The sequence below is a fragment of the Colius striatus genome, chromosome 2 (genome assembly GCF_028858725.1).
Source record: "Colius striatus isolate bColStr4 chromosome 2, bColStr4.1.hap1, whole genome shotgun sequence".
Taxonomy (NCBI): Eukaryota; Metazoa; Chordata; class Aves; order Coliiformes; family Coliidae; genus Colius; species Colius striatus.
The window spans coordinates 50,217,953-50,504,356 of NC_084760.1; the positions used below are offsets into that span (position 1 = coordinate 50,217,953).

General features: G+C 39.9%; 4 protein-coding genes across 6 annotated transcripts; 2 read left to right on the forward strand and 2 right to left on the reverse strand.

Annotated features, from left to right (window-relative positions):
• The first annotated feature begins 12,020 nt into the window (after positions 1-12,020).
• SLC16A10 (solute carrier family 16 member 10) lies at positions 12,021-90,564 on the forward strand. Its single transcript, XM_061990511.1, has 6 exons — positions 12,021-12,820; positions 55,819-55,963; positions 59,905-60,343; positions 80,541-80,684; positions 83,394-83,622; positions 85,113-90,564. The coding sequence occupies exons 1-6, from the start codon at positions 12,439-12,441 to the stop codon at positions 85,346-85,348; spliced, it is 1,575 nt and encodes a 524-aa protein (XP_061846495.1). The 5' UTR covers positions 12,021-12,438; the 3' UTR covers positions 85,349-90,564.
• On the forward strand, positions 85,489-103,626 carry MFSD4B (major facilitator superfamily domain containing 4B). 3 transcript variants are annotated; one of them, XM_061990512.1, is made up of 4 exons: positions 85,489-85,549; positions 92,660-92,828; positions 95,483-95,599; positions 98,960-103,626. In XM_061990512.1, the coding sequence occupies exons 2-4, from the start codon at positions 92,663-92,665 to the stop codon at positions 100,201-100,203; spliced, it is 1,527 nt and encodes a 508-aa protein (XP_061846496.1). In that variant the 5' UTR covers positions 85,489-85,549; positions 92,660-92,662; the 3' UTR covers positions 100,204-103,626. The 3 variants fall into 3 exon arrangements, with proteins under 3 accessions (XP_061846496.1, XP_061846498.1, XP_061846499.1); XM_061990514.1 differs by lacking the exon at positions 85,489-85,549 and adding an exon at positions 92,001-92,030; XM_061990515.1 differs by lacking the exon at positions 85,489-85,549 and adding an exon at positions 92,424-92,529.
• A 302-nt stretch (positions 103,627-103,928) lies between these two features.
• REV3L (REV3 like, DNA directed polymerase zeta catalytic subunit) lies at positions 103,929-221,000 on the reverse strand. The gene is made up of 32 exons (XM_061990510.1): positions 220,526-221,000; positions 176,047-176,236; positions 173,256-173,330; positions 172,173-172,333; positions 170,439-170,535; positions 159,383-159,477; positions 158,731-158,835; positions 157,604-157,688; positions 157,370-157,518; positions 156,945-157,073; positions 154,245-154,482; positions 149,859-149,998; positions 142,789-146,986; positions 141,459-142,441; positions 140,785-140,867; positions 139,561-139,686; positions 137,861-138,053; positions 135,371-135,482; positions 126,537-126,652; positions 123,365-123,483; positions 122,622-122,740; positions 121,216-121,357; positions 118,255-118,499; positions 117,412-117,520; positions 116,314-116,520; positions 115,463-115,572; positions 113,658-113,772; positions 111,789-111,926; positions 110,752-110,942; positions 108,870-109,116; positions 107,404-107,613; positions 103,929-105,041 (listed from the first exon to the last, which is right to left on the reverse strand). Exons 1-32 carry the CDS (start codon positions 220,662-220,664, stop codon positions 104,901-104,903), a joined length of 9,507 nt encoding a protein of 3,168 aa, XP_061846494.1. The 5' UTR covers positions 220,665-221,000; the 3' UTR covers positions 103,929-104,900.
• A 35,418-nt stretch (positions 221,001-256,418) lies between these two features.
• On the reverse strand, positions 256,419-284,085 carry TRAF3IP2 (TRAF3 interacting protein 2). The gene is made up of 10 exons (XM_061990520.1): positions 283,890-284,085; positions 276,487-276,573; positions 274,777-275,532; positions 271,403-271,592; positions 268,982-269,148; positions 267,461-267,549; positions 265,551-265,619; positions 263,299-263,415; positions 262,091-262,165; positions 256,419-257,027 (listed from the first exon to the last, which is right to left on the reverse strand). The coding sequence occupies exons 2-10, from the start codon at positions 276,500-276,502 to the stop codon at positions 256,881-256,883; spliced, it is 1,626 nt and encodes a 541-aa protein (XP_061846504.1). The 5' UTR covers positions 276,503-276,573; positions 283,890-284,085; the 3' UTR covers positions 256,419-256,880.
• Between the last annotated feature and the right edge of the window lie 2,319 nt (positions 284,086-286,404).

The following is a 286,404-nucleotide window of genomic DNA, read 5'->3' on the forward strand; positions in this document are numbered from 1 at the left end:
CCAGAGCAAAAGGGATATTCACAAACTGGAGTGGTTCCAGGGAGGATCACCAGGATGGTGAGCATGATGGAGCCCATACTGAACAAGCAGAGGCTGAGAGGAATGGGTTTGTTCAGCCTGCAGATGAGAATGCTAAGGGAAGGGATCTAATTCCTCTTTTCCACCACCTAATGGGTATTTGTCAGAGAAGTATTCAAATAAACCTGCTTTTCATCTGTGTTTCCCGAGGCTTGTTGTGCCTTTCCACCTCTTGGCTCTTACTCAGGATGACTTTAGAGAGGTAGAGTTGTTCTGAGCAGGTGGAGCAGTGGAAGTCAAGCAGCTGGGGCAGATGTGAGGGCCTTTACTGAAAACTGAGGGCAAGAGTGGTACCCTATGAGCTGGGGTTTCTTGGAGTAGGGAGGTTGGGGATGTGGAAAAATGTGAGAGCAGGGGAAAAGGAGGAAGTCTTTGGAGGATAGAGAATTTAAGGAAGGATAGGACAGAAGATGGAAGATGTTGTGGCTTCTGTATTGAAATGAGGAGGAGAAATAGTTTGTCTCTAAGAGTTGGGATGGGTTGCAAGATGAGTTTGGAGGCAGAAGGGTTTCGGAGATGAAAAGTCACAGCTGGGAAAAAGCAGATGAGAGAGTCAGAGGATGAGTACCCTGTGCTGTGCAGGATTTTGGGTGAGAGTGACCAAAAATCATTGCAGTGCCTCCCTGCTGCCTCAAACCAGCTCTGAAATGGAAACATAAATTTGCAGAGACCTGGCGTTCCCCTCCCAGTAGCATAGGGTTTATCTTCCCTATGTTCTCCCTTTGTCACTCAAAACTATAAAATTTCAAGTTTAATTTCAAGACGAGAAGGTAGCAAGAATTTTATTTGCTTTCTGTTTTTAAATCAACATCTCAGCAAATCATTGTCACGTCATAGATCCTTCAAACCCTTCTCCTCCTCTACAGTTTTTCTCCTCCCTTTACAGTGAGAGATTGAGAAGTGTGCACATGCTTCTGTTCCAGTGTGCAGCCTCAGCTGCTGGTTGCACTGTCCTGCTTCTGTCTTGCACTTTCTCTTTTGCTGAAATCCATTTCCAAATTTAGCCAGATAGATGAAGAAATACATGGAGGACTAAGACCGTTCCTGGCGTGGCCGGCAGATGGCAATTCCTGCTCTCTCTGAGAGATCCTTAGGCGGCCTTTAAAGCTCACAGAAACACGAGTTTGCAGCAGATGAGCCTCCATAATAGTAAGTGTAAAAACACCTCCACAATGTTAAGTACAAAAACATCTCGAAAATTGAGTTCAGCTTTCTACATCGTTCACTAACAAATTGGATATTGGAGCTTGTGAAATAAGTTCTGTTATATGTTAAGGAGAAAAGCACTTAATGTTCTTCTGAGTTGTTCAGCCAGCACTTAACTCTCTGTTATGCTGTTGTAATGTGCAGTACAGGAATTTCTGGTCCCCTTTTAAAGGTATTGTAAAATGTACATTGTTTCTGGGATGCTTACTGCCACATCAAAGGGTTCTGATATGCATTGACACAGAGCTGAAATTAAAGAAAAATGTGATATATGTGTGTGTTCCCTCTTGTTGTTACAGATCTAGCGGAAACGAGCTGTTACATTTCAGAAGGAAGAAAAAGAAGCAGAGCATGCAGGTATGGGTAATATATATAATAAATGACAAACTTCTGGAACAGGCAGAGAAAGCTGCCACAGGAAAATAATGTAAACTCGAGTTAGATTCATTGATGAATAAGGAGAAGGTTTCAGGGATGATGTAAAAAGCCAAGAAGACAGCAAGTTGGAACTATGGTTACCAGACAAATGTACTGCCACTACCCTGAATTTCTCTTTGGTTTTCATCAGTGAAGTGGCTCTGTAGAGATAAATACAATGTGGTGTTTTAGGGAATGCCCTCATTTTTTCAAAGTACAGGAGTGATAACTCCCAATGTGGAGAGGAGGAAGGGTTAAGAAAGAGGTTCAGGCTGGCATTAGAATTTGGTTCTTAGCTATCATGGCAACTACAACCAGAAATGAGTACAGAAGTCCTCAGTTAAGTGTGGGGCAAAATCATTCTCTGGTGACCTTTTTACCCCAAGAAGCATAAATAGGATCTGATGCAAGCTTTATCTAGCCTTGCGTGGCTCAAAGTTTAGTTGCCCTGACTTGAGGCTGAGGGCTGAAGGGAGCAAAGAAGGAAAATTAGCGGGAAGAGGAACTCGTCTGGGGCCCTGCCAAAAAGACTGGTTTGCTTTTAAACACTCCATTTTTCAGACTGACTGAAATATGATGTTTTACTTTCCAGTCACACTAGTACACTCAAACTATAAGGAGAGAAAAAATTCCGAGACTGGGAGTACGATTAACAGTTTTTAACTCCTCGTTAAACTCTTCTTCTGAGCTACTGCAGACAGACCAGAAGTGTGCCAAGTCCACCCTTATATTTCTGTCGTTCATGGCCAGCGCTCTGTGAAACCCTGAGTTAGAACCCCTTTCTCTCATTGTCAACAAAAAAAATATGTTTCCTTGAGTAAGAGAGAGTCTGTGCCACCAGAAACAAGCCAGTCGAAGCGGAAGTCTGGAGGGGCTGTCTGGCCTCGGGCTTCAAAGGAAGCCTAGGATTTGCTGGTGGTGAATGGTTTAAGGAGACCGCAGGGACTATGTTCAAAAGTTTGTTTAAAACCAAACAAATCTGTAACTCTTACATGTTCGTGGGTAAGAAATCCCTGCACTAAGCCTGTGCCCCTTGTTCTGACACTCTAGCTGTTTCTGAAAACTGTTGTTAAGGAACCATGTAATTAGGAAACAGCAAGGTAGATGCAGAAGGAATTTATCCAAGTAATTAGAAGGGTTGGTCTGGGGGTAAGAGACAGAAGAGACTCACGGGGGTGAGAATGGGGTTAAATGTGAGGCCTGTACCTGGCAATTTGCTTGAGAAAGCCAGAGTTATGAGCAAGCGGAATCTATCTGCGTCAGCAAGTCTTTCAAATGCTTTGAAACTTGGGAGATTGAGGTTGGACACAGTCACAACAAATTGATGTCTAACCAGAGAAGAGAAACCAACCCACCTGTGACAACTAACGCTTCCAGCTAATGTCATACCTATTTGCTCCTCAAAAAGAGCTTGATGTCTCATCTTTATAAAAAACACACATCATGGCTGGAAAAAAACCCCATGGTTTAGCTCTTTCACGGTGATTCTACGTATCAGGAAAAGACAAATGAGGAAAAAGGGGCACTCAAATCCCCTTGTAGGTTACCCTGAAGTACCAGTAGCTACTGTGAAAGCTGAAGTCAACACAAGGTTGGGGTTTTACGTTTGTATCCATAATTCCTGGCTAGAATTGGATTCATTGCACAAACAGAAAACCGCCTTTTCCAACTAATAGCCTTGCAAAGTCACACTGGAAACAGAAAATAGCGTGTACTTTGGCTGAGGTTTTATCAGCCATAAAGATCTGGCAACTGCAGCTTGCGTAACAATTTTACTAATTATATTTAAATTGGAGTGAATCAACCCTTCTAACACTGAATAAAGAACAACTTTCTTTTTCCCAAGGAGAAAGGCAGATAGGAGAGTGGATGTCATCAGGTGAGCAGGTTTTTAACAAGTGTTTCCACTTGAGATGTCACACGACTAACTGTACCCATGCATTAGGCTGGTGCAAGTTATTACATCGCAGAAAGTCAAAGATAGCCTGAAGTTAAATTTCTGTAGTTACTTCACAATAGTTTCTATATGAACAGTCTTGAATCAGAATAATATCTTTTTTCCTTCTTGTTCAGCTTCTTCCACATGTTTATGATATATTAAGCTAATTCATGAAAAATATAAGCCCTCTTCAAACGTGGATACACATCAGTATGTACAAGAAAGAGCCGGTGGTCCTTTGGCTTCTGCTTTTCTACTGACTGATGGCAGTACATCAGGTATCCTGCAGAGGTACAGTTAGCAAAATGCCGTAAGATCAAAGGAACTACAGAATGACAGCGTCTGGGAACAAAGTGGGTCAGAAAAGGTCAGAAAAGATTCTTCCTGTAAAAATAAGAGTCCTGTGTTATTTTGAAGATCACTTCCTAATGTCAGTGGTGACTTTCTTAGTAAGACTACTTAGGCACTTAGGCATGTTTAGACAGTGATATATATATATATATTCTCCATAGCAAATCTACCTCAAATAGAAGAACTGTACACCATTTAGTGCACAGGTTTCATGCCCAGTCAGTAGTATTATAGGTCTTACTAATTGTAAACTCTTGGTAGAACACCATAGTATCCACAGTAAACTCTAGCAAGGTTAATTTTGGAACTATGGTACTGCAGCTTGTGTACGGTTGTAAATCAGATTCCTGAGTGTTTAGGAATGATTCATGTGGTTTAAGTGGTTAGGGTTTATATCATCTTATTATTTGGCCCAATTTGAGCCCACGATCTTTTCCTTAAAGGGTGGTACTCTGTGTACTGTATTATTCAAACAGTTGGCAACTTCTTGAAAGGTTAGAAGATGCTACTTGGAGTCCTTAGAGGAGGTGGAGGCTTTTAGTAAAATAATTTAGGTGGGGTGTTATTTAGTTTTAAATATTACTGTCTCAAGGAGAATTTACTCTTAAATAAGATGACCTTGATTTCACCCTGGTGAGAGGAGGAAAGACTCACCTTTTTCCTTAAAGTGTTTGTACCAAAAATATAAGACACAGACAGCCACCTAAGCATTATACAACATTTTAAATACTGAATAATTCTGCCTCAAAACTCATACTGCATCTGTGGTGTCATATCTCTGGGATCACACGGTGATGTTACGCAGAATCTTTTCACAGTCTCTCTTTTAAATCGTTGAGAAGATCATTATGATGTTAAAGCAAATTGATTTATTCATTTTATCAATCTTATGGAATGCTATCTTGATTTCCCAGAGAGGATTCTTAGTATATTTGAATCCCTTGAGTTACCAAAAATGCTGTTGTAGAAGGAGAACAAAATAGCACTTGGGAGCTGGATGATCTGCTTTCAAGTACATGCTGCATTATGACTGATGCTGACCTGATAGTTGGTGTGAATGGGGCTAGCCAGGGGTAGCAGTTGTCTTGCTCAACTTAAGCAATGTGGGAGGCAATAATAGTTAAATTTAGGACTCTTGAATGGAATTGACTTGTGTGAATATATGCTGTGCCATCGATCCTTTTTTTCTGTATTCATCGATTTTCTTTCTATACATAAAGTAAGGGTTATGCCATTAATCTGGTAGGGATGGATTTTAATCACAGTATAAATAGCAAGTGCACAGCCTATGTGTGTGCTTACTTTTGAGCGAGTGGTAGATTTTTACCTAGTCGCTAAGTAAATACCTATATAGACGAAAGGCACTGATATGCCACTTAACTTCAAAAAAATAAAAGATCCCTGTCAATTCAAGGATTAATTTAGTTCTGCTTTTCAAAGAGAGGAGACAGTTGCTGGTATTGAATGCCTGAATGAGGCATTTCCGTATGCCTTTTTTTTAAATTAATGTTACCCATATTACCAGATATGGGATGAGCTTTGGGTTAAATAAGGAGAGAATGTAAATTTTGTTCTGAACTGACCTGCGACAGGCTGGATTTTTAGCTGTGGGATACTCAGCTTTAAACTGAGGATTTTGGATAGTAGTTAAGAGATAGCTGTATAGCTAGCACAATAATTTAAAAAAATAATTGAAAAAAAAATTGCCTTTCTGTTACTCTTTCATGGACCAAAGTAAATTGTCGTGGGTAGAAAAGTAGGATGAAATCAACTCTTTTGTGCCAACTGCAAGGTAATATGCTGTATGAAGTGACTTATCATATATTTAGTAAGTCCTGTATAGTTTAAGTATTTCAATGCAAATATGTACAACCTGAAAATATTCCTTTATATGTTTAGTATCCTTACACTACTCTTCACATATCAGATTTTTTAAATGTTTGTATTTCTTGACACATATCTGTTCAATTTTGCAAAGGCAAGTGGACTTTCTACATGGCAGACTTGGTTAACAGTTTTCATGTGCCTCAATATTTGAATTGTCTCACTTAGATACACAGATTTGCTTATCTAGTCAGTAAAATGCTGACTGTTGTATATCATATCTGGAAATGGGGCCATTAACACCTTCTAACAGTTGCTGTAGCCTTTAATACAGAAGCCCTTCCAAAATGACAAAAGAATGTAGTGATAAACAAAGACAATTTAACTTGAACAGAAATTCAGAGTTCTTAAAAAGCAAGTAAGCTGGAACATAAAAAGTTCCATTTAAACATAAGAAACAACTATTTCACTGTGAGAGTGAGGGAGCCCTGGCACAGGCTGCCCAGGGAGGGTGTAGAGTCTCCTTCCTTGGAGGTTTTCAAGACCCGCCTGGACATGTTCCTATGAGACCTGATCTAGGTGAACCTGCTTCTGCAGGGGGGTTGGACTAGATGATCTCTGAAGGTCCCTTCCAACCCTACCATTCTATGATTCTGTGATCAGTGTTGCTTCTATTCCTGATGATTTGTTACTTAGGGTAGTACTGAGTGGAAGTAGTAGCTCTTTGCTTTTTGGACTTTTTGCAATCTGAAAAGTCAATTGAGCAGTAGCTGAGCAGACAACAAAACCCTGCTTCTAGTCAACAATCAGGTTGGGTTTATATGACAAAGCATTTGCTTCTCTGATGCTCTGAACTTTTGCCGAAAACAAAATGGAGTTCTTGGGATCGCAAAGGTTGTCTGGAAGATATTAAATCTACGTAAACAAAGGAAGGAACTTTGAGGTGCTTAGATCCTATGATAATTGGATGCAGGATGAAGTACTTACCTGGGTAATGGTATCAAACCGAGCCTGAAGACAGCCTGAAACAATGGCTTGAAGCAGTTCCTGCTAATTTGAAAGAAATGTCAACTTTGAAGATGAATGAGAATGTTGCCAATGGTGTTAGTTACTTCACTGCCAAAAAGGAGGTGAATGATCATGCTAGGACAACATATTCTTCGTACTTCCTCATTTAGCAATAGGATCAAAACAAATTCCATGTTTGGGATCTGAATAAAAATTATGTTAAGACGTTCTTCAGCTTCATATCCAAGAGTGGGATTAACTTCATCAAATTTTAGGTGCCTAGCGTTCTTGCTTCTACAGCTAAGCTAATCATCTGGGCTCCTTTAATCTCATCATAAATGCTGGTATTTAATTTGTTTCCCAGAATTCCCTATAGCCTTGTACTAATGCTATGTAGATGAGCACCTCTGATCAGATGTTCACAGTGTAGACAGTGACAAGGTAGGCGGTAGACAAGAGGAATCCTACACTCAATGCCTGTCATCAGAAACTTAGCTTTGTGCAATGGGAGCTGTGCAGGGGGCAGAGAGCCTTTACGGTTAACGACTATCACTTTCCTTCACTTGGCTACCTTTATGACTTGCAGTTATATGTTAACCGTATGTGTCCCAGATAACAGCCTGACAAGTCTCATTTATGTCTTGTTGAAGAAAAAAACTAAACCCAAATTCAATTTGTAGAGGAGCCTAAAAGAGCAAGATGCTAAGAGAAGTCTGGAAGTCTATGTTTTAAATAAACATAGGAGTGGGAATCAGACCTGTTTCTTACCCTCAGCTTCACTGTTAGACATTTAGGCTACTCTCCTTCCCTCTCTGGTTCTGCTCGCTCTTTCTCTTTTGAAAAGATAAAATAGAAAATTCTCTAGCTATTTGTGAAGTAGGAGGGAATATATATCTTGACAACTAATAGCACTTTAGGAACCTTTTACTGTAGGTACCACCATATGCTAAAACTAAGGTTAGACGCTCTCCAGAGTAAACAAGCAAAATCTGTGCTTTGAAAATGTGACTCATTTACTTCAGCAGTGAGCTGCAATCCCTGTACTTCACAGTACTCAGCTGGAGCCCTGTCTGAAACATCAGTAGAATATCCTGTCTGGCTGCGAGATGCATAAACACTGCTTACTGAATGGGACTTAATCTGATATTGATCTTCATGCACTTGGCGACACCATATGTTTTTGTGTTTTAATGGTTATCCTGTTTATCTCATCTTTCTGACTTAAGGCCAAATCCTTCTGTTGAATAGGTGCATTATTAATCCTAGCTGAAAATTAAACAACAAAAAGGCTTAATCATTAAGAGCGTGCATTAGTCTATGTGGTCACAAAATTTTGTGTTTGCCTCGTCTCTTCTGTATAAAAGGCCAGCTTTCTTGGGTTTGCAGCATCTCTTGTACTGCTTCCAGCAAATTTGTGACAAAGTTGGGCATTTAGTAAAAGGACTTTTTTTTTTACTCTAGATAACATAAGATGACCCTTTTCACTGATTATGGTACAAAATCTAATTGGATCATCAGAGAAGGAAGAACTAAACTCTCCGAACAGATACCTTTTGAGCTCGGTATCCTGTCCACTTTACCTTTGCAGAATATTTCATAATTTTGAAATGTTCTACAAGTAAAATGGTTTGTGGATAAAGCTGTCGTGGTCTGTTGCTAACGGCATACTCCAGTTACATAGGTAAATCGCTTTTAAGGCGTTTGGCAATCGAAACATTCCTTATGGTCCAAGAAAATGCTGCATGTGAGAGCTACTGAAGTATTGGTCTGTTTTCATAGGCAGCTGGCTAGAACTTCAATTAGGGTTGCAGAGGATGCCATTTCCTGGTCTATAGCTTTTGAGAGTCTACAAATGACAGAGTGAATTCCTCCTTTGGTACTTGCATTTTATACATTGATCCTAAAACAGGCGTAAGCTAAGTAATGCTACAGCAGATTTCTGTTGCAAGCATGTCTTTTGCATGCATGATTGCTGTTGATTGATCAGCTGCAGGGCATTAATGAAACATGTAAAATAAGTAAATGACTATAAACAGGAACAAAAGCAAGGTGTTTCTCGCATCACTTTTATCAGCTTACTCATTCTTAGTTGATGTTTTCACTCAACTCTGTTTTGGTGATGGTTTTGTGATTTTTCTTCCCCTTGCTCATAAGAATTTAGCATAAATAGATACAGTTACCAGTATACAAACCTGCAATCTCTCTGTTTTCACCTTTTTTATGGCAATTCTCTCATGGCTATCTTCCTTCTTTTTCCCCTTTCTCTTTTAAAGTATTTTTCTTATGCTCATTCAGGGCTCAAATAACAGAGCTATAGAGCATCTTTCCTTTTACATATCTTCCCATAGTTGGCTTTTTGTTTTAATTTCAAATAGTCTTTTTAAAAAAAATTTCTTTCATAGCAAGAATTTCAATGCCAGTGCCTTCATTATGAATTATTTGGATTACAAATACTTCAGAAAACAAACTAAAGTCAAACCTGCTCACATTCTGTTCGCAAAATACATTTCCTATGGAATGTGGAGATTGAAAATTATCTGAGCATAGAGAGTAAGTCTTTATTGTTCTTGTTCTTGGGAACTACTAGGGAAATAGCTGAGATCTCAAGAGACCTCTTTTGAAAGGGCAGAGTCTTAGTGCTTGGACATGAGCAGCCAAAGAGCAAAGAGGTACAAAGTTTCCCTAGATGTCTGCTTGAGGCCTGAAAAGGAAGGCCACATGTGCCCTGATTCTTTTATATACATACTCTTTTGGGTGGTTTTTTTGAGTTTAGATAAATAGCAATAGGTCAATAATATACTGAATACTGAGGGAACATGTAGAATAGTTACAGCCATCAAATTTATTAAGATTTTATGTAGTGGAGAATCAGATTTTGTGACTCTATTTGCAGCAACTAGAGGAGAAAATGAAGAGAGTTATTTCTTACTAATTGGGAGATAAGAAACATTTATGAACTGGAAAATAGAATCTATTTTAAAAAAAAGTCCAGAGGTAGAAGTTACACACCATATGTTCACAGTGGTGGTTGTTTTTTTGTTTTTTATTTAAAGACATGTCCTTTATCTTAAAAAGAGGGGGGAAGGCAGGGAAAGCCATTACAGTGGTTATGGGAAATAGGGAAATGAAACTGCAATATGTAAATATTATATTGAAAAACATGCAGAGGAGGAATTAGTCTTGTGCCTAACTGGGCACTGTCCAAAGCAGAAAAAAATATACGGTGCTTCCCTCAAGCTGATTTGACCACCTATCATACAGTTCGTAGGCTCCCCATCCAGGGAGGTGAAGCAATGTGAGGGGTCTAGCTAAGTCAGAGACGTATTTAAATGATTGCAGAACTAGGCCCCTTCTGGTCAGTGGTAATAAGATCCAATCTTGGATTTTGTCCTTGTTTATTCCTATGCAATCAAAAGTTGAATGAAGTTAATCATTGCTGACAAATGTAATGAAGATTGAATCTAGTTCCAAAAAAGGTTCACTCTGTCGTAACTGTTGAAAAATGTTATATCATGGTGGGCAAAGTTTGATTTATTGTAAGAAAGCTCAATAGATTTGTACGACAGCCTCTGGACAAAGACTGGCTGGGGAATGTGAAGTGTTAATTTTTGCATGTTAAGTTGTTTACGCAATATTCCAAGAGTATTTAAGGTTATGACAGGCTTGGGGTTCTTCATAAGCATTAAAACCTGTTCCTCAGGGGGAACAGATGTGTTTTTCAATGGTCAGCCAAAAGTTCTCTCTGTGCTTTGACAATTATTATGCATTGCATACAGGTATATTGTGTTTTGTTACGGGCTTCTTTTTCCCTGTATTCTACTGCTGTTGTATTAATTCTAAAAGTCAGGCATTTGTAAAGCTGACACACTTTCAGTGTGCATTTTAATACTTGGTTTTCATTACATCATTATACGGTTTTCTTTCTTTAGCTACTACTTTTTAAGCAGCGAGTGAGTAATTTGTGCTTTATTTTGGACTAAGTTTTGTTTCCTCATGTGGCCAGTGGTAGGTAGGCAGGAAAAGATGATTCAGGATCAAAAAAATGGAGGAAGAGGCTTTTAAGTGGCAGGCAAGGAAGTTGGGTGGTACAACTGATACGGCAGCAGCAGCAGCCCAGGCTCTGAGGGAAGGATGGAGAAGGATGAAGTATCCAGATTTAGTCTGTTGACTTACTGTCAAGAAGATCCTCTTCCTCATCAGGCCCAAACTGCTTAACACATAAGTAGCTGCCAAATATACAAACAGATGTGCTGTTGAAAATTCGGAAGCAGTATCTCCCATCAAAAAAAAAAAAAAGCTTGTCATTTAACATTCCTGACCTCAGCTTTCCCTGTCCTCTCACTTTTCTGGCTGTGGGGAAGAAAGGTTAGGAACTGGTGTCTCTATGCAAGGGGGAAACATTTCATTAGGTGTGCAAATGCAGTATTTTTTCTTGAAGACAACGGGTGAGAAACGGTTTCACCACGATCACCCCTGGCAAGATGCTAAGAGTGGCGCAATGGGAGGTGGAGAGCTGTCCCTGAGAGGAGCTCCCTGCGGACGGCGGGTGGCCTGAGGGCCTTGGAGCGGTGAGCCTCCAAACCGGGGAACTCCGAACCCGGGCCCTCCCTCCCTCCCTTCCCAGAGGGAGATTTCGTCGGGGCTGAGAGAGCGCCGGTCAGGGCCGAGCAGCGGCCGTGAGGGAAGAGCAACAGCCGCCAATGTAGGAGGGCCGGGCCGAGTTGGGGCGGGAGGCGCGGAGCGGCGTTTGGGGCTCAGCGTTTTGGGGCGGTTTTCCTTTGCTTGGTTGTTGTCAGCAAACCGCCAGGAAGCGACTTTTAGGCTTTTCTCTCCGTTCCCGGCTGTCCATAAAAGGGTTAGCCGCACCAGGACACTGCAGGGCGTTAACTGCCCTGCCTCATGGGGAACTAACTCTGGCCAGGGAGCGCGGCCAGGGGCTTGTTTACCACTCTCGCCGCCGGGTCTGGCGAGGGCGACGTGCGGTACCTGTGTGTGGAGACTTGAGGCGCTCGCCGCCCGCCCAGAGCGAGCGGCGGCCGTTAGCCGTTGACTTTCAGCCTCGCGACTCACCCCGCCCCCGCTTCCCCGCCCCGACCGGTGGCGGCGGCGGCGGCGAGGGGCCGCCGCACGAGCGCTTATCGCCGTCGCTGACACGCCGCGGCCACGCCCCACCTCCTCGGCTGAAGAGGCAGAGCGGAGGGCGGGCGGAAAGGGGGGGTGGGGGTGAAGGGGAGCGTGGCTTCGTCTCTCCCTTCCCCTGCACACCCCCCGCCTCCCCCCCGCCTCCCTTCCCTCAGCCAATCGGCGCGGAGGAAAACCCTCGTGCCGCTGACGCCCCCACGGGAGCCCCCCTTTTAAAATAAAGCGGCGGCGACGGGTCACCCCCACGGCGCGCGGCGCGGCGGGAAGCAAGGGGGGAGCGTGTGTGTGGGGCGCCCGGGCGGGGCGGCCTCGCTCGCTCACAGACAGATAGACAGCCACAGTACTGCAGGATGCCCGCGGCTCCTCCGCCGAGGGGCTGAGGCGTGCGAGGGCCGGGAGGTCGCGAGGAGAGGGAGGAAGGCAGGAGCGGCGCTTGGGGAGGGTCTGGTGCCCGCTCCGCGGTGCGGCTGAGGATGGCGCCAGTGAGTGAGCAACTGGCACCGCAGGGCGCGGGGGACCCCACCGCCGCCCCCCTGCCCGGCCCGGCAGTGGTGGAGCCGGAGCCGCGGCGGGAGAACGGCAGCGAGTGTTGCCCCTTGAGCGGCAGCCCGGCCGCGCCGAGCGGCGAGAACGGGGCCCAGCCCCGGGCAGCTCCGGAGGCCCCCGGGAACGCGGGCAGCCCCGGGAACGCGGCGCCTGAGCCCCCCGAGGGCGGCTGGGGCTGGGTGGTGATGTTGGCCGCCATGTGGTGCAACGGCGCCGTCTTCGGCATTCAGAACTCCTGTGGAGTCCTCTTCGTCTCCATGCTCGAGCTCTTCGGCGGCAGCAAGGACGAGCAGATGGTGTTCAAAACAGGTGAGGGGCGGCGAGGGAAGGGGTCTGTCCCGGGCCTTGCTGAGCCCCGGCCCGAGCGGAGAAGGTGCTGCCGCTCGTAGCTCTGGCTGTCAGTGTCCGTGCCCCGCGGGGCTGTCGGGGCCGGCCCGCAGCGTGGCTGCCGCCCGTCCCGCCTCTTCGTCCACGGGCGGTGAGACCCCTCGGGGCAGGCGGGCAAGCGGGAGGCTCGGGCCGGAGCTAGTCCCGCCGCAAGCACGTGGGGCTGGGCTGCGGGACTCTGAAATGCTCATTTTACTGAGGCGAGGAGAAGCTGATCTCTCTGCGGGGGCTTGTGATCACAGCCAAGCTCCAGAGGCAGCGCTCGGAGCCGCGAGCTCTTGGGACATCGATGGGGGGAAGCTGCAGGGAGAGAAGCAGGTGTACTCAGTCTCCTTTCATAGCGGCATTTTTAGGCATCTGTCATCGTGCATTATGGGGAAAAATGCGTACTCTCAGTCCCAGAAAGTTTTATCCCCCCACTCCCATTAGCCTAATGATGAGTCTAAATGATTAATGAACTTTATGGTATAGTGGCACTTGAAATACGTCAAGAATGGGCTTACAAGTTGCCAAAACCAGCATTTTGATGTGCTGAGTTATGGCTGTAACCAATATCTTAGCATCTCAAAACTCAACCGTAAAGTTAATGGTGTTTACTAAACTCTAAAGGCATAACAGTGCTATTGCAATCAAATCTACACTCTACTGTTACTGACCTAAATCATTCTAGACACATAAGTATCAATTAATTCAAAGGTGAGTATATGTTCTATTTAATTTATGTAAGTTGTCTTTGAAAATTACCTTGTGCTTTGACATTGTAGGTTAAGGCAGTATTTGGCTCTCAGGGGAATAACAATAATTACAATAATTTATAATAGTAAAAAATATACAGTTGGCTTATCTGAGATGTAGCTTATACATTAAAATATTAAAAACAAATATGGAAAAACTCTCCATTGTCTTTTATGGATTTGTTCCTTACTAAAAAAGCTGTTCCAGTAACATAGCCCTTCAGAGATGCAAAAGCCTTCTAGGAAACTTTCTTAGTACGACGTGATGGTGCAGACCTTTGAAAGACTTTTGACGTTTATGTCTCCATTAATATCAGGATAAGTAGGCCTACAGTTGACATCTGGGAGACAAAAGAAGCTAATTTTTCTTCTCTGATTTAACAACTATTTTTTTTTTAGAAATCTGAAGTATACCACCAGGGCAGGTATTTTGACTGAAGTGAGAAAGCTGTAAAGCTGTGGTGGAGCATGAAGTAATGCACTTGCCAGTGTCTGAACTGTTTGTATAAGGTGTGTTTCTTGGTGTTTCTTGAGCTAGAAAGTGTGCCTATACATCAAGTGTGGCAGCACCCCATTCCTAGATGGGAAATGCACAGGTACAGGAGTGTAATTGCATTTTCTGAGGATCTGGTCCTCTAGTAAGGAACTCTTGAAAGAGTCTTCTTGTACTTTAAAAAAAAAATAATTACTTTTAAGGCGATAGTGCAGGGGTCAAAATAATCAACAAGAGGAGGATTGAAATTATTATCTCTTACCTTCCAGAAGAGTAATTGCACGACTGGTGTTTAAGTGAGATGAGATTGAGGGTGTGCTCCACCCATGTTTTTGAAAATTTGCAGAAAAGAGTGGGGGGAAAAAATAGAAGCTCACTTTGGAGTCTAGTTGTTTTACATTCTGCTTAAAAGGGCACAGAGTCCTGAGTCCTGGATGCACCCAGCATCTCTGGATTACTTTAAAAATTATATATTTTATTTAAAAAAAAGTGCTACAGCTGCATTTTGTTTTTCTTTGTCATGTGCTCTAGTTTGAGTAATGCAGAAGATGCTTGTTCTGCTTTTTAAAATCCAAATGGGTTTAAGCTGGGGAAATACCATGAGATAGCTGCCTTGACTAGATGACTTATTTTCAGTCCTCCTTCACGTGAACACATAGAAGTGCCTCCTGTAAACAGCAGAACACAAAAAGTTGTTCTTCCTTTTAGTACTTGAAACTACTCTTAGTGGGTCTGGCCACCATAAGGGCTAAGCAGCAGCTGTCAAACAGAACTTTTTATTCCTTAATGTTGAAGTTGATTGCCTAGAAATTGATCATTATTTTTTATTATGGAGAAGACAGGACAAGGAGTGACTCAAAACAAATTCTGATACAATATTTAGCTTGCAATAAAGGTGAGTGTGATCAGAAACGTCAAATTGCGCCTAGTGTTGCTTTTACTGAACACTGATGGATTAAATGACATACTGTAGAAAGAATGATTAATAGGATAAAGTCAGTATGATTTCAGTGTTAGAGAAAACTCCAGCCTGATCATTCCCATGGTATTGATTATAGTACTTAATCTAGTTAGTCTCTTTTGTTCAGACAGATTGCAACTCAAAACTGTCACTGGAAAGTGAGTTTGAGTCAGGTGTAATGAATTTGAAAATTGAGGTCTGTATTGAAAGTTTTCCTCCTATGTGGATTTGCTTTGGAATACAAACTGTAGTATTCTAATCCTTCTGGAAAAATAAAAAGTCTTTAAAATCTGCAATGCTGTTTTTTTGAGAGGCTTGAATATCCCAGACAATCTCCTAGGACTCCAGGTGTCAGTGGAATCTTGCAGTTGGTCCAGAGTACCACAGAGTTCAAGGGGTTTTTTTTGTTTGTTTGTTTGCTTTTGAACTACAGGATTATTTACCTGTTACTAGAAGCATATGTGTTGCTACAGGTGCTTTTATGCCTGTTGTTTGGGATCAGCCAGTGGTTGTCTCTTGACTGATGTTTTCCTCCAAAAGAGGAATTAAGCAGACTATAGTGGATGTTATTTTTGTTATATCTTAATAACACTTTAAAATATCTTAATTGATGCCTATTTCTGTGTAGGGCAACATGAGAGGGAACTAAATAACTGTACTATGTGCGATTTTTTGTTATTTTTAGTAGATAGATGGATATTTACTATAATTAGATGACTGTTGAAGAAACTTGTGAACCCTCTGTAAGCCCCAGCATAAGCACTTCTAAATCTTGCAGCAATGTTAATTGTGTTACTCATCTTATTTATCCAGTACTGACACTGCATTCTGAGGCAGCGTTGCCCCAGGATTTTTGGTTCTTTCCACTTGCCTGTACTTTTGGCTTCTTCCACTCTTTATCTGCAAGGTAGAGTCACTTCTGCCGCCCACCCCCCATTTTGCCTTTAGTAGAATCTGTTATCATAGTGGGTTATAGAGAGTTCATAAATTTCTTCAAGGGTCATTAATTCTAATTTTGAACATACGTAGTATGCAATATTTTGGTATTCGTACTAGTAAAAAAAACTGCTTTTGTGGTGCACTATATAAATGTTTCCATGTGCAGTCATTTTTTTTGTTCAAAAAGCTAATGGATGCGTGAGTAGAGAAGAGGAGAAGCCCCCAGCACAAGTGTAAAACTACTGGAAAGGTGCGTCTGAAGCCTCAGGAAGATACTCGTTTCATTGTTTATAGTCCATTGTATGGGAAGAGAAAGTTGGATGGAAGAACACAATGTTGATGGCGGAGGCTCTTAGCCCTTGGCAGTGGGACAGACGTAGTAGGCCTCTAGCATTCAAATGCTGCTGTGGTCTAATCAGGCTTGAAGTTAAAGGATTGGAGCCCAGGGCCAGTCCAGGTTCTGTTGAGTTCCTCTCCCTGTTGGTGTTGGCACAGGGGGACTGGGAGCACTGAGCCAGCTATCATATTCTCTGTCAGAGGTCTGATATTAGCCTCATTTAGATCTGTGTTGGGCTCTCTTGATAGATATCTCTACTTACATAGGTTTTGGTGTGTCCATATACACATACCTATTTTCAAAAGGCAAATAAATACAAAGATACTTGTGGCAACAGAGATGAAAATACTGAGTTTTACTTAGAAGAAATTAAGATTAAAATACTAGTTCTACTAGTTTATTTACTCCTCGTTCTGTGATTTACAGTGCTACTTCTGTAATGCCACTGGATTCTTTTCTGTGTAGTTCGTCTTCACTTGTACAAATAGCCTGGCACAGGGAGGATGTACACTGTTGTTACTGTTCAGCATCCTCACGTTTGTTTTATGTTGGCAAGTGCTACTAGAAGTCAGTACATCAGCTGGCCTGAGCTGGTTATTCCTGTGCTTGTGTGTGTCTACTTGACTTTTTCAGGTACAGCCTGGGGTGCTGTATCTGGACATCAGCATGATTGGTAATTAATTGACCTGGCTTAACAGCATCAACGCTTTCAGGACTTTTGGAGCTGGATTGCTGCAGGTTTGATAGGGCAGGGATGATAATTCAGCTTTTGCTGTCAGATCCAGGCCATTACTTGAGTACTGTCAAAATAATGTTGGATGGCCACAAAGATTTACAAGTTTTGGGAACAACTGAACTGCTACCATTTTGCTTAGTTTTGATGAGCAGGGCTGGCTTTTGAATGTAAAAGGACAGTTTGAATTCTTTTCCTTTGCCCCTTCCTGAGTCTTGCTATCTTCCTGAGTTTTGCTTCAGAGATAAAAACATCATCAGCAGTCTTCTTGTCATTCAAGATCTTGTTCGGCAACTGTCCTTCAGAACCCCACTTTCAACTTTGTGTGGTTTCCACTAAGCTGGGAAGCTTGGCAAGATGCAACTATGTCATGTGGCTTATGAGAGAACAGTAGATTTCTTTTTTCTCTATTTTTAAGAAGAAAGAAGTAAAATTTGGAACACAGAAGTTATCAGAGCACACAATTTTAATGTGTGCAAGATACAAGAAAGCACACTGTTATGTAACACTTTGAATAAGGATTATGTTGCAATGAAGGATGGAGTTCCACAAAAATTCAGACTGATGGGCATCGATGCTGCTGTAGTGTGCCTTCCTTCCCATGTGTGTGCAACCACTGAAACCAGCACAGGGAATCGGCAACAGGAGCAGATTGTCCAAAGACTAACCTGATGTAAAAGTAACAATATATTTTATTCAGAAGTAATAATATTTTTGTACTCTCTTGACCTGGCTTTGTGAGTAGAAATATGTATTTAAAAGCAGACTCTGGAATAGTTGAAATTGACTTGGTAAAACTGGGAAGCTGAAGGTCGTTTCTTTGGTATGTCTGTCTCTAGGACAGAGTAGTTACTACCACTGCACTTTATGCCCAGACACATACAGATATATCTTTATGCTGCCAGACCTGGAGCATCTTTCTTGTACCCTTGATAGGGAATTTGCAGACTGGTTGAGTAGTCTGTGCCTGCTAGTTAGACTGTCTTTTTGTGGTTTTCCTCTTCTTGGAGTTCACACTGGTTAGATCTTTGTCACAGCTGCAGATTGACTTGCAACAAGTTGCTTAGTTGGGGAGAATAATGTATCTGAAAGATAGTACTTCAGTTTTGTGGGGATAGATGTCCCTATGAAATTCTGAAGATGACTGGCCGTTGTCACCACTCTGCATTAAATGCACATGCCTTAAGTGGTGAGTTTGTGTGCTGCCTTTCAGACAAAAATATATCCTCTAAAATCTCCTTTAACCAAAGCCGCCTACATACTAGGGTTTTACTGCACTTTATTCATGATGAGAAGAGTTGGATGAAAGCAAAATGCCATTGAATGTCCTGCAGAGTAATTTTCTGTTAGTGTAACTTTATCAATAAAGGTGTTCTCTTGAAGCTTTTACATTGGTACAACACTAAAAAGATAAATGTAGTTTGGTGCCTCCTTGTAGCAGTGATAACGTACTTGCATGCATCCAAGCAATGAGAAAGTTTTTCAACATGAGATTAAAATAGTTTAAAATATATTTTAAAAAGATTAAGTGAAAATGTTAAAGCAAAACTTTTTTTTTTTTTGCTCGTTTTTCATTCATAAGAGAAATGCTTTGTTTGCTGGTTCTTAAGATAGTGTTAAAACTCTGTGTTTTCCAGTCTCATCTTTAAATGTCAATTTCTAAAGCGTGCATAGAAATTCCTTTTAATGAGTATTCTCATTTCAAAACCAAGTATGCAGTGGTATGTTGTGGCTAGACTGTTCTGCAGGTGGGTGAATACTTTCCAAGTAGCAGAAGAAACTTTTTTGTTCTTCATTTTGAAGATACTTTACCTAGATGGCTTGCTGGTCTGTCATCTGCCACTGCTTTCCAGCAAAGTGGCTTGAAACTGTGTCCGTGTGTATATATATTCATGCATGTCTTTCCTTGTGTTTTTTCCATGGGTAAATCTTTCAAGTCTTCATAGTGTTGTTTTGTGTGGAACGTTTTTCATGCTCTTGGTTAATGTTATTTCTTTGTCGTCTTCTCTGATGCTTCTATAACTGTCTGTAATACAGAGAAGAAAGAGATTGTGTGTCATCATGTAACCTAATGGGTTTTTTTGCTGCTTTTTATTAGTACCTGCATTCAGTGGAGTTTAATTGTATTGGAAGTTTTCCAGTGTGTGTTGCTCCTTACTCTTCAACTTGTCTTGTTAAATTAATTCCGGTAGTCAGTTCAAGGTCATATTCATCCCTTTTGGCTGCCATTCTTTGAGATTCCTCAGATACTTTCTGATTTTTGAGTTGGCCTAAATAACTGCATTCTAAAGAAGTTAGCAAAATGTATATGTTTGCTAATAAACTCTCTTCTTAAGCTTTGCAAGGCATACCAGTGTTTAGTGCTGTTGGCCTATCTGTAAAGATGATTGCATCTTTTAACTTAGTCTGCTTTGCCTCCAGACACTTTAAAGTTTCCTGATAATATGATAACATTTTAGGGACATGGCTTAGCGGTGGGCTTGGCAGTGTGAGGTTAGTGGTTGGACTTGATGATCCTAAAGGTCTTTTCCTAAACCAATAACACTGCTGTGTTTGGCTGCCTTCTCTGTGCTGTTAGATCTGTACTCTAAGCCAACCCCTTTCATAATGTTGAAGGTTCAACAGTCTTGTGAATTTCAGTATTTAGTGTTTTCTAAACTTTTATATAGATATTTCTATTTGAAGAGTCACAGGCAGATAACCTTAACTGAGAAACTGGTGGCAGTTCAAGTTTAACTGTAGAATTGCTATACATTGGGAAACTATCCTAATCTGTATTTCAGTTCCTCATTTCTAGATTTATGGATTAATTTGTTACTATTAAGAAAACATTTGGGAATAAGCATTTCATCAGTCACATGAAAGCATTTTTAGTTTACCAAATGTTAAGAAAATTAACATGAGAACGACTTGGACATGTTGGAAGGAGTCCAGAGGAGGACCATGCAGATGATCAGAGGGCTGGAACACCTGTCCTAGGAAGACAGGCTGAGAGACTGGGAGTTGCTCAGCCTGGAGAAGAAACATCTCTGGAGAGATCTTAGAGCAGCCTTCCAGTACTTAAAGGGGCCTACAGGAAAGCTGGGGAGGGAATTTTGGCACGAGCATGTAGTGATAGGACAAGGGGTAATGGCTTTAAATTGAAAAAGGGTAGATTTAGATCAGATATTAGGAAGTTCTTCCCTGTGAGAGTGGTGAGGCACTGCAACAGGTTGCCCAAAGATGTTGAGGATGCCCCAGCCCTGGAAGTGTTGAAGGCCAGGTTGGATGGGACTCTGAGCAACCTGGTCGACTGGAAAATGTTCCCACCATGGAGGTTGGAACTAGGGGATCTTCAAGGTCCCTGCCAACCCAAGCCATTCTATGATTCTATGAAAATTTTGTTGTTGGAACTCTTGATGCTCTCTAGACTCTTAAGCAAAATGTATGTAGAAAAAGATTCCATTTACTGTTCAGATATACTTATATAAATCTTTGTCTGGATTTTTAAGACAGTTTTTTGTAACATCATCACTGGGTCGAGCCTTATATGAGTGCGCAACCGTCTGGCTAGATGAGGGGAGAGCAGTGGATGTCATCTGCCTTGACTTCAGCAAGGCCCTTGACATCATCTCCCATAACATCCTCATCAGAAAGCTCAGGCAGTGTGGCTTGGATGAGTGGACGGTGAGGTGGATGGAGAGCTGGCTGAATGACAGAGCCCAGAGGGTGGTGATCAATGGAGCTGAGTCAAATTGGAGATCTGTGGGCAGCACGGTTCCACAGGGATTGGTTCTGGGGCCAGTCTTGTTCAACATTTTCATCAACAAACCGGATGAGGGGACAGAGTGTACCCTCAGCAAGTTGGCTGATGACATCAAACTGGGAGTACTGGCTAATTCCCCAGAAGCCTGTGTTGCCATTCAGTGGGATCTTGACCGGCTTGAGAGATGGGCAGAGAGGAACCTCATGAGGTTCAACAAGGACAAGTGCAGAGTCCTGCATCTGGGAAGGAACAACCCCACACACCAGTACATGTTGGGGGTCGAACTGCTGAAGAGCAGCTCAGCAGAGAGAGACCTGGGAGTCCTGATTGATAATAAGCTAAATATGAGCCAGCAATGTGCCCTTGTGGCCAAGAAGACCAATGGCATCCTGGGATGCATCAAGAAGAATGTGGCCAGCAGGTCAAAGGAGGTTCTTCTCCCCCTCTACTCTGCCCTGGTGAGGCCTCATCTGGAGTTCTGTGTCCAGTTCTGGGCTCCCCAGCTCAGGAGGGACATGGAACTGCTGGAGAGAGTCCAGCGCAGGGCCACCAAGGTGATCAAGGGACTGAAGCATCTTCCTTATGAGGAAAGGCTGGAAGACCTGGAGCTGTTCAGCCTGGAGAAGAGGAGACAGAAGTACTTAGAAGTACTTACATCTTTTAAATACTTCTAAGTATTTATGTCAAGAGGATGAGGCCAGTGACAGGACAAGGGGTAACAAGCACAAGCTGGAACACAAGAATGTGAGAAGAAACTCTTTCCTCTGAGGGTGAGGGAGCCCTGACACAGGCTGCTCAGGGGGGATGTGGAGTCTCCTTCTCTGGAGATTTTCAGAACTTGCCTGTATGTATTCCTTTGTTCCTTGATCTAGGTGGACCTGCTTGAGCAGGGGAGTTGGACTTAAGATGATCTTTAGAGGTCACTTCCAACCACTACCATTCTGTGATTCTAAGAGAAGGGCTTGTTGGTCTGAATTATGGATAAAAGCTTTTATTAGAATCCTGCACTTCAAAATTCATGCTTTGAAATGAGAGGAATATTCTTAAGATTCTAACTTACATTGCTCTATGTCGCTAAGAAACAAAAAGAATTTTCAATAAACATTGATGCTTAGCAAATAATTGTCCATTAAAAATTGCTTCTGCTGTGTGAACTACAAAGAAAGAGAGATACTGAAAACTTGCATCCAAGCTGATTTAGCACTGAAAATACAACTGCTTTATTCTAAAATACTCATTGTGGCAGAAGGGATCACATAGTTCTTTCCTGTGTCTTCCACATTTTGTAGTGTTTTGTTTTGTGAACACATAGTTAATGCAGCCTCAGACTATGTACAGGAAGGATAATTCTATGAGAACATTCCCTCGTGATCTTACATTATCTGTTTTACTTCCATGAATGTAATTTATTACAATAATAGCAGCTCTGCTTTATATCTCACCACTACTTTTCATGGGAACTGGGTAGAAATGTTCTACTAACTAAGTTTAAGTAGCAGCCTTTTAGCAAGGATGGAACCAATTTAAAAATCATCGGTTCCCACACACAGGAAGAGATTGCTGGAATGTTGAGCCCAGCCTCTTGCTTTTATCAGCACCATATCTAAAAACCCATGGAACATGGTTTCCCTTAGCCGGTGGATTGTACTTGGAGTGCAAGTTTTAAAGCAACTTTCTTGTTGCCTTTTTGCAGCAATAAGCAGAAGTAGTGAATTTTTTGGCTGTCTTCTGCAGTGGACTTTGTTTGACACTTTGCTTTGTACTTTATGTATATGTTCAAAGTACCTCGGAATAGTTTTGCATTTTTAAAGAACATACATGTATGAGGAATAATAAGTAATTGAAAACATGCTAGCTATAAATTTAATTCTCTTATCCTCTTGGAAATGACTTGTTAAATGGGCAGTAAGGATTGTCTTCTGGCTTACAGTCAGGGTTTTAGCCTTTCTTTTTTTTTTTTTTCCAAGATATTAAGGTTCCAAATAGAAAATGCATCGGGTAAGTACCCTAAAAGTCTTTTTGTTCCATTGGAAAGTATGTTGATACCACAGTTGACAGATGTAAAAAATATTTAATAATTAATAATCTAGTCTATCAATGCTTTAACTCTGAGCAAGGATGAAACTCTATGGCAGAATGTCCTAAAAAACCTGATCTTTAAGCTTTCTGTTTTTGTAGTCTGGAAGGAATGAACAGTCCTTTCTTTCGGAACAAAACACAGCTTTGATAGTTGCCAGTTTGTTATACTATGTTCAGGAACTGTGTTCTTGGGTACAAAGTAGGAAAGTTACTCTTGAAAAAAAACCAAAACCCAAACCAAACCCCACATTTAACTGTAACATAAAAAAGGGATTCCTCTAATTAGAGAAGTTCTAGTTTAAACTTTTACTGTATTGCACTGAATGCTTAAGAGCCAAAGAATTCAAGAAGAAAACAGAAAGTTGGTACACACTAAAATGAACTTCACTGGATGTTATAGATAGACCATATCTTTGGAGGTTTTTTGTCTGTGCTGTCTCTGGTATCAGCACTCCAGAGCCCCCTGTTGTCCTTGGACTGACTAGTGTGGCTGTCTTGTTTGTCTTCTATACCCAGGCATGCACTCTTGTGATGTCTTCTAAGGAGCTGCTTTGCCCTAGATTAGAGTCTGGTTGACTGCTAAGTAAACAGTATACAGAATGTACAGTTGAACAACAAGGACACTGGTGTAAACCAGAAACCAATCTGGCCTGTATCTCCTGTCAAAAGAATGAGAAGTATTGAGTGTTCTTGGGCCACACAGCCAGGCCTTACTTGAACAGCAAGCTGATCCTGTGTTGCAGTTAAAGATGCAGGAGAACATTCTGAGGTTGGAATAATCTCAGTGGGTTACATTGGTGAGACTGGAAGCCTGCTAGTTGTTAGTTTTCTCTATGTTTAGTGACTACTACAGTAATTTCAAAGTTATTTGAACTGGTTGATGACATCAGCTGCTATAGAATACTGCTTATTTTTTGAGAGGTAAAAGTGAGTAATGGTACTTCACCTAAGATGCTGTTAACCTCAAAGCAAATGAGACTGAAACTGGAGAATGAAAACTATGGTGTATATTTTGGACATGTCAGTGACATATGTGTCATGGTTCAAAGCAACAACATTCTCAGAAAGTTGATGTAGTGTTGCTAGATACCATTTTTTTTCAAATATTAAATGTATAATTTATAGTATGACTTTTGGGTTCTACTTCAGTTCATTTGTAAAAATACTGCCTGTGGTCCCTCAAGTTGTTTTAAGTTGTCATGTGTGTGACAAAACTGAAGGTATGTACTTTCAAGAAAATATTCATGGTTTTGGCGTGTAGAAGTGAATTTGAAATTGCCCTTTCTTCAAAACCCAACACTGCATTCCAAACTTGAAAGAAATTAGAACTCTCAGTTTATAATTTCTGACACTGCTGGGTGCAGGCAGTGATCTAGAAAATTAAATCAACACTAGGAAGTCTTCTGGAAGCTTAAATAAATTGTGCAAGCTTGAGATGTATTTTCTAATCCTATCAGAGTAACCCCATATTTTACAAATCGAAGCATGGGGTATTAACAGCTTTTTACACCTCTGTACATATTGAAGTCTTTTGTTCATAGTACAGCAGTTTAATGAACATTTAGTTTCATGCAGTGAAACCAGTGACCCTTGAAGGTGTTGGGGGGATGAGTACAGAATTGGGTAGCTTACTGGGAAGGCTGGAGTACAGCTGCCTGAAATCGGAATGGACAATGTTAGTCTTTGTATGCATAGTTAGAAGTTCAATCAGTGTGACCCAGTTCTGGTGTTCCGAATTTTTATTGCTTTTTCTAACATTAGGCAAATAAAATTGTATGTTGCATGCAATCCATTCTGCCTCAGAGTTGCAAAACTGATTTGCCTATGTAAGTGTTGTCAAGAAATGTGACAGAGAGCTTTTCTAAGCTTCTAATTTCAAATAGTGTTAATCCTGAAATTAACCCTATTCAGTGCATTTGCTTTTCAGACAGTATTAATCTTTTGTACATGTGGCATCCTGGAGTGTATTAGAAGGGCTGTGGGCAGTAGGTCAAGAGAGGATCTCCTCTCCCTTCACTCTGGCCTCATGAGACCACCTCGGGGAATATTCTGTCCAGTTCTGGGCCCCTCAGTTCAAGAAGGACAGGGAACTGCTGGAGAGAGTTCAGCACAGGACCACAAAGATGATGGAGTGGAGCATCTCTCTTTTGACGAAAGGCTGGGGGAACTGGCACTCTTTAGCTTGGAGAAGATTCATTAGTGAGACTCATTGAGGGTGACCTTATTAATGTTTACAAATATGTAAAAGGTGGGTGTCAGGAGGGTGGAGCCAGGCTGTTCTCAGTGATGCCCAATGATAGGACAAGGGGCAATGGGTAGAAGCTGGAACATAAGAGGTTCCAAAGAAATATAAGGAAGGATTTCTACACTGTGAGGGTGATGGAGCACTGGAACAGGCTGCCCAGATGGATTGTGGAGTCTCCTTCCCTGGAAACATTCAAAACCCACCTGGACGAGTTCCTGTGTGACCTACTCTACGTGGTCCTGCTCTGGCACGGGGGTTGCATTAGATGGTCTTTCAAGGTCCCTTCCAATCCTTTAAGATTCTGTGATTCTGTAAAACAGAACACATTTAATTTCATATTAATATGTGTTACATGATACAAATTCAATCTCTATATCAAGGTCTGTGACAAAACAACTGTATACTGTATTAATACTTTAAAAAAAAAATCTGATCCTGTACTATTTCAGCAATTGATCAACATATATTAAAATACTTTGCAAATAACCTATCTGTATTTATTAAAGATAATTGTATTGGGAAAATACAGGTAGTGACAGACAATTACTCTGATGCTTGTTCTTTGGAATAGTCATAGCTGCCTCTGAGCAGCTGAGATTTTTCCTGTTTTATGAGGTATCCCACCTACCAGTCTTCTAAGTACATATTTTCCTGATCAGAGTAGGTAAATATGGTACTATGAACAGTAAATTTAAAAGTCAGGTAAAAAATTGTGTAATATCTTTAAGACTGCCTACAACTGGACCTATGTGGCTGTTTCAGAGTTTCAAACGTGAGATCATTCCTGTAAGTTTCAAGTGAAGGATACAATTAATTTCAGGATGAAAATTTGCTACAAGTTCTATATTGCCTTCTGAAGGTGATAAATCATAGCATTTTGTTTGTGAGCAGTGTGGGTTCTGAGGAAACTGAGTGCTTGTTCTTTGGGTTGGGAACTCAGCCTGAGAAATTGCTGATCTGTTTACTGTGCAGAAGATGTTGGTATTACAAACACTATTCTTAGATGGAAAGCCTTTAATTGTTTTTAATCAAGACATTATTTTTGAAAAAGGGTTAGAGCTCTGTTTTTCTTGAGCATTTGCTCTGTAGAGTGGTGCGTGAACTATTCTGTTGTTTCTCTTCAACTTATTTCTGTTTTTCTGAAAGAGAACAATTTCTGTGACAGATACCACAGCTTTGGCATAATGGCTTAAAACTTGGTCACCACTTATTTTTTGTGTGTTAAGCTAAAATCTGAAATAGAAGAGGCTCAATGGACTTAAGCAGGTAATTTAAAGTTGATCATATTTATCCTTAGAAATGGCTAGTAACAGTAATGTGGACAAGTTGACTGGTTTGTGAATCTCTGGTGTGATTGTAGCTGACTAGTAGATTTTTTGCATCTTCTCAGAAATTGTCGTGGTTTTTTTTCCTTTTAAATGCTAGGTGTTGCCCACACCTTTTTTTTCTTTTTAGCACTCAACCCTGTGTTCTAAACCAGGGATGATTCTGATAAAATACATTGTTAATATACTTAAGAAGCAACCCCAAGAATATTTCCTGTTCTGGAGCTTAGGATGCATCTCAGACTTCTGCTACATATGCTGCGTAGTAGATAGGTTTCATGGTTAATTTTATACATCTGTGACTATATGACATAAAGCCCACAAGCACTTCAACTAGAGGAAGGGCAGAGGTTGCTCTCTTACAACCTCTCTATCTTGTATATATCTTATCTGTTTCCTAATAGGCTATAGACCCTCACTGCTACTGTTTTAGCAGAGGCAATGCATCTGCTATGTACCTTTTCTTAACTTTAAATGTAATGATAGAAGAATCGTAAGGGCCATTAATTCCTTTTGTCTTGGGCTCCCCACGCCATTACCAGAGCTACACCCCATCTTTGTGCGAAACTCAAAGCTTGGGAGTGTGATGAGTTAAGTCTTGACACTAAGAGTGAGACTGCATATTTAATAAAATTATTTATTTTCTTTACTAAATGACTGTAGGGGCTAACCTTTTAGTGAAGTGTTGAGTGTAGCTTTCTATAACACAAAGACACAGAGGAATGGGGTTAAGGGTTTGTGATTGGGGGAGTGCATGAATGTTTAGTGGGAGACTTCAGAGGTGGCTAGAGAATAACTTGGCAGTGTTTACACAAAGATAGTCGAGGAGAGGAAAGTTTGGGACTAGTGTAAATGCAGAGGAAGGAAGAAGGAGCCTCCACCAATTGTTAAGGGCTGGTGAACTGGAGATCAAAGGTAAAATCAATCTGTTAATTTTCAAGGCAGGACATGTCTTGTTAAGCTACTCTCTAGTGAAAAGTCTGCATCAAGACAGAGTTATTTACTTGATTATATAAGCTCTTATCTCCCGAATTGATTTGTGCTGCTTCCGATTACAGCTATGCTTTGCTGTTGGCATTGTCATTGGCTTCATCAGTTACTTTTTGCCTTTAGATATTCTCTCCAAATTTTATGAGGTAGTTTCATAGTAATAAGGTCATTTTCTATGTGAAATTGGTTTAGCTTAGGCCCTGGACCTTTGAAGTTCTGTAACCAATGAGTTTCAGTTTAGTAGGACATGACAAACGTTTTGTGGTAGAAAACAGTACTGTAGTATTTTAAAAGCTAGTCTGTTCTTATGCTTATCTCCAATTTAAGGAGTATCGGTTTGAAGTTGCATTTTTGCCCTCAGTTATTTCTGGCAAGTGCTGAAACCATAAATAGGTAAGCTATATATAGTTGTTCTCCTCCTTGCCTTTCTTTTTCCTGTTTTTATCTGGGTCAGTAAGGAACTATTGAAGCAAATGTTTGAGAGTTTTGTTGTATTCTGACAAGCATGATAAGTACTGAAGTGCAATACAACTTTCCTAAATGGCACTGGTGTCAATCATTCACAGAACTGCAGAATCACAGAATCTTAAAGGGTGGGAAGGGACCTTGAAAGACCATCTAGTGCAAACTCCCCTGCCAGAGCAGGAGCACCTAGAGTAGGTCACACAGGAACTCTTCCAGGTGGGTTTTGAATGTCTCCAGAGAAGGAGACTCCACAACCCATCTGGGCAGCCTGTTCCAGTGCCCCATCACCCTCACAGTGAATAAGTTTTTCCTTATATTTCTTTGGAATCTCTTATGTTCCAGCTTATACCTGTTGCTGGACCAGTAATGTGTATTTTGCATTTATCAGTGTGTTTTCTTTTGTCTTGCTCTGCTTCTCTGTTTATCTGTGTTGACATGTTGGATTTCAGGAATGTTTAGACAGTAATGCAAAATGTGCAAGAGTAATGTTAGATGAGGAGAGAACTGGCAAGGTATTGGATTCAACTTGCAGATTATAGTAGATGGAGGTCTAGTTAGTACATCTAGTGGAATCTGGAGATTTACTTGTCTGGCCGTATGCAGGCTTCAACTTTTTGGTGGGCTAGCTGTGCTGACTAGATCTCCACTGACTCTAGTGGAAGTTCTGACTCCTCATTCACACAAACACCTACCACTGAGTGCTTCAACATGGGAATCGACTCCAACTACAGATGTTTTGTATTGACCTTGAACATTTTGTTTTTCTTGGTAGGCATGACAAAAAATACTGTCATACACTTGTATGTGCCACATCTGTACTGCCTCACTCTGACATTATCCACGCCAGTGCCTTCTCGTTAGTGATCATATTTATAAACCCAGGTAGCTGGATCTATAGGGGTTTTATTGTCCAAGTTATATTCCCTTTTCAAGGCTTTTGAGAGCCTCATAAAATTGGTACAGAAAATAATGCCCCATAGACCTGTTGGATGCCCTGATGTTGTATGTAGATACTAATTTAGTTTTATCTGCTGAACCATTTTCCACGTCATGTTGTATGAGTTTCAACCTCTCATTGCTCCATAACTTATTTCATGAGCACATGGAAAACATGCTGATGCCAAGTTGGTGGCCAGTGCCTTTGTATGCATCTGTTTGCTCAGAAGTAAAGGTGAATTTGTCTTGTTGAAATGCATACATTTGTTTTTATAGCTTTCAACAGTTACTTTATAATTGTAGAGACTGCATTTTTTCAGCCATTTCCAAGTATGAGGCAGTTAAAGGCAGCTTTCCCAGGCGTGATTTTGACCAATGGTTTGCTGAAGTCCAAAGTTAAGCTACACAGAAGAAAATAATACATGTGAATGTGCTGAGGAAGTTGAAGTAGTTTACCTGCCAACACTGGTAGACTTCTAAAGTGTGTTCTCAGAGGCAAGATGTAGCTGCTCAGTGTAATGATTTAAAAAAAAAAAAGTAGTGTTTTTTTTGCCCCCTTCTGACTTTCCTATTTCTAGTTTTCATCTTGACAGGATGATAGAGCCCCTGGCATACATGGAGGCCAGTCAGTACCAGTCAGTTATGTCCTGCCCCTGGGAGGGGGAATTCCTGTGAAGCCTTACATTTGGTAGGAGCTGGAAACGGAAAATTGCTTCCTCTCTGAAGCAGTATGTTGCTTCTCTGAAAGCTGTCATGGCAGGCCATAATGTTTTGCCAAAGTATTAGGGAGATGCCAGTTGCTACCTGCCAGTCAACTTTTTTTTTTTATTTTAAAGTGTTGGCTGGGCTAATCTGCTATTTGAGACTTTTGGTCATGTGTTAATTATATCTTATGAAGATGGCCAATTACTTATAAATGAGGTTTGTAAGTCTAATAATTGGATGACTAGGATTTAGCTGTATATATATGAGCAAGTAAAAGTGGAAGCCGTCTGGTAATGTTTAATTATTCTAAAGGGAAATGCTTAAGAGAACATTGTAGCAAATAAAACTTGAAAGGATTCAGCTATAATATATAATTTGTAGATACTTTTGGGTTATGTTACTACTATAGGTTAGATGGAACAACAGTCAAAAAATGGAATCTGAAAGCTTACATTTTGTATGCTGATCTCTTGATGTAAAAAATCCTGATTATGACCACATTGATACTCATGTTTACATCTGCTGAACGTATATTAGATATTCAAGTGTTTATTCTTTGTTTATATCATTTTTTTTAACTTGAGCATTGTACTTTTTTTTTTTTTTTGTAATGCTTTCAGTTTCTCTGAAAATAGAGCAATTGCTGTGAAAATAGATTGTTGGAATAGCATGCTGCCTGGCTTTTGCTGAAACAGGTGTAGGCAACCAGTGGAACTCCCAAGGCTCTGCATGCAAATGAGGGGCCACTTCTTTCTTAACATTTATTGTCTGGGCAGCATCTGTAAAGGTCAGTGCTGCTCTATTAGAAAATGGCTTGAAGGTCTTTTGTTTCTGAAATTGTTCCCTCTTCATCTAAAGTAAGACTGTTATCTAGACAAATCCTCTCAAGATTTTGTTTTGTTGATCTTCAGCAGCGAGATGTAAGGTCTCTGATGTCCTGTATGTATTAGCTCACTAGTTTCTACAGTTTCTCTAGCAAGTTGTTTGCAACCATTTGCTTTTCCGACCTCTCAAAGAGAAAAATGGAATTATTCTTCTGTTATTTGACTAATTTTATTATTCTTCTTACTACATTTATTTTTACATTCCTCCTATTAAATGATGTAAAATATTCTTCATTTTTAATCTGGAAAAGGGAAATGTAAAAGTAACACTTAATCCAATTAATGTATTTTCCTGCTCTGATTCATTGTGATGACTTTGAGCATCTGGTAGTAACTGAGCATGAGCTGCTTAAGGTCACAGAAACCAGTTCCCATTATTTCTGCTCATTGAAGGGAATAAAAGAATTCCCAGACACTAAGCTTTCGGATAATTGCTTGCTGAGCAGGAGATCTTAGCTCTTAAAGAAATTAGTTTTGTAAGTTTATAGAACTGTCAGAACTAGTGAGCTATTTAGAAAGGTATGAATGAACAGAAGCTGAGCCTTCACTTTTTATTCCTAACTATTGCTGTTGAACCTTGCAGTACACATAGTATGTGGAGGTAGATACTATAATTTTCCTTGTGAGTTATACTAAAACTTTAACTAAAACTAAAGTTTGAACTGGAGATTGAAATTTCTGTCACTGTTTGCAGCAGTACAGAGTTAGGACGTGTGTGGCATAAGATATGGTATGTATTGCTGTTTTGAGTGACCAAACCATTTTGAATTTGAAGTAACTTACTCATTTTGGGTTGGTTTTCTAATTTGGACACAGTAGAAGGCGTGTGCTTTTTAAGCTCTTAAACAATTTACCCTTTGGCATTATGTTATGTGTGTCATTTTTCAGTTTTCCTTTATTTGATGTAACTTAGGCAAGTTAGCTTTCAGGATCCTTTTTGTTCTTGGAAACTGGGTGGATTTATGTCTTCAGGGTATTGGTATTTGAAAGTAATGCTCCTTGTCACTGGTGGTCAGCTCCTTGTCACTGGTGGTCATTGCTCCTTTGCCTTTGGAGAGCAGCCAGAAAAGAGGGTGTTAGGAGTCATTATTCGCAGCTCCTACTCTAGTCTTAGGCCACCCTTACAGCTTTGACCTCATCAGAGCCTTTTACTTTGTTTAGGAGCAGAATTCCTCCTCCTTCACATCTGGAAACATTCAGGGCCATAAAATAATTAGATAAGTAAGCCTCAAATCCACAGAAAAAATTACTTTATACAATGCCTGTTAACTTATTTTCAACATCCTACGTTTGCAGAACAACTAAGGAGTAATTTAAGTGTGTCTTTCTGACCTGTTGGGCATTGCTGATCATTGCTATGGGCAGTTCATGCATTTTTTTGAGGATACAAAAATCTGTATTTGCCTCCCTCAAATTCCTATTCTGCAGCTGGTCTCTACAAATAACAGAATATCGTCCTTCTGATTCTCTTACACTGTATATTACAATGTTTATTAAATTACATCTTTGATCAAATTCCACAGAGATTCTGGCAAAGGGATAACAATACCTTGGCTAACACAGATGAAATACTCTGATTGGAAGTAATTGCTCCATGCAGTATGTTTCTGCCTGTCAATGAGAACTGGACTTCTTTCCTGTAGGCAGTCTCTTCATTACGGAATCTCTGCTTGAAACTTCCTCAATTTGAAGAAGTGGGCTTTATTTAATTTTCTTCCATTTATTTCAACTACTGTCACAGTACCAGGATATAGCAGACTTGGTGTATAAGGACACTATCATTAATATTTTTTAAGGACAAAATGATCTCAGTCATACAATTGTCAGAGAATTTCATGTTAATACTGCTGTAAATTTGTCTTCAGAGTGTTATTTTAAATAATGGGGGAATATCCATATTTAATCTCCAGACCTGACCTGGTTAAACTTGTGCATCAAGAAGCCAAATGCTTATGTACCGCTAAGGACTAGAGCAATATCCTCCACAATCTTCAGTAGATTTGAGTTACAGATAAGCCATTAATGTTGGAGGTAGGCTTAGCTCTGCTTTTGAAACCATTTTTCTTTAGACCCAGCCATAATCAGAATATCAGCTGAGCAGATTGGTTTTACAGTTGTTCTTAGCACAGTAAGAAGGAGGGGGGTGTGTATGCATATTTTCCTCTCCAGAGACAGGTTATAGCAAGCACTTATACCACCCCTGTCCCAGGAGAAAAGGATGCTAAGGATCTCCCAAAGGCTATTGAGAATGCTTTCAATGAGCAAGGGGACTAAGGAGAGGAGGCCTGGAGGCTTTGGAGAAGGACTCCTCAGCAGACAATATTCAAACATCCATGGGTTGGTAATGATAGAAGCGTAAAAGGAAGATATGTAGTGTCACAGACACTTGCTGAAAACGCAGAATGTTTTATTGCTAACACATGAACAGAAAACATTTCCTGTTGGACACAGGAACTTCTGTTTCTGAATGTATGCATATACACATTTTCAGGAAGGTATAAAAGCAGACTCAACCCAGGTTTTCCAAACTTGCCTGAACATGTTCCCGTGTGACCTGATCTAGGCAGACCTGCTTTAGCAGGGGGATTCCCCTAGATGATCTTTAGAGGTCCTTTCCAACCCCTACCATTCTGTGATGCACTCTTTACTCCTAAGGACCCCTTGGGAAGCCCAGTCTCCAGGAGATAGAAAAACTGAAGTAAGGAGGACTGTGTCTTGGTTGAAGAGGATCGAGTTAGGGATTTGTTAGGTAAGCTAGATGCCTACAAATCCATGGCTCCTGGTGGGATGCACACAAGTACTGAGGGAGCCTCCAACCCCATGCACCAGGACAGGCTGGGGGTGACCTGCTGGAGAGCAGCTCTGGGGAGAGGGGCCTTGGCAGTCCTGGTGAATGGAAAACTAAACATGAGCCAGCAACATGCCCTCATTGACATTTGCAGGGCACATTAAGAAGAGCGTGGCCAACAGGTCAAGGGAGATTGTCCTTTCCTTCTACTCTCCCCCGTTAAGGCCACAGCTGGAATACTCTGTCCAGTTTTGGGCTCCGGAGTTGAAGACAGACAGGGAACGTCTGGAGAGAATCCAGTGGAGGGTTACAAAGATGATCAGGGGACTGGAGCGTCTCTCATGTGAAAAGGCTGTGAGACCTGTTTAGCCTGGAGAAGACTGAGGAGGTGATCTTATCAACACTCATAAATACCTTAAGGGTGGGTGTCAAGAGGATGGGGCCAGTCTTTTTTCTGTTGTATCCAGTGACAGGACAAGGGGTAACAAGCACAACCTGGAACACAGGAAATTCCATTTGAACATGAGGAAAAACTTCTTTCCTGTGAGGGAGCTGTGGCACAGACTGCCCAGGGGAGTTGTGCAGTCTCTTTCTCCGGAGGTTTCCAAATCTACCTGGACACGTTCCTGTGTGACCTGATTAAGGTGAACCTGCCTTAGCTGGAGATTGGATTAAATGATCTCTAAAGTCCCTTCCAACCCCAACCATTCTGTGATTATGTGTAAAATGTGCGTGTCAAAATTTTTCTCTAGACCATATCTTTTCATTGCAAGCATAGAACATGGTATTTTAAGAAATAATGGTGGCTTTTATTTTGGGCACAGTTACATATATCCCTGACCATGTGATTTACTGCCTTTTTTATGGGATCTGAATTGTTATGACTAATGAGTTGTTAAGTTTGTGTCAGTGTGCTCAGTTGATGTGACTATGGTTGAGAAAATAAACAGTCTTGGTGTTGAACATGAAGTTTTTACAGTAATTGAATTCGACTTTTGTATTTTTAAAGTAGCACCTTCAGTGGTATGATAATTCTTCTAAAAAGAAGGCAGAAATATGTAAATGAGCTTGGTAATTTTCTGGCAGAAATTTGACAACTAAAATGGATGTTTTATTTACAGTTATCAGGTAGAGACACTTGGGAACAAACCTTTAGGGTAAACTAAGGAATGTTTCATTTATCACAAAATATGATTATTGTTGTTACTTCAGTTGTATCTTCTTATTTGTGTTCGGTAGCTATGGAGAGAAGAATCTCATTGCATAAAAACATTCCAAACCCTCAATTTATAATGCTGTGTTTGCATGTAGCCTCCTATTAATTGCAATAAAGGTCTATGACCTTTCCTTTCAAGAGCCCTGGCAGTAGATTTTGAAGGAAATATCCCTGCTTGTGCAACTCTAGCTATGATGTCTGTATTCATAGAACAACTAAAGCTGGATAGGATCTCTGGAGACCATTTTGTTCAGCATGCTGTTCAGAGCAAGTTCAGTTATATCATATTACTCAGCACCCTGTCCAGTTGAGTTCAGATAGTCTACTATTGCTCTGGGTAACACATTCCAGTGTTTGGTTGCCCTAATGGTGAAAAATCCCATGTTTCATCTTCTGTCTCTTGTGTTATAGCTGTGCACCTTTGAGACATGTGGTTCTGTTTTCTGTCTTTTAGGTAGTTTTAGACAGCAATAAGATCTGCATTGCTCCTGCCTCATGAGCCTTTTCCTAAGGCTGAGCAAACCCAATTCTCCCAGTCTTTCCTCCTATGTTAGGTGCGCCAGCCCTCAGCCATCTTGGTGGCCTTCTGCACTCACTCCAGTATGTCAATGTCTATCTCCTGTGCTGGGGAGCAGAAAACTTGGTGCAACTCCAGATACAGCTTTATGGAAGTGGAATGCCCTTATCCCTCAGCTTACTGGCAGTGCTCCTTGCTAGTGCAACCTGGAACACGAGATCTTCTTGCTGAAAGATCCACTACTAACTCAAGTTCAGCTTGTGTCCATGAGGTCCCCTGTGTTCTTGTCAGCACATCTCTTTATTCTAAGCAGTCCACCTGTAGCCTGTACTGGCTCCTGTTCTTTTTATTCCAGATGTAAGGCTTTACGTCTGCCTTTAAATTCCTTCTGGTTCCTGTTGGCCTGTTTCTCAGCACATTGATATGCTGAGGAATAGGGCTGCTATGTGCAGGGACCTCAATTACTCCTTCCAATTACCAAGACTTCATGCATATGAAGTCTCTATTTTCATACATGTTATTTCTTTTAAAAAAAGCTATGTGGCTTTAACGCTTAAAGAGGCTACCAGTACATATTGTTTGACTGTGGCTCATGCACGAGCAAATAGAATTACATAAAAATAAAGGGTAGTCCTTCAAATTGATCTACACCAGTGTTTTCTATCCAATAATAGTAACTGATTCTTAGAAAGCTTAAAAAGTAATCTTTCCTTCTAGATACCTTCTTGCCTTTGGCTAGTGAGTGGGTTTTGAACTTAGAGACAGAGAAACTCACTATATATAAATTGCTTTTTTTCAAAGTGATTTAATGACACTCGGTTGTAGAGGATGCACCTTGAATTTAGTTTCTTAACACAAGGAAGTGTGAATTATGTAATAAATACGCTTTTAACTACGCTTCTAACTTTGGGAATCCCATCCTATTTTTATGATTTGAGAAAGAAAACCAAAAATTTCACCTTCTCATATCATCCATATATATATATATTCTCTCTCTAAAAACAGACCAAACCACAACCTCCCAAAAATCAAACTAACCCTCAAAAAAACCCAGCAAAACATAAAACCGTTCTTGAGCTGCAGTCACTTGAGTTCTGTTTTAAGATAAGGAGTTTTGTCACTTCAGGATTTCTTCCTTTTCCAGGTGGTTTGCTATATTACAGAGAGCAGTTACCAGTAACATCCAGAAAGAATCCATGTTGAGTCCCCTATCTGTTTGATATACTGATTTGACCTCTTCTTGTTTCTTTTAGCCAGTTAATTCATGCCTCGGAGGGTTTTTCCTCTCATCCAGTGGAAACTTTGTTTTTCTAAGAATCTTTTGTGATGGATGCACCCTTTGAAAGCTGTAAAAAGTTCTAAGCAATTAACTTATTTTGAATGGCATGTTACTTTAGCATATTCAGATAATTCTCAACATGTGATTACACCTAAACACTGTGTTTTTAAAAATCTTTTTATTCAATAGGTGTTTAATCACATGATTCATGATTGCTTGATGAATGGTAAGTATTTAAAGCTGCTTTTAGATGTGGAAAACCTTATGACACTAAGCCACTTCGAAGAGGCCTTGCATCAGAGTAGGTGACTTTCTCATTATGGTGAAGAAATACTTCTAGTTCCATGTTGTGCTTTCTAGAATAAAATTTAGATGAGGGAGAAGAGAATCCTCCTTAAAGGAAAACAAGTCTTGTAAAAATATAAAATAACTTTTTCTTGTAAATTTTACTCTAGTTTAAGAAACAAAATGCAGAAAACAAAATTTCTCCACTCACCAAACTACCTTTGAAATTCTAGAAGATTAGTTTTTAAACCAATTTTTCTGCTGTGTAGAAATGCTGTGTTTTCCTTAAACAAGAATGAAAAGCCTTTTCTCATTATGTTATTGTATCTGACTGTATTAAAGCTACGAGAAGGTAAATGTTCTTCATGAAGAGCCAGCCTGCAGCTAGAGGATATTCCGTTCTGATTGTCAGGAAAACTATCATTTATGATCACCGATATTGAAGTGTATGGCATCATCTGTTTACCTTGGTAGAATTATGTGAAGATGATACTTGACTGGAGATGAGGGGCAAGGGAGAAAGATGCTGTAATGTTTTCTTCCTTGCAGATTCTCTAAGAGCGGGAGCCACCTTGTTTGATGGTAACCATCATGGATCTGAGAAACTTTAATGAATTTGTTCTCTGCCTTCTAAGGGGCTGTCCCTAGTTGCATTTGCCAAAGGAAGATAGATAACTTACCAGTAACATTACTGTTTTGAGTGTTTCTTTTCAGGTGTCTGTAATTTCTCATGAAGCCTGTATTATTATTAAGAGTAAACTGCTTGTAGAATTACCAAAATCTCCTGGTTTTGTTATTAATTTAATATTTTTTTTTTTTTAAAATGGAGTAACTTCAGAGCTCCTGAAAGTAAAGCTGCTGCCTCCAGCTAAGCACGGTGTTGGCAGGAGCTCTGCAAACTTCATTGTGTAGTTTTAGCCAAAGAACTTCATTCTTGACCTGAAATATCCCTGCTGTTTCCAGCTGTGATCTTCTTGAGGAAACGCTATGAATTTTGACAAGCTGATCATTATTCATGTAGAATAATTTATTAGATCAAATTCCTGCCCTAATTAGTTTCCCTTTGTGTTTTTAACAAGCTTTACTTTGTTTTCACTTGTTTTCTTAACAAGTCTTACTTTTTGCCAGTTTCTTTGTGTTGAGTAGGTTATCCTAAGAATCGACTGAAGGATGCAAGTAATATGTTGTGTTGTCTAGCTTAAATAGAAGGTGCCTCATGTAAGTTACTGTCTTAAGTATGTATTGAAACACAGCATCATTGTATTGGTGTATGGAATTATCTGATTTACCTCTTTAAATTGTAGAGGTTCGTAAGCCAGGAATGCCCAGGGAGAAAATTAATTAAATTGGAGCTTTAAAAGAATGTTGAATTTTGAATGATTTGTCATTTGAACTGCTGTATCCGTTTTTTCACAACAGATGAGTGTTAATGATATTTAGGAATGCAGAGATTTCTCCTGCAACCAAATCTTCCCCCTAGTCAAGTAGTGGAAAATGTTGAGTCAGACATAAAATGGTCTGTACTAAGGCTGATATGTGTGATAGCTTAATGCCTGGATTATATGTAGGTGGATGTTTGGACCTAGTTTTTTGCTATAGTATCATTTTGTTTCCTCTTACCTGTCCCATTCATCCCCCTCTGGTGTGAGGAATAACTTTGTAGCAAAGCTCATTGTAAGCCTTTGAAGGATGGGGAAGGGACTTTTATTAAAAGGAAACAAACAAAAAACTCACCAAAAAACCTAACTCCCTGCCCTTACACACCTGCACATACTCATGAGCATGGAGACACATCTATCAGTCTATCAAACAACCAGACTGCAGATGAATGTGTCAAAGTGGTCTTACTAGAAATCCTCCCAATGAAATGAAAGATAACATTCCTGCTCTCAAATCCTGATGTCTTCTGGGTTCTTCTTATGTCAGCAACTGTGTACTGATTTTTGGATGTGACTTTTGTATCCTACAGGAGCTGACAGTTGCAAGGATATCTTCATCCCCTTCCACCTCCGAGTCATTAGGATTTACTGTCTTTTGTGTCTGTCTAGCAGCTTCAATCCTGTTCTTTATCTTGCCACTGTTATCTTTTGATGACTTGAGTCTCTAGTATGTATCTTGTTTTAGTGTAAATGTGGTCTTTGTGTTAATGACTTGGATATTTTGAGGAGCTGATATGTAATTGTACTGTGGTCTTTGCTTATCCAGGTGTCATTGACACCTGCTGTTTGTAAAAGTCTTTCTTCTGCCATTTGTTTTGGTGTTTCCACACCTAGGCATTCCCATTCATTGTCCAATCATATCTGTATCATATCTGTTTTCCCTTACAAAAGAGCTGCCTTGGTTTCATGATAGCAGCTCTCAATCTGTTACTGTCCCTTAAACTACCAAAATAGGCTTGTCAGACTCAATTTGTGAGTGTCAGTAAAATTGCTCACTTTTGCTTTATTAATGTAACTTCAGCTACTCATTCTCATGTGGGGTTCCAGTTTGTTCAGTAGAACATTTTTGTTCCTATCCTGCCATCCAAGAAATCTCTCTTCCCCTTTTTCTTTCTTTTCTACCTTGCTGGTGTTAGAGGAGACACAGGACTGCTCTCAACAGCTTTAGCTGTTGGGGCTTATCAGCTTAATCTTTTTCTTGGTGTTGCAGGCTCTTGGCTTGTTCTTACCTGCAGGTTGCCCATCCTCAAGTCCTATTAACCTGCTCAATACTTCCCCAGTTTCTCTGTATTTTAGGTGCCTGACCCATTTCATGTCATGGGCTGAGTATGCATTCCTTGCACTGTAAACCATCTCTTGTTTTCCTCAAAGGAACTCTGAAGAGCAGTCACTTTCTCTGGAGATGATTCCTAGAGGACTGACTGAGTAGTTGTTACCAGGTTTGAAGTGCCTCACATTACTGTTATTTTCTCCCTCCTTTAGCACTCAGGGCGGTTCACTAAATAAAGCACAAGCAACAGACTTTTCTGCAGTCTACGGATTGAACTGAAAGCAAGCAGGCCTTGTTGATTCCTGGTTTTCTTTGGTCTGGCCAAGGGTGTTGACTGTTAAGAGTTTCTCTTTAAAGAACTTAAACTAAAGGAACACTGAGAGTATGCTTCAGTTTTCAATAGTTTTGGAAGAACTGAAAAACAGATACTAATATTTTGTTGTCCACATTCCCAATAGCAAATTACTTTTGCAGTTGATTATACGGAATTTTTTATTTGCAGTCTTACTTGAAAGTTCTTCCAAACTGTACTTGAGGGCACACATACTATTAATTTGTGGGCTTTTAAATTCTGATGTTTGATTGTACCTGCTGGTATCTTTTTTTCTCTTTTTTTGAGAATTAAAACTGAACTTTTGAAGTTGGAACTGTCTCGTCTAGGCAACTCTACTAAGCATTACTGTGTCACTTTTTTCACTGTCTGTTTCACCAGACCTGGTGGAAGAAAGAGCTGCCTCTTCTTGTATGATAAGTGAGACTTCCTGAAAATATGAGCTTGGGCTAGAAAGGAAGGACTGCTTGTGTTAAATACGACTACAGTGATATGACAGCCCAAGAGAAGTGAGGCTGCTGCAGCTTTGTGTCCCTGGTCTAGCCACTAGTGAGGCTGTGTTTGTGTATGTATCTGTATCTAACTATAATATTTGTACAGGTTTGCAGTGTGGATCTCTCCAGGTGTCGGACTCGGGCACATAGATGGTGAAAAAGGTTAAAAAGGAGTTTAGCAAGAAGACAGGACAGTCTGTGCTGATCAGGAGCAAGCAAGGCATGACCAGACGAGTATACCGACCAGCAACCTGTTTACATGGGATCAATCCTTTCTATCTTCTTACTCCCTTCCTGCCTTTACTTCTCCTCAGATCGCTTAAATCCCTTCCTGATTTTTTCCCTGAACATCCCCCAGTGCCTTAAGGCATCAATCCCCCCCAGTCCTGAAAGTGCCCTGCTGTTGAGTCATCCTAATGGGTGTCACACCTGGGGGCTGAGGCTGTCCTATGGGAACTTGACAGGGTGTCTCCTGCTTGGGCTCCAACTTGCTTTCTCCCCTGTGCTCCTCTGGGCATATAGAGCAGGCTGGTGCTGTTAAGGTCAGTAGTGGTGCCTGCAGCAGGCTTCTAACCAAGTTCATCAGAGTTGTACTCCATGAGCAACAGAGCTCAAAGACTTTGCTTGGGATCTTGCATGTAGTACATTTAACAGCATTTTCCCTTGTTCTATTGCTGCTTCTGCATTTTCTTCTTGAAGCAGTAATTTACTTGTTGGTGGAAACTGCCTTGTGTCTTAACTTTTAAATTCATTTTAAAAACTAGTAGCTTTCTCTTTTTTCTATTCTAGAAGACCAAAAATCCCTGCTTAAGTACTATGTTTGTTTCTGTGAAGTGTGGATATATATGTACATTATTATTAATGTTAATGCCATTATAGTTACATATTATCCAGTGGCAGTTACTGTTTATGATGTAATAGTATCTTTATTAGGTTTAATATTACTTTTCAGTCCTTCAGTTCTTTCCTCTTAAAATTAGAAATAGGGAATAATAGTTCACTTATTTATTTGGAGTGAAGATTTGACTGGGAAAATGGCAAATTGTTGGTGTAATTTCTTAATTGATCTAGTGGGGTTACTATTCTGGGAATAGCAATAAAATAAACATGGTTGTAGAAATGCTAATAGCCAAGCTACTTGGTGCTTAGATTGCAAGCTGATAAAATAAGAACACATTTAGAATGCTCAGACTTTTGTAAGAAATTGAGAGTGCAATGATAGTGGATGGAGATTGATCTTCCAGCAGAAAGACTTGAGTGCTTTTCTTTTTTGATAACAGCTGTTATACTATTTTATAATGGGTTATTGTGCAGTATAACTGGGAAAAAAAACAAAACACCTCTGTACCTATTATATACAAGTTGTTACCGTTGATCCAACAAAAATGCCTGAGTCACTGCAGTAAAGAGAGTTTCAGATTTGTGAGGCTTAAGCAAGACTATTGCAATTACTAGGCAGAGTGGTGGTTGTGGACTTATTTTCAGCAAATGCAGAGATAAACATTCTCTAGTGAACGATTATGTGACAAAGCATTGAAACTACCTAAGGCCTTCCATTTCTCATCAGGTAGTTGAAGATGATGGATTACAGCAGTTTTCTTGATTAAGTTTTTCAATTTCTCTTAAATGAAAAAAAAAAATCATACCATAAGGAAGTATTAAACAGTGTTTTAATCCAGGATTTAAGAGAAAAAAAAAATAGACTAGACAGTATGTGTCTCTGTTTGCTCATGGTGAGTACAAAGAGTCTTTTTAGTACAGCTACCCAGAAGCCCAAAGAGCTAAAGGCATTGGTGAAAAATGGGGGAGGAAATGAACCAGCAGCATGATTGGCTCAGTTTTGTGTTGTTGTAACTACTTAATTTATAAATAAGAGCTTTGAACTTCTGATATTGTGGATTTTTTTTTTTTCTAAATAGTGACATGTTTATCAAGAAAAACTAGTATTTCTTTTAAAAACTCTTCAGAAAGTTGTATCTACTAATGGAACTTTGATGTTTGGGTTGTTTTTTGGGAGCAGGTATTAAGTTTTGGTGAACGATCACTAATAGGTGGATCCAAAGTAAAAGAATAAGTAATGTAGTAGGAATATTATTGGAATAGAAAGATGTGTTTCTTGAATTAGACTACAAATTTATTTCAGATGTCATTGTTTCTATGCACTTTCTATTTTCTGTGTGATACATATGCTGTACTATCCCTTATTCTTTTTGCTAGATTTTATTTATGTAAAACTTAAATATTTTCTTTAGAAATTTACTCAGTATTTTAAGAACTGATTGGATTTCTTAAGCATAACTAAATACTTTTTGCAAAGTAATACAGTGTGATTAAAGAGACCACTTCTAATACTGAAGAATCCCTACGTATGTGATGTTGCAGAGCAATTTTTTCCCCTATCTCAAATAAGTAGAATTTTAGCTCAAAAAACCCTATTGTAGCTTTAAAATACAGAAATATTGTAGTTTTAAAGATATAAACCAGTACGCAAGTAGCTCAGTTACTTGTTCATTTATTTGCATTTTAAAATGAAATTGCAGTCTTTAGCTGTGTAATTACGTGGTACTGAATATGAAATGTAGAAGTTGTGTAAAAATGGCTGTGAAAAACTGAGTTCAAGTTGGGTTTTTTTTGGATAAAGTCAGTAGTCTGGGTAAACCTGTGACTGTGTGGAGAAAAGGACATTGGAGCATGTTTGCTGTCAGGAATTGATTTTGTGGGGGGTCCGTGCTCAAGTCTGCCTCTGAAGGACTGCACTCTGTGGAGGGACCTCACACTGGAGCAGGGAAAGTGAGGACTCCTTCCCCCTGAGGAGGAAGGAGCAGCAGAAATAATGAACCGACCACAACCCCCATTCCGTGTACCCCTGCATCGCTGCGGGAGAGGAGGTAGAGAAAGTAGGAGTCAAGTTAAGCCTGAGAAGGGAAGAGTGGAAGGAAAGTGTTTTAAGATTGGGTTCATTTTTCATTAGCCTATTCTGATTTCGTTGGTAATAAACACATTTCTCTAAGCTGAGTTAGTTTTACCCATGACAGTAATTAGTGAGTGATCTCCCTGTCCTTATCTCGACCCATGAGCCTTTCACGGTATTTTCTCTGCCCTTTCCAGGTGAGGAGGGGAGTGACAGGATGGCTTTGGGCACATGGTATGCAGCCGGTGTCAACCTACCAGAAATTTAATTTTGCAGTCATAGAATATGAACTTAAAATAAAGATGGTGCTCCTTTAAAATAGTTTTGAGGAAATGTTTGTTTTTATCTTTGACTCAGTACTCTTTCCTAAGAGAAAACAAAAACCATTTTGATTGGGAGAGGGAGCCTGTGATTAGGGAGCCTTAACAGGATTTTTTCTTTTTTTTTTTTTTTTCTTTCCTATAATCTAAATTATAACTGTTACCAATGGCAAGTGTTTACAGTGTCTAGAGACTTGAGACAAAATCCTGTTGGTATTATGAACAAAAATATGTGTCACTTCTTGCTTTTGATTTTTGCAAACTTAATGTTAGACCAGATAGGACAGATGTGAACTCCAAATCTGCTAAGTACTTCAACAAGCTGTGGTTCATATGTCCTGTATCTGTCAGACTGATTTATCTCAGTTGCATATGTGAAATACTACATAAGCAGCGTCACATTCATGAGGGTTTATCAGCTGTGTATCCAAGATAAAATTACGTTGTGTGTGCAAAGTAGCGATTTGTTCAGGTTTTCTAGATGTATGGCAGCCTGGACGTTTGGATCGATGGAAATCAGATAGATAAGTGCCTGAAGTATTTGGACACTTAATTAATGATAAATAGTTCATTGTCCCAGTGAGTGATATTGGCAGACTTGAATGTTTTGGATGGAGATGAGATAGAAGAAACAAGGTCAAGAGTTACAGTGGCTGGTTTACAAGAGTTAGAGTGCACAAGCTGAGTCATGTGTGCATGTAACTGATCTAAACAGCACGTGCTGACATAGAGAATTACCTCGTTGCATATGCTTTTTCTTATATTTGCTCTTATCAAGCTTTCCATGCAAATGATTCCCCCTTCCTGATAATCCTCTGAAACGGACAGTGCTTTAATCCATTTGTTTGCTGTGAAAAAAATTATAGTACTCCTGTTATTTTTCTAAGTTTCCAGTGTTTAAAGGGAAGAGAATGGGAGAAATGGGTGAAAGACAATACGATGCGTATATATCCCCTATTTTCCCTCAGCCTCCAAAACCAAGATTTAGTTCTTAGTGTCAATTGAAAAACAGCGCTCTTGTAGGTTGTATTTCCATTTGGCAGCATATTTGTGCTGAGACTTTAAAATCTTTATGTAAATACTGAAAAAAGTAAGCATTCATTATGAAAAGTTGACATACTGATCTTCCACGCTTGTCTCACTTTACCTTAGGATTGCTTCTTTAAAAGTCGAATGTATTTTTCCATGTAATTTGTAGCACAAAATCATGTTACGTTCTCAAAGACAACTTGCTGTGTAGTTCAGTTCTTGTACTTATAATACTAAGTGCAGACACATGCTTCTGAACAGTTTTCTGGTTTTTGGATTGCAGTGTCCGGTTTCAAAACAGACACTTCTGTTTCTATATAGATGCAGATTCTTCCCTTCTGAATTAGTTACTAGTTCAACAAAGAGATCTTACATGAAAAATATTTACCTGTTAACATCATCTAAATGATTTATCCTAAAATAATTTATTCTTCTAGTTTATTTGCTCTAAGTAATAGTATCTTGGGCTTGATTAGTCTACCTTTTTTCTTTATGATAAATAATCTGTCCCTTGCTGAAAACTGAGACTTTTTTTGTCTATAAAGCCCTAAAGGTGATGCTTGTACTGACTGCTTTGAGGTGGATAGTGGAGAATGATGGCTTGTGACATCAGGTGATCTTTTAGGTAACAGTTTGTGTTGAAGACATGGATTTAAGGCTAAATTGAGTTTGGTTATTCTGTAGGCACCTACAGAACGTAAGGGGAGTATATGTCGATGTAATCAGAGATGATCTGCTGTTATAATCTCTCCTGGGGTGATCATGAAGTTACTGAGATGTGCTGAGGTCTCTTAGCCAATTCTGATGGATTTAGAAGGATTTTTGCATGTGGAAAGTTAAGATTAGTTTGTGAGTCACTTGATGGCTAACTATGCTCCTGAACTTCAAACAGTGTACCAAACTTACTTGTGAAGTAAGATTCCACCCCCCCTATCTATTTGTATCTTCATCATGGTCTGACAAGGACTACTGATGCTGTGGAAGTGAAAGGTTGGCTTGTGCCATTTAAAAGGCACTCTTGATTTGCAGGTCTTGCCCCAGTGCAAATGAGGTGGGGGAAAGGAAGAAGACAAGTAGCTGTAAGAACTGAGGAATTTTACTCTTGAGGTCTAATCTATGCTGTAGCTCTCAAACATGAGACCATTGCATGACATGTTTGTCTGCAGATATGTTGACAATATGTGTGCAACTTTGGGTTGTGAGAACAGGATTAAATCTTTCTGGCAAATCAGGCTGTCATCTTTGAAATTAATAGCTAATACTTTCTTGTGGAGGACATTACTGATCCTAAATCAAAACAGAACATAATCTGTGGTGTTCAACTGTTTGGTATTTAAAAAATGAATACAGAAACTAGTGTTAATTTGGGGGGAGGGAAGGAAAGATAAAAATGTGCTGGTAAATCAGTTCTGCAATTAATTTTTTTTTTTTAGGCCATTAGTTTAAAAAGTGATTACATTGTGCTTTGAAAACTATTTCAGCAGAAAACATTCTTGTATGACTCCTGAAAGGAAAAACAAGTGGTTACAGCCATTTCTTATCGATTTGTTCCTTGTTTATTCTTCCTACCACAGCATTTTCAGACTTTATTAAGTGTCAAAGGTCAAGCTCAGTTTGCCATGAAATCCAAATGTATGTGTTTTTCTGTTAATGATTGACTTCAGCCTTCCTTTAAAGGTTCCTGAAGGCTTAATATTTATAATCTCTACCAGCAATATTTTGCCCAACAGTGCACTTTTTATTTCTCAGCTTTTGTTTTGGCTTTCACAAGCTTAAACATTTGGTTATTTTCCTTTAACTTTGAAACTACGTAGATTTGCAGTCTCTGTAGTAGTAAAAGTTGTTTGCCTGTAAAAATATCTTTAACTGTTTCCTACTTTGTGCCTTATAGATTGAAGAAAATGTCATGATCAGTTTCCCATGATGCTTGCTTTAGATTCACCATGACTATGCTTTTTTTTTTTTTTTTTTTTTTTTAAAGAGGGATCCAACAAACCCCCAAAACTCTGCCTAAGCTTGTGTTACTACAGCAAGTGTAAATTATATGGTAGTTGTCAACTAGTTGCAGCCATACAGGGTGTTTTGTCATTGCATGAATTGTTCTGACTTTTCTGTTTTCCAGCTCGTTATACTTACAAGATCTCAGTTAAAATGCTTTGTTATTACTTAAGAAGGCAGAGGATGAAACTAGTCTAATCCATTTTTTGTAAATGTCAATCTTGGAGAGGGTCTCTGTATTCATGATATACATGATTCTCTTCCAGGACTTGGTCTTTCACTTCTGTCACACATCATGTCAGACAACATTTATGGTGTATAAAGCCTTGGAAGAAATTAGTCTATGTTCTGACTTGATGCAATGTCTTTGTTTCTTACTCCTACTATATGAACTTATTTTGCTAATTTTACAACATATTGACAAGTTTATGCTTCTTTCTACTCTGTTGCATCGATATCAACATGGCACATAGAAACCTGAATTTGCATTTTAGACTATCACGAGTTGTATATACCAAAGAGGTTCTGTGCATAAGCACAGGAAAGCTCACAGCTATTTGTAAAATCTGTGACTTCAATCTTTTTGTTCAGAATCAGCTAGTTCAGGCTGATAATTACTTAATGTCTACTGGAAGCAGAGGTTAAGTATTTGTGTTTGTGACATAGAAATAGGGTGCCAGTTCAAAGATCTCTTTCTTGAGATCCAGTGGGTCATGTCTAGTTATTGGTTTCTAACTCATAACTAGCAGTGTCTTTTAGTAATAAGATTCAATAAAAGACTTGTTCCTTAGAGACAAGAAAGAGTGGGAGGGGAAAAAAAGTGATATATTTTATTCCAGTCTGATACATCTACTACTCTCCGGCTCATTGATCTTTGTGTATTGTCCATGATCTTTTTGTGTGTTGTGGAAATCTAATTTCCCTTACAGCTCATTCTGATTTTTAATGCTGTTCAAGGTAGCTTTGGTGTCCAAAATGGTGTTTCCTTGTCGTAAATTCTCTTTGCCAAAAATATCTCAGAACTTTCATTTGAATTGGGATTTTAATTTTTTGGATAATATGACTTTAAGGGAAAGCCTAGCTCAGACATCTGCAAACTATACACTTCAAAGTAAGCAAACTGAAAGCTGTAGTCATGTAACCTGAGTTCAGAGTGTAGGATACTTCCTGTGGCAGCATTATGTCATATTTATTTTTAGTCCTTAAACGCATACATTCTTAAATGGAATCAGCAGATCTCTTTTGAATAGAACAAGCAGTGTACTTTTTTGACAATATGAATTCTAAATGTATTAACATGCATGTTCATACATCCTCTTTCCTTTTCATTTCTGCTGAAATACTGTTCTGTGATCTGTGGGTTGCACAGTAATGGGAACAACATGTGGGAATTCAGTTGCTCTCCCTTTTGCACCCATAGCTAATGAAATTCCTTAGAATTCATGAGAAACGACTGAGCAGTCTCTGAAACAAATTGAACAGGCATGAAGCACAAGGCATTTGATGTCATCTTTGGACCGTGATAGGTTGGATAAAAATAGGGTTGGCACTTTCCAGGAGGCTGACCTACACAGGCTCTCTGTGGATATGGGAGGATATTCTGATAGTTTCTGGATCTAATGATTCTGTCACTCTGGTTACCCAACATCCGTTGAAAAATTCTCTGTAGCTTTTCCTTGGAAAAATGTTTAATGGATAATAGAGGATGTATCCAGACGGCTTTAGGCAAAGAGTAACCCTGTGCTTTTGGGCACAGGAATAAAACAATATTGATGGAAAAAGTAAATCATAGGGGAGAGGTACAGTAGTTCTAAGCAATGAAGCTTACATTTAATGCTAACAATAGGTGTCATCAGACCTACTTGTAAAAATCTATTTGCCTTAGAATTCAAGGATACCCTAAATTCTTTGCTATTTCCAAGGTGGGGTGGGAGGGTGCTGAAGGAGGGTTTAATCTTATGGCTTGGTTCTAATTTTTTCTTACCTGAAGGAGTTTTTACATCTTTCTGAGATTCACAAGCAAGGGATTGGTAGTTGGCTTTACATTGCCAACCTAATATTTTTTTCTTTCTCCTGAAGAACTGCTAACATTTAACACAATCTTCAGAATCCAGTTTTTCAAGAAACAGGGTTTAGAATGGTATTCTTCCACAAATTATAGTGCCTTAGAATGACTTGAGTTAGAAGACACTCTGGTTATCTGGTCTGATACCCCTCACTCATAGCAGGGCCAAGTTAAAAAATACATTGAACTTCTGAGCTACAGCAGGTTGTTCATGGCCTTGTCCAGTCAAGTTTTCAATGTATCCAGAGATGGAAATTCTACATCTTTTCTGGACCACGCATTCTGGTGTTTGCCTTCATGGTGAAAAATTGTTTCATAACATCTAATTGGAATATCTTTTATTGCAGTTTGGGTTGTTTTTAGTCCTGTCACAGTGTACTACTGGAAAGAGACTAGCTCTGTATTCTGTAGTAATCACTTGTAAGATACCTAAAGGCACTCTTCAGATTGCTTTTGGGCTGCAGATCTTCTCATCTGTATGGTGAACAAATGAGTATGTTATAAGTGAGTATATTGGAGGCTGACCATTAGACTTGCTGAGTTCTTGTGTTATTGCTAAGTGATTAATATGGTAAATTAAATTCAGTGTATATATGTGTCTCCTGGGGAGAAATACAATCTAAATACATGCTGAGAAAAAACAAAGGTCTCTACATCAGCCATTATCATTATCAGCAAAATAAGGTCTTGGATAGTTCTCTAAACATCTTTACTCTGAGGCAGTTGCAATACTTCAAAAAAAAAAGGAAAAAAAAGGAAGGATAATATTCCATACTGAGTTGGGGGGGAAATAAAAGGTATAAAGAAAATGGGGGGAGGGGGAAGTTACATGAGCCCAGAAATGTATTACTTGTCCCATATTAAATACTGTATATGCAGTTCTGACTACCCTGTCTCTGAAACATTATTATACAATTAGACTCTGTAATGGGGGAAGGGGGAAAAATGTGTCTTCTGTACAAAGACAGATGAAGTTGAAAAGATCCTTCATTTTGAAGAAGAAACTTGTATGAACAGATCTGATAAAGACATATAAAATCATAGGTTACAAGAGAAAATTTAGCAGTGATGATCAGTTCATCTTTTTTTACAACAGAGGAAAGAGGAATTAGAGTATGAGCAATTTCAAAACAAAGAGGAATTTGTTTTTAATGTGGTGCTGATGCCTGAGCATGTTCTGTAACTGGTTACAATACAATTCAGTGAAGCCCAAGTAATATTGATGGAACTAAATGTTCTTGAGGAATTGTTAGATGCAAATTTATGCTTAAGAAGTTTCTAAGCTGCTTATTGTTGGATGTTGGGAGGACATAATCAGGGAAAATGTATTGCAGGATGCTAGCACTTATTCAAATATTGCTTGCTAAGTATTTTGTGGTGGTCAGAAACAGGATAGGGGACTAAATCAGCCTTTGATCTACACAGTATTGCAATTAAAAAAAAAAAAAATAAATGCCATGTAAACATGGCTATGCAGGCAAGGAATTATGAATAGTAGCTGCAGATGAACAAGAAATCTGCAGAAATTACTTGACGAACTATTTCTGTTTTCTCCAAAACAAGATCTCTCAAATTCCTGAGCTATGCTGATAACAAATTATCTTGCAGAAACTGGTTTTTGCTTTGCTGAAGAGAATATCTTTGTATGTAAATGGCCATAGTAGAAATAGAGGTCCTTCATACAGCCCGTAGTGGAATAGTTTGCTGTAAGATGTAGCAGAAGCTGAAAATGTGTAAGTGTCCCAGGAGAAGAGGGCAGTTTATGGAGGTGAAAGTGACAGAATATTGATAAATACACTAGGAAAAAAAAAAAAAGTCCAAATTTATTTAGTGGGAAAAAGCAAACAGGAAGGAAGTCCTGCAGTTGTTCATGGGTTGAGGGTGAGAGAGTACATGCAGGCTTTCTTATTCTCATGTAAATCATAACTAAACTTAATGGAAGCATGAACTTTTTCATATTGTAAATAGCATCCTTCCCTTTCCTTCAAGTATTTTTGTAATATACAAGGGAAATACTCCTAAATATTATTGAAAATATTATTAAATTTGTAAAATACAGGAAATTCCTTTTCAATAATATTGAACTTGATCATTCAGCTTTTAAGTGCCATTATCTAAGAAGTTCTGTTAAGTCTACGTTATGATCTTCTTATAAAAGGCTGCTTCTGCATAAGCATTTTCAATGTGAAATGTTTTTTAACATCTGCCATTCATGTAACATGTTCTATATTGCTCATTTTACACAACCATTTAAAAAGTACTTATTAGAAATCTGATTTGTTAGAGTACTTCCCAGAAAACAAGTATTTCAAATACTTGCAGTATGAGACAAGCATTATTTCTGTCATATATCAAGAGATGTATTCTGAAGAAACTTGTCTGATTCTGTACTTTCTGTTCATTACAGGTTAACCCAAGAATTTGTCATTATTCAGCAGCATCATAGTTTGTACTTAAAAGCATTAGGAGTGTAGTATGGCCTGAGCTACTGTACTGGTTGCATAGAGAAAAGGTGGGAGAAATGGTTTTTTAGGAAGTATGTCTGAGAGGGAGCAGAGGTTCTGCTTCAGGGTATGGTTGGCCACTCTGTTTTGCAAGTGCTTGAAAACAGTGTAGCTATAGGTCTTTGCACATGAGAGTCTGTTATATTAAATATAGAAATTTTGCTCTCACTTTCCCCAATCTATGCTTCTGTCTTAGTATGTGTATCTTAGTATGTGTAGTGCCAAACAGATTATTCTGAAAGCTATCCAGGGGACTGTAATTTTACTTCTGTCTTGGTTTGTTGCATGAGCTACAAAAACACACGTCTGTTTTGTTTGTTTTTTTTTTTTTAATGTGGGAAAACAAAATATTTTTGAGTTGATTTTGAATGCTCATTTAAATATTCTTTTCTTCACGTGCCTCATATCACTTGTCTTCCAGATAGTAGCTTTTTGTTCCCTGTCTCAAGCAGAAAATTCTCAGGGAAAGACATGTAAAAATTTTTTGAAGTTCATTAAAGAATGAAGGGTGTTATTACTGTGTTAAGCCAAACACTTTAAGACCTTTGTGAGGATTAAACTGATAAGATTCGTACTGTAATGCATAGGAGAATTTTGATTGTGAAGTAGAATGCTATGGATGAGCAGCCTTTATTTACATTTATTCACGATAAAGCATTCCAATGTGATATGGTATTAATAGCTTCTTTTGTCGTCTTGTGAGTCCTGGTGCTTGAGTCTAAAGAATGAAGAAAAACATTGGTTCATAGTTTGGTGGATAAATGTGTGTTACGTCATCTGGCTGTGACAAAGGGAAGTATTTTGTGTGTGCTTAGATGTTAAATACTATATTTATAGCTGAAGATGAAAGACATTTTTAAAAATAGGGCTGACTTTCGAAAATGCCTGATAAAACAGCAGCATATTTGTGAAGTATGTGGTATAATTTAATTGTTATAGACTTGAGAGAAATAGTTAAAGAAAAATATGAGAACGTATACTCAGATTATAGCTGAAGTGTGTAAATTTCTAGTGAGCTGGTAAGAAAAGAACATGTAGCTGTGACTTAATTTTGGAATAATTTTACTGTGGGGTTTTCATAATCTATTATGTGTTTCAATGGCACAGAAAAAGATTTTTCATTATAAATGCTACCAATAGGCTCTCTGGACTGGTATTTTTGTCTTATAGGTAACTTTTGTTCCATCTTCTAGGGAAGCTTGGGAATTGATTATTCTGCAATTACATGTTTTGAGGAGCTAAATCTTAACTTCCAGCACCTTAAGGAAGGTTTAAATCCTTAAAGTAGGAATAGCTTTTCTTCTATGGCAACCAAATTGCTTTGTGTATGAATACGAATACAGTTATATGTAGCAATTAGGTGCCATATTAGTATCTGAATTAGCAGTTTTGGAATATAGCCAGCTTGTGGCCAGGAAAGCAGCCAATAGCCTGCAGGAGAAATGTTTCAATTAATTTGTAATAATTGCTCTAGAAAGCTCTCATTATTCTGGCAAGCTGCATTTGTAATTTTTCATACTACTTGTTTGGGACAGTTGTTGTAATTTCTATTTGAAAAATGTGGAAGTCTATTCATTGTACCTCTTCCATACTGAGTGAAAAGTTGTAAGAATGCTTTAAAACTTACTTGAGCAAACTGAAATTAAAATATATTTAGTAAATACAAGTAATTTTCAAAGTATTCAGTTTCTTTATAGGATCAAGATATTACAGCAAAAATAATTTGCCTTAGGGAAATTGTTTTACATATATACTGTTCTGCTTATATCTTAATTCTTTTTGTTAATAGATTTCTTCATAAAGGATGAATACAGTAAATTTTCTTGAACTATGCATACATGTGAAGTTAAACTTCTGAGAATTCTTTTCATTAAATAAAATGATGCTGGTAGCATCTCTTCAAGATACATTTCTATAGGATGCAAGAGCTAAAAACTGTATTTACCACTTCCATTTGTAACTGAAAGGGCTCTCGTTTCCATTAGGTAGGTAAGTGGTAACGCATGGACTTCCACATCTGCAGTTTAATCCCACATCTGCAGTTTAATCGAAGTGCTGTTCTAAAATGCTGTAGATGAGATCACTGTCCTCCTTAAGTATCTGTTGTGATGAACATCAGTGGGACTTTTCTTCTCTTTTAGGCTTTCTTGTCATTGCTGTAACAAAAAAGAGAGAATTAAGTGATAAAGTAAGCATGTTTCTTTCATTAGTACCTGGAAGCATGAAGAGACAAAGTCAGCATGATGTTAATTGAATGCAATTTGAGCTGAATGGTTTTAGTTCAGGCTTTTATATTCCAATTATTTTATTAACTGTATAAGCCATTAAAAAGTACTGTAAACTCTTTGATTTCACTAAGAGGAATGCTAATTGACTCACAGGCTATGCCAATTGGAAATTGGGACTGCTGGACTCAGATCTCTGGTTCTAAAGTAATTTAGTTTATGACTTTTTTAAAGCTATTTAAACTCTGTTTCAGTTGCCTGATTTCTTTATCTGTTTGTCTCCGTGAAAGGGGTGCATGTAACTGTAGACTTGAGATTTGGTTTCTCATAACCAGTAATCTCTGGTGGGCTTGTAGAGTGCCACAGTTACCTTCCTGACAGCCTTCTTGCCTAGGTATGAGAAGACAGAAAGTTCAACCATTCCTTGGTGTACCTTCCATACTACTGTGAGTGTGATGTGAGGGAGTTTTGTAATGCCCACTTCACAACATCTAGCTGCCTTTTCTCTTGGACTTGCAGTTATCCCTGATGTCACAGGTACTCCTGTGATTCTTAGTGCCACCCTGCAAGTCCTACAGAGATATTGAGGACTGTTCATGGTGGACATTTATTTGAGGGACTGACAGGAAGCCATGAATACTCTATTTCCTAGTGTTTGCAGATTGCAGACAGTAAAACTTCAGGCACTATATAGCTCACTCTGCGAAGGACAAATAAAAGGATGAGGTCTCGTTAAAAGATGGACTTCTTGGAAGCTTTGAAACTGGCTTGTCTCCAGGCTGTGTGAGAGCATTTACTCCCTCTGATGCCTGCTTACAAATTGTACTTGGTGTAGTGTTGCTTTGCAGTATCGGAAGCCATCTGGGCTGTGAAATGGGACAGATATCTCAATCATCTCTTGCTCCACCCAAGGTGCGTATGAGTTTTCCTTGGCTGCAGAGGAAGACCTTTTTAAAGTCTGGTCTTTGGCTTTTGGTCAGTGTCACAAGGGCCTTGTTCTTCTTAGTCTTTTGTACTTTCCCGTCATACAGCTCATGTTTCTGCTGTAGAGGTGCAACGTTGGCAGGCCTATCTTGTCTGGGTTAGTTATACCCAGGAAATGCAGAAGATACATGAAGAGGTACCTCACATGTTCAGAAAATCTCAATACAGTGACTGCACCGCCCCCGTCCCCCTGCCCCTCCCAGTTAGGTCATGGTTCATTGACATTGTTGTTTATATTTATTGCCATAAATATAAAAGTTTTATTTCTTGTACTCTTATATATGTTTTTCTCTAGCCAGCTGCTCTCTTTTGTCTTTCATTTGCACTGTAAACTCTTTGAAGAAACACATTATTTTGTTTGCTTGCTTATTTTGCTGTCTTCATTAGTGCCTTGCACAATGGGGTCTTCATTGATGTGTAGGGCTCATTGGTGCTTTAATGACACTACTTCTAAGTCTTAGTACTGATAGATATACTTGCAAATATCCTTCATTATGCCTCGTGGTTATATTTTTTTTCCAGATAATTTGATTTTCCATTATCACTAAATCACAACTATTTATCTAATTTTAGGAAAAACATTCTAAACAAAATTCCAGTTACATAGATATAAATCATTTAATCTTCTGTACAATTCAATAAGTCATTATTTTTTTTTCCAACGCATCTTGCATCAACAGCTTTTTCCACTACTTGTTTAGACCACTTTTTTTTTTTTTCCCAAATAGATGGGCACATTTACCCACCTCGATATATTTGTTGTAATTATTGTGCTACAACAGCTTGATTTACTTTCAGGCCTTGGTAGAACTGTTGAGTGTAACATCATGTTATGCATGTAATGCATGTTTGAAAGAACAATTAATGATGGCAAGAAAATGATGTGGTTCTGATCATCTCTATGAAGGAAAACGGAAACCTGACTTTAAATTTAAAAGGAATTAAATTCTCATTTACCTGTGTTATTTGAGGATATTTTGCTACACCTTGAATAAAAAAATATACTCATCTGGACTGAATCTTAATGATCTAAAGACTCTTGGATAAACAAAGTACAGTTTTAACTGTGTCTGTAATGCTGGAGCAATATCACATGTAGTGACATTTCCCATTATATATGTAAGTGGTTGTACAAGCTCGAGTGTTTAGTTAAAAAACGTATTCCTAATGTGTATATTACAGTAGAAAAGCTTATTGCTGTTAGTTTACTTGTTACAAATGTTCGGTATGATCTAGATCTATGTAATTAACTTCAAAATTTGGGTGGTTTTTTTAGCAAACCTCGCTGTTTAAAGTAACTAAGGTCTAGAATTAAATCCAGTGAAACATGCTAATTGATGTGAGAATGGAAAAGGAGCCTCAAAGGTATCTTTAAGGACCTAGTCATGAGTTTGAATACTGCAATAGCTACTGAAGGAATAATTGTGTTACCACTTTGACTCTTTAACTTATTTAGTTTTTTAATGCATTCCTTGACCTGATAAAGTCTAAACTAGTTGATTAGGGGAAATTGCTGAGGCTCTTTTTAGCCTATTAGGTAAATATATTTTAAAATGGATTTAAATATTTTAAAAAGATACCCATTTGGTTACCCAGTTTGTATCTAAGATTTTATGTTACTGAACTAAAGCAAATAGTAGCTGAAAGCTTAAATTATTTGGTCTTCTAAAATGCTGTCTTTTCTTGTTTTTCAGCATGGGTGAGCTCTCTTTCTATGGGGATGGTCTTCTTCTGTTCTCCCATAGTCAGCATATTCACAGACCTGTTTGGCTGTCGAAAAGTAGCTGTGATTGGAGCTGCAGTAGGGTTTGTAGGACTCCTTTCAAGTTCTTTTGTAAGGTAAAAAAAATTATGTTCTTTACATTCTAAGTATTTTATCAATTTTACAGTGTAGAGATAATGCTGATCCTGTCAGTGGAATATGAAGGAGTAAGCAGTGCTACTTTATATAATCTGTTAGAGTAGAAACCTTGTTTTATTTGTTTTTATTTTTCTAGCTATGACTTCTGAAAACTCCCAGTGGTACTTTCAACTTCAAAAGTAATTAAAAAATATAGTTTAACCTCATAACAACACTCTTTGTTCAACAGGAACTGTATCAACAGCAAGATTAATGCTCTAAGGCCAACAGCATTGTCTTGGATAAATATTTGTTTGCTTGATGTATATTGTGTTTTAGCAGATACATAAACATTTTTTCTGTCTTTCCCTTGTGCTCTGTCCCCTCAATCTGCTTTTTAAGCACTGTTTTAATGTTGATAAATATGCAGTAGGACCTCTGGGGAGGTGTAAATATCCTAGTAAAATTTGTTGTTTTCTTCTGTTCGTGCTTGTCCAATTGCCAAGCACAGAGCTAGTGAAACCCTTAGTATAATGACATACACTTAGGGTTTATTTGCTTTATTTAAAAAAATCTCAGTTCTTTCTTATGAAAAAACTTAAGTGTGTTTTTTATTCAGATTACTCTTCATTTTGTACATTCTGTAACTTTTGCAGAATAAATCTGAAGAAGTTCAAGAGTGGATGATTTGTTGGAAGATGAGGAAACAGAAAATTTACTCGTATGTTCTAATCATCAGAAATTGATTAGTGAAGATAGGGTAAGAAGTGGCTGCAAAATAAGCCACCATTACCTCTAGCTCTCCATCTGCTTTATTTTCTCCACCCTTAGCAGAATAAGTGCAGCAACAATCAAAAACAAAATTCAGAGGTCTCCTGCATAGATGAAAATGTATCTATACAGACAAGCTTGCTTTCTATATCCATCCTCTGAACCAGATAGACCTGAGCATGCTGTAGTCTGGATGGAAGAATAACTACACTTGTGTGGCACTATGCCTGAGCTAGTATGTCTAGTTTGGGCATACAGCTCCTAATGTGACAACTTATCCACACATTTACAGAAGATGACAAATAGTTCTGTCTTAGATACTGGAAACAAGTGTTTATATTTATACTTGGAATAACTTACGGGGAAAAGAAAGCTTTGCTTTCTTGTTACTTGAGCACCTTGCAGACTTATTTTTTTGGTTAATCCAAATGCAAATTGCCGCAAAGTTTTCGGCTCTTGGCCTGAAAAACCCGGACTCAAAGTCTGCAAACCAGGCTCGAAGCCTGAAACCAGGCTCGAAGCCTGAAAAATGAACCAGACTCTAAGTCTGAAAAACGCAGGCTCGAAGCCTGAAAAACCAGCTCCAAGCCTACTTCATGCGGCGATCAACCCAGGGTCCGATTCTCAGCTGGGTGGGAAGAAATCAGTTCTACTCAATGTGAGTGATAGCAGAAATCTTCTTCTTTATTGAGAGCAGGCTCTAACTTATATACACAGCAGCTTCAAAGCTAGCTCAGCAACAGCAGCTAATAGATTACATTCTTATGTTCATCCTACTTGCGGTTTCCGCGATAAGCAAGCTCCCTCACATTTTCCCATCTTGTTTTTCTCCGAAGTTGTTTTCCACCTTGAGCTGTTAGCTCGTTAGCTGAAAACAGCCCGACCTTGAAGGAGCAGAAAGCGGCCTGCTGTCTACATGACAGCAACTGCTTTAACCATGGCTCTGACTCTGGTCTTGATTGTGCATTAAATTCATATAACTAGAACTCAGATTGCCTTGCCTCATCAGGCCTAACATTATACCCTGGGATCCATGTCCATTCTCCCTTAACCATTCCTCCACAGCAAATATTTTGACTAATTCACTTTAATAAAGCAAAAAAACCTCTCAGCCCACCAAACAAAAAAAACGCAAACCAAACAAAACAAAACGCCCACTTTCTGTTATGTTTTAAGAGGCTGGTTACCACGGGTGAGGCAAAGACTGAGAGAATGCATCTTGGAGAAGTCTTTCTTCTTCTTTATTTCCTAGTAGTGTAAGTGATGAACACTAAAACAATCTCATTATTATAAACTAAACCTCATGACAAAGGAAAGATGGATTTTTGCCTTGCAAAAATGCCATCATCCTTGTTTCACTTGTATCCAGTGGAACAAGGGCACAGAAGAGGCATGCAAAAGCAAGTTATTTTGTAAGCATTTAAAATATTTTAGCTTATTTCAATTTATTTGAGTTTAAGGAGCATTTTGAGAGGAGAGGTTAATTCTTGTTAGGTATGTGACATATTAATGCACATTCGCAATCTTTCATTATGCTACTAAGGGATTAATGACCATAATGTTATCAGTTAATTGAGGGAGTATAGATCGGATATAAAAGTCAGTGTTGTAGAAGTAAAATATCAATCAGTAGGTATATGTAGATATGATTTACTGCTTTTATAACACAATGATTTATTAACATAAGTTTTATCTCTGAGGAAGCTGATATGTAAGACTATTTGTAACGCAGGAAAATATTTTACTATATATGTCATGCTGCAAGCTTTTGGAATGCGTCTACAGATGGAAGCAGAAGACCCCTGTCCTTACCTGTCCTCTTGTCATTTTATAACTTCTGTTTTTATTTCTCCTGGCTATTTTCCATTGATAAAGGTAATCAGTCTTTCACTCTTACGCTATTTTGACAGGCTTACCTTGTGTATAATCACTTTTAGAAATTGATAACTTTAATGTAGAAAGCAACAATATTAGCTTAGCAAATATTCTTTTCACAATAACACACAAAACCAGAGTTCCTCGTGTCAAACCTTTTGTTAGTCAAACACTATTTTCTAAGAAGTTCTGTAGTTGCATGGGAAACTCGTGGAGTTCATTTCAGTGTAAAGGGTAAAATCCCATTCAATGTTGGCAGGTAACATCCTACGATGAAGGGCACTACATAAAGCAGTCATACTACTTTAAAAATGTTAACATGTTGGCTAACAGGTTAAAATAGTTTAATTGCTTTTAAAGAAGGTATTGGCTAGTTCACTGATTAAAAAAAATAATTGTCACCTCAAATCTTTAATAAACATTTCCTTTGACTTATTAACACTATAATACTAATTAATTATACTAATAGTGTTACTTCATACTGTTAAGATTTCTTGTCCAAATGCCTTTTAATGCATATATGTGCCTATGATATGTGTCTGCATCATTTCAGTTGTGTAGGAGATGGTAAAGCTGGAGCACCTTGTGATGAAGATCCTCCTTAATATGAGCTGGAATATTTCATTCTTCATTTATGTTTTTCTTTCCTATTTCTTTCTTAGCATTTCTAATGTCTGGATCACAGCACTGAACTTAGACATCTACTTTTTATTAAATATTCTAAAAAAACCATTAATATATAGAAAATGATATAATTTGCAAATAATACGTTAGAAAAATCTGACAGTATAAAATGTAGAGTTTTTTTGTTGTTAATGATGTTTGCTACTTTTGCTATTGTATTTTCATAACAAGCTATGTAAATAGTTTAGGAGTGTTCAGTATAACATTTGGTTAGCTAGCACAGTGAAGAAATGTGTAAATCAAAACAATATAGTTTTCTTTGGAAAAGAAAAAAAAAACAAACCTAGCAATGGTTGAACTTATATTTGGCTAATTCACCCTGGCAATTAATTTAAAAATTTTAATCAGACTATTTGTTGTAATTATACATAAATATAATTTTGCTACTTCGATCTGTTTAGTGAATTCTATGAGATTTTCAGTAGAAGAAAATAATTGCTGAATTAAGCTGACACAGTGTATTTCAAGTATAAGTACACACAAACTCTTAATTCACTTTTGTAAATCTGTCATTTCATTGAAAAACTGTCTTGCACAGGATAAGTGAATGTGAGTATACAGTGTTATACAAAACACTAATTTTTTTTTTTTCTTTTTTCTTTTGATATAGAACCATTGAACCTCTGTATTTCACTTATGGAATCTTATTTGCCTGTGGCTGCTCATTTGCCTACCAGCCATCCTTGGTTATTCTTGGGCACTATTTCAAGAAGCGCCTTGGACTAGTGAATGGCATTGTCACTGCAGGCAGCAGCTTGTTCACCGTATCACTGCCTTTCCTCTTGAAAGTTTTAATCAATTCTGTTGGCCTACACAACACCTTGAGGGTCCTGTCCATCCTTATGTTTATTCTGTTCCTGGCTGGCTTCACGTACAAACCTCTTGTTTCCAATGCCAAAGACAAGGAGGGAGGAAAGATGGGAAAGTTCAGATTTCCTCCTGAAAAAAAGATTTGCAATTTTTCCGTCTTCAAAGTTCTCAGTTACCGAATCTGGGCTTTTGGGATCCCGGTTGCCCTCTTTGGATACTTTGTGCCTTATGTTCACTTGGTAAGTGCTTGTTTCTTCCTACACAAGATGTATGTGAAACTACAGTTAGTTGCCCTTGTGCCATGGAACTAAAAAAATGATTGGTGCTAGGAAGCAGTATTTGAAGTGCAATTTGCGTCGGGGAGAAACTGGAAATTAATTTTGATATTATCTGTGATTAAAAGAGGACTCTAATTGGAGTTGTTCACTGAGCCAGTCAAAATTTTAGTTCCTTGTTCTTAGTCTAATGTTTGAAATACTTCAATCAGGAAAAGAAACACTTGAGAGGTATTCTTTACTATTCAGAAGAGAATTCCTTCTTCTGGAACTGAGCTGCATACATTGCCAATGATACTTGTGCATTTCATAATGTAAGGAATAAATGACAGAAAATGGTGAAATCTTTCATTTTTGTCCTTTTAAATTGAGGTTTTTTTGTTAAAATATGCATTTTTAGGGTTTATTTTATTGACTATTTTCCATTTTTATTAAAAGCAAAATACTTTCCTGTCCCTAACTTCAGCTTTGTAGTGCTACAGTACTAATATAACCGATCCTGTTATCTGATGCTTCTAACTGCCAGTTCAGTTGTTTTTTTACTGCTGTCTAGAGTAGCTGATCAGAACTTTAGCTTCTGATGATGCGGAAGCTGTCAATCAACCATTTCTTATACATGTGTAAAAGCTAATTTGTTTCCCTAGCAGTAGGGTTTTTTCCTGTAGTACACTCTTAATCTAAGAAGTTTTGATGCAACTGAGAGACCGTGACATGTATCCAGCTGGCAGTCATTGCACTTAAGTAGTGAATTATTTTTGAATGCTTTCCTGGTGGTGCTGCTCTAAACTGTAAGTTGTGCAAACCAAAAGGCTTAAAAGGAAAAGGGGGAAAACCATAGAGCCTGCAGTGGGATGCTCTATTTAGACCATGACACATTTTCATATTCAAGAATATTTGACAAAGGGCATGGACTAGTGGAACCGTTTCCCACTATGAAAACAAAAGGGTCATATTAATATTTATTCTTCAGCTGTGATAGAACAGTAGGACTGATGATAATAAATGTCTTGGATTCTGTCAAAAATCTTCAACTCCTTAAAGCCCATGGGCTTGTGAGCAATACAGCAAGTGGTGTCACTGCTTTCTGGTAATACAGTGGTTAGTGTGTTGACTCAGCATCAGATGTTTATTTTAAGAATTACCTTAGCTGGAGGGCTCCTTTGTTTTGGTGCAGCTGTAAACTGACTTTTATTCATGGGTAGTTCTTATTACTTAGTCTTTAATCATGTAGCTCTTATCCTATAACACTTAAGACTGTTTCCAAGGTCAGCACAATCAGGTGACTAAGCTATTGTGACAGCTTAGGCTATTTCCCCATAAGTTTTGTAGAGACATTTTGAAATAAAACAGTGTTCAGAGGGAGTAGAAAAGAAGTGCTGTAGAGAAAGCTATTGGATAGATTGTAAATGCTTGTTAATACTTGCACAGAACAGAAGAACAAGGCTAAAGAAGTAGTCACATAAGACCTCTAAAATACATTTATTTAACAAAAAGCTTGTAATTTTTTTACCAAGATGCTTGTACAAGTGCTTCTTGTTTCTAGATTGGACTAAAGCTGCTGGTCAACTTGTTGGGAACAAAACCCTTTGTATCTTTTCTTGGCATGATGTAATTTTTCTTTTTTGTAGTGTGCTTTCATTCCTGTTGAGTGGGCTTTTTCCCCCATATCAGATTGGCACAAATTCTGATTGCAAAATACAGCTCTGCTACAGGAAAACAACTTGATCCAGGCTGTTTCTAATATAATGTTCAATAACACGATAAAATTATTGTGAAGGACAGTTAGAATCTAATATTTTTAAGATTACCTCAGAATTATACTGAGACTTAAATGCCATATTTTTTTTTTCCTCAGAGTTTCAGAGCAAGCCATATTAAGCAAGAAGCCTACCTTTCATTCTTGATTTGCGCATAGCATTACTAAGGGGAAAATAGCTCAATATGTTTTTTCTTTAATATTGTGAAACATCTCTTTATTTATGATTCAAATTTCTAAAAAAAAATATTCTGAGTAGCTTTGAACATAAATATAAAGAATCCACAGAGAATTTATTACTTGAGTTGCTATGTACCCAGAACCCTTGACCATACTCTGAAATGTTTAAAGGTTAAACCAAATTTAGATCAGTTAGTATGATTAGGATGGTGAGGAACAGGATGAATTGGAATAAAATTTCCTATACTTATACTGCTAAAGAAGCTACATAGGTACCATCAGTGACATATTTCTGTTTGCTATGTATGTGGTCCATTAAGTACTGCTATTAAGTACTAGTTTTTTGGAAAGCATGACATACAAATACTTTAATAAAATAATCCCCAGTTTTACTCATGTTGAAATGGAAAATTAAAACTTGAATTTCATAAACAATGGCATCTCCACTTTCTGACTATTTTAAGATTTTTCTAGCCTTCAGTCTTGGATAAGTGACCATGATGAAAAGTTGAATATCTGTAGGTCATGTATATAGGATAACTTTATAATTAATTTGTATGTGATTGCCAAGGTTGGATGTATCCTCCGTAGTAAAAATATTTGTGGCAGAAAGCAGGAGTTTGAGTCGCTGTGTTGGAGGATGCAGTCATGGTACTAACAATAGACTTTCTGCCTGGAGCTTAAAGAATGTTCTCTCAGCTAAGCCCATCGTTTCTGCAATAATTTCAACATAAACTGAAACTCATTAAAGAATTTAGGTCTACTTTTAGAACTATGAAAACACTTATCCCTCTTACTCAAATGTAGTAATTTCAAAAAGGGAGAATGGTTTTAATTAAAAGGGAGTTTATGAAAATATTACTAATTGAAGAACCATAGTGTTTATTGCTGGTGGGTAATGATGTATGCTGGAGGCACTCTTTATAACCTTAGCAAGTCTCTGTGGATCTATATTGGAGAAAGTGAGTACATCAGTGTTTTTGAAGGAACAGCATGAATTCTGCCCTTCAGCACAGATACGTCAACCCCAGTAGATAGCTCTGGATTTCATCTTAGTTTTGTCATCTCTTGAGGAAAAAACACATTTTATGTACTTTCAGAAGTATATACTATTACATACTTCCAGATAAGTCAAAGGGTCTTAGAAAAAAAGTTTTTTGCCAATACATGTTACCCAACCACAGATTACTTCCCTCAGCTTTTGAAAATGAAAGTTACTATTGTTTCATTGTTTACTACAGAGACTAATCAGACTGTTAAAATGGGATGCTGGTTGCTAAGTGCCCTAAGAAAAATTACTTAACCATGGAGTCTCATGCCTGCAGCTCCTCCCTTAGCCTTCAGACCTGGTTCCTGTACTTACCAAGTCCCATTTATCCCACATGGAAAGGGAGTTTCATGTCATGAAACACAAGTGCCACAGGCCTTAGTGGTTCAGGTCACTGTGTCACCACTTCAGTCCACAGTAACTGGAGGGTATTAACTTGGTGTGCTATAGTCCCCACACGTCAGCTGCTATCTGCTGACTTGGCACAGCAGAGGACTTCTAAGGACCCAGACAGGGTCTTTGAGTGCTTGCAAGGTCAACCCTAATTTCTATTTGTCTCACTTTTTGTGAAACACACTGGAAAGGAGGATGCATGTTGTGAAACTTGTAGTAGGAAAGAAATGAAAGCTAATTTGGGGTTTTGGAATAATAGAATTAGCCAAGTCTTCGCAGTTTTAACCATCTGCACCATATTTACTAGACAGAGTAAAAGCTGTTAAAACCAGAAAATAACCTGCTCATGAACTAGGCTATAACTCAAATGACAACAAAGCAATAATTAATGATATGGCATGCTAGATAGTATTCATATCAAGGAGCTGGCAAGAATGACCAGTCTCTGACTGGTAAATACCAGCTGCATGCAAAATAGGTATCATATTCCTCTTGGCTCGTGTAGAGGAGAATCAAAAAGGGAGAGCTTTTCTTATCCCAGTTTAATTGGTGTCAAATTCCACTAGTAGGTGTTCCGTTCCATGTGACTTTGGGGAACTGAGTTGGGAGAAACACTATAAATAGGCTTTGACTTAGTTTTATTATATATGTTTAGTATTAGTTCAGATTGTTGATGAGCAAACTGGTAAATTGAGTGGTTGTTACTCCTCTGAATTTTAAAACCAATCTGAATTGCAGTAATTGAGAGGATTTTTTTCTTTGATGTCTTCCTTAAAATAGACAAGTAGCCAAATAAAAAAGCTAGTTTCATCCATGCAGGTTTAAATTGACAGTCTACGACAGAAATCTGTCAGATGAATGCAAAACATTCTTTCCAAGTTGTTTTTAATACAGATTATCTCACAAGGAAATGAAATACCTTTGAATAAAAGGATAGCTAAATCTCTGTGTCACCTGACCTGTGCTTGTTCTGCTGATAAACAACTTCTGTTTTTCAGGAATCACAGTCTAGTGTTAAGTGCTGCTCTCTCCTACCCTATAAAAAATATACACTTATTCAGGAAGGTACATACCTCATTCTTATGAGCTTCTTTAGAGCAATTCTGTTAAAATTTCTTACAAGGTCACAGGTAGTTTAAAAGCTAAGCTGTTGCTTTTTATGTTTTATTTTGCAAGGTGAAAAGAAATACAGCTTAAAATGGATTTTATCATTGCTTAGTCTTTTCTAAGGAGTGACTAAGGTCACTACCAAGGTTCTGTATGAGTTTAGGGCTATGTTAGTTATGATATTTTTACCAAAAGAAGGCCCAGTATTGTGTTGTGCTCTTGATATGGCAATATTCAGCCACTATGGTGAATACTGGTAGGAATGAGAATATCATCTTAACACTTCCAGTGCAATGTTTCAGTCCTGTAGTAGTTTGTCTTGAGACATTTATTAATGGAGTTGATTCAGTTCAAAACAAAGATATGGTTTGGTTTAGCAGATACTTATATTAATTGTGTCCTATTAATGACAGGTCCTGTCTTATTTATAGTGTTGGACACCTTGCAGGATGAAACACTGAATTGAACAACTGAATAATTGAACAAAATAGTGCGAATAAATATTACATGTTTTAGCATTTTTTTTTTTTAAGTATAACAAAGCAATAAAAATATGTATTGAAAACGTTTACATTTTTAAGCCAATCTTTTTTTATAAAGAAAATGCATACTCTTAAGGAATGACTAGATCTATTTGAAAATTAAGGTTACTGTTCAAATATTGGTTATAGTCTTGTATACAAAGCTAGCCATGAATTGATGAGCAGTGTGAAAGCTAGCATAACACTGTGCTCTTAAAATTTCAGAATAGTTCAGGAAAAATGGATTTCAATATTTCTTATCCTGCTTTGCTGCCTATTTCTTGACTGACTGTGTAAATCTGACTTCTCCTTTTGATGCTTATCCACATTCATAATTCCATGAAAGCTACGTACTTGCATGTGTTCTGTGTCTGTGCTTCATGTTTAAGATATGAAAAAATGGGGTGTGCCTCTCCCTTTTTTCCAGTAACTTCCTTGAAAGAGTCTTGAATGTCTCTTGGGAAACAGATTAAAATACTGGAATTATTCAACACTTAAGATTCAATGTTTCATTGCTTCTCTGAATCTGCACGTGCCAGGAATAGGTCCTGTCTTATTTGACACATCAGCATTTTCTTGCCGTCCAAGGAATGGGGAAGGGAGACTGCAGACTTTATGCATGGAAAAAACAGATACTGCCTCAGATTCTAGAGACTGTCACTGTGAAACAAAACATCACTTGGGGCTCTTTAAGATTTTCATTAGCTGTACTAGAAAAGAAAATGCATCTCACAATGATGATTAAAGAGGCTTCCAAGCATCTGGCGAGCTAAAAGGTATTCGATCAAGATATTGCAGCCCCAGGACCATTGTTAGGTACAGACTCTTAGGCTCTGCTGGTGTCTTATTAAAAACCACAAGATCTGCTGGTTCCACTGGTAAATTGACTTTTCACATTCTTGGAGAACTCTGTACCAATGAAGTCCAGGTTTAGCCTTTAAATAGGCCTGGCTGCTGGTGGTGGACAGTGAGTAGCTGTTTTTCAGTAGGAAATAAAAAGGTATTGTAGTGCATATATCCTCTGTTGCTTTGCTAGATGAAAATTAGGAATGCACTGTTTTTAGGAATTCAGAGAAGATTCTTTGCTTCCCACAGTACTATATGTTGCGTGCAGGTTAGTTAATCAGATTAGCTGCTTTCTCTTTTTATAGACCTCAGGAACGTCTGGGAAGAAGTGCCAGTGATGACATACATTCTTACCAGGCCACCAGTCCCATGCTCTGCTCAGTCCACAAACAGCTGTGACAGATTGAGTACCTTTCTCTGTTTCATTTGGACGTCACCTGACCCATTTTCAGCAGTTGTGTCTGCGTTACCCTGCATACCTAGTCATCCTGGGCTCTTTTTCATGGGGATAATTCCAGTTTAGTTAATTTCCTATTTGTTACCTCCCATGGTCTTTCAATTGTCCTCTCAGTGAAATCTTTGACAACAGAAAGTTTCCTGGGATGTAGGAAATTAGTTACTTTCATCTCCAAAAAAGAACAGATTCAAAGAAACCTGTTCATCTGCAACTTGAAGTTATATGTGATTGAGAGGCTGGTTCTTACGTCTTAACTTTCATAATTCAGCATTTCCATTACATTACCACACATGTGAAGTTTCTTAGTCTGTGTTAGGTCAAAACTGTTAACAGTATGAAGTACCTTGTCATTTGAGTTATTAACAGCTTTGAGGATTTTTAACCAGGTCTTTGAGGCAGCTGACTAATATGGACAAATCTTCTCTACAGAAAACTTTTAGTGGTGAAATGTTTAGAGACCTGATCAAAGAACTCCACAGGATTTTTAAACCCTTGGAAGTCAAACCTTTTCTCTTGGCACAATGAAGGTTATGATGGCCTCTTTGGTTTTCACATTTGCAAGGGTGTACCTCTCTTACAGTAAGTTCTAGAGCCTGTTCAGGCTTGCAGATCAAAACACAACAGTGAAAAATGTACATTGTGCTACATGCCAGGCTACCTCTGTGATCACATACAGGCTGTTGAAGGTTGGCTTGTTCCACAGGCAGGTGTTATGTATGCATGCTTCTGCCTTCTTGAAATTCTAGAAAAGTTTACTAAATGTCTGTAGGGGCCTTCTTTTTGACATCCAGGGCAAATAGTTAACTGGGGGAAGCTCACTGGTTTTAGTGACAGATATAATGCCTTCAAAATGTAAACTGTTTTTCTCTGAATCAATTCTGCTAGACAATCTCTGGGCTTAAAGATAGCTATGGGCAATACTGCAAATTACGTTTTCTGTTACTGGAGAGAAAGGTCATGGTCCTTCTGCTGTATAGGGAAGCTTTAAAGCAATATATTTCAGGTATATCTCATCAGAACAGATGGGCACTTAAAGGTTAAATTATGTAGCAGCCTGCTTCTCAAGCTAAACTGTGTTCAAAATCTTCACCATGACACAATGACACATTTTCATTCCTGGGAGAGACATGGAGATGGTTGGAATGTCTGTAAAGTATTTATTAATCACAAGATGATTTAATGCCTGTAAACAAACTCATTTTTGAGGCCGCCTCATAAAAACAGGGAGCTCAGATAAATGTTAGTCTGTCTAGTTGCTTAGTCTCCAGATGTTCTATGTTTGTTACTTTGAAGTTACTGGGTCTAGTGCTGTGCTCACATAGTCTGTCCTTGGATAAAAAGTGCTGTCTGCTGATCTGTACTTCATATCTTTTACCGGAACATTTATTTTGTTCCTGTTCTTAAGCTAGGAAAAGTCTCTTTTCCCTTTAGAAACAACATAATGAACAAGAGGCCTTGCTGATATGGATTATAGATGATGCAGAATTTTGTTGCCAGGTTTGATTTCCTCCCTTTTCCTCTCTAGTGTAATATCCTTGCCTTCTTGTGATTTAACTATTACATAACTATTCAGTCACCTTGGACTGCCACCTCAAATTGAACCAGGATGCTTTGTCCTTCAACTCTGTTCTTTACCAGCCAGTTATTTTGACTTGTCTCTACCCATTTTTCACTCTGTATCAGAGATATGTCTTGTTTTTGTTGCTAAGATCAGTTTCTGCTGTGCAAATTCAATGTTTGAACCTTTGCTCCCTAGAACATGTGCCAATAAAATCTGTCTTCCTGTGCAATCAACTTGGAGAAATGAAGAGCCAAGCTCTCACGAGAGCCTCTGTAGGATTTTCTAGGAACTTATCTGAATTCTTGCCGTGTACTTTGAAAACTCTGTTCACTTCCATCTACTCAGTTTCTTATTTACTTACTTACCTTAGTTACCTCATTTATTTAGCCTTATTTACTTGGAACAAAACAACCTCTCTATTCTGCCCATTCAGAAAACCAGCCATTTTCAACTTGTAAACTGCACTCTCCACAAGCAAAAGCTTTGGGTCACTAAGAAGAATTATACGGGAAAATATGAAGGATATAGAAACTACCCAAGATTATCCAAGACTTTCTGAGTTGTCGTATGAGGACAAGCTGTGAAATAGTCAGGATGAATCTCACTGCAGTAGTTGTTATTCTGCCCACAAGACCCTTGTCATCATACACAGCATTGCTTACAAATAGTTGCTCTTCAAACCTCCCTTACTCATGTTGTACTTCCTAAATGTTGTTGAATGTGCCATCTCTGGTTTAGACTTCTCATCTGAGAAACCACTGTTTCAGTTGCTGTTCTTGCAACAGTGGTTATCTCCACATATTGGTGATTGCTTAGTGTTCTCTTCAGAGGGATGTGCATCTGCTCAAGGAACCATACCTTGCAATAAGTGAAACTCTTCAGGTTGTGTATTCTGTGTGTACAGTCCTAACCCTGCACTTCTCCCTTCGAGTCCTGTGTCCATGGATTCTACAGTGGAGACAAATAGAAGCACTGATGTAAATGCAATCCTTTATGCCTGAGTGCATTGTGTGATGAAAAGTATGATATATGCACATGCACTCTAGTAACCAAAAATCTGAAACCTGAAACATATAAAACAAGTGCATATCCATAAGTAAAGTGCATACACATAGCACATCTTGTAGAAATTCAGATCTGGTAAGGTAAGTACTGTCTTTGTGAACCACTTGTATTATGTCCTACATTTGCTGCTTTTGAAATGTTGTGTAAAATAATGTTTAATATTTCATTGGTATTTCCGGATTTTTTTTTACTCAAATGGGAAAAAAAAATCGACCTCCATCACTACATTCACTTGCTTTTATAGGTAGCTGTTCAATAAACCTGTTCATTTCTTCAGAGCTCCTACGTCAGTCATTTGTCTGAAGTCTGCTCTACTACATCTTTTATTTCACAGAATCTGCTGTTAGTTTGTTTTACAATGATAGGATAGTATCTTCTAAACTGTGTCCAGTACTAACAGATAACTGTGTCAAACAGGATACTTGTCTATATGGTAGATACCTAAGGTTTTAACTTTAGATTATAGCTGTCAATTTTAGCACTATTACCTTTCTCATCCACTTTATCATATTTCTGTCTCTAACGGAAGACTAACAAGGCACTGATTTTTTTTTTTAAGGGTGCAATGTAATTATTAAGCAGATCTCTGAGATGCCAAGTCTTCAGTGACAGCCCATGCTTTACTTGCTTTTCTAATCTTTGCATTTATCTCCCTTCAGATCTCAACATCTGCTGCAGTTTGACTGCCCAGGTTAGTGAAATTTTCCCCCTTTATCCACTTCTGTAATTATCTTGTGCACCTATTTCTTTCTCTGTATTCCTCAGTGTTGATCTGGTAGTTATTTACTCTTGACTGGATTATCCACTTTTGATGCTGGGGGTGGTGGTGGTAAAAGAAATAAATTATTTCCTACTTCATACTTGTTATGAAAGCATATGTTTTCCAAATACGTACTGGAGAATAAAAATCTTAGGTACAGAAAGAACAGAAACAAGAAAAGAATAAAAGAAATATTTTCTGGTTTTTAGAAATCAAAGTAAATGAAAGCTTACAAAGAAGTATTTTAGGTAGCAGATATACTCAGGTGCAAACAGTAAGATGATGTTGAAGGGTAACAGTAAAGCAGCCTTCCTCAGGTCTATGTAATACTATCAGATGGAAAGGTCTGAGTTACATTATGATTTCCTTTGTATCAGTTTCTAACAGCACACTAGTTAAGGTACTCTTGCATAATTCAGACTATTCTAATAGTAAACAGAGCATGTAGTTCAAAGTTGGGTTAAATTGTAAAGTGTATTCTTTTTCGTTTTGGCTAATGCTATTTTAATGGTGAACTCGGCATCCTGTCTTTAAATGCTTGAAGCATCTTGACCCGACTTAAACTCTTAAAGCTCAACAAGTGCCCAGAAGCCTGAGTGACATTTTTTCCTGCTTTCTTCATACGAAGAAAACTAATCACCAAAAATAAGTGAAGAACCTTCCTTCACTCATATACAGACCAGTTTTTGTGTCCAGTTTCTGCTCCAAGAAAGCACAGAGAATCTTCTTTGCTTATTAAATCTTGTTCAGACCTGTGAATTTCTTTCCATGTATTTTTCCTTTGAGGAAATCTTGGAATCTAGCTCCTTTTCATGTCACTGCCACTAATTGTCAGGCTCTGAGCTATTTTTCAGGTTCTTTTCTGATTGAATAAAAACTTGTCATTACTACTGAGTGGGATCTTTCCTAGGAAAAGAGAGAGATGATTTTTTGGATGTCTCCAGGCAGGAAAAAAATCTGAGCATAAGTGTCTGTATCCTGAGTAAAGCCTATAGCTCTGTATGAGGAGGAGAGACTACCATTATAATCTGTTTTTGTTGTGTTTTAAATGAAAATACAAGTATGTGGTTGAGTTTCTTCGGGCTGTGATCTGGTAGATATTTAGGAGTGCATTTGGGACTTCCATCTAGAATTGAGACTCTTGTGAAAGCTTTGTTTTATGTGTCCCAGTGGAATGAGACTGGCACTTCAGCCAGTTAGTTCTGTGAAACGTGAGGTGCTTATGACGATGTCCACAAGTAGATAAGTGTTATGGATGTCTTCAGAATGATATCGCAGCTGAACGAAGGTTTGAGAGTCAGTTTTGATTTTACTCACTTAAGTTCTGTGATTTAAGGAGTCTAGTCCTGAGAGACTTGATAAACGCCAAGTTAGTTGCTTATTGTGGCATTCTTCAAGATACATAAATAGAACCTCTGTAAATGTTAGGTTTTGGCTGCTATAATAAACTGCTTGCTTTTCACACTAATCAGTCCCACAGTCTTCACTGGTAATTAAGATTGATAATTCTCCTGGTGAGTTGAAAAATTTACTTGAGGTAACAGTACTGTTTTGTGGAAGTTTTTTGTTCCTGGCTATTTACTTCCACTGGTGCAAATAAACACTTATTTTCATTCTGATCTTAGTCCAGCTTCCAGCATTTCTCTTTGCCTTTGTAATCTTCTTGAGTGGTTGCAGAACATCAGCTTTCTCCTGAGAAGGTTTTCAGTATGGCAGATTCCAGACACTTTGTGTCAGTCGTAGCAGCCTTTCAAAACATAACCTTAAAACCCCAAAACATAACCAAAATAAAACAACACAGAGTAGTACAACAAGGAAGGGTCCAACCAGCCCTTTAAGACCACCTTCTCCCCACTTTCCCCCTCTTCCCAGGCTCAGAGTGTTTTTGCCTCCTCCCCCCATGAACGGCCCAGGGGGTCAGGGAGTGGGGGTTTCAGTCAGTCTATTCCTGATAGCTTCTACCATTTGTGCCTTCTCAGGGCAGGTGGGCTCCGCACCAGTCCTCCCTGCAAGTCCATAGGGTAACTCACACGCATGGCAGACCTGCACGGGCTGCTCCGATGCGCACTTATTCCAAAGGCTGCAGCTCCTCTCTGCCTCTCGTGTGGGGCTGCTCTGCGGCGTGCAGGCTCTCCAGCACAGCCTGGGCCATGGCCGTCTCCCCACACAGTCCCTTGACTGTGTGGGTGCACTCACAGGGAGCTGCTGGTGGCTCTCAGTCCTGCCATGGCCCTGCATGGGTTGCAGGGGTACAGCCTGTATTCTTGCCACGGCTTACAGAGGGGTCTCTGGTCTAGTGCTTCTTCTTCCTTCTCTGACTGTAAGGTCCGCGTGGTCGCCTCCATCTTGTATCACTCTTACACCTCCTACCAGCACTTCAAATTCCCGTCCCCTAAATAGTGATCGCAGAGGCGCCACTGGATCGATTGGCCCAGCTGGGCCAGAGATGTGTCTGAATACAGGAGCTGGGTCTTCACTGCAACCCGCTCCTTGATAAACCATGACATCACCTCACTTGTCAGTCTAATTAAAGGTCTTCAAGCCTAGACTTTAGTGGTCCAAAAATTAAGAAGCTTCTCCAGAGAGCTATTTTTGAGCAACAGGGCAAGGCTTCCAAATTGCCTCTCAAAGAATCTTTTATTTAAAAAAAAAAAAAATTAATCAGTTAGACTAGCTGGCAAAGGCAGACATCTTAAGTTCAGCAGTGAGAAATCTTTTTGTGACATGTAAATGCGGTAGCTAACACTATATTCTAAGAAATGTCTTACTTGTGCTATCGTGATGTTAGCACTTCCCTTTTTCCACTTAGTACTTCATTTAATTGCTTAGCACACAGTCCCACTTGTCCTCTCATAGTCAGCTGTAAGCTCACCTTCAGATTTGAACTGAATTGTTGGAAGCTAAATATATGCTTTCTGTAAAATTTATGTAAGGTTTCCAGCAGTGCTTAATTGAGTCAAAAATAAGCAAGGAAATTTGGCATTTAATTGAAGTAACTATAACTACTAAAAATGTTTGATTTTAAAAAACCCACTTTTGTTAGCATATCTTTGCGTTTCTTTATGGACAACTTATATATACTGTTATAGTTCTCAATAGTATTTCATTATTTTTATTTGTAAGATAGGCTACTGAAGTTTGATCTTTTTTGTTTGAAAGTCCAAGGCCAAGGCATTATTGTCACTAGACAGAATAATACAATGGATATATTTTCCTTTTTTTAAAGTTGAGGAAGATTGAAATTGATGTGTAGCAGCAGACACTTAAGAATGCTAAATATAATATTAAATGAAAAACTTGTTGGATGGATTAATTTTCAAGAGGATAAACTTGCTACATTAGGTTTTAGTTGCTTCAATTCTATTAGTTGTTTTCAGAGTCTGTCTTAAACTGTGTTTACAACAATTAGCCAAAGTGGGGTTTTTTTTAGTAAGTCTGGCACATATAATGTTAATCATCAGTGATTGGTGAAGTATTTTGTTGTTACTTTGGGTATTTGTACAGGATATCTTAAGCCACTGTTTTGATATCCCATAGCTTCTTAATCACAGTGTATCACATAATAGGCTATGTTTTAATTACAGAAATTACAACCTGCTAACACTTTATTGCATTAGTAAATGCCACAATGATTCAAAAAGGATTATGTATCCTATGCTTCTAAAATTTTAAATGGTGATGTCAGGAAGTTGCCTCTTTCAGTCTTAAGGTTACTTTCAATCTGCAGTTTTACAAAGCTAGGACAAAAAAAATAGGCATCCATCAAATCACTTCATGAATCATAGAAAGTAAGACTGGAGGTATCCCAGTACTTTGCCCAGTTTTTTGAGTACAGACTTACTTTGGTGCAGGACCTCTTAGAATATTTTATTTTTTGTAACCTTTTCTTCCTAAGTCATGCTTACCAAATTTCTTCTTGTCTCCAGATCTATCTTTTGCATTCTGTAGACATGGTCCACGCCTTTAATAATGAGTAATGACCAAAATAGAATATAATCATTTATCTAAGGCCTTACTGAGCAGGATGTGAAGGTCGCATCAGGTTATCAATTAATATATTCTATTACTTGTACAATATGATGACATTATTAGAACATGCTGAAGTTTAATCTATTAAACCTTCAGTTCTCTTTCTAAAGAACTGTTGCCAGATCATTCTTCCTTCCTGTACTCATGCATCTGACTTTTACTTCATGTAGTGTGGTTTTGAGTATTATTTTTTGTGGAAAATAATCATACTTGTTTCACACTATTGATTAGAGATGCCAGATTTCCAAGATAACTTTGAGTTCCAGTCTTTCTTATAGTGCCTGCAATGCTTATCACTTGATGTAACTTTCAAATTTAGTAAGTATGGGCAGTAAAACAGAGAACATATCACTAATGAAGCTGTTAAATCAGAGTAGGTTTGGGCAAGTTTTTATGGAGTCTTCTTTAGCATATGAAATTTTGCAGTGAGTCACTAATTAAAAATAGCTTTTCCAGACATTTGAACAACCATTTTTATAGTTGTTCCATTTAAGTCAGGTATTCTAACCTGGCTGGCAAGGATTGTGTTTGTGAGAATTTCAAAATGCTGGCCAAGGTCAATTTGTTACATCTGTCTCTTTTGTCAAGGTTTGGTGCCTACCATGTAATAGAGAGAAATCAGGCTTGTTTTCTCACGCATCTGTGTTGATCCTTAGCTCGTGCTGTTACTTATTAGATGTTTATGAGTAGTTCTATTTTTGTTCCTTTTCTGCTGTTATTGTGGAAATGGAAGGGAGCTAATTGTGCACATAGTGGCTAGTTGAGTTTTGAGAGTAGGATAGGCCCATGAAACACTGCTTCAGAGCCACAGGGAACAGACAGAACTAAGACTGTAAGTTCTGAATTGTAGTCACAAATGAGAATGAATTTTAAAAATGCTTATAAAGAGTAAGTCAGTTGACAATTTAACTCTCAGCCCTCATGTGTATGGAAGACTTCAGTTCTTACATAAAGCTACTGCCCAAGGCACACCAATCCACCAATATCCTTGTCTCCATTTTTTACACTGTCTGTTGTGGGTCTAATGGGGTCTAATCTCCGTTGGCACCTCCAGGAGCTACTGGCGGAGGACAGGACTTGAAAATATCGTGAGAGATGGAGTGGAAGAGGGAAAGAGCAGAATTCATGGACTGTCTTGTGCTGCAGTGCAGGGGTTGTCTGCCATTCTTCAGGCTTTTATCAGTCTCCAGTGTACTTTCTTGCACTGTTTCCTAAATATCTCTGAAGCTTATCATTTGGCTTTCTCTCAAGGCCTGAGAACTACTTTAGTGTCTTAAAAAATTATTAGCATTTACAACTCTAAGTAGAAAAACTGCTTATTGCTTAACAGACATTGTCTTGGTTTCTCCAAAGTTTTATGCTGATAGTTGTCTGTTTTATCTCTGACATCATCCTTCACATGCTTTTAAAGTTAACACTAACAACTCTGAGATTCTAGTTTTTATTAAGCCAAATTTCTCAGGATTAGCTGAGAAAAGCTAATCTTAGTCTGATCTGAATTCTTAATCTGTTAATGTTAAATAGCCCTAACAGTTAACCTGTTAACTGTTATGTTTAGTTTTACTTAAGCAATTCAAACTATTCTTGTTCTTAATCTTCATGATGTATGGGATATTCTGTTTAATCGCTTTACTTTGTGTAATAGAACATTTCCTGATTGCCATGTAGTAATCACCTTGTTTCTTTAATTCTCTTGTTGTTCATTATGTAGATTAAACTGAACAGAGATAGGAAGAGGTATTAGTACTGTGGTTGCAAGTATGGAAAAAGAAGTTATCTTGAAGGTGTATGTATGAATCTGTTGTCATGTGGTAACACTTTGGTTTCTAAAACTTGCTACTGTAGTTATCTCAGGATTATGACAGTGCTTAAAAATGCACCTGCATTGGGTATTAGTAATGCTATTTCATGTCTTTTAACATGAAGATTATAATTTCAGTAGATGTTCAGGAGTCAGGAGTTGCTGGTTGGTTTGTTAGTTTTTTGGCTTATCAGTAAGTTTCTTTGGAGTCAGGACAAGAAATAAATTTTCAGTAAATGATCTTCCTTGTGCTTAGTATCAGACAGTTCTCTGGCAACTTGAACTCCCCAACCCTCCATCCCAGCCCCCTGCATTTTTGTGGTGGGTCCTTTTGTTGGAAAATAAACAGTGATTTGTACAGAGTTACTTTATGTTCTGTTTTTCAGCACAACCTGAAACTTCCAATGTTCCAGCACAAAGACTTGAACATTGTCAGTAATGCTGTTCTTTTCTCAGAAGTTGTGTATAAAATAAACCTGGTTTTAGTTTTCTGAAATTCTGAGGACCTAATTGTAGTCTTGAAGACAAGTGCTGGCATAATATTTCTAGATGTAATTTCTCCAGTTGTATCCTGTCAGTTGCTATTACCCTTACTTATACATACACTTAGTTTATTTTTTTTATTTTGCTTTTTTGACACTTATAGCTTAAAAAAAAAATCTCGAGTGATGAAATGACAAGGCCATCATGTCTTCTGGTAATACTGAATGGGTTTTTGAAGGCCATGATAGTAATAATCAAATCAATAGGTTACGGAGGTATCGCCATACCTAGAAGGATGGCTCTTGCCAAGGTGTAGAAGGACAACTAAGTCTCACATATTTTACAGGTCTAGAATTATTCTGAGTGTCTAGATTTAAAATTGTTGCATGGCTAAGAGGGCAACCAATATTAATAAAACAGTTCTTAATATTACAAATACATATACCTCAGGGCAGATTCCATACCATGAGCACTATGATAAATTCAGTCTTTGATAGAGTTTTGCCTGTAACATTTTGTTTTAGACTCATCTTGACACCTCATGCAAAGCTTCATTTTTGTTACTTACAGACATGGCTGTATCTTTGCACGCCAAGGTATCAATTTTGCCTGGATTTCTGTAGAACTTGTACATTTTTGGAAAGCATGAAGAATGAAAATTTTGTTTGTGTAGGCTGTCTCTTTTTCTTTCCTGTCTGGTAAAGAAAAATCAAACCCCAAAGAACCTCCCTCAACTCTTTCAGGAAACTGATAATTTGGGGCAGTTAGGAATAGTATCTGAAATTTACGAATGGTACCAGCAGTACTCTGAAAACATTCCCTTTTGTCATTACACTGGTTCTGAAATAAGTGTCAGACATCAGAACTTGAAGAAAATGCTGTTTTCTACATGCACAATGTTTTCTAGGTTATATATATGTATATATAACGTTGTCCATCACTTTTGGTGAGAAGTTGCATTACTTTCAGCCTACTAAAAATTTACTTAATTGGGAATTCCCAGAATGGAATATTCACAGGCAGAAAACAGTTGCCAGAGAAAGAATGGTTTCTTACTTGTTTATTACCACTTCCTTCAAATTTAGATTTTTTGTATTTGGAGAAAGCACTACAGCTATGGTCAGGCTGCTCTTATTTTTGATTCAGAGCGTGAATAAAGATGAGATGTGTGCATTGATTGCAAGATCTTGGCAAAACCTGAGTCTTGGTTGGATGGAGAGAGATTAGCCAAGACAGTATATCCAAAAGCATTCCAGCCACTACCAAGTGACTAGTCATGCTTCTAGTCTCATCCTAACAGTAATGAGAATATGGACAAGAAGGTCTGTGTTTGTATGCATTACCCTAATAATATAGAACAAGGGTGTAAGGTAGAATGCTGGTGCCAGGGATGCATTTATAGTTGTATTGTCCACTGTCTATGTCTTGATTTGAAAGACGACTTATTTTAAAATGGTGAAGAACCCATGCTAGTCTGGACAGACTGGCTCAGGCCAAATTATAGGCCTCTTCTCCATGTGGAAAAATCAGATCTGCAGTTCTGCATGCACACAGTTCTAAAGAGTGAAAAGCGAGCTACGTTACTGAGAACAGGCAAAACCCAAAGGGAAATGCTTTGGCCTTTGTGTGCCGGGGTTGCTATTTGGCTGCTATAGATAATGCCTAAAGAGTAATATAATTACTGCCTGTATAGTTCTGCAATGACAAGAGCGTTAATGTATGAGATGCTGCCTGAGAAACTTCACAATTAATTGTGCATTGTGGGATTTTTGAGTACCATCAGCTAAAAATATGTGGAAATCTGAATTTTGTTAGAGCTATTTCATCATAAATATATTTAACCTATAGTTACAAGAAATGTCTCTAAGTCCATGATGCGTTAGCACTTACAGAACTGAATTAATCCCGAATCACTGTATTTTCAGATATTCTGTTAATAATGCTGCTGTTACTTACAGCTTGCTTACTCAGTGATACAGTCACTGTGCTGCTGAGGATCAGGGAGATCAGCTCTGAGGTCAGACCAGGTTGCTCAGGGCTTTGTGCACTTGGGTCTCGAAAGCCTCCAAGGAAGAAGGCTGACAGGCTCTCTGGGCAGCCTATGCCACTGCCTACTGCCTTCCTGCAGGAAAAAAATTCACTTTACATGTAGTTGGAAGCTCTCTGTAAGGTTATGTGCTAAAGAGTGCTTAAGAGGAGTGAAAGCTAAAAAGACCCAAAGTAGCTTAGGTTTTTGAGTAGCAGTTATTTTCCTACCTAAGGAGTTGATTGGATTCGGCATTTTCCCCTGTGGATCTAAGAGGGGACAGCATTTCAGTTTGAGTGCTGACAAATTGACAAATCCAGTTACTCAGTTGCAGATGAAGGGTTAATAGTTATCCTGATGTAGAACTTTATCTTATCACTTGAAAAACCTTTGGGGAGTGAGTGAAGCAGGTCTGCTAATTAAACAAGCTGGAGGCTGCAGAAACATGGAACAGGTGACAGGAATGGCAGTAAATATCTTGGCGTCTCTCACTGGCTGGACCAGCAGGTGTTGACAGGCACATAAAGGTAGGGGTGGGAAAACTGTCAGCTTTTCCTCTCCTTGCTTTTAACAGAAAGGGAATAAATAGAACAACTTATCTTCTAGTTTAAGTGTCATTCCAGATGAAAAATACTGGATTCTGTTCCCATGTGTCTTAAAAAGCAAAGAGAAAAATAAACTCAAAAAGAGAAAGAGGAAGCATCTGTCTTAAATTGAACTTAGAACCTATTCTTTAAAAAACAAAGCAAAACCACTAACTCTTATTTTTTAATTTCCTTTCTGACAAAAGCAATTATATTAGACAAATTAATAGTAGATTTAATAGACTTTCTGTCACATAAAAACAAAACCCAACTGATTTTATACTTAAGAAAATCACCATCACTCAGAGAATCTTGTTCATGTTGGAAAACAAAAGGCTGTTCTTGTATATGAGCACTCTGGCCAGGAAAGAATCCTGACTGTTTTGATTTAGAAGTACTAAACCTGAACTTTTCCATTTTATAGACGGGAAATTAAGAATTCTCTAGTCTGAAGTGGTATTACATAATTGACAATAATAACAAAAATTAGTGTGCAGCTTTTCTATCTGGGTCTGTCAGCCTGTGGTCGCCTTGTCTCTCAAATGTTTTTACTACATCTTAAAACCAGTTTCTTCTGTTGCTTCTTCATCTCTTGAGTCTTTTACTGTTTCTTGTTCACAACTAGTTATGAGCACAGGGTTTACAAGACTATGCAAATGATTTCTGTATCTTCTAATGCCCACTTGAGCATGTTTGGTATTGCTAAGCAGGCTTCAAAAAGTCATTGAACAAAAAAATCTTTCTTGAAAAACACCCTGACAAACAAAAACCACTGTGGAACCAGAAAAAAACCTCACATTGACTACTGACTTAGTTCTTTAGGTTGAAGTGGTTACTAAATTCTTCTTCTAGTCGGTATGATTCATAGCTGCTGTAGCTGCACCCTCTCCTGGAAGTGCTTGCTGTCGTTAGGCAGTGCGGATGGTTCCTGCTCCCCTTCCTTGCCCCTGGATGTTATGGTGATGTCAGGGTGAGGCAGTCTGGAGAGCCTCTCCTACTTGAACTGTCTGGCTTCCAACTCTCTCCCCCTCTGCTTCTTGCTTCTGTCCTGAGCCGTGTTACCAGTTTGGTGGAATGTTATCTCTATCTTGATGCACAGAACAGTGCTGTGGCGACACTCCTTAATAATTCAATGCCTTCAGACCCCAGAGTGGGTCTCGGCCAGTGAAACAACCATTTTCTAGACAGCCCTTGTGGATTCTGTGTTACATTAAACCTATGATTAGTAAACTAGATGTGGTTGGGGAAGAACTCTTCTAAGTTGCACTTCTATCTGTGTTAGATGCAGTCCTTTTGTTTTCTTGAATTACGTTCCTTAATAGTGAATAAAGCAACAGCAGGTTTAGACTGTTTTTACTATATTGCACTTAATACTTATGGAAAACTTATTCTAAAATCTGTAAAAGCAGAGTAATTTGACCATTTGTAGCTGTATTTGTAAGTCTGAGACTTCCAGACTACTTGTCTTTAACTCAAGTTTTCTAAGGTTTATCTTGCTTTTAATTCTAAAGCCAGTTTATTTTCTTAATCCTCTTTTTGAACAGATGAAGCATGTAAAAGACAGATTTCATGACGGCGTACAAAAAGAAGTGCTTCTGTTGTGTCTGGGCATTACTTCAGGAGTTGGCAGACTGATTTTTGGCAGAGTTGCAGATTATATTCCTGGTGCAAAAAAAGTTTATTTACAGGTATGTTCACACAGTTCTGAAGGAATATCCAAATAATATTCTGAAGGCTTTAGTTGCGGGTACTATTAAGTAACCAGATTTAACCGACTGGAGATTCAAATTGGAGAAGTTTCAAAACTCTAGGAAACTCTATGCATAGTTTTTGATACTAGAAGCCTTTGGTGCAAAGCTGATGAATCTCTGATTTTTTTTTCTCTCTTTTTAATGCTAAGGAAATGTGTCTACTACTTGCTGCCCGTTTTCACCTGGGAATGCAATAAATTACTAATTATTTGCAGGTGTGTGAGAACGTTTTTGGGGATTCTCTAGATCCTGCTTTCCCTGGTTTATCCCATGATTTCACAATGGTTGCAGAAATATCTTTTTTTTCCCCCTATATTCCTCTGTTAAGTATTTTGGATCTCTCTTTTGTTTTTAATTTTCGATAGGGGATAATTTGGTGTCAGGTTTGTTCCATGCACAGTGCACGCTGGTAAAGCCATGGGAATATAAGAATTCTTAGTTTAGGAGGTTTTGCCACATAAAGGGGGTTATGTGCAAAAGATACAGCTTCCAGAAATCCCAAAGCTCCGGGATAGAGGAGGACATAAGCTTTTTTACCTCTACACTTATAAATGCTATTTTTTGAGATAGTAGAGATGGTAGTGCAGATTTTTGGAAAAGCTTTCATTAATAACTTGTGTATTGTCAACCACTGGGTGTTCTCGGTTTGTTGTTTTAAAATGCATACCAAGGGAGACATCTAAAGGCGATTATCTGTACTACATTAACGAGAACAATAATTCTTAGGCAAGAACCAGTTTTCTGAAGATAGAGTATTAGTTGCCATAGTTACAATCCCAGACTATCCTGAGGGAAGCTGAATTCATGTATCCAATGATTTGCATTGATTTAATACCTATTGTTTCACTTTCAGGAAATGCCAATATTAAGATTAAAAAGTGAAAAAGGCAACTTAGAGATGTTATACATGATTTACAAAGCACAAATACCAAACTTGCAGCAAAACTACAAGCTTTCTCATTCTTTTCCTTGAATAGCTAGAAGCGAGACCCATGGACTTATGTTTAGGGCGTGAGCTAGGATGCTTCTGAGTACTGTTGGCTTCACAGTTTTAATCAGGAAAAAAACATCAACTTTTGCTATGCCACACCCCAGCACCTTCAGCTCTCCCATTTCACACCATTTTTTGAGGGAAAGTGAATGTTTTCATCAAGTATTATTCTGGATTTTCCAGCGATTCATAGTATCATCCTGTCTCATGCAAACATTATCATAGGGTTGGAAGAGACCTGGAGATCATTCAGTCCAACCCCCTGCTAAAGCAGGTTGATCAGGTCACACAGGAACATGTCCAGGGGGGTTTTGAAGACCTCCAGAGAAAGAGACTTAATTAAGAATTAATTTTGACTAATGCAAATAAAACCTTTTTCCCCTTTGAATTTTACTATCTGATAATTGAAAAACTTAGAGTTCTACCCAGCAAGTTCAACCTTCATCTTTCTATTTTGCATTCCTTCGTATGAACCTGTTTTGATGGATTTTGCTTTATAAATTCTATACATAGTAACAAAATGATGCATTCTGTCTGCTCTGAAGACAAAGATTAGTGATTCTGGGTTTAGTGCTGCTTTTACCATAATATGATAATACAAACAATCTGGCTAAACGTATCTTGCACAGAGTTTGTCTACAGCTAACCACATGGCCAATTAAGTATAACCTAATCTCAAAAATGATTTGTATTTTCTCTGTCGGAATACACAAAACAGAGAATTTCTTTTATCTATCCATACATTCCTATAAGGAGCCAGTTCTTCAGTGTTTCTATATCTATACCATACTAGAGATGCTTTACAACAGTTCTTCAGTAAGCTAACTAAATATATTACCTAAAAGTACTGTTATACTCCCCTGAATTGTTTCAACTAGCTGTCTGCTTAAAGACAGTAATTACTATTTAAGTGACTTTGTTTTAATTTAATGATCTACAAGTGACCGATGTGTAATGCGTGTGTCTTGTTTGGGAAACATTTGTGCAGCTGGGGACGTTGGTTTCCTATGCTGACAAACAGGTGGTGCACAAGAAAAGCTCTTACTTCTTTACAGTTTCTTTTAAATTCTGCTTCAATTTGCTGAAAGATTTTTATTCCCTACATTTGCAACAAATGTCAATCTAAGATTGTAATATAAAGTCTTTGTAAGTATGCATGGCTACAGGAATACAGCAAAATGCCTTTATGGGGGAAAATTGAAAATGGGACCTCTGTTGAAGAAAAGCATCCTGAAGTAATTGCTCATAATACTGATATTTTTCCTTAAATTACACCAGTGGGGAGGCTCATTATAGTGGTTAGGCTATATTAAACTTTTGATGTTTTTGTGGCTGTCACTTGTGAAAATAAAGTAACTTCTCAAAAAATGTTAGCGCACAAGAAATGACCTCACGTAACCACTGCAGGACAGCTGAGCACAAATGCATTTTGAAAATTTGTGAATGGGCAGTGGAATTTCTTTGGTTGCAGGTCATGACAGTTACATGTGTGTGGCTTAGCTTGGTATGTAGCTTCTGATTGTGGTAATCGATGGAGACGACCTAGATTTAAATTGTCTGCCTGTATTTATTTTTGTTCCCTACAAATGTAAGAAAGCTCATCTGCTCCCTTAATCTTTGCTGTCTTTCTGCTTTTTTTCCTTGGTCGTGTTTAGGTGGCCTCATTCTTCTTTATTGGCCTGATGTCTATGATGATTCCACTGTGCCACGTCTTTGGAGGTCTCATTGCTGTCTGTCTCTTCATGGGCCTGTTTGATGGGTGCTTCATCTGCATTATGGCTCCTATTGCCTTTGAGCTTGTTGGGGCTCGGGATGTCTCTCAGGCCATAGGATTTCTACTAGGGTTCATGTCCATACCTATGACAGTTGGTCCACCCATTGCAGGTATGTATCGATATGGTGTGGAGCTGTAAATGTTTCTAAGGTTGCTTGACTTTTTGGCCATATTTTCCATTCCTACATTACATGCAGTGCACTTAACATTGGAAACTTTCTCAGTAAATGCACCAGAATATATGGTGAATTTACCTGCTGCCCACGGGTTATTAGTTTACTATATTCTGGCTTTAGTGTTTTATAGTTTGAATTTATAGTGTTTATAGTTTGAATCAGTCTTTTTTTGCTAAGTTAGACAGATATAAAACATTTCTCAAAAGAAAGATAGATTTCCAGTTGGACTGAGGAACAGATATTTTCCATGCTATTGAAGTGACAGCCTGTATGTTGATTGTGTTGTAAGAGGATTCCAAATTAGTATCTGAAAATGAATTGCTCTCCAAAGTTTGCTCATGCAAAATGATTGTGAGGATAAGAGCTGCTGTCATTTTAAATGTTTCTTATGAGAAGGAGTACTGGCTTTTTTCATTCTTTAAGAGACCATTTGACAAAGTACAGGTTTTGAAGATGAATACTGGAAGTTCTTTGGGAAGTGTGAATATGTGAAGTTATAATCCATACTGCTGATGATTTTCAGTTATAATACACCCTAAAGTCTTGAGTACTACTGAAAGATAGTAAGACAAAACTGAACTATGCAGCGTTATAAAGAGCAAAGTTTTAAAGCCTGGATGAGGTGCTTCCTGATTTGGATCTGCTATCACAGCTATTCGTAATTAGAGTATGAATAATGGGAGGAGTTTTGAGAGAGCAATTAGAGCAAATTGTTGGAAAACGCACTTTTTAGAAGAGGCTACCAGGAATGCAATATACGTAATCTTATCTACAATAAGATTAAGAGGCACCTAGACCAAGGGCAACTTGAGGGAGAATTTCTCTAAGTCATTGCGAGATTAAAGTGCTGGAGAAGCTAAAATGAGCAACTTTTAAAAAAGGAAATATGGTATGTGTTTTTAATGGTGGGTGATAACTAAGCAGTTGAGTGGGGCATACCGAGTTCTTCATTATCCAGAGTCTTTAAATCAACTCTGGAATACCTTTCTACCCTATGTATTACCTATATTTGGCCATCAGGTAGGCAGACTAGCGGTTATAAGGAGGCTGGGGCATTCTTTTTTTTCTGTTTTATCTAGTGACAGGACAAGGGGTAATGGGATGAAGCTGGAACACAAAACGTTCATTTAAACATAAGAAAAACTTATTTTACTGTGAGGGTGATGGAGCCCTGGCACAGGGGGTAGAGTCTCCTTCTCTGGAGGTTTTCAAAACCCACCTGGGTGTGTTCCTGTGTGACCTGATGTAGGTGGGCCTGCTTTGGTAGGGGAGTTGCACTAGATGATCTCTAAAGGTCCCTTCCAACACCTTCCATTCTATAGTAATCTGTGCCAGCTCTCAAGTATCAGAATCCACCAGAAATATGTGTCTTCTGTAGATCCCTGAGGCTCCATTGTTTATCAGAGGTAACTCTGTCTTTCCAGGTTTGCTGTATGATGTACTGGGCAGCTATGATGTTGCGTTCTACCTGGCTGGAGTCCCACCCCTTATTGGCGGAGCTATATTGTGTTTCATCCCCTGGGTCCATGAACGGCAGAAGTTAAAAGAGAGAGCAAAACCTGTTGATGGAGAAACTACTGAGAAAATGCTGGAAAATGAAAGCACTTTGGTGTCAGACACTACAGAAAAGCCAGCCAAAGAAATGGAATCTGGCGTTTGATGCCTTCTTTTCCTGTACCAGCCTGACCTCCTTCAACTGAAGCTAGATTTGTACTTTTGGGCTGAAGATAAAATATGTAATGCTGAAGAAGTCTTGAACTATCACTCAAATTGCAAAACTGCTATAAGTATCTTTTATACCATTGAACTTTTTTTTGATGAGTCACTGACATTGAGTTTGATTTCAAGACACATCTTCAAGGTATTTGAAGTTTTGTAGTGTTAGTGTGTACGTACGTAGTGATTCTGTGTGTGAAGAGGATATTTTTCTATGTCATCAGAATGTGTTTCTGGAAGTATGAAAGCTGGTTTTGATTCACTGATCCGGGATTCTTCAGTAACTTGTACAGTCCCTCCAACGCAGGCACACCCGCGGGTGTTCGTTCATACTGGGAAATGTAGTAGCTCTTACAACTGATTTGGATTTTTGAAGTTTCTCACGCTCTTTTACCGCCTTATATAACTCTATATCATGAACATGAATTCACATCTCTTTGATTCCCTTAACTCTTGCTGAAATAATTTTGCATTAGAAAGCTAAGGTATTGAACATCTGGTATGTTTTTCTCTAAATACCCCAGCCTCCTCAATTTGCTTAAGCACTCACCTGTTTTTGTATTCACCTTTTCACAGTCACCCAAAGAACATTAGGATGAAGTCTCTGATGGGCACAGGTCTTGAATATGCACCAGCTCAGCTCTGAGTGCAAACATATTCAAAAGTAAAACTGCTGAATAACAGGTTTTGTAATGTTTATTTGGTGAAGGCAATACTATTAATGTATGTGTATATATTTTTTTTTGAGCTAAACCTCAGAATAGTTGACAGTTTTGAGGTTGTGCTGACAGTAACTCTTTGGAGCAGTATTTGTGAATTAGACTATTCCAAATTATTCTGTTTGACTTGTTAGGGTCTTTTTTTCTATTCTTAAAAACAAGACAGCTTTAAAAGACACATTCTAAGTGCAATAGGTGTTTTTAATGTGGAAATATAAATGAGCTATTAAAATGACATTCAACAAAGATTTTTGCACTAAGTCAACATACAGGTTTCTTAGAGGTCTTTTATATCTGTGTTCGGTTGCGTTGTAGGCTATAGCACCATATTTTATTCAAATGAAATGTCTTTGCATGTCCTATTTCTTGTTTAACATACTAAACATTTGACCCTGTTACTTATGTATTCTTAGTTGTTCTGTGCTGTGTCAAGCACGTGCTTCTGAAAACTTCTTTCTCTGAAAAATACTTGGAAGTGTAATACATTGAGGAAAAACCCACTGCTTTTCAGTCCATCCTAAAACACTTCCAAGTACGTTGTTTATTTGCAGATATGCATCAGCAGTGGAATACCTTGATTCTTTATTTCAGATCCATTCATTGCCAATAATTTTTATTCTGTTGAAGTGTCATAGCAAAGAGTAAACTACTACAGACAGGGCCCATTGAAGTCTGTTTTCTTCATTAGTAACAATACCCGTTCTTTCAATAACCCATGGAGGAATACTGTTTTAAAACTTTTATTGCCTTTTCTATTTTTATTATTATAGTACACTATACATTTGCTAGAACTCTGGAGAAAGAAAAAGCATAAAAAATAGAAAAGACAATAAAGGTTTTAATTTGAAAACAGTATTCCCCCCCTGGTTTATGTACACTATATGGGCTCAGCACATATACACTTGTGATGTAGTGATACTGTTGCACAGAATGATCAGCTTAGAAAAGTCCTTTTAATACAGTCATGCAAAGCAACCTAATGGAGACCAAAGCTCATACTTTTTTTATCATGCAGAATTTCAATCCCTTCTTTACTTGAGTGAGGTTTAATAGAACTGAACCTTAAAATGTTAGAGGTGTATGGTTCAGGCTTGGAGGCAGAAAAAAACAAAACCCAATCTGTAAAACAGGTCTGTTTAGGTTCACTGGGACTGGTGCTTCTGGGATACCTCTCATAAGTACTTCTAAAAGTTTCATTAAAATCTTCACAGTATTGTCAATTAAAATGACTACAAAATGCTGCCTTCACTACAAAAATTACATTAGCAGCCTATTCTGGTTTTGTCTGGAGTATTTCTTTAGACTATGTTCTCAGTATTATATTTGGGAAATGCAAAAGGTGTTACGTGTGTGTGGTAAAAGGCTTGTTTCCTATTGCTGTGTTCTGAAAAATTATTATTCATCACAGATCTTACATCCGGTGTGGGGTTTTTTTTAGCGTTTTTAACCAAAACCAAGGCTGCTTTTTAGCACTGATGCAATTTGAAATCATTGTGACCAGGTATCTTGATATAATTGTGTGGCATCTTCCCGACTTGCTGCTCTGTAGCTATATGAAATTATCTGGGAGAGAATACAAAATAGTTGCTAAGTTTTAGAAATAGATACAAAAATAGTATAACAATAGTATGGATTAATGATTGCCCTACCTTTTAAAAATGATTCTGTACATAAAAATAGAAACCCTCGTATTTGAGCATCTAAATGTGAAATTATGCTTACAGGTATGAAGGACAGCTTTAGAAAAAAGAACAACAAAAACTACCCTCTGTGTCTCCAGGAGGAGGGTACAATGAGTCAGTAACTGTTTAGAAGCTATTTCTGTGTTTAAAAACATCTAGTGAGTGGGATGTCAGGCAAGAGGGAGGCAGAGTTAGGAGTAAAGAAACTGTGCTGGTGTGACAGTGTTGGAATAATGAACCTATTTGTTGCCAGTTCTTGTTTTAAAACAATGCTAAAATCTCAAAGGCTTCAGAAAAAAATCCAACTTCTGAGAACAGAGAAAAAATAAAAGTAATGCATGAGAATTCTGTTAACTTACTTATGGGGGAAATGTCCAACAGAAAATGCTCTTTCACGGAGATGAGCACAAGCAGACGGTGTCCTAAAGCTCGATCAGATGCAGTTAAAATGAAAGTAAAGCTCAGATTGTTAGTGGTGAGGCTAACTAACCATTAGGAAATTTAGAGATACTGGATTCTGTATGCCCTGAGGTTTTAAAAATGAGGTTAGCTGCCTCCCTTTATAAAACCAAGAACCAACCTAAACCAAACCATAAAAATCCCAACACCAATAGCAACTGTTTAGTACACTTATGAAAAAAAGATGGAATAAGGCAGAAATTGTTGCTATTCTGAAAACTAGGAGAGAAAAGCACTGAATAACCAACTTTTTTTATTTACTCGCTCAAAATAGTTTTTGTAACAAAATTTAGTCTTAGGTGTGAAACCTGTTCTTGGGAGACCTGCTGAACTCATGTTTTAATAACCTAATTCATGCCAGATTTTATCTTGTTGGGGGTAGAATCTAAAGTTCAAATACTACCTTAGTTCAAGAAAACCCTGAAATCATTCAGATGCATCCCTCTCTTGAGAACATTTCCTAGAGCACTTTCCATAAGCATTGCTCTCTCAGCCTATAAACAGAGTAATCATCTTTTTTTTTCCTATTAAATGTTCTCAGGGTAAGCTTCAGAAGAAATTGGGTGGAAAGAAGTACACTTAAAATGGCAGTGTGAAACATCCAGTCCTACCTGATGCTGTAATTTAATACACCAAATCTTGAAACAGAGATTGACTTTGAGCAAGGGGTTGGTTTTACAGATGGCTGACATGTCTTTTCAGTAGGTGTGAGGTCCTTGTAAATCTTCATAGAGCTGTTCAGAAAAGAGTCTGAAATACTGAAAACCCTTCAGGTTCTGATTTCCATCTAAACTATGCAACAACGTACAATGCCTAGTTAATAAAACAAGTACTGTTGGATTTACTCTGGCTACCTGTGTAAGTCTCAAACCAAGGCTTCAGAGGAACATAGTCTTATTTAGAATTCCTTTCCTCCAGATCTTTGTTGAGCATAAATATTTTTTTTCTAAGTTAATTTCAGCGACTGTTTATGGACTGCTCACTCCAGTCAAAGATGACGTAGCCGTTCTGAGGCCATCCTTCAGGTTATGCTCAGTATCGGATGAGGGAGACAACTGACGTTTTGCTCCTTTGGCTCTTCATGTGCAATGTCCGGGCATATGCATTCTCCTGTTCCCTTTGGAGACACTGGATTGTCAGAGCTGATGCAGACCATATTGGATATGGATTGTACCCTTCAGTTCCATGTTCCCAGACTTCTTCCCTGCATTAAACCTTTGAATAACCATAGCCTGCTAGACCGGGCAAGTTTTTTGTGAAATGGAGGAATGTGAGGTCAAACTGACTCTCAGGACTGCTGAAGGAAGGTGCCATTCACATGCTAGGACTAGATGGTCGTTCAAGGTCCCTTCCAACCCTTGAGATTCTGCGAATGGTTTGATTACATGCTTATGATGTAAAAAAATGGACACTACCATTTTAAAGCAAAAATGCCCTGCTTAGTCCTTTGCAGTACATGCCAGAGGGACGGGAGAAACTTTCTTGCAGCCCCAAAATAATTCTCTAAGGATGGGAATGAAGGCTACTGTCCTTAGGCTCCTCTTTATGGGTTAGCTTAAGCAACCAGGTGCTCAGTGATCTGGCAGTGTGCAGGCACCCGCGCAGAGGGCTCGGCTCTCCCCTCCAAGCAGGGATGGGGAGCAGAGGTGCTGCCACCTTCAGGGCCTGTATTCTCCTCGGGGCAGCTACAAATGTTACAGAAGCTGATTTTCAGACATTTCAGAACCAACCCTTTAATCTCAAGGGGGTGTGTGCGTGTGTGTGTGTGTGTACACAGATATAAAAATACAATGTATTTTGAGCACAGCATGCACCAACATTCTGCATTTAAGTACAGGAGCTGCAGCACTGGAATGTGGAGCTAGCCGAGGAAAAAGTAAGTATGTTGAACTGCGTGTTTCACTGTTGACAAGCGCAGCAATGTTACCGTTCCAGACAGCAAGTGAGTTTCTAGTCATGTAGACTTTGGCATATTTTCAGTATGCCTTGTAGTCTTGTATATGTAGTGTCAACATTTTTAGTGTTCCAGGACCGCTTATGCCAAGATTAGAGTGATTTTTTTATATTACAATGTGTGCTAATATTGATACCACTGACGTGTTCAAGTACCTTTATAGACATCATATTTTGTATGTTGGTTTTGATATTAAAGGATATACCTCTTGCTAGCCTTAACTCCGTTCTTTAAAGTTCTGCTTTGTTAGAAGGGCAAGAAATGAATGTCTGATGTTTTTCATGGTGCTAAAGTAACTGTGATCTGTCTCAAATTACTCAGAATAAAGATGGTAGCTCTTAAGTGCCCCATTGGTTACCACGTGTTCATTTTTGGTCGTGCTCTCCCATAAAACTCGTTATTTCTTGCAAGTAATTTTGTATTCTGATGACTGAATCTCACGTGCAGACTTTTGTATAAGAGCCTCTACAGCTTTTATTACCACTCTCTTCTGATGGGAATGTCCCCATTAGGTTTGCTCCTAAATTAATCTATGGTGCAACCCATTAGCATTGTGATTGCGCTGACGATTCATTTGAAGATTTATAAACCTAAAGTACTGACTTGCAGATTTATCAGCTTCTGAAAATTTTATCTACTCTGGTTTCACTTCTGGGGGTAACGTCAAGCGTACATAACAGTTGCATTCTCAAAAGGCAGAAGTAGAACTGAGAGAGGAAAACTCCGGTAGAATAAACTTGAGTGGCGTTGTAAAAGAATTCTGTATCTTTTGATTCATGAACTGCCAGTGTAATTCAGTGGTCCTTTGATCATTTACTGGCCTTCTGCCATTTCACCCTGACTTAGCTTGGTGCTATGAAGTGTTTCCTCATTGATAACTTCAGCAAGTCACAGGAATTCATTCACCTTTCCTTTGTAGTAGGGCCAAATATTTTCTTTTCTTTCATAATAATAACCCACCTGGGGTTATTCTCTGGACTGCTTATATTTCAAATTAAAATTAGAAAAAGATGCCCAAAAGCCTTACAAGAGCCCAAGTGCTGTTGCTACTTTTAAGGTACAAAACCTGTTCGTAAGTGTATGAAACACAAATGAGGAGAAGCCTATGAAATTTTCTTTAGCTCCTTTTGTACCTTTGTTAGGAAGCTATGTATTTATACCAGCGCTTTTCGTGGAAGCTAATTCTCCGGGCACAATGCTAACGTCTGGAAATGCAGCCTGACTTATACGTGATTGTCAGAAAAGATACTGTAATTTTACACTTGGAATTACTTTAATGGAAATACTGTCTATTGATGGGCCTGTGAACAGACCCTCATGGGCGGTCTGCAGATATCTGACAGTAAGACTTTGCGCTCCTTGCAAAGAGATTACGGCGGATATAAGTGGTCAGATTTAAACTGTATGGTGCAGGGTTAGTTTTGGTTTGTTTTGGTGCATCCGTTCCCTCAGCTTCTGCTGAGCTGGAGCTGTACCATAACGCACTAACCAGTGCCAGGAGATAGGGAGGAGGTTGCTGCCATCTACCTGCACCGTGCAGCGTTTCTGTTGTGAGCAACTCTGCAAGCAAAACAAAGGTAATTCCAATGGGGATCTTTGAGTTGTTTGCAAGGGTTTGAAGTAACGAAAGCCTTTTTTACAGAGAGCTGCCGTGATGAGAAAACATTTGGAAAAGCCTGTGCCCTACGCTGGGCAAGCGCTAGGAAGTTTATGCAAGATTTTACTGTAAGGGGAGAGGATTTGTCTGTCTTGTCGAGCTGCAGATCTGGGCCATGCCCCAGGCAGTATGCAGGACACACTTTTGACGCCAAGGTGTGTGAAACGCCCAGCACGCTTTGAGTTATGCGGTAACCACAGCTCTAGAAAAAAAGCCGAGGCGGTTCTGGTGTAACGGGGCACCGATAATTAATTAATCAACTGCCTGGCTGTAGCTGCAGCGCGAAGGCCGTGTCCCGAGGCTGCAGCGGGGCGCAGGGCCGCCGGCGGCGCGGGGCAGGCCGGGAGCCGTAGTCCCACGGCCGCCAGGCGCGGGGCGGTGCCGCCGGGGCCGCGTTCCGCCGCGCCGCTGGGGCCGCGTTCCGCCGCGCCGCCGGGGCCGGCGCTTGCAGCCATGGCCGAGCCCGAGCGGAAGAAGCACGTGCGGTTCGCGGCGCCGGGAGACGCGGCCGGGCCGCGGGTCCCCGCCGCGCCGCCCGCGGAGGTGGCCGTGGTGGGCGGCGGCGGGCGGCGCAGCGGCCGGGGTCGCGGCGGGGAGGGAGCGGCGCTGCGGTGGTGTATCTCCGTGGCCCTGTGCGCGGCCTTCCTGGGGCTGGTGAGCGCGGCGCGGGCGGGCTCTGCTCCTGCGGCCGCTCGGCCGCCCCTCGGCCCGGCCGGGGCCGCCCGCCGCGGGGCGGGGGGGGGGACCGCCGCGCGGGCTCACCGCCGTTCCGATGCTTTTGCAGGGCATGAGCATCGCGGTGCTGGGGCCCACCTTCCCCAACCTGGCCGCCAACGTGCACAGAAACGTCAGCGACATCTACTACATCTTCGTGGGCCGGTCCCTGGGGTACCTGGGCGGGTCGGTGCTCGGCGGGGTGCTCTTCGACTGCATGAACGCCCACCTTCTCCTCGGTGAGTGCCGCGCGGGCCGCTGCGGGGCCACGGGCTCTGCCCCCGGGGGAAGCCGCTCCCGGGCCACGGCGGGAGTCGGGGGCGGCCGCCGCTTCCCCGCGCCGAGCCGGGGGCGCGATGTGCGAGCGGGGCCCCGTTCCTGGCGATCCGCCGCGCTGCTGCTGCTGCCGCGACACCGCGCTTGGTTGGCGTTTCGGCAGCGCGGCTGGCCATCGCGGCTGTGCAGCGCGTTACTTCTGTCTAAGCGGTTCCTCTCGTCGGGCACGTTATAGCGGTCGCTGGCTTTGAACGGACAAAACCTGTTTGGATTGACCGAAAGGTGCCGTTGGGACAGAAAAAAAAGAAGTGCAATTCGATTTTAATTCTACGCGTCAAGTAACACGCTCAGTGTAGAGCCTCAGGGGACGTACGGGCGTCCCTAACGCTGCTCTGTGAGGCGCCTGAACGGAATGGGCAGCCGTGCGTTGGCGTTGCCGTGCTCGCAGCAGGAAGCCCCGTCAGTCACCTGGGGCTCCCTGCCCTGGGGAGAGCTCCGGGACACCCCTCCCTGCCCCAGCTGCAGCAGAAGTCTTTGCTTACTGAACCAAAAGTACTGAGGCTTTGACTGGAGGGCCTTAACCAAATTGGAACTTACTTAAGGTGGAAAACCATTAAAACCCGAGCTTGTTGCTCAGTTGCTGTCTAGCTATGAAAATGCTTAAATTCTATAGGAGCTGCAGGACACAGGGAAACTCTCTGCGGTAGGAGCACTGGACTGGCTTTGTCCTGGCAGAGCAGGCTGCGTGGCCCTCTGGTCCTTTTAGAATGGTGTTGGTATCTTCTTCAGGCAGAGATTTTTGGGGCCTACCTAAAGTGGCCAACGCCCTGTCTATTTTCCCTTACAAGGGCAGTAACAGTAGCTTGTGCCATAGTTTAGGGACTGAGGGGCTCGGTCTTTTCCTTCTTCCCGTGCCTGAACTTGGGGAAGTTCAAACAGAACTGTGCCTCCCCGTGTTGTAATCGTGTAGTTGGTTCTGAGACTATAAGAAGGTCCATTTCCTATTGCTAGCATTTGAACTCAGTCTCCTCTTATCCCTGTGTGCCTGTCTCCTGCTGTTGGGAGCATTCACGTCGTATAACGTGTCTGTCTCTTCTTTCTTCCCTCTTCCTGTCTTCACCTCCTTGGACCAGTTCCTCTTCTTTGCTTTTATTCTAAGGTGTCTTTATCTGGTCTCCTCCCTGTTCTTTATTCTTCTCTGCTAGATGGCCTATAAAGTGTGTTTCCTTTGGCCTCCTTGTACATCTGAGAAGGTCACAGTTCTCTGTGTCTGACATTTGATACCTTACCTTCCATAACAGGTATAATGCACTTGTGGAGGTATTGACATAGTTTGGTATTTACTTGTTTTCTTGAGGTGTCACACAGGGTATCTGTATGTCAGCAATGCTTGAAATCTCATCCTTTCCGATTTGGTTGTGCTTATGGTAACCCCCAAATTTGAACTACCAAATCTTCTATCATGTGAAGGTTGCCTGTAAGAGGTTTGGCTCCTCTCACCTTTCAATTGCTGAAACTTGGCTGTTGTACAGAGAAAAAGAATGAAGACACAACCTGTCTTTGGCAGGGAAGCTTTTAAGTACCAATCTTCAGGCGTAGAGCTGTAGTGGAGAGCTAACTTAATGAGAAGTTACTTTTAACCTCAGAGTAGGACATCTGAGAAGCTGTACTTAATATACTCCTCTTCAGTTTTTTTCTCTACACAGTTCTTAGTTGCAGCAGTTCCCGTTTATCTTTGTCTGCCCCACCTATGAACAAGCATTACCAGAGATGTCTGAATGGGTATGAGCTTTCTAAAAACCTAATTATGTATATTCAAGATATTAACAGCAGATTATTTTATTCTGGTGACTCTTAAGCATGCAATTTAACTGCAGAACTTCCTCCCAAATTGTAATAAAAATAGTTTCCATCTGCTAAAATAATATTTTCTGCAGTGTGTGGTTAATAATAGCGAAACTCACACAGTTATGATGAATCGCTGCTGAAACTTAGGATGAGACATCTTGTAGCTCTGTCTCTTAAAACTCCAGCTGTCCCTTAGAATACATCCCTGACGTGAGAACAGTATATCAATGAAAGTCATCATCTCCACGTAGGGGTCGCTTGTTGGCCAAGGTGCCATCACTTTATAGGGTTTTAAGAGGTTAATGAGTTGGCTTCTTTTAAAATGGAGCCAAATTTAATGCTCTGTAGTTCTCAGAGAGGAGACATTACACTGTTCAAAACCATGTTTTGCTGTTCCTCGATCAAAAAACATTTTGAGATGAGAAGTTTGCAGAAGATACAGAAATAGCTCTCGTGAAGCAAACGTTTGCAGAAGGTTTCTTAACATTCTTGCAGCAGGTGCTGCTCCATTGGCAATTAAAGCTTTAGTGAAACAGCCTTTCCATTGTATAGTAATTCAGTTCCTCTTTTCCAAGTTGAACTTTCTGCTACTTATGAGTCTGCTTCTGCCAATCATGAGTTGTGGTAGTTAGGTTACATCACCTCTTAGGATTGTCTATAACTTTAATAATTATGAACATATTTGTATCTCTTTGTCTTCTGCATGTTTTGTAGTTTAGATGGAAACTATAGTCTGTGGGTTTTGTGTTTTGTTCTTTAACCTTTCCAGCATTATCCATGTTTGGGACGACGGTTGGTCTCTATGGGATACCCTGGTGTGAGAAATCCCTGCTGTTAACTGCCTTGATGTCAGTGATTGGAGCTTCCATGGGAATTCTAGACACAGGTAAGGGACCACGGGGTCCAGCAGTTCCTTCACCAATCTAACTGGAAACTTCATAGAATCCCAGAATCTTAAGGGTTGGAAGGGACCTCGAAAGATCATCTAGTCCAACCCTCCTGCCAGAGCAGGACCTCCTAGAGTAGGTCACACAGGAACTCAACCAGGTGGGTTCTGAATGTCCCCAGAGAAGGAGACTCCACAACCCATCTGGGCAGCCTGTGCCAGTGCCCCCTCACCCTTGTAGCAAATGAATTTTTCCTCATGTTTCTTTGGAACGTCTTGTGTTCTAGCTTGTACCTGTTGCCCCTTGTCCTACCACTGGGCATCACTGAGAAGACCCTGGCTTCGTCCTCCTGACACCCACCCTTTGCATATTTGTAAACCTTGATGAGGTCACCCCTCAGTCTCCTCCAAGCTAAAGAGCCCCAGTTTCCTCAGCCTTTCATCATAAGGGAGATGCTCCACTCCATCATCATCTTTGTGGCCCTGCACTGACCATTGCTGGTATTTCATGTCTTTAGTGAGACGAGGGTTTGCTGCTTTACCTGTCTGGAATGCCTGGGGAATTCTGTCCCTGACACCTCCCAGCATTTGTGTCTCTCGGAGGCCTTCCTTAAGGGGCTCAGGCTGCTGGATATCTCCCCCTTCCCAGAGGAGAACAACACGCATTTCAGTTAGCAGTTACAGGTGTCAAGGAAATGTGATATGCTCTTTAAGCAGTGTCTTCTTTAAATTATTCACCTCCAGGAAGCTGGATGGGTTACAGTTCAGTGGTGCCATGGAGTGGAGCAAAGGCATCCCTGAGCAAGCCCTGGGGTTTGACCTAGATCCATCTGGGTGCTGTGTGGGGATGCACAGCAAGCCTTCCCTGCCACAGCTCAAGGGCAGTACCACGGCAGCCATCTCCCCACGTCAGGAAATATTTGCTGCTCCTGGCCAGCTTCACTGAGGTGCTTGGGAATGCAAATTTATTCCATCCCCCAAATTTTAAGTGTGGCATGTACATACTGCAGATGGCTCGGAGGAAAAAAGGAAACCCACCTTTGCTGGAAAGCTTTTCAAAACAAATTTCTTAGTGGAGGCTCTGCATTGGAGGAACATGTAGTGGGGAAGTTGCAGTGCAGGTGTCTATAGATGTCTTTGGAAAGGTCAGTTACACGGGGATATGAAAAAGAAGCTGCCACAGAAATGAGTTCCTTGGGCTGGGCGATGGCTGGCCATGGCAGGCAGTCTGCTCTGGGGAGACGAGGCTGTGGCAAGGGCCTGTGTGCCCTCAGAGAGGGCTGGGTGCTGCTGGCATGCTTGTGGGGGCCAGGAAACAGCCAAACCCATGTCAGCAGTGAGTAGGTGGTGGTGAGGCCACCACTCAGCCGCACCTCCCCAGTGGTGTCCTGGCAGCTTGCCGGGGTCACTGAGCCAGGAGCCCCTGGATGCTCCCCAGTGAGCAAGGTCCTACTGTATGCTCTTGACCAGCTTGAGAGCAGGCATCTTTCTGAGCAGGAGCTGGCTGGTGGGTTAGGCTCACTGTCCCGGCAGCTCTGGGCGCACCCTGGGCAGAGCCTGTGTTTAGTGGCACAGAGGGCTGATGGGTGCAACCATCTGCCATCACTCTGCAGAGTTCAGGGGAACTCTGCTAATGCTACAAAGAGCACGATGCAGGATCTGGTAGTGAAAAAGGTGGTTTTGCGTGGCATAAGGTGGTATTTACTGCCTCTGGTAGGATGAACAGGAGCCAGCAGTGTGCCCAGGTGGCCAAGAAGGCCAATGGCATCCTGGCCTGTACCAGGAACAGTGTTGTCAGCAGGAGGAGGGAAGTGACCATTCCCCTCTACTGGGCACTGGTGAGGTCACACCTCGAATACGGTGTCCAGTTTTGGGCCCCTCTCTACAAGAGGGACATGGAGGTGCTGGAGAAGATCCAGAGGCGGGCACGTCACATTTGGAGCACATCTCATACGAGGAACGGCTGAGCGATCTGCAGCCTGGAGAAAAGAAGGCTCAGGGGAGATCTCGCTCTCAACTTGAAAGAAAGTTGCAGTGGGGGTTGGTCTGTTCTCCCTAGTAAGAAGCAGTAGAACAAGAGGAAACGGCCTCCAGTTGCACCAGGGGAGGTTCAGGCTGGATATGAGGAATTTCTTTGCTGAAAGGGTTGTGAGGCACTGGAACGGCTGCCCAGGGAGGTGGTGGAGTCACCGTCCCTGGAGGTGTTTAAGAGATGGGTGGATGTTGCACTTAAGAGAGATGGTCTAGTGGTTGATAGGGCTGGGATGATCTTAAAGGTCTGTTCCAGCTGAAACAGTTCCGTGATTACAAATGGCATATCCTGGCTAAAAACAGATAGAAAAGTACATACCAGTTCCCTTCTTTCATATGGGAAAATCTTCTCTGCTAATTGTGAAACTGTCTTCTGTGTCTGGGTGTGCTGCTGGAGAATTTTGATGTTGGGAGACTTCCCAGCCAGAGCAAGAGTCACAGGAGAAACTAAGAGCTGGGTAGTAGAGTGTGACTGCACTTGTTCGGAAGCAAGTTGGTGCCAAGTGACACGAGTCGCTGCACTGTAGCCCAGGAATTTGATTACTGTTCTCCTACATTCTTCTCAGGGACTAATTAAAAACATTTCTCTGAGCTCATGTTCCAGCATTACCATTGACCTGAGGGTGTTGTAGTTCGATCCTTGCAACAGTATTGTGGTAAACATTCCTGCTTCTGGGAAGTCATGTGTAGGCAGCTGGGGTGGTCCCAGCCCATCAGAAGGAAGTGATCCTTGATGTTTCCTGGGATGTTGTTTAATGAGGCCTCTCATTCTCAGTGCTGTGCATTGTTGCTTTTAATACTTCAGAGAAATGAGAAGCAGATAAATTTTCTCTTTTGAAAAAAGGCTGAAAATTTGCTGCAAATTGCCAAGTAGGGTAATTAGAATCACAGAATTGTTAGGGTTGGAAAAGACCTTTGAGTCCAGCCACAATCCAGCACTGCCATGTCCACTACTAAACCATGTCCTGAGGTGCCACATCTGCATGTCTTTTAAATGCCTCCAGGGATGGTGACTCCACTACTTCCCCAGGCAGCCTGTGCCCACATCCAACAACTCTTATGGTGGAGAAATTTTTCCTGGTATCTGATGTAAACTTTCCCTGGTGCAATAACTAAGCATAACCATTGCTTCTGGCCTCAGCCTCTGCATGGCTCTGCATTTTGGCTGCTGTGAATGCCCTCCTAAAGCAATACAGGGGATTGAGGTGCTTATGGGCAGAACTTAGGTTACAGTTTGGTTTATTTGGAATGTTTGGGGTTGTTTTTTTCCTTAAAACCATCTCTGGTTTCAGATTAAAATAACTGAATCCTCCTCTGTCCTATCGGCAGGTGGCAACGTGCTGGCGCTGAATACATGGGGAGAAGAGGCTGGGCCCCACATGCAGGCCCTGCACTTCAGCTTTGCCGCTGGGGCATTTGTGGCCCCAATCTTGGCCAAAATGGCCTTGGGAGGCTCCGAGTCTAAAGACCTTTTAGCAGCTGAAAGGACAAACCAGTCCGTCCCGAGGTCTGTGCCAGCAGCTTCAGCTGCCTCGGCTATGTCAGTGCTGAAACAGCATCTCAGGGCAGACTTTCTGTGGTCCTACATTGTCATAGGGACCTACCTCCTGTTAGTTTCTTTCTTCTTTTTCGTCTTGTATTCAAGGGGCAGGTCAGCTCGAGACAAATCAAAGGCTTCCCTGCAGAAGTGCATGTTTGCCAAATACCACTACACGCTTATTTTCCTGCTGTTCATATTCTTCTTGTGCTACGTGGGAGCGGAGGTCACCTACGGCTCTTACATATTTACTTATGCCAAGGTCTTTGCCGAGATGAAAGAGAACGAAGCAGCTGCTCTGAACTCCGTCTTCTGGGGCGCGTTCGCCGCCTGCAGAGGGGTGGCAATATTCTGTGCCACCTGCTTGTACCCCGGCACCATGATCCTGCTGAGCATCGTGGGCTCCGCCATCTCCTCCTCATGCCTGGCCTTCCTGGCCAGGTACCCGGCCTCCCTGTGGGCCGGCACGGCCGTGTACGGGGCCTCCATGGCGACCATCTTTCCCAGCGGCATCTCCTGGATCGAGCAGTACACGGTGGTGGAAGGCAAATCCGCCTCCCTCTTTGTGATCGGTGCGGCGCTGGGCGAGATGTGCATCCCCGCTGTGGTGGGCTACCTTCAGGGCAGGTTCCACCGCGTTCCCGTGGTGATGTACACTGCCCTGGTGACCTCGGCCATGACCATTCTGCTCTTCCCTCTGATGTACAAGCTGGCCAACTGCCCCCGCGATGGCGGCTTGAAGGAGGTGAGTGAGAGCGAGGACCGTAAAGCTCTGTTGTCGAACTCGGGGCTTAATGAGGATGAAGAGGATGAGGAGGATGCGGGAGAGTGGAACGAAGCAGACTTTGAGGTAATAGAAATGAATGACACGCTGAGAAACTCTGTGGTAGAGACCTCCCGTAAGATAGTGGGGGACTCTCCAGTCCCGGTCTCTCTCCAGCCCCACCTGGACAATGTGTTGTGCGAGTCACCTGCAGTTGCCGGCGGCTCCCCTGGGAGAAAAAATGTGAGCGTGGATCGGGAGAAGAACGATTAAAGCCCAAGCTGACTGACTGCTTTTGTTAAAGGGAGATGCACTTGAGTTGCAGCTGTTCCTGCACAGTGGCTCGGCCGCCCATTCTGGCGGCGCACAGCCCAGACTGTTTGTTCCTCAGTGTGTGTCCACTCCCTCTCCCCATTCATTTCCAGCTGCAGCGATGCGTCCCGGAGGAGGAAAGTCCATGATGACGTGAATGGGGTAACATGGTAACGTGTAGCGACTCTGCCCAAAGTGTTAAAACCTAAGAGATGTTACCTAAAGGTGAGGCATGCCGTTTCAGTAATAAGGGCTCTGGTAAGAACTGACTAGGACAGAAAAGGATGAGATCTCAGACCACTGTTTTTGGGGCTGGGTGAGAGGTGCAGTTCTGAGGTGCTTGGTCACCAGATGTTTTCACGAGAGAGAACTCTGATCTGAGATGCTGAGCTTTCTTGCCTCTTGGGAGAAGAATGTTTCTGCTGCATTGGAAGTCAGTGTGACGTACATAAACCAGGGAGTCAAGTCAAATAAATCAGGTAACCTATTGGCAAACTAAGGCACTACGACGAGAAAAACAATTAGAAATCAATTTTAGGAGTGGAACCATGTCTCTGGGTGATTTAAAAGTGGATGTGAGAAGGAGGATAAAATGGGTCGTATTAATCTGCTATAACGTGTAGCTCCAAGTTACTGGTTAAACAGTGGTGACAAATCTAAATAGACAAAAGTCCTCCTGGTTGTTACTGCAGTACCAGTGCAATCAAGGAATGTATGAAGATGGTGAAATTGTATATGAACAGATTGCTTAATATATGGCATGGCATTGATGTAGGGCTGTGATTGATTTGTTTAAATTAAGGTTCTGAGAACTTTTCTGGCATCCTGTGCCATGATTTTAACATGGTGCTGTGTTAAAAAGACAATTTGAGGACTGAGAATAGGGGCCAAGATGATCCTTCTGGTTGTGCAGTACGGTCCCTTGCCCCCGGCAAGTGCCACATGGGGAGGGGTTTCTTCAGGCAGTGGCCTCTTCCTGGTGGTGCAGCAGCGGTTGGTCCTGGTGGTGCAGCAGCGCTTGGGCGTTGTAGGTTCGTTGCTGTGAAGCAGCAAGAGCTGGGGAGGACTCAGGGGGGACCAGTCGTGTCCACGTGTCCTCAGCAAGAGTGAAAAAAAAAGCGGTAGCTAACAGCAGAAATCTGACACTGCAGTCCTGACGCTTGTCTACTTGAAACTCCACGTTTGTTGATGACTTGTTTTTCTTAAGGCTGCATGATCAGAGTGTGCTCATGTTTGGGCTTTTTTTACCCTTTGCGGTTTTATTAGTACTTTTCTTTCTGGGAAGTTACCAACACAAGAGCTCTGGCTGTAACACAGCGGGGAACCTGCGCTGGTCGGTGTATTTTCAGATCTGAGTTTGTTCTTTCTCTTGTCCTCTTGAGTGTGCAGCCTTGAATCTCATGGCTTTTGCCTTTCTTCTAAATTAGTAGGATGAAGGAATCAACTTGTAGTGAAAATACATCGTTTTGGCATCTTGCCTTGTCACGGGGCCTCCCTCTCCCTCTGTGGTTGGCACTTGAATGCCATTGGTGTTTTTGCCTGATTCCTTTTCCTTTTCTTGTGTGTGTTAAGTGCATTGCTGTGGCATCTTTTCCAGTGCAGTGCATGAACCTGCACTTTGAAACATGGCCTTGTTTCACTTGCTACTCAAGGGTTCTCTTCTTTGCTTAAAATAATGGCAAATGCTTCTAAGTATCAGCTCAGATTCTGTTTGAGGTCCACGTGACAGCATTTGCTCAACAGGCGTAAGCCTGGGTGGCCTTAGGGGAGCAGCTGCTTTCATAGGCTGATGAATGGAAATGGTTTGGTGGCAGCTCGCTGCTGGAACTGCAGCGCGTAGGCTTGGCCTGCACGCAGGACGAGTGAAAGAGTTTCCCTGTACCCAAGATCAAGGGGCCAGAAGAGAAGTAGTTTAAGAAACCCGACAACTGGGAAGATTTTTAAATACCCCCCCCCCATTTACACGCTAATTTTTGGAATGCCATTCCTAATTGGAATGTCCCACACCTGAGTTTGTCTTCAGGGGCAGCTGTAACAAGTCCTGCACAACACCGTGCTGAAAACCCAGAAACTGAAATTAAAGCCACACTGGGAAAAGTGCTGTAACTTCTTTGAACTGTGTCTCTCTACTGCTCGTACAGGCAGCTCCTGTGTGCTTCTGACTGACGTCTTCCTAACGAATGTAAAAATACCGGGCAAAACAAACTTGAGTTTTGTTCTTTCTTTCCACATACAATAATTAACTGTATTGATTCCTGTGTGAGTTGCTTGAATTCATCCCTGTTTTTCCCCCTTTAAAAGCAGGAGGCTGGTGGAGTAGGAATAGAGCAACAGCCTGGAACGCCAAGGGAAGAGCAGCCCTTTGGCCAAAGTAAAGGATGCAAAGAGCAGTGGCAGGAGAACAGAGTCAAGTTACCTTGACTGGTGCTGTGTAGAATCAGGTTCGCTTGATATGTGGAGGCCTTTGTTTGGATGGCATCTAATTTTTGAGTCATCTTAGTGAGCATTTGGAGCCTTCAGTCTTAGTCCTGGCCTCAAACTTGAATCTACTTATAGAATTTGTTCTCCTTATCTGCTAAAAGCATGCTTTTTATAGCAGGGGCTGCCCTATAGTGAAAAAGAAATGTCTAAAGCACTTTATTAAAACAGATCTAGGACCCTTCCAACCAGGAGTCCAGCTCATGGCAGTTCTAGACATTCTGGCATGTTCAAGGCTGGAGCTTCCCTCATTTTTGGATGTTGGTGTTCCTCAAGGCTTGGTTTAGACAAGGAGTGTTAGTTTTCACATGTTTAAATTTTGTTACAAAGTAAACTGCTTCTTGGCATAGATGAGGATCTGTTTACAGTTTGGATCTATTTACAGTGCCTTTTGAGTTACAGACCCTCCAGAAAGCTTAAACCCTTCGCCTGAGGTGTTACGGGGTGAGATCATGACTTGAAGCAAGCGGTGTTACTTTGCCATTGCCTTGCTGACGCCATAGAAGAGTCATTCGTGGGTTGAGGACAGCTTTGTGGTCTGTGGATTAGGTATCTGAATGTATTACGAATCCAGTATGCGTTGCAGGAAAGCACTTGCCCCTTTACTCCCCCTGCAGTTCATTCAGTGTGGTGTCGGAGGTGCCCTGCAGGTGCAAGATCAGGCAAAGGCTACAGCCTCGAGGGCTTGGGGTTTTTTAATTACTTTGCATAAAATAGCATTGCAGCCTGTGGGTGGTCTAGTATATATTTAATAGTTTTTATTCTGCTTGGTGTGGGTTTCCGTTGTACTGTATAATGTGACATTTGGCAGACTGACCTGTATCTTGAATGTAATAAATTCTTAACTGGAGAAGGCACTCAGGTTCCTTGATGTAAATAAAGTTTTGTTCTATTTTTCAAAGCTACTCTGAGCTTCTGAATTTAAAACTTACCCCATTTGGACTAATGGAAAACTGGAACAGTTTCTCTTCTGGGTTGGGGAAGGCCTCCGAGAACCGATACCTGGGTTCCGGACCCCAAAGCTTAAGCTGGAAACGGGTTTGCGGATCCGGTAACTCCTTATTTCCAACCACAATTTTTCGATGACAAAACAAGAAAGGTGTGTCTGCAACTGAAGGTATGTATAAAGAAAGCAGCTCCTTTTTAACGTATCATTTTATTCAACTTTAATATGGTTTCCATTATTAACTTCTAAAACAAAATGATTTCCAGTTTAGAAAACAATGCACTGACCACATAATTCCTTTTCCATTTTATACAGTTATACAAATATTCTAAATACACATTTTGTCAAGATGGTGGCAAATAAGATTTAACTGTACAGTATGTAAGGAAAGAAAATATTTTAAGCATATTTAGAAGCAATAGAAATGTCTATACAAAACAAGCAAAAATGGAATAAAATTTTATATTTAAAGTATTGCAACAGTCCCACAGGTTTGTAACAAAAATGTCTTTGCACAGTTCCTCACAATGCCCCATTAATAGCTAAAGCAAGACAGCAATTTTTAGAAAATAATGTTTCAAAATGCTACACATGGTACTACTGTTTGCACAGTCTGATCAAAATAACCATCTACTTGGAATCGAGCAAAACTTAGGAGGAGATATACCAACCAACTTTAAAATTATCTGTATAAAAGTCATTGCACATTATTTTACTCAGTTGTTTGAAAAGTAAAAAAGTGTATTTACAAAATATTTCGCAGACAAAATTATAAAGTGAATGGATAATATATCAGTATAACACGTCTTGATACCGACAGTTCAAGAACACACACAAATGGTTTTATCGTTTCAAGAGGTTTTTTTCAGTGCTCCTTCCTCCTGGAAGTAAACTTGACTTCTACTTTGAAATGGATTTACAAGATGTTACACGTAGCTATTTCAACATCAGCATTATAAAACAGTATGTTAGAAACATGAAAGAAAGAAGAAATTTGTACATCTTAAAAAGTGAGCTATTCAGAGATCAACAAAGGTGGGGGCGGGGATGGGTTTTTTCCTTTAATTTAGTTAGGGTAAGCGTTCGGTATTCTTCAGGTAATAAAACCGACAGTTAAAATGGAAATCCCAGACTAGATGAGACTTGAAAAAGCACCATGCACAATAGTCTTAGTGTGGTAAACACTGAAGGGAAAAAAAACAAATAGCACCTGGAATCCTGTAACATGGATCATTTAAAACTGGTCGAGCAGCTGGCGGAGATATGGCGCCTTGGACAGTTCTCGGCTGACTCGGGAGAGCTTGAAGAGTACGGGACAGTTGAGGGACACACACTGGATCTGCCGATCAAAGCAGCCTGTACAGTTCCTGCATATCTGGGTTACAGGTAGAAAACCAAAAGGTTATTTTAACACAACGCAGAAATCACTCGGGACGACCATAGTCCTCAACGCCGTGTATGTTTAGCACGCGCCCAGCCTGTGGAGAAGCACCAAGCTTTCCCCCAGGGAAGGACCCAGAGCAGCTCCCTGCTCTGCAGCAGCCTCACAGCGCTGGCCCTGAGCTGGGCAGAGCACAAGGTTCAGGCTGTCAGCTCTGCTCACAGTCCTGCTGCTCCTTAAGGCCCACGTGGTAGCGGTGGCACTTGGGATATAAGGTGAGTTGAGTGGGTAGGGGGGAGGGCAGTGCACTATAATCATGATAAACTTACCCTGTACAAAAGTTTCCTAGTGAAAGAAGACAAAACTGTAACTCTGCATATATTCTCTACGCAGGAAAGGGACTTAATAAAGCACCTGTTTCAACTTAAGCTTCAGTTAGAGTTTTCTTTTTTCAAGTCAGAGCTAATCAATCCCAAGACACACGTACACGGGTTCCACCGCTCTCCTTCTTCACAGAACTCCTTGACACGGGTAATACTGTTTGGAAGGACTCTGAACGTTAAGACACTAGATGGAATGAAACAGCAGCAGGCACAGTTTTTCTGAGGAAAACTGCAGGCTGTGCTTTGCTACTTTTAATCCTTTCCACTATCTGCCATCTCCAAGAGTCTTCCTGAAAACTCAGAAATGTGCCTCCAGACCCACTCATGTTTTGTAACATCAGAAGGTTTGGCAATGTCATGCTACCATTTGCATGGCCTGAACAACACATCAAAATTGTATCCCTTGCTTTGAAAATGAATTCTTTTCCTTTTTTCCCTGTTAAAATTCCTTGGGCATCAGCAGCACTCTCAGCCAGACCTGTATCAGCACCGAGTCCCTGCAGCTCAGATGCTCCAGCTGACAGCAGCTGGAGAAGAGCAGCTCCTCAGCCGCATCCCACAGGCAGCAGCCCAGGGACAGCAGAGTGCTCACAACAGCCTCACCAAAAGCAGCAGGGCTCACGGGGCTTGGTACAGGTTTGCAGCCACGAGAACCTCAGAACTAAGTCAGCCCTTGTTCTTTTGAAAGAGGCTGTGGCTGGTTGAAGGCAAAGGGCCAAACTAAATGGTACTCAGATGCTTTTTAAGTTCAGTCTCTGTAGAGAGGAGGCCACGGCTATGGCTGTATATTAAAGAGAGGTTTAAAGTAATTTACAATTTGGTGTTCCATCAGTTTTCTGCTGACTCCAGCATGTTTGTAATCTAGGAGGGCCAAGAATTTAAGCTGTGAAGGATATATACATGTTTGTATTAAAATAAGACAGATGCTCTTACAGAGAGGCTGAGTCACCAAACACTGACCAGATGGGGATGCCGGGCCTTGCCGACATGCTGCATGTTGCAGCGAATGTTCTGTTCAAACCCATAGACCCTGCTGTGGGGCTGGACCAATCTGCCAAGTTCTGATTCAATCCAGAGCAAAAGCAATGTAGAAGGCTCAGAATCCCAAAGGGCCATACACAACCTGCATGAGTCACCTTCCTGTACTGCCCATTTACAGTGGAGATGGGAGCAAATACTACAAAATACGGCAAGAAACAAGAGGCCCACACCTCAGTAATGCAACACTTATGAACAAGGAATTAAAAGGGGTTTCTACCAACAGAGCCCCACAGGAACCTACCAAATCGATGCCCAGACTATGAGAACATTTATATATCCCTGCAGTTCAGACAAGTCTTTAAAATTGCTCACATGCTACTGCTAAAAATCAATTTTAACAACAATATTTATTAATTATAAGATATGACAGTATGAAAATTAGGTGAGGATGTGCATATGTTCCTGCAAGAGGAGGCAGGGTGCTTTGCCATAATGTATTTGTGAGCGCAGTCAGCTATCCTCTTAATTGACTTCTAGCTCAAGGGAAAAAGCCAGCTTCAAAAATCCCTACAAAGAACAAAGGTAACAAGAGAACCTCCAAGCTAAAACACAGCTGTGTCACACATAAATAAATTTGGAACAAATGTCTTTGTTCCTAGAACATCGTCAGGTTTTTTGGTGTGAAAAAGGTGAACCTTTCATACCTCTACAACTCTCCCTAACTGTCATTATAATAAGGCACCTACAAACCGTGTAAGACACTAAAAAGAGAACATCTTCCCCCTGCCTCTGCTTTTGATTCTACACAAAGCTAAGGAGAGTAACAGCTGCTACACTGCCTTCAACAGCAACAGGAAAAGCAAACAAGCTGTAACATGTTTAACACCCGGATTGTGCCTCCCACTTCTGTTGGGGGCATTCAGTAACAGGCTGCTTTGAAATTTCATCCCCTCTCTTTGGCTGGCAGACATCTGATGATGCTTTCATCATACCTTGAGCAGCTGTTCTTGCTTACGCTCCAACTCTCGGATTTCTTGGTTGAGGATGACCGCCACGTGCTGTGGCTGGCTGCGGCATTTGTTACAGATCCCGTACTGGGTCAGTTCATCACACACAGGACAGTGTAAGGTCGTGAAATACTGGGAGATTGTGCCTTTGCGTCCTTCTGTCTCACTGCGGGCAGTCGAGGCAGCTTTCTGAATCTGTTCAAATAAATAATTAAGAGGTAATGAACTTTCAAGAGAGCAGCGCTGCCTTATTCTTAGATTACGAAGCCTGTTTTTTTTAAAGGAGTATGAAAGTGCAACGTAGCCTGCAGGGTGTAGGTTCACACACAGTTATTAACGTGGATTGCATCACTCTGAAGAGCACCGTGCTTGCCCTGAAGTCATACACTGAACAGAACCCACGCATGCCTGTTTCACAGGCAATATCACCAGAAAAGAGAAGGAGTAACCAAAGAAAACCTCAGTCATATGCAAAATCTCTGATCTCATCTCAAACTGTGCCTTCTGCAGTCATTCCTTTGTAGGTGCTCATCTAGTTCAAGCTGAAGGTGCCCTTCTGCAGCCTCTCTCTGGTTTGTGCCACTGTGCTCCCAGTCAGAGTTGCCACTGTCCCCGGGCTCCTGCTCTGGCCTCCACTCACAGAGCTCTCCTGCTGCCCCCTCACCCGCGGACGTTTGTTCTCTGCACTCACTCCCAGGTGCTGTACACCTTATGCTTTGTGCTGTCCTTCACTCTCCTGCTTCAAATGCCCAGCCATGCCACTCCCTATGCTTCCCCTGTGCTCCCCGGCCTCGCAGGACGTCAGGGCTCTCTTTGTGGATCAAGGCTACACTGAAAGTAGAGAGAAACACGATGCTCTACTGCATTGCTGAAGTCTACACTGAGCCCAGTAATCAAGCTCCACGGATACACTGTCTTTCACCACTCTTTATTGTGAGGGGAACACAAACTAATATCCAGCTATCACTTCTCTTCCTGCATCTCAATGTTTTAACCTTTAAGAAAGTCAGTTTTGGATACAGTTTAACATTTCTGGTGATACAAAGTTTTAACAAAGTGTTCCTGCCGCTGGAGCATTACCACTTTTCCTTATAAAGAGGAAAGATCTGCATAACATCTTGTAAAAACAGAGACTGAAGATGTGGTACAGCCAAGCAGCTGCATGTACAAGCACAGCTAAAAGTATACAGCTGTGGCAAAACATTTTTTTTAAACTATGGAGGGGGTCAGAAAATAAAAGCTGACAGTGTGACCGAGAAAAAAATCATTCACTAAGTGAAACATACCTCAACCTCACAGCAGATCTGAGAATCAGGTCTGCATGTTTGGACATCAAACCTTGCCTTTGTAAAACAGCCTTTGCTGTTGCCTCATAAAAACCTCCCTCCATTAAAAGACAGGGTAGGAGCCAACCCTGTGCATACGCACTGTGTTTGCTTCCCAACGCTTACCCGTGGCAGCTCATGGTACCAGCTGAAGACATCTATGCCGATGAGGGAGAAGACCCTGGCCAGCGGGGGCAGGATCTGTTTGGTGATGTAATAAGTGGCGTTCAGCCTCAGGTTGGGATCCTGCAGGAGCTCAACCGGCCGCCTGACCAGTTGTATCAGGGGCAGCCCGGGCATGCCGCACACGATGACGTAGGGCACTCGCTCCCCAACCTGTGGTTCGGAGCGGCGGTCGTAGGCAAGCATTCTCCTGTTGAGAAACAGCCTTGATAATGCACTCAGAGACCAGTTTCTAGTAACTTCATTTGCCAATTATATTAGTAACCCTCTGAAAAACTGAAGTTACGTGTCTTTTATGAAGCACAGGACCGAGTTCTTTCATTTTTAATTTGTCTCATGATCAAGTCCAAATTTTAGAATTGGGAGCATGGAGTCCTACAGATGTTTTGTTTCAGGTCCCATGGATTTGCATGCAGGTTGCTTTTGAGCTACTCCTTCCTTAAAGAAATATTTTAAGAAAGAGCAGCCAACGTACTAAGAAGAGCTCAAGTACCTAGAAAGTGAAGGACAATTCAATTTGAAGCAGATATCAGACCAGGACTTGAATATTCTTTAAAAAGCATGGCTTAACTTTTAAGACCTTTTATATTAAGCAAGGTGGCAAAATGTGCCAGCTCACATTACCTGTTACTGATGAACAGTACTGACAGGACGAAATCACTGAATCATAAGAGTGGTAGAGGTTGGAAGGGACCTCTGGAGATCATCCAGTCCAACCCCCCTGCCAAAGCAGGTCCACCTAGATCAGCTTGCACAGAAACGTGTCCATGTGGGTTTTGAAAACCTCCAGAGAAGAACCTCCCTGGGCAGCCTGTGCCAAGGCTCCCTCTCCCTTACAGTAAAATACTTTTTCCTTAAGTGGAACTTGTGTTCCATCTTTTGTCCATTACCCCATATCCTATCATTGAACACTACACAAAAAGACTTGCCTCATCACTTTGCCATACACCTTTCAAATACTTTGAAGTATTAATGAGGTCCTGGCCTTAGTCTCCTCCTGGCTGAACTGCCCCAGATCCTGCAGCCTTTCCTCATAAGGAAGATGCTCCAGTCCCCTGATCATCTTGGACTGGGCTCTCTCCAGCACTTCCCTGCCACTCTTGAGCTGGGAAGCCCAGAACTGGACACAGGACTCCAGATGAGGCCTCACCAGGGCAGAGTAGAGGGGGAGCAGAACCTCTCTTGACCTGCTGGCCACACTCGATGCATCCCAGGAGGCCACTGTCCTTCTTGGCCATGAGGGCACATTGCTGGCTCATGGTTAGTTTACTATCAACCCAGGTCCCAGCAGTCCCAGGTCCCTGTCCACAGAGCTGCTCTCCAGCAGGTCAGCCCCAGCCTGTCCTGGTGTCTGGGTTGTTCCTTCCCATGTGAAATACTAACTTTAAGTAAGGTATTTTTTAAAAAGTGAGAAATGATGCCTGGTAAAGTATCTCACAGCACAAGAGACATCACAATAATGATATTTAACATTATAATATCTGTGAGTGATGGGCAACCTTGGAGAGTCAAGACCTTGTACAAAACCCAAAGCATAAATAAGAGCAGTGCACACACCCTTAACAGCATCCTGACAGGATGCTTCATTGTTGAAAATGTGTGGCTCTTTCCAGGACCCCCCTACATCATTCTGTTATTCTGTGGCTACAAAATGGCTTTCTAGGGTTCTCTGCTGCCTGATCTCTCTTCACACACAGAAAAAAGTTAGAGCCAGCTGCTGCAACAATACCTGAAGGAGACATCTCACTGCTACTCCCTGTAACTGGGCAGTACAAAGGTCAAGAGAAAAAAAACCCCTACTATTAGCACTTCTTAATTGCATTACCTGGTGATTTCCAGGGCTGGTACACAGGATCCAGGTCTGTAAGCTGAGCTCCCTCTGTATTCTTTTGCAAAGATGAAGTCTTGCATGCTGGCTTTTCCTTCCAGTAACTTCATGCATTGATTCTGAACATACTGTTTGATCTGACTTATGTCCCGTGTTTCAAATAGCAGCTTGATAGAACACTCAAGTATCTTTACAACCAAAGGAGAAAGATGAGAAAAACACAGATTTAACCCCCCCCAAAGATAATTAATTTCAAATAATTCAGCAAATTATAAAGAAATATTATGCTTTGAAAAAGCATCAGTTGAGAATGTTAACATGACAACAGGTTGCGTTTTCTTGCACTCAAAGACATTCCTAACACATTCCTCATTTTGACACAACGTTCATGACATCATCCATACTCCAGCACTAAGGCTGCTGCAACAATTAAGACAGGTTTTCCAGAGTATGAGATGTTGTTTCCCCATCATCAAAAATATTTTGTGAAGACTTTCTGACCACTTCAGCAAACAAAAGAATTTGGATTAAAAAGAAAAATGGAGGTAAATCCTCCTAAGTGGTTACTTTTCTTAATAGCATAAATTTGTCTTAAGAACAAGAGCCTTTTATATTTAGCCCCTCAATACACACCTTAAAACAAACTGGCAAGGAAGTGTTTTTTTTAAATAAATTCTTAGCTAAAATAGATTTATGTCAGTGAGCTATTTGGCAGACAAATCAGTGTGCCTCTCTCATCTGGAAGTGATACTTCCAGTTAAAGTGCACTGGATCAAGAGTGGTCTTCTAGTGAACTTACATGGGGCTGAGGGGTTCTTATAGGCTTTTTTTTAATGGTCCGAAAGACAGCAGTGAAGATGGAAAGTGCAAATCCTTGTAAGGCTGTGCAAGGTCTTCAATTTGTTTTTCAAATGGCTCATGCCAGAAAGTTATCGTTTCAGACAACTCACAAGGACTAGAAACTCTGAGAAAGGGCAGATATACAATCAAATAACAGAATGCTATCATTTCTTTCAGGAAAAAACGCATTTTACCTTGGAAACAGCAGGACAGGAGTCCCTTCGGACTGTCTCTATGCCTTTTGCGTCAAATACTGGGTCCTTCTGGTCCAATGTTTCATACATGTAACCCACGTACCTCTTTTTAGTTTGCAGGACACATGGCAAGTAGACCTGGAATGTTTAGAAAGAAGACAGACTAATCTGGCATGTGTTGGGAATCTAAGGTGGCTCTGAACCACCTTAAAGGGTTTCTTAAGGAACACTTTGCTTTGTTGTTGTGTTGGGTATTTTGTTTTGTGGGTTTTTAAAAACATCATTAAAGCCAAGGGCTGTTAAAGGACGGCTGATGGAGTTTGGATTCAGTGGTGTTTCATTCTTAAATAATTTTATATTTCACCTAGTAGTACGGCCTATGCAACCTGAAGCTCAGATGAGAAGTGACACACAGGATTATTTGAGTCCCTTACTTTTCTGGATTGCATCTGTCAGCAGTTTTTACACAGCTGTACTGTTTCTCTTTCTTAGAAAGACAACTTCACTTTAAACATCAGAGAAGAAAACTTTCCCAGCAAAACTATTGGCTTGGAACTTTCTATTTTCAAACTTTATCTAATTATGGTGTGCCTAAAATCAGTATTTTGATTTGGGGAAAGAATGCTTTTTGAATGCCTGTGCTTAGAGAGCGGTTTCCTCGTGAAAGTATTTTTAGAGTCATTGTCTCTTTTGCTTGTTTTCTCCAATCTCTTATTTCATTCTTGACTGTGTCAGTATTCCTTGAATGGTTTTAAAAGCAAGAATGGGGAACAGTTTCTTTCCAGTATTACTAGGATAACACCACATCTTCCTGGCTCTCATGGAAAAGCGAGCAGCCAATTTAGATTGCCTCAGGTCCTGCATGCAGCTGTCCCACTTCTGGAACAGATGCTCCAGCTTTAAGGCATTTTCCTCTTCCTGTGACAGGAAGCTACCCTACAAGAGTACTCAATATTTTGACCCACAGGTGAGTAAGGGCACTTGAACTGAAGCACTCTGACATCTTAAGTATGTCCTTGCACCTAGGATTTTTTTCTGGCTAACTACTCCTTTAGCTTAATAACACAGAATTACCTCCAAGTGGGAAGGGTTCCTGTACATTAGTCAGTAAGGAAATGTTGGCATGCCTTCCATAGACATACCTGGCTTTCCCTGTTAATATTTTTCAACTGTATTTTCTGTGAAAAATGGCAATTTGCTTACAAATTCTGACTGAGGTATGTACTTTAAAAATATCTAGAGCACCCAAACGGATCGCTACTTAAGTTTCCAATGACAAATTTCCACCCAAAGTAGTATCACATTGCCTTGCTCTTCTGTAAAAAAGGCTTACTGTCATTAATACTTCTTCCAAAAGATTGCTGAATGGATTCATATGGCTTTTCTTTTTATCTGTATCACGTGGACATGTCTTGAAGTGTGCTACGGCTGGCTGAAGAATAAATACCAGGCTTGTAATTAATGCACTGGAATCGCTTCAAGGGATGGTATACATTTTCTCTACCAGGCTGCACACATTGGTCTGATTGTATGTATGAAATACAAAACGGAGGCAGACACCTTCAGAAACTGATGAGACAGAAATTTCAAATTGCTCTGTGCTGGCAGCACAACAGGCCACTGGGTGTCCTGATGTTAAATAGGAACATTCCTTTCAGTTGTTCATGCTGCAGTGCTTCTCTGACAAGGTCCCTGAGGCATTAAGGAGCTTGCAATATACCTGCAGAACACTACAGCAGGACTGTTGTACATCCTTATGCTAACAACAGTGTTCAGAAAAGTCTTTTATCTCCACTTCTTTTTTTTTTTCTTTTTTTTAGGATAACAATGGTTTTACACAACACACGAAGAAAAATACTCTCCTTTTACCTTTTCAAACTTCAGTTTAACAGGTTTGGGGTTTGTTGCTGTTACAGCTTCAGCAATTTCCTGGCCAATCTTAAAAGACTGCTCCTTCGTGGCTCCTTTCAAAAGTACAAACATGCTACAAGAAATCAGAAATGGGAAATAAACACAAAACTGTTCAACAAAGTTCCTGAAACATAAAAGCTCTAGTTTCCTCGTGGCAAGGCAGGGATGATGTTGTCAGTTTTGCTCCCTTCCTTCAGCTAGGAAAACCAAAAAACAGAGACATTTCTGTTTGGTATGAGATCAGGAGTGCCAAAGGCACGACCAACACTGACTCTCTGGTGAGGCAGGGAATGCGATTGCTCCCAGGCACTGCAAAACTTGAGTTATAGAATCACAGAATGGTAGGGGTTGGAAGGGACCTCTGAAGATCATCCAGTCCAACCCCCTGCTAAAGCAGGTTCACCTAGATGAAGTCCACAGGAATGCATCCAGACGGCTTTTGAAAATCTCCTGAGAAGATTCCACACCCTCCCTGGGCAGCCTGTGCCAGGGCTCCCTCAGCCTCACAGGAAAGAGGTTTTTCCTTATGTTTAAGTGGAACTTTTTGTGTTCCAGCTTTTGTCTATTACCCCTTGTCCTATCACTGGACAGTACAGAAAAAAGTGTTGCCCCATCCTCTTGACATACACCTTTCAAATACTTTTAAGTATCAATGAGATTCCCCCCACCTCAGTCTCCTCCAGGCTGAACAACCCCAGATCCCTCAGCCTTTCTTCGTAAGGAGGATTCTCCAGTCCTCTGATCACCTTGGTGGCCCTGTGCTAGACTCTCTCCAGTGGTTCCCTGTGCGTCTTGAGCTGGGGAGCCCAGAACTGGACACAGGACTCCAGATGAGGCCTCACCATGGCAGAGTAGAGGGGAAGGAGAACCTCCCTCAACCTGTCGGACCCAGTCTGTACTGGTGCAGGGGGTTGTTCCTCCCGAGGTGCAGGATTCTGCACTTGCCCTTGTTGAATCCCATGAGTTCCAAGGAAAGAACTGTGAAGAGCTCTGGATGCCCTTTTTTCCCCACTATGGGCAGCAACAGGATTTTACTTTCTCTCTCCAACAAGTTTTGGGTCTTTTTTCCTGTGAAGCTACTACAAATCTACTGTCTTTGAAACGTCAAGTATTTCATCAAATCTGGCCAAAATCAGTCAGTAGATTCACAGGTTATTAGGGAAGGACAGCCAGACAAGCTTTGTTTCCCATGGCTGAAAAATTATCCAAGTCTAGCAGCAGTGATGGATATGCCCAGAGCACAGCTGTACTTCAGATGAAAGACCAAGAAAAGGGAGATAGTTATATGATGTACTTGAGGCAGCCTAATCACACCTTTGTATGCTCTGGTGACTGCTTCTGAATAGTATCCACTTTTGAAGATTGTAACAGAACCTTCCTCTAAGTATCAATGTGCATTGCCTACTGTAAGTACTCTATTTTCTGAAACAAAAATAGCATCAGTAACAGGCACAGAAATACTCACCTGATAAATAAGACTTACATTAATCCACACTTGGAAAAACAGAATTTCCCCCCTCTTTCTGTTTCAGATAATTTTCAAAAGAAAGAAAACCCTCAAAGTGCTTTCTATGAGCCATAAAAGAAACTCCAAGAAAACAAATATTTACTTTGCATATTCTGCAAGACAGCAAGCAACATCCCAAAAAAGGTTCACATACTCTTTTCGGTATCATAAATTCCCCTTGTTGAGGCAAAAGAAAAATGTATCTATGAAGAACTACTATGATTTTAAACCACTGTAAGAAGCAGACCATAATTACCTGTCAGTATCACCATACACAACGTGAGCACCCCATTTCTTTGTATCGTTCACCAGTTTTATAGCACGCTCCAACGTTTCTCTGGCTTTGTGAACAATGCTATCCCCAACCTGCAAAGATACATTGAAAACCTTTATTGTACCACTAAACCCACGACTGGCTCTTAGTTGCCAGAGTCTAAGCTTGCTTCATCTCTTTGTGGAAATCTTCATATTAGACAATGTGTTTTATTTCATGGTTTAAATCCGTCAAAACAAATACCAAGGTTGCTTACATTCCCCTGGAACAGCAAGAAATTAAAGGAAGAGTGATGGAAAACTATTACTAATTAAAGGAAAATTTGGTTTAAATGCCTTTAGGCATATTAACAGTATAAGGAGCAAGACAAGATTACCTAAGATCGTCTTCTCTACTTTTTGGATTCTGATGTTTCCTCCTTCTGTGAAAACTATGAAACAGCTACAATGTTTTATTATATATAAATATAGAACTGTAATCCAATCTACCTTTGGAGAGAGTTTTAAAGAAATGCCAATTCCAAATGCTCTTTTATGGGAAGAAGAAAAATAAGTCTTTGCTTTTAAAGGAAAGATCACAAGTAAACCCCAAGTTGATGATTTTCAGTACTGCAAATGAAACCAGCTTTTATGAAGGTATTTAAATTAAGTATGTTTCAAATAATAAACACAGAATCACAGAATCTTAAGGGTTGGAAGGGACCTCAAAAGATCATCTAGTCCAACCCCCCTGCCAGAGCAGGACCACCTAGGATAATACTGTACGATCTGACCATACTTTATTAATGGCGTCTTTTCCACAGTTTTTCCTGCCCTTCAGTCTGCAACCCTTACCTCAGTGCATGGCATTCTTCCAGAAAAACTAGCAGCAGTATAGCCAAAAGTAAAATTAGCAATATATTTAAGACCCAACTGACGAGCTTCAAGCATTCGAGTGATGGCCTTGTCATGCTTATAAGCCTTCATTGACTGTTTCACCATTATCCTAGTCTTCAGGATTTCTTCTAGCATTCTTGGCAGCACACCCTTTCTTACTGAAGGCTGCCATAAAGAAAACAAAGAAAACAACAACAACAAAAAGTTAAAAAGCCAAAGTCAAACAGTTAAGAGTAAAAGCAAAGCCCAGAACTTTAGATAATCACTCTTAAGAGGACAAATTAGCAAGATGCCCTAGGCACCAAGGGTTTGGCTCTTCCCACAAATATTACAAGCAACTCAGGGCACAGGGAAAGCTCTTAAGGGCATAGTAAATAGCTTTTTATTCTTTGTTTTCACCAGCGTTGCTAAAGCAATGTTTAGATAACCTTATTAACTAAAAATGGGACTTCAATACGTAACTGCTAATTCTCAAAATGGTAAATGCTTAAAAATTCTGTAAAAAATTCTTCACTTAAAAGTTTTTGTTTTACATTAAATATATAAATATAAATACATACACATATATATGCTGGTGATTGGCTCATTGTTTGTAAGAGCTCGAGGCCATGTATTTACTAATTCATTACAAATCAGAGAGCGGTACACATAACATAAAATGAGAACAATAGAAAGCAAGTCATGGAGTTTCATCTCCCACAATATGACTATTTTTCTAGGAAAACATTCTGCTACGCAGGCAGGAGAAGAATGAAGTGCTACACACAGATAATTACTGTTTGATCCCCAAACTGCACAAGTAAGATACTGTTTAATTATAGATGAAATAAGCCTTCAGTATAAATGAAAGCACAAAGATGACATTTTATTTCCTGAAGTGCCAGAAGTTCAGCACCCTGACAAGTATCAAAAAACAGTGGGAAATGTGATACCAAACCTCCCTCACTTCTGTCTGCTCTTAATGCAGCAAAACATAAACTACAGAATCAAATTGATTTTAAGCGAGTCAGCCAACAGGAAGGGGAAAAGCCTGTCACAGAGCACTGATATCATTACCTTGACAAAAGCTACTCCACTGGGTGACACCGTGATATCATGCCTAATCTGATAAAGCAAATCAGGAGGTACTCTGAGAGACGTGCAGCCAAACTTGAATGCATCATATCTAATAAAGAGAAAAATTAAATACGAAGCTAATTTATTCATTTGCATCATGACCAAGGAAAAGCACCAACTCACATTAAAATGCTGACAGTGCTAGCACAGGCAGAACCACAATTATAATCTCAGATCTAAACAAACACACTGTCATTTAAAATTTCTTAGCTACATGCAAAGGCCTCTCCTAAAATGGCTAAATTCCAACACGTGGGTAATTTATCAATTCTGTTCTGCATTAATGCATTATCTCCAAACACTGAGTTAATGCAAGCACATACTCATAACTGTAATCCCCTAGGGACATCACGCTTCTTTATCAAATAACACATCGCATGGATTTCCTTCCTACAAATACAGAATTTTGAATCAGAAACTTGAAAACCTGATTATTGACACGTAGCAATCACTGCATGCATTTTCCCATTCTTCAAAATACAGTTTTATAGACAAACACACACAGAGTTGCAGAGTTGTTTGGTTTTTTTAATAAACAGAATGGTGTCTAAATCTGTACTTAATTAAAAATACATATCGATGTGTATATGGTATATGTGTGTGTCTGCATATGTATACCCACACCCACATGGTAGATCTTTCTAATCTCTATTGTGTAACAGAAAATGCTGCTATTCATACATACCCACTGTTTCCAAAGACAATCAAGGGTTCTCTGTACCTTAGATAAGATGCTAAACTCTCTACAGAATCAACACTTGTGAGAAAAGAATAGCAACTTACTTTCCTAAGTTTTCAACGTGTCCCAGGCAGGTTGAAAAACAGTAGTTGTATGCTATCACAATGGAAGGATATAAGGACTGGAAATCCAATACAAGAACAGCATTGCTGTAGAAGCGGGATTCTGGCTCCATTATCAAGGGAACACATTGTGGGGCTTTCATTTGAGCTCGCTGCTGGACAGTGGGTGTCACGGGAATATAATTCATTGGCTTTGCAACACGTAGCATCATGGACTCCACACGATACTGCAGAACAGTTTGCATTAAAGCATTACAATTGTAGTTTCAAAAACGTGTCATTAACATGAGAGCACTAAAATTGCAGAAATACAGTTTCTGAATTTAAAGTACAGAAAACTACTTTTCCAATTAAGCTACAATCTTAATGTGTGTTTTCTGTCACCCCTAGTAGAATCTTTCCATGCATTTCATTATCATTTAGTCCTAATAGCTGAAAAGTAAGTACTCCTAATTTTTATCTATGGAAAAAATAAACATTCATCTTAGGTAAAAAAAAAATCCCAACCGGCTGCAACAGTATATATGGATGGCCATACTGCAGCCAGTGAACAAGCATTTGCTAAGCTGTATTTTTGTTAGACTTGAAGAACACTGAAGAAAACAAGGCATAATATGCAGCTGATGCTCATTTTCCATAGAACTCTGTAAAGCAATTCTATTTCAACATCTGGGAAAACAGAGAAATGACATGTGAGTTGTATAAATTGATAATTGCGCCTCCAAGCTTTTGACCACGACAAAAGTCAAGTACTGGAAGGTACTTGGCAGCAAAAGAACCAATGGAAGACTCTAAGTTAGTCCGTTTAACAAGTCTGCTGCTTTGCACTGAGTATCATGCTTTCTCCCTCATGATGCCAGGAGTAGCACAGGAAGCATAAATAACAAGAAGTTAAAGAACTTTCACCTTGTTCAAGACATCACAAAATGTCATACGTGGATGTAGCAGCACGAGAAAAAAACAGCCCTGTTTATGCATTACTCAATGCTTTAGTAAGGCTTTAATGCACTTACAGCAAGCTGTTCCCTGTGTCCATTCACAATAAAAACCAAAATAGCTGAAAATTACATCCCTGGGTGGCAAAGGACTGAAAAAATCACAAAATATCAAAAAACAATGTAATGTAATCCCAAGATCCCATGCTTTGTAAGCAGCTAAATTTCTATTCAAAAGTCTGATGCACTACACGCTCAGTCATTGTACTGAATGGGTTAGGTGCAGTTTCTTTGAAGTTACAAAGGAACTCACAGAATCAAAAGCTTTAACAAGACCTCGACACCTTACAAACAGGTTGGGGTTCGTATGGGTATGACCATCTCCTGGTAGATTTGATTAGTCTACAATGGAATATTCAAGATAGCTTAATAAAAGAAAAAAATGAGCTTTAAATAAGGTCTTGTAAAACTTAGTAAGAGATACACAAATACAAAAAAAAATCCATAAAATATGTGAAATCTATCATAGAATTGTAGAATGTCCTTAGTATTATTCCATTTTAACATCTTTTCAGCTAAAGAGAAAAGGAATATCTTCATAAAAAGTAGTGATGACTCTTATGAGTGAAGCAAAGTATGATTTGAGGTGACTGGGAACTGCTGCAACTGCCACTTTTGTGATCTAGAAAGTTTCAACAGAAACAAAACATACATACACAGAAGGAAAGAGAAAAGAACAATCAGGAGAGAAAATGCAGCATGTTTCTGTTTCTCACTCCCACTCACAGCCATTTGAGAAAATGACAAGCAGAACTGTCTTCACAGGCTGCAATCATGACAGTTTCAGCATATCTACACATTGGCAGTATGCCAGTCCCACCCTCCCCGTCCTTAACTGTGCATTTCTCTTCCCTTGCTTCAACAGCAGTACTTTTCTGATAATGTGGTAAACCAGATCAGGAGCCAAACTAGTAAAACCTATTGAGTGCCACCATGGTTCTGCAGCCAGTACACCCCACCCCCCAAATGTAGGCCCAGTACCAGCAGGAAGAGGAATGTGCTCTGGGTCAAGAGATGACACAGGCAACTGCAGCCAAAGAAAAAAGGTAGCAGCATTTTCAAACCAGGTTGAATCGTTAAGGAACTACAGATTCAGACATTCCCATTTCTGGCTGGCTTAAGGCAATGCTGATCTGCTTAGGACATCAGTTTTTAAGCTGTCTTTTTGTTCACAGAAAATGGCAAAATAATCAAGCCTGGTGTGCTCAGCTACACATCTATTAAAACAGAAAGATGGTATGAAAGAAGACAATAGAAGAGCAAACACATGTGAGTGAGAGTAGTTGTCTCTGACTTCAGGTGCTCTTTAAGGCTTGTATAATTCCATGAAAAGTCTAGTTGGTATAACCACCCAGAACCTGGGCAAGGAAAGCCTTTGGTGTTTCTAGAGACTGCTGAGGTCTCAAAGAGAAGATACTGTAAATCTCATTCTGTTCTATTCCTTTTTGCTCTTGCGCTCTATCAGAATAACAGAACCACACACATCTTGCATGACACATACTTAATAAAGCCAGAGTCCCTCTGGTCTTACACTCAAATATCACCCAGAGGCCCACTTCACATGAAATGTCTCTTAGAACATATTCACTGCAGCTCTGTCTGCATTGGAAGAAAATCACCTCATCTTTCTAAAATATGCTCACTTTTATTTCTTAATTTTTAAAGAAGCATTCATTTTTAGACTCATTTAAGTTTGAAAAAATACCAAGGTCAGAGGCTCTCCAAAGTCAGTAGAAGACACTCACTGTTGGGACTACGTCTGGGGTACTCTATTTTTAATAGCTATTTTTAATCTCTGAGGCTAACCATCCAACTGATTATTACTGCTTTTGAATTGCCTTTCACTACCTTTCAAATTCACATTACGTGTAAGAGTCTTCTGTGACCTGTTGAAAATACATACACTGACTGAGAAGATTTTGAAGAACTCAGGAAAACTGAACCTTACCTGGGAGCCTCTTGTTAACACATGCAAGAACTGAATGCCAAAAAGTCTCGCCATTTCACTTGTCCTGTCAATCAAATCCAGTTTCTCTAACAACTGGAGATTCCCGCGGACTCGGCTAACGTAATGATCAACCATTTTCCATCTGTGAAAGTGAACATCTTGTTATAAACAAACAATCAAGAGAGTGCTACTCTTTCTACCAAGAAAAGCATATTTTTATGATAGCTTGTTACAAACCAGGAAACACAATTTCCCCCGGGACATTTTCATATGGCTCTTCAAAAAATGCGGTGCATGTACACTTCTGTGTTCTAAAGATATACACAGAATGTGTTACAGCAATCTACTGTTAAGGTATATCCTCCTTTCCTTACTGCCCTAAAGGATTACTGAAACAGAAACTCACATTTATCTTCATCTGTCTACATGTTCTCTTTTAACCATAGAATCATAGAATGGTAGGGTTGGAAGGGACCTTTAGAGATCACCTAGTCCAAGCCCGCTGCAGAAGCAGGTTCATCTAGATCAGGTCACATAGTAACATGTCCAGGCGGGTCTTGAAGACCTCCATGGAAGGAGACTCCACACCCTCCCTGGGTGGTCTGTTCCACTGCTCCATCGCCCTCACAGTAAAATAGTTTTTTCTTATGTTTAAGTGGAACATTTTGTGTTCCCGTTTCATCCCATCACCCCTTGTCCTGTTGCTAGATACCATTGAAAAAAGGGATGCCCCAAGTGGACTTTTATGGTAACATCATTCTATGTCAAGAATACCTATCTCAGTTGAATATAAATTTATGATTTCAGCACTAAACCAATTTTCCATCTAGCTGAAAAGTATTTAACTTTTACAGAAATGATACATATGTCACGATGACATTCAGATTAGTACTCAGCTTTATCAATTGTTCATACCATACAATAACAAATCACTCCAAGGGAAAGTGAAGCCCAGTGTCATTTAAATGTATTTGTAAGCACCTATAGTTACCATCTTAACATCTTGCACATTGTTTTGTATTATTTTTAAGTCTAGCTTGGTTGACATGCACTGTAAAGTAAAACAGAAACCTGGCAGTTCATTTAAAGTCCTGATAAATAGGATATACAAAATAGAGTCCTTACAGTACTTCAAAATAGTAAATCTATTCAGAGGTGTTGAAACTGTAACTGAAAACCGGTGGGATTCTTTTTGAACTTTAAACACAAAAATACATTAAGATGAAATACTGAGGGTATAACTATGCAATAGAACAGCAGTGTAAATAAGCTCATGTTGCTGCATATATACTGTTTTAATATCTGAGCTACATAGATTATTTTTATGCTGACTTCAGCTTATACGTATCCAAGGTTAAGAATCTGGCTTGAGAAAGAACAAATACAACAGATTAATAGATCATTACCTGTAGACATCTGCCTTATTATCAAACCAATCAGACAGAACTCGGAAAGTAAATAAAGGAAAGCGTTGATGAAGAACATGAAAGCCCACATTTTCAAAAGTGTAATTCATTAGATTCACCTAGAAAAACACAAAGGATGTGTCAATGTGCCTGACATCTCTCATAGCAAAATCGCTATTTATTAACAAGTGTAACAACTAAACTTATTAACTTTTTATTGGTATTCTTTATTAAAAAGCTAAACATTAACTCTTGGAAGTCTGTAACTTTCTACAAGTCAGGAAAGAACAGCCCTCATCAACTGAAAAGAATATGCAGAACTGAGTACATCAAAGATAGGGTCTGAATTTGGTCACAATGAGATTTGTAAAGACTGAACCATTTCAGTATTGAGTATTAAGGTCATAAACAGCAAAACAATGAGTAAATCTGACAGCTTAAAGTAAGGTCGAGTATTTAAATAAAAGCACCACACTAGACAAAATGTTAAAACAGCTAAGTTGGTCTCGACAAAGGGAAAAAAAGATATCATTAAGAGATATTACTGAAAGATAAAGGCCTTGGTATTTGACACTTTAGTGATACAGAAAATTCATTGTCATAAAGTGTCAAACTGCTCTGTTTGACGTGGCACACAAATAAAGAACAAGAGGTTACATAAGTTACAGGAAGTTTTCAACTCAGTCTGTAATAATTAAAAAAACCCCAGTAAGTCAAATACATTAACCTTTTAAAAACTTTACCTCATTTCTCATCATTCTCCAAACATTTAAGGTGATTCGCCCAACGATATTGATTTCGCTCATTGTATCTGATCCATACTCATCCAGCTCAGCCGCAAATCTGTTCTCTTTCTTTTCATCTAAAGACATTAAAACATGGTACATTTAGACAAGTTATAGGACAGTCAAGACCAGATTAGACTACTCTGCTTCCAATTCGAGCTCTCTAGAAAAAGAACAACTCACAAAGACTTTACTGATTGCACAAGGCTGTTTATTCCACTTGAACTCACTACCTCTGTTTTTTCTGCTCTTGCACATTCCTCTAAAGAAAGCTCTGACTTTGGTTTCTCTGACACAGTGTCCATGGCAATATATTCTCCATAGCAAATGTTTCAGTTAAGCAATGTTGAACATTGAGAGTCAGCTACATGCACATTATTGCACAATGTAAAGGAAAAAATGGGATTTCTGCCCTAGAGAGTTTATAACTCAAGGCTTTGCAATGATTTTACACAGTGGGAAGCGGGTCATGGGAGAGAAAACTCAGTGCCTGTCATACAGAACAGCCAAACCCACCGCAGTGGGAACTGGTAGACAGGAGTTCCGGATAGCACAAACGGAGAGAGAAGGAAACAGGAAGGAAGAAATGCAGAGGCAGAAGCAGCACTCCAAATCCTTCTGTAACACAGCGGTGACTACAGTACAGGAAAGACACCCTCTTTTGCCATCCTTGGGGTTTTTCATGCTTTGAAACACTACAACAAAAGTATTTATTGAAACTGTGGTTTTTATCAGTCAGTGTAAGGCTACAGTTTTGGTATTCTTTCCTGAGTTTACATAGATGTTTTTAAAACTGTCTAACACAGGCAATTTCCTCACAATTCTAAATCCATATCCATTGTTCAACTGTTGATTGTGCTCTCTGCCACTACTCATTTATCAGATATCCCTGTTCAGTACCCTACTAACAAAAAGCAGAACATTTTGGACAGATCATGTAGAAGCACGGATGCACAATGCTTTGTGGTAATGATCAGAAATGAGCAATTAGATTTTCAGACAGGCATGAAGCACATTGACCCTTGAAGATTTAAGTAAAAATTGCCTGAAACTCTGCAGAACTGCTGTGAGACAATGTAATACTGACTAACTTCATATGTTGATCTTTTAACTATATGTTGATTGATGTGACAAACATTTAAGAAAATCTGTTTGTCATTTACGAACCTCGTTCATAAATCACAGAGCCTTGGCAAAATTTTGCAGGCCTTTCATACTCTCTCAAAACGCATACCCTTTTTTTTAATCTATTTTCATCTTTTGAAGAAGAAAACCAGCAATTTCTCTTTTCATGTTTAGATGGAAAAAAGCCCTGGAAGTACCAACATTTTTTCTTCTGCTTTTCTTCATTTCCACATGCTGATTAACTTACATTTTTTCCCCCTCATTTATTTTTTTTTTTACTTGGATGCAGAAACTATCAGTTCCACTTTCCAGTGTCATCCTAGCTTTCTTTTGACTTGTTTAGGAGATTCCCTGTTTCTTAAGTTCACTTCCTGCCTTACTGGTAAAGATAGGCAACAAAGTATATACTGCGGTCAGAAAAGAGACCTGCTGCCCTGACAAATGAGAGACTCTGCAAGTGATGGGTATTGCAAAGTTACAACTGGTGTGAGGAATGTATCACCAGACACCACATGAACCTCTTTGGGTCAAAGTAGTTTGGAAGCAGGTCTGGACATTCTTCCTATCTCTCATATGCATGAGATGAAATAAAAATAAGTCTCTTCTCGTCCTCTGTTACCCCACTCCCTAACTCTGAGCTGTGATGCAAAGGAGGAAACAGGAGGCCACAGTGCACACACAAAAAAATGCCACTACGCACAGGCACAGTACTCACTTCTCTTGTGGTGTCCTAATGACTTATGAATAGTTCACTTGTAAATGGCAGAGGCAGCACCAGACTCAGCCAATAAAGCAAAACCAGAGAGAAGTCCAGCTTTCTTTTTGTTAAGTTGAAATCACAGGAAAGGGAAGGAAAAGTACCTTCCATCTTTATTTCAATAGGAGGAAAGAGGAGCATACTGCTTGAAGGAGCACTTCCTGTTCTGAAAATACAGTATGTGAAGAAGGGAGGGAAATATGAAGCATAGGGGTTGGAAAAGCAAGAGGCACACAGATGGGGTCAAAACCATGGACAAGGAGGCCACAAAGCAACAGAGAACACAACACTTGTACATTTATGGTCATGCATGCAAGCCTAGACTTAAGGCATGACATTTTTGGGAAGAGCTCATCAGTGTAAACACTTCCTCATTCTTCTCCTGCAGTTCAGTCAAAAAAGAATAAATACTTACCTTATAGCAACACTAGTTCTTAGAGACATTTTAAGTGTTCTGTATTCCACTCCTGGGTGTGCATCTACCACCTGGCACAAGAACATCTCTGCTATGAATACCAGTGCTGTGGATATCATGCTTTCGCCCTATATGACCAAAGATGTTAAGGGCTGCCCCTGTGATTTCATTCACTAGAACTGAACCCATGTTGTGTGGGACTTATAGCTGTGGGGAAGGAAGCTTGGCTATGAAATACACAGGAACATAACCATTAAGAAACATATAGTTCCCAGGGAAGCAATCTTTCTTCTTTGAGGAACTCCTCATATATATCCCAACGCCAGTAACTTGTAAAACAGCTTATATTATGAAGATGGCTACTATCAAAACCTTTGCTAATATAACTGCTGATCCTTTAGCAACTGCAGTGCAGACACAGCTGTTCTGCAAGAGCTCTGAATCAGCCTTTGAGAATAAAAGCAGAGACGTATTAGTTACCTGTCACAAGCTGAAAGGACTATTCAGCCATTTCTACAGTAGAGCACTAAACCTTTGTAGGGAACAGAAGCACCTCCAAGAACTAAAAACTTAACCACACATAACTATGAAAATGAGTCTATGTTAACAGACACAGGATACACCCAGAAGTGGAATACACAGAAATTTAAGAATTCAGAAAACACGGAAAACCAGAATCTCATTGGTATTTCAAATTTATTTTTGTGTGTGTGATTATACTTATAACAACAAAACAGCAACAACAAAAAAGAGGTCCATTGTTTCCAAAATTTCTTCATGGATTTCAACTTGTTTCTACTGCAACTGAACTGAAATCCTATACAGTAACTTACCTGGTACACGAGAAATCATCTGGCATAAATCAACATTTAGTGCAGCAGCTCTCTGTAAGAGATAACCCCAGGAATGCATCTGGACTTCATAGCCTAACAAAATATCTGGGTCATATCTAGAAAGGGGGGAGAAAAGGAAAAGGAGAATTATATTATTTAAAAAAATTCTTTCCATGAACAGTACAAACAGGGTTTCATTCTAATCGCGTTGAGTTTAAAAAAGCAGCAGTTGCAATGGGTTTCTACGAAAGCAGCATCTGGACTAGGAGACAGTATTTAAAGCAGACAATATTTTCTGATCTTCTATAACATTGAAATGAAAAAAAAAAGATTAGACGGAATATTTTCATTGGGAGGGTTTTTTAAACATACTTCTGTTATTTCAGTCTTTGCAAATAAAACCCCAAATCTAGGTCTAATTAGGTTTTATCAATGGAATCAGGCTGTATCCAGCATAAACTGAACCCTAGTTACTGGCACAAGACTGATATGCAATGAAATGTAGTCCTGCCCTCAAATTCTGTTGTACCATTTTCCTTTATAAAATAGAATAGAATTTTCTACTAGTCTACTTGGACTGTTTTGCAAATAACAGTGTGTTGCACATACTGCAGCATAGCTTATAATAATCAGAGGACACTTCTGGTCCTAAATGGTGACTCTTTATTACGAAAGTTACAAGAGCTGTCAAAACTGAAACATGGAAAAAACCTAACCTTATCTACCAGTTCTATTTAAATATACTTCCTTTTAAAATAACCTTCTTTCTAGAAGATACACAACAAAATTCTAATTCTATGCAGTACCTCATGCCAGCTCACTTGCTGAAGAGCCTAAAAACCATTTTCTTGGGCTGGGAAGAAAGACTGGCCAAAGTAACATCATATAGCTATTACTTTTATAGCAAAAACTGTAAAGCAAGCTTCACTGAGTAGCATAGCTGCACCTTTCAATGCAGTTCAGCCAAGAGGTTTGGAGTTCCAGCAGGCAGCATTCAACACCAATGAATGACAAAAGGGTAGCTGTCAGGAGGTAGAGGACTGGACAATACACCAAGATCCCCCTATAACAGTCTCTGCCCAACGCCACAATAGGATGCAGGCCTGTAGACCTCAGTTTATGGAAGAAGTAGGCAGAGGCCTTGGCTTATGAACACAAGCTCTATACTTTTTGCATCTTTTAAAGGTATCAAAAAATGCCAACAATTTCTGACTTCTGGATATAGGAGAATACTCCTTCTTGAATCCTAAGTTAATGTTGTATCACTGACATTACAAATGAAACTTCAGACTATTGTGAAAGTATCTTCCTTTCTTACATGTCCCAACCAAAGGCAGATGACAACTCACTTGGAAGTAACTAACTAGTCTGAGAATAGCTCCAGAAAAGAGCCTCTCCACACTTCCGCAATGGACACTAAATATTTGTTAAAAATCAAGGAAAAACTATTTGAATCTTTTTAATCTACATGGCTTTATCGCATGGCTGGGCTTTTACACCAGCCAGTAAAAGTTGTGAAAATGTCTTTTACCACTCTACCCGTGAAGGAACAATTTTTATACAATTTCTGGCTAAAGCAGAAGATTCTAAAGTATGTTTTTAATTTTTAGAATTTTAGAGAGAGTAAAAGCATTTGCATTTGGGTGGTATTTTGCTATCTGCTGTTAACGTCAAATGAATGATTCTTTGGTTTCAGAGACAGGAAATGATCATCAGGAGATGCAGTAAATATACTCATCTTGCGAGCCTATTTTACCAGTGTTAGAAACTCAAAGCTACTTGGAACAATTTATGGACAATGAATGAAGGTAGCCCACAGTTCTTTCCAGCAGCAGTGTCAAAAAGAGTTATGACCACTTGCTGCTCCATACAACATACAATAATTGCCAAATGAGGTTCCAAAACTCTGAATAGCATCATCTATGCTTTGAAATAAAACCAAACTATGTGATGGTTTATACTGTTTTAGAATGAATAATAATAAAAAAAAATAATTCCTGCAGTTATCCTGGTCCTAGCATATTGCAAAACAATCTTGATAGTCTAAAATGAAGGAAGTAGCCATTTATGTTCATATTTGAAAACGGGTTTGACATAATTTGAACCAGAAACTACTTGTAGATTTTACGCAGGCCAAGATGTTATGCAGATGCGTTCCATGACAGATGTAAACATGAATGAGAGACTTGTGAAGGACTGCTTATGTGGTACATAAACTAGTATTCAATTCATTTCAGCAGGAATTTGCTTACTCTTTTATGCCTGTTCTAAACAGAAACAAGCATACCTTTTGGAAGCAGCAAGCTGCCCTAACTTATCGGCTGCAACCACCTGTGATGAAGGACAGTTGCTTTGGGTTTTTCCTTGCCCAACTAGTGCATTTTATCCCTCACTTCCTACTTAACCAAATTTCAATGTGCTACTGCATTATTATGGCATATATACCTATTTGTACTGCAACTGAATACATCATTTTATGGATTCTTCAGTCCATCTTACCTTTCTCTTTTAAGCTACTAATGGAAAAAACAACCTCTGTAAACCACCTGCATGTAATCTTCAAGAATTTTTGCTCTAGTATTCTTCAGATGGGAAGATGTTTTATAGGACAAGACATAAAACCTCTTTAGTTTATGATGGTTTTGGATACATCCATTTTTGTATACAAATAAATTTTATCTAACAAATATTACACATTTTAACAAATTTATGTACATTTACATGTGGATTGGAAAGTTTATCACTCAAAAGACTTAAAAAACCAAAATGAGCATGCTAGTGTTGAACTCAGTCTTGCGTATAGGCCATTAGAGATTGCCTATAATAGCACATTATCGAGTCACAGGGTAATGTGCACTTTACAGTGTATTACTTAGCTTTGCTCTTCCTTCCCAACTAGACACTGCATATGCATTAAGACAAACTATTCCTAATGTTTTACACACCTCTTGCAGAATGAGATCTTGTTCTTTCCATTTAACATGCATAGTGATGAGTGTAGCTACATAGGCAGTGAAATGTAAGGCTAAGTTTCAGACAACTCCCGTACATAAAAAATGATAAACACACTGCATATAAGCAACTGAGTTGTTCAGATACTGCAGTAAGTTACATATGTATTTTGTATGTCTAGCTGTTTGCATTCACAATGTGTATGCATAAAGGAACATAACTAGTAATACAAATTTATGAATGCTTAGATATTTCCTTAACTTTACAACCAAAATAATTTTTGCTGACATGTATCTCTGAAATATCTTTGAAGGAAAAAAACAAAGTAGGATTAAATTCAAATAGAACTCCCTTCTCCTGAGCAACACTTGAGACTTCAAACTCCTCCACTACAGTATGCATAAGGTCTACCTTATGCAACAAGTTTATCAGACCTATCAGATTTCTTGCACCTAACATGAGGTGCTGCTGTTGTTTGCTTCTTATTTCCCTGCTGATCAACTCTTGTCTCAATTTATGTAGCAGAAGTGTCCTTTCCTGCAACCCAATCCTATATACCAGCTGTGTCATTTGTTGAGACCTCCTGTGTTATTCTTTTTTCTATTAGAGATGCCTAGCGCTAAAATATTAAAAAGAACAGGTGAACTCAAGGTTTAGCTGATGTGAGCTCAGCTGAAGTTGAGTCTGTCTCTTCCTCTTTCTCTCCCGTTTCCATGTGGTACCACAAAGATGATATGTTATAAGCTAAGGAGAGGACAAGTTTTATATTTTTCATCCTCCTTTCCCACAATTTTTGCATATACTATCCAGTTGGTCCTCATCATCAGTTTAAGCTGATTTATTAAAAGAAATTGTAATGAGACCAGCTTTTACACCTACAAGAAACTAAGAAGTTGTAATACTGATATTTGAAAGCTGCTGGCTATGACTAACACAGCAGGAGTAAGAGGTGTGCTTGCCAACATAGTGCTCTTTTGTTAAAAGGATGGGCACTGATATTGCTTTGCATGCTCTTGCCAGTCTCTCTGTGAAGACGAAAAGCAGCATTTATACTGGCAGGATTTAAAGACGACAGCATTAGCATTCAACTCATACATGCTGCAAAAAGAAATGTGATTATATTCCTTTCTAGTAAAGTCGTATGTGCTGTTATGCCATCTCTTCCTTTCTCATTTGATAAATTTCATGAATGAACAGTAAAGCTCCCAGCTATGCCTTCCCTTCTATTATGTGTCTGGTTTTCCTGACTGCTCTTTTCTTCCCGCTAAAATTAAGAGAAAAAGGGGAGAAAAAATTAGGCCAGATCGATGATACAGACAGAAGCAGTAACTGTGCATGCCAGCAGAATACTTGGTGACTCAAATGAAAACATTTTCCAGTTTGCTCTGGACAATGAAAATCCATAAAGTTGATACAGCATGTTAAGTAAAGATTTCTACAGGAAAACACCACAGAGGACAATACCAACCTGGGAAAAGAAGGCTAGATTAACGTGTCTCTATTTGAAAAACAAAATGTTGCTAGAGCATTTACAGAACAACAAATATAATGCATTGTGATTAGCATCATACTTTACAAGAAAAACATTCTATGTTTAAATGTCATGTATACACAATCAATTAATTTGCAAATGTTTTATGCCCAAAATCGTTATGAAAAAAAAAAAATCTTACAGATTTATACTTTTTTTTTTGCTTTTATCAGAAATGACTTCCATAGAGGTGAAGAGCCATGGGTGGCTGGTGAGTCTCAAGCAGCAGTGAATCTACTACTTTTTATCAAGCCTGTCCTTCCACATCCTCTGTGTACCACAGAGATGGGGATTGTGCATTCCCACATGAGTTCCCCAAAACTTTGCTTCTCTCCTTCCTGCAGGACCAGCCCTTTTCTGCTATCTGGTAGTATCTGCACTTACAGAACTGTGGCACAATTTGCCTTAAAAGCGTAGGAGAGGCCCAGATGTGTAATTTCTCTTTTGTGGGAATCCACTGCTCCATCAGGCTTGGATACCTCTAGTTTTCCTGTGTTTTTTAAATCTCCAAGAAAAACATTCTTGTAGCATTCCCTTCCTCCTCCTGCTCCAACAATCAGCTTTCCTGCTGATGTGTACTGACTGCTTTACAGAGCTATGTGAACATGTTTACTCTTTTTTCTGCTTTTAGGTTCAGACATAGAGGTTGTTCTGCTTTGCTTTTTCAAGTAGATAGATTCTTCCAATTTTTCTCCCAACTCCTTGCAGCTGACACCTTATGATCAAAAGAGAGTCTATTCAAGAAGGCTGTTCAGGCAGCATGACAGAATCCTTTAGGACAGCAATAGAAGTACAGGCTCCATTTCAAGAACAACAACAAAAAAATAATTTCCCCTACGACAACTCCAAAGAGCTTACAACTTGGCTCTCTGTGCTCGCAGATCACCCACATTGGCTGCAGAAGATGGGAGGGAGGTTGTTTCTCTGCTGCTTTATGCCAGTTTTGAGCTGAAGTCCTTACCAAAGAAGAGAAAATTGGACCTATGTAGGCAAAGCTTCCTCTCAAACTCCAAGACAGTTGTCATGGTACCAAGAACCACTTTCATTATGCTTTTCTTTGTTGCAAATCCATGTTGTTTACTCTTCCCTGTCTTCTCCAAACTCACCTCTGTAGCTCTTTCTTTCAAAATGTTTCCTGTCTCTCAACCTTCAAGCAGTTCAGTATTTCAAGACTTTCTAGAATGAAAGAGAATTCTCAAATTGCATTTACAATGATGTATTTTCTTTTAGCTGTCTCTAAACAGACACTTCTAAGTGCTCCCGTTTCACATCTGAATCACTCACAGTAACAACCTCCTAGAAATAAAGGTGCTTTTCCCCTTCAGTATGTGGACAAATCTGCTAGTTTTCAGCATAGATGAAATCACCGATCACAGTTCCAGAGAAACAACCAGGTCTTCTGGCCTGCAGACCTCAAGATGACTTTCACTTGCCAGCTGCCCCAAGTTAATCAGAGACATCTACTAATTTCACACAACATTTTACCTGGTATTTACAGATGTCTAGGTGGAAACATATGTTAATCTTATTGTGGTTACTCAGACAAAGCACATGCTGAACAACTTCACAGTGAAGGCATAACTTCAGGTCATCAAGTACAGTCAACTTTCTGCAGTAATACTCATCTATATAACAGAGTAACTTTAGCTCTGCTATAAAAGGTTAGATTTGAAAACATTCTTCAGTGAGAAAAGGCTAATGGTGCAGCCCAAGAATAAAACAGCAGCAAGCACTGAAACCACACTAATTTATCACTCTGCTTCAGCATTTGTGTCTCTCAGTATTAACCAGCATATTGTAAAGACTGTTTGCATAGTTACTAGTTTGAATAGTCATTTGTTCACAGGCAAAATGCCTGCAGATTTCTGATGAAAAAAAGAGACTGATGAGGCAAGAGTATTGCAGAAGTGGTACTTTCCCAGAACTCAACATTGCCTCATTTTTGTGCTGGGAACAGTAGCCAAGAATTCTCTACTGTGGTCTTCTAGAATTTACACTTATTGACAAGAAGTGACAGAATCAACCACTTCTTATTTTCAATAACTAGAATACAATGAAAACAAAGGGCCTAAAGAGAGAAGTAGAAGGCTGGAACTTGAAACAAGTGGGAACATTCCACAATTTCATAAAGAGGAAAATAAAAGCAAGAATTAGGCCAACAGTAGTTGGCCTAAAAGAATGACTAGAAATGGGATAAAGAATTCTTTAATTGGAACTGCATAAGACAACTCCTCCTACAGCTGAAGTACCGTCTGTTCAGTATACCAACAAGCTGATAAAGTCTGTTCTTGGTATCGACAGTCAAGATTGAATAGATATTCTGTCATTTGTTGTGCCAGGAATCTGGAATTTCAACCTTCCACCCCTCCTTCTGACAGGCAAAGAGGCCAAGCACACGGAGCAAAAGCAAGCTAGAGTCATGCTGGTCACAAGAACCTATTGTCCTCTAGCTTGATGCAAACACTAATATAAAAGATACTGATGCTGTCCTTTGCTGATTAACTAAGGTGATTTTGAGTTTTGCTCCATGAACTGCAAGTGCTAATGCTACTTAAACATGGCCTTATTTTTTTGTCTAACCTATCAGACCTACTATTAAGTATCTACCAGAACAACTAGAGAACCTAGCACATGCTGGAAAAAATAACACTAAAAACAGCAAGAGAAGATTGATTGAAAAATAGTTCCTGATGCCAAGAGTTTTCATTAAAGCTGCTTGTTTATTCACTTCCCATTGAGAGAGATTTTTGCAGTCCCCTACTTTTAAACCAAGTAATTTTGCCATGCTACTCTGGGCCTACACACCTGTTTTGTGCTTAAGATATTTACTCTAACAAAAGTTCTTATTCTCTTTTGCCTAAGCTACAGAAAATAAAGGGGCAAAAGAGTATCAACATGTAGATGAGGTCCAAGTTTTAAAAACATATTTGTTGAGAGTTCAGTAGAAGCCTGATTCCTTAGGTGGCATTGCACAGAGGGGGGAAGGAAGCAGACTAAGATGATGACAGCAGTGTGCCTCTCCCTTAATAGATCAAATGTTTTTTTCTTCCAGGAATACAAGTTAACTCAGTCTTTGAAGATAAAGTTGTTCAAAAAGGCATGCTAGCACAGTGTTGAAAGAGAAGATCTCTTAAGAAGAGATTTCTCAGTCAGCAACCTGGTGATTGGTACATTCCATCTTGAAGTACTACAGAAACTGCACGCTTTTTTTCATTCTGTAATGCCTTCAATATGTAGAGATGCAGACTTCTTCTGTTCTTCAGCAATAAAACATATATTCTGACTGCTGAGTTGTCTCTCTTGTACTCTTTATGTACTGTCGCTCTTTTAACTTTCACAGCACTGGTGGAGAATTCTTCATTCATTGGTTGCTTCTCATTCTCAGTATTTTTTCCACAGCTTGATGGAGCAATAGGTTTCCAGGAAAGAGAAAAATAAAATTCTTTTCCTTACCTGAATTTTGTCTTTTCTGAACAAGGATCTGCTGCTCTGTCAGGACCCACCCTGTGTTGGTTGCATTCAGCAACTCTTTTTGTATTCTGGCTTCATGAGGTTGGTCAATGTCTTTCTCATCAGAGGTTTTCTGGTTGGAGAGAGAAAGAATTGCAAATGTACTCTGCCTAGTACACATTTTTTTCTTGTGCCTCTTTCTGCAGAGTGCCTCTTAGTTTAAATCTGTTTATTTTTCCTTGCAATTTCACAGCTTTGCACCTCTGACAGTAGAGTGTGGAGAGACATCTGTGGTTCCACCTACTTACCAGCTGAGAAAACTACCAAGAAGGCTTCCCAGCCTCAGTGGAGATAAGGAAAAATAGCAGTTTTCCAAGCCTGACGGAGCAGGGGATTCCCATTCAGAGAAGATGGAACTAATGAAGGAAACTGATTTTTTTCAACTACGGGTTATTTCAATCTGTTCATAGTAGCTTCAGTATCCTGTAGGTTTTATTTTGTCTTGTCTGAGAGTCCCTAGAAAAATTCTTCCCATCTGAGGAGTTTTCTACACCTCTCAGCACCGTTACTATCTACTATTCTGAGAGTTTCAGAGAGAGGCGTGTAATGAATTCCAGGATTAACAGGAAAGGTTGCATGTTACAGATGACTACTTATATGTCTCATTAGTTTCAAGACTAACTCAGCTGCTTAAGAGGATCTGAATGTTCTTGCTGTTAGAGAAAAAGAAAAGTAAAAAGTATTTTTATTTGAAAGACCACCATGCTTGTCCACTCTAGAAATAAGCCTTTGAGGGAAATAACAACAAAAAAATCAGTATTTGATAAACCGGCAAATGTTGAAGGAACTAATCTGCTGTAGCAAGCCTGAAAAATAAAAGCAGAACGTACAGATATGCTACCTTTTTACAATTTTCATTACTTCCTGGAAAAGAGTTCTTTCGTCAGTAGCGTAAGTGACTTCAAGTCCTGTAACTCCAGATCTTGTGAGCAAGGGGGCTTGGTCTCTGCTCCCTAGAAAATAAAGTAAAAAAAAAAATCATTACAATTTAGAAGGAATTCCATGACTTCAGTCAACAATATTGCTTTAGAATCAAACATACATTTCAGAAGAAGTATGCAATCCAACCTATTTTTAACACTAATTATTGCCACAATTAATTCCATGGATTTATTTTGTTCCTCTTGGGTGGAAAAGTTCATTCGTTTTACTTTGTAACACAAACTCTACCACAGTGGTAATCTTGCACAAAATCTCAGATATAAATAAATTTGATTCAAGAGAAATTTTACCATATAACATGTACAAGAGTCTAGCTATTAAGAAATTATTTTTTAATATTAAAGGAGCACATGACAGCTCAAACAGTGTTTTCATGCAAAATCTTTATTTTAATTGCTGGTTTAAAGCAGTGCTTTCCAAAATGTTTTGAAGAATGAAAATGCTACATAACATAGTACAGTTCTTTTTATCAGTACACTTAAAAAACACTGCTAAGTTGCTAATAGAAATGGAAAATCACAAGCAACTGCTTGCATAGTGCACATTAAGGATCTACATTGATAATGTGTGAGTAACAGCTAAACTCATATGCATGCAGGAACTCAGCATTTGCCTTCCCTACAAAAAAATCTGTTTAAAATAAATAACATACACATACCCTGTCTTTTCATTTTGTCTATACAACAGAGAGCAATATATCTGATTAAGGCAACAATCCAGAATTTTTGAAAAGACATTCTAACTGGACACATTCTTAAGATCTCGAGATGTTAAAAAAGTGTGCTTTCAGAAATAGATGTTAAAATGAGCACTGTAACTTACAAAGCAGTATTAATACAAAAAAGGAAAAAAAAAGATGTATATCAGTATCAAGTCACTCAACACAGAATTCAAAAAGTTCTAACCAAGAAAATGCTGACAGCACACATCAGTTAAAGCACGGAATGTCACAGTAACATTTACACACATCATTTTATTGCACTAACAGAAACAGATCAGACCATTATTCAAAACATAATTGGACCTCTTTACAGAGAGCTTTTTCTTGATAATTTATCAGTGGCACACACCTCGGGAGCCATTGTGGCTATACTGTGGAAAATCTCACTTAGTAAGGTAAAGGAGATAATTTTTTTAAAGATAGTAACAAGCATATAATACCAGAATAAACTTCACTGAGAATTGTAAGAACTTAGTTTAATATGATATCATATCTACAATACTTTGAAAAATAAACTGGTAAAAGAAGGAGCTGTTGCCTTAATCCTAAAATTGATTTTTGGTAGGCTTTTGTCCACACTTAAGTTTTAGACAGTATTTTGTGGTTTAATACACATTCACAATGCCAAAGAAACCCTGAAATAAAAAGGACTTTTTGTTGTTGTTGTTTTACTAGCCTAAACCAGTGGTACTCAACCTTTAACAGCTGGAGAGCCACTTCTTTATTAAATGGAGTTGTAGAGCACCATAAAAATAAAGTATCAACAGTGTGACTTTTTTTTTGTTCCATCATGACACTTCAATGTGTGATGCTGCTGCCTCAACATCATCACATATTGATACATCACGACATGACACATCAGCATCCTCTCTCCCAGCAGCATTCTGTCTTCAACCCCGTCTGGCTGCTAGGAAGGAGTGGGGTGGAGGGGTGGAAGGGGCAAAAGGGCGAGTTTTCCCCATTCTGCCCCACAGCTGCTGGGTGGGAGGTGATCTCTACTCTTACCTGTGGGGGGATCCCAGCAGCTCCTTTTCTTTCCCCCTATGGGAGGGGGAACTTCAGCGACTCCCACACTGCTGGTCCATTTGCTCAGTGCTCCCCGCGCTGCCTGATAGAGTGGAGCGCCGATCAGACGCCTACATTGCGAGAGCCGCCTGTAGGGCCATGAAGAGCCACATCCGGCTCTAGAGCCACAGGTTGAGTATCACTGGTCTAAACAAAGCCAAAAAGGTACAATAGAATAAGGGCCCCTGTTTAGATCCTAAAAGGATCAGATAAAACCACAAAAATAACCCTTAAGTAAAATATAAAACATACTGTCTCGCTTTTAACATTTTCTACTTGTAGCTATCCAGCAACTTGAGCAGGAAACTAAAGGCAGGTTTTCCTCTTTATACTTTTAGAACACTGCAGGAGCTTGTCCACAAGCACGCAAACATCAGGATTCTGCACGTGCGTATGTTGTTTGTGGTTTACAGCCCACGCAATAGTTCTTTGGAAGATATAAGCAGGAAAACTCTATGTTTAATATGGCCATCCATCCAACAGTCAACAAGACAAAATTAAATGTGCTAAATAGTAATACAGATTCTCGACTGTATTGCTACTGTTTGATTACTATGAAATAAGTATTTCTGTAAAATATGTTAAGAAAAAAGAAATAGGAACCTTGGCTTGAGAGAGTCCATTCTCCATCAATCACGATAGCACCAGTGATTTCTCTTTTATCAGTATTTGGCAGTGCTGTGTCTGATGAGATGCAATAGAATAAAGCACAGATTGGATCAAACTCCGGGTCTGGTTCCAAATCTCGTCTGGTTCGAGCATGTAACTCCATACTGATGAGAGTAAGGTGTTGGACCTACCAACAAATAAACAAAATAAGTTAGCATGTTTTGGAGCTTTCTTCAAAAATTTTCAGAGATGATCATTAGTGCAACTTAGTGCATTGCAGACATTTCTATGATCATATCACATGAATGGGGTCACACCTGAAAATTAATAGAAGTGATTCATCCCGCATCTCTGGATCTCAGTTTATTGCAAAAAGCATTACCTTACAAAAATGATTCCTCACTTAATATATTTTTATACTCAATTATTAAAGAATTGAGTACTCCCTCTATGAAAAGCAGGAAATGCAAACAAAAAAAATGTTCAAAAATTGTGAATTCCTGCAATGTTTTCTAACAGTTTTGTATATTGAGCTGAATTAAGTTTCCAGATTGATCAAGATTGTCTTTATTCCCATTTCCCTCCCTCGCCCAAGATGTGTAAGCAAGCATGAAGAGCCAGTCACAAGAAGATAAGGAGAACATCTAACTTTCCCTTTACTGGGGAAAGGGAAACTACAGGGAAACTACAGCTTCCTGTAGAATCATTTGCATTATGAAAACACTAATCCCTATATATTGTACAATTTTGACTGTACAATACTGTAGTATTTAGTACTATTTCAAAACTATGTTGTTGTTCTGTTGTCTTGCATAATATAGTTGATAACGTGGACTAATGGGCAAGCTGGAGGGATTACAAGGGAAAAGTTACAAATATCTGAGTATGTAAGCTGTCCTGAGGACAGCCTGATTTCCTCTAGATTTGCATCCTAAATTACTAAAGCCATCATTGAAATGAAATTTTACTATCAAGCCTTATCTCCATTTCCTGCAAAATCAGCAGTTTCCCATGGCTTCTCCTATGTCATCTGCTCTGCAAATAAAACAACTGTCCCCCCATCTCCTCTGTAAACTGATCAATTCCAAGCCACAGAGGTGATGTCTCACGCTGACTGGCCAGTTAGCAGCCAAGCACAGCAGGTTGTGTCCCTTTATCCAGCATTAATTTTTATCTCTCCCCCTAGACCAACCACTGATCTACATGAAATATATAGAGATGCATGTCATGTACATCTCTTTGAGATGTACCATTTTGTTAAGTGTGGTAGAAATTGGTCAAAAAGTTCAGAAGGCAACACATAGAGATATTGGGACAACCTGATCAAATGATGTCAGATGCCTTGTTTCTTAAGGAAACGATTCATTAAAGTTATGGTCAACTAGTTTTTCCAGAAATATTTTTATACAAAACCTACTATTTCTTCCTTCTGATCTTTCCCTTACTTTTAAAGTAAGGTTTACCACCTTCTTAACAGTAATAATGAAATTTAGTTCAATGCTATTAAATAAAGGCACTTGGAGATCAAGTTGAAACTAGTAGAGCAAATATTAAAAGCTGCAGACATCACAGGATGAATAATTTTAATAAACTCAGGAAGAGATCAAGGAGAAAAAAATTTTTTAAATTCTGTGATTACAAAACTGGTCTCATAAAACTATCATTTTATAAAATAATATGTAAGAGTAAGTTACCTCATGTAAAGATTTTGCTTCCTGCAGGTTTTCCACACTGACTTTAAATCCGTAGGTGTTATTTAAAGATGGTCCTTCAATCTGAGAAGTCTCTTTCTTTGGAGCGCCAAGGGCAGCAAATTGATTCTTATTCGGGGTGGCAGGGGTAAAAAGAAAAAAACACAGTATAATATTGAAAAAAACACAGGTTGATAAATTAATATGTAATAACAATTACAAATTTATCAATGAAAATGGATATGTTAAGCTACAGTTTCTAACAAGCCCTCAAGCTTTTGCTATAGCCTCATGTGGTTTTTCAACAGAGAAACGACAGTGCAATCTTTCTGCCTTTCAGGAATAATTTTAATGAACCCTCATAGCAAATCAAGACACATTTTGAAATATTTTAAAAAGAAATAAACAAAAAACCCCAACCCAACACAAAAGTCCCAAACCCAGACATATTGGCTTTCTTAGAAGCCTGGGAACAGAGGAACCAAGCAAAGCTCTATGCTCTCATAAAAACTCTGTTTCAGTCATCACTTTTTGAGGCATTGCATTAACGGTTGTGCACTTAAGCACTCATTGGAACTGAGTAAATAGCAGTACATTGAGAGCAAAGAAAAGACCACTGGGTCATTTTGGTAATGCACCTAGTGCACCGTTGTGTTTCCAACATGGAGAGCAGAAATACCATATAGAGAAAGTATGTGAGCCTAATAATTTTAAGCAAGTCACTCCCTTTCTACTCTAACAATATACCAGTGCCATTCACTGCCTATGTTTTTTTCATAAAATGCTTAGACCATTATCAGAAAAGGAATACACATGCAGACACATAAATTTACATATGTCTGTGTGTCTATACATAAATTTACACCTCAGTGTGCACATATATGTGAGTAAAAGGGAAATCACAATTGAACTTAAAAAGGACCAGGTAAAAGAGCAAAACAACCTCCTTACATTATGTCTCTCTGTTGTTTAATTAGCATCTCACTACCCTAAAGCATAGAACATACTCTCAAGATCCAACTTGACCACTCACCCTTGCAAATTAAATTGATTTATTTTTCCTAACTTTGAGTGTACACCAACTCTGCAGCAATTGCACCCTGCTATTTTATACGTATTTGAACATTTAACAGCAAAAGAGAAAAGCAATACAGAGGGAAGAGAATGGGAACGTGTATGCATGACACAATAAAAGTACAGCTGTACATAAAAAAAATCTTAACTTACCTTCATTTGTGTGGTTAGAAGTACTCTTCGAAGACCATCGGTATTATTTCCCTTCTTGTGGCTCAGTTTCTGGGCTTTTGGTTCTGGAAATGTATATGAGTGCAAAACTGCTTAGCTTCAACCATGTCTAGATATTAAACAACATGCTAGAAAAAACTGAGGTATCCAGTTAACATTATTAACAAATATCATATCTGTATATACACAAACACTATTTTATTCTCTGTCAAATCTGAACCAAACTATTATAATTCCGTATTGATGGACATTTAGGAACCTACTGTACAAAGCCAGTAGGTTACCAAGCCTCACATGATTATCAGCTTGAACACTGCAATGTTATTCACACTCTACATTGACATGAAGTTTGGAAAAATAGAAACAATATAACCAACAAGCCCAAAAGAGGCTATACTTAGAAGTTTTTAACCAGCACTTCAGATTTCAGACACTAGAGTCCATCAGGAAACAAAAGGGTGATCTGCTTACAGACTTTTAAAATAATTCAATAGTTACTTTAACAATAATGCACAGGTCTTTTTTTCTTTCCAAACCTATTCAATATTAAAATATATTTCTGTAGAAGTGTAATTATTTTCTCATTATGTCATAAGAAATATAGTACCACATTCAGATTTTTTTTTTTTATCACTTAAATCACTTAATGGATTTACCTCTGCATAAAGGAGTAAAACCAGGAACTTCAGGTACTCCATCTTGACTTTTTCTCTGCACGATAGGTGTACTATGTAGGCAAGTGGATTCAGAGTTTCCAAGATCTTCATTAACTGGAAATGGTGATGTGTCAAAGGACGTCCTAACATCCTCTGGGGTGGATGGAGAGTTCTGTGCACTTCCAGTAGGTACTACATTATTTCCTTCCACAGAAGACAAAATAATATCCTGACTTTTCCACTCTGTGTCTTCTAAATTGGACTGCTTGAGATCTGGAGACGCTACTTGCTGCCAAGGAGGAAGTACTGGAGAATCTGGTGAACTGTAATTGACATAATAATCTTCCTCCTCTTCCTCCTTATCATGTTCTAGTGTTGAAGTATTAAGTGTCTTGCTTTCAGATGGAGTTTTATTACAGTCTATGGCATTTTTAGTATTTAAATAAGTTCCTATAGTGCTTACAGACTTATCATAGGTTTCCTTGGTTTGTGTTTTTGTAGTTTCTGCTATAGAAGCAGGAAAATTCTTTGTAGGCACAATAGGTCTTTCATCTTCCAGGCTAGATAAGTTTAAATCTTGACCTGCTTTTACTACTTCTGTGGATTTCTCTTCAGACAATACTGCAGAACTGAAATTCTCACCTGTCTTTGCCAGCTTAGCAGGATGATTCTTAGGCAATTTCTTGAAATGCTCATACTCCTCTTTGGCATGAAGCCATATCTGAACCTGCTGTTGGCTTGGAGCACACTTGCATGGCATTATGACTATTTTTTTGTCTTCACTAGTTTTATGGCTATTATTTTCTCTTTTATTAACAGTAGAGTGTCCATAACGAGGAGGAGAGCCTGGTCTAGGACTTTCTGTCATTGCTGAAAATGCAGTCTTCCAGAGTCGTAGACCTTCTAATGAGAAGTCCCCTTCAAACTCAAGCAGGTCATTTGGAAGTCTGGTTTCCACTGTGAGAAGTCGTCCTCCAATCTCCCTGGAAAGAGAATGGTTTGAATTACTGTTTTTCTCTGAACTGCACTGCAGCTAGTCCTGCTAACTAGTTTTCTCACTGTGCAATTCCTATGTGCAGTATCTTTCTTTTGCAGAACAAGCAGACACTTTCTCACATACTACAATGATATGAATCAATAAAAACCCGAAGTGTCATGAACGAAAATGGGTATTTGTACAGGAAGTACAGTAATTTTCAACTTCAAATGTACGTATATCAGATGGGATTTCATGCATGTGTCACATAACAGCATAAAACTGTTTACAGGAATAAACTAAAGTTAATATAATCTCAGGCATATGTACAGATAAATTCATTTAATACAGTACCTTGGCTTTTCTGGAGCATCTGAAGGATTGCTGCAAAAAGGTTCCTGATAAACCGTTTCTGCAAGATCATGATCCAGCAAAGTTGCCATGATTTCTTCACGACTGGGTGGAGACATGAGAGGTTTAAGGATGTGAGCAGTACGAGGTGTAAAACTTCCATTCTTTGATTGTGAGGGAGAACTGGTGGATCTTGGTGAACTATCTGGAGTCGGAGTTAATGCCTCATTGTTTCTTGAAACATATAATTCTAAATCCTCAGAAGCTGCATCTATGAGTTCACCATCAGGAGAAGACAATATGGATGTAAAAGAGGTATTCACTGAATCAAGTGGTTGACAGGGTTCAAAAGTGGTTTCTTTTCTAATGTGGCTTTGAATCCAGTCTGAGCCAGTTGGCTGAGAAAGGTCAAGAAATCTCTCTTTATTTACTGTATTTCTATTCAATTTGAATTTTTCATTTAAACAGACCTCAGTCTCTTGTGTACAAGAGGTATCGATTGAACTAGATCTAGAAGCTGAAGGATGAACATTTTTCCTCCATTGGCTATGGCAGTGGTTCTCATTATTATCCAGTGAGGTTTTCTCAAAAAGCTCAGGGCTCAGGGAACCAGATCGTATCCATTTACTTGTGCTTGAAGAATGCTGCTTTTCTTCCCCAGATTTCTGGTCATTATGACACAGAAAGTCACTTTCTGTTGTTTGTCCAGAACCAAGTTCTTGAACTGCATCACTCAAGAATTTCTGAGGCAGATTTTGATCTGCTGGGATAAACTGGCTTGCAGAATAAAAACTGCAAAATCCAGTTTGTCCTATAGTATTAATATCAAAGTTGTAATTGTGGTCTGGTGACAAACTGTCTTCAAGGGAGTAGCAGCTTTCAAAACCAGGGTCTGAAAAAAAAATGGGGCTGTCGTCAGACACAGAGTGATCAACGCGATTGATGATCTGCTGGCTTAAAGACTCCATTTTGGAAAGTTTTGGTGTTTTTTCTTTAGGTTTTGTATTCCTGGGAGCACGAGATTTTCTTGGTGATGTGACTGACCGTGATCTTTTGATTGCTTTATTTTGTTCAACAGGGCATGGTATAGTCCTGCTCAGCTGTGATTTAGCCGGTAATGGTTCTTGTGCAGCATTTGCGCTCTGAGCTTTCTGTTGTCTCTTCTGGAGCAACTCTTTCAAAACAGCCAGGCCAGACTGTCCTTCACTGAATGCTGATGGAGCCACTATTGCCCTGTTTTTATACTGGGAGATGGGTTTTGCTTGCGTGGTTGTTTCTGATAAAGGCCTTTGTTTTACTGTTTCAGGCTTAAAATGTGACATATCCAAAATAAACCCTCTCTGGTTTTGATCCCAATTTAACTGTTTCACTGGACTCTTCAAAGCTGTTACAAAACAGTTCTTAGGCAACTGAAGCGGCCCAGGGCTTTCTTCACATGACTTAAGAATAGAAGGACACGGATCAGAATGCTTGGATGCCTCGGGTAAACAAAAAATCTGCTGTTGATTGTTGTCTTTACAATGCAAAAAGTTAGTGGCATGTAACTGATCCATCTTTGTTGTATCTGAAGAGTCACGAGTGTCATTTAATTTCCCAGATGGAGGTAAATATCTGTTTTGCAGATTTTTTACCTCTTCTGCTTTTGCTTTAGAGATATGTGCATTCTGCGTTACCTGAGTTGAGAGACTAGATGGATCAGTTATGTTTTGAATGAGAGCAGAATCCTTCATTCTAAATATAGCACTTTGAGTCCTGGGCCTTTGAGAGCTCATTTTTGGTACTTCCCATCCAGATGCCACAGGAGTAGATGCAAAAGATGAATGAGGGTCTTCTCTTGAAGCAGCTAAACACTGTGCATCTACAGGCTTATCAATGTCCATCAATGAATGGAAACAGCCTGATGAATTCCCTTGTGCATCAGATGCTGAAGGAAGCTGTGCTGACGGAAGATATCCTGGTGAACAGCCAGGAAGAGGACTGTCTTTCTGGTTATGAAGTGGCTGCGAGTTGACAGAGTTGTATGAAACCTCAGGCAGATCTGGATGTTTCAACACAAACTTCACTTCTGCAGCAGAGCGAGTATTTCCTTTTTCATCTTTAAATACAACACGCTTTCTTGAGCATGCCTTTTCAGCTGTTTTTTGTCTTTGTTTTGTTCGAGGTTTCTTCTTGCCATCATCTGCTGTTTTATCAGTTTGATTAATCTTTTTCTTTTTCTTGGTAGATACAGTGGGGCTAGCAAATTTCTTTTTACATTTCTTAACCTGAGTTTTTGCTCGACTATTTCTGCCTACACTAGAATTAACAGTCTTGCTGTTGTACATGTTGGGCCCCCTACTAAATAAAGCTTCTCTGTCCAGGTTGGTCAAAATTTCTTCTGCTTTTGGATCAGTGGGAGACCAGCAGCGAGGTGGAGAGGTGTTTACTGGGCTTGTGCTTCTCTCAGAAAGAAAACCTAACTTAGACATAACATCGCTATAGTTATAGTCACAGTCTTCAGCTTCAGCATTGTAGGATGGCGAAGGAGGAGAAAGAATTGTATGAGTCCTTTTTCTGAAAGATAAAGTTCTTTTAATATTTTTACTACCTGTTTTTTGTGGTTTTCCAGCTTTTTTCTTGGTTGACTTATGTTTTGCTTTCCTTTTTTGACTTTTCTTTGGTGTTAGTGGATAAATAGGATATTTGGTTGCAGGAGAGTCAGGAACTTTTGGCCAAAAGTCCTTTAAAGGTGCAAGCTTTTTATATAAGTTCATCTTTTCCTCTGTGAGTACTACTCTTTCCTCACTAGAATCTACTTTCCCTAGTTTAACAAGCATATTTTTTCTCCCTCTAAATCTATTGATGATAATATATTTAATAATAACAGGTGGTAATTTTTTAGAAAGTCTCCTACGCTTTCGAGACTTCTGAGACCCATCCAAACTTTCAACGCTTTCTATCGGTTGAGGTAGATTAATCTTTGAGTTGTGTGCGACAAAGCTTGATTCACTGTCTTCCGTCTCATAATTTACCTTCCGCTTCGTTCGGAGAGTGTATTTATTCCCACACAATCCAAATGCCTGCTCAGTTTCAAGACATCCGTCTGCAAACTGGCAGTCAGTATAATTAGCAGTACTTGTAGGCATTTTGTTTTCAAAAGCCTCAAGAGGAACTTGAACTAAGTCACCAGGTAAAGCACTATCCTTATCAGGAATGTTACTACAGGCATTACTTTGTGTATAGCAGCTTTCCTTCACTGATGCAACATCATTTACACCTGCAGGCTCCTGATGACTGATAAAACTATGTTTCTTTTTATTTAGCTTCAACCTGGACTGTTTGCTGCCTTGCTGTAATTTATATGTCACAGGAGCTAACTTCTGCGGTCGACTGAGACAATTAGAAAGAACAACGCTAGGAAAGAACATATAATGTGCTGCTTGTTGACTGAGGCTTGGCTTTTCTGCCTTATGCTCCTGAAATTCTTCATACCTAATTTTTAGCTTATTAAGGCCACCTTCATCAGTGTTATTTTCAAGTGAATGTACCACAGTTCGACTGCCTCCTGAACAAGACATCAATTCACAATTTTCTGTAACAGCTGCTGGAAAAAAACTATTTATACTTGCACTGTTGGATTTTTCATTTACTTCAGAGGCCATTTTACCTTTGGAGTGGCTGGAGTGGCTCAAATCAGAAAAGTTAAATAAGTTTTTATTCAACATGCTGTCACCAATGTGCCGGCCCACATGCATGAAAGAGACATCCTTTTCAGCCTTTCTAATGCTAGTATACTTCCTACTAGGTATCTGCCTGCTGACTGATGAAATATCATCTTCATACTCAAAAATATTATTTTCACATGAAGGAACTGGAAGAGTATCTTTCTTGTTACTGTCTTTGTGAGCGTTTTCTGCATGAGTACTATTGCTGAATGGAGTTGGGTACTTTGCTGAGTAAGTGCTTTCTTTTGTAAGAGAATGGACTGAAAGTTCAGGTCTTGTTTCCGTGTTTGGTTGTGAGAGGTCTTCTACTAAATCTTCATTGTTCAAAACATGGTTAGAAAGGGCACTTGTGTGTTTACACTGAAAAGTAATTTTAGCAGAAGACGGGGGTTCTAGCGTAGCAGCATCTTTGTGAAAGATTGAGGTCTTTACAGACATTTTGCTTGTTGCAATGACGGAGGAGTGAGTTCGAGAACTTTCATTATTCAAAGGATTGTCTGAAATGGAAGACAAGCAATTTTACTCTAGTTTTCCCCTAAAAAATAAATAACCTAAGGCATTAACCATTTTAATGACACTTTCATGAAAGCCCTCCCATCCAAAGAAGAAACAAAACTCTTCTAAATCACATTGCATTTATGATCATGACAACTACAGACCCTGAGTACGTGAGTTGTGTTATAAAATCACATTGTCAGCGCATTTGTCTGTCAGCCATTATTCCTAAATGGTAGACTTGCATATAACTGCCAAAGACTTCATGCTGGTTTTCTGAAAGAAGGCTTCTAAAATCACTTTCAGATAACTAAGTACAAACAGATTGACTTCTACCAAATCCTGTATCCTGCTTTGTCCCTCAGAAGTATGCATACTCATTGGCTCTGAAAAATAGAGAACTTATTTAGATAACTTTCCCTGTATAGAAAAGTCGTTGCACAGGAAGCTGAAGTATTACCTTAGAACATGGCAAGGGTTTTGTATTAACTGCTCTCTGAGCTAAGCATAGGTAGTTTGCTGCACTTGTATAAAGCAGAACAATCCATTGGTCAGATGTTTATGCAAGGAACTCGCATCATGGAGTTAGATCATGAATTCATACCCATACATTAACAGATCTGCAGCCAGCATGAGCTGTGGTAACTGTTCTGGGCAGAATCATCACATGATATCTGTGAAGATTTCTCTCTCTTTCACCAATACTTTCAACCACATTTACTGCAGGAAAAGTGCAGACAGGCAGGTGGCAAGTAACAAATTAACAATTGGCTTGCAGCAACTGTGTGCTTGCTCATAATTGCAGTGAACACCCAGAAATTTGCAGTTCATTCCTCTGCAAAGAGGTAGTTACCACAGAGCTCCTGGCACACAGCAATTTGTTCACGTGTTCACATGAACACGTATCTTTGGCTGAAATGTTGAAGGGGGATAGGAGTTATGAAACATGCTGTATGACCTGCAAACATGTGCTGCACACTGTTGGACTAGATGGGGGAATCCTTTGGGCCTTTACTGTAAGTCTCAACCCACTTGGCGATTATCTTAGATTCATGCTGCCTTCTGCTTAGCAATTTACTTGTTGCCGGGTGAGAAAAATAAAAGGAAGTTTCAATCTGTTTCTAATAACGTTATCTAATGCGTACACAGAGTCCCTGAGCTGTGAAACAGCTGGGAGATGCTGACTATGGTTCTTTGAGGGAAGGAGTCCACACAAAGAATGAGGATGTTTAACTGAAAACCAAGAAAATGCGAGTTTAGTGGAGTGTTAATGAACACTTAGAAGATACCCGACCGTTCAGACAAAAAACTGCAAAAATACTTATCAGTCAGATGTTATGGACACAGACTCATATGCAGACAAACATTTTCTAATTTAGAGGAACTGGACTGAGATCTGTTTTCAATTTACTGTATCTACAGAGAAGCTGATATAAAAGTTCACAGTAACAAACTCATTGTGAGCTGACATTCTTCTCTATGTGGTATTTCATTCACTTTAAATACTCTAAAATTTAAACAATAATTTAAATACAGTCTCATCACTTTTTACATTAAATTACTGCAAGTAAGAAAATTGTGTATTTTGCAAATCCAGATCATACTGGTAGTACACCAAGTCACATATTAACCCTATCATTTTACCTGTAAGAGCAAAGGATAAAGCAAACTATAAGCAGTGAACACAAAAGAATAGATGTGCCTGCCTATGAAATGAGATCATATAGCTGAATTTCTCTAATGAAGAACTGCTAATATATATCATTTCATATATTGCTAATATGTATTTTTGTCATACGGTTTTGAGAGATGAGCTAACACAAATTTTTGTAAAGGATTATACTCATGCCCTGAAGAGCAAATGTAATAATAGCAAATTATGAACATGCATGAGCACAAATAAGATTTTACATTAACTAGTTTGTACCATGGATTAAGAAAAAAGCTTTTGTTCAAAGTGATGTTAACCACAAACTTTAAAGGCAATGAAGTATGACTAACACAACATTTTTAAACAAAGAAGAACAACTACTGTTGATTAGACCAAAAAGAACAGTGAACCTAACACCAAAAAAACCTTGGATACAGACATGTGTTGTTTCCCTAGGAGATCCATACGTTTTGCATTGGTTTGCTCAACAGAATTTTTATACTGTGAAAACATGTAGATTGTCTAATGAAACAAATAATGGTATTTATATATCTCCCTAACTTAAAAGTGTGCATTCTATTAAATAAGGTTATTTGATCTAAGACAGCAGGTCATAAAGAGATGGCGAGAGATACCTCTATAGATTAATTTTTTATAGATTTTGAAAGACATTTTCTCCTGCAGCAGCTTTGCCACTGCATAGTTTTAACTCATGCAATCCCAAAACCATGAACATCCAATCTGCCGAAGGAAATGCAGACTCAAACAAAGGCTTGCTGTATTTTAGCATGTGTGGCAAATACTTGCAAAGTAAAGAATCGTCTAAATTTATACAATAGCATATTTACTATTTATAGTGAAATCTAGCAGGATAAATGATCCTACATCATATTTGCATAAGAAATTGTAACAGAAAAATACCAGTGCAACAAGGTAACTATCTTTTCCATAAAACTAATTAAACAGTGCTCTTTTTGGATCATTAAGACAATAGGAAATGCAGGTCCTGATAATTTGCATTGAGAGCATCAAGACAAAAATATTGTTGGCTTGAAAGGAAGATGTTAAAAGCTTGCTTCTACAATCCATCGAGATAATTTCCTTCCAATTGAAACAGGAACTGAAGACAGTTAGTGCTTTTGAGAATTAGCAAATTGATCCGAAAACAAACTACAACCCAAGTTAATAATTCAGCTTCCAAAGATGTTTTTCTATTTACTTACCACCATTTTCATCTGCAGTTCCATCTAACTGAGGTATAGAGAGATTAGATAGGAGCATATTGTTGCTGCTCCACTCCATTTCTTCCTCTGAAGACGAATCCTCCTCTGTTGAACTTCGATGCATACTTTTGCCAACGGACCTAGAGAAAATGAAATAACTAATTAATGCATAATATTTGTCCTATAGAACACCAGTAGCCTCAGGGAACCTCAGAATCAAAGCAATGTGGTGCTATATGGCTGCATAATTCTGGGGAGCAAAAGGAAACAAAGAAGTTGTTGCATTTCTCACTAAGAACCTCAAAATACTGTTCAGTATTACTATTTAAGAGGCAAAAATGATAGCCAATCATTTAAAAAAACTAGAGACAAAACCAGCAGGATTCACTAGCTTAAAAAGTTAGAGAGAAAGAATTTGATACTTGTTTTTTTTAATTCTACTGAAATTTAATTTCATTGGTTGAAAGTGATTGAAATTTGACAACTAAACCAACTATGCAAAATTACTTCAGTTTAGCTTCTAGCAAATAGATGTCTACTTTTTTACAATTCCCTCTCCTAGGAGCTTAACTAAAGCACAACCACCAAAACAGTGTTTGCTTACATCTCTCCTTGAACATTCCAAAGTCACAAAGATGATTAAGAGAGTGGAGCATCTCCCTTATGACTAAGGCTGAGGGAGCTGGGGCTCTTTAGCTTGGAGGAGACTGAGGTGATCTCATTAATGTTTACAAATATGTAAAGGGTGGGTGTCAGGAGGATGGAGTCAGGCTCTTCACAGTGATGTCCAAGGACAGGACAAGGGGTAATGGGTACAAGCTGGAAAGTAAGAGGTTCCAAAGAAATACAAGAAAGGATTTCTTCCCTGTGAGGGTGACAGAGCACTGGAATGGGCTGTCCAGATTTGTTGAGTCTCCTTCTCTGGGGACATTCAGAACCCACCTGGATGAGTTCCTGTGTGACCTATTCTAGGTGGTCCTGCCCTGGCAGGGGGGTTGGACTAGATGGTCTTTCAAGTTCCCTTCCAGCCCTTGAGATTCTGTGATTCCTAATACTTAAGCCACTTTTCCTAAGTTATCTGCTGTTTTTAGAGTCATAAAACTGCTGGTGGGAAAAAAAAAATTACAAAGAAAAGCTTCTATGAATACTTCATAGTTTTAAGGTGACATATCTTTGTGTGGGGGGAAAAAAAAGGAAAAAAGAAACTCCAGAAAAAATATACATAAAAATCCCAAAGCCAAATCCTACAATAGATTACAACTCTAGAAGCACCTTAAAAGAAAGTGTGATATGAACACCATTATTCATAGAAATAAGCTATTATGTGGCTACAAAAGAGAAATCCAGATAAATATAAAGAAACTGAGGTGGGGTTTTTTTTGTTGTTCTTCATTTTTAAGATAATCTATCCTAGTAGCTTGATATAGCAAGTCATTATTGCGTAGTTCCTTAAAAAATATAAAGACAATGATTTTGACTTTACAGGAAAGAAAATCTGAAATAACCTAAATGCAGTCTACAGTTTAAGAACTCTTTATCTTTAGGTGGAGTTGGACCAGTGCATGAATAATATGTATTGTAACACCACAGACATCTGAATCTGCTCAGCAATGAGTCAACTTAGCTCAAGCCATGTTTATTAGTCCAGGAACTACAGGCTCAAATATGGCTATAAAAATTCCAGAGTAACTCAAGTCTAGAAGCAGCATGACTTGGAATAAGAGATCTAACTAACAAGCACAGGTGGGTACAAAGTGGCCACGACCCTAGTGAGCTTAGTTCTCCCTTTTCGATGTTCCTAAAACATGGCAAAGTAAAGTGCAAAGGCATTTAGGTCTGTATGCAAATGCATACCCAATTGAGGGGAGTAATAAACACTTTTCAGAGTTGTGCTGCTACTCTGAGGGATTTTGATAGGCTGGGGAGTGAGCTAACAGGAACCTCATGGACTATATGAAAGACAAATCCCAGAGTCCTGCAAATGGGATGAAGTATTCCCATGCACTGCTACAGGCAGGGAGAGAGCTGGCTAGGAAGCAGCTTTGTGGAAAAAGATGCAAAAGCCCCAGTGGAACTGGCTGAACCTGAGAGTGTGCAGTGTGCCTTTGTAGCCAAGACAGCTGCATCTTGAGCTGTGACTGCCAGATTGTAGCCAATTTCAGTAGCTGCAAGGCTGCAGCTTGAGTATTGTGCTTAGTTTAGGGCATCCCACTACATGACAGGCACTGACAAACTGGAGCAAATCCAGCTGAGGAACACATGATATGTATAAGGAGAGGCTAAGTGAATAGGAGGAGAACTTGCTCCATTTGTCAAGTATGCAATGAGTGGGTGTAAAGAAGACGAAACCAGATTTAGAGGTGTGTGGTTTTATGAAAAGAGCAATGGGGACAGGCTGCCTCAGAGAATGTTGTACACAAGGAAAACATTCTTTATTATGAGGGTGTTCAAACACTGGAACATGTTGCCCACATAGCCTATGAAATCTGTCTTTAGAGATAGTAAAATCTTGACCAGACATGGTCCTGAGCAATTGGCCTATCCAATGCTGCTTTGACCAGGGCACTGAACCACATAGAATTTAGGTATTTCTTCCAACCTGAATTATGCTAGATTCCTGTATATGAAACAAATCTTTGTCAACTTTACCAAACCCAGTCAAGTTACAGAGAACTTCTATGGATGACAACTTGGATCTCTCCACATTCAAGCCCATCAGTTTATATTCCAGGGAAATTAATCTCACAAAGCATGATACCACCATACATAAGCCACTCTGGGCCTTGATGGGCTTTTTCCTTCAGCTCGGTATAAACGAAGCCCAAGCCATTTAATTTGTCAGCAGGGTGTTATTACTTCTCATTATCTCAATATCATTTTTGAGATAATGAAAGATTGGTGAATATCCAGTAACAGAAAAGTGATAGTATGGATATGGTAGGATGCATTAGGAAGCAATACAGATGGAATGAGCCTGAGTGCAATAAGATTGGATCCATTGTCAGACTGAAACTGGCTCTTTATGCATGAGCAGAATCATGCAGGGGTCAGATATTTGTGCTCTTTTCTGAAGTCAGTCCAAATTCTGCAAAGATCACACTGAAACAAAGCTTGTTATTCCCTCTGAACATGAGTCGATTGGCTGTGGAGGCACCTGATATGTACATTCTCCCCAGCATTTTCTGTCTGAGATTAAGGTGTAGGCATACATGAGCAAGTTATCTGAACTAGCTCATCAAGTCTGATGAGTTTTTAAATAGGAGTCTCCACTGAATAAAAAGAGTTAATGGCTTCAGGATACTACCCGATTCCACAAGTTGTGCAATCACATCCATGTAAGGCTGTTCCTGAGCTAATACATTCTGCGAGACTTAGGCTTGTTTTACACAGAAACTACCATTACTAAACTGAAGATGAACATTAAGTGTTTTAGATAAAAATTGTAACTTTTCAGACTACTGTGAGGGAAAAACCCAAACAAAAATCAAAGGTCAAACAGGAAAAATAGCTTTAGAGATTAATTACCTCTAGAACTAGGAGACTAATGATCTAACTTCTGATTCTGTTACAGCTTCTCTTTACAAAGTCTTCAGGAAAGAAAAGATTAAATATTTCTATGTCTCTCTTGCTCTCTGAATCATAGTATAATTATGATTTATGATGTAGAAACACCCAAATATCAAAATGTTATGTCTGTGAAGCCTCTCATCTTTCAAATAGAATTATAAATACCAGAAAGTCTGCCCAAAGCAGAGATGAAGAGAAATTGGATATAGCTTCTTTCAACATCTGTCAGTGCAGACTGTACGAAAGGTCATTACAACCTGAGAAGTTTTTCCAAGATGTTTAGCCTTAAGAATACTTAAAGTAATGACCTTTAGCAGTCCAGAAGAGTGAGAGGCACTCAAGTTTTGATATAAGCTTTGAGCATGGAAAGAAATGGGTGTTCTTCTCAGGATTCTCAGTCAGTCTTCACAAAAACACTTCTAAAATATTCACTTCAATAAAAGCTACAGCATATGAGATGTACAAAAAAGATGTTAATACTTGTACTACATCCAAGTTATGAACTTAGAAGGAGGTTACAACTAAAGTTTTTTATATTTGGACTTGTAGGACAAAAATTCTACTCAATTTTTCCTCAAACAACAAATCAGAAGCTCAGGTCTAGCCAAATCTAAGCATTGACTCTTTATTTGCATATAAAACACATCAAAACACATCACAGCATCACCTGAAAAACTGTATTCTATCCCAAGATCTGCATAGATTTTTCCTACACTGTCTACAGCTCACTGGGCTCATAGCGGTCTTGAAAACAGGGTGAGAGGGAAGAAGGATCTTGCAGACCAGAACATATAAAGAAAAGAAAAATCACATATATACCTTCTTTTTGGCCCAGCCTCTTCAATGCTATTGTCCCACCTTTGGGACATTAACAAGCTAAGTTCCATGTCTTCTTTCTCGCACTGTGGCTCATTTTCTTCATCATCACTGTTCTGAGAATTTCGACAGCTTCCAAGAGAACGATGGTGAGAGAGTGTTTTGTGATGTCCCATCTGATATCCATCATTCTCCAGTCCAGCCAAGAGATCAATCATGGCCTCATCAGCACTACTGTTCACTGTAGAAAAAGCCCATACAAGCAGAATCTGTATTTTGTTCTACTTGTAAATGACTAGTTATAGTCTATGAGTAAAAACCAAAACCAAGCAAACCTTCCACATCTTAAAATCTACTAGTTACTGTCTAAAGCAAGGCACACTACAGCAAGAGCTCTTTTTGTATCTTATTTTTTCAGTTTTATGATTTTCTTTTCTAGCTCTTTGTCTAGAATCTTGACCACCTTCTTTTTTCTTTCTGCTCTCCTGATTATAGCGGATTTAGTGGAAGCACTTATCTTTCTCTTTCCACCATCCTATTACCACCTCACATTCAGTAAAGCCTCATCCTCTCCTTTTATTTCTGCCTGAAGCGCCATTGCCTTCTCTTGCTTTCACCATTTCAATTGCTGCGTTAATTTTTTGGGGCAGTTCTACCTGTATCACTTGGAAGACTTCCAATGACTGCATCTCATGAAAGGTGCTGCTGACTTTGACCAACTAGTTCATTTTTCCTTCTGTCCTTTACCATAATGCTTAACTTGATCTCCCTTTTCTTTTCACTGTAACTTATTGTATTTCCAGGTTCCTTTAAAAACTGAAAGTTTACTTGATTTCACTCTCTTAAATTTTATTTTTTTGTTTTCCTTTATTTGATTCAAGCTTACACTAACTCTCCCATTTGCCTTCTCATTCTTTCTTTTGATTTCTTAAACATCCTTCCAATTCACATTTTTTTCCTCACTCTTCTCCGCTTACCTTTCATCTGACCTCACAACCAAATTATGATCTCCAGTCTACCACGCATCTTTGTTACTTCTCTCTCCTCCTCCTCTGGCTGAAGAACTACAATCTCTACTTTCCTTCCTTAGGAAATATCATACGTTTTACAATGATCCTGAGAATCATATAAAATAGGTCTCAACATTGGTGAGGAAGGCATTTTCTATATTTTACAAAGGCTTCACAAGACACCTGCTTAGAATGAAAATTATCCCCTTTGCCAGAGTTCTGAATTAAGCAACTTTCAATTATACTTTCTGTTCTTGACTCTTTTGGCATTTATGAGGTCCACCATTAAACTCGAAACTTTACTTCCCATTAACGTAAACCTTGTTGTGTACCTCACAGTGGCAGCAGTTAAGTAATGTTTCATATCCCCATGACACTATGATTCTAGAAAGGCATAGTAAAGACTAGTCCATGCCATGAAAGAGCGTAAGAGACCCAAAGATGCAGCATGTTACTCCTGATCCCATAAAACACCAGCAATTAGCAGCCTCATGATAAGGAAAAAAAAAAACCAAACCCAGAAAGAAAAAGTCATGCAAGCTCCATTTGATTCCTCAGCCACTAGAAATACCATACCATTTCAACACTCCTATTTGGCTGAGCAATTCAAATGCATAGCCATAAGAGGTACCCTATATATTATTTTAGTCACTTCTCACCCTCTCAGTATAAACTTCTCACTCAAAAAAAACAAAAGCTCATATCTGCCAGCTCTCACATAACTTCTTTACTTGTTGTTCTCTCAGTAAGTCCAAATCCTTGCCTATAAAACTGCCACAACCAAAATCTTGCCTACTTTCTGCAAAATAAAATAGCACTTGAATAAAACCTGATAATCTCACTCCATATACTCCTCTCTTTGCAAGGAAAACCTGAATATTATTGTATATTTTGTTACCCATAGACACACATTGTTGCCCATATCATATCTTGTTGTTCATGCACATATGGACATCCTATTTATATCAAATGTACTGAAGGCTATGGATTTTAGAGTCCCCCTGCCTTGTACATTCTAGCACCAACTTTAGCGCATATTTATGTTATATCTTATGTTCTCAAGAGGTTTTCAAAACCTGCCTAGACACATTCCAGAGCAATCTGATCGAAGTGAACCCGCTTTAGCACAGGGGTTGGATCAGATGGTCTCTAGAAGTCCCTTCTGTGATCCTGTGATGTTGACATAAGAATGTATATATTGAGATAAGCATGAACTATGTACTGTTGATCCCCTCTACAGTATTTGAACTATTTCTACCGGAAGCAGCTTTTCATACAAGTTCTTGCTGTGTTATTTTATTGTTGTTTCCCCCTCATGCCATTCATTGCCATGCTGTCATGGTTTTGTGCCCTCTCTTTTAATGTTTTACTTTGTGTTTCTTTGGCTTCAACCATTCTTCTGTATCCATTAATTTTGTGAAATGCTCTGGTGAAACTGGACTCTAATTATCAGCCTACTATCCCCCAGTACTTCCAAACACCCAAGGATGTAAAGGTAGCTCACAAGTATGTTCTCTACCATAACTGTAAGGAAGGTGTGGCAGTACGTGGTTACATGTAATCTCAATCTGCTTGACAAACTGCCTGAGATAAAGTACTGACTTTCTTTCATGACTAATAATGCAAGCGAGCACAAGGAAAACTGTGGAACAATGTAACATCCAGGAAAAAAAGATATGCTGGTCATACTCACTAAAAACTGTAGTCTGACTCAGTCTTTGAGACAAAGGTTGAAAGCTCTGACTATTCTCCACAATATTTAAAATAGCTTCTTCGTTGATAAGTGCTTCCTCTTCTTTATCAGTATGCATCCTATCGGATTCTTTAACAGAAAAACAAAAAGAGAAAGGATAAAACTTCAAAGAGTCATGGACACCAATCCATTATGAAAGCAAGCCACTTTAAAATGGATTTCACTATTCAAGTATATTTCCATTATTTGCTATGGCAATTTTATGATGGCTTACTCTAACAATGATGAAAATAAAAGCAAAACTACTCTTTGTTTTTTCGTAACTGACAGTCCAATCTTCCTTGGCTTACTTCTGCTAATAGTATAAACAAACAAAGCATGACACAGATTTATGCCTAAACAATTATGCCAATAAAAATACTCACCTTTGTTCACCTTTTTATCTTTATGCACTTCTACCATATTAGCTGGTGTACACTGAAAGGCTTCAGGAGAAAGTACCTCAGAATGTAGTGTTAGCTCAGCAGAGAACTCCTCTGATCCATTACTGTAGTCCACTGATCCTGACAACGTTCTAGTTAATTGAAAACCAATTTTTAAATGCATATTTCAGGTTTGCATATAATACTATACTTTATGACGAATGGCTAAACACTTACACAGAGAAGTCATTTTGCTTGAGGATTTCTTTAAGTCTCTTCTGAAAAAACTTCTCACTCTCTGTTGCTGGCATAAATCCACGGTCTTCAAAATTTGAAAAATATTTGTTATTCAGACTTACTTTGACCTTTCAACACAGCTAAAATTAGTAATTCTAATGGAAATGGCTCAAAGTTGAAGTGTCCACTAACTTTAAGTGTGGACAATTTTGAGGGATGAATTTTCAAGTGTAATTCAACACTTTAAAATACTTCAAATACTTCCAGCGATCTCATTTTCAACTACAAATATCAACAGCATTTACAAATCATGCTGCAATTACACAAAGGTGAGCATCCAGGAAAAGAACAACCAACTTTTGAAAAAGTCTGGTTTATGTAGCCTAGATAATATTACATAGAAACACGGGAAAAAAAACCACCAAACCCACACTCTGGCAGGCATAGAGTTAATTTTCTTCATGGTAGCTAGTAAGGGGGCTGTGTCATCCCAGTCAAAACTAGCACACAGAGTCAGAAAGTTGTCTGCCTTAGCCAGGAATCCGCCTCTCTGCTTCTTGCAATGCTTGGCTTACTTGTCAAGTATCATTTGTACTTTAAGAGAAATGTGGCCAAGGTTCTGCAGAAAATAGCTTTGTTCATTATGCAATTAATTTGCAGAACATGGCCTTCCCTCTGCAATGAATTTTACATAAAAATACAGGGATTTGGCCATCTTTTTAGAATTTTAATCTAACATCACTTACAGCTGTAACTCCACAGAAATTCAAAGAACTGCCCTTCTGCATAAAATACCACAGAAAACTTCAGGATGAGAAATTTAATTTTGTCAGTATTTAAACATTTAAATGTTTTTCCATCACAAATCATGCAATCTTAACTGTTATCATTCATTCCACCTAGAAGACTTTGCAGTTAGCTGAATCATGACAGTTTTTAGGCAAGGTTATGTATGTTGCTTTTAAAATTGGAAAACACATCCTGGGCAGCCAGCAAGCTTGGAACTGAAAAAATGGTACATTTAAAAGCCCTCAAACTTGATAGAATGATTTAAATTCCACTCCTTCTTGCCTCTCATTAAAATTTTTGATAAACAGACGCACAATTTTTTCTTCTTTTTTTTTTACCTTGTGATTCAGGTGTCTTAATCTGAGAAGATTCACATTTCTGCCTCCGTCGCTGTTTTTCATCTTCCCATATAGCCTGCAATCCAGGGTTCCTGCCAATCTGGGCTGAAATATGCAATAATATATGAAGGGAAGTCTCTCAATGTGATGAAGCATTCTTCCCCCAAATTAGATTCAGAGACTTCTCTTTATCTCTTTTTTCATTCTACCCTGTTACTTTTTCAATTACAATTCTTGTATTACTGTAGAATTCAGTGCAATACAAAAACTGAGGTATAACTTCATTTGCTTTCTGTAGAAGACTACCAATTTGCTATCTAGACCTTTAGCTGATCTTCTCATCAAATATGCATGTGTATGTATGTATATAACACGTACAAATGCAATGTTGATATTTCATTTACTGTCTTTATAGGTCTGAAATCCTCTGTTATGCATTAAGAAAAAAAAATTCTTCCTACTGCTCTGTCAACAGGTTGTTCTTATAACCTCTTTTCTTTCATTTACCATTTTTAGCTTTATAAATTTGTAGATCAACAATTCACTAACACTGAAATCTGGAATGTAGCTTAACTAAGCTGAGCATTTAAAAAAGATGACAATACAGTTCCTGTCCTACAACATTTAAGATGGAAAGTTATGAACACTTCACCTTCAATATCCAGTTGATTCAAAATGTCAGCAGCTACTGCATCCACCTCCAACTCACAGGTACTCTGTGGCTCAACACCTTTCAACATTAAAGAGCTGGGACAACATAAGCACCACAGGTTAATTTAATCAGTATGTTGATTTTGGTTCCTTAAATTAAGTCATGTTCAAATCTAATTAGAGGAGAAATTTGTCTTTAACTTAAAGGGATTAGCTTTTTTTCTTTTGTAGTGAGAAGATAAAGAAGTGGTAAACAACTCTAAATACTACAGCAATAATAATAATGTTCACCTCCTGAAATACAGGATGAAATGTTCTATAGAACTCTCAGTCAATAGGACCATCTGTGTTCGAAAGATCTTGTGTCCAGAAAACACAGCGGCAAAAATTTTTCTCTCATTCATGGTGCACAGCAATACAAAACAGTTTAACATTTCCAACTAAGTGAAGCAAAACAAAGTATCTTTTGTTTTTCAGATTTGAAAAAAAAAAAATTTAGAGGACTTGGGATAATCTGGTGAATATAAACAGCATATTAGCATCCAAAACAAGAGCAGAACTAAGGATAACCAGCTTACTAAAGACTTAGAAATACTAGAAACAGATTCAAGCTTGTTGTATAATGTTCTGATCATCTTCCTACTGTGCCTTTCCAGATCTGCTAAGGTCAGTGACCTTCCATCTGTTGCTGTCAGTGAAATAATTTTAAGGAGTCTAAGAATGAGGAACTTGTTCCCTGGTCTATGTGGAAGTCCGTTTACCCTTTGAAAAAATTAAGGGAAACACAGAAAATCCCCTCAAAGCTCCCTATAGTTCAAATCACAGGATCACAGACTGGTAGAGGCATAACACTGTTCTTTAGGATGCTTAATTCTCTGGTAACTTACAACGTCTACTTGTATTTCTGCATTTCCTGACACACAGAGTCCCAAAAATCTCAACATGGAATATAAGATAGTAATATTTTCAACGTTCTCTATAAGCTTTGAACAGAAGCTGGATGTTCCAGACATCACCGTTGAAATTTAAGTATTTATCCAGAAATATGAAACCTGAAAATGTAAAATCAAACTGCTGTGCTTATGTTGCAGATGACAGCCAGCTGAGTGGTGTTGCTCACACTCCTGAGGGACAGGATGGCCATCCAGAGGGACCTGGACAAGCTCAAAAAGGGGCCAACATGAACCTCACGAGGTCCAACAAGGCCACATATAAGGCCTTGCACATGGGTCATGGCAACCCCTCTGGTATCAATACAAGCTGAGAGATGAAGGGATTGAGAGCAGCCCTGTGGAGAAGGACTTGGGTGTACTGGTGGAGAGAAAGCTGGACATGAGCCAGAAATGTGTGCTCATAGCCCAGAAAACCACCTGTATTGTGTGATGTGTATGCTGTGTGATGAATGTGGATTTTAAAGATAATTCTTATAAATGTGATTCATAGAGGTGAGAGGTGGAATGCAGTGGGTTTGTGTGGCTAACTCTTGATAGCCAGGGGGCTATTGCAGTGGCTTCTCTTTTAAAGAGCCGCTAGAAGCTTCCCCTGTATCAGGCAGGGCCAGCACCAGTCAGCTCTGAGACAATTAGCGTGATCAATCAGTGATGGAGGTAACGCCTCTGTTATTAACATACTTGATAAAGGGAAGAAGTTGCTGCGCAGTTGCTAAATGGCAACAGCCACAGAAGGAAGTGAGAATGTAACAACATCTCTGCACACACCAAGGTCAGTGTAGAAAGAAGGGAAAGAGGTGCCCTGTTGACCTGTGGTGAAGACTGGGGTAAGGCAAGCCATACTCCTGCAATCCATAGATCTCTACTCCACCATGGACCAGACTCCATGCCAGAGCAGGAGGATGCCCAAAGGAGGCTGTGACCCTGTGGAAAGCCTGTCCTGGATTAAGTTCTTGGCAGGACCTGGGAACCCATGGAGAGAAGAGCCCACACCGGACCAGGTTTACTGGCAGGACTTAAGACCCTGTGGGAAAGGCCCACATTGGAGAAGTTCATGGAAGACTGTCTCCCATGGGAGGGACCCCACACTGTAGCAGTGGGAATTGGGAGAAGGCTTCCCGAGACGAGGCAGCAGCAAAGTCCATCTGTGGTGAACTGACCATTCCCCGTCCCCCTGCACTGTTGGGGGGGGAAAGATGTAGAAACTCAGGAAGAAGGGAGCGGTGGGGGGGAGGTGGTTTAAGACTCAATCTCTATTTCTCATTTCCCAATTACATTTAGATCGATTGTTAATAAATAAAAAAATTTCTTCCCAAGTTGAGTCTGTTCTGCCCATGACAGTAACTGCTGAGTGAGCTCTCTGTCCCCATCTTGACTTGACAGCCCTTTTTATAGTTCTCTCTCCTCTATCCAGTGAGGAGGGGGAGTGATTGAATGACTGGGTGGGCACCTGGCACCCACCCAAGGTTAAACCACCACACCTGGGCTACATCAAAACAAGTGTGGTCAGCAGGTTGAGGGAGGTGATTCTTCCCCTCTGCTCTGCTCTCCTGAGACCTGGTCTGGCATAATGCCTTCAGCTCTCAGCACAGGAAAGACATGAACCTGTTGGAGTAGGTTCAGCAGAGGCCACAAAAATGATGGTTGGAGGGATGGAATACCTCTTTAAAAGGAAAGGTTGAGAGTTGGGGTTACTCAGTCTGGAGAAGAGAAGTGTCTGGGAAAACCTCATAGCAGCCTTTCAGTAGTTAAAGGGAGCTCATAAGAGAAATGGAGACAAACTTTCTAGTAGGGCCTGCAGTAACAGGACAAGGAATAATGACTTTAAACTGAAAGAAGGTAGACTGTGAAGGTGGTAAGGCACTGGAACAGGTTGCCAAGAGAGACTGGAGATGCCTCATCCCTGAAAGGGTTCAAGGACAGTTTGGACGGAGCTTTTAGCAACCTGGTCCAGTGGAAGTTGTCCCTGACCATTGCAGGGCTATTGGAACCAGATGATCTTGAAGGTCCCTTCCAATTCATATGATTCTATGCAAGAGCAAAAATCTAATGACTTCTCAGATTAAGATTCTAAAAGGCTTTAGGGTATAATATTTATTATCAAGCCACAGAACAGCAAGCCAAGAAAAAACCAAAACAAAACTGACTACTTCATTACATTCCCAAGATGTAATAGTCTAAAAGTCAAAAATATTTACTTCTAAACTCCTTTTACAAAGGCCTATGTTACAGACCATCAGCAAACTATAGATTACATGAAATTAGGACTGAAGCTAATCAGACACGTTCTCTTCTTTAAGAGGGCTAAAGGCAAATCATGTATATTTGCTTGGTAGACAATTAAAACTGCTAGGATGCCTCCTAGAAAAGAGTTCTAAAATATTTTTCCTGGCTTTGAAGCAGCAAAACTCAATTGCACTGCAGAAATTAAACTGGTTTAAGTAGTCAGAACTCAAATCGAAGGTAAGGGGCAGCTTCAACAGTCTGCTGCTTTACCATCACACCAGAACTCCTGAGATACTCAGCTCATGTAAAGAATCCATGCTTTAAGTGAAGTACAGAACAAAGGAGTACTTCTAAACAGGCATAACATTTCAGCTATCTCATTTCTTCCTGACTCTCAGCTTTCCTTTTTTTCCCCCCAACAAATAAACTTTTCCTCTACAAACAAGTCCTACTGCCTAAAGGGCAAAGCCTGAGATATTATCTTCAAAAGAAGAGAGAGGTGGGACAGGGACACAAAACTCAACAAATTAGAAGGCTGCTTGTTGAAGGTATTGGATACCACAGTGTGAGCCTTTACGGACTGCTGCCCACTTCTGTTAGAATGGGGATCTAATATTTCTAAAGTGTATTCATGTACTGTACGACGGTTCAAGAAATTAAACCCATTCATTTGTGACTACAAAAGCAAGAATTATTCATTAGGCACACAATAGTGCATTAAGTTCATAAAGATTAAGAAAAGCACTAGCAAATACATAATTTACTTTGTACATTGTGTCCTAGTTTTGCCTGGGATAGCGCTCATTTTCTCTGTAGTAGAGTTGGTATAGTGCTGTGTTTTGGATTCAGTGTGCGAATAGTGTTGATAACACACTGGTGTTTTGGCTCTTACTAAGTAGCATTTATCTTAAGTGAAGGACATCTCAGTTTCCTGTGCTCTGCCAGCAAGGAGGTGCACACAAAGCTGGGAGGGAGCGTGGCCAGGACAGCTGACCTGAACTAATCAAAGGGCTATTCCGTATCATAGAACATCATGCCTAGTATAGAGACTAGGGGGAGCTGGACAAGAAAGGGTAGATTGTTGCTTGAGGAATGTCTGAACATTGTTTGTCAGGTGGTGAACAACTGTATTGTGCACCACTTGGTTTTAGTTTTGTTTCTCTTTTTTTTTTTTTTTTGTTATATTCCGTGTCATTACAATTATTATATTATTATAACTGTTAGCATATTTTAGTTATCACACCATTCTTGCTGCTTGGTGTTTATTTAGTTGCTGCCTGGGGTTAAATGTCGACAGGCTGTTGTTTGGCAGTATCATGCACAGAGAAAGCCAAAACTGTAAGGCTATAACTACTTTATTACACTTGCATCTTTTTGTCCACCTATGAAGAAATAATGTCAGTCAATTTAAATGCTACCTGCACTTTGTATGATGCAGAAATAGCTTCCTGCATTGGTACAGAGAACACTAAGTCTTTCTAAGGAAACCAGAAGATTATTTTTAACCATAAAAGAGTGTGGTTCTGAAAAAGCCCACCTTAATTTTGTTTTAAAACTTCAGTGGAGTTAAAAAAAAAGAAACTGGTAAAACTTATAGCCTCTTAAAACTGTTCAGCCAAAGAACTGGACCAAATGGAAATAAAGGGTGTTAGAAATGTAATTAGAAATAAAACCAGACCTAGAATATCCATTTACTGCAACAAGGGAAAAGACAGAGAGGTCTAAAAGCACATCTAGTTATTTGGTCATCAGCTGATACATGATGTAAGGCTGATAAGAGTTTACTGTGATGACATCAACCTTTCTACAGCAGACTTGGCTTTCAAGAATCATCTTTGCACTCCTTTATTGTATAATAACAGTAAAATTTTTATTCAAAAGTAAAATCCTCTGTTATACATAATATGAAACTAAGAAACAAAACACAAATCTCAGCAATTGAATTTTTAATGGAGTGAGGGATAAGAAAAATAGAATGTGCATCCTGAAAGTCAATTTCAGAAATTGCCTGACAACATTTCGAAGGCATATATTTCAGATGTAGAGAAAGTAAAGTTTCCAGAATAATTTCTTTGCAGCCATACTTTTAAAATTTGTAATGTCACATAAATACACAATACAGCAGACGTATTTTACAGTCTGTATGTAAATGAAGGTTTTACTTGGTTCCAGCAAAATAAGGCAGAGTAGGGTATTTCTTTAAATATTCCAAAGTAGTCTGGCAGAAGTTGTGAAGCGTTTATGTAGAATTCCTTAATGATTGTAAGACGCTACGCATTAATATGTTTATTAATCTCCAGGACTGTTTGGGGTTACTATGAGAATTAAGACAGCAGATCATAGAACTCTTAAAACAAAGCAACTCGACCTTTTTGCAGAAGTATACTGTCCATGCCCTAATGCATATTTTAAGGACAACCCAATACCATTACTTCCCTCCCTTCCCAGTTACACCATCAGCTGAGAAAGAAGTCCATAACATGATCAAAATGCATACTTTTCATGTCATGCACTTCAGGTGCTTGTACTCAATTAAAGCATTCAAACAGGGTCTGTCTGCACAGCAGGCAATAGGAACTGCAGGCAAGCCAAAACTTGCATTTTGATCACCTAAGAAGAAAGAATTGCACTTCACTGGGAAAAAAGAACATGGGAGGAGGCCGCAACAAATTTGTCTGCTCCCTTCATGAAATCAAAGTGTTTCTTGGAACAAGTCAAAAGGGACCATAATACTCAATAGTTATTGATATCAGAAATGGCTCTAGTACTTTCCTTTGCTAAATGACACATGCAAATGACAAGATTTTAAAAAAAACAACCCACAACTGGTAGGGGAGATAAAGAGAAAGGATTCTTTAAAAGTTTAAGACAAAGTATATTCTTAAGTGTTAGGGACCTATTTCTGACAAGTTTGTTTGATAACTAAAACAATTAACAAAAACATTCATCTTTCCTGACAAAAAGATAGACTTCTATTATTTTCCCTTTAACTAGTTATGATATTTCATCAAAAACACTCCCACCAAGAGATCAGCCAGTGATTTGGCTTGAGAATTGCTCAATGCTACAGACAGAATTGGATGAGAGCTTTTCAAATAATCAGATTTCTTATTTACAAGAGATTCTAATATGGATTTATCCTATTTAAGTAACACTAAATCCAACATTGCTGAATTCAAAACAAACTGTAACTTGTCACGAGGCAAGTTCATTCTCTGCAGCTCAACTAGATGCAAACAATTTTTGTGACCAGATGCAGAAAAGCTCCTTTTGCCAAAGTTCTATATCAAACAGGTATAAGGAGTCTTTCTGTAAAAACTACAGACTTCAAATTAACTTGACATATTATTCAAATTAAAAACATTGGGCTACGAAGAGCCCTTTTTTGAAAGAAATTAAGGATTTATTACTGTAAGTCTCATTAACATATTCAGGATTAAGGCAGTCAAAACTGCACGCTCGAAAGAATGAAGTGGAGGCTAATAAATACAACTGACACGTACAGTAGATTTTTGTAAGACTTGAAAAATGTCTTCTCAATACAACTGGGTCATTAACTTGGCATTTAACATTCTTGTTAAGGTGAGTTGCTAAGCACTGTACTAGCAGAAATCAGGGCAGAGCATTACAAACTTCTGCAACATTCAGGTGAGTCACAAAGGCTCACCTGGGGCCATTTGTTCATGATCACCTTCCTACTCCTGCTGACAACACTGTTTCTGATACAGGCCAGGATGCCATTGGCCTTCTTGGCCACCTGGGCACACTGCTGGCTCCTGTTCAGTCACTGTCAACCAACACTCCCAGGTCCCTCTCTGCCTGGCAGCTTTCCAGCCACTCCTCCCCAAGCCTGTAGAGCTGCTGGGGCTTGCTGTGGCCAAATTCATAGCATTGGCCTTGGCCCAATCATCCAGCTTATCTAGATCTCTCTGTAGAGTTTCCCTGCCCTCAAGCAGATTGACACTTCCACCCAGCTTGGTGTGACGTGCAAACTTACTAACGGTGGACTCTGTCGCCTCATCCAGATCATTAATAAAGATGTCAAACAATAGTGGCCCCAGTACTGAGCTCTGGGGGACACCACTCATGACAGGCCACCAACTGGATTTAACTCCACTGACCACAACTTTTTGGACTCGATCATCTAACCAGTTTCTCACTCAGGAAAGTGTATGCCCATCCAAGCCAAGAACAGACAATTTCTCCAAGAGACGCTGTGGGAAACAGTGTCAGATGCCTTATTAGACAACATTCACAGCCTTTCCTTCATCCAACAAGTGGGTCACTGTCATAGGAGATGAGGTTTGTTAAACAGGACCTGCCATTCATAAACCCATGCTGACTGGACCTGATCACCTGGTTGTCCTGCATGTGCCGCATAATAGAACTTAGGATGATCTGCTCCATCAGCTTCCCAGGCACAGAAGTCAAACTGACAGGCCTGTAATTTCCCAGATCATCCAGTGGCTTGGTGAGCACCCCTGTCAGTTCCCTCAGCACTCTGGGATGTACCCCATCCAGCCCCATAGATTTGTGCACATCACTGTGGAGCAGCAGGTCACTGATCATCTCCTCTTGAATTGTAGAGGGAACATTTTGCTTCTTGCCCCTGTCTCTTGGCTTGGGGTGCTGATTTTACACAGTCTACATGTTCCTGTTACTAAAGACTGAGGCAAAGAAGGCATTAAGCACCTCAGCCTTATCCTCATCTTTTATTACCAAATTTCCTTCTGGATCTGATAGGGAATGGAGGCTCCCCCTGATCTTTCTTTTATTGTTGATGTATTTCTAGAAATTGTTCTTATTACCCTTTACCTCTAAATCCAGTTTGACTTCAGCTGAACTTAGTAATTTCATGGTTGCTGTTCCCCAGACAGCTGCCAACTGCCACATCCTTCTTTGTTCACTAACAAAGGGTCCAGCAGGGTGCTTTCTCTGACTGGTTCACTTACCAGCTGTGTGAGGAAGTTATCCTCCACACATGAATGACATGGCTGAGTTTAATACTGTGCTGGAGAAGCAGCAGAGTAGCAAAGTGCTATCTAGTGCTGCAGTGAGTTCAGTCACCACAAAACTTTGGCATAGTTCTCAAGTGTTTTTGACATATGGAACTACCACTGGCACTTACTCATGCAAAATGCTGCTAATGTTACATACATTACTTATGAAACATATTTTGCATATTACCAGGCAGCCAGCAACATATTTCAACCACTTCACATATGGTACTCCAAAGTCAAGAAATACCAAATCACTGACATCGCTTGGTTAAACAAGAGAACTTGTCAACTGGTACTTGCAGCAAGGACTTGCCAGATACACAATGGACCATCTCTAAAACTCATTCTCAATGTACACAAACCCGCAGATAACAAGTGTAAACAGGCATCCCTAAGATCACTAAGAATACAAGATAGTCCCAGAGATTTGATGGCCTCAAACAACATTTTACTGTCTTTCCCCTTTTTGCTTTTTCTTGAAAGAGCAAGTAACAAGTAGATGTGTGAAAGGTCGGTTCATTACTCACACACGTAAGAGAAACTCCAAACACTATCAAAAATAGCAATCAAATTGTAAAATACAGTAAGCAGATTTTTTTTTTTTGCTAAATAATTCACAAAACAGATCAACATCTCAACCTGAACTCAAGAAGGCTGGAAAATTAAGTGGACTGTGCTGGTATTGCACATGAAACTAGAAATCAATATAGCTGTTGATATAACTACACACAGAAAGTAACGTTAGTAGTACAGAATATACTTTGTTAAGGAAAGACAGAAATAAAAATACCACATAGTGCTGTAGATTGCAGGAGTAAAAACAGTATGGAAAAAAGCTGAGTCATAAACATTTTAGGAAGCAGTTACAAGGGTTTCCTTGGATAGATATCTCATATACTATCTTGGTCAGATCTATCCTCAGAAAGGCTGATCATGACAATTACAGGTCCAGTAAAACAATCAAGATGTAAATTTTCGTAACAAAGGAAATAAAGTAGGAAGGTAATCTGAAAATGGGACAAATGGCAACATGGGTTTAACAAGAACAGTGTTTTAAGTTGATGGCTCAAATAAACAATCTAGGGGAAATTACAACAGTCAATTAATTTTGTGTAGGTATGAATAGAGCAAAATCAGGAACAAAAAAGAGTTTAGCTTTGTTGTTTTACAGTTGCGTGTACATCCTGCAACATTCCTGCAGCATATGGAACACAGCCATGCTAGAACACCTTCAATAAAATAATTAATTTTTTAGACAAAGGAATGTTTGACACAGTATCAAATAGGAAACAATAAGATGTAAATTTGTTCCTGAATTATGAAAGCATTTTAAGAGTTGGCTAAAGATGAAATTCCTAACAGTTACATAAAAAAGATGAGGGTTTATACAAAATTTGTAGAACTGAACACAAAAACAGTTTCTGGGACTGAGTTTACTTCACATCTCATTAATATTTTTGGCAGGAAATGCAGTAATATACTAATTAAATATGCTAATAGGCAATCTGGTAGACATATTGAATCCATAATCAGATCACAGTATCATAAACAAAAAGTAGGATAACTCAGAACAGTAGAAACACAATGAAATTTAAAGTTGGGATGCAAGACTGTATATAAACTTATAAGAGACTACAAATGGAATATTATTACTTGGAGAAAACAAAAGAGGGGGAACTTTTGTGCTAAAAATCCTAAAATGTTTACAAGTCAAAGTGACATGGCAAAAGAGACTAAAGCTTATCAGGGAGAGAACTGCCAGTACCATTCCACATGGCACTACGATAATTTGCTGGTATACTATGTAGTATAATATCTCACTCCTGGAATGTGTGAGAGAGACAGAGAAGGACTGACTCAAGCAAGTTACTGCACTCCTGGCTGTATACTCGAAAGTGTGGAAGGATGCAAGAAGGCTTGTGGATACAGTCATGAGAATGAGTGCCTGCAAAGAAGATACCCTTGGCTCCTGCTATGCTAGGCACATTTCTCCCCGGGTTTGACAGCCAGAAAGCACTACACTGCTCTCTTTTTATTTACCTTCCCCAGATTTGTGTAAAGTAACATTAGATAATCCTGATCTAACTTCTGATCACATCTCCTGAAAGTTGAGTAACTTGGCTTGCACAACGGAGACAAATAAAGGTAAAAATGGACCACAAACAAATTCTGCAGCCCAAAAGGAGGAGAAATAACCTAAGAAAATTGAATATGAATTGACTACAAGAAAACAATCAGACAAATATTGTTTCAAAACCTCCTTGAAGTATGAGTAGTAAAGTCAGAAAGCAGGTGCTACCTTGCACAAGTACATGGTTTTGACACTAGAAAAAAAAATCTCAAGTATGGTTTAATGCACTTTCTACTGAAGAACTGAATGTTCCCAGTACATAATGCTACCAAGCGGTGTGGAATACTGTGCCTGGTAAGCTATTCAGAGGAGGATGACAGGAACTACCCAAAGACTGAGAAGATTACTAGATGACAGTATTTACAGGACCTGTCAGATATTAGGAAATAGCTTAAAGAATGAACTTGCTATGGATAAACTACACAAATTGAGGCAGGACTGGATATTGTTTCTCTCCCCACCCACTAGATCTCAAAATACCAACACCTCACATACATTCCTTTTTGTACAGAAGTAAAGCTACTACCAATCCCACTGAGATTTTTACATCCATATATCTGAAAGTGTCACGAGGACCGAAAACTACACAAAGAAACTGAATCACGATCATCTGTCTCATGTTAGCACTTTTTTTTTTAACATATGAACCATATAAGGGTCCCTTAAAAGAGGAACTAGAACCCTGTAGTATATACAAGTTGATGTATCTAAGAAAGTACAGCATACACTAAAAAAATGTGGCATGCTGACCTTGGTATTTCATCTTCCTCCCATTCAATAAAAGATGCATTGCTTGAATTTTCTGTCAAACGAATTTGATGACGTTTACTGACACCTGATGTATCACCTAGAAAGAAAAATGGAATGAAAAATGGATTAAATTTATGCAGCAATATTTACATTTTTTTTACACATACCATTATATAATTGCATTTATTATTATTTACACTACCAGTCCAAATGCTCCTAAAGAATAAATAGCATTGCATGATAGAATCTTCAAGTAATTCTCCTATCATTTAAATGATTTCACTTTCTAACATGTAGATACATATAAAAAGAAAAATACATTCTCAATGCAGCAATGTTATTAGAATTACATTTGTTGTATTCTAGTAATATCTTAACCTAAATTCAATTGCTATTTGTGCAAGTTTCAAAGTAAATTATCTAAAGTCTGATGTAAACTTCAGAATTCCCAAGTGTCTGGGTCCTCAGGTCAGATCCCAAAGGAAATTATAAGCCAAAGAAAACACTAAATTCTACTTCATACTTTTCCTCTTTCTTATCTGTGAGCTGAAAGAGAATACACAATACATAAATAAATGATGAAGGAGACTATAAATAGCTTCTAGTTTTCATTTATCATGAGAGGGAAAACAGTTATGGAAAAGGAAGTGAGCAACTATTTGATACAATCACATTGCACATCTCCAGATGGCTGCTTTGGATGTTTGGAAGACTAAAGGTATCTGGCTATACTTCTTGTTGACTAAAAATCCTGAAGATATCTATCTATGGCTGAGCTTTTGTCTTCTTACAGTTCTGACACCAGCAAAAAGCATGGCCTGCTGCTGAGTACGAAAAGCATGTTTTTCTTTTGATGAGATTCAGTTATGAAACCCCATCCACTAAATCTATTGCTGTCTGAACATACATGCATAAAAATAGTTGGACAAGATTAAAGTCAGCATGATTCTTACTTGATATATTTACAGAAAGATACTTTGCTGTTCTTTTCAACTCTAGTTTTAGCTTTAGAAAAAACGATGACTGAAGTAAACAACACTTATTTTCTAAATGTTAAGTACTAAAGACATTATGGTTTTCCTACTGTTGTCCACCCTTTATACTGAAGCATTTAGATAACATTATGGATATTCTTGCCAAACTTCATTTTTATATGTGTGTACATTCAAAATGCCAAACTAACTACTTAAAATTAAAATTTCAGATACCTCCTTTGCTCACATTTATATTTCAAATTTCACCTTGGAGCAAATGACCTCAGTAGAAACACAAGTGTTTCATTAAAAACATTATTTGTCAGTAGAGCATGATGATTAGCCATAATTTTGCAAAGACAAAAGCGTGGCAAAAAAAAAAAAAAGTAATTGCTACAGGCATTGAAAATAAACATCAAAAAATTAAAGCAACAATATTCGTATGCTATCTTTCATGTAAATACTTGAACTAACTAGTAACTATTTGTACTCTTCCAACTTGAAAAGAAGTGTGGGCACGTATTTCTGGATAGACGGCATCTCATTTCACATCCCAATACCGGAGCACAAAAAGGAAAACCAACAGAAAGCTACACACAGACTTTGTTTTGACACAGAAAGCAAATGGTAAGGAAACAACACATGATTACCATTCAGCCACAAACTATGGCAAAAGTCTGGCAGCTAGCGACATTTTGTTCAAAACAGTAGTTTTTACCCTCCAAAACATTTATTTGGTCTTCAGAAGTAAACATCTTACTTTTTCTCCTTGCCTTTCTGAATTTGACAGCAGCCAGGTTTATTAAATTCATTCCATATAAGTTGTAGTCTATAAAGAGCTGAAGGAGGTAGGGAATATGGGCTTCATGAGGCTGGTATGATTTGTTCATTATGGCTCCACCTTGCAGAAGCTCACATACTCTAAAAGTAAAGAAAAATTAGGACATAAATCCAAAAATATTCCAGCATAGCAATACAGATATTTGATTTTATCAAAATATCAAATCCTTACACATCTGAAATTTTACCTCAGTTGTATTTTTAAGATTTTGTTTTCACAATAACATACCAAGAAAAAATTACCTCTGTTAATAATGATTTAATATTTTGATATTAATTGCAAAGGACCTTTGAATCCTCCAGTTAAAAATATCTCTAAAAACACCATAACATGTACTATTCCTGCAACTGATCCAAAGCCACTATAATCCATAGAAATTTTTTTTTACAGAGTAACTGTGGCAGCTATATGCCTATACACTAGTAGTAACTTTGAAAGTATCTCTAGCTCTGACAGATGTACAAAGATGTCCTGTATGGTTTTAAAAGTTACATACTGTGTACACAGAAGCAGAACTTCCTAGAAGCATGACAAAACTGATGTTCTAAATATCTACATATTAAAAAATAACTGCAGGTATCTGGATCATTATAAACCAGCACAATAAATTAATATCAGAGTAACAGGATAGATCTAGAAGTCAAAGAAAAACACTACGTATTTATAAATACAATCAATTGGGTTAAAAAAACAAAGTTGTATACAGAAAAATTAATGGAATCATTTAAGTCACGTGTCTAATAGGAAAAGCAACCTAATGTAAATTTGTTCAAGAATTACAGCTAATGAGACACCTAACAGCAAGTACACTTGCTTTCCTAATGTGGTACTGCTTGAAGTTATTGGTGTGCTTAAAATCAGCAACTTACGTGTTTTGAAAAATTTAGATGACAATTTTGTGGATTTTATTTTGTTAAATGCAGGTGAATCTTGCTTCCAAATCGACTTGTTAATTCAAGATATAAGGAAATCAGCTAGAACCTCAGATCACCACATCCTTACCTTTTCACCATTGCAGGATTATAAAGATAAATCTTCATGAACTGTCTCTCCTTTTCATGGTAACCGTAAAAAGGCCTAGAAAGAAAGAAAGAAAAGCAAGAAGCTAGTTAGTTATGCTGTGGCAGTTATTCAACCACATTCCACTATAAAGAGTATTAAAATCTAAGGGAAAAAACCTAGAAGATAAACTGCATATCCAGGAGAATGAAAATTCTTACATGTAAGGATAAAGGGGAGCACTATGTTTCCATATAAAAAGAATATGTCCTATGCATGTCAAAGTATCTTAAAAAAAACTTAGAATGCACTTCTGGCTTCACTTTTTTTTTTTTGCGTTCTCCACATATTGACACATTGAAGGCACACCACAGTACTTTTAATATATCTATTAGTGCTGGATTGCTTCAAAAAGTGTTCAGCCTTTCTGATAAATTCTGTAACAAAGCCCTTAAGGACATTAATTCTGCAGATCAGGTGTAAATGAGTAAATATTTTCTGTGTAATATAAATAACTGAACACTGAGAACAGCTTAAAAGAGTGAATAGCTGTCCCTTTTTCAGTGATTACTAATCATCTCATGTACGAAATGAGGCATGAATCCTGAAGAAAATAGGATTTGAGAATGCAATTAAAGAATACATAGCATAATGAGTATGTCAAGAATAAACTGAAGTCTAATAGACAGCATTAACTCTGGTATTACTTGACTGAATTACTGACTTTCCAGCATCTAGAATTCAAATATAATATAACATGCTTGTAAAACATCATGTTAAGGGAAACAGGCCATAATTCAAGATGACTACCATTTGTAGTAGTCACAACCTAAGTTTTGAAAAAGAGATTTTAAAATGCAACTGGGATGTTTACTTGCTAAGTCAAAAAAATAAATTAAGTTTAGTAGTAAGTGATATTACTTCTCAATTAAATGCAAACTCAGAAGAGCTACACAACTACAGTATTACCACTGCTAACAACCTTAATATGCACACATTTAGTATATTCAAAACCTAGACTAAACTGTTTAAAAAAAAACTGTTTAAAAAAACTGATCTGAGTTGAAACCACAAAATTGAAGCTGAAAGGAGACCAAATCTCATATAATGAATCAAACTTTATTTTCTGATAGAGACAGTACAAACCTAATGACAGGTTACATACACTGAGTTACAATAACTCAATGTGTTGTAGACATGTAAACTAAAAACTGCTTTAAAATAAAGTCAGTACTTGTATGGCAGGGAGAGTAAGATTTACAACATGTCCAAGATTAGCTGTGAATACCTACTTTAACTCTGCAATGCACAAGGACAGCATATTTTGCCTCTTTTTTATTCCTGGACCTCCATTACGTTTGTATGTCAATGCAACAAAAATCTTACGTTAAACTGATAAAGGTTTAGCAAACATCTTCCTTACATAACAATTTTTCTGATAATGCAGAAGAAAAGGGATAATATAGCCTCCAAGACTTAAGAAAAAACACAGGTTTCTCACCACAGAGACACTATAATATCTATGAGCAGAATCTGACTCAGGTCAGAAGAAAACAGATTTGTGTGACTACCTAAGAACATCTATCTACCTAGGTAAAGATATATATCTATTAAAACTTCTGTTAGGTACTTCTCATCAGCCTCTCAGACAAGACAGAATACACGAAACACTCTTTCCTACGCTTCTTTGAGGTAGCAAGCATCTAACTTTCAGCATTGACTGTTTTGAAGCTCTAAAGCAAGAGAGGTGAAGAGAGGAAAGTTCTCCTGATCTCCATCTGTTCTTTTCTCAATGGTTCAAGGAAAGGTTGTCTTCCAACAGTTTACTCTGTCCAGCTTTCACTGTTGGGAGGAACAGCTACACTACAATTCACATAGTTCTCATAGAAAGAAAAAAAAAAAATCTGTTAGGTTACTTTCCTTGTTACTGCAAAAACAAATCAGAGGTCTGATTAAAAAAAAAAAGAAGTTATGGAAGTAATTTCACTAGCAGTATCTAGAAGATACCACTAAAAATGTTTAGGAAGAGAAAAAAATATATTTCAAAGTGTTTTTAAAAAAAGAGATCATGCTATACAGTACTGAAAGTTAGCAGGTACATTGCTTTGTAGAGGAAAAATTCAATGCATGTATAGACTGTGTGCTGCAGGACAGTTTCCTATTCTTCATTACGATTTGACATATTTTTCTGTCCTTGGTTACACAAGTTAAATCAAAATTAAGAGAAACCTTAAAGTATTAACATTTAATAAAGGCATAGTTTCCTCCAGCAGTATTAGAAAACTACACAAAATAAAATAAGAGTCAGCTTGACAGACAAGTCAGTGAATGTTTAAGAGCCTCCACTTCATGGTCTGTGCTGTTAGAGGAATCAGACAAACATGATCTGACAGTCTCTGTGATGTCCTTCCTAAAGGGGCCATCTCAGATGAACAAAGAAATGGAGACCTAGAATTAGGCTCCTGCAAGATATGCCTGGTCAGAGGGAGCCTAGAATAATCCAGGTAGAAAATGCTGTCTGGATAGTACTGCTGTAATAGCAGAGACAGAATAAGCTAAAAGGAACAAGAAAAAAACGTTAAGTTTTTGAGGGAAAAAACAGTTGATTATGTTAAAGTCAAAGCAAGCAAGAAGAGGTTTTTAATAGCTGTCTAGGCATGCACAAAGATACACATTGGGGAAAAGAAAAAAAGCACAGCAGTCACACAAGTCCAACAGTAAGTGATTCTATGTAATACAATTATAAAAACATTTCAAAACAAATAACCAAAAAATCCTAAGAGGTCACACTTACATTCCAGATACTAATGACACTTTGAAAACATGTTGAATAGTAGAAGATGGATTGCCTAAAGCCACATTAAGTGCTCTGTCGATGCTGAATGCCACTTGACGAAGATAGTATTCTGGATGCTGTCCAAAACCATCATATGGTACATAGAGGTAAGGAAAGATACCATGTAGGTGAAGACAAGTCTTCTGACCTAAAAAGAAACAGTAAACAAACATTTGTTTTCTAATGACCATTTATTTTTCTTCTTTTAAGTAGTCCCTAAGTGACTTTTTTCAAGTTATTTTCAGGTTCTACAGATAGGATAAATTTATGAAACAAGTTCAGGTATATTTCAAACAAAAGGTACCAATTTAGAGTAGTTCTCACATTTGATTCATTGACAAAAACAATACAGAACAGATGTGCTTACATGACATACAAAGGATTATGCTTGTACAACAGCAGAATCTGCCACTAATTATTTCTTTCTAGTAATAACACAACACCTGAGAATAATTTTGCATACTGAGTCACTGATCGATGGTTAAGGGTTTCTCAGCCTTTATAAAAATTCTGCGGTATCTAGTTCTTCCCAGTCCTCACTGAGATGAGCACATAATCTATCAGAAATTAAAAATAATGTCCAGAGCTTATACTAGGACATTCAATATTCTAGTTATTAAGGTGTGAGTTGGGATATGGAAAAAACCCTGGTGATTTTCAACTTCTTAAATCTGTGAATCCCTAAGATGTCTCTACTGCATATGCAGTTCTCCAGCCTAACAACACACATTCTCAACATTAGCTTTCATGAGTCTGCAATATCAGAATAAAAGAACATATCATGAAAAAAACCCACACTGTGCTAGACTGTAGCTCGAGCTTCTTCAGAGAAGTCAATACAAGCATATGTCACTGATGAACCCCCACCACACAGTAGTGATGGTCTAAACATATCATCTTGCACTTTCTTTGGATAAATCTCTGCATAAAGATAAGAAAACAACTTCTCTGGTCCACATGACCAACGAAAAGACTTACAGAAGTCTATTCTTTCAAATAGATTATCTTTCAGCAAGTGGACCCTGCCTGAAGAAAGTCTCCCATGTATGTGTAAAAACACCATGAAAAACACTACAGCTTTCAAATAACCAAAGAATCAAATTACCACCTAACTCCAGGGAAATCTTACAAAACATACACATTGAGCTGCTTTTCATTTTTTATTCTGCCAAAAAAGCAAACAAGCTACTGCTGATCTACAACTTCTATTAGGTCAGCTCCTGTCAAGTTACATGGGTTTATACAGCTACTCACTTTGATCCTTGTTAGTATTGACCCATTTACCGCAATATTTGGTTATACTGCTATTTTTATTTACAGTCCACATTATTACAAGTCTTACTCTGCTAGTGTTAAGAAAAGAATAATCTGTGGCCATCATTTAAGTAAAAGCCTCAAATTGCACCAACAGTCATGGTGTTGAATCTGATGCCCACACTCCAGTAAAAACAACCATGGTTTGCACTAAGCCATTACAAATTCTAGTGAATTCTTTCCAACAGAGCCACAAGGAGAAAACAGATCTACCCACCGAGGATCTCAGGCCACACAGACTCATCAATTAACATAAATTTAAGACTTGGCTTGGGATAAGGTTATGAAGTTTTACGCTTATGCTTATGTCAATCTTATATTTCTGTTTCTTTTCAGAGATATAGAGAGAAGCAAATTTGTACCACTAGAACATTGACTGCTACAGGGACCAGCAAGTGCTTTTACATCTATTCATTTTTATTTTTCATCTGTAGAATCAATGAAAGTGGTGCTCAACAGCAGATTCTGCAGAAAAGCCATATGGCTTATATGATTGTTCTCCTCAGAATTTTCCCATGCAAAACTGGATGTCTGGAAGTGACTCCCGGAGTTTTCCGATGGGACAGGCCACAAAACCGTTTCATGCTCATCATGGACATACTGCACACATGCATCACAATGTCCTGTACATACGAAGTCTCTATTAATTAATGAACATGTGTATGTAAATGCCGAGACTGGTGGTGATCATGAGTTATCAGCCAGGAGTAGGTTGCTGCCCTAAAAATTTCCTTGGCCCATGCTCTCTTACAAGAAGGGCATCTGCACTAGTTGAATTATCTGCAGGTCAGAGATCAAGTATCCCAGTGTAGACTCAAGGGGGCTGCTGAGTAAACATACAGAAATGTAGAAGTAAGGCTAAGAGTTATTCAGAAGTCTTTTTCAGGGACTGAATGAAGTGGTGAATGAGGGAATTAAAAAACAAGTGCTGCTATAACCCCAAAAAGAGGCAAGACACAAAATCTGAAGATACTATGACATACTCAGTTAGCAATCCAACTATCTGAAAAGAAGAAACTACAAACTAAATGTCAAAATAGATGAATAACCAGAATAATAATGATACTTCAAAAATAATAGAAATTCAGTATTTTCAGACAGTAAAGCCCATTCCCCCAAACTCATACTCAGAAAAGCAAGTGGCATAAATATTACTGAAGTAATAAAACCAAGTACAGTATTTTGTATTCTTGAAACCTACAAGAAAGATTCAGAAAGCCAGCCTGCTATTTTTAAAGATGGTTGCCATATGCATTATTATTAGGAACATGTACAAGCATAATACTTGAGCTACTGTATTATTTAAAATGCTAGAAGGAAAATCTGTAGTAACTCTTAAGACAGAAATCTTTAATATTATTAGAAGAGAACTGAAACCAGTATGATAAAGGAATGCAAAGTTGCTTAACAACTACTCAAGAAGATGTGAGAACTGACTTCTTCTGACCACTAGAAAGCACAGCCATATCTCATATGGATAATACTGAGATGCAATCTACACTGAATCACAGAATGGCTGAGGTTGGAGAGGACCTCTGAAGGTCATCTGATCCAACAACCCTTGTCCAAGCATGTGAACACCTAAATTCACAGGACAATAAGATAGAGAATCTGAGGATTATTATTGAAGTGTTCTCAGAGAAATGCTTTATGACTACTGAAGAAATTAATTTTGCTTTTAACTTCTAAAAATTTCTTTCTACTGAGAGCAAATTGAACAAATTTATGTACAAAAGAAAATGTGAAAATTGTTAATAACGATCTTTACTGTATTGTCTAGCTCAGCAATAAAGTTTGCAAACAAGTTAGACACCTAAGGATTCATCACAGCTAGCATGTGAGAATCTGTGTATATATTTGAGGAGAAGACAGAAGTCCACACATACATGACTACCTGCTGGCTAATATTCCAGCAAGAGGCAAGGTCTTGCTGATACTGCCTCCAGTTATCTTCTCCAAAAGACTTCTACTCTCATGGGCGGATTGCCTGAACAGAGCATGTGGATGGTTCTAAATCAATGGAAGACTAGAATATCCAAGTACACTGGAACCTATTGAGCCTGTAAGTGAACATCAAGGGCATGGCACCCCTAAGAAATCACACTAGGTTCTAGGATTTGTTCTACCTACAAATACCCATAACCAGTGCTTTCAGATTAGATTATCTGTAGCCTTATGATTAGGTCAAAGTTCTACAGACTTAACTTGTATCACCACAGACAGGAATGCAAGATTTCTACAGTAAGAATAAGAGCTTGACTCTGCAGCTCAGGGGTGTTTCAGCCTCAGTATTGTTTATGCTTTAGATTGGATGATTCTCAAATACAAAATCCCTGAACCTGAGATTTCTAAGTTTTAATACAGTTTTCCTAACTTTTTACAAACAATATTCAAAGCCACTTATCTCCTGTCCTGTAGATCTTAATTTATGAACGGACTATAGAACCTTCACAAATGGAATTCAATACGGGAAAATTATTGAATTAGGCATCACCTCCTTTATTATTTAGTAAACAAATCCCAAATCTAGACATATACGACTTAAGAAAAGAGTTCCATGAGGTTCATATGCAAACATATTTTGCTGTGATATTTTTCCTACAGAACAAGCTGATCCCATTTGTAAGAATCTAAGCAGAGACATGGGGAACAATTACATGTAATCTACTCCCACATGTAAATGAACCACCAGTTCTGTTCAAGCTCTCCCTAGAATTGTTACTTAAATTGTTGAACTATGACCCATTTCTCTCAGACCACTGTAAAATACAATGAGGTGGGAATAAGTAGGAGAAAGCACCAGCATTTAAACACATGGCAAAACCCCAAGATTTTAGAAAAATTCTGTCTGGAGATTAAAAAAAAAGAATGTAGCAGATAGGAGACAAAGGGCTTTTTATACAAATGCCATCTATTAAAAGTACTTCAAGTGCAGTTTTGCAAACTGGCAGTACTAATTAAACAAGAACAGTATTAGTAGAAGAATGCATGTGAACATATCAAGCATGTCACTGCAGGATGCAGAAAAGGCTAGACAGTCATCATAAGGGACTTCCTTTCTTTAACAGCAATAGTAAAGCAGAGTCAGAAACAAAAAAATATGAAACTACCATCTTTAAAATATAATAGGTATTTTCAAAGAACTGTTCAACCATCTAGATTTTTTTAAAAAACTAACTGAAAAATAAACTATGAGTACTTATGACTACAGAGAGTGGGAAAACTAACAATCCTGTCAGGAAAAAGAACTAAAATGTGGAAATGGGATAAAGATTAGAATCCAATTTCAAAGTAATTTCTTTCCCACCATACAAGTTACGATACTATAGACAACCCTACCTACTCCTTCTCCAGGAATAAGCTTCAGAAAGCAGCATCTAGTTGTAACAGGAGTTCTTACTCTAACCTGCTAGATAAGCACATCAGCATCTTCTGCACACTTTGCATGGTGCTTTAGGTTTAAGTTATGTTGATAGATCACTGAATATCACTCAGAACTAACCTACTGAAAACAGATAGGACTCATTTACTTTATAGTGCTAGTACAGCCTACAAAATTGAAGTCACCATGCTTTACCTCTCTCAAAAAACAAATGAATCACATATACACTGATACAAATAAGGTAATACTTTGATGACAACAAATATCTTCCCCAGTAAAACTTGAGAAGGTCTTTCCCACTTAAAACATTTCCTATGTAATTTAGAAATTTACACTCTTATGGTTTTTATGTCTCAGAGTTCTTTAGTAGTACATTACATTAATGTAACTTCTTCGGCAATTAAGTGAAACTCTAAACTTTTTCCAAGAGTCTTAAATCAAGATGAAAAATTAGCTTTTTTCTAAGGAGTGAGAAGAAAGAGACAACTATACAGACTGCAGTCTTAAATACTGGATACTAGAGAAACAAGAATAATAAAATAACGTCTTGCAGCAGCAAGATATCCTCAAAACAAAACCAAGACCAGAGCCTAAAGACCATATTTCATGCATGATATTTTTCATGTATAATATACAGTATTTGTGTCAAGGCTTTCAGTTTTTCCCAGGTATGTGATAAAACATTTATTTCAGTAACACTTGTAAATAGGACAGAAAAAGATACTTTAAAATTACATTTGTTTGACTCAAAATGGCATGTTTGGTTATTTACAATTCTTTAGTCAGTAACTGCTCCTTGTAATATCTCTGCTCTCATGAAAATAAAAAAAAGTTTATATACTAGCAATATAACATTACAACTAGATTGTTTCACACCCTTGATGCAGAGATCCTTAGAGAGATAAAAGGGCTGTGTTTTCCATCTGTAATTTAAAATCACAAACCTCTGTGTAACTAGGTGCATACTGAAGTAATAGCCTAGAATCAAAGAGACAGGAGTTCAATTTCCATCTAGAGAGACTTCATGTGTGGTCTTAGTCAAATTATTTACCATAGATGATGCACTTTCTCATTGTAAAATTGATGTAACTGTACTTTCATACCTGAAAGATCTGTTTAAGGCATAAATATATAAAAAGAATATTCTGAGACAAAAAAAAAAAAGAGAGGTCTAGGAGTACACAATACTTAGGAAGACACGGGACCAAGTGTTCAAATAAGCAGCAGTATACTACTCAGGATATAGCTGAGGATACAGGATACATGTCTGCATTAGCAAGCCCTCAAGAAAAGAAATCAAACTTTGATGAGCAATTTGTAGGCCTAGAAACACTACTAAACATATCTTTCTTCAAAGAATGGGCCCCTTGCATCTTTTATCGTGTCACACTATCAAACCCTGAAATTGTACCCAGCTTTCATCACGTTTGCATCAGCAAAACGGAAGCAATCTGACCATATTAAAAATACATGACCTGAAACTTCTATCTATGGGATAGTACAGTGCAGCAAGAAAACAAAGTCAACAAATTTGTTCTTCCACTTGAACTATGAGGGAAAACAAAGATGAGGGACTATTCAGATGTAAACCTTAATTATATTTTAAAAAATGAATCCAAACATATAAGATGCCCATTGACTCATGAGCCTTAAGCTTGGCCAACAAGTCTTTAATGTCTTCCACCCAGGGCAAGTCCTCTGCTGTCCAGGCTATCCTACTATCCTTGCTGGACTGACTGTCCTTGCTGGACTAAATGCTGCATGACAGAAACTGGATGACTTGTCAGTTATGAGAAATGGAATGCTATTTTTTTCTTTTCTTAGTAGAAACAAGCAGATATGCAAAGTGAGGTTAGGTATTCTCTTACTAAACAATCATTTACAAAAATGAGCTATCTGTTATTCTTGCTTCCTCGACAGGCAGATTACTCATATAATCAGTGGGAAAATATCAGTAATATTTCTAGCATGAGTGGCAACAATCGCTAGGATGCCATTAACATGAACTAAAACACATGAAGGAGGAAAATGTAGCTGGTCCCTGCTACAGATTCTAGCTATCACACTAAGCTCTTGGCATACACAGGCTGGCAACACAGGCAAAGCTGTTATTCTGGTAAGAAAAGCAACCACATGAATGCAACAGAGGCAGACTGTATTAGACCACACTGACCAAAGCATAGCTGATTAGAAAAGAGCACATTTACTAGTCCCAGATAAACTAGTGGTGTATACTTTGCCACATCCTGTACAAGATGAAAAAAAGTAAAAAGGGGGAACAGACTAGTCACACAGCCTTTTGTTTCCATTTCCATCAACTGGCTTTCATTAAGGACTGTTACTGCTACACAAGTTCTCTTTTTAGGGTTTTTTTTTTATGAAAGTGACACAAGCCACATATAAATGGAATCAGTACATATCTCTTCAAAGGAGAAAAAGCTTTGCTGTTTTTAACTAAACTTGAACTTTCACCTCTCTGTGAGGCCCATCTTTTCATTATATAATGTTATGCATGTACATTGTTCTGATCATAGTTCCCCTCCTTCTCCTGTGTCAGACAAAATCAGTTGAAACATTTTTGTTTAACATGAATTTTTCTGTCAGCTACATAGCTAGTTAGAAAAAAAACCACCATAAATTATTGCCAAAGACTATTGAGAAAAGCCCTTGACATTAATTGTGGTAACTTCAACAGTGTTTCTATCAGTGTTACCTTCCATAGACACTTTTCAGAAATGTTGACTATTTAAAAACACCACCAAGCTTGTGCAATCCCTTAAAAATGATACACTGTATACATGCTGTCATGAGTCAGCTAGTTTACAACAAGTGACACCAGATTCTCTTTGTTTTCTCTTCCTCTATTCTTCAAAGAGTGCTAACATCCTATGATTATGTCTTGAAATGTTTCTTTTCTTTCATATTTGCATTAAGATCTCCCACTCACAGATAATTGTCATGTCAGGCTATTCCTCTAGCTGATGAAAGCTAGAGGACATGCTCCACAAAAACAAGCACTGTTCTTAAGATACCCATACGCAAATTTGATACTTGATACTCCTTACCACATATACCCTTTTATTTAATTTAATAAATTCTTAACATCTTTTGTATAGTATAAGCTTATAATTTTTGGACAAGCAGCATCTTAGTGAGCACTTCCTTACTTGAGATAATCTTTTAAATTCCTCTAAGTTTTTGAAAGGGCTGCATTGTATAAAATGGTAATAGCAGGGAACAGAACTTCATGAGCAAGCAAACAAATTGTGTTCTTAAGAATTTACTAAATCTTGTGTTTAAGGTTTACATGGCAAGCTGTTGTAAGCAGGAGGACTGGAGAGGTGCCTGCTGTGGGAAGAGGCCAGCCGTTGGTCCATGTGTGGAACATGATCAGCTCCAACAGACCCAATGCAGAGCACAGTTGTGCCCCTCACCAAAGCTGGGGAAACCTCCAGGAAAACATTCAAAAAAGGGAATGCCAAAACAAGGGAAACGAGAAGGGACAGTTCCATGGCAGAGCAGATATCCCCTGCAGCTCACGAAAGAGCCCACATCAGAGCAAATATCCCCTACAGTCCATAGAGGAGCCCACAGTGGAGCACAAAGAACTGTGGCCTGTGGAGAGCTCACACCAAAGATGAATAAAGATGGAAGGAGGATTCAGCAGCTGAGAGATACCATTATGTACTGACTACAACGCAAGTGCCTTCCTCCACACAAGCCTGCAGGGCAGGGTTAAGGTACATGGTTTAGAGACTGGAGTGAAGGAATGAAGTTGAGCCTGGGAGAGAATGGAGGAAAGGTGTGCTGTTTTAATGTTTGAGTTTGTTTCTCACTACAAGAATTGATTTTAATTGACAATAAACTAGTTAATATTTCCAAAGTAGAATCTATTTTGCCTGCAATGGTAATTGCTAAGTAACTTCCCTGTCATTACTTCAACTTATTGTTTTACTGTTTCTGCTTTTCTTGTCTTAGCCCCTTGCCTTACCATGGTGAGGATGGTTGGCATAAGCAAGTAGCTTAGCCAAGTCTAACCCAGCACACATCGGTTAATGGAAACGATCTCTCTTGATGTCAACCCTTAGAGTCTACAAACTATTTAAGAAGGTTGAGAAAAGTTAAGAAAAAGTAAAGCAAGGCCTAGTGTTAGAAGACTGCTGCCTTGTGACCTATAACTTCACCAGAAGGTTTCAAAGGGTGTTACAGCTGCAAGTCTCTGCTTTAAACCTTTACCAGATTAGAAGTTTCAGCCTACTCATATTAACAGAAAACAACATGCAGCCCCAGTGTCCACAGTAATAAAACCTTTCCATGCAATGTCAAGATATTTAACCACAACCTTTCCATAGATTAGTCACAGTACTATAACTTACATTAAATAATGTAATAGTATAAGCATCTAACATTGGTTCTATTAATATAATAATTAAGTTATGTGGGACAAAGTTATTATATGGAAGATTCATGAGCAGGCTTATCTTTCACGAAGGCTATGCTTCCAAGAAAGGTGCAGAATGTTAAAGACACTTCCAAGTGGAGGACGAAAAGCTACAGTAAACAGAGAGGGCGATAAAACGCACTAATCCATTGAAGCTTTTTAAAAAGATGCTATAAAGTGAGATTGCACATACCTCAAATCCTTATTCTAAGTTTTCCCTCCAGATTCTCATGATAGAACCCTTCAACCAGCTACACAAGGGAAATGATTCGCAGCTGATACATCAGCCTCTGGTTTGCTATGAGCCAATCCCTGGCCAAATTCAATTCTATAGAGCTGTTACAGAGGGAGCAGCTCCACAGGCTGTTTACAGAGGCTGTATTCTTGAAAGCTGATGTTCAGAACTCTGACTCATTTAACAGAATTGTAAATCCTGAGGAATTCTGTTGTTTGGATCACATACAAATACCACCTCCTTTCCTTCAGGTAATTTTTAACCTGTTTGCTTCAGTTTAACAGTTGTTCACTAATTGTTATTCTTATCTCCAATAGTATTCAGGATTAACTCTTAAGAGCTGCTGTGCAAGTACAAAAATAACCATTTTTAACAGTACAAACAACAGTAGTATTAGAAAAATCAAATTCAGCTTACAGTATTTTTCAGTATTTTTTTATTCTGAAAGATGTTCTCCTCCTCTACAGTAGCATAATATATGGAAGTCACACTACAGTAATGTTTGTTTCTCTATTTCAATTTGTTTGCCCAAATGTTAGATAGCCTTGAAGCCAGAAGTAAATGCAACTTGCTGGTTTTTAAGAGTTATTCTTTTACCACAGATTTATCCACAGTATTTCAAAAGAACCTGTATTTTAGATTTTTGTCTCCTTCCGTGAATATAGTTGTCAGACCTCAGTAACCACAGCTGAGGAGGTTCCCCCCCCCCAGGTAAACAAAGACCTTAGCATCCACTAAAGTCAAAAGATGCTAAATGCAGGCACAGCATCTGTCATTCTTCAAGCGTGATCTTTTTATGCCTTCTTTTATATATTACAAAATATGTAAATTAATGCTCTTTCAGTAATACAGCTGGTGTTACTATTTTATTCTGCACATTTCGCAAGATACTATTAAGTATCTTAGTTCCTATTTTGGTTTCTTTTGTGACATGCCACTTCACTTCCTCATCTTGAATTAGGCATCCATCCCCCTCTCTTCATTTTCTGTGAAGTCTGCTGTCTCTTGGCAGCACTTGAAGAGTTTCATGGCTTTTTGCCTGCTCTAGCCTTTCTTTCTGAAAAGAACGCCCAGTCTTTGTAGCACTTCTATCTTAGGCTTGTTACAGTTATTAATTGATAACATACCCACTGTTCTAGCTCTTCACAGTATTAGAAATGCAAGATCTTTTTCTGCTCAGTGCTACAGAAAAAAAAAAAAAAGAAAGAAACATTTGAGCACTTTAAAGAAAGCATGTATCCAAGGACTACTTGCCTTGTACAAACCATTTCATGTGGTCATCTTGTATTTCCTCAATAACTTTCAGAGTAGCTGGAAAGACTGCACAGACTAGATGCTTCACTTGCCAAGACAAGCTATTTATAGTAATATCTGCATTCTTTAAGAAATGTTTTGAAGTGTTTCTCAGAAGTATCTGTTGCTGATGTAATATCACCCAGTCCAGATATTCCTATTTTACAGGTTCACCTCACTGGCTATTAAATTTTAAATTGTTGAAATTCTATGAACAGCACAACTCTAATTATTGACTATCTTTCTGCACTGAAAACAAGAGATCTCCATCACATGTAATCAAAATGAACAAAGGGAGGAAAAACAGTTAGCAAATTAAGTTAACATTTTAAGTTACTCCAACAAATGCTCAGAGAGATTACTACTTAATACTAGGTCCTCCCTTGCTCTGCTTAAATCTGAATACCCCACAAACCTCCTTACTCCTTTTCCCAAACTAATGACAGCAGTGATACATAGGCGGTATGTTTTAAGACTTTTAACCAACCTTTCCAAAAATGTATTCCTCACATTTGACCTTAAAATTTTAAGATCAAGACTAAAATGCTATCAAAAGTGACAGAAATGTGACAAACTCTTTCCAGCACTGATGAGTTGTCAAAAAAGGATGTTTAATTTTCACTACCAGCCCACAGCTTTTTTCTAAAATGTAGCTTTCTGTCAGTGCCTTAGGAGATTTCCTGTTCTTTTAAGAGCTGAGATACCATGCTTTAGAAGCTCCTTTCATCCCGTGTTTTGAATGGTCTACAGCAGACTGAAATCAGAAAGGCAGAGGATACATTGAAAAGTCACTGTGGAATGAATTCCCTACTCAGGCAGCTCCCTGGGAACTATTCTTGAATCTTTACAACACATATGTATCCTACACCTACTGAAAGGTCCTTATCGCCCTCATGACTGACAATTTAAAGGACTGTGTATCCACAGATTTACAATGGAACTGTGAAGATGATCAAGGTACGTTTTTAAGAAGTGCTATAGATGGGAACTGTTCCAGTATTTCATTTTTTCATTATGTAGCAACTAACTCAGAGGGGAATCACAGGAAACGCCCTGGATAACTGTAGGACCAACTAGAAGAAAAAAGCAAGTTAATACTTTGTGACTAAGTGATATACTACATGTTTTCCTTTAAAAATAGAAATAAAATCTAAGCAATAACGGTGATTTTTCTGTGGTTTTGTTGATGAGCATTAATAAAGTGTGTAACAAGAGCAGAAAAATTGCAATTGAAATACTAAGACTCCTCCCCTCTAGGTTCTCAGAAGACCCACTGCTAGTATCCAGCAAGCATGGAAAGAAAAAATGTAAGAACACCAAAACTACCCAAAGCAACCCCAAAAAAATCAAGATATGCATGGAGACAGAGAGTAGAAAGATAAATGGAGTGACAAAGAAACACAGGGCAAAACAGGAAGCAGGGATCTGAGAATGACAGGAAGAATCAACAAAGCAGTCTGGTTAATAACTACTGGTAACAACCTAAATTCAACTTGCAACGTGAACAACCCATCTATGGACAAAAATCTTAAGTGCCAGAACTGTTACTAGTTGAGCCTTTGGCTCTTTGGGTATATATATATATAAGTTAAATTGTGCAACTGATCTCAATTCTTTCATAGAACCTTAGCTTCACCCAATACATGGGAAAGACTGGGAATCTCCAAGTCAGTCACAACTACCTACTAAGTTACTTGCCCAATGCATATCTCATTTGTCACAGTAGTTAGAAATTTATGCCATTTAAGCAGGTTGCAACACAAAGATTCGTCACTGAAGCAGACGAATATTCTACAAAACAGATACCATTCCCATCTTTCTCTTAACATCACAATAAAAATTCTAAGATGTGGAAAAAAAGGCAGAGGAAGCCTTTTTTACACCAAGGCAGCTAAAAATTACTCAGAAAAATGGGAAGTATTTCCATGCTTAATTAAATAATTACCCATTGTAATGTTAAAAAAATTATACCCTAACACTTTCAGTTTGAGACCACACAAAATTTAAAAAAAAATTAAACTGGAACCCCAGTTCTTCATGTACAAGGTAATACAATTAATTACTTTAGCTCTGCCTTGTAGATAATGTCACAAAAAATTAGGAATACATCAATACATGTTACATGGAAAAAACCCTCTTAGATTGAATGTTTTTGTTGGGTTAAGTTTTTGACTGTGGATGATCAATAAGATTATGCCTATCAGCTGAGTAATTGGATAAAAAGTCACTAAGTACCATGTGCTAATTGCTTGAGAGAATGTGGAAAAAATAGCATTTGAACACATTATTGAAAATCATCCTAATGCTTTCACCCAGGGGAAAGGATTTCTGGCACACCTTCACACTTTTTAATGACTGCAATCCTGGTGTTCTTCTAACAAAGAATTTATATGCAACACTGATAAACAGGGACTGCAGAACTCTTACAGAAGAAAATATGAGATGCGAGAGGAATTACTTAGAATTTGGCAACTCTGAACATTGAAGATGTCCCCGCTCACTGTGGAAGTTTAGACTGGGTGACTTTTAAAGGTACCTTCCAACTCCAATCATTATATGATTCTATGAAAATAACAATTTGAATTGGCCAATAGATGCCACTTGACACACCTTGCTGAGCAACATCAATAAGTAATTTGGTCCTTCCCTCTGGACATAGAAGGACTGAAAGTCTTTATTATCAAAACATCTGTTGGTGTTTCCAAAGGTCCATAGGCCTACATTTGTCCTTTGTTGCCTATGTGTAGCTCATACTACAGATTAGGTCTCTGATGGATTTACTGTATTTTGATAAACAGTATAAAGAAGAAAACTAATTATCAATGAGACACTGAATAATGAAAGAGTTTGAGTTAGGTAAAAGCTAGATGTGTTCAACCTGAAAACACTGATTGAAGGTCATGGTTGTTGGTCATGAAATTCCTATAGGAAATATTAATATCTTATCAGAACATACAGAACTAAGCAACCATGAACACTATCATGACACATATGGCTTGCTAGTTTAAGAACGACATCAACTCTTACATGTCACTTCCAAGAACAACTATCTACCAAACATAAGCTGACATTAACTTCAACTTCAGCACAACTGACATCTATCACACTACTTAATCCTCTCAGTCAAGACCAGAACAGTGAACCTGCTGTGTTACAAACTGCATTTGGTTTATTGCTGTATGCTGTCCTTTATTGTGAATCTATACTTTCTCATATAATTCCATCCCTATAAGAGCAGCATAACAGCACAAATCACCTTGTGACTGGAATGAATAATGTACTAGATTCCTTACGAACTTTAATCTAAAATCAGTTTTATGACAGTACTGCATATTCAGCATCTGCAAAGATGAACTTCCACAAGCGTATCAGAACATGAAACTATGAATGCAGTTGGTTGCAAATATTACAGCTGCATTGCTGAAGATTTACTTCTCATATCAGCACATGAGAAGCTACATTATAAAAGTAAAGAGATTCATTTGAGTTAGAAGTAAATTACTTGCTTACTGTTTGATTTTTCGAAATTAAAATGTCAAATTTATTTAGGTATGACCTCTGAATTATTGCTAAAATATATACATGTTTGAAGTTACTACATTTTAAAGTCAAATTTTAAAAAGATTTTTTAAAGCATCATTTGAACCAAGCATACAGAAAACCATCCATTTAGATCTTCCAGTCTTCAGATGGTGAATTGAATACAAAACATTTCAATGTTGAAGATATTCCTTTCCTTTCCGTCATCCACTTTTAACATGAACATCACTTACAGAGAAGTGAAACAACACGGCTATGCAAAACCTGTTATATGTGCTTCTCAGTTATGTTATGCCTTTCAATTCCTCCAGGAAAGGCACAGGCAAGGAAAAAAAGTAATATTCAACATAAGGAAAGAAAAAATCCAACCCCAAAACAATCTTTGTGCTCCAAGCATTTCACTACAAAAATACCATCCAGGTGTTTATGTGGAGAGAAGAATTAACATAGAAAGGTCATTCCTTAGAAAAAGCAATTCAGCTGTACAGTAGAGACAAAATGATGAAAAATAAAGCTGCTGCTTAGGTCATCTGCTCTTTCTCCTGTTCTCCATTTTTGAGATTGTGCAAGACTTTGGACCTCTGCACTAGTAACTCAGCCAGAACATTGATCTGGCTAAAAATACATCCTGCAAAAAAGATTATCCTTTCAACACATATCAGTTCCCTAAGTCCACCAGAACTGCACAACTGTGCCACCAGCACACACAGAAGCAAACCTGGACAGGGCAGCTGTGGCCAGTTCTTCACTCATACAGTATCAATGTCAACTAGTAGACAGTATACACAGCATTCAAAACTATAACCTAATGTTAGCTACTTAAAAGGAAAATCAACCTGTACTGTCACATTCTTAAAAGTGTGACAAAATTGTTAGACAGCATGTACACCTGTTTGGCTTTTACATTGTGCCCCCTCCATGACTTTATTAAAAAGAGATTAAAAGCAGTATTTTTTGCAAACACAAGGAAATACTAGAATGCCAGTTAACTAAACGGCTATAAAATATTTGAGTAAAGACTGTTTTCTTGAGGCCAGCTTTTCATCAGCTACTGACAGAGAACTCCTGAAAGTATTAAGTGATTTTAAAAACAACAATGATCTCTAGATGTTCCTTAATTTTAAGGCAAGCTGGCCAGTCAATATTTTATAATAGTCCTGGCAAACTAGATTGACAAAGCCAATAACTTACAAAGACTAATAAAACAGAAAGGGATTTGTTCTATGTTTTCAAGACACAGATCCTATTATTCTTATCACTTGTAAACAACTTAAGATTACTTGAATTTTTTATGAGGAAAAAGATCTAATTCATTCGGAGTGCAAAGTAAATTAAGTATCTCTAAAAGCAGAGCAATTGTACCAATGTTAATGTGACTGCATCAGAATTAGGATAGGGGCTATTGAATGAGGAAACTTGCATTTTTATGCTTTTTGTTTGCTTGGGAGGGTTTTCATAATCAAGTGTTTATAGTAAAACTTTATATACTTTGTAGTTTTTTTACTGGGCAAAATAAACAGAATAAATAACCAATGTGAAATAATGTATTCACACTTTAAGGCTATGGGTTGACAATACACCAGAAATGAAAAAAACTATTATAGCTTCAAGCACATCACTGAGAGATTTACTGTACACCTACTGGTCAGAAGACAGCTGTGACTCCCAATCTGACTAAAAGAATTAAAGACAACACAAATGTGACAATGTGTCATACAGCAAGAATTACACTCTCTCAAGCTCTGCAAAGGAACCAATGCCAGTTTTGGGAATGTCCTTTATAAATAAAGATCTATACAGTGTAAACAAACATGCGTGGAAATTGTAGTGTGAGAAATTGGGTCAGCATTGGGTATTCACATGTATCTGCACAAATGAAGCAATGCTTCTGAAAGGATAGTACAGCACAGTTCTTGATTACTGTGTCAGAACTATCATTTATCAAATAATTTTTTAAAAAGTAAAACAAAAGCAATCTAAGTGTAATACCCCCAAATAGAGGATATAAGACCCATACACCACAATCTGCAGCTAAGCATGCAAAAGAATGCCCATTTACTTCAACATTGAGGAAAAAAAAAATTAAGACTATTGTTAAGAAAACTTTTAAGAAGTACTGATGATAGAAGTTAACATTGTGGCCTGGCCATGTGACCAGGCTTACATTTTTGCTCCAGAGAAACTTGAGGTTAAGCAACTAATAATTAACATCTGCACTCATTTGGATGATATATAGCTCTAGGGATGTGTATTACAAAACATGCCATTTTCTAAAGTATCTTAATTCTACTTTATTCTCCTTTTTAAAATATCATACTTACCAGTCTAACTTGCAGCTCACTGCTTATAAAAAAATAATGCAGACAAGCCTCCAGTGTATGTGATAAACATGCATCAATAAAACTTTCCTTGTCTAATGGAACCTCATCTAATACAGGATCAGGAGGTTGGGGCATTACTTTTTTCTGCTGTGTGTGGTGACAGGAAGAGGGGTAATGGAAAGATGCTGGAATGCAAAAAGTTCCATTTAAACATAAGGAAAAACTATTTCACTGTGAGCCCTGGCAAAGGCTGCCCATGGAAGGGTGTGCAGTCTCCTTCCTTTGAGGTCTTCAAGATCCACCTGGATGCATTCCTGTGTGACCTGATCTAGGTGGACCTGCTTTGGCAGGGGGGTTGGACTAGATGATCTCTAAAGGTCCCTTCCAATCCCTATAATTCTATAATTGTCTAACTTGAAATAGAGCTAATGCAGTTAAAGCAATTCTTAAAACTTTCCTAATCCCAAGCCAATTATTTCAGCAGAAGTAGAATAATTGCAAAAACAAGTCCACACGAGACAACATACTGATAAAATTATTCTTCATGTAGTTATAACATCAACTATAAATGACGTAATCTGTATAGTTACCTGCTTGCACTTTTAGGGCCCATGGATCCTGTCTATATGTTCAATTCCTTACGTCGGCTCACTTAACTATTTGTACTTGGATCCAAACCTTGTATCACATGCCTTGTGCACTGTGTTCACTTTATAACTGTCTCTGTACTTGGGAAAAAAAAGTACATTTATTTTCATGTGCCTACTTGTCAACCTAACAGAGAAACAAGCCTAAGGACTCCTACCACAGAAGTCCGACCTAAGAGGAAGAAGACAAGTGTCAAGAAAGAACCATAAAAAATAGTAGGAAATCCCTCTCGACCTACTGCCCACAGCCCCTCTAATACACCCCAGGATGCCACTGGCCACAAGGGCACATTGCTGGATCACGCTCATCCTGCTGTCCACTAGGACCCCAGGTCCCTTTCCCCTATACTACTCTCTAAGAATTCGTTCCCCAATCTGTACCGGTACATGGGGTTTCTTTCCCAGATTCAAGATTCAACACTTGCCCTTACTGAATTTCATTAGATTTCTATCTGAAATAAAGAGAACTATTTAAAATATAGTGATGTTCTATTTTGCATTAGTACACTCGATGCTGAAGTGCTCAACACTAATAGCAAACACTTACTTTAGAGAAGAACAGCAGAGGCTTTCTGTTTCTGTTTTACTCAGGAGAGAATCAAACCATGTCTGGCCTAATGATGTCCTCTCCTTTTTGCTTTTTACAGTGTTGCTTTTTTATATACGAAGAAGAGCTCTGAATACAAATAGATTGGGTATGCCAAACTGCATTTCTATTTACAAAAATACCAGCTTACCTTATCTTTCTGTAGATCTACCCAGATCAAACAGTGCCTGAAAAGGTATCTCGTGCCTTTTACATCCTTTTGGATAAGGGCTTTCTCACACAAAGGAAACCATGCTAATACACACAATGAATTGCTGCTTATGTTATCTGAAAGAATCAAGGGATGAGTAAATTCTACCCACATCACATTTTATAACCTAAGAGCTGGATTAGTTACTTACTTACTAAGAATAAGGTATGCATTCACAATAGGATTCTCTCTTATAATGAGAAAGAACACAGTAGGAAGAAGCTGCTTGCTTTTTATTTCCTGAGACACATGACGTCAGAGCACTCACAGTACTGATGTGTTCTTGTAGGCCACAATGTAGGCCTCCCCCACAGTAATATATAGCAGAGATCCTGATTACACAAGTCACAATTCTACAAAAGTTGCCTTTAGCTTCAAATCCAGATTCCACTGACAGTGATACCAGGTGAAGACACTATAACTGATTGCCCAAATGCTTTGAAAGTACAGGCACAATGTTTTGTCTGCCATTCCTGGAAGCAAGACCACATGCACAAGTTGCAGCATGTTGAACTAGTACATAAATTTACAGAGTATCAGATGCTCCTGCCATGGCAGTTTGCATAGCTGTTACTACAAGATAACAGCTATGCAAGCAGTGGTGCAAAGCCAGTGAGCTCTCTCATGAGCTCCAAGATACAGAAAGCACAATCCTAACCCACAGACTTTACGCAAATCCCCAATACTTAGGGTCAGTTGTTTACGTACAGCTCAGATCAGCACAAGCTAGTAAGCTCTGAAATAACACAAGGAGTCTAATGAAGAACAGGAACTCAAATCTTTCCACTTCACAAGCCTATGACTAGTACTCCACATTGCTGAGACTGAAGCAGTTACTTCCCACCGAGATGCAACCCTGCCCTGATACAGCACCAAATCATATTAGTGTGGTGGACTGATCATTCATGTACTTTTTTCCAAGTTATGGGGGAAGACTTTATCAATTTACCTGCCTTCCAGTATAGTACAGACCTAGAAGTTAACCCGGTTGTCCAGCAGCTCACATGACAAAAGCAGTCATTCTAGAAAGACTCATGTCTAGCTTTAGGAGAAGAGGTGGCTACTACTTGCCTTTAATTGCCAGTTCAAAATCCCTTAAACTCGCCTCTCAAACTCTTCTTTTGTAAATATTTGAGCTGTTATTTGAATTTGACTAGCTTAAATTTCAGGTGTTTGTTCATTTCTTTACAAGCTCCTGATACAATCTAAGAAAACTATGGCTTAATATTCTCTAGAGAAAGAAAAAACTTGTTTAAGCTCTTTTCTGAGCCTTCTATATTTTTTCAACATTATTTAAGTTATATTTGTGCAGGAGTTGAACACACTGCTTATCACATGTTTCACAAATACTACCTTCAACCTCCGTAGCATTCTCTTAAACAAAACTGACATTAGCTGTTTCAGCTTCTTGTTTGCTATGACCTGAAATTCTTTCCACACTCATTGTTTTCTATACCACGGACATTCTTTGTTCTTACATACAACATCCTACTTTGTTTGACTACCCAAACTCTATCAAGTTATTTACATAACTATGTATGGCTGCTGCACTATTTAACTTTCTGCAACTCTTTCTCTTCCTTGAATTCTATCAACAGTATACATCATTGATACAAACAAATTCGACAGTCAACTGGCACTAAAATAGTTTATTAAAAATAAACCTTATAACCTGTAGCTTCTTGTGTGAAGCATTTATTCTCCTCAGAGAGAGGAAACCCCCAAAGTTATTAAACTCCTCTAAAAATCAAAAACCAGCTCTTACTCTGCAACCACGTTATAATTCAAAACAAATGAAACATATAGTATCAGGTGACTAGCTCTGCATTATCAGAAACCTTCTACCTTGAATTCTGTACATTGCAGTGAATATTAAAAAAATAAATAAAAATTGCCAAGCAGCAATTCCATGTTCTCTATTCTCAATAATTCCTTTCTTTATAGTTTTGTTACAGTTAGAATGAATACTGTTGTTCACTAGGCCAGAAAGAGCCAACATACTTATACTTCAGAACACATGGCTAAATAACAATCAAGCTGCAATAAAACAAAACAGTAGAAGAATAAACCCATAAAAATGCATCAGTGACTATACCAAAAACAGATGTGTAAAAGCATACAAGAACTAATATTTTTAGCATAGAGCTCAAAACCAATAAAATTGAACTCATCATACACTGTAGATTAGAAAAAACATAATAACTTATATATATATAAAATGTCCATAGTTACATTAGTAACAGCATGTGGGTGTGTTCGTTCAAATAAGGAGCACTCCAGTTGAAATGTTCACACTCTAAAATTGTACTCGCAGGCAGGACTAAATGAGCACTGTCAAAGATACAAGATCCTTTTTTTCTTCAAGTATCCCCAGTTTAAAATTCTTTGGTACTCACTGTAATCACCAACGTAGATCTGCTGAAGGGACACTCGCATGCTAAGCAAGGTGTTAAATGGCAATAATCAAATGTAACAATCTGAACTATATAAATTTTACCAAATGTTGGCTGTTTTTCCATGATTGGAAAAGGCCCTGGTTGGCCTTTGTTCTATGGCTCATGATTTAATCTCATACTGACTTAATAGTATGTTTCTCCTCAAACAGTTCTTCAAAGTCTGTATTGCTGGAGCGCATCAGCTGCAATATATCAGCATGAGCAATTAGAGAGTACCTATTGTTAGTTGTACTGAACTTCTCCCTGAATTTCGCCTGGTTAAAATTTTGGGTAGAGGATCACAATTTAACTGTCACTCTCACTTTTTTTTTTTTAAACAAAGTGGCAATTTTTATGTTCAGTGCTATTTATTAATCACATTCCTGAAAAGATCAATTAATGTAAACTAAAATATTATTAACCCAGCCTTGAGCCTTCAATAACTGAAATGAGAGGTACGCATTATCATTTGATTCTCAGAAGGTAGATATCAAAACCCCTCAGCAACTAAATACCACGAAACTTAAAACTTTTGGATAGGGTCATATTGGGAGGAGACAGTAAAAAATCCAACATGTTTCCATTTAAGTAACTTTCAAACAAAATCTTTCCTTTCAAAGTAAGGCTTTAAAGGATTAAGTTTGAAACTGTAACTACTTATGCTGAGGTTTATGTGTGCTGTAAGCCATTAACGTAACTTTTAAAAGCATCAAAGTGAAATTAAGGAAATCATGTCCAGCACAACCATTTTTAAAGAAAATCCAGCCATAGAAATGGAAACATAAGAAGTTTAGAACTATAGATTTTCAAAATCTAGCTTCTGGCACAGACCATCTCTCTCAATTCAGTGCAGAAGCAGCATCTTCACTTCTGTTTTGTCAAATGGATCAATGATATTAATTCATAACTGACAAAGAGATAAAGACTTGTTTTTAGTTTCAATTCCATGAATAAATACTATGTAGACTTAGGTATTCTTTCTTTTAATTGAAGACAACAGAATGAATTAAAATATTTCAACAAAACTAAGAACAAAATAATGTGAAATACAAACTAAGGCACAAAACTATTTTAATGCAAGTATTTTAAACGCTATTTTGTCAGAGAACAGATTTACAGAATAGCTGAGGCTGGAAGGAACCCCTTGAGACCACCTACTCCTACCTCTCTGTTCAAAGCAGGGTCACCTAAAGCAGTTTGTCTATGACCTCACCTAGTATTTCAGTTGCTTTTTTTATTTTACTCCAGTTTCTATAGAAATGTATCCTGACACGTTTAAGCCATCTAATCACAGTCATCTTAAGCCCAACAAAAAAAGAGAAACAAAGGGTAGTTTTTTCTTCAAGAAAATAAATATAATTTAACCTCACCAATTAACATGTGCATGCCCTATGACTGAAGCCTCCTGAATTGACAATAATTGTATCAGTAATTCTAAAGTTTTACAATATTTATTTCAGAAAAGCTATTCCATATCTAAGAGTTTCTTGTTGTTTGGTTCACTATTCACTTGTGTTCTTTTTACTCATTTTATTGACTCTATCAGCCTGTCTGGGCTCTATATTTTTCAGAATGCAACCAAGATGCATTTAAGTATGGTGTTACTTTCTAGAGCTCAATGAACAGTGAAACAGTAATGTACTTTGACATTTTGGAACATCACTATTGGCAGTCAGATTTGGCATAGTTTTAAGACTGGGTTAGTTCATACCTCTGAGCTATTGTTTCAATCTCTCTGACAGCTCAAGCAGACAACATTTTATTGAATTGACTTGGTTATGGTGTTGACTGTTTCCTTGCAACCACAACAAAACTCGTTCCCATTTGAAAACAAAGTTAAAACAAAAACCCCATAGGTCTACCCGTGTTCCTAAGATACCTTCTCTTACATCCTCTGAGATTGCTGCTGTTATTGTAACAAGTTTGGCTTTACACAAAAAACTGCTTGACTTGAAAATGGCAAGAGATAGCACAGACTACATAAACCTGCATGCAAAGTTCCAGTATTAGAACTTTATTGGTTCAGGTTTTGAAAAGTTATGTCCACTGATTACCAAGTTCTAAAAAAGGAAACAAATATCTACACAAGTTCAATACAAATATTTTGAATCTTACTGCATGAAGCTTTTGAGTTGAATCAAAAGCAACAGGAATGCTTAAAAAATGCAAGAGAACTTGCATTTCTAATGCACTGAGAAAATAATCATCACCATCATCGAGCTGGATCAAAGTAACTCCTCAGTTCTTATCTGGTCTCTGTTTAAAAGCTACATATTTTAGTAATAGGATGGAGGACACGCCACATTTAAGAAACCCATAGGACTTCATTAAGATCCTCGCTACAACCTGAAAATTGTAGTAACAACATCCAAACAAAACATAGATATCTCATGGCATTAATAAAAGGTCCATGTGGACTAAAGGCTTTTCATATAAAAGCAGAGGTAGCATAGATCTAAACCAAACCAAAAACAACAAAAAGCACATTGGAGAGTTTTAGGACTAAGTATTAACTAAAAGAGGGAGCAAGCAGAAAGGAAAAAACTAAACAAAACACAACCCATTTCACTTCCAGGATGCTGTACACGTTGTAATAAAAGAAGATCACAGAATGGTAAGAGTTGGAAAGGACCTCTAGAGATCATCTAGTCCAACCTCCCTGCTAAAGCAGGTTCACCTAGATCAGGTCACACAGGGACACATCCAGGTGGGCTTTGAAAATCTCCAGAGAAGGGGACTCCACAACCTTCCCTGGGCACTGCTCTGTCACCCTTAAAGTAGCTTTTCCTTACGCTTAAGTGGAACTTTTTGTGCTCTAGCTTTTGTCCATTACCCCTTGTCCTGTCACTTGAGACAACAGAAAAAAGTGGTGCCCTAGCCTCTTGACATACATTTTTTAAATACTTGTGTTAATGAGATGCCCCCTCTGTCTCCTCTTCTCTAGGCTGAAGAGCCCCAGGTCCTGCAGCCTTTCCTCATAAGGAAGATGCTCCAGTCTCTTGATCATCTTTGGTGGATCTGCACTGGACTCTCTCTAGAAGTTTCCTGTTCCTAATGGGTAAAACCTGAGGATAACACTGTGGGTTTGCTATGAGAAGTACTTTTATGCATTTTGAACACAACATTTGATAAAATTCTTACAAAGTAAATAACTGAAACCAATTTATTCCATACTGGCTGGTTTTCTGTAGTGGCTTTATTGCTTTTTACCCAAGGGCTTACAGAAACAAGCATTTATTAGGTTTTTTTTTCAGCTGATGGCAGAATACACATACGGTAGTTTTCCCAATCCATTGTTTTCCCATCCTACCACTACTGGAGTACTAGAAGCTAGTCGTAACACAAAACAAAGAGGACTAGAAGCTACTGAACATATTTTTGTTTTCATTGTCAGAGAAGTGATTATTTCCACCTCTTTGAAAATAGCTTTTGTTTTATTCATGTATGTGTTTAGATACTCTTGCATCTGGTTACTCCAAGGAGAATTCAAAGATGAGCAATCAAATGTGAAGGTCCAGGTTAACCTTGTAAAACACCATTCACTGATTCTGCATCTTCAGTACTATTTTTGTTCATTCATATACCTCTACTGGTATAGTTCACTTTTCATGCTGAGATTCTGTAAGAACATTTACCAGCACATTATGTCAGCTTACATACCCTTCGAGAAAAACTGCAGCAAGACCACTGGAGAACCACAGGCCCTCAAATAATTTTATCTGTATCATTACAAGTCTGAGTAAGAAATTTGCTTGAATTCCAATCTATGGCTTCAGGGAAAGTCAGTAAACTTGACCAAATCTGAAAGCACATGCAGGTTGTTAATGTAAATGGTACAGTACACATTTGGGCAAGAATCAAAAGCACTACTGCTAAATGCTTAGTGAAAACAACTTAAATGAGTCATTATCCTCAAAAGCAATTATTTATGCTTCCAAGAGTTGAAAAGAAATGCTGTCTTCTTGAAGCCATGCAGTAACTTCAGAATAGTCATCCAGTGTCAGGAGACAGATTAAGTTCATACAAGTTCAGAAGTACGCTGATAAATCATACCTCCAATTTTTTTGTCCCTGGGGTCTGTTGGATAGTTATTGCTGCAGTTAACTCACAGTTCATTAAGATTACTAATTAGTAAAGTGTTTTGGAGCTACTGACGTATAAAGTCACCATCATTTCTCACTCATTAAAAAATTAAATAAAAACTCTCAGGATGTACTCAGTTTTCTAAAGCAATAAAATTACTACTGAACTAGAGGTCCTTAACTAGTTCAAGTCCAGAAAAATCTTTTAAGAATACCAATGCCACAGAACACAAATATTCCCTTTTTCATGTTTCAGATCAAGATGTATTTGCATTTTATTCCCAGCAGTAGTAGTAGTAATGGTATTTTATTCTGGACGACAAAATCTATTTTGCTGTCTTGGCTCCTGATCCTTTTGAGCGAAAGTTTCATTTCAATCCTTTGAACAATAATTATGAAATTATTAACAATGAGTTTAAGAAACAACAGACACATTTGTACTTGCTCAGCTATCCAGACAAGAGAACCTGGAAATATTTATAGCAAAGTTCAGAACAATGAAGAAAAGGATTTATTTTTTATGCGCAATTACATCAAAAAGTGAAAATATGATGATGCAAATTACATGTATTTAGATCAAATTACCAAGGAAGCACTGCGTCAGTTTATAAATTAGGACTTAACTTCTATTTTCTACATATATTTGAAGCATTTTCCAAAGCCTCACAGACAACCGATTGAAAGAAATAAAATCTGAACTCTGATACTCTAATCATGAGACTGCTTTCCAACGCTTAACTCTTCCAGTGAGCATGCAAAGACTTGGTGAACTAGAGGAAATGGGCCATAACCAGGAATAAAAATCTGTGCTTAAAAAGTATTTTGCATAGTTAAGGCCAACACTTATCTGATCCTACTCAATTAAATTAAATATATCAAAAGCAAAGTTAATCCTAAGTGCATTGAGAGCAGAGACCAATGAGAACTTCTCAGACAGCTGACTGTTACATCATAGTATTAATAGTGATATCTGTGGACTAAGAAAACGACTTGAAAACTTCATATTGAGAGAAAGAAATGGTAAGTCTTCCGCAACTCTGAAGAAGAGCCGACTATTAAAACCTCTGGAGCTCTAGTCCTTTAAGAGAAAACTCTATTATTTCTAGGAAAAGCCAAAAAGAATTGCCACCAAACCCATGAAAAGACCTTAAGATCTGAAAACACAGGTAAGGCTATTTATTTATCTTGCCTTTCATCAGAAAATCATTCATAAATGCCACTAGGTGTTTCTGTACTGCCCTGTTCCAAAATGAATGTTCCAGCAAATTTTAAATTTTATTACTACATATTATTAATTTCTTCAAGAAAAAAATCTGTAAGAGAAGAAAACCTATGTGTGTAACTCTTTGATGACAAAGGCAGATTTCCAAATAAGAATCATTTCAATCTCACACCTAGAAAAATTGCTCCTCCGCCTCTGCTGTTGCTATTCATAGATCCTCTAAGCAGCTACTAGTCCAGACCAGATGACTGTAACAAATTCAAACACTTCTGGCAGAGTCATGTTTATTATTTTCCAATATGACTGTCTGCCAAACTTCACTGTCCAGGATTTTTTTCATTTTTTTTAAAGAAAGGAACTGTGTGAGCCAAACTATGTCAGGGACTATCCTTCAAATAATTCTTTCAGAAAGTGGAAGTGCATTAGCACATATGCAGACTTGTATTTGAATATGATTCAAAAACATTAGAAGACACATTACAGTCAAAATATTAATCTTCAGAAATCAAAATGCTATGTTGTGAGTCTTTGAAATAATTTATAAGAATACCCAAAAACCTTTAACACATGATGAAAAAAGCACAACACTGATGAACACAGTCAACTTTAGCTTCTCTCTAAAGATACCCATTTAACAACTACTTTTGTTTCATACATATTCCACAATGTCTGTTTCCAGTCTATTTCTCATTAGTTTAGCTGTACAGATCTGCACACAATATTATGGCATAAAGGTACATAATTTGTGAGGAATTCTTAGAAACACTGGTGCCTATCACATCTTAAATGATGGTCTTGTGATTAAGACACCTAAAGGCAAGAAAAGGAGGATGAAACCCACTTCAGATCCGTCTTGACCTTGTGCAAGTCGTTGTCTCTCAGTCTCAGCCTTATTTCTACAGCTAGAATGCCAAATTAAAAATTACTTACGTATTTTAAAGCACAAAGTCATTCGCTAACTGAACACCTGGCATTCAGACAGAAAGGCAGTCACGCAGTCCATACATACGACAAACACTCAAAATCCCCTCATAGCAGAAGTATAATTAAAAGAAAGTCAAATGTCTTTGCAAAGATTCTGCATGTGATTCTCATCTTTCAATCTCAATGCAATCTTGAAAGACCAACTTGAATGAATTATTCCCTTGCAAGAGCTTAATCCAATTTAAAATAACCCTAATTACTAAAAGTACAAAGTAATGACCAAACAAGAGTGATATTGCTTAAAAGGGCAGTTGTTTGATATGCTGAGTCTTTTGATTTATACTGCTATGACCTGAAAGGTCTTGACGTATAAAATTCTGTTTGGGACATGAACTGGGGAACTGAGTTGTGACTTCATGAAAAATAGCCATCACTTAAATATTATGGTCATAAAGAACTATAAACCTAACCTCCTATGCAAATCACAAATAGGATTCTGGGTTCTGCTTACTCTCACAAATAAGTTACTACCCCTGACAATTAAGCATTAGAAAAAAACCCCACAGAACTCTAACTGTTTCTAACCAAAAACATCTGTAGCATATTTCTATTTAAAAAAAAATTGTAAAGGTCAGAACTCCTAGAAGTAGCCAGAAACAAATTTATTTTATAGGACCTGTGAATATTATGTATTACTGAAAAATCGAGTCTGGATGTTATAGAACCACACTAACCACCTACTGACAAACTTCCTTGCACTTAATTGAAGGACTGATCCTTAAAATTTAAATGTCTCAAATATTAAGAAAACTGTCTTTAAAAAAAAGGAAGATCTAACACATGTTTCACCACAACATGCACGAGTTAACAAAAACCTTTAAATGGGACATTTTTAATACAATTCTGTTATTGTAGCTACTGCTGTTGGCTCATGTCTAGTTTATTATCAACCAGGACTCTCAGGTCTCTCTCTGCAGAGCTGCTCTTCCGCAGGCCACGTCTACCCTGTAGTAGTGTATGGGGTTGCTCCTCCTGAGGTGCAGGACTCTGCATTTGTCCTTGTTGAACCTCATTAGGTTCCTCTCTGCCCAGCTCTCAAGCTGGTCAAGATCCTGCTGATGGCAGCACAGCCTTCTGATGAATCAGCCAGTCCTCCCAGTTTGGTGCCATCAATGAACTTGCTGGGGGTACACTGCCCTCTCATCAAGGTCCATTGATGAAGATTTTGAAGAAGACTGGCTTCAGAACCAATCCCTGTGGAACTCCACTGGCCACAGCCTCCAATTTGACTCTGCTCTGTTGATCACCACCCTCTGGGCTCTGTCATTCAGACAGTTCTCGATCCACCTCACCATCCACTCATCCAACCCACATTGCCTGAGCTTTTCTGATGAGAATGTAATAGAAAATAGTGTCAAAAGCCTTGCCAAGGTAGATGACATCCACTACTCTCCCCTCATCTAGCCAGCCAGCCATACCATCATAGAAAGCTATCAGGTTGGTCAAGCAGGATTTCCCCTTGGTGAATCTGTGTTGACTCCTGATAACCATCAAGAATGTGGCCAGCATATTCAGGAAGGTTCTCCTCCCTCTCTACTCTGCCCTGGTGAGGCCTCATCTGGAGTCATGTGTCCAGTTCTGGGCTTAAGATAGACAGAGTAGTTCTGGAGAGAGTCCAGCGCAGGGCCATCAAGAAGATCAGGGGACTGAAACATCTTTCTTTTGAGGAAAGGCTGAGGAATCTGCAGCTGTACAGCCTAGAGGAGACTGAGAGGGGACCTCATTAATACTTACAAGTATTTAAAAGGTGTATGTTAAGAGGGTGGGCCAATACTTTTTTATGAAGTGTCCAGTAACTAGGGGTAATAGACAAAAGCTAGGACACAAAAAAGTTCCACTTAAACTTAAGGAAAAACTTTCCTTTGAGGGTGAGGGAGTCCTGGCACAGGCTGCCCAGGGAGGATGTAGAGTCTCCTTCTCTGGACCTTTTCAAAACCTGCCTGGACATGTTCCTATGTGACCTGATCTAGGTAGATCTGCTTTGGCAGAGGGGTTGGACTAGATGATCTTGAGAGGTCCCTTCCAACCCCTACTATTCTGTGATACTGTTCAATAGCTAAAGATCAATATCTCTGTTAGAGATAAAAAACACAAGACACAAAAATTAGACAACACAAGTATTGTTCTTCTGACTGCAAAATGTACAAGTAATTCTAAATAAATTCTAATCATAATCATCATCATCTACTCCATTTCTCACTTTTTACCACCTTTCCCTGAACAGAAATTATGAGCTTTAATTGCATCCACAATTCCTTTTGTATCACTTTATTTCTCAGTTCTGAAAAAAAAAAAAAAAAAAAATCACTCAATTTTATTCTTTACTAGCATTAGATAATGTCTGATTTTTTTAAATAGATTTCTAATACAAAACTACAATTCCAACCATTACAAACCCTCCTTGGAGTAATATCTTTTGTTTATTATTAGGCCTATGTAGGAATACCTCTAAGCCTCATGAGAGATGATTTTTACAACCCTTTTTAAAGCTAAATAGTTAAACATACAGCTTGGCAATGAGACGCTATGATGTCCAGTTGCAACTGAGTATTTTATAACATGGCCAAAGTTCCTGAATGAAAAATGAGCTCTTGACCTCACTGTACAACAACGAAAGCACTCAAAGGGTGACAATTTTCACTACAGATGTGACCTATGCTTCATGAACTCTGAGCTAAATTTGAACTCACAAAAGCAGAAACCATCTCAGATCAGGTTTACTTCTGAGTTAGGGAGGAGTGTATACAGAAGCTGTTTGCCAGAAAAACAACACTTCATGCAGTTGGCGCCTTATCCTTTTACATGGCTAGCATCCAACATCAACTTGGAGATTTCCTTGTTAAAAATGCTGGCAGCTACTAGACTATAGGCTGATGAAAAAACACTTCTCCTTATAAAATATGTAATGTATCATGGTGATCAAGTCAGTTGGCGAGCTGAAAACCAATAATAAAAAAAAATCCCAACTCAACAGGTTAACCTCTCCCCTGCTTCCTTACATACAAAGAACTCATGCTCCTTCCTTTCAATTCTGATCCTAGCTTGCACACAGTAACAACATAAAGTTCTTTTATATTATGTATTAATAATCACAACATATTAAACACTCAAATTGGAAACTATCTAAAACAATGCTTTAGAAAAAACACAATAACTACAACCAGGAGCTGTAAAACAGCTGCTGTACTTTGGAGTATGTGATCTTGTTTTCTTCCATAAAATGATTAAGACATTACATAGAACTACACTTAGTTTTCACATTTCTTTTAAAGTGGAATAGAAGCACTACAAGGAGGAAAGAAAATGTGTACATTAAAAATAATTTATTAGTATTCCAACAGTAACCACAACTCGTATTTCATCGTTTAGTTCTTAGCTGGAACAATGGAAAGAATTTGAGAAGTTACAATTAAGGTCTAGTTTACCACCACTATGACAACCACATTGTGCCACCCCTTTCACCAGCACTCAATTTTCACAGAAAAATCTACCCAAGAACTAACAAAGCAACACAGAGATTTTGACTGGCACCCGTGACAATAATCTATTTTTATGAATATTCAAAAGCATGAAACCTCTCTCCCAAAAGCATCATGTACTACAGAAGTTTACCAGAACTCATTCCTTTTGTATAGATGACACTATCATCCTGAGTTACAAGTTTCCTTTTTAAACTTTTTTTTCCCCCAAAACATTTTAATTTTTCCTAACAAATCCACACTCAAAAAGAGTACGGTTCGAGATATACATTTAATTACACGATTTATAGATATTGAGGAGGAGGTCTTATCTTCAGAATCACAGAGTATATCTAACTCCATCACGTCTATTTAACAAATGGATGGTTGATACATCTAACACATCACTATATTTTTGAAGAAGAAACCATTTTAATAATATTTAGATGGAAAAATGTTAAGACCACCAATGTAGATGGAATGGACTTTTAATTCCTCAGGAGCGGATGTTTTTCTCCCCTTTTCACACATCTCTTCCTGTATTCCTCACATGAATATACTACCTCTAGTACTAGCAGTATCCAGTTTAACTGCTTTGATGAACTGAAATAGCAGAATTCTTCTGCAGAGCTTCAGTGTATGCAACATTTCAGAACACATAACTGGTAAAAAAAAAAAAAAAAATCACCTACCTCTCTTTAGTTGCTCATTACAGCAACAACAAGCAGCTCACAAAATACTCTGAATGGTGAAGGGTTTTTTTCAGCTTTAGAACAGTTGAAACCTCAATTACATTGTGCTACCAAAGATGTCAATTACTTAAGGACAACAGACTTTGAGTGTACCTCTATTAAAAAAAAAAAAAAAAAAAACCACCCCAAAATCATACAATCTCCCTCCCAAAAGCCTCCTCAGTTCAGCAAATATTTCTATCAGTCTTTCCCCTCCTCTTCTTCCTTCCCTAGGATTCCAAGTGACTTCCTCATGTAAAAGCACTAAAAAAACAACTGCACAGTGCATTTGTCCAAACATAAGCCAAACAAAATCAGGTGACTTGAGAAAACATTTATGCAATGTGATGGTTATGGCATCACACTCTTGGACTAAGAAACTCCAGTTCAACACTGCACATCACAAAACATTTCAAATCAGTAACTAAATATTAAAGGAAAAAAATACAAGCTATTGGATTTGGGAAAAAAACCTCATCAATCTATCTTACAGTCATGTGTAGAAATTCAACTGTATGATCAAGCTTCACCTGATAGCTGCTTCAGAGAAGCTATAAAAACAGTCAAAGCTTTGTACTACGCAGTTTTAAACATTAGTTGTGCTACCCCTTCTATTCCAAATTATATATACTTTAGGTAATAAAAGAATTATACAGCAATCTTAGTCACCAAGTTTTCTCCTAAAGTCAGTTTTTTACTAAAGGTTCTCTAGCCAACTCCACTCTGAGCTACTGTTATTTATCCATCACCATTTTATATCCACAACTTTGTCAAATGCATAAGTTTCAGTCTCTCACCATCAATGTTCTGCTATCACAATACCATGTCCCCAGTCATGAGAGTACTACAAATAAGAATTACACTCAGTCATAGAATTCAAACATTCAGTGAAATTAAATAGCTTACTGTGAGTCAGATGGCAACAGAAGCCAAATTATTACCAAAATTAAAACATTGCAATGCTAGTGGTTTCCCTAAGAGATGTCCTGAAAAAGCCAGAGACTCTTGGAAAGAGTAAGATGTTGCTACAATTTTCTTTCAACAAATCAAGCTTACACAAAGTAAGTAAATATTCTTATGGAAGCTATCGAATAGCATGACAAATGAACAGGCTACAGAAAGCCCATTTACTCTAAAATGATCAGTTGAAGTGGTGACCCGTTTCTCATTGTGTTTGGGTTTTATTCTGTTTTTCAGATCTGCCATATACGCAGCTACACTATGAGGGACCATCTATCTTTCTCTGCCAGCAAAAGACGTATGCTCTTGTGCATGGATCACACTGCAGATTAAGGCTTGAGGCCTGACTGGTTTTAGTTTATTTCTACTGATACACTGAGAAGACAAACTGCAGATATATATAATTTGTTTTATTTACATTTTCACATTGCTTAACCTAAAAAATTATACGACAAACTTTCATGAAAGTAGACAACATAAAGCATGCTCACAAACTGCACAGTGCAGCAAATACTGTAGTTATTTGCTGTGTTCTACATCTCTTGCATGATTCTTAGTCGGAGGTGGGGGGGAAGACATGGACTTTATTTTCTTTCTCTCTTCTCCCACTCCACAGAGTAATAAACCTCACATAACACTTCATCTACTTCCAGCCACAAGTCTGGAGATAAGAAACTGCAGGGGATCAATCAGCCCCATGAGCCAAAGCAAGTGAAACCAAAAGGGAGCAGCCTCAGATAACTAGTCCCTGTTGTTGCAACTCCAACATCAGTATTTTCCGCAGTCCTGACTCTCAGCACTTTCCTTCCTCCAGCTCACCTCACATGCTCTACATATTCTGTCCTGTTTCCAGTCTTCCTTTCAACACATCCCCCTCCTGTTTTTCCATTCAGGCAATCCCTCCTACAAAATAATGACTAACAATATTGCCATGCCATCTGTTTTCATAACATATCACTCTTTCTGCACCTTTTAATGTTCTGTTTATACAGAACAATTTTTTTTTTTGAGTGAGGACTATTCATCATTATCTCCACATCGCCTAAACCAATTAGTTTCTGTTCTTAAGCCTTTAATCTTTAATATAGCAGTGGTTAAAAATGACTATTTATTTCTTTGATTAGGTTTCCAACTGCTGGCACAAGAACATAAGCTCACCAAAATCTGATGTACTGGCACAACCTGTAAATGCTTAGCAGAACTTTATTCTGTTCTTCCCATTCATCCTAAGGTGGGTGAGGCATTCTGTTGGTGACTTTAGCTTTTTTTTTTTTTTTTAAATCTATCCAACTCAAAACAGGAATCTAGAGTGCAAAGAGACTAAATTCATATCTGCATGGGAATTGTAGGTTTGCAAACATACACAAGAAAGCACAAACTCCTTAAGAACCAGAGGTAAAAAAGAGCAATAACAAGAATGGCCTGAATTACCATGGCAAGTTAAATTACTTTATCCAAAACATGCCACTTTTCTGAAGTAAGGAAAACATAGGACAATTTAAGACCGTATTCCTGATACGGAGTCTCTTTTTAGTCATATGATGGGTTATATTCAGTTTGAACAGAAAACATGCAAATGATGTAAAACACCATCAAAAAACAGGAAATAGAGAACCAGGACCTACTGCTTTTACACAGTCATATCATACCTGAGATATCTATACAGAAGTTTTATAAATGCCACAAAACAAACCTTGCTGTAATCAGAAATGAAATGTAGTATTTATACTTTTATCTCAGAGGATGGCATGTTAAAAATAGGAAAAGGTAACAAAAAAACCACACAGTGGAGAGCTCTAAATCAGATCTGTCTGTTATGCAGTGGGGAAAGAAATGAAGCTTAAGAGAGGAGAAGCAGTTTTGCAATAATGGAGCACAGAGGCCAGTCATTCATGGTGTGCTCTAGAGGTCAATAATCAGGTCAATATTATTTTAACGTCTTCAGTAATGACCTGGACCAGGTGCACCCTCATCAACTTTGCAGATGATAAGATTTGGAGGAGTGCCTTACACACCAGAGGATTGTGCTGACAGTCAGCAGGACCTTGACAGGCTGGAGAAATGAGCAAGGAGGGATCTTATCAAGTCCTGCAAAGGGAAATGCAAAGTTCTCACCTGGAGAGAAATAAGTCGATATATAGCTATGGGTTGGAGGCAGACTGTATAGAAAGCAGTTTTGCAGAAAATGGCACCAGGGTCCCGTGTCAACAAGAGACAGCAATGTGCCTCAGCAACAATGAGGCAACAGCATCCTGAGCTGCATTAGGAAGAACATCAGCACATCAAGGTGCACGACCTTTCCTCTCTACTTATCACTGGCAAAATGCAGCCAGAGTGCTGAGTCCAGGTCTAGATTCCCCAGTACAAGAGAGACATGGACATAGTGGAGCCAGGCTATGAAGATGATGAAGGGCTGGGAATATCAGATATACAAGTGAACACTGCATGAGACAGGATTTTGTAGACTTAAGAAGAGTGCTGGGGAGAAGGATCTTATCAATATATATAAATATCTGATAGTAAGCAGCAAAGAAGAGCGAGTCTGACACTCCTCAGTGGTGTCCAGTGAATGGACAAGAGACAATGAGCACAAATAGAAACAGGAGAAACACTTAAAACTTGCCCAGAATTTTTGTTGTTTCTTTCTTTGTTTGTTTGGGGGATGTCCTGTTGTTTGCTTTGTTTTACTGCAAGGGTGGTCCAACACTGGAACTTACCCACACAGATTGTGGAATTTCCATCCTTGGAGCTGGTCTAGGTGACCCTGCTTTGAGCAGTGCTTGGACTAATTAGACCACTTCTAGAGGTCCTTTCAAACCTCAAAATTAATCTGAGGGTAAAACTACATTTCTGTTGCAGGACAAACAGGTAATAAACACAGCAGAAGTAGGCTGTTTTTACTGTTACTATTTAGATCTAACAGTAAAGATGGTTAAGTCTCAGTGCTAAAAACTCAAACAGTACAAACTTAAAAATACTTCATGCCCTTTTACCTCAACGTAAGAATCTGTCTATACCCTCTTCTAAATTCCTACAGACAGCAAAATAGATTTCAATGCTTACAACTGTGAATGCCACAAAACCCTTTGCTTAATGGTCAATGGATAAAACATACACAAGAATTTGAAGGTTCATCTGCAACGAAAACCTTTTGTAACATTTTAGCGAGGTTAAATATGTAACTTTTTAAAAGGAACTGTAAAAGCTGCTATATCAAGAATTCCAGAAAATAACCTTCTAATCTGGATAATAAATATAATAGGAGTGGCAGCAATAAAAATTTGTTCATTACTGATCTGCACACAGTACTTGCAGAAGTGAGGGTTGAATCAGTTTCCAATTATCACTGCTTAATAAGATCTGTGCTATACAGAAATTCACCTAGGTAGTTTCAAGCACAAAAAGAAAGACTCATTACACATCTCATTATACAAAACTCAGAAAACTTGTATTGTAAACCTCCCCTGAGGAGTAATGCCAAGTATTATGGATTAGGTGCAACATTCCATAACCCTTTCAATATTCAATTCGAGTACCACGTGTTGGTATTGCACCTAAAATAGGACATAGAGCCTTGCTGTAATAAACACTGGTTTAGTCAGCAAACAGTTCAGAGGCACAACTTGAATGTAAATAAGCAGTGGCTGCTCCTGCTTTCTCTGGGGTTTTTTTTTGGTTTTTTTTTTCATTTCTTTTTAAAAAACCTGTCACTAAGGGACAAACAGAACCTAGGAGTGCTTTCTGTAGTGACTATTTTTTCTCTTCTTCTTTCCAAATCTAAATCAGTTTTACTAAGACTGCCAAAACCTTCTAGTAACTTAAAGCTGTGGGGTAATTAACTTAAAGACAGCTACATGGCAACATTTCCACTCCAGAGCACCTGGACACTCATTGCTCACAAGAATAATCTCAGTAATCACAGAATGGTTGAGGTTGGAAGGGATCTTGGAAGATGACCTGGTCCAAACCCCAAAGCCAGTTGCCCAGGACCACATCCAGACAGTTTTTGAGTATCTCCAAGGATAATGACTCCACACCCTGAGACTCTGTGAAGGTATGCACACATACGTAACATGTCATATAACATGAACTTATAAACACACCATCAATATGACAAACTGCATGTATACTAGGGGACAAAGAAGTTATCCAAGATGGCTGTCTGCATATCGATAACAGAAAAGCTGGAGCATACAGACATCAAATGGTTCTCTAATAAGCCATATGGCCCACCCCAGACTGGAAGTGTGAAGTTTTATTTAAATGCCCTGCCAAAAAGCCCACAATTTTTTTACATGGCTTATAACTTCTCTGTAATAAAAAGCAGCTCTTGAAAGAAAAGAACCTTAACAAACATGCATGAATGAAGCCTCTGCAAACACTAGCATTTCAGGCAGTCTCTATATCTAGTACAAATTCAGTCTTAAGGTAACTGTATCACAGGCAGAAAAATATTGCCTGTTTGCAAGCTCACATACTGGAATATTCCACTGCATTTCTCAAAAATGATTGTTTTTACCAGAATATATATCAGTATTTTTACCAGCATATATATCAGTATCATGAATACGAGTGCAATTACAGCCTAACGATACAAATTTCATAGCAGACCTTTGCAATCAGTCCCTGGACCTTGTTAATCAAGCCTAGGCTTTAATGTTATAATTGTTATGACAACTATAGCTTTGGTCAACATAGAAAAGAACATTGTTGTTTATTAGCGAGTAGAGTAGTAGCACAGAAATAACACTGCTTGCAGACAGTAGCTTCTTCATTGTGCTATCAAGTTCTGCTATTGATTTGATGCAGAACCCTAAGCAAATCCTTTACTTCCTTTACCCAGGTATCTGTCAAGAACACGTTTCCAAAATGCTGAGACAGCAATTCAACAGACAGTGAAATGATTTTTCCTCATAGAATGTAATATACAGGAGACATATACAGGAACTTAAACCATGCGCACAGTTGTAACACACAGAAACAATACATATGACATGGCAAACAGAGAAGCAGCAGCAAGTTCATCAGTTGTCAACATCCAGTGATGACAGATGAGGATGATGAGATGCTGGCTTTTCAGAAACTGGGTTTTGAATAGCTGGAGATATAAAATGCTTAATTAAGAAAAGAAAACAAAAAGTTGACTGCTAATTGTAATGAGGTTTTGATCAGCAGATCTCCTTTAACATGAGACTGAATCTTGAGTGACCCTGTCCAATCTTTCTGTAAGATTTCAGCTGCTTCATTTGCGAGACCAAAAATCCACAGTAAATCTTTTAGTGTAAGTGTTCATGCTGCCTCTTTCCAAATAGCTACATTTTCATTGTCATCATCAACCTTCTCAGAGGCTTGCTGCACACAGAGGTCAATCAAGTCAATCAAGAGTAAAGGACAAAACCAGGGTAACACAACAGCAAGGAGAACAAGGTATTAGATGATCAATACTGCAACTCTGAAATAAGAGACCAAGGAAAAACAGAGAGCATGGTGTTACCGCACCTGTTTCCTTTTTCACGAGATTTATCTTCTTCTACTCAGACTGCAAAAGTTACTAAGCTTGAACTGTTTCTTATTGAGTGTTTACACAATGTTTAACCTCAGTTGTGATATTCATGTGCTATTTTGGCTAAAAAAAAAAAAAAACAAACCACAAACCAAAAACCACCCTTAAGAAGTATACAACAGAACTGGAAGTTGTATTTGAGAGATGAGCTGTTAGTCTACTTCCAGGTGCACTGATCATAAAAATCAGTCCCAACTTACATATTAGACCTACTATAGATGCAGCTACTTTCTGAAACACATTGAAGTCTGCAGCTCAGTTCTAAGCACAGTGTCAGTTATACTGGTATTTTTTTAACTGAATAACCAAAGTGTATTTTAGACCAAGAAGTACTCTACAGTAGCCAACAGTATACTAGTTGTGAAACCAAGAATCTGGATTTTAGTTAGAGTTTTGTCACAGTATTTCAAGGTTTGTTTAAGAAAGAGAATAACAGAAAATTCTATATATGGGTACTAAATCTGCTACTTAAGGAGATTCATGTCAGTGGAACAGAATCTCACAGTTCATCCCCTTATTGCTCAAAGAACTCAGTAGGTTCTTTAAAAAAACCAAAAACACAAAGCACCCACAACACACTAGAAAACACATCCTTTTAAGAATGGGGTAAGCTACAAGCTAATGAACTTCAATCACATCACTGACAAAACTCAAACACTGAAAACAAACTCGGAATAAATAAGTTATCTCAAATTTCTCATCCCTACTCCAGCCCTGTTCACATTTCACAGAAGCTATAAACCTCCAGAGAAAAGAGAAACAAATGGACATGAGGCTATTTTTCAAATAGCTCTTCAGAAGTACGAGAAGTGTGCCAGTGAAAGATACAGAAATAGTATGCTGGAAGTGGAGTTGCACTGTGCAATGACAAAAATCTTCTAGTCCATGCTGCAGTTCACAGAATAACCCCCTATCAAGAGTTGTGTGCTGATGTATTTTGGGAAGTGGTGTGAAAATGTAAGGCAGAGGCATAGGCCTCATAACAATGTCTGTATTCTGTTTTGCGTCCTCTCACTACAAAGCCACAGAAGGGGCTAGAAGACTGTTCCAAGAAGTGCCCAGTTCTGGGAAACAGAATATAGAAAGTAACGGCAGCAACTGGAACAATACTCAGCTGTGAATACTGGGATAATGAGCTCAGGAGGCTATGGCAAACAATGATTGGACCAAGGAGTTTGAAACAGTAGTGAAAATGAAGGGAGAAAAAAGTTAATTGTAAGCTGAGTTTAGACAGCACCAAGTTCCTGCTATCAGCTCATTCCTTCTCAAGTAAGCAGCAACAGAGGAGACAGACACTGAGATGGGATCAGATATACAGCCCAGTTGGGTCAGCAAAGGGGAAAAGGGTGAGGGAAGATGAGAAGAAAGAAGATAAGCAGGCCCCTTCACTGAGTCATACCAGAGCTACTGCTGCTGGAAGGGAGCCATATTTCAGCTGGAGCATTTGCCTCTGCATTTCCCCCTGCCTCCTCCTTAGAAAATCAAGGAGAAGTGAAGCCACTAAATTCAGATGCCCACTTGAAATGCATTCAGGTAGGGATTTGGCTGACTGTGAACCCCTAAATTACATCTAGCATCAGAAAAACCTCACAATCAAAAGCATGCAACAGCAACTTCAAAACACCCTCTTCTTTGGCTGAGTTTTTATGCTGCCCTGAAGTATGATTCATTCTTAGATCAGTGATTTCCCAATGTAAAATCCTTCAAAACAAATAAAGTGGCAGTTGAGGACAGCAGTTATATTATTCTTCAAATTACACATTGCTTTTTCTTAGGTAAATTCCTTATCTGCCTTCTCCAAAGGCCCTCCTGTCAATTTAACATACTTTTGTGTTCACAAATGTGTACCCAGCAGCCTCAAATCATGCCCAAATCAAAATTCTGATTAAAAAAATATTTCAACTATCTGTTTTACAATACTCATTATGATAAACCAACAGGTATATTGTATGTGGTTTACAATTAGCACCCTCAGCAACTTGAATTCAGTCTTCTTAAGTGAAGCAGTAATTTAGCAACCTCTGCTCATTTGTTAATGTGCCTCCTAAGGTAACATCTAGTCTCAATCTGATTTCTTTATGGATAGATTTACAGTTTGGTTCTGTCATCCTGCAGGTGACTAAGCACCTGACAGAAGCAATCGACTTAGCATTTATATATTTATTTTGACGAGGTTATTAAAATCTTGAGGAAAGACCCCAAGAATTTGAAATGGCCAAAAGCTATTAGGAAACAAATTAAAACTTTGATACCTCCATACACCACAACTTAGCAGCAAGAATGACAACTCAAGAATTATTCAATCAAACAAAAGACAATACATATACAAAAAAATTCAATATTCCTTGGGATTTCACTCTCATAAACAAGTCTTTCAATTTCTCAAAGGTTATTTCTTCTTATAAAAAGCATTTACAAAAATTGCTAGCTTGCAGAAAAGAAATACTGCCTGAGAAGATAATGACATTTTGTTTCATAGTTGAGTATTACCTAGTGAATTAAACCTATTGTTTTCAAATATAAGCAACAGTATTATGAGGTTCCTTTAGAGGTACAAAGACTACTGTAACAAATAATTTCTACACTCTTACACAACAAAGCAGGAATTTAACACTGCTTTTATTGTATTACCACCATGGCAGTGTTGTACCATTTCTGCAATTATACTTTTGTCCAAGACACTAACGTCACAGACAGGTCAGTCTGCTTCAAGAATCAATGGGCTTGGTACTAAGTACCAAGTGAAATGGAATGAGATGACTCAATCAGCTAAGATGCATTCAAATATTAATTCCAGTAGTGCTTCACTTCATTTTTTTACAATTTTAGTAAAAATTTTACTCTTTTTATATTTCACAGAACAGAAAATCAGAGCCGGATCTTTGGGCTTAAACAAAATTTTGATTCCTTGCCTTTCAAGATCTTATTACATGAAGATGTAGAACATCAGGGATGATTTGCATAGTCTTGCCAAATACAATGAGATTTCTTCTTGAAAACACCCAAAGAAGTTATCGAATTTTATTGCCAACTCAGTCCATTCTAGTTCATCCTTCATTAGTTTTAATTAAAATTCTGGGGTTTACCTCCCTCAACCACCATACCAGAAACCGCTTGAATCTTATAGATCGTTTCAGCAAACCTTTACAAATCAATTGTTGAGTATGGGACTACATAATAGCCCTCCAAGAACAGAACACTGGAGATCCTTGTCATTCATATACCTCACTGAGCACAATACTTCCAGAAGAGGAGGCAGAAAGTGTAGGTAAGTGCCTTCAGAACCAGTGCCTGTAGCCGATATTAGGCACAAGATACACTACTGCTAGATGTCTTGACTTTTTGAACATCTGCATAAGCCACTTCCACATACCAATCAATCCCCCTTCACTCAGCAGGTGGAATTTGGAGTCTGTTCTGAACCTGGCTCCTAATTAGCTGCACAGCATGGACACACAGTTTTAAACGTACTAAGACTCGTGCAGAGCTAATCATGCCGGAGGTGAAGCAGGCTATACAGACATAGTGGTTTGTTATGTAGGCAGCACGGCAACAGAGCACCTTTCCTGCAGGCAAGACATACACGTTAAACCTAGTGAAAAAGGGTATTTCTTATCCAGACTAACTCAAATGAAGGCGACCATCACACTGTCCATAAGCCAAACAATAAGTACACCTACTATTTATTTTCCTCAAAGAAAACACCAATATAGATGCAAGTCATTATCACAGAATCACAGAATGGTAGAGGTTGGAAGGGACCTTTAGAGATCAGCCAGTCCAATTCCCCTGCCAAAGCAGGTTCACCTAGATCAGGTTGCACATGAATGTGTCCGGGAAGGTCTTGAAGACCTCCAAGGAAGGAGACTCCACACCCTCCTTGGGCAGCCTGTGCCAGGGCTCCCTCACCTGAACAGTGAAATAGTTTTTTTCTTATGTTTAAATGGAACTTTTTGCGTTACAGCTTCATCCCATTACCCTTTGTCACGTCACTAGATACCATCGAAAAAAGGGATGCCCCAACTTCCTAACACCCACCATTTAGATATTTATAAATATTAATGAGATTCCCCCCTCAGTCTTCACTTCTCTAGGCTAAATGGCCCCACTTCCCACAGCCTTTCCTCATAACAAAGACATTCCAGTCCCTTGATCATCTTGGTGGCCCTGTCCCTTGAGCTGGGGAGCCCAGACCAGGACTCTAGATGAGGCCTCACCAGGGCAGAGTAGAAGGGGAGCAGAACCTCCCTCGACCTGCTGGCTACACTCTTCTTGATGCATCCCAGGATGCCATTGGCCTTCTTGGCCACGAGGGTACATTGCTGGCTCATGATTACTTTACTATCAACCAGAACTCCCAGGTCTCTCTGCAGAGTTGCTCTTCAGCAGTTTGACCCCCAGCCTGTCCTGGTGCATAGGGTTATTCCTCCCCAGTTGCAGGACTCTGCACTTGTCCTTGTTGAACTACTTCAGTTAATTTCATATTTCAACTCAAGTAAATAATTGGATAGTCCTCTCTCTGAAGTCATATAGATTACTTCTGACAATGACTGCTTAGGTCACTGAATCATAAAATGGTAGGGTTGGAAGGGACCCTTAGAGATCATCTAGTCCAACCCTTCTGCTGAAGCAGGTCCACCTAGATCAGGTTACACAGGAATGTGTCCAGCCAGGTTTTGAAGACCTCCACAGCATGGTAGACACTGGAAGGGACCTCTACAGGTCATCCAGTCAAATTCCCTCTGCTAAAGCAGGTTCACCTCAATCAGGTCACTCAGGAATGCATCCAGGCTGGTTTTGAAACCTCCAGAGAAGGAGACTTCATAACCTGCCTGGGCAGCCTGTGCCAGGGCTCCCTCAGCCTTACAGTAGATTCTCCTTATGTTTAAGTGGAGCTTCTTGTGTTCCAGCTGGTGTGCATTACCCCTCGTCTTGTCACTGGAGACCACAGAAAAAAGTGCTGCCCCATCCTCTTGACATACACCTTTTAAACACTTGCGTTAATGAGATCCCCCCCTTAGTCTTCTGTATTCTAAGCTAAACAGACACAGGTCCTGCACCCTTTCCACCACCCCTGGAAAAAAACAAACAAACAAACAGAATTATATTAATCTCATTTTTTTTCAAAAGGAAAAAAAATCACAGAGACGTAATTAGAAGTTCTTGAAGCTTATCAGCAAATGTTACTATAGGTAAAGAAAGGAGAAAAAACAGAGAAGTTCAACCAAGACATGAATAGAAGATAGCCAAGTCATACTTCCTTTGCAGACTAAACTGAAGTGTCTTCTCTAACCAACACAAATTAGAAAAACTTCTATTATGCAAACTAATATTAAAGTTCATGGTTTGGGAAGCCAGGAATTGTCTATTGTGTTCCCAATAGCTGGACAACTATAGTACAGTGTTTACTTTAAGATGCCACATCCACAATATGGCACAGCCTAAACATTTTCTTAAAAGAAAATAAGCCTTAATGAGTTAACCACATGCGTGCACAGAAAGCCTGCTACCTGCCAGACAACCTCAGGCTCTACATTTTTTTATAATGAAATAGTTACTCATGCCGTTACATAAATATTATTACATAATATCTCCTTTGTATGCAAAATTAGAACTACAATAAAATAGGCCCCACTATTTTAATATTGTATCTGTTAATCCCACTTTCCACTTAATAATTTGGAGCTTTATAAATGCATCAGATCGCAACAGCTAAATATCTTGCATTCCTCTGTGCCTGAGCAGAGTTCAGACAGATGATCCTGAATATAAAAAAACCCCAAAATAACAAGAAACAACAAAAAAAAATCTGCCTTCTACAATTATTGGGTGAATGGAAAGATATCATTACTGTGGTTTTGCATTGTGTGTTTTTTGCCTTGCCTAATATACTAACACCTCATTTTCAACAGATAAGTCAATACACAGAAATAAAATACACAGAAACACCTTAATTCCCAAGATTAGCACCACACAACATAAGTTTAAACGGATCACAAGCTTAATAAGTCTAACATCTCAAAGAACAAGGCTTTTCCCCCCAACTTAATATTTAACGTATGGGTAAACTACAACTATTCCATAAATTTTCTTAAACATGAAATCTACTAGAAATGAGTTCTGATGGTCAGAAACACATTTAAGATGCGGGAAGACTAAAAACACGCGTCCACAGAGAAAAGACAATGAAGAAATGGGACGTGACATTAGGAAGTCTCGGGGGGCAACATGTGGCCAGCGGTTGGGACGTTCCCTTCTGCAGTGCAGCACCAATGCTCGTTGTTTTACGCGATTTGTACCACTCTAGCATAAGATCAACACGAACCCTCCACTTCCTAAGTACTGCACAAGTCTCACTTGCGACGACGTTGAAAGCTTTCCCCTTGTACGCTCGCCTTCCCGCAGTTGGCCCCGCAGACGCGCCCCTCACGGTGTGCCGCCTTCGCCCCCCGTGCCCACATGCCGTTACGCAGCCCTTTCACAGGGGTCGCGGGGCGGACGGCTGCCCCCCTGTTTGCACAGCTGCCGCCGCTCGCTCGGGGCAGGCTCCACGCGGGCCACGCCACGCCGCGCACAAAGCCACGGCGGCCGCAGACTTTCCGCCCTGGCCCGCACCTGCGGCCCGGTCCTGAAGCCCCTTCACCGTAGCCGGCCGCAGACGGGCCGAGCGGCACGACACGACATCTCCGCCAGCGGCGGCGGCTGCCAGGCTCCCCGACAGGGACGCCCGGGCCAGGTACCCTCCTCCCCGCGGGCCGGCCGGGCCCGGCGCGTTCCCTCGCAGCCGGCGCTGGCAGGTGAGACGCGCCGCAGCGGCGGGGGGGGGGGGGGGGGGTTTGGGCGGCGGGGGTTAGAGGAGGGGGACGACGACGCGACCCCGCCACAAAGAGCAGGAACTGCCGCTGCCTCCACCGCGGGGAGGCGAAGCTGGGGCCAGCGGCGGGCCCGCCGCGAGCAGGACCCGCGCCGCTGCGGGGCCGTCCCCACCCGCCCGCCCCGCCGGCGGCGGCCGCGACAGCGGGGGTCCCTTACCTGCAGGGGTGGCGCCGAAGACTCTCACGACGGGCACCCGCCTGGTCGGGGCCTCTCGGAAGTGGGACTGGCAGGGGTCCAGGCCGGGCAGCGGGCTGCCCATGTAGTAGTCGGCAGTCACGATCCTCACTGAGAACATGTTTGTTGGCCGCCGCCGCCTCCGAGGCACGCACTGAGGGAGGGAGCGAGCGAGCGCGGAGCCCGCGCAGCTCCCCCCGCCGCAGCGAGCGAGCGAGCGAGCGCAGCCCCCCGCCTGCCTCTCCTCGCCCGCCCGCCGGCGCGCGCACAGCCTCTCTCTCACACACACACACAGGCGCGCGCCCTCGCACGCGCCTTCTCTGTCTGTCGCCGCCTCGCTCGTTCGCTCTGCCCCCCCCCGCCGCCGCCGCCGCCTCCTGCTACTGCTGCTCCGGGCGCGTGCGCGGCGGTGCGCGGTGGGCTGGGGCGCCCCGCGGGCTCTAGAGCCCGGCCGGCCGCGAGCGCCTGACGGGCAGCGCAGGCCCGTCCCCTCGCAGCACCACGGACACCTCGGCGGCGGCAGCGGCGCCTCGGCTCCGGGCTGCAGCTGTTGTTGCCATGATGATGATGTCACGGACTCAACCATTGGAGAAACGGGGAGGTGGACGGGCCGTGTGTTGGGGGGAGGGGGGTTGCAACGAGCGGAGGGAGGTGTCACTCCCCAACACACAAACACACTCAAGCCCCCCGCACACCCCCTTCATCTTTCGGGTGGGCTCGGCAGACGGGGCTCGAGTGTGCCCGGGAATGGGGGAAATCTTTCCAATCCAGTGCTTACTCTCCACCCCCCCCCACCCCCCCCCCCCGCCCCCGCTGGAGGGGAAGACGGGGGGCTCGGTGATTCGGCGATCGGCCGCGCGGGCTGGCGTGAGGCTGCGGAGTCCCGAGCCGCGGATGGGACGGGTTGGGGCGGGGAGGGAGCGCTGCTGGGATACGATGGGGTTAAGCTGGGTCGGCCGCCATTTTAGATGCTGAGCCGCCTGGCTGCCGGAAGGTGAGTGTCTCCGCACGCTGCGGGGGCCAGGAGAAAAAAGGATAAAATGGGGGCGGCAGGAAAGGGGGCGTGCAGGGAGATGGGGAAGCCTTCCGCTGCCGTTACTCGGCGCGCGTAGCGGCACCGCTCCACCACCGCCGGCGCCCCTTTCGGCTGTAACGGCCCCTGCGCGCGACGGGCGGAGCGGGGCGGGGGGCGAGGCCTGCGGAAGGGCGGTGGCGGCGGGGCGGGGCCGGTGCGCTGCGGCGGAGCGGCGGGGGCTGGGCCGGGCAGGGCTGGGCCGGGGCGCGGCCGCCTCCTGTTGGCAGCCTCCCCTCCGCCCCTCCGGGTGGTTCAGCTCCACCGGCTCCCCTTGCTTCGCAGCGTGTACTGCCATCACGCTCCTTCCCCACTCACTTTCCGCTCGGCTGCCGTCTTCGTCGTTTGCTTCCATCCTTGCCCGCCCGCCCCTCTGTGCGTGGTTTTCCGTTAGCTGCACGCGCTGTTACCTGGCGGGGGCGTGGGAGCGGCCTGCTGTCGTACCTCGGCAGTGAGGCTGCAAACCCCAGCCCTCTCTGGTTGGAGAAAGGGGGCCCCGAGGCTGAGGCCAGGCTCCCCGCTTCTTGAACCCTAGCAAAAGCGGACGAGACAGCCCCTGGGAGACCGGCGTTAATCGAGAGGTGCCTGTCTGCTCCCTATCATTAATTTGGGTGACATTTACGAGGATTTATCTTTCTCTTATTTGGTCCCTTAGGAGAGCTTACTTTGCATTTTCCAGCGCTCTCGTGCAGGTTTCCATTTAAAATGATACAGAAGCCTCGAGCAGGGATTCCTGTGGCGATCTCTTTGTCTCAAAAACAAGGATTTGGGGAAAAAAATACCCCACCAAATATCGAAGGAGTTGGCAGTGCAGAAGATCTGTCTATAAAAAGACCAAATATTCTAACATATACTTAGAGTGATCTTGTTACATACGCGTGTGAGTCTGGATGATATGAGACAAACAGACAAATCTATAAAAGTTCAAGATGTAAAACATATGTTTCACATTTTGCTTACATATGTTTTGGTTTTAGGTTTGAACAAAAGACAGGTCAGGCAGTTGCTACCCTTCATTTTTTCATTGTAATGAACAGGAAGCTTGCCTGTCTGCTCCAGGGTAGCTGATTTCCTACTCTCTTTGTAAGCTGTTTATTTTCTCTGGCTCACATCTGTTTTCCTCCTTAAACTAATTTTTATGCAAACAGAAAAAAAGTCAAACTACCCAGTCATCCAGAAATCTTTTGTCACAGAAATAGTGGAAGTTGGGTTGAAACCCAAATTATTTTCATGGTATCTAAAGAACAACTGAGACAGAACTTTAATTTTTTGACAGTATTTACATTTGCAATGCTAATATTTGGAAAACCTTTGGAACTGCAAGAATACACTTATGAATACCTAAATTTCACAAAAGTTAATAAATCACTAGGAGGTTACTGGTGAAGCACTTTAAATCTTGTTATTTGAATACATCTTTTACTGCTGCTTAACTAATACATTTCCCTCATTTTCCATAGGACTTTGGTAAGGACACCACTGTTTTCTGGTCTTCCATTCTGTGTTCTCTGGTCTTTCTGGTCACATGATTGCCTTGACTTCCTGAGCCTTGTACCTTGCCATCACTGTTTTCACTAATGGCTTAATGTCTTTGAACAATGACAGATATGCTCTGGTGCCTCTTCCTGCATAAATTGAAGGTTCTACAACATCAGCAGTCCACTTCAGTGCTAGGAGACACTGGTGTATTGCAGTGTTGTCATATACACAGGGAGCAGAGCATGATTTGTATCAGCACCTCAGCTGCGTTGCTATATAATCCAAGATGTTCAAGCTACTAGAGGATTCTGGCTTCTAAATGAATGTGATGTGTGAGGCATAGGCACAAGTTCATACCCGGTAGTCCTGCTGAAGCAGTTGTCTACAATAGAATAGTGTAGATAGCTAGAATAATTTACTTTTTAGAAGCATAAAGCAGGATTCACTGAAGCACATCATCCAGAGTTTTCTATTATTACAACTTAAAAAAATGTTTTTTCTTAAAGCCATACTTGAATTAGGAAGATCTGTTGCAAACGGAAGGCAGTAGGACTGAAACAAGAACAATTGATAAAAAACCTAGAGCTAGTTTCCTGTTCATCTGAGGTACTAATTTGATTTCTGAAAGTGTTTGATGTTGCTGTCAGGAAAAAAAAAAATAAGTGCCTTTACTTTTTTATGTAAGTAGCTTGATCCCAGTGGTAGTCTTATAGCCATGCCCACATTTATATGGAACTCCCAGGCTTTCAGAGCTGTACCTTTTCAGTTTTCCTTCATTTCTTACAGCACACTTCCGCTTTTCATGTTCTTCTTACAGTCAATAAGTTAGTATGCAGCTTCGCACCAAGGAAAGAGTAAGTTTTCTTTAAAGGTTTGAGTCAGCAATGTTACAGGAGATGCCCTGCCCTTCACATCGTTGCAAGCATTTAAATAGCTGCATAACAAACTGGGTTTGGAAACTGATCTGGGTAAGAGATCCATCCACAAAATACGGATTAGGTTCCTGATCTGCCTCATTACATAAATGTGCAAAAGCCTGTGCTTGCATGGTAGAGGAGGCAGTGTGAGGACTGAGTTTGAGCAGCAGGAAGATAAAACACTTCTTCCAGCAGTCTTGGCTTGTAGTAGCTTAAGTTGATGGCTAGTTTAAGGTGCTGAAGTCTAAAAGTCAATTTTACCCTTACAGTAGATGACAGACACAAAGCTTGTTTCTGGATTTCATCCATTTCAGTTTGTATGTCAGGGCTTGCCTTTAGCACACACATGTTTGTATGCCTCTACTATATCTAAATTTTCTCACAGTTTATCCTTTATTACCTGAAAATGCTGCCATTCTGAGATATCACTAGTTGCAAAAGGAAACATCATGGGTAGAGAGCACAACCACCCATTTTTCCTGGCATCTACAAACTCTATATGTACTCTTTCTAAGGTTTCATCCAGTTTTCTATTGTAAGGCAAGTCACCCGCTTTCTCTGTTCCTCCAGTTGCTAAGCAGCAGCTGTTCTCCCCATTAGCCAGCCATGTATTTGCATGAAAATAATCAAGCCTGAATATATAACTGCTACTAATCATGCACAGCTAAACAGCTGTACAATAAAAATTTGAGTATTAATAGTTATCATCATAGCTCATGACTGTCTTAAAAGTTAGAATTTCTTTACAAAGTAAGATCAATATAATTTTGTCCTTTTTTCCTACAAAAGGCTTCTTTCTCTTATTTTTTACTATGTACCTACTTAAAGGAAACCCTATCCCCAAATTATATCTGCAGTTCACAAAAAAATTATAGATGCAAATATGAGCTGACACAGAGTCATCTAGCAACTAAATGTGATGGGGGCCAGGGAGAAGCCACATTTTTCAAATACATGATTACAGTAGCAGAATGCAATAGTATTTGGTGATAAAAGTTGAGGCACTAACACAAAGGTAAAATTTCAAACAGTACATCTTAACTTCAAAACTGACTTATTCCTTTTGTTTGAGTTCCTATTGATTTTCCAGGATGTTCAATATTTCTGAGGTCTGTGGTCTGAAATCTTGGAGGGCTTTCTCAGTCTGGGGCTGCCTTGGATCTATCCAAACTGTATTTCAGAATGAGAGCTTAATGTGGCCCACATATTCTCAGGTATTGATTTTTCAAGTGACAGAAACACGGTTTCTGCAGGGAGAAAACATGGGCACACAGATCAGGAATAATATGCGGTCCACCCAGTTGGTATCCCTATCTAGACAGTCAGAGCGTAGACTTTCTGTGTAATGTAGAGTTCCTAGTGTGCTCCACAGGCTAAATAAATGAAAAAAGTCTAAGTCTTAAGACTAAAATATGTGGTGTTATGCTGTGTAATTTTGGACTGCTAAACCTGTACGTACTTTGCTACATGTAAGAATCCATGGTCTCATGTTAGACTCTGGCTCCCCAAATACTCAGTGCATGCAGTAGTCCTGCAAAAGTGAGTATGCGAGATGAAAAGCTGTCTAGAAATGCTGAGAAAGTATAAACTGAATATTCCATTGCCCAAAGGAGTAAAGCTGAAATCTACTCTCAGCATTCTTAGTTTGGAGTCCTCTTCTAGAGTAAGCAGGTGAAACCTTTATCTTATTTGGGAGATAACAGAAAAGGGAGAAATAGCTCTTTCTTGCAAGTTGAGCAGATCTGAGATTTGAAGACAGGTCTGCGTTTTGTGCATGAGTGCCTTAGCAGTAGGTTAATGACTGAACGAGTGGACTACACTTATTAGGAAATATTAATTTCTGGCGGTCTTTCATGTTTTCAGAATGCTTTTTAGACTGGACATCATAGGCATGGTATGCAGGAGGTTTCCTTGTCTGAGAGTGGAAAGTCAAGTACTGTCAGGATGTTCTCAGATAAAAACCTAAGGACAGTATGGGAACAGCAAGGAATTGAACAACTTTACCAAACTGTCTTAAAGTGCCACTTAGGTCTCTGAATTAATTTGTGGAGATAGCTGTGCTTTGGAAGTAATGCTTAAGATCCTAATTAATGAGATTGTAAAATTTAATTTTATTTTTAATTCTCAGCAAATAGAGACAGGCTAGGCAGTAGGCTCCAAAGTGTAGTGCTGTCACGTTCTGTCAGAACCCAGACAGTCACACATTTAATCAATGGCCATACACCGGTGGTGTCCTGCCATTAGAAACCTATTGAGAAAACTGACTGTGGTCTCAATTATGAAAATGTTAGAGGTGTCAAAGCAGGGCAAGAATGTTGCCATTTCAGTGGAAAGCAACAAATGCGTTTGAAGGAGAACTGAAGGAAATATTGCAGACAGGGGACTTGGGAAACAAATTCTAACATAGGAAAAGCAAAGGCATAAAATTTAAAAGAAACCACTTTAGTAATGTAGATTTTGTTGAGGTAACTGGATATTTTTTTCATAAAATAATTTATACGTAAAAGCTGATAAGCTTACGTTTTGAGGAGAACAGGACTAACACACAGGAGGAATTGTGTGGTTTGGATTGGAATAGTAGAAGTGTCATAACATTTTGCATGTGAAAGACAAGATTTTAAAGCAATTTTAAAATTGCTTAAAACTAAAATGTCAGAAATGACAGGAGAAAAGACCTGGCAATCAGAGTAGTATGACTCTACCCCCATAATGGGTCCTAAAAGATAAGTACAATCCTAAGCTGCATGAGGTGAGTTATTTCTGTTCAAGCAAGCAATATATCAATGCAATTATACAAGATCTTCATCGCACCTTATTTGAACTATTTTTTAAGTCATCAAGAGGGATGAATTTAAACTAGATGAGGTACAGAGTGGGATACTGAAAATGATCATAAATACCTGTCTTATCAAGAAGATAAAAATCCGTTATCTTCGTCTACAAACAAACAAAAAAAAAGAGATCATCTAAGTGAACTTTGTAAGCATATCTCTTAACTTTGGAGTAAACAAGACAAAAAATATTTAAGCCAAAGAACAGTGTTGATATAGAATGGTTTGGTGTAAACTGGAAATTAACTTGCCACGAAAGATTTCTAATCAATGGAGGAATGAATTTATTCTGTCGTGAAAGCAGCAGGACAGAGCATTTTAGCAAGTTTTAATACAGAGGCTGATGAAATTATGAAAAAGGGTATATGATGTTTGCTGATTACTGCACGTGACTGCACATGATGATCAAAATCCTAAAAGAATTGTGTGTATTTCCCCAAACATTGCAATAGTGAGTTCCTTAAATCAATGCAGACAATTTAGCCATTAGGATAAATAAGTTTTTATCATCAATGTACCAAAGACATTGTGTACAATCAATATGGTATAGCTTTCTTTTTCAGAAAACCTTGACAGTAGCACAAAATGCAACCCTGTTACAACATGTATTGTGACCTTAATATGTATGTTCATCTCCCAAAATGAATTGTGTAGACAAATTCACATACCTAATGTTTATATGAAAATGAAAGCTGCCTTTGACTATTTGTTTTCTTGTGTTGCGTTTGCATTTAGCAACGTACATTTCAAATGGAAGTTCTGGTTAAAAGTTACCTCAATTTTTTGCTTATTTTGAAGATAACCTTTTTTTTTTTTTCCCCCCAACATTTTCAGGTCTTGCCATTACCTCATACCAGAAGAACCTACCAGGGAATGTGTGTACAGGAAATTGGATAAGTTTTGAAGAATATTACATAAATTAAGTGTAAAAATTAATAAAGAATTACACGTGTAAAAACGTAGAACTAAACCACTTCTTTTTATTTGAGAAAATTTATTTAATTGAGAAGCAGCATATGTATAATGTAAGGAAATTGTCAGTAAACATTTAATTTTCATTCTAAAGATGAGATTTTTGATCTGTTCTGAGCTGACAAAATTTTGCATGTCAAGAAGTTCCCTCCCATGCCTGGAGAATGAGCTATTGTGAAGAGCAAAATGTTTATATAGTTGCATAAGGAATTAAATGTGGTATAACAAGAACACACATATTGTTGGGAAACAGTTAACAATATAGTAATAAGTGAAGTTTAGTGATTGAATGTATGACAATGAGAACTTTGTAGATGAAATTTGATTAAGATGAACTGGTTCTTAGACAATTGAGGAATAGTGCTAGAGCTGATTTTTGTGAGTGGCATTGCCAAACCAGCATAATTAAGAAACTCACTGTCTAGGGCTTGGGTCTGATGGCTGTGAGAGTTTGGTATGGACTTCAGAAAGAAAACTGTGTGTAATTACATACATGAACATTAGTACTTTGTGTGGGAATGGTAGGTTCGACAGCAAGAATTACTGTCAAGTAGTGCAGTATAAAGGGAAAAATGGTTGATCCTTTGAAAAGCTTTTGTTGTAAAAAATAAAAGTAATTTGTTTACTTTTATGGTAGAGCTGCCAGTTGAGACTGCATGGGATTGAATTTTCCATCATCTTCCCAGGAGAAAGCATATGTGACTACATGGAGTTATTAACTTCTAGTCTGTTTTCAGTATTGTCTAAATCTTTCCATTCCTAATTAAGTTTGTATATATAACCTTTATCACCTTAAAGAATTAATTTTCTTGGTGTTTGTTCTTTTGAAATCATCTTCCAGAACAAACTGAATGTTAAAAAAAAAAAACCATTTTAATGTATTACTTGCTTAACTTGAGCAAGTAAGGTAACATTTCTTTAGATATGTAACATTTCCTTTTGAGTCTTTCCATCTCCCAAAGAATTTCTGTTATTTTTATGTGAGTTCCATGCAGTTTGTAGAGATCTTTCTTGCATAATGCCTAGAAGTCATCCTTGAGTTCCAGGCGTGGTTGTGAAGAGCGTGGATGAAGAATTTATGGTTTATGCCTAGATAGTTTTTTACTTTGTTTCAGGCAACCCATATGACCTCCATGTGGAAGGCAGAATAATGTTCTACATCTACCCTGCAGCTGTATATACAGAAACTGTTACCTTCCTGCTCCAGGATACAGTGCTTCCAAGTATGCAAGTCAAATCTAAATTAGTCTTTATTGGTACTCTGTTACAAATCTATTTGTAGTTTCTGCTTGCTTGTTATCCTTAGATACTTTACAAATCTTATGCCTTTGGGATATTTCCATCCTATTGAAGATATTCCAGAGTCTGTTCCACAAGATTCCTCTCAGGCTTTTCAATAGTAGTAGTTTACTTTTTCTTGTATTCAGTTTCATTTTACTGTTTGCTGACTGCATTTCAGCCACACTAAATTACTTAGAGGTATTTCAGCATCCTCAAAGTTGTCCACATTGTGGCCTCTCAAGAATTAATGAAGATGTCAAATAAACCAAAGCCTCAAAATGGTTCCTGTGGCACCACACATTTAGATAGGTTGGTACTTGTTCTTTATTGTAGGATTCTTTTATCTGATATCTGTTTTCAGTTTTATCTTGAGCATTTATCTTGGTCATTATTCACAGTTTTTCTTAAGGTTCAGAATTTTTACAGTCATTTTAGAGTCTTTCTGCCTCTCATTCAGCATTGTAATCTATCCAACATATTCTGAGTGAATTTTGAGGTTTCATGAGAACCAAATACTTTCCTGAAATTGAGTTATGTAATATCTAAAGATTTCCTTTTGAGTATGTATTTTGTTCTAATTTTGGGGAAATTGATTGTTTTATTTAAGCTAAATATTACCTGGTATATTTTGTCCTTTAAGGCTGACATTTTCAGGCCTGCTTGGCCTAAAATTCAGTTTAGTGTAGTTTAGATTTCAAAGGTAGTACTCTTACCGAGATGTTTAGAAAACTAATTTTATGACTACTGAAACCTGATTTCAATGATGTTCACTTACTTAGCACTTTTTGCTAGTGTTGTTTTTTGCTTAGTGCTCGCACTGAAGAGATGATTTATTATGCATTGATACTATATTGTTATTATACCAATTCTAGTAGTGTCTACTGAAGGATGGCACTGAAAGTGTAGGCTCCATCAAGACAGATCTACCTCAACAATTTTGGAGTCCTGCAAATAAATTTAATTTTCGTACCTGTATGGACTATATTGATAGTTTTCTGTCTGAAAGCTTTAGGTAAGTATAGTTGGAGATACAAACTTGGGAAGGAGACAAATTTATAGAGTAGATGTGCTAATGTAATGTGATATGTTAATTGAAGTTAAGAAAGGTTAAAAGGAAAGACACTGTGATTCTATTTCCAGATTCTTGGAAGAAAAATTCTGGGTGTTGCTTATAGACTCCTGCTCAAGCACAGAAATCAGACACATTTTCTCTGGAAGCTGTGCAGCTAAGTCACTGAGACTGGATTATTTTATAATACGGTGCGTGTTTCCTGCTCTCTCTTGAGCAATCTCACAGCTGCTTTAGTAAAGAAAATCAGTGATACTTGTTTTCATCCAAAAGCAGGAACTTGATGACTTGGCTAATAAGATTAAACAGCACTGCTCCCAAAATCTGTAAAGAATTAAGTACTGTGCTGTATTCCAGTCTCCCCACCCACTACACCTCCACCTTCCTTTTCTTGTGCTACTTTTTAAGCTCTTTTGTGGAGACAGTATTTTGTGTAGCTGTTTTCCTCAGGACAGGACTTAGGCTTTTGACTTATTTCATTCTTTTCCCTCTAATAATTAATGTGTTCATGTTAAGACCATGCTTTTTTTCAAATAAAATAATTGTTGAGTGAAAGTACAAATACACAGGGAATAACAGAAAGTGATTATGCTGTAAAAATAACTTTGAGAGAGTCTCAGATTGTTCAGAAAGGGAAGAGCGCCTTCCAAGGAGTGATCACATTCTCACACTCAGCTTTAAACACATTCTTTATCTTTAAAAGGAAGCAGAACAGAATCTGTCAGTAAATCAAATGTAGTTGTGGACATGTCTGCAAAACCGTATCTTTCTGAAATAAGGCATTAGGACTGGACATATGAAACAAGAGTTTTCAGTGCCAAGACTCCTTGTGCTTTGAGAAAAATGGGTATGTCTTTCATTAAACAATACCTTTTCTGCATTCCCTGATTGTTTTTCTTCATCAGTGTCTAAAGGTAGCAGTTACGATGGCTATTCTGGGTGAATCTGTAGATACACATTAAAAATCAGACTATTTTTATACTGTAATGAATAAGCTTTTAAAATCACTCTAATGTTTTTCTAGTATCTGTTTGTTTGAAAGGGAAATGGAATATCTTACTGAAAAATCTCCACCTTTTCTTAGTTGTTGTTGGAGGAAAAAAATGTGTTTAAAAACCACATATTCTAGCTGCAACTTTTTAAACCTATTTTGTGATAAAGATTTCACTACTGGTAACCTGAGTTTCTCTCTGTTGCTACAGCACAAGATTACTAGTCAGTTCCCTACTTCTTTTCACGGCTGGCACAGAATTGCATTTTGCCTGAAGTACCGCAGAAATTGCTTATTTTAAACAAAAGAAATCAACAGCATTCATGTTTTTCAAGCTTATCCAGAATACCTTTATCTTTTATCACCCTTTGAAAGCATTAGCATTTTTTAAATTATGTAGTTCTGTTTAGAAGAAAATTTCCCTTGGATAAAGAGAAAATATGACAGTAGTTGCCAAAGGGGATAAAATACACTACCTGGAAAAAATGTCTTTTATTTCTTGTGTTCTGACAGAAATGTTAGAAGCACAATAATTCTGTAAATACTGTATTGTTAGCATAATTTATTTCTACATTGCAAATAAAACCACAACTTTTAAAGCTAATTTTAATTTAATCATGTATAAAGTGATAACACTGCTAATTCAAAGGTTTAAATATTCCAAATAATTTGTCATGAACCGTGCTGCGTTAGTAGAATTCATAATTTCTTCTTTGACTTCTTTTTTAATGTTCCTGATCATATATTACATCTATAGTGTGAAATAAAAAAGGGGTGGAGAGACTGCTGTGTCCCTCTGCCTCCGACTGTTCTTCCCCTGAGCAGTGTGGGAGCACTGTTTCAGATGGTACTTGTTATGGGCCTAAACTACCGTGCAGCAAGCTAGCAGCTTAACAACGCGGGTCACGAGCAGCCTGGTCAGTGTTCAAGCTTGTTCCTTGATACCATTTTACTAAACAGTATAGGCAGAACAGCAGTGTCTCAGGTAAGGTTTTTAAATGTGACAGTTTGCCAAATTCAGAACAAGACCTTCACGAGCATTCGGATACACAGATTTCTTTATTTTCTAGATGCTGCAAATACATTAATTACTTTTCATAACATCCAAATAAATGAGTACTAAGGGTCTCTGCTCAAGAGTCCTTAGTCCTTGCACTCAGTACTATGTTGTAAGCTATATTATGACTGTTTAATCAAGAGACATAAGCAGGCCTAGGAGATGAAAGCCTCCATATTCTTTTTGTCCTCTCTAAGTCTTCCGTTCCTCAGCACTGATTGGTAAAAGCCCAAGCTGCAGGTAAGAGATGCTTCACGTGCAACACCTGCTGATAGGAACACTCTCCTAGAAGATTTGGAGAGGCTAGTTTGGTGCCCTTCAAGCAATGGAAAGCCTGGAATCCAATCTACTATTGCCTCTTCAGCTGCTAGTGAATAGTGCAGTGTCCTAACTGCTCTGAGTATGCAACAAAGGTATTTGTCCCAAAGGAGGGAGAAATATTCTTAATCTCTGCCAAGACTTAGTTCTAGAAAAGCTCTTAGTAAGCAGATGTAAGTTTGTGCCTGATGACTGGCCAAAATTTTGCCAGGGAGAGACAGACTGAATGGCAATAAGTGGCTTCAGCAACCTGCTGTCTAAGCTGTCGTGTGTCTCTTGTTAAAACTCTTCAGAATGCAGGCGTTCTGGTGCACTTCTATTGCCAGTTACTGCTGTTGCAGGACTAAACTCCAGCTTCATATAGTCACCCATCTTTGTGGGTCAGGTGGCATGCTGCTCAGGGAGAGTAGCAGTGTTCTGTACGCCACTCCTGTGGGCATAAAGGGCTACACAAAGGACCAAGTTCTAAAGTTTTGGGTTAGTAGGTTTTATATCTAATTAGGCCCTGTAATCCTACAAGCCACTTACGATTTTGCATTATTGTATGTTCATTGTCTTAAATGGAACTGCTCATTTGAGTGAAGTTATGGGTGTAATTGCATGCAGGATCAGATCTGGGCAATCACATTTTGCTTATTATTCATACTGTAGTGCTGTTACAAATCAGATATCTCTGATGTTACCCCATGCCCAGTCAGGGTGGAGGAGTATCTGAAACTGAATGTTTTTGTATAATGGCTTGGACTCCATTTCTGTGCCTATCCAAACGAAGCACTTACACAAAAGCATGTCATAGAGAGTATTTTAACTGTTAAGAGAGTCATAAGGCATAGATTTTGAATGCAGAAGGTCACAAGGCTGCAGTTTTGCTGGGTTATGTGCTGCATTTACATAGACAGATATTCAGACAGTTAATGGTAGTGCAGAATGCTTTAACGATTTTCATTTGCATCAAGCTGTTCTCACCTCTTAGAAACATAATGGATAAATAAAAGAGGCCTTTTGTTTGCTCTTTATGAAAGTTACCAGTGATTAAGTGGTGCTGAGGGAACAGACTCGTGCTCTCATTTAAAAAAAAAATCTCCCCAAACAACAAAACAACTGTCCATCAAAGCTGACTTCAAAGTGACCTACTTCATTTTGATTTAAAATGGTACTTGAGTAATTTTATTTTAATGTTATGCACATTTCCTAACTCAAAGCACAGAACTGGTCATTCCTAACTGAAAATACAACAATAGTTATTACGCTAGACACAAAATACTCATCATTTCTTAGGGTATTCTTTATAGTGTTGAATTACAAAGCTAGGTAACTTTAATCAAACACTTCAATCAATATTTCTTTCAGCAGTCACTTTTATTATTAAAAATTATGTCCTGAATGTAGTTGTGGGCAAATTGATACCATGTACTGTGCTATACTATGGACTTTAGTATGGTGCTTGATAAGAAAGTCTGTGCTAAGGACTTGCTAGACAAAATTTTGTCATGATTCCTTAAGATGTTTGCTCTTAAGTTTTGTTCTTAGGCAGAGTTCCTCCAAACCTTCCTGGAACATGGCACATTCTTATAAACATATAGACACTTCTACACTCATAGAATCATAGAATGGCTTAGCTTGAGATAGACCTTGAAGATCATCTCATTGCAATTCCATTGCCATGGACAGGGACACCTTCCACTAGACCAGGTTGCTCAGAGCCCCATCCAGCCTGGCCTTGGACAGTTCCAGGGATGGGGAATCCTCAGCCTCTCTGGGCAACCTGCTTTAGTGCCTCACCACTCTTACAGGAGACCTCACAGGTACTTCTTCCTTACATCTAGCTTAAATCTACCTTGTTTCAGTTTAAAGCTGTTACCCTTTTCCTATCACTACATGCTCTTGTAAAAAGTCTGTCTCCAGCTTTCTTGCAGGCTCTTTTAGGTACTGGAAGGCTGCTATAAGGTCTCCCCAGACCCCTCACTTCTCCAGGCTGAACAACTCCAAGTCTCTCAGCCTGTCTTGTTAGGAGAGGTGCTCCAGCCCTCTGATCGTCTTCGTGGCCCTCCTCTGGACTTGCTCCAACAGGTTCATGTCCTTCTTATGCTGGGAGTCCCAGAGCTGGCTACAGCACTGCAGGTGGGGTCTCACAACTACAGAGTAGAAGGGCAGAATCGCCTCCCTCAGCTCTGCCGGCCACACTTCCTTCGATGCAGCCTAGGTTACTGTTGGCTTTCTGGGCTGCAAGCACACGGCTGCTGGATCATATTACGCTGCTTGTCAATCAACACTCCCAAGTACTTCTCAGTGCTGTTCTCAATACATTCTCTTCAAAGCCTGTATTTGTGCTTGCAATTGCACAGACCCAGGTGAAGGACCTTGCCTTTGGCCGTGTTGAACTTTATGAGGTTCACATAGGCCCACCTCTCAGACCTGTCAAGGTCTCTCTGGATGGCATCCCTTCCCCCCAGCTACACCACACAGCTTGTTGACAGTGCACCCAATCCCCCCATGTTGCCAACAAAGCTGTTAAACATCAGTCCCAACACTGAACCCTGAGGAACATCACTTATCACTGCTTTCTACTTTGTCATTGAGCCTGTGACTGCAACTATTTGAGTGCCATCATCCACCCAATTCTTTTGGCACTGAGCGGTCCATCCATCAAATCCATGCCTCTGCAATTTAGAGACAAGGATGTCATGTTGGGACAGTGTCAAATGCTTTGCACAAGTACAGGCAGATGACATCAGTTGCTCTCTCCAATGCTGTAACCCCTTGGTTTGGCCCTTTGCAGCTTAGCGTCACCTTCTTGGACTCCTCTGCCATGCATCAGCCAAAAAGCACTTCTTGAAAAGGGCTTAAAGGAAGTTAGCATAGTTGTCAGGTTATATTTTAAAGCATTTCTGAAGGATTTAGTGTGGAATTCAGTCATTCAGTGTAATCTTGAAAAAAATATGCGTGGCCTTCATAGCTCTTTGAGGATAAAGGTCTATTCTTAAGTACTTTTGTCTCAGAGTGATCATGGTTAAATTTTTGTTCCTAATTTACAGGTACACACTTCATGATTCCATTGCCCTGATCTAAGTGTTGTCACCCCAGTGCCAGTGGTTTTTTATTATATTTTTCTAAATATGTTAAGAGTTTCAACTTTATGTGTCAAATTGAGAAGCACAGGCAAGACCTTCCATATCCCAAATACCCAAGTTCAGTAGTCTCCATTTAGAGTACTAGGGTACAGTGTTCCTGTTAGCAGCTAGTATAAACAGACTTTCAAGTACTTGGGTCTTTTGTTTTCCATTAATGACTTCCAGTCCTTTCAGTTTCTAACTGTCTGCCTTTAGATAGTGATCTTGAGTACTTCTTGTGGCATTCAACTTCTGTCTCTCAAGCTTGTGTCATTTAAATCAAGATACAGAACTTGATGTATTTGGAATTCCTTCCATTTTCATAGAATTATCAGGATATTTGGGGAAGGCAGAACATGCAAATTCAGACCTGCCAAATACATAATTTTTATGACCCTTCTGTTTTCTGTTGGCTTTGTAATTTGTATGGTGTTTGACTGAGGGCTAATTAAATTACTGAATTTACAATGAGAATATATTAATCCATCCTTCCCTTCACTGATTTTAATTCTTTACTCCTCCAGTTAATTTTCTTTTAAATCCACTTTTGTGTTCTCACTGTGGCAGAAAAGGACTAGTCAATAGCCTGAATACAGGGACAATTGAGGGAAGTTGCCACCTGCAATCACCACTGCAGAGGGAGTGGTGGCTTCCTTACATGGACAATAAAGATGGCTGAATTCAGTGATCACTGCCTGACCTGCATAACATTTCCTCAGCGATTTATGGCAGATTGGGAGAGCAAGGGTTTAGTATTACGTCTGAAATCTCTGCATACAAGGATATGACTCTATCTTGGGTTAGGAATAAAAGGCTCATTTGGAGGTATGTGTAATTTCAGTGTATAGTAAGGTGCAAGGTATCTTCACACATGGGAATAAGATCCATTGCTGACAATGTATTTCAGTACATGTAGTTAAAAATGTATTTCACATGTGTTATCAGTGTAGGCTTTTTACATTTTGTGTGTTTACAGCCTCACATTGGTCTTGACCAACTTAGTCTTGGCTTTTAGTCAGGCACTTATGCACAACACATGGAAACATAACTTACCAAGTATATATGACTAAGAAAATATTCCTGAAACAAATCCTAGGAGTGAAGATGAAGCATTGTGGGTGATTCTGTCAGAATTACAGAAACTCCTTGCTGTATAGGGAAAACTTTGTTCAACTCCAAAAATGTTCTTATAGTTTTAATTGAGTGGCAGAAAATTACTACTGTGTGATCATGATTAGGAGATTCTTTAAACCCAATATTTTTTCATTTTTTCCTTGTTTATGTTTTTTTTGGCTAGTAGTTGCCGGTATGAATTGGAATTATAAGCTATGAATCTAAGGAAGGTATAATGTTTTCTGGAGAATTTGATCCATGTGTATATTGCTGTTTCAATAAATATATTTTAAGTATTTAGGATGAAGAAGTTTTCTGGGGGAGGAGTTGGATATTTATTTGTTTGGTTTTTTAATAGCCTGGTTAACATAGAAGCAGCCAAATTCTTGCTGTGTAAAACTCCGGGAAAATCAATACTATTTCAGTAGGGATTCATGTGGCCCTTGGGTTTTGGGCTGTATCATATTGCAAGTTCCTAAAACAAGACTTTTTGGAAAACTACAGGCTTCCCATCTTTTTGTCAGGAAAAGTTATAAAATGGAACAGGCAGTCTTTTCACTGAGCTGCTGAGAATGCAGTTCTGGCTATGCAATCAGGGCTAAATAAGGAGCAAGATCAGCACTAAAAATAGAAATGGAGGCTGATCCAACGGCAGTGTGAGTTATAATCCTTGCACAGCAAAGGGCTGATAGGTTCAACTGAGGACACTCCATTACAGAGAATCAAATAAACTTTATTCTGCTCATAAAAAGCCATCATACCCTAGCTGCTCTAACCAGATTTTTACCAGTCAGCAGAACTGTTAGTCATTCCTGCAAATTATTCAACATGTAATTTCAGATTCAGGGTCTTTTTTGTTATTTGTTAGAGGATTATGTTTGCCACATAATAAGGAGGAAGTGTGGGTTGGATTTATGTAACTGTGAAGAACATGGGGGAAAATGACACACAGAGATTTGCTGCACTTTCCGCATGGCTGGATAAATACATTCTTATCACGCCTTTGAGTGTTAAGCTAAAGTGCCCACTGACGTTACGTGACTCTGAGTGGGCACGCTGAGCTGATTTGGGTATCTGGCCGGGCGGGTACCTTGTCACGGACTGTTCAGTTCACAGTACGTGCTTCAAGGGAAGTTTCAAGCACAGAGTATAGAACAGTGTAGGTCATTCCTACCCCCTCCGCTTCGTTGGTAAAATAATTCAGAACATGTTTATCTTTTATTTGTGTATTTCCTTTCAGCTACTACATGTCTTGTAAGCATAAGCCAAAACTTGCCCAGGGAGTTCAAATATATTGTTTGATACAGAATATATTATCATTGCTTATTTATTGTTAGGAACATTTGGCTATTAAATATTTGGATTACATGAGCACAGCCGGTTACAACTATGTTCTGCTCACTTTATTTGCCTTTTCCTATATCTCTTCAGGCAAGGATACAGCAAGCATGAATAACTTTTCTGTTGCTCCAGTCTTAAAAATTAGAGATTCTGTAACAGGCTTTGGTAATTCATCATATAATTTAAATTTCTTGAAATATGATTACATATGAAAATCAGCAAAGACAGGAGACACCAAATCGAACTGTTCTACTACCTAAATGGTAAGAATATTGTAATTAATTTTCAGTTTTCAGTGAGCTGCAGAATTTGTTACTGAAAATGCACACTGTTCATGCACCTTTTGCCTGTTAATCACAGGTGTAGCTCAGTCAAATTGGAAGACAGTGGAGGAGAAAAATCTGGGTCATTTGACATGTGGGAAAGCTTAGACAGCAGTCCGAGTATGTGGAAGAATAAAAGAGACCATGAAACTTGCACAGGCCAAGAAAAAGGCAAACCAAATATATGGTGTCTGTGAGCCACATATCAATTGTTTGGTTGAATTTTCCTTCCCTACACCCCTCCTCAACATGAACAGCAAACAGCAATATTCCCCATTCCCAGACTCCTGTCTGAGCACCCGTACCTCCTCTCTTCCACGTCCCATCCTGAGTATGCAGCTTAGCAGAAGCTGCGAGCAGCCTCCTCACAGGAAGGCAAACTGATCAACACCATCTTGTTGTTGGAGAGGCAGCAGCCTCCATCTCCATATGAGTTCAGAGGCCTTTTGTTATGTTTTTTTGTTATATTCTCATTACTTGTGCTTGTGTTTGAAGATCTGTGTTTTCTTGGGATAAAAAGAAGTGTGTACAGGCCAGGAGGCATAGAGAAGGGATGGTGATTGATAATTGCTGTGAGTGCTGAACAGTTAAATGTGTTTCAATTTATTTTTGTCACATTCAAAACTTAAACTGATTTGTTATTTTGTCCACCAACTGGAGCTAAGTCTTTTTAAGGCTATATAGGCCTTTGCATTAGTTTATCTATGGGCTACACACATCCAGTTTTTGTATACCTTTTAACTGTTTAGTGTAATAAAAGCAACATAAACCTGCTGTGCAGATACAGTAATTTTAGTGAATTTATTAAAATAAGCTAAATACTTATATATCAAATTAATGATAGCATTTAAAACATCTCACCCAGTCCAACAAAGAATTGTTACATTTCTGTATGGAAAGAGAAAAATCATCTCGATAACATATATTAGATAACTGGAGGTTGTACAGAGAGGGAATGGCATTACTTCAATTCACAGTTTCAGCCCAGGTGGCGGCTTACATGAACATAAAATCAGTTTACAGTGAGTCTGGCTCTAGATTAGAAAACAGTGGTGATGAACTATACATTGTAACTGAAGTGTAAAGGGAAAACTTGAGAACTGAATATGAACAGGTGTACAATTCTAACATAGATGCCTTTTCACTATGAATTTTGCATGTAATGAAAACATAGAATCATTATGTTGGTCCTCACACAGGCAGAATGGATGAATTCAAATTCACACTTTTTTTCCTAAAGAGGATTTTTTTTTGTCAGAGCCTTTTCGAGGTACAAGAGGAGGTCACAGCTGTTCTTTTCATTTACATGTAGTCTAATAAAACAAACAACATATGTATGGGGTATAAGAGTTTTAGCATTCAGAACACGGGGATTTGTATATGTCTTTGAAAACTGTAAATAACAAATTATGCTTAACCTTTATCCTACCACCCATCATCCTGATTTGTTAGTACAGATTTGTGTTGGAATTGTGGTTTGCATGTGTTGCATTGTTCAGAAAAACAAAACTCTCAACAAGTGCAAGATAGCAAGATCCACATTTATGTTCTCAGCCTTAATTCCAGTTGTCATGTCTCCCAGATTTACATAATTACTATATTTGCATAATTACTTAAGAGCTTGATCTGTACCCCAATAAATGGAGACCTGCATCCTTGCTGAAAATAACACTACCCACACTTTTTACTGCAAGCATCCAAGACCGACCTCAGATACGGACATATTGCCTTTTCTTCAGAGCATATTGGCATCTGGGTACCAGAGTTTGGTGCATTAGTACACTAGCATGCTGATGCTCACAAGCAGTCTGCTGCTGGACCTTGCTGCCATGATGTAACTGGGGTCGAAAGGACTTGGAGAGAGGGGGTACAGATCATACCATGCTTACTTCTGGTCCACATGACTTGGTGTTCTATTACAGTGTAGACATGGCTGTAGTGGTCTCATTTACTCTGGGAGATGGAGCTTCCAAATCCTGAGGATTAAAAAACAAACACATAATGCATTACTCAGTTTCTTATAAGTCAAGGGGCAATGTTTCACAAATACCGATCAATTTATACTTTTTTCTTGTTGGAGACTGAGCTACAGAAACCCATCAGTTTGCACACTGTTGAAGGGAAGTTTGCTTTTGAATCAGACACTGAATTTCTCTTCAACTTCCTCAAACCACAGATCCCTTACCTCTCATTTTACTCTAAAAATACCATAATTTCAGGGGAATTATGCTTGCTAGACTGAAACACTGGAAAACAGATAAATATTTCAGTGCAGAATAGGTGGCTGCTGTTCTCTTATATGATAGTAGAAAGACGAATTTGCTGTAGGAAATGGGTACCTCACAGGATGTAGGTTAGATCTTAACATCACACAACTCATGACAAGAAGTTACTGTCATCTGATGATGACCTCTTTGGATAGCATCCTTACAGTCAGCCTCTTTACAGACCCTGAAACCAGTTTGCAGTGGACAAATATCTAAACCAGAAAAGCCATCACGATTGTTGACCATCTTCTACGGCTTCATCGCAATACTGTGAGAAGGTGGCATTGCTCTCTGTACCAGGAAGAAATGAAATTATAGCACTTGCATAAAATCTTCTTTTTTGTATTGTGCTTAGTCTGCAGAATAAATGGGTAAAAGATTTCAACAGACACTCTTCTTCAAAACACAGATAGGAAATGAAAAACATTTGAAGGCATCTTCTAAAGGTAGAGTTGTCCTGAATGGGCATCTTCACAGCAAGAGTCAGGGAGACATGATGAATTCCATGTTCCAGGTATAGTTGTTTCATTTTATACTTACCTTCTAATTCCCAGACTACTTGACAAAATCAAGTAAGACTCTGCAAAATTAACCTTTTTTAATCTCCACTTGACAAAAGAGTCCTGCTTTCTGGATATCCTGAACAGAGTATCTGCAGAACTTAGAGATTCTCTGCATTTGGAGATATTGAACAAATGAATGGTTTGATATCTGTACTTAAAGTTGTTCCCTGTCTTAGCCTGCATGCTTCGTGATTGTTAAGAATACAAAGTGCTGCTTTTCACTCAGTCATGATCAATGGTAGGAAGACCTCTTTGAAGCAAATTTAATTGGCAAAGGAAATGAGTTTTTCATCATAGAGCTATGAAATAGCTTGAGTACATTTGAGAGATTTCTACATGACATTTTAAACTATCTTCTCACTTTAGAGCAGTGTCAAATCCTAAAAAGCTGAAAGAAATTGAACATGCAGCAGTCTGTATTCAGTGACTTCTCCCACCTTCCTGAATTGTGGTTCTTCAAGGGTCCAACCAAGGTAAATATGCTCCTTCTCCCACCTCAGACAGGATCCTGTGTCTGGACCCATCAGCTCCCAGGAATCCCTATCTCTGACAAAAATGTTATGTCCTGATGACTTGTCAGCCAGGATGATCTCCTGGAGGCCATCACTTCAGTGACAAGAATGAGGGAGAAGTATAGATGTTTCCTCTCCTTTGAATCAATACACAGCACTTAATGGCATCTTCCAGTTTCTGGCAGTGATGGTTATGGAGCTCCATCTGAACTAGAAAATTCATCTTTCTGTATTCTTCCCTCAAACCACATGTTCCTGGAAACAGAGTAATTTCTCCACATTTTGGATGTAATGAGTACCCAGTTAAAGTGAAGTATTTTAAGATGCTCCCGTGACTTTTCCTACCTAGTTATTTCCCAGACTCCCAAGTCTGTTTTAAGATTGTTATGGCAATTTTGCGTAAACCATTAGGTCATACTCTGCCAGAACAGTATCTGTGCTGGCAATTTCACCAAGAAAATTGTTTATCTTATACATCTACAGAGCATCGACCAGAAGCTCTGTCTTCCCAATTCAGCAGATGTTATATAGAATACATTAACAACTCTTGATGGGATACAACATAAAGCATTGTTCCAACTGCAGTCTCCCAAGAATCTTGAGTCTGCCATGGAAGAAAGTAATTATTGCTATTGAGTGATAGGTGGAAATAATGCACAGAGGTAACTGCTGGGAGGAGAACAGATGAATTACCTATCATCAATTCATGAGTGGTAGATGGGTGCATATCCCACACAGTCACTATTCTGTTTTCATTACACTCCTGCACACTTGGGATTCTCATACACATAAGCTGTGCTACCGCCCAAATTAAAATCTCAAGGAGCCTCAAGGCTTACATGTACTATATAGGTGTATCAGGCCTCAGTGGCATAAGCAAAAGTGCAGCTCAAGCAGATAGGCATATGTACCTGTCATTGAACTCCTGAAAAAAGCATGTCTGGAAGTGTGTAAGTTACTGCTTTTAAGATATTAGTCTTAAACTCCAAATTTTAAAACTTTTAAATGAAATATGACATCAATATATAGCTTGTTTTAAAGCTTTATCTGCACAGGAACTGGGCAGTTCTACTGTCAGAATGTTTAAGAACTCAAGCATTACCAGGCAAACAGTTAAAGGACGTTTCATCCCTAGAAGCAAAAAAATAGGGACCAATGTACAATGAAATAAAACTTGGCAAGAACACATCACATTTGCTGTCAAAGAATTTTGTACATTTCCAAATCACAGCCAAGCACAACACAGGTAGACATCTGTCTACAATCTGCATAGTTGCAGGATATATCTTCTGCCAATTCATCCCTTAAATAATGAGCGTTTCTGTGGAATCATATTGTTCTCATACCTTATATAAAGTGGCTTGAAGCTTTCAATGTCTCATAAATAACAACAGTAAACAAAACTGAGAACTAGATAGTGCAAAGCCTGATAGGAAAAGAAGGACTCAGACTATACAAAAAAGAAGAAGACTGGGAAAATGAGAATAGAGCAGAAGGAGGGCAAAAGAATAAGTTCCGAGGAAAGAGTCAGTGCCCATAAGTATGATATACTAATCTTAAGATAATAAAAGAGTAAAGCACAGATGGAATCAAGAGTATGTATTTATCCAAATCCACTATAGGAAAGCAAGAGTGTTGTTCCTGTTTCATTTTTCACTGTATTTTAAAGCTTCTGTGTAGAGTCATGAATTGTGACTATCGAGGAGAAGATGTACCTAGAATTTAGATAAAAGCGAGCAGTTTAGTTAAATGCCGTAGAAAGAATCGTGAACGACAGAGACAGGAAAGAAGTGATGGTGGTCATCTCTAAAGAGTTCACAGGCCTTCTGAAAACCAGAGATCAAATTCAGACTTGATTCTCCAATTCAGTTAAATAAGCTGCAACAGTTACCAGCAGGTTTGTTTTCTTGCGAGTCAAAATTCAGACTTACCTTTGCCCTTTTGTTTCGGTGGAAGGACCAGCATGCACATATGAACACAGAATTATTTTATTTGCCATAATGATCAAACCCAAATGTTATTTTACCTTTGCCAGCTTTGAGGAGGGTGATGTGCCATCTTGCATATTTATTTTCCTGGAGTGATTCCCAGAAGTATGCTATGCTTTTTCTTGTTCATGTCTCACTAGCTTTATTTATGATGTGTGTACACCAGGTTTTCAGTCCCCAGGGACAGGCCTACATGGGAAATTTGTGGATGATATTTAATACATACAAGTATGAAACTAGAAAAAAGTAGCTACTGAATGGTGCTCCAAATTGATCAAATTCAATATTTCAGACTAGATCATGGATAGGTTAGCATCTGTGGTTCAGACCACAAACACCTTCATCTGTTTTGTCATACAGAAGGAAGAGCTATGGTGGAGATTTGTAAGTTGAATATAGATGTTACTTAATGTTCACCGATGGTCTTCAGCTGCTAAATATTGAAATGTGAAAGTCCTACAATAGACCTTTGTGATAGGATTATGTGGTGCTAGATGAGTGAAAAATAAAGTTCCATAGCCTGATTTTCTATCTGGAATATCTTGCCTCAGTACACCTCACATTTTCAAAAGTCTCCTTTGCTTCTTGGGCTATTTGAGGGGTTCAGTTTCTTAAAACTGGGCACACAGAGACTGTGAAACAGATTTAACATAAAAAGTGTATTGGCTTTTTTCCTGTTTAGTTGCTTCCTAGAATAAAATTATTTTTTTTTTCCTAAACTGTTTTAAGTGTGAAGCGGGGGAGAAAAAATCCTTCCATGTCCAACATCCGTACCTAATCTGAAATACCAAACTTGCAAGTAGAATTGAACAGAATGCTTTGGGGGTATATGTTTAGTTCAAAATACCAAAATGTGATTAAGGACAGTGAGACAGCTTTTCTAGGAGTCTTCCTTTTCAAGTGGAAACAAAATAGTTTAAAGGGCAAATTTTCACTTGGTTTACAGAATTAAGATTCGGTTGTTCTCTGATGACTGAGTCTAATAGCAGCATTGTTATTCATTCTTACTGACTGCATAGAAAGTAAGTTTTTAAAGTACCTTTTTTTCCCTCACAATTAGTTGCACAGATTCTCTTTGGCGGTAAAAATAAATCAAGATGAGCCCTTCTTTCTCATATGCCATCACAACTGATGAGAAATGATCAGTATCATATTATCCCTTTGATTATACCTGTGCAAGCCCATTAATTGAAAAATAACATGATCTAGGGAAACTTAATGGCTAGTAACAGTGCATAAGAAAGCTGATATACAAAGCTTGATGTATATTTTACATTGCAGTTGTATTTACATGTTGGCTGCTTGAAAAAAACCCAATTTTTACCATCCTCTAGGACTTTTGTGAGATGCCATAACCGCTGGACCATTCCTTATAGAAGCACTGATGGATAAGTATTCTGATAGGTCAAGCCACTAAGCAAGGCAACCTACACACCGCCCCTCTCCCGCCAGCATTGATGCTCTGATTCATTTGACAAATCAATTTGATATTTGTATGTATGTTCTTCCTCTGGCAAGTGTCTCAGCCCCAGGTCTCTTTGTAACAGCTGCACTAGGTGTGATGAGTCTGTCATCCCACATAGCATGTTAATATGTCAATATTGTACTTCAAGGATTTTGAAGTACATAGATATTGCCTCTGGGATATTGCCTCTAGGCCAGCTGTAGTGTCCATGCAAACTGCAGGCACAGAGTCTCACCAGGTTGTCTGCATAGATGTGCGGTGGTTGAATACCTTGGTAGTCGGTGGGGTGGTATAAGGTGCTGCTTGATACAATGGACAGGAGATGTGGGGCTGCTCATGTGCACAAGAAGCAAATGGAGTAGGGGACATAGTGAAGTGGCAGCTGTAACTGGCACATTGTTCTCCTACATGCTGTGCAAAAGCAGCCCCATGGCCATGCAGATTTTTAGTGATGACACACCAATGACTGCACTTCTGTGGTAGACTGGGCACTCCTGCCTTGTGCAGCACAGCTGCAAAAGTAGGATGGAAGTGCAAGGACTGTAAGCATGGTGAAAGAATTAGCACTGCCAATTTGGTTCCAGTGCACATCACTGACAGATGTCAGACCTACTGGTGATGTGCAGGACAGAATTGCTGAGGTGACAAAATTGCCGTTTAGCATCCTTTACCTCCTTTTTCTCCTGAGACCTGAACTCCAAAGCAATTCCTTTTAAGCTTTTAAGGTGATTAACCTAGTTACCCTAAAGAATTGATTACTCAGTGGGATGATATGGAGTGATGGATGGACAGATGTTACCTGGGAGCTGACGTTGCAGCTTCTGCCATCTCAGCTACAACTTTGTAGTCTGTACGACTTTGGATCTGGACTGGGGGAAACCTGGTGTCAGTAAGTAGCTAAAATGAAGAGCATCATCCATACCTGCTACCACCCTCCACCCCCCTTTGCTGAATTAAGGGTACCAAGGAAAACCAGTTAGCTCACCTATAGCCCAGCACTTGTGTATCTCTTCGCATGCTCGCTGGCACCAATACTATGCCCAGTTGAAATGGTTGCCCCCTCTACCCTGACATTTGAAAGTGCCAGCAGAGCTTCTGGCCCTTTTGTGCATGTCAGAACCTTTATGGATATTTTATTCTGTATTGGATGAGTGCAAAATGCACGTCCTGGTGCCAACAGCTATTGCCAATGTTAGCAAGAGCATGTGGATATTGCTACTTAAGGAGCAGAAGCTGTTGGGTCTTTCCCTCTGAGTCCTAGGACCTAAAGAAGACTTAAAGGCATTCTATCAATCACAGATGCTACAGATGACACCCAAGTCAGGGATAAGGCTCTGTCCTTGGAGAAGCAGCACCAGAATTTATGCAGGGGGGCAGGAACAAGTACATCTCATGTCCCTGAGTGAGGATGCCTTTTGCAGAGGCATTGTAGCTTGTTAGGTGGCAACAACTCATGAGAGAGGGATAAAGACAAGAGACTGTGCTGCTGAGAAGGAGAAACTACCAGTTACTAAATGAGGGTATGTCTTCTTATCTTACCTTGGTCATTGGTCCTGTAAGTATTGGCTGAAACTGCAAAGGATGCTCTTGAACATGGCCTGTTCTTTGACCTCTCTCACTGCTGCCTTTGAAATGAAGTTTTACCCTGTGATGATTCATGTTTACTTAGATTTTTATTTTTTAAACAAGTCAAACTAGCATGTGTTTACTCATGATTTTATGCTCAGTTTTTGTTTGTTTTTTGCAGGTTTTTTTTTGTTTAATAAGACAGAAATCACTCAGAATCATGACTAGACTTGCTTACAAGTGCTTACATTTAGCTGTAATCTACCTGGTGAGTTGTAGGAGAGAAATTGCACTAGTTTGAACTGGATTTAATAGCAAGGATATTTTAATTTGGGGCAGCAGAGAGAAAATCGAATAACACTGCTGTTGTGTCCTGAGTAGGAGAAGCAGCCAGTGAATTGCATGATTTTTCCATCTTTGTAATCGGTTTGTTATGCAGAGAGCGATGCTGTGGGATTCAGCATTTTATCTACTGGGTTTCCCCTGGCAGCATCTGAAGAAGTTCATTATAAGTGTTTATCACATGATCCACTTAATCAAACCACTGAAACTCAGAGAATAAGTCATTCTAACAAGACCCTTCAGAGCTGCCTTATAAGCTACTTACTGATATACTCTTCCTTGGTGAGTACACAATGAATTTCCTTGTATCCCAATCTGTGGTACAGGAAGTTCATTATCCCCAGTCCAAATTCAGACGTAAAGAAAGGAAGCAGGGTTTACAAAGAAGCGACAGATAATTTGCAAAGGATTTTAGTTAGCCACTTGAATCCCAGATAGAGTCAGAGTGTAAGCTCTTCGTAATAGCAGCCTTCTGGTTTGCAGCGTTAGCACAGAGCAGCTATCTACATAGCAGGCTGTAACGTTGTAAAATACAGACAACACATGAGAAATTATTTGCTTCTTTTGATTAGAGGTTAGCTAATGGAAGCATGTGAGGAAAAAAAAGAAATCAGAACTGAAACCATGCTTTTAGCTGGGCGATAGCACATATACTGTGTATTAGCAACAGAGCTGATATCTGGGCTAATGCAAAATGCCTTGAAAGACTGCAAAATCGCAGTGTGCGCTGGAGTTTGAGATACTGAGACTTGTCTGACAAGTGAGGAGCTTGCAGACATGCTGTTTGCAACCAGTGTTTGTACCCTCCATGTCTGCTATTATAAAATGCATTTCCCTGTGATGTACCTAGGAACTGTTCTGCTCATAAGGAGCAGGGGCTGCTCTGCCTCCTTGAAGGCATTAATTTTACTGAGCTCTGTCACAAGCAATGTTACACCAGATTTTCTGTCACTCACTGGATTTTTCTCACTACTGCTGTTTCACAGGCAATATCTCGTAAAGGCTTACCTCCTTGCTGAAGACCAGTTTGGGTACCACCACAGATGTAGGCTTAGACCAACCTTAATGTAGAAACGCCCTGGATAATTTTCGCAGGCACTGTCCCATCTTTGTACAATAACGCTGCTCAGCTACACCTCTTCTTTCACCTCACGAGCTTGTGTGAAGGCATAACAGGGTCTCAGCAGACTGAATGTTGGTTTTGTGTAGGGACACATAGGCTGAAACTGATGTGGGCCTCCAGATGAACTTGTTTTTTTGTACTGGAAGCTGCCACTGGGACAAGGAGCATCAGGCAGTTCAAGACAAGCTACTCTGTAAAGACATCAAAACCAGAGAAGTTTGCAGGACTGAGAAATATGGGCAGCAGAAACAAAAAACCCCAAGGTGGTTTCATGGGGATGATGGTTTTTCCCTAGTGTCACTCCAGTGAAGCAGGTCACAAAATTCATGACATTGTCCATTGAGGGAATGGTGAAACCAGTGCCGAAGTCCGTCCAGCCCAGAGCTTTAAAATTCAACCTGTTAATTACTCTTAGGAGTAATTAACTACAGTCCACAGGGAGCAAGGAATCTGGACTACATCAGTCAATAGATAAGAGGGTTTGAGATGTGCAGTTTTCATTTGTTGTGTAGAAATCTCTTTTTTCCCCACATTCTTTGTACCTGAATGTCTTGTCCTGATGCAGCTGTTGGTCCTTGACTGCTGATATTCTGATATACCAAATTCACATTGGTGTGGCTGTGTCCTCAGGAGGGACTGTGATGCTTTAACAGGTTTGTTTTCAGCTAGTAAGATAAAACAGGACACAAACGCCTGGAAAAAAATGCTGCATTGCTGTCTTTTGCCTCTTCATTTTAAAAACAGCAAGTGCTAAATTATTTTACCTCTTTCAAATAAAGCATGAAGCAAAAACCAGAATCCATGCTAGCTGGTTAGCTTTACTGCTTCATTCAATTTTATTAAGGTAATGTTCCCTTCCTCTTTCTCACTCTTTGTTGTACTGACTGTCTGTCTTTTCAGTTTCTGTTGTGCCTATCGAAAGAGCCCCCATTCATCTCTCTTTTGGGACACTCTAACTGCTGACTTTCTGCTGTTTCAGCTTCTACACAGACAGTGTTTCAAGGAAAAAAGTGTCTCTCTTGTAAGGCTGAGAGGAGAATGGACCCATCAAAATAAATACTGTTGTATGCATGTAGTACTTTAATTGGTAGTTCTCCAATAACTTTACCTAAGTGGCCAGTTTGTTATCATCTCAGCTTCTTAGGTAAGGAGACTGAAGCAGAGCGAGTTGATAGCTTTTCTGCTGTCCACAGCAATGCAGTAGGAAAGTGGATAATAAAACTTATGTTTTCCAAATTATTTTTCAGTGCCTGACCCAGTGCCCTGTATATGTGGAAAGCCGGTACTGAGCACCTGGAATCATTGTTGGTAGGAGTATCTGTAGCCTGCTGTAGTGGTTAGTTGTCTGCTGTGTGCTGTTAATTTGGCATTCAGGAACCACTAGTGCCCATATCGATGCTGAGGCTGGATGTCGGTGTCTCTGCACTAGCTGCTTGGAGGAAAGAAGACTATGATGAGTGCTGTGTGCATCTGACTGCTTGTGTTCACACATATGAGTGATACATACACAACACCCACTGAGAGCTGAAGTGATGCTACCAAATATAAACCTGACTTGGTTTTGGTCAGTGCCAAGCCGGGCTCAGTTCTCTCTCATAGACTAGGGATGAAAGACTCTTTAATGCACTCACTGCTCCTGGGCTGTTCAACTCAATCCCCAGTAGTAGTATCTGTTTAGAAGTCTTTCTCACTAAATTGCTTCCTTTGAAGACTGCAGGCTTTTTAACAGTGGACTGCAGCACCTGCTGCTTGCTGGAAATCCTGAGAATGGCACACGAGAGCATTGCAGTGCTGAATGTACCAGTCACAAAGCGTCATGTTTTGCAGATTTTCGCTGGACATAGGAGATGAAAACCAGAACAGACATGTTTTAAGAACTGTCAGCTCAAGTAAAGGAAGGTAGATTTGAAAACAAACCGTCAAGGTAGCATTTCCAGAGCACATTCCTTTAGGAAAAAAAAAGTGGAAAATCCAAAGAATGAAATTCAGCCAGAACGAGCTTTGCTGCAGGTGGTACTGGTTATGATATTTTAAAATCAACTTGAATTATTAACTTTTTTAATCATTGGTTTTTTTTGTTCAGTGTCTGCCATAACAGCATCTTCTTTTTTGGTTTTTTGCATCCCCAGAAGACCCACTTTTGTAGTTCTCTGGAGCTTTTCTACAGCATGCATTTCTGTCCCTGCTCTCAGGAGACTGGTACAAAGCAACAGAGAGGAATTTATCTGCCCAACATGCAAACTAGGTGCTGGGAAGTTGCCTGCTCCCTGTCAGGATTTGAGACACCCCTTTCTCCCTTCCACAACAGTCAGTCCTGCAGGGATTTACACCCTGGGCACATTTGTGTTTTGCCTGAGATTCTCTGGATCCATCCATTAGCCCCATGGGCACAGCAGCTGCAGAAGTTGCTGTGAAGCTCCCCTGATCCAAGGGTTAGGTGAGCAAGGAGGTGCTTGCCTGCTCCCCATCTGGAGACTGGACAAGTGCCTAATACCTGTCACTTAAGAATGAATGTTTAAAAAACCCCTGCCTTTGATTTTGGTGGCATTCCTTCCATTTTGCACAGATCTGCATGGCATGTGGTGCCCAGAGCTGCAATGGAGGATACACGTGTTTGTATTTGTCTAGTCCCATCTACGGCAGGGAGCCCTTGTAATGTCACCTAGCTGGCAGATCTGGCCAGGCTGGGAAACTTAGTTTTAGATGTTTGTTTGTTTGTTTATTTACAAGTGATCTTGGCCACAAACAGGGACAACAGAGCTGACAGTCTGTGCACGGCTCTGTGATCAGGCTGAGGCAAAGCTCTGAGCCCTCAAAGGCTGAAGTGAGGCTGAGCTCTTCCACCTTACCTGTGGCTTAATTTGGAGGTAGCATTGGAGAGGCTGCTCCTCTGCTGCCTCCATCTGTGGGATGCCATCTTGAGACCTGGTTTGGCTTTGCCTGTGCAGGCAGCAGCATCCAGGGCTCATCTACAGCCATGGCTCAGAACCAGCACACGGTGAAGGCCTCTGCTCACTCAGACTTGCTTCTCACCTAGACCAGAGAACACCTCTCACTGTTTTAACACAAATACCACACAAATCCAGATGGCGGTTAGACAAGGTGGGAGAGGTGTGTGTCTGAAGGCCCAACGTCTCAGAGAGGGCCGTGCAAGTGGCTTTTGTGAGACGTTTGTGTGCCAGTGCAGTTTGTGCCGGCTGCAGGGACTTGTGTGAGCAGCTCTTGGCACAGCTTAAGCAGAAATGATACAGTGGGGATTTCTAATGATACTGATGTGCTGTGTGCCGGCCTTGAGCTTCAGAAGACCCGGGTTAGGGACTGGGGAAAAGGAGCAGCACCAGACAGCCCATTGGTGCTGCAAACCTGATATTAAGGGAGTGCTTTCCTCCAGCAGCATTGTGATGAAGGGTGGTGGAGGGGAGGCTGCTGAAAGCCATGACCTTCCAGATAGGATCTGTTTCTCAAACATGCATTCAACAGCAGCAGACTCCTGCAGGTGTGGGCAGGGGAGAACCTGTTAAATTAAAGCCAAAGTGTAGCAAGAGAGGTGTTTGTTTTGGAAGATAACATGCACCTGCTCTGCATGCAGAGGGTGAGGAAACTCAGGGACATGATTTCCTTTGTTGCCATGGTAGAACTTTTGCTCTGTGAGGCCATGTAGCTCCCCCTCTCTCCCTCCTTTACCTTTTAAGACCAGGTGTCTCCCTCAGCTTTACCGGTGCCTCCAATCTGACAACCCAGAAGCATGATAAATGGCGGCAATTGCTCCTTCTCCTCCATCAGTACGTCTCATTGTGGACCTCCCCTGGCCGTACCTCCAAAGTTTGCTGCCTGGACTGATGCTATTAAGATACCTAGGCCTCTGGTACCTGCAGTCTGATCAACAGTTGGTGATGAGGGAAAAGCATGTTCCCAGCAAGGCACCCTTCGTTGGGGCTGCTGTAATGAGACAGCTTCGTTATCTGCCTTGCTGCTGGTCACAGAGAGGCTGCAGGGATGTCTGCTGCTTTATTTTCTTAAATGGCATCAAATGATGGCAGATAAGAGCCTACCGGGAGAAAATGAGCTCTTAGGGTAGCATGTCATGTTCTTGTGTGCAAAGCTTTATTGGATTAACTTTGTACTAGTACCACCATACACTTCCCTTGCTAGAGAGGCTGGTCTAGCTTAACTGTGGGACAAAAACTTTACAACCATATATTTGTCACACAGATGACTTGCATAAAAAAATCTTTACAATGCATTAATGTCAGATGAGCTTTGGCAAGCCCACAAAGCAGCCTCTTTCTCAGTGACCCCTGTCTCTTAATGCTGCATTCATGCCAGCATTAAGTGTGCAACTCTCTTACTTTGTTTCTTACTTTCCATGTTAAGGACAATGTGTTTCCTCTTCCACAAGCCCCTTGCAAATGTACAGGTCCTGTGAGAGAAACTCCCAGGGCTACTGTTGTGGTTCAGCAGAACTGCCAGGCTGTGGGAGGGAGACCTGCATACTTTCAGCTACTTCACCATTATTTACACATAAAGTTAATAACTGACTCAAAAGAGTTCATGTACAAATATATTTTTAGGGTGGCTCTTCATAAATTTTTCCCTCCTCATCCACAAAGCTATTGTAATTTCCTTCCTGGGTTTTCCCTTAACTCTATTCCATTTTAACATTAACGTGTCAGTTGTGAAACAGCCGGTGTATTCTCAGTCTCTTCTTCTCCCCTACCTGCTGATTATTTCTTTTTTTCACTGTCCTCTATCTCTACTTCTGTTGTTTGCAGAAAATGGCTTTTCTCCTCCCTCTCCCTCTTCACAGCTCCCACCATCTGTCTCTCTACAAATACAAAGCTTTAGGGGAAATGATTCACTAGGCTGCTAGCTCATTATTCACACTCTCCCCATCACGGTTTCTGTCCTTGTAGGATGCTCTAACTAATGTAAAGATCAATGAATCCTGGGAATTGTTATTCAATTAAAAAAAAAAAAGGTAATGCCCCAGCAGTTAAATAGGTTGGTCTTTTTTTGTACTTTCTAAACAGCAACGTTTCGTTTTTCTTCCTTACAGTGTAAGCATTGTTTTTCAAAAAAGAATCATTGAAACAGAAGAATAGAAATGATCACTGGACCAGTTAATGCAACCTTGTGTATCACATGATACAGGAGTTAGTTACTTAATGAAATTCCCTGGCCCAAACCAAGCAAATCTGTGGTAAATCTAGAACACATATTTTAGGATGACAGCCAAAATGATGAAAGGAATTTACTACCCAGCCTCACTAATAATTTTGAATGCTTAACTATGCTCCCTAATATGCTGCTTTGCAAGAAGGAAAACTGACACAGCCTCATTCCCTACAGATTTCTCTCCTCTCGTCTTATTCATGCCATCCCAGCCCCTCCCAGCCCTGTCCAGAGGCAGGGTGGCCAGCTATGACTCCTGTGAGTGCTGGCTGGCCAACTGCCCACCTCTGGAAAGAGACTTCTGCAGGCCTGAACCCTCTGCCTCTCTCTCCACGGAATGCAGGTTTGGGGCTAACTCTTTGCTCAGGTAACTATTTCCATGAAACTCTCAGGCATCTTGAGCTTCGCCCTGTTCATTGTGTTAGAAATTGGCTAAGGGGCTCAGAAGCCATTTGGGACAGGCTGCTCAGCAGTATTAAAACACTTCAGATATCTTAAAATACCAGAGACAGACATATAGAGTTGGCAGATATGCCACAGCATTTCAGGAGGCTTGCTCAACCTGGAGGCTGAGCTCAATACTCTAATACTCTAAATGATTTAGTACCTACATCCCACTTCTTCTGTCTTCACTTTTTCAGCCTTTTAAGAATGATTTCTGTCATGATTTTAGGGTTGTCACCATATAGTAGATAGTTATTTTCTTAACTGGAAGCTTATTTTTTCATTTTATCACATGGAAAATGGACCTCCCCCCACACACTCAATGGGTAACAAGAAGTACCACCACCTAACACAATTTTGTTGTGCCTTGTCTGGAAGCTTCTGGCCTGGCAGATATTAGTCTATTTCAGTTGTTGAGCTTCCCTTTAGAAAATGGAGTTGTAAAAAGCACAGCAAATGCCACAATTGAAATTATAGTTGACAAAACTGGATACACTCTTCTTCCAGTTCTCTTAAATGGCTGCAACTCTTTATGCAAAAGCCTGCTGAAGAAAAATGTGTCTGCAGTGTGGTTCTGTAATTGTTTCTTATGAGCACCACAAAGCATCTCCTGTATGTATCAACACATGATGCTGCCAGCACCTTCATGGGAAGCTAATTAAATGATTTGGGTGATGTACCAGGAGTATCAGTGTAGTGGTTTTGCCTGTGCCGGGTTTTGGTAGCGGGGGGAGCTACAGGAGTGGCGTCTTTAAACGAAGAGCTGCCAGAAGCTTCCCCTGTAACCGACAGGGCTGGGGCCAGTCAATTCTAAGATCGACCCTTCAGCTGACCCAGGCAGCAGAAATAGGGAGTGAGAATGTGAAAACATCTCCTCAGACTCCAAGGTCAGTGGAGAAGGAGGGAAAGGAGGTGCCCAGGCACTGGAAGAGAGATTCCCCTGTGACCTGTGGTGCAGCCCATGGTGAGGCAGCTGTGCCCCTGCAGTCCATGGAGGCCACCGGGGAGCAGAGATCCACTGGCAGCTTGTGGAGAACACCACGCCAGAGCGGGTGGATGCCTGAAGGAGGCTGTGACTCTGTGGGAGGTCCACTCTGGAGCAAGTTCCTGGCAGGACCTCAGAGCCTGTGGGGAGAGAGGAGCCCAAGCCAGAGCAGGTTTGCTGTCAGGACTTGTGATCCTGTGAGGGACTCAGGCTGGAGCAGTCAGTACCTGAAGGACTGTTCTACTGGTGGATGAGCCACGCTGGGGCAGGGTGTGAGGAGCTGCCTCCATAGGAGGCCCTGTGCTAGAGCAGTTCGTCAGGAACTGTAGTCCATGGGAAGGACCCATGTTGGAGAAGTTTGTGAGGGACTGTCTCATGTGGGAGGGACCCCACAGTGTAGCAGTGGGAAGTGTGAGGAGGCCTCCCCCTGAGAAGCAGCAGCGGCGAAGTCCATCTGTAACGAACTGACCGCAACCCCCATCCCCCATCCACTGCACCGCTGGGGGGAAGGAAGGAGAGTCCTTGAGGAGGAGGGGTGTGTGTGGGGGGGTGTTCTAAGATTCACTTTTATTTCTCATCTCCCTGTTCTGATTGTTCATTAATAAATCAAACAATTTCTCCCCAAGTTGAGTCTGTTTTGCCTATGACACTAATTGCTGAGTGATCTCCCCTGTCATTATCTTGACACACAAACCTCTTGTTATATTTCTCTCTCCCCTGTCCAGTTTAGGAGGGGGAGTGATTTACACCTTGGTGGGCACCTGGCACTCAGCCGGGGCTACACCAGCACAATCAGCTTCTGGTCTAATTTACTTTTTGGACTAGAAAATGCATATACTTTTTATAAGGCCATGTTTGAGTCATTCTAAAATATTAAAGCTGAGGAGGATCTTGGGAAGAGCATGCATTGAGCAGGCATGTGGCACTCTGTGTCAGAGAAAGCCATTCTTGTATGACTGCTCTAAAGAATGAGGGCTGCAGAGTTTGAAGCCAAGAGGGTCCACTGTTACCTCAGTAAGGTTAGGGCAGTTTTGAAAAAAGAACCCTCACCAAAGTCATACTTCATTGCTCTGTAAAAAAAAAAAAAGTTCCATTTTTAACAGATTTTATATTATTGAGCCTTCCTGGTTGTCAACACCCCATGGCTCTCCAACATTTATTTTATTGTTCCATACTACGTAAAAGTTGTAGTAGTCAATGTTATTTCTCTTAACAATTGCTGGCTTTCCAAATGCCAATTGTCCTTGGACATGCTCAGCTTTAAATAAGGGCTGAAGAGCAGTAAAGAAGCAGTAAAGGCCTGCTGTAAAAAAACACTTTGGCATTCCAGCACACACATACTGACAGCACACACATACTCATGCGTTCAGCTTTCCTTTTGTGAACTGTTACTTCAACATGCTGAAGGTCTTGGGGGGCCAAGCTGTAAGGAAATGGAACTCCAGAGATTTCAGATCTGAGAGTCCTCTAATTGAAGACAGTGTCTTTCTGCAAGACGGGCTGAGGAAAACTTGTGTTGCCCAACAGTTACCATTCCTCCGTTGTTCCTAGCAATAATAAAAGCTGGCACAATATTTAAGGTTGCCTTACAGAAGGCAAATATATTTAATAGCATATATACAAATTAACTGTTGGATAATGTTATACGAGACAGGAATATCTTTAAAGAAACCCTGAGCAAAAAGGAGGATGTAATTTTTATTTTACACTTATTGCAACATTACTTCTGGTATTTGTTTGCTATTTCAACTAATAAAGGAATATGTGAAAAAAACAGATGTTAGCATAAAACTGGGCACTCTTTCAATTTGCAGCTTATTTAAAATTCTAGAGACAAAGAGTTCTGCCCCATCAGCTTCAGAAATAGATGTTTAACACGGTAGAGAACAAGCCGAGACTGAGTTACCCAAGACAACTAATTCCTGTAGCAGAAAGAGTGTCTTCTGTCATCAAAAAGAGCCATCTGGAAGAGCATTGGCTCCCTGCCAAAAACAACCCTTTAACAACTGCTTGTCGTGCACTTTAAGTTATAACGTTCATAACGGCACAACCTGGAGTGTTGGTAGAGGTCCTATTGGAGGAGCAACGTATTCCTCCTCCCTCAGCAACCGCAAAAGGATGTTCTTCTTATTCTTTGGCCAGTTGTAAATGTGAGTGTTCTGCAGCCAGGTAGGCACGTGTTCCTGAAAAACAAGGGGGAAATAAAAAAAAATCCCATCAATCCCCCTGAATCTGTACCAGAACCTTGCAGATTCCATCGGGCCCTGCCAAGCAAGATTTCATTTTGTCTGTTCTAGACACTTCCCGTAACAACAAGAAATTTTAATTTGGCTTCAGAATTGTGTTTGGGTTCCCAAATAAATGAACTTCATGTGATCTCACAGCTTGCCTGTCTCTCCTTCTTTTCTGCCATCACGTTGGCTAATTTCACCACATTTCAAAGGGAGTCTGATCTCAATGACAGGCATCTAAAGGCTTGTGAAAATAAACACTGAGAAGAGAAGGAAGACATTTCAGTGCCCCTACCAGTGAAAGACTGCCACCTTAGTAGCTGCTGAAGGATTCACAGGACGTGTTCAACCTTGAGATGAGAATCAACAGGGAAAGAGCAGGACTCCAGGGGAACCTTCTCCCCCCTTCCTTTGCACCTACCAAGCACCGTGTCTTCTGGCCACCTCCTGAGGAGGAGGTTGAGGCTGATGCTGCACTTGAGGAGAGGCTGATACAGCTTCAGATTAGCAGGGTCAGACCTCCCCCACTCCCCACGTGGGACAGATGAAGCCTTTCAGAGAGATTTCCTAATGTCTGTTAACATAATGAATCTGGCAGTACCCTGGCCCTGGACAGTGACAGTGGGATGATGGAGAGAAGCCGGCTCAGGCCTCATGTTTCCATGTCTTCATAGCTTTGGGAGGTTTCCATATGAACAGCCTGGATGTGTAGAGGTGAAGAGCTATTATCATGCCACCAATTAAAAGAGGGTCAAAGACTGACCCTTGACCAAAATCAGCTCATGTCCACTGTAGAGATGGGGACTTTTTTTTTTTTGGAGAGCTTTTGCTGGAGACACTAGCACACAGTAAATTGGCAAGTAAGCAATATAAGCGGTCAAGAAGTCCAACACTTGCTCCTGGGACCTCTTATTTAGCAAGGCAGTTTTTATCCCTGTTAGGAGAAGCACAGTCCCTGTCAAACCAGTGGAGCTTGTCCCAAGAGGACAGAGAAAAAAGATGCTGGTGTGTACCAGGTCTCTGGTGCCTCACCAACGGTCTGCCCTGGCATGGCCAGGCATAGGCATAGGCATGTCCTGCCTGCCAGCAGACAACCTAGCTGCAGTCCCAATCTTTCATTCCCTAGCTTCATGTTTCTCAAATTGGCCATCTTTTACTTGTTCTGTGCAATTCTAAGAACCAGGCTGCATTGTTTCCACTGCTCAGGGAGCAGTTTGTGTTAATTGATGCAATCACTTTGTTCAATCTATAGGATTTATGTAAAAGAAGAAGGAGGTAAGTCACACAGGCACCTACAGACCCATTAGTCTGACCTCACTTAGGCTGCTGAACAAGCTTGGTGAGTGGGAGAAGTATCTATTGAGCCAGGCCTTCCTCATTCTCCAGTGGCTGAGAAAGTATGGTCAACGATATCCCCAAAGTCTAGGATTTCCAATGTTGCTCTTTTCAGGCAGACACCCCACCTCGCAGGGAAAGATCTCACAGTGTTCCTTTTGGTAGCAGCATGAATAAGATTTCTTGCCTCCACCTGCAAGTCTTTTTTTTTTGCATAGGAATGGATTTTATTTTTTTGTGAGCTTTAATTGTTTGTATATTGGCCAAGAGGTTAAAATGTTACTGGGAGAAAAAAAGCAAAGCATGTTTGCGTGCATGAGTACACCCTTTTTATGTAAAATTTGACTCTTTGCTAAATCTTGTTAAGAGCTATAGAAGGAAATGCAATAAAATACAGCAAGGGTTTACTAAATGAGCCCTCTGTCTGATAAGAAACTGCATTTTTTTGGAGGAAGGAAATGCAGTAGACATAGCAGGCCTGAACTTCAGTAAAGCATTTGATATAGCTCCACATGGGAAATCATTAGTTCAGCTTGAAAAGATGGAAATTAGTGAGAGAAATGTATATTAGGTAAGAAACCAGCAAGTGGGGATATAATGAGAGAGGCACTATATATCCAGATAGGCTCTGCGCATTTCTTCCAGAACTGCTCCTGTGGCCAATTTCATTTAATATACTCCATAATGAACTTGGTGCAAAAAGCATCTGCACACTAATCAGCACTGGCAATCATTTTAACTTGAGGGAGGTGTGTAGGGATAAAGGGGTAACTATAGCTGCCATTTTGATCCAGATGGAAGGAAAGTGAGAAGGGGCCTTTTCCTTGCCACGCAACAGCGGCTGTCATGATGGGTGGGAGTAATGGGAAAATGGTTACTGCCCTTTTAATTCTTTTTGTTCATCTGCGTATCTGTAAGCAGAGAGGAAATCCTCTCTATGTGCCATAGAGAGAGTATTTGATAACTCTGAGGATCAAACTGGCAGGCAGAGGGCATTAGAGCAGAGGGCAGGGCTGTGTGTCTGGGGCCGTGTCGGCAGTATGGTCTGAGCTCTGACCCTGCTTGCCTCACTCCTTGGCTGCCTCCACCCTGCAAAACGGAGCCTCCAGTGTGAGATAATCGTCGCGTAATGCTTTGATCATTGGGTGACCAGGTCAGGAGGGCACATTTCTGTGGAACAGCTTGATGTAAGCCTTCAGTCCGGAAGACTCTTTAGCAGTGTATGATGGGAAGCTGGAAATGTCAGTTCCACCTTAACTGTGTGTTGTGCTTTTCCCCCTCATTATTCACTTTCCTAATGAACATTCTTTGGATCTCCTCTTCCTGTTGGAGGTCGACGAACTTTCACATATCAGCAGTGCTTTATGATATGCTTTGTTCGACATTAACTCATCAAATAGCCACGTTCCTCAGATGAAACCTTCCAAAACTTGCTTTCCTGCTTTTTTTTTTTTTCCTGCAGTAGTGCTTGGATATATAAAGGACAGTATAAAAAAGACAAAATGAAAGTAATTTGCCCACCAACATCATCCATTTGTACACATATGTGACATTTTTCAGGTATCTCACTTCACCTGACTGCCCATAGGCTTCATTACACCAACTTGTTCAGGCTCTGGTGCTCTCCTTCCACCCATGATGTCCTCAGTTCTATTATCATTAACTAGTTAGATGAAGGTAGATGATGTACCAAAGAAATGTGCAGAGAAAGAGAGTGAAGCTTAATGGCAATAGAAAATGCTGATCTGCATAATTCGGATGAGAAAGGCATCTCTTGAAAAACTGAAAGTTGATATAGACTACAGAGGATGGACAGGAACGCTGCCTGGAGACTGATGCTTTGGTAGGAGCAGCTGAATAAACCAACCCTGTAAATTCCTTATAGCTTACTGTTTGACAGAAGCGCTGCTGTATGCTAAGTAGTTGTATAATGCATAAAGTTCAGCCAAAATTAACCTAAGTTTCTTGTCCTCCCTCAAAACCCAAAGGCAGCTATAGTGCCTGCTGGACCACTTCTCTCTGCAACCCTTAAGATGGCAAGTGGCTGCAGGCTGTATGGTCTGTGCACGTGGCAGGCACTCAAGAAGCCCCCAAGATTAGGAGCAGTCCTGTCCTTTCCACCCAGAACAAGCTGCAAAGACTGACTGAAAATGCTGACTGGTTCCCTGCCTCTGGTCTGCCCAATTCCCACCGGTGCTGTCTCACAGCTTTTCACAGTTAAGGCAAGTACCAGACTGAGATCATTCAGGAAGGGAGCTGAATGACATGAAATACCAGAGGTGCCTACCGCTCACTCTAAAGGACTTCATGTATTTGTACAAACTCAGAGACTTGTTTTCAAATTTCTGAGCTTCTGTGAAATCAGTGCCTCAATAAAGAACTCGGTTATGGCTGAAATCTGCAAGTACAACGGGACTTCACAGCCCCTGCAATTATTGATGGCATTGTTCAAGTTTTGACCCATTCCAAACTTTTGGCACCCAAATAGATGCAGAGAATACATACTCTTCCAGAGTGCAGCTGCACCTAGGGGTCAGATGACAGCTACCCAACAGTGCACATGGCATTTAGCGACAAAAAGTGAACACAAATACAATGGATACGTTCTACCTCTGGGGAAGATGCAATGAAGCTCTTTAACTTTTCTGGCCTTGTAAAACTCCAAGAGATTCTGCTAGAGTGAGGATGAAGAGATGGGAATCTGTTGCATTACTTCTTGTTCTCAAATGAATCTTCAAAACCAACAGGAAGGGCAGATGAAATTGCAAGTCCTAAAAAATCTTATAGTTTGCCTTTGATGGGCCCATCAAAGTTCAAGCAATGGCCTAGTACTTTAATATTTATTATCCTCTTTATTTTTATATTCTCAACCCACCCTCTTCCAGATCCTCACTTCACATCAGTCATAAATCTCTCCCATCTCGCTCATCGGCATTACATCTGGACAAAATTATAAAAGGGTAAATACAAAAAGCATGCTTGCTGAATGGATTGTCTCTCTCCACTTAAATTCTTTCAATGCTCAAGACTGTTTGAGTTTTAGCTGTACATTCATCATTGGAAATGCATTTTATGTGTTGATTTATATTGTGAGTGAAATGGTTTTTATTCGTATGTTCATAAACCTATAAACTTCTCATGTACAGTGTAGCTTCGGAGTGTTACTGGTGGGATATTAAGAACCAAGGAATTCAGGGCTTGGGTTTAAAGGTTTCATCTGGTACACTGTGATCAAAATAATACATGTTTAACCATGTTGCAAGTATATAGAATCATAAAATGGTAGGGTTGGAAGGGACCTTTAGAGATCATCTAGTCCAACCCCCCTGCAGAAGCAGGTTCACCTAGATCAGGTCACATAGGAACATGTCCAAGTGGGTCTTGAAGACCTCCAAGCAAGGAGGCTCCACACCCTCCCTGGGCAGCCTGTGCCAGGGCTCCCTCACCTGAACATTTAAATAGTTTTTTCTTATGTTTAAGTGGAACTTTTTGTGTTCCAGCTTCATCCCATTACCCCTTGTCCTGTCGCTGGCTACAACAGAAAAAAGGAATGTCCCAACCTCCTGACACCCACCATTTAGATATTTGTAAATGTTAATAAGATCCCCACTCAATCTTCTCTTCTCTAGACTAAACAGCCCCAGTATATATATATGAATGTATGTATGTACGTATGTTACCTTTCTGGCATTTGGAAAAAGCACAGGGATGAATCTGAAGTTCATACTTCCTTGTTGTATAAACTCGATCTGCATCTAGAACAGAACAAATCACCAGATTTATTGTTAATGACGCGTTAATTTTTCTTCAAATGCATCTGAATCCCGTGTGTAAAAACATTTGTTGCTTACTTAAACTGCTCTCCTGTTAAGTGATTTGATCTATTGCTGGTGGACTCGGTATCATTTTGTTTGGCCACTTAATCTGATTCTTCATTACTACAGAAAGGATACAGGAAAGATCTGTCAACATTTCTTGAGCATTTAGTTATGCGGTGTGAAATAATTGAGGATTTAGCTGCATTTGCATGAAATCCATCTAGAACCAATGAGGCTTGACTTGACTAAGGCCCCTGTTCAGTCTCTAACACATTGAAAGATTTCAGCTGGAGGCCAGCTCTGTGTCCAAGCTAGGATCCAGCCTGTTCCACATGTCCCAGCCCTGTGTCTGAGCTGGGACCCAGCCTGTCCCCCGTGTCCCCTGACGCAGGCATCTCGGGGCTGGTAAGGATCGCAAAGTACTGCTGTGTGGAATCAAACTGGGCAATCAGATGGGTTGTAGGGTGAGAAAGTCAGCAAACTGCAAACTGAGGGAGAAAGGATGAGCCTCACAGCTCAGTGGGCTCTTCTGGGCTAAATGCCCATCTTGTGACAGACTGTGGAGATGGGTGTCTGTGATCCCTCACTGGTCCCCTGCCACCCTGTGCCGCCCACGACCTCCCTTTGCAACTATGCCTTCACTTTTCAATTTTGCCTTTCAGTCAGCTTTACTGCTGCCTGGAAAAAGACCCTCAGTTACAGAATAGCTGAAGCAGTGGGGGCCAGTTTATAGGGAGGAAGGTCAGGCACTGTTAGATAAGATTGTGCTCAGGGCTATACAACAGGGCAACAAAGTCTCAAGAAGGTGAAGGAGGGGAAAAACATTGAACAATAAAGAATATGGAGAAATAAGATGAGCATGTTTAATAGGATTTTTCTTCCTCGAACCTCTTAGCAGATGTTAATGAGCATACGGAGCTGATGAGAGGGAGGATTAATGAATTCCAAAGGGGGGTGTTTAACTATGGGGATTAGGAAAAACAAAGCAAAGAACCTGCCATTTGGAGACAGATTTGTCTTTTGAGGAGACAGAGTCTTTGTTAAAGCAGCAAATGCATGTCCTTGCTTACCATCCTGTGGATGTACTTAGTATGTAAGCCGTGTTCATCCCTGTCCAGCTGGGATTCAGCCCCTTCCACATCCTGTTTGTATTTTGGACTGATTGCTATGATTATCATCACCGTCTTCTGTTAGGGAGAAAAGCACTTTTATGAAATTGGGAAATGCAGCGTATTTGGTAGAGGCAGATCGGAAATCTGCCAGTTTGTGTTCTAAGTGATCTTTATGTTCTTGGCAAACATGAGAGGATCTCATTCATTCTGGCAGGAAACACAGGAGAACTCGTACACTCGTTCTCCTCATTATTTCTCCAGATCTCATAATATAGAAAATCTAAATGTCAAGAGATATATTAGCAGCTACCAGTTTACAGTTGGAATCCCTGTAATAAAAAAAGCTCCTTTTTGTCAGTGTAGAGTGTCTATGTACACAGACAGAAAAGTTTTATCTTCAAATTCAGACCTAAATGTTTTCCAACAGCTTAACGTAAAAGTGCATCTATTTAACCATCTATGACTTTTTATACTTAAAGTCGCTAAAGGCAGTTGTCTATGGAAGCTACAGCTAGGGCTCTCGGCAACAGAAGCGACGACTTGTCTTGCTGATCTCAGCAACAAAGTGTGCAGAGAGGTAGGCTGTTGTGGCCAGCCTGGGCAGGTTTAGGGGTACCCAGCAGCTCTGTCCCACCTTGCTGCAGCGGTCCAAAGGCAATGCTCCTTACCTTGGCTGGGACAGCCCAGATCCTGCCTATGAGCTGTTTAATCCCAGGCCTCCAATGACCCCAGGTTTCCACAGAGGAGCCATACTTCATATCTGGGAAACGTCTCTCCTCCTTAATGGTGGCACGGAGAAGAGGCTCAGCAGATGAAAGCCTCCTACCTAGGGCCTGTCTTTCATCCCCACCACATCAGGACGTGTGAGGCTTCCAAGTCTGTGGCTCATAGTCATCCTGGCACCTAATTAACTCTTTCCTTCTGTGCAATATCAAGGGAATTTGCCTCACCACAGGGTCAAATACGGTAACGAGCCATTATCCCTTACACTGACTTAACATACTCCAGAATTACTTTTGCTTGTGCCTGACATGCATGTAAGCACTCACAGATGTTGAGGGTTTGCAGAGACATGCCCAGTTGCACACAATCCCCAGTTACAAGCTGACTCTACAGTCAGTGGAGGAAAACAAACATTTCTGGGGTGGGCAGTCAGAGAAGGATCCCCATGTGGAGGCAGGGACATACCAATCTCTCCTATTGACTGTGCAGGAGTTGCAAAGATCTTCCAGTTTGTATTTTAAGTGATAATGGCGTTCTTGGAAAAAGCAAATTCACCCTGGCCTCTAGTTTCAGTATGTCCATTACACACATTATGCCCAAGCCTAATTTGTTCTGATGAAAGCCCCAAAAGGCATGACTGCGTGGCTGCAGCAGAGGCCCCGAGCTGGCTCTTGAGTCAAGGTGTCTTGCTCAACACACTTAAGAAACCTCTGTACTCCTGTCCCAGATGGAGAGAAGTTGGGAGAAAGGCCCTCCACTTTCTCATCCGATTCCCAAACCATGGAGATCTGACATCTGTGAGTCAGAGGCCCAGTGGTCACCCAGCAAGGCATGAATCAGCGGAAGCCATCCCATGATGGCACATGTCGAGCGGCAGAATTGCCAGTTTGTGTCCTGTGGTGCTGGTGTAATGGGACCACTACGCCTGATCCTAAAGGAGACATGTACTTGCTGCTTAGCTGAACTTCACAGAGGAAGTTGTTGCTGCAGGGGACTGCAATGGCAGCAACATAGATCTCTATTTTACTACTGCTTAGATAAAGTCTATCTAGTCAATAGAATGTCTAGTTTACATATAGGATGGTTTATCCAGAAGAACTCTTCAGTGTTTTAGATAGCAACGTAAAAGCTACGGGTGAGAAGCAGGAGGAACATTAGCCACTGCTATATGGCCTGGGATGAAATACAGATATCATTTTAACCAAGTATAGCCAAAATCCACTGTTTAAAAATGAGATGGAGGAACAACTTGCCCAATGGCAGCTTCAGGCTGAATCTAACAGCCAGCATTGGAATTTGGCAGGAATGCCAGGATTAGCACTTCATTTCTTAAAGAAAGAGCTTTGAGACTCTGCCATTTCTGTAGGGGCAGGGAAAATGATAGTAGGGATCTGCATTTTGATTCTGCTCCTGTTGTTATTAGAATAATTAAACCATTTTCCTCCGGTCACCTCTGCCATGAACAAGATGAAAATGCCTTTACATACATCACCTAGGTAGCGTTCCATCCACTTAATGATGTCAATACCGCGTACCCTGTCCTCAAACATATCAATCTGCAAGAGAACAGAAGTTTGTGGTGAGCGTACTTTCACCTTTCCCTCCCATGTGGTGACATCGAAAAGGCACCTGCTCTTTTCCCTAGTTTCTAACCTAATTCCCTGTAGTGGGTCTGGGACGGTAGTGATTTTCCACAGCAGCTCCTGCAGTGCTGTGGTTACTGTTGATATCAACATTTTTTGTTAGGAAACAAACGTGCCCATGCGCAACTTCTCCCCTTTCCCTTCAGAGCTGGATGGACACCCAAGGCAGGTGGAGGGGGGCTGCTGCAGGCACACACTCCTCGGGGATCCTGCTCAGCCACCCATGTGACCAACCACCCTGCCCCAACAGCTCCAACTCCCAGGCATTTTTTGCTCTATGAAACAACAAACAACTGCTGACAGTTGCAATGTTTGCAAAATGGCTCTTTAAATACCTCATGAAAGTGGATGGCTGCCCACCTTCTCTATCTCTATAGCTTTAAGTGTCCACTATTTCTGGCTGCAAGGATATATACTGAGTGTCAAATTTTAGTTTTACATTGAACTAAAGTTTCAGGTTCTGTGGTAAAAAATCAGGCAGGTCACTGATACTAGGTGCAGAAAGCCAGACTTCAGTGACAGCAGAGGTGGAGAACTTCACGGGACTGAGTATGACCACTCACCCCCCTGCATGCTCAATAATCCCAGAAACTGTCAATCAATGACTATGACCAATGGAGTGACTATTAACTTCTCCAGGAATTTGATAGAAGAGTTGTATTCTGCTCTCAAGTCTTTCTTATTCCGTTTTTGAAAGTAGAGAGCGTATTTGCCTCTCTGCTTTGGGCTGTTTTGCTGTATTTATTATTCTACAGCAAGCTCCAAGAGCCGCTTGTCCAGCAAAGGTGCTATTAATGAGCCTCCTACTCCGTACCTCTATGGTGCCCAAAGCTTTCTTATGATTGGAGACAGTACAGAACAGCTGGAGAGAAGTATAATTGCAGTCTCTGGAAAGAATCTTTGGTTCACGAAAATAAATAAGCGTGTGCAAAGCCCCCCACTGAGTCTCATTCAGTTTAATGATAGCCACTTGCTTAAATGCTTTCCTGAATTGAAGCCAAAGAGTGAAGGTTGAGGGGTCAGATAGCATATGCACTTGAAATAAGAAAATATGAATCATGATTTTGATGAACACTGAATCCTAGAGTCTCTGTGGATGGTTCCCTCAGAGAGTGCTGCTACGATGAAGCAAACTCACGAGAAGTTAAAAGAAAAACTGGATGGCTTGTGGGATTAGACAGTAGGACACAGATCTTTTCAGGCCAATGATTTTAGAATCCCTTTTAAAAGTACAACAAAGCAAATGAAACCATGAGATGGGCTATTTCATTAACCTGTGTGAAATACACTGTATTTTAGATCATTTTTTTAGCAGAAAAGCGTTCACATCTGAAGAACCAACAATGTGATAGCATTGCAGAAAAGAAAGTTGAGATGGGATGTGCATGAAAATTGACCTTTTTAAATATTGATATTACAGATCAAATATGAGACAATGTTAATGGAATGGCTTACAAGCCCTCATACTATTGCCCATCTGGTATCTGCTGTCACAAAATGAAATTTTCCAGCCTCATTATTAAAACACATTTCAAATCATAAAATCCAGTTAAAACACGAGCAAATGAAAAATCAAATAATTCAAGTTATAACTTTTACAGCTAAGGCTCATTCATTCTATTTGTACTGTTTTTTTTAACCTACAAGACTGTAAAAACAGTTAAATGACAGTGTGTTGCTTTTGCTTTTTAACAACAAAATGCCTCTTTTCTCCTCTGGTTGAAAGTCCATTTTGTCCAGAAGGAAATACTTACAGCAGTTTGAAATCCATTTACAACCAGGAAGTTCACAAATTTCATAACCTCCACGGCTGTGTCCACTGAATAGGTTATGAAGACCTTGCCTAGGAGAGAGAGCCCATATCAATACGTGGTACATTGAAGTACACCATTTGGAGGGTGAGACTTTGACAGCCCTCCTTGTCCACTGTGCTATGGGTTCTGCCCACATATGTCTCTTTGGATTATTTACAAAATGCATCCAGGATAGTACAGTGGCTTGGCATTGAACTTAACTCCCCAAACAGAAACCTTGTTCTAGATTGAAGCTCCTTCTGCCTTGCCACTGGCAAGCACCCCTGTGGAAGCTGCAGCAGGTAACATGGTTCTGCTGCTCGCCCTGCCCTGCTGCCACAGCTGCTTCTTCCCTGGCCTTCTGGCATACACGAGGTTGGGCCCTCACCCAGAGCTTGTGCCGCCTGCACCAGCTGCAACCAGCGCAACTTTCCCCTGGACCTCACTGACTCGACTGAGAGTGGAGCCCCTGCATGTGCTGTACTGCCTCACCAACTCACCTTTCAGCAGCATTAACCCCCTGTGCAGGCAGGACAGATGGCTGATTACAGCAGTGCCTTCAACTGTCCTTGTCATCGTGGAAGAAGTTTTCTTACTAATGAAAGAATCATGGATTTGCAGGTCAGGGTAAACCAGCTGGCTAATCTAATCCAGCTGTGCATGGATCACAAGTGACACCATTTTATCTGGTAATTCCTGTGTCTAGGACACATTGACTGATAAAGTAGGGTCTATCCCAGACTGGTGTCTGGTGTCGTAACTCACTCGTACAGGCCAGACAGGTGCAACTCCCTGGATTTGAAAGGTGATTTGCAAACTGAAGAATAAAGGTAAAATCAAAACCTCGGGAGAGACGTGGAGGATTCTTAGCAGTGGTATCTATCTCACCCGCTAGCCAGCATGGCACTGAGAAGGAAGCCAGTTTTCTGAAGCTTGGCCTTCCCCTAAGAGTTGCAAGGTGATAGCTTTTCAGGGGCTGGTGGCAGGTGAGGCACCTCAGCTGGTGCCTGCACTGCCCTCAGCCCGCAGTGTGGGTTCCCAGACCAAAGTCCTCCCCACTCACCAGGTCAGGGAGAAGCTCGACATATTTCTCTAGTTTGGGACAGACAGAAATGCTTTATCCCTGAGGCTTTGTTTGTTGTTAATCTTTTACTGTAAGCTTCAGTGCCTCCTGCCTTGAAGGGACATCCTGTTTAGCAAGAAGTCATGAAAGCAATCTAAACAGTATTTATTTTTTGTAAACAAAACAACAAGCAATTAATGACAATAATGTTTTCAGGATTCAAGGGGATAATTCCATCCCACCAAACGCAAACGCTCACACCCTACAGATGTGATGACACTCAGTATTTTCTTTCCTTGTTGACTTTGTGTTTTAATGTTGTTCCCCCTGCTGTCTTTCTGCCCCCTGGAGCTTTCCCACCTAAAGCTGTCAGGCTGCGCTGTAAAATCTTGCAGAGAACAAAGTTGCTAACCACTTACGCAACTCCTCGGGCAAATTGCTTGTTCTCAGAGTTCCCTTGGCTGCAGGGTTACTGAGAGGTCTCGGGACAGCAGCCGGAGATGGAAAATTGTCAGGACATGCTTCATCTAGGCCACATGCCTTGGGGGGCAGCTGACCGTTAGGTAGCTGGTTGTAAAGCTGGTTTCTATAAAGAAAAGCAAGCAAGGATTAAAAAAATTAATTCTTTTTCAGGTGAAATTTGGGTTTGGTTTTGTTTTTAATAACACACTAAGAACTTTATCTGCCCACTGGCTAGGAAAATCTCTTGGAGAAACGCTTGGCTCGGCATTTCTACTTAGTTGTTACAGCATCTTCTGAAAGGATACCTTGGTGACAGTCTACCACAAGAAGCAGTTTATTGCAGAAGCAACATTAGCCACAGGAAGTAAATGCACTTCACAGCCGAAAGCTGTTAAGCCTGCAATTAGCAGAAGCAAAGGCTGTTTCTGGGTGAGAAACGGTGCTATGTTGTGGATGTTGCTATTGCACCTATGGGAGCATGGTGGCATTTGGATAACCTCTTCCCATTATCTAAAGGGTGCTTCATCACAGCATCTCAGGTGCTCTCAGGATGTCCTGTGCTGCAGCACAGGAGGCACAATGCAAGGCAGGAACTGGGCAAAATGAGTGTACAAAGGGCACTCCACCGTCAGCTCTGTCACAGCTTGGGAGGCTCTCCAGTTTTGGACAAAACTCCAAGTTTTGCTAATGGGAACAAAGTTAATTTCTTGACAAGCAACAGGAGACCCATCGAAGGTTTCTCGTGTCAGGGATCTGCACTGCAGACCCACAATAACCCTGCCTAACGTCTTCTCCGTTGTAACAAACAGAGAGAAAAGGGTGATTTTAGGAAGCTTAGTAGTTCTTGTCCTATTGCACTTTGGCTTCACAGTTTAAGTCAATAGGAAAGGGGAATCTAGAGGCATTTTTACATGAGGTATGTTTTGAATCTGCTGGGTTGGATCCACTGGACAAGCATTTCTCTGAGAGCTTTTCCCCACAGAGCAGTGACGTTTAGTCAATCAAGCCCACTCTCTTTTTTTTTTCTCTTCGTTCCTTAAATGAATGATGACAGGCTGGTCACAGCATGTTTGCTGTTGTCACATTAAGATTTGGTTTATTCATTTCGGTACAGATGTTTTCTGTTACAAAATACTCTATAGGCAGATATTAGCAACATATAACTGCTGTTCTTGGAGTCAGCATGCGAACACCAGCCATGCAGCCTCAGGAGAGACCCTGCAATATTCTGAATTTCTTTGAGCGGAATAAAGTACCAAGAAAAGCAACACAGACCTTCAATGGCTGCAAAAAACTACCCTGAGGCTAATCTACAGGCCTTCCCCAATACTTTACCTTACCTTACAAAGGCTCCAAAAATCAAAGTGTGTATTTCAGTTTTACTACCACAAAGGATATCCACTGTTCCTCAGTATTTTTACAGCTTCGTACAAACTCTTCAATGCAATCATCTCTGCTAAAGGTACTGCCTTACCTTGCTGTCAACTTTGCTGTAACAGCCCCTAACTTTTCACAGGCCAGAGCAGTGCAGTATTTCAGTTGTGTTCTTTCTTTGGTCCCACCTGCTCTCACAGTTTTCTGCCAACCGCCCTGTCACATGAGTGGCCATTTTCAAGCACAGACGCTTGTAAGTTTAGCACTTCTAAAATTCTTCCAATGCTTGAATAAAAATCGTCAAATTTCAGATATCCTCAATACCTGAAGCTTCCATTTGTCTTTGGGTATCCGAGTCCAGAGAAAACTCTGTCTGGATAGTGTTTCCCGTCCGTTAATGACATAATTGTAAGGAGGGAGAGATAAATTAATGTTTGAAAATAGGTCAAAAAGCCCTGGATGAAAAGTGCTAGACATGTGGTGTTTTGTTACTACGAGAAAAATCATAGAAAATGCTGCAAACTGCGATGAATTTTTTTCCTCTCCCTTTTTCTCCGCCTTATAGAAGAGGCAAGAAAGAAATCATTGGACGTCAATGACTGAGGCATCCCAGGCTGGTACAGCATAAAGCTGAAGACCACAGTGAGCTGCCAAATTGACCTTTGGTCTCGAGCAGGAGAGCTCTATGGTTTCAGATGAGATATTTTTCAACCCTTCATCCCTTTAACCTTCAGGCGTTTATCTTTCTTAACGTGTGCATTTCAGGGAGCGCTGTAACAACATATCAGGTATCTGGCTTTGAAGTTCTCTAGGGTAAGGTCAGGCCCCCGTTGGGTGCAAAAGAGCAAATAAACTACCCAGCATCTTGCATGTACTCCTGCAGCTGGGGCATGCTAACATTACAAGGCTTCAGAATTATTGGTTGAAAGCCCATAAAATCAGATTAGAGGAGCTTCCACCCCACACCACAAAACCCACCCCCACCCCTTCCAAGAAGGACTTACGGGAAGCGAGGTGGGCCAGGGGAGGAGCATGTCCTCTGGGGTGGTCGGTCTGCAGTGCCCTTGGGAGCATGAAGGTTTGAGTAATTTGGGATGACTTGGTGGGCTGGGCGGATAGCTCTCATGCAAGGTCCAGGAACTGGAGGAAGCGGTTGTGATGGATGTGCAAAACGTTGGTAAGGAGGTCTGCCATCTGGGAGGGTGAGAAAATAAAAAGCACTAATTATCATTTCAGCCAAGACATTTTTGCCTCAATGTGTGTCTACTCCTTTCCAGGCACATCCTCCTTCATGTCTGGGGAAACTGAGCAGTGTGAAGGCATCTGCAGGTATCTCAGTTTGAAAGAAGCCAGATGAAGGAATGTTTTACAGCCTGAAGTTTCCCATTTCCCGTTCACACATGGCATGGTACGGATCCCCACACAGGGCTGGGCTACTGGAAGAATTGACAGTTAAACATTCAGGGTTCCTTTGTCCCTGCGCTCACCATGCCTTGCTGGTTTTTGGGTTGGTTGGTGAGATTTTTTTGTGTGTGTCTTTTAATTTTTTTTAAAAAAATTCTTTTTGGCAATAGCTTGTGAAAATGAATCATCCCAACATTCTCATGAAAGTAGATACAAAATCCTGGAACAAATCAGTTTGCAACACTAAGACTAAACAGACTGTGATTATTGTAAATGAAAAGAGAAAAAATAATCTCTTGGTTTGTTACTCCACCCTGTATAAATTTTCTGCCTAAGCGACCTTTTAAGGCCTTGTTGTTGCTCCTGTTGCCATCCAGAAGGCTGCAGGGGAAGCCCAAAGTGACAATTTTGCTCAAATGATTCTGAAAAAGCCTTACTGTTGTTGGCTGTGCACACATAATGCTATTTAATAACTAACCTACAGTAGAACTCTTGGCATAAACTGAAAGAGAAAGCAATGTAAGCTGTTTGTTTCCCAAATGGGGAAAACATTTTTTTTGTTGGTGGTGGGGTTTTTTTTTTCAGTCTTTCTGCTTGCAGTTTTCATTAGGCAGCAGCTCTGTGCACTTCCAAGCTGCTGTGTGCAGATCAAAGTCCAGCCTGGCAGGGCTTATTAGCGCTGCATGATTATGGCGTTATGAGCTGGCTCTGAAAGCTGCAGTACTCAAACACTCTTTTCCCCTCCCCAGACTGTTTTTTAAAATCCCTTTAGCTATTTTCGGGTCATGGTTTCCTTTTCTAAGCAGCCATGAGGACTACAAATTTTAAAAGGGGAAAAGAAAACAAAGCTTTGATGAAATAGTTCAGTTCCAAGAGCCAATACTTAAAAAAAACCCACCCCCAAAACTCATCCAACCCCACAACTGCAATGACATTCCCAATGAAATTGTGAGTCGGCAACATTTGTTGAGATTGTTTTAGGATATTGTGCTTGAGACTGTATTTGCTGAGAATGTTTTAGGAGATTTTCCTGCTCCCTCTGCTTCCTGCAAGCTCCTGCTTGCAACAGGACAGGGTGAAAGAGTCTGGGAGAACAAAATCAGAAGTAAATAATGGTCTTCTCATGGGTTCCCCACCACCAGTTCTAGGGAAGGTGGCAGGGCTCTGGTGGGTTCAGTTTGGTTTACCTTTTTCTTAGGCCAACATTTCACCAGCTTTCTTTGGATTTATCTGATGCTACAGTGTTTTAATGGATGCAGTCACTGCCGTTGAGAAGCACAGCATGGCCAAGCGTGCGTGCTAGCACATACCAACAGCTCTCACATATAAATATCTGAAATAATGGTCCCCGGGCACATCGCATTGCTGTGAGGATTTCTTTGACTTCAGAAACAGTTTTGTTGTTGTATCTCAAATAGCAGGTGTCCAGAGCCAGCTTAGAGCCTACAGGCACAATTGTTGTTCCCTGGGAGAGGCCTGTTGCAACACATAAACTGCAGAGCTTTGTTGTGGGTTGCCACTGCCCAACAATTATCTGAGACCAAGGAGCTGTCAGGAGGTGATTTATGCTGTACCGGGAATGTGAGAAAAAGAAGTACAGTTGCCAGCTTCTTGGTCCTGATCAAATCTGCTACAGCCATCTGAGTTTATTTTATTCTTTTTGCCCTCTGGATATAGTTGAAATGGTAGTGTGTTTTTTTTTGTTGTTGTTGTTGTTCTGAAGAAAGCCTTTCAGAGTTCCTGCTGTAAAACAAAATGGCCTCATTCAGTAAATGTCCTACTTCTCACGATGCCCATGTGTGGAGGAGGTAAATGGAGGTAAATAGTGAGGAGTGTTGTGCAACTAGTTCTTTGTCTACTGAAAAGAGGTTAGAAAAGAAAACCTGAGGACGTTTTGCAAGTGTTCAGCTGTAGACAATGATGAAGGTCTGTCTGTAGCCCCTTCCCCTTTACAAAGTTCCAAGATCAGAGGTGAAAACTGAGGCTCTGATACTCTCTCTCTTTCATATACCTAGTTATAGCACATGGCTGGAATGACAAGACTCCTTAAACAGATGTAATACAAATGCTGTGGAGTCAACAGAAGACTGTGAGGAAAAAAAAAGGATTATCAGAACAGGCCTGCGGTTTTTTGTTATAAATCCAGCCCGAGACGGGACAGGATCTCATGAGTCTAATGTAATATAAATTATATTAAAACAATTATATTGCTGTTGAACGTTCAGAGCTCACTTCATAACAGATAAAAATCTCAGAGACTGAAAGGAATACTAATTAATAGCAGGCTGTAAACTGCGTCGTAGTCTCCAAGAGCCAAAACACCCATATTGATGGAGTCACATCAGCGCTCAGCGATACAATCACCAGCAGCTGAGGGGGCTCCATTTTAAGTAATGGGCTTTCGTTTCAGCCGACAACAGGAAAAAAAATGAGGATGATGGATGTCACGGACTTTTCACATAGAAACAAAACACATGGGTGAGTGTGGTCATAATGCTGGGAGACACTGTTTACAGAGATCAAAGGTAACCTTCTGTCCTGATTCTGGCAGGAAATTCTCAACTTTGGGGATCCAAGCGGGAGCAAGGAAATCCAAGAAAACAACAGGAATTAAGTTGGTATAGGAAGCTGCTGAATGACTGATGCAAGACGGAAGGAAATGACTAGAATATGAAATAACAGCAGGGAGAAGGCTGTGCATGCTCAGCATGACAGACAAAGGCTAGCTTCTAGGCAAAACCATTAGCCTTCGTTTGATGAGTAACTGTTGACCTCTAACTGTCTATCTGTCTCAGAATTTCTGCATCAGAGCATCTGGTTGTGTAACACGGAAATCTGGAAATAGAAAATCGATGGCAAATAGATGCTTACAAAAGTTAATAATCACATGCCGTGTGTTGCCCTTAAGTACAATGCCCTGGCTTGGTGAATGGTGGCTGTGATATCCCCAGAATACCTCCCCTGGGCTACTCACATGGGTCCTGGGGTTGCTGCTCTGCTGGGCAGCGGTGCACAAAGCAGCCGTGGGCCTGTGAGGAGGCGTTGGGATGGGGCAAGCGCTGGCATATAGGGCACTGCTGATGCTCGGGTCCAAAAAATTCTCTGGAGATCAGTGGTCCTGGGAGGTCCTGGGAGTTCATGACAGACATCAGCGGTAATGGAGGCTCCAGGTGCCTGATGCCCATGACATCTCGTGACTGGGAGTCGCAGCCTGTGTCCGCAGTCCCCAGCTCTGCTGGGGGCCTGTTTGCTGAGAGTTGCTGTGATCGTGAACTCCCCTGGCTGCTCTCCTCCAGCGAGTCCTCGGGAGCCTCAGACAAGCTCCGCTCTGATTTACTGGAGTTGTGCCTGATGTCAGTCAAAAGCTGTGATCTTGGCTGCGTGCCTGGTTTGTCCATATCTACAAGATGCATCTCGGAGGGAACTACTCCAGCTATTGATTCACCGGGGGAGCAGAAGTGTCTGTCTCCATCAGGATCGGTGTATTTTGGCCACAAGCTGCTGTCTGGCTCCACAGAGGGTGCTGGTTGATGACGTGCTGGTGCTCTGCAGAGGCATAATGGATTGGCTACAGGCTGAGGCATTCGAGCGACACACAGTCTCTGGGACTCCTCACCCTCCATATCCTCTCTGGAGGGCCGCAAAGACTTTTCCAAGATATGTTCAGGAAATGGGGACCACGGCATGGATTCATCCACTTCAACTGGTATGCTTCGACTCACAAAAGTGCCTGAAAAAGTGAGAGAAGAAACACTGTAGATGGACAGCCATACAGACAAATGCCTGTTCACAGAATCGTAAAATCACAGAATGGTAGGGTTGGAAGGGACCTTTAGAGATCATCTAATCCAACCCCCCTGCAGAAGCAGGTTCACCTAGATCAGGTCACATAGGAACATGTCCAGGCGGGGTCTGGAAGATCTCCAAGCAGGGGGACTGAACACCCTCCCTGGGCAGTCTGTTCCACTGCTCCATCACCCTCACAGTGAAATAGTTTTTTCTTATGTTTAAATGGAACCTTTTGTGTTCCAGTTTCTTTCCCTTACCCCTTGTCCTGTCACTACATACAAAAGAAAAAAGTTCCTGCAGCCTTTCCTCATAAAGAAGATGCTCCAGTCTCCTGATCATCTTGGTGGCCCTGCGCTGGACTCTCTCCAGCACTTCCCTGTCTCTCTTGAGTTGGGGAGCCCAGAACTGGACACAGGACTCCAGATGAGGCCTCACCAGGGCAGAGTAGTGGGGGAGGAGAACCTCCCTCGACCTGCTGGCCACACTCTTCTTGATGCATCCCAGGACGCCATTGGCCTTCTTGGCCACGAGGGCACATTGCTGGCTCATGTTTAGCTTATTATCAATCAGGACTCCCAGGTCTCTCTCTGCAGAGCTGCAATCCATCAGGTCAATCCCCAGCCTGTCCTGGTACGTGAGGTTGTTCTTCCCCAGATGAAGGACTCTACACTTGTCCTTGTTGAACCTCACAGGATTCCTCTCTGCCCAACTCTCAAGTCAGCACTCAAAGACTATAAGTGGGAATATTCAAGGGCAATATGTATTCTTTATATTTTTGTGTTTTGTAGAAAGGCAGGCAGAAAACAGCAAGAAACATCTGGCTGCATTTTGGCCAAGCAAGAAAGTAGAGGGTTAGTTGGAGTGTGGCTAGCACAGGGTTATAATTTGGACTAACCTGACACAGAGGCCATTTCCAAGTTTTGTATTCGCACCAGAAACGAGAGTCAGCTGCCTTACTGCAGGGCCAGGATTTTCCAGCAAACTGGAAAACAAGAGAAAGGACTCTTGTGAACATGGTAGAGTTTCACACAGGCAATACTCCTAAAATAACTCTATGTCAGAGACTGGAAAAGAAGCACTAGTTAGAGTTCTGGAAATCGTATTGCGCAAAACAGAGGCTTTAATGGGATTTCTGGAACTTAATGTCCCTGCTAAGACTGGAGGGGAGAAAAGCATATGAGCTATCTCTCAGAGGTAATTTCTGCACCTGAAAAGAGCAGGCTCCTTAAGTCTGGAGGTTTGTTTCAGGCCTATTCCAGGGAACACAATCACTTGCAATTATTTTACTCTGGACCTTCTAATAATTGCTTCACACTGATGCCTTGGATCTAAACTTCACCATACACTTAGATGAGTAATTTCAACTCGGAAGTGTGTTTCCAAGTGTTCCTGCTTATTTTATCACACCGTTTCATCCAGCTTATTATCACAGGGCTGTTGTTATTGCAAATTATTGAAAATTCAAAGACAATTTAGAGAATGTTAATTACTGTTCCCTTTTTTTACCCCTTCTTTTGGAACTAGTTTGAGCCCAAACATCAAAATGACATCTTCCTTTTTGGGGTGCTGGAAGTAAACTTGGTCTAGTCAAAGTGATCTCTGATGATAGATGCCTCTGCTCCACCTTCACTCAGATTGACAGCAGCAGTGGTGGGTGAAAGCTGAATGGGCTTCCAGAAGTGCAGCCATCTTCATCCTCTCATATAGGGCCACAGATTAGTTTGCTGCCGGTAAATTTTATATGTTAGTGTGGAGTATAAACAAGCTCAGTGCTCATAATTTCCTCAGCCATTTTCCTTCTGTCACATTGGAGAAGCTAAAATCCCAAGGAGGGGAGTTACCAGAGAAGAATGGACTGAGCATTCAAACAACAGGAATGATGGGGTTTGGCAACAAAATCTGTCTGTAAAGCCTGTTAAAGAAAGTAAAAATCAAAACAGTGTTTGAGGAGCTTTTAGCGACCCAAGGATTTCTCCCAACTTCAATCCCAGTAGCTTGAACAGAAAGGTCAAATGATGAAGATATTCAAACGACGATATTAAAAGCAGTTGAACAGGATCACAGAGAGGTATAAGGCAGTGTCCCAGCCTTTACCCTCGCTCTCACAATGACACTGTAAAAGCAAACGATGTGCCCCATGCTATAGGGCAAGAGTGAGGCTTTACATTCATGCTGATCCGATTAGATGACATGTATTATTCCCTGAAGGTACCTCTGGCACAGAAAATTCTGGACGTAACATTTCCTGGGAAGTAGGATAAAACCTGTGCTTTGCTGCTGGGCTGCAATGTAAATACTCCTCCTCTGTGTAATTTAAAACCCATCTATGCAGAAGATTTACCGTATATTCTTACATACCCTATGTTACAATAAGTGCATCCACAGGGAGAGTTATCCTGGGATAATTACAGTGGGATAATTGCTCTGGGAAATTTTCCCATGTAGGCAAGCCCTCAGAGCAGCTATTAGTTGCACCAACACAGCGAGCCCACTGCTGCTCTGACAGCTGCAGTCCCCTGCGTGAGAGCAGTGGGTCTGGTGCCAAACCAGCTCCTTCGCATGCAAGCACCCAGGCTTGAAATCCTGACGGTCAGTTCCCCACCACTGCACGTCTCTCCCTGCGATTTGCATCCCGTTTACTCTACGCCACGTCACTAACGCCTGCACTGCTTGCTGAGTCATGGTTCCCTGGCAGTCATAACCAGTGGTGTGACGGGAAAGGGAAAACCTTGAGCTCTCTCTGTCAGCATGGGAGCATAACTGGGACTTTTGCTATGCTGTCCTGTGTGTGGTGGTGGTGAAACGTCCTTCACCTGGGACCTCTGGCGGTTTAAATGCTGACTGCCCTGTGGTGGTGACTCCCTAGGACAGCACAGCGTAAAGTCAGATTTACATGAGTCAAGGTGTAAAGCTGCTGAGCAGTCCCCCATCAGGCTTAGAGAAAGTCAGGTGTCACACTCCCTGCAAGGCATCTGCTTCTTGCTCACCTCAACAGCTTTGTAAACCTGACCCTTGGATCACCTGACTTTGAAGTGTCTGCTCAGACACGCTTCAACATGTGGATATCCCTGTCCATTTGCTCGTAATGCGTGTGAATGACGTGCACTCGAGTAGCACAAATCATGCTGCAAGCTCTTACTCCCTCCACTGAGCATCTCCAGAGAGCTGGTTCCTTGTGCAAAATTCACCCTGGTGTTCACAAAATGCAAGCTCAGCTGTGGAGTACCGGGGTACAGCTCCACCTCTTTAGCCACATGTGTTGGCTGAGCATCCTTCCCACCAGATACAATCCTTATAGCAAATAACCAAACGTGGCTTTTCAGGAACAAAACTTCAATGCTTCATATGCTGTGACACTTTGATGGTCTCTGAAGTAGCCAGATCAAAATGCTAGGAAACACTTTGAACTCAGATCGTCTATATTCAACAGCCTTTAGTTTAGCACCAAGACAAGGAGAACAGATTTCTGCGGTGAAACAGAGAACTTGCTCCACAGCTCAGTGTAGTAATGGGGAATCTCTCTGTTGACTGCCTTAGGTTTTAGATTGGATGTCAGCTAGGACTTAAAAGTTACTGCATTCCTTTGGTCTCTTCATTTATTTATTTATTTAAAATTTCCATTGCTGACATCTGGCTACCTGTGAAACGGATGAGGCAGAGACTGTGTGGATCTAATGGAAGGCACATCAGGGAGAGAAAAAAAATCAGGCTTGTTTTCTTCAAGTTTGTTATTTAGTGTTTTACTCTGCCTTTTAGAAAAGGGATATTAGGACTTTTACTAAATTGTATTGCAATTGATCAGCTACCGAACTCTTCAAATGGCTTACGTCAGAATAGCTTAAAAAAGTCCTTCCTATTAGTTTCTCCCTCTGAAAGGGTAAAGGGCCTCTTTATCTCTCAAACCAATACTTAAATGTCAGCTTCATTTCCTTCCTATACAACATGAGTTAAACAATATGAAAATTACTCCAAATATCTGAATAAAAATAGTTTGGTCAGACAGAAGAGAGGGACTTCACTCTATCACTTGTGTTTTCACCTGCAAAAGCTTCTACATTTTAAAAAATACTAATTTGCTTAAACTTTGCTGCAGGATAGCTGAGCAGCAAAAGCTGAGCTTTGATACACACACAGACCCCCTGCTCCCATGGGGCTGAGGTAGAAGCACCCAGGAGACGAGTGCTTTGGTGTAAAAACAGACACATCGCTACAAAGCAGGAAGAGTGACTTCCTCCTTCTCCTCCCTCAGTAGCTCTGGATGGAGAGAGAAGCTGTTACAACAGCAGAGCTCTGCCTATAGAGATGGCCCCGAGGATATATTAACCCCCAGGACACGCTGAACGCTTTTTGAGTAGTGCTGCCAATGCTATGTGGACAGGAATTCCCGAGAGAAATCCCCACACTGCTGGAAATGTTGCAGATGATTCAGAAACATTCTCCTCCAACAGCAGTGCTTCAGGACATTGTTTCTGCTCTGCTGAAGATTCTCGGCTTTCGGAGTCAGACCCGGCTCTAAGCCCATTATCCTGGTTTTTTAAGTTGCCTCATGGTGCAGAATTTCATTAGGTTTCCTTTGATTTTTCTAGTTAGCTCATGCTGCATATATAGTTATGCACAGAACAGAAAAATCACTCACTTAGATCTCCTCTGTTGAAGAATTAGGGTAAAGGAATGCTTCAGCATATTGCAATACCCTCAGAAACCTGTAGCCTGACCTCTTGTGTTTTTTTTTTTTTCTCTTTTTGGCACAGAGGCTGCTGGGGAGCAGAGATAGTGTCCAATCTTATTTCCAAACACACTGCAGCTTCAAGTGAGATCGTGATATTGGCAGAGAGATTTGAGAATTTAATATCCCCCTTGCACATATGACTATGCAGGAGATTACTGATAACCCACTGAAGCTGTTGCATATATTCCTGCTTGTAATAAAGAGAAGAGGCCCTTCCTAAAGGGACAGAGTATGCAGGCCTGGATCACTCCCAAAAATGTTGAGGGAACTCCTTAAACCACCCTTTCTCCTCCTCTTCCTTCCCCTGCTCATATACCCAGCTCTGTAACGTACATTGATTAAGCAAATAATCTTCCCTGGGTGGGAGCACAGTGACCCAGGCTTCTGGGAAGAAACTCTGTCCCACTTCCCTTTGGAGGTTTCCCAAGCCTGGAGAGGTTCTTCCAGTGCTCCTGCCAAGGAGCCTGGAGGGAGGCTGCCCGGCCCTCCTGCTTGTGTCCAGTCACTGCTGGCAATGGTTGCCTTTGGGAAGCTGCAGGGAAAGCATAAAGGAAGGAAAAAAAATTCTTCTGTAGTTTCGTAGAGAGGGGCCTGAGCATCCAAGTTTGAAGCAAGGGCCAAACTCCCTTAGAAAACATCTGATGGAAGCAAGGGATTGGCAGGGTAAAGGAAGGGTGTTGGGCCTGGGCTCATCTGTGCAGTTTTCTTGTGGCTGATTGCAAAATCCATCAGGTATTTCATCTGTTTCCCAGCACGAAGACTTGTCAGGATGCGCTCTCCCAAAACACACACTAACCATCTATCTGGTTTTGATTAGAAAACTTCTGTCATGATGATACAGAAGAGAGACTCTGCAACCTGAGCATAGCTGCACTCCCCGTCATTTCTGGACAGGGAAAAAGTATCTCTGCTCTTTTGATCAAAGTTATATTGTTAAAAATGAAAGTATTAGGATGAGGAAGAAACTTCATCTTCCTTGGTGCACAATGTACAAGGGAAGGGGTTTTTATTCAACAGTCATGGCATTTCTGAAATGGCACGAGTATAGATTAAGGCAAAGCTGAGATCACAAGGAATGGGGATGGACATGAATTTCTTAATTGCCTAATAATTCCTGTGTACTTTGGCTGAATCCTTTGATATCCCTGGTGCTGCTGATATCCATCTGCAGGATGGGAGGAAGTGGATGCAGAATTTGCAAGCTGCTGTGAAGAAGCACTTGTTGAGATTGCAACAAATGCTGTTGCCATGGGGCCAGGTAAGTGTGTGTAAGTACATCTGCCTGAAGTGCAGCCTTCTCTGAGGAAACACTAGACACAACTTTCTTCAAAAAAAGCCCAGAGACAAATCCTTTTAGGAAGAGAAAGTGCAAATGTGGCAACTGTTTTGGGGGTCTATAACCTAAATAAACACAGCCAAGGAAATCCAAGCTCCAGAGTTTCACACTTCATCCATGAAGAATTTTGACTGTTGTCATCACCAGCCCTCTCCCTTGGGAGGCAATGTGTCACATTCTTAGCCCTGTTTTTAAACTCTCTAGGGCAGATAATGTTTATTTTTATGACTTCTGAAAGAAGTAGAAAAACTATATGAAAACAATGCTCCTCTTCCACCCTGACTACATGGTTACTCTTACATATTTTCTGCATCCATGGCATGAAAGTCTACATATGCCAGAATAACAAAGGACATACACCCAGCCCTCCTTGAATGGCAAACATTACGTTCCCTTTTTCAGCAATGTTGTTGCACTGGGCAATCCATGGTGCAAAGGCTAGCATAGACAGAATATATTTTGCCTATTTAGTGTAGACTTTGATAAGCATGTGATAGTATGAATGCAATGCAGTAAGTAGTAAGAAATTGGAAGTGCAATATCATCAAGTAGGATCCTTACAAGCATGTGACATATAGGCAGCACTCCCTGTCAGTTGTCTAATATTTGTGAAACATGAAAAGGTCTGCAATGACCTTAGGTAGCCTTAAAAATGTGCTTGTTTTCCTGAGATTATTCCCCCCTCATTTCTGATGTTCATAAAACTCACATTAGGCACTGAATAATGCCCAAAATGGGCTAGCCCATGGTCCAGGGACATCTAAAAATCCTGGCACAAAATTGGGGTTGGATGAGGAGGAAGAGACCACCCTGAGAGGTGTAAATCTCCCCAGCCTGCTTTCCTATAGCTTCCTGTCTTACATTGGAGCCTCCAGTTCCTAATAAGGGAGAAACTCTGATATTTCGTGGGGCTGACGTATCCCTCATCCCTAATCACTCTCCCTGCTCTGCAGCGCGAGGGCTGCAGAGCGCGTGGGTGGTGGGAGGGCTCAGGGAAGCCTGGGGGACCTGACGTGCCTCCCTCAGTTGGCGTGAGAACAGCCTCGCTCACTTACTTTCATGAAACGTGCAGAAATGTTTATGTCTTTCAGACATGTACCCAATGCCAGACTTCAAAAGCCACTGCTGGGGGTGGAGGGCACTGACAGACACGAACACCATAATTGCACATGCCTTGTTTCCTGCCTTAGAAAGACAAAAAGAATCCCTCCCCCCCAGAAAAAAAATGCAACAAAAACCAAACAGCATGCTTCAAGACGTTGCCGGTGCTGAGCCCAATCTCAGAGGCTGACGGCATCGCAGGCAGCAGCACAAATGGTTGATGCTTGCCAGCAGCCAGTGGCCTTGACACTGGCCCTGCCGTCCCCACTCTTCACACTCCCCCCTCCAGTGTCACCCACTGTGGAGTCACAGGCCCAGCCAGGCCCATGGTGGCAGGGCATCTTGCCTGCCCGAGACAACACGGACATGGCCAGGCTGGGCCTTGAACCTGCCTGCGGATTGCAGGAAATGAGAATTCCTGGTCTGATGGTCACTGGTGGCAATCGAGGATTGGTAAGATCGGGCCTGCTGTTCCCGTTGCCCAGCTCTATAAAACCCAAGCACTGAGTGACATGGGAGCAGGTGATTTTATCCTAATTTAAAAAAAAAAAGCTACAGGCTTGTTCCTGCTGTTTCCATGGCAGTACCACAGAGGACAGTGCACAAGGGCTCTGTGATCCTGTTTTCTTCACACTTTCCAGCCACCTCTCCCTCACAAGGTCCATACACCATCGAGGAGAGGAGAGGAGAGGAGAGGAGAGGAGAGGAGAGGAGAGGAGAGGAGAGGAGAGGAGAGGAGAGGGGAGGGGAGGGGTCGGCCAATGAACCACCTTGAACTTGCACAGCCATGCAGGGCGTGAGCGGGATCAGGCCTGGCTGCCAGGCATTGCCAGGCAGCTACGTAAGTAGGCAGGACAACATTTCGACACCAGGCGTGTCCATTCCCAGTGTTTACCCCCAAACTCTCATGGTTTGTTTTATTAAAAAAAAAAAAACAACAAAACTGCATTGAAATGGCCAAAACATGTTGTAACCATCTGTGAAACTCAAGCTATCATTACACAAGAGAGGGGGAGAAAGGGAGTGAGACAGCAATTTGAGGGGAACCCCCCCCCCCACCGGGAGGCAGAAGTGGGTCAACAGCTAATTACAAACAGGGACCAACAAAGGCAGCTTCTACAACACTTCTTACCTTGTGGGTGAGGGAGGCTCACGCTGAGCTGACGGAGGAAAGCGAGAGGGCTGGCGTGCCTCCTGCGCACCCCGTTGCTCTCTTGGTCTCCTTCCTGGGCCGGCTGAGTTTGGTTTTTTTTTCCTCTTTTACGACACCCTCCCTGCCTCTCCCAGGTAAGCAGCAGAACTGGCTCTGCAGCAGGAAGTGGAAGAGGCTCGGCACAACGCTGTGGTGGTGGGAGAGCCTCTGCAGAGGAGTGACACTTTGAAGCTTAAAACTCTCTCCAAATGCCTGCGTGCAGCTCACTCCCTCTGTCTTAGGAAGCCAGGCTGCCTCTGCATGAGCCCCACGGATAAAGAAATGCAGGGAAAACCCGTTGCGATTCCTAAATGGTGTGCCTCGCCGGGAAAATCATCCTGTGCTTTGAGTCCTCGGTCCCTTACTGTCATTGCCAAACGTGAAACCAACTGTGATTCAGACTACAGAAGACTATCACATGATGGGTGTAAGTACTATATAAAGAACAAAAAAGGATTTTTTTGTCTGTTATTTGCTTTTAGGTTAGACTTCTAGACAGTTCCAAGTTTCTCTCTGCACCCTCAAGGAACAGAAACTCACTTTTCCTGCAAGCTGAAACCCTTACGTGTTCACACAGCTCCCAAAAGCTGACTAGTGCTGGCACCGATGGTGTGAGGCAGTGGGGTTTGCCACGCTGGCCACTTCGTGGGCGCAGTGCCAGGCTCCATGGCAGCAGTCCCTAGTGAGCCTGCTGGATGCAGCTGCCTGACCCGGCCCACACCGCTTTCCTGACCCCCCACTCAGCACATCTCCCTGCCAAGAAGCTCTTCCTGGTCTTTAGCCTATATTTTCTTAGTTTAACCCTAGGAGGAGTCTGACTTGGCTGCAACTTTGTCCTCCAGACATCCGTGGGCTGCCACCACATTCTGCCTTAACGCTTGACTGGCCAGCCTGAGCACACAGGGACCTCTAAACCATCCCAAGGTCCTTGCTCTGGCAGTGCCACTGCTTCTCCTTCCTGTACCCTTCCTGTACCCTTCCCATGGCATAAGGACGGAGGGTCCTTCAGGACAAGGAGTAACAGACATAAGTTGGAACACAGGAAGTTCCACTTGAACATGAGGAAAACCTTTTTTCCTGTGAGGGTGAGGGAGCCCTGGCACAGGCTGCCCAAGGGAGGGTGTGAAAGCTCCTTCTCTGGAGGTTTTCAAAACCCACTTGGACACGTTCCTGTGTGACCCATGCTTTAGCAGAGAAGTTGGACTGGATGATCTCTGGAGGTCCCTTCCAACTTCTACCATTCTGTGATTCTGTTACAGAGCTCTGTGCCTGACATTCCGCCCGTGGGATGCATCTGCTGCCCTGCCAGTCCCTCTTGCAAGGCAAGGCTATGATCCAAGCACTTCTTTCCTCTTGTTATGGAATGACTGTGCACATATCTGGAGGGAAATTGAAGCAGCTGGGAGCAGCGCATGCCTCTGAGCCAAGCACTAAATACAACTGTATCAGCAGTGACATCCTGCAGCCTGATCTTACCTTCCTCCCAGAGAAACCCCACATCAGTCTGGCACTCTGGATGGCAGTCCTGACCACCTCTTTCCCTTCTTCCTCCACTGAGGCAGAGGGACACCAAGCCTCCCTTTTTTGGGCATCCCAAAGTTGTCTTTCATCCAAAGTCGCGCTCAGACCGCTCAGGCAAAGCCTGTCCTTTGAGCGTGTCTCAGCCAGACCCAGGCATGACAGGCAGTCGATGCCTGTGGCTGAAGAGGCTGTGTTGCAATCATGGCCATTTGAGTCAGCTCAAGGTTTAATCCCTTTGGTTTATTCTCAAGCATGGCAGCTCTACTGCACAGCTGATTTACGTCATGAACACCCTGACAGCCAGCATTTTCAGTGGAGCTGCCTGAGCCCTGAGTCACACCAAACCTGGCTCTGGTGACTGCCCAACTCGAAGGCCTCCTACCCAGGAGCATCAATGGCCCCACTACAGCCTGTGTATCACAGTGGGGATGGGCAGTGAGGGGCCCAAGGCCGTACAGGAGTCAAAGTCAGGGTCCTGGTGCATGTGGGCAGGATGAGAGTGATGAGGAAGACTTGCTGTGAGGAGTGCCAGACTTTCATGAGGCTTATGCTAAGGACTTGTGTAGTGTTTGTATCACATCAACCAGCCCGTCAGAGAGTATGGGCAGCCATGTCTAGGCATGGGGACTTGGCAGGCAGAGTCTCACAGGGACATTGCATCCATACCTGTGTTTGTGGGCTTTGCTTGTAAAGGTTTCTGTGGCCATCAGCCACCTCTCCCTTCACTCAGTGGAATGGTTTCCCTTGCCAACTGTTATGGACAGTCATCTTCTGTTCTCTGTCAGTCATACTCTGGATATCATGCTGCAATAGCCTTGTAGACAGCTGCCAGCTGGCCAGAGGAGAGTGGTCGTGGCTGTGACCCTCACCAGTCCGGTCTAGCAGAGCTTGGCCAGGGTCTCTGTCTGGTGGGGTATCCGGAGGTCACCATGCA

Bases quoted from the DNA above. Each gene is read 5' to 3' on its own strand.
- SLC16A10 (XM_061990511.1), top strand. From the start codon at position 12,439: ATGGCGCCAGTGAGTGAGCAACTGGCACCGCAGGGCGCGGGGGACCCC. The intron at 12,821-55,818 runs GTGAGGGGCGGC...CTTGTTTTTCAG, and splicing joins GCAGATGGTGTTCAAAACAG to CATGGGTGAGCTCTCTTTCT. The intron at 60,344-80,540 runs GTAAGTGCTTGT...CTTTTTGAACAG, and splicing joins TTGTGCCTTATGTTCACTTG to ATGAAGCATGTAAAAGACAG.
- MFSD4B (XM_061990512.1), top strand. From the start codon at position 92,663: ATGAGCATCGCGGTGCTGGGGCCCACCTTCCCCAACCTGGCCGCCAAC. The intron at 92,829-95,482 runs GTGAGTGCCGCG...TAACCTTTCCAG, and splicing joins GAACGCCCACCTTCTCCTCG to CATTATCCATGTTTGGGACG. The intron at 95,600-98,959 runs GTAAGGGACCAC...TCCTATCGGCAG, and splicing joins CATGGGAATTCTAGACACAG to GTGGCAACGTGCTGGCGCTG.
- REV3L (XM_061990510.1), bottom strand. From the start codon at position 220,664: ATGTTCTCAGTGAGGATCGTGACTGCCGACTACTACATGGGCAGCCCG. The intron at 140,868-141,458 runs GTAAATCCATTA...ATACATTTCCAG, and splicing joins TTTTACTCCTTTATGCAGAG to AACCAAAAGCCCAGAAACTG. The intron at 123,484-126,536 runs GTAAGTTACTGT...TAATGTCTTTAG, and splicing joins GATGATTTCTCGTGTACCAG to ATGAAAAGAAAGAGAACAGA.
- TRAF3IP2 (XM_061990520.1), bottom strand. The intron at 267,550-268,981 runs GTAAGTGGTTAG...TCTCTCTCCTAG, and splicing joins CAATTTGCCCGAGGAGTTGC to GCAAGGTCTTCATAACCTAT. The intron at 265,620-267,460 runs GTAAGTATTTCC...GTTCTCTTGCAG, and splicing joins TAAATGGATTTCAAACTGCT to ATTGATATGTTTGAGGACAG.